We start from the raw sequence: 273,939 nt of genomic DNA on the forward strand, positions 1-273,939 counted from the left end.
ATATAACTATAGTTCTGCTAACACATAGACAGGATACAGAATGTGTTACACTTATAAGTTGTTTTCAACATTTGCTTTAAAGTATCATACACAGGAAAGTTCTTACAGAGTTGAACAATCATAAGGATAACACATTTCGAGGATATGTTTTTTAACACATTGCACGTTAGGAAATGCATCAGACTGCCTGTACACAATATTGTACACAGCAAATATTTCTGCTTCATGGAAAATCTGTAGAACAAAATAGTTTACATACTTTTGTGTATATAATCTATTTCATGATTAAGGCAAAACTATAATGCACTGGCCAAAGAGGATTAACTGTAAACACTACGGTCTGAGTGTAGAAGCTGGGAATTTAACTTCCAGAAGTGGCTCAATATTACATCTGCTACATACTCTGCCGGTGCTTATGCTGTATATACATCATGTTGCCCACCAGGGGAATAAGGTGATAATAAGCAAAGCATAAAAACCCATCTCTCCACACTGAAAACATGTTCCAGCTCAATCAGAAATTAGCAGGTATTCTTGTCGCAGTCTGACTTAAAAATCTCTTGTCTTTATCTTTCTGTGGCTACATAAAACATCAAATCACACGAGTCAACTTCCGCCACCACAGCAGTCCCCCATTATTTGTCTCAGAGGAAAAGTTCTTAAAGCGTTGTTATTTCAAGTCTTTAAAATTGGAATCCTTAGGTTTCTTTTTTTATCAATCCAGATTTGTATAATATTTATGATTATCATTCTTTCTGAAATTGGCATGGCACTTACTGGATTTACATTCAGTAATAAGATAGTTTTCAGGTTTGGTGGCGCAGTCAGTCATCTCTGTTTCAAATCGCCCAGGACTGAAATCGCAAGGATTACACAACTTTAATGTAATTGTAATGTAGCTAGTGGATTGGCAGATATTTGTATTATTATTAAAATGGCACTTGAGGAAAAGCAATATGTTTGTATGGGGACTTGTTTAAAGACAACTGCACTTATGTTTCTCTCTTTGACTTTGACACCTGAGCAAAAGTAGGAGTTTATCATCATGTGTCGAATGTGACCATCATCTCTCATAAACGAGACAATAGGATATGACTAAATATATTTTCTGTATATACTCTCATCTGTTTATTCTGTGGTTGAAAATAAATGTATCATAAAATGGTTTTCAAGACAAGAAATAACATAAATACTCTGTAACTATAAATAAAACCTCTCTGGGCTTCTACTCAGTCTCTAGTAACGATTATACACAACAAGTCCATTGGGGAGCACATACTAGAAGAGCACAGCCTACTGTGTCTAATACAAATAATAGTTTATGTACATTATGATAATTTTTCCTGTACACTTCACTACACTGGCTGCATCACCGCCTGGTACTGCCTTTATCTGTAAAGCATCAAAGAGGGTGATGAAAACTGCTCAACACATCACCAGGATATAGATGCCACCCATGGAGGAAGTCCACACCGAGCGGTGCAGGAAGAAGGCCAACAGGATTATCAGAGACCCCAACCCACCCAGTCCCCCACCCTGAAGATAAGGATCATCAGTTTCATCCAACAGCCTTTTTTAACTCTTGAGCTCATTACTACTGTCAATGTACCTTTATATACTTTTATTTAGTTTATTCGTGTTGTATTGTGTTGTATTGTAACTTCTGAGACTTATTATACGTCTTACAATCCCATTATTCTAACATTCTCAGTGCGAATGTAGAGTTCTAATATGATGTTCTTTGCCAATGTCTCTGTAATTGTTGTGCATATCATAATAACTTAAATGTGATCCATAGGAGGGGTGGGGGTGTGCGATCCTCTTCATGCTGAAGTTTTGGGCTCGATTCTCAGAGATGCGTCATACAGGCTCTCCTCATCCAGTGTCGTACTGCTGTCCAGCAGGTACTTTGCAACCTAAAGTAATAATAACCACAGCAAAAACTTAAATTAGAGTCCAAAGATATCAAACATATCGGAGAATCAACAGAGATGCAAGCTGAACACTCTTAAAATGTATTCTGACTCAAATATTATAAATGTGATCAATATAACTTAGCAGACATTATTATTCTTCATCAAAGACAATCACTAGTATTCAAAGATATACATATACATGAAACCACTTTGCTAGCATTACATTGAAAAAGTTTGAATACATTTGCTGATTTTAGAAATTGATTAAACTCGAGCTGACCACAATATGGAGTTCTGAAAGGTACTAACTAAAATAGACTATTAGTCAAATAAAAACATATTGAAATTGACATCAAATAATGTCTCCGAACACACAATCAAAACCTGAAAAAGAATAAAATACACAATTAAAAGATACAGACCAAATTAACCTTACCTTTGGTTGATAATCAATCTTGTAAGCCGTTTGCTGAAATTGCCGTATTTCTCTGATAATGTGAGATATCTGGAGACAAAAATAAAACAATATAAGACAGATAAAATATAAAGTGCGTGTTAGTGTGTGTACTTCAGCACATTGGTGTTCCTTACCATTCTCATCTTGGAGAAGTTAACCAGGCTGTCCTCGGTGTAGTTGGGTGTTCCCTCCTCGATAAAGGCCAGGTCGGTCAGGTACATTCCCAGGTAGGGAACACAGGGAGGGTCACAGCTGAGGACAAGGACAGGGCAGATAAAGCGTAAAGTACACAAAGGCTAAGAGGAATACAACTGAGTAATTAAAAGCTTTACTTCTTCAGAGCTTCTCTCAGGTTTTTGAATCGTCCCTCTGATGACACCAGCTTCTGTAACTTGTCGATCACGGTCTTCGTCTACAAAATCAAGAAAAACTCTTGTAACCAGGAATCAAAAAAGTATTTGAAATCTTCCTAAACGTGTATTCATGTTTTAAGAACTAAGGACAATGCTATTCAAAAGCGTGCCTCTCTATGAGCATGTTGTCTTCAATTCATTTAGTTTCACCTGCAATATGCCCTGCTTTATTTTTGCAATTAAACTACTTCAAATTATTTTCAAGAGTTGGATAATTAGGTGGATAAAATTCAAAGTGTGCATAATAAATATAAAACCAACGCAGGGGTATTTTAGTGTCGTTTAGCTTATCTTAGCTCAGCTATGCTCAGTTAAGCTAAGTTCACTGCCCCCCTATTGATCCTCTAATTAAACACTGAGCAAAATAAGCTAAAATGTATCCCGAATTGGCAAACTATTTCTTTAGGTCCAGCTGAACTTTAATGATGCTTTTGCCTCTCTATGAGCATGTTGTCTTCCATTCATTTTGTTTCCCCTACAATATGCTCTTTTTCATTTTTCAGGTTCAACATTTATGGTATTACACCATTCACATTATTTTCAAGAGTTGGATAATTGGATGGATACAAATGTAAGTGTGCATACTAAATAGGAAACCAAAGCCAGGGGTAGTTTAGCTTAGCTTATTTTAGCTGAGCTTAGCGGTATTGATCCTTTAATTTAACACTAGGCAAAATAGCAAATAGGCAAACATTTTATCCCGAATTGGCAAACTATTATTTTAGACCCAGCTGAACTTTAATGATAAAAAACGAGCAAACCTGAAAATAGTTCACCCAGTTTACCTCACTACAGGAGGTTATTTTAAGAAATGTTTTATACCTGCTTGGAGACTTTGAGCCAGGTCTTCTTGAGGCGGAAGACGGAGCTACGGTTCAGGGAGGATGTGATCTCCAGCATGGCGTTGTAGTTGTGGAGGCAGCGACAGATGTCTGCCACTGCGACCCATTTCTCGATCACCGCCACTCTCAGGTTGACATCGTCCCACTGCAGGATCTCTGTCGCAATCTTGTTGCTGATCTGACAAAATTAGAGAAGTACATGGTGATAAAAATGTCTCTCTGTCTGTCTAGAATACATATTATAGAAATGTTTAGTTTACAATACCAGGGTAAACACATACATCATTGAAATGCTTGGTAGTTTTCATAATGTAGGGAGTTCTCTCGTTCTTGTCGTTCTTCATCCAGCCTTGACCAAAGAACTCCCTGAAGAAATACAAATATTTTTAAATAATCAACAAATAAAAACATACCAACATTCACTGTGTGTGTTTCCCACCTCCCAATCAGCCTTTTTCCTTTTTAGCGTATAGTGCTTGTGTTCATGGCTTTGCATGCTTTGCGTGTGTGTACTCACTCGTATGGGATGACCTTGAAGACCAGGTGGTCCAGCAGTGTGAGTTGCTCAGCTATCTCCAGGGCCGAGTGGCTCTCAAAAGGCTCAGTTTTACAGTCCTCCTGTGCCTGAGACACAGACACAAACACACAAAGGGAAGATAAGTGTCACAGCTAAAGCTCAAAGCATCTCTACAGGACGCTGGTAATTTAAAAAGTAGAAAGTTGTTTTTATACCAGAACATTTTCTCACCATCTGTGTGATCTCTTCCAGTGTGACCTGGTTATCTCCTGGATCCTCCTGAGTGAGAGTCCTACATACAAAAAGAGAAATGGACATTATTGATAGTTGCCATTGACTTCTCGTGTATGTCCCATCAGGACTCAGATAGGACCTATAATCTACTGTCTTCATTTCATGGTATCAGAAATATGCAGAAAACCAAAACATATGTGTCATTTATAATTGGATGTGCGGTCACAGATAACACCAGAAAACTCACCTGATGATGTTGGCAGCTGCCTTTCTTTCCTGTGTGAGGAGCTCTGGGTCGTGGATCACCTCCTCCAGGAAGCTGATTACCCGCGTCTTCAGCTCTGTGTTCAGCTCAAAGTCCTGAGAACCACCAAAGACGCAAAGATTATTACAGAACAGTGTGGGAAGAAGTACTCATATCTTTAACTCAAGTAAAAATAGCAATATAAATACGTTGTTACAATTAAAAGTCCTGTTTTGAAGAGCTTATGTAAAAGTACAACAGAATTAACATCACATATACTTAACTTAACTGGTGATGCAATGATGTTAGCATTTCTACATTTGCAGAAGGTAAAGGTAGGCCTAAACTTAGCCTTTGATTAACTGCTGGGTAGAATAATCAATAATATGTCGTAGTATTTCATAACTTATTTTGTATTGATAATATGAATCTGCAAAGTAACTAGATAGTAGGATTACATTGAAATATTGAAGTAAAGTTACCCAAAATAAAAAATAATTACAGTACCTAAATGTACTTAGTGTTACTAGTATTCAAGAGTAGTTTTTCCTTCTACAAAGTCCTATAGATGGCTACAAAGAAAACCTCAAATGAAAGATGGAAAGGTGAACTGCACCTGCGAGTGTTTGGAGACCCAGTGACGCAGAACGTTCAGCACTCTGTTAGTGGCCGCTCTCCTGATAACAAACTCTTTGTATCCATTCCTCTGGTCTGTAGGAAAACCTGGAAGCAGAAAGTTAAATTGTTCATATACTAAATTCCCACTCCACAGAATAATCAGCTGTGTGATATATTCCAATTCATTTGGCCTTTAAGGTTATTTTTCTTCCAGATACAGAAAATCCAGTTTATTTGAATATTTTAACTGGTCAAAGATTATTCGAACATAAAGGATGCATCTATATAAATGCAATAGACAGAGTCATCATTCCCCCAGACTCATTCATGTAAAGCAGGGTTCTTTTAATGAGGTACAGTACTATACTGTGATACTGGTCCATTATGAAACTTGACATTAACTGACATACAGGACTTTTAAACTAGGCAGTGTTTTTCCTAATGATATCACCTACAGCTAATTCACAGAAAGAGAGGACACACATTGACTTTAAAAATATACGTTTTTTTTTTTTTTAATACAAGATCAAATTTAAAGACCGTTCAATTGAAAATGTATATCCTGTTTAAATGGTGGCATAAAATGAACAGGAACTTTGATTTTGTATTTGTTTGGACGCTCCATAGTGGTCATCATTCATAACACAGCTAAATTGTTTCTGTAATGGCTAAATAATCCACTCAGAAATGAACTGTTTTTAAATTCATCTGTTATATAACCAAGTAGTTTTTTGTGGTGGTATAATGGACTCGAGGGACTGTTTCTGTATCAAATTAATCCTCAACAACCCTTTTTATTGGTCAAACAGAAGTAGCATCCTCTCATGTGACTGACCGTGCTGGCGAGCGACATTCCGACGGTACTTCTCCTTGGTTGGCGTGCCCCTCGTTGGCACCAGCTGGTGGCGATGGCGAAGGCCCGAAGCGGCCAGAAAGGGCACTGCGGTTATTGTCCAGCTCCCGGCAAAGATGACACCCACCATGCCATTGTTGAAGGAAAACAGGGAAAACCTACAAAAGGGAAACAAAACAGAGATACTTTAGAATATAAAACTATAAAATAAGAGACCTTACCCACCTGTTCAACATTGCATTCAGCCACTAACCATCCCGCCCCCCTCTTTCTGTTTTTTGTTTGTCTTTTTATGTATTTTTTCTTCGTTTTTTGTTTTATTCTCTGTCAAAGTGTCTTTGAGTTTTTAGAGTGTCATGTATTATTATTATTATATTATTATTACTCTTGAGTGTTATCATCAAAAGTAAAAAAGATACTTGCAGGAACAATACTTAATTTTTTTCTGCAAAAATACCAATATTAAAATCCTTTCAGTTACATACTAAGCCTCTGACAGCCAGGATTTGGTGGATCAAAGGTTAAGTGATTAAATCCTTGCACTGGATATACTATTTGTGTATAATCAAACTCAGTTGTTGCCCCAGCGGAGGGCAACAGAGAGCTAAAACAGACAGAGCCTCGTGGCAGTGATGCTGTGCACCGTGGTCTGCCTCCCTCCCTTCTCCCCTGCCTTCCTCCGTTAAGCCGGGGGCGGTATAGAAGAACATGCACATCGTTGCCTAAGGTACAAGGTTTCCTTCCACCTACTCACACAAGGCACTGGCTTCCCTTGTATCCAGAACCGTGGGAAGAGAACACACTGGGGATGAATTGTGCCTGACTACCTACGGGGTGGATGCTCCCTCTCTGTGCCGGTACGGGGGAGGGCCACGAAGCTGTGGGTGGTTTTATCAAGAAGACCTTATTTGGCTGTAGTTACGCTTGTCATTTCTGAAAAAAAAGTTTGCTATACAGTCAACTGCAGCAGGCTTTATTTACTCTATGATTTACTCTCCTTTATCTCAAGCTCTTTACACTTCTCACATGCACACACTGAATATGCTGGATGCTAAAAATGTATGGTAGAAATCCCCTTACTGTATGACACCGACTGAAAACGTGATAAGGACCTATAATTTACTATTCTGAGACAGCTGCCAGTTTCCCCTGCTTTGTAGTGCCCAGGCCCGGTTCCAGAACAAAATGACTCAGGGTGCATCTGAGATTAGGAGGGTGCAGTGGTAAAGTGCTATTTTTACAAGTGGGGAGTGGACCTAACACCCTCTACGGGGTCCTCATCTCCTCTCGGAGGGGTCCGGGGGCTTGCTCCCCGGGAAGATTTGTTTTTAAATATTGAAGTTTAAAAGCATCAATCTGGTGCACTTTGAGAGCAAATGAAGAGATCTATGGATCCATCTCTCAAAACCCGTATGAAACAGAACTGTAAGCAGATTTACTATTTCTTTATGGATATTTTACAATCACTTCCCCTTTTCAGACCGAATGTCTACATGCATAGCAGAAGATGGCATCTTTTTTACAGGAATATTCCAGCCAATCTCTGTTTTGAAACCATGAGCTGCAAAATGAGTGCCTACCCCACTGTACAGGCGAGTTGGGTACTTTTTTAAATATACCTGGGCAGGCTCTGTTTTGCCGGCTGCTCCGCCTCCGTGGGCGAGGCGGGCAAAGCCAGTGAGTCGGGCGTTAGTGTCCACGACAGTGGCCGCAGGTAACGTAATGTCCCATGATCTGAACTGTTATTACCTGCAGTATATGCAGTGTTACTGCTGTCGATAAGGTCCTGGTTGTTTTTTAACATTTTCTGATGTCCATCACTGACTGCTGTGTAAGCACCTTGCAGATGAAGAACGCGCAGCGGCACAGGTCACGCGCACCTGACTTACCGTTTTAAATTGAACAAATAAATGCAGCAGACAATGTTCTTTAACCACAATTACAATTTATTTATTTCAAACTATATTCTTCTTCTTCTTCTTCTTCTTATTATTATTATTATTATTATTATTATTATGATTATTTATTATTATTATTATATTATTATTATTATTATTATTATATATGTAATATTTTTAATTAATTAATTATGTTTTACATTTTTTTTTTTTTCACTTTACATTTTTCAAATGAGGGTGCATAGCGACTCAACTGAGGGTGCAATGCACCCTTATGCAACCCCCGTAGAACCGGGCCTGTTAGTGCCCCAGGAAGCGTTAAGCTTATCTTAGCACAAAGACAAGCAACATGGGACATCAGCTCGCTTGCCAATGTCCAACTGTGGAAACATTTATTCATTTATTAACTAAAGGTTTTGGTTTTATTGGTAACAGTAGATCTGTAAGCTTTAGATATACCGGTAGGTGGATTTTATTAACTTTTTACAGTGTCATGCAAGCTGTTTCACCCCTTTTCCAGCTTTTATGCTAAGCTAAGCTAACCAACAGTTGGCACAAGTCAAACTATTGCTTTATTGTGTTGTGTCAAAGGACACTGCCATTTTGTAAACAGTGAGGAAAATCCCTGCCTAACTTGCAAATAAATGCAATTGGTGTGGTCTTCCTGCCACAGGTCTTGTTGATGTAGTTCAAATAGCGCTTTATTAAATGATTTTCGGTTTACTGCTCATTTTACTGCTGCCCATTATCTGGTTAAATCAAGTAATCTTGCAGTTGAAATTCTTCATTCAAGTGCCCGTAGAGAATGTAACATAATAAAAGCCTGCCTGTTAAATGTGCTTCATGTTACTAATGGTTCTTGTTATTGACATGATCTATTATTATTCATTTTATTTTGTCATATTATCATCCGCCAAGACACTCCACTGGCAAGTACTCTTTGTCAACAGCACTAAGCGCTTGTCGTTTGCCAGCTCTTTTATTCTTGCCAAGTTACTTATGATTCTTGCCAACACATTTGTGTTTTAACTGTTGGGTTGGGATTCAAAAGTGTATCACAAGACGTCCGTAAAGGGTCTTGGGTTTAGAGCTCCCTAAAACAGAAAACAACTGGTCAACAACACAACCGGTGGGAAATTAAAGTCCTACTACACCAGAGTTTTTTGACTTGACATTCTTGGGCTGTCGATGGTGATATTGGGAGGAGACATCTCCGCCTCTGTTTCCTCACTCTGACTTGGGTCCTCATTACATTCCTCTCTCTCAGACAGATCTGCACAAAAACAAGGAGTTTGATAATCAAGAATGAAAAAAAGGCAGCAAAGAAGAAGAAGAGTTGGGCTTTCTGGGAGATTAAACAAAAATGAAAGCTTCCAGGCTCATGAAGTCTGAAGTAGAGCGCAATTTTCAATATCTTTAGAGTCAATGACTATGGCCATTTTAATATCATTGGCATTAGTACATTTCAATATATGCCCACTTATATGTACTGCTGCCTTTTGCCTTTTCAATCTCAAAGATACTGCTTAAAAAGGCGATTACTTTTCACTTAAGACCACTTTTATATTCGGAATACATATTAGTAACGTTAACCTTAAAGGGAGAGTTGGTAAAGTTGCTCTTGTATGACTGGAAGAGACTTACAAGATATTATCATGAAAATGGGTTTGTAGAAATGCTACCACAATACACACATGGACTGTAATTCTGACCTGCTTGTTGAGGACGGTCTCCTCAGCCTTGCCTTCAGCTTTGGTCTCTCCCTCATCGGGGATTTTGCTGGCCTTGGTGCTGGACACGTAAAGCTTGTTGATGTCAAGGGTGGTCTTGCTGAAAGGTGACATGGTGGAGTGCATGCTTGCATAGCCATTGGGAGAACAGTTGAGAGCAGCCAGGTCCAGGGCTTTGCCCCCCGTGATGATGGGGATGTTGAGCGAAAGCTTTGCGTCGGCGGGTTTGGCGAGGACGTCTTGGTGATGGCGAGGGGGGGAGGGGAGGAGAACTTGCGGCTGGCACGCGGCGACGTGGGTGGCTCGCCGTACAGGAGTTTGTTGCTCTGGCTGCTGGCAAAGAAAAGCTCCAAAGAACTGAGAGAATGAAAGAGAAGGGAAATACAGACGCATGAGTATCTTTCACTACATCACTTTTGGGATTATGGGTAATATTCCCAGTGACCTGGATAGGAGAAAGCACAGGGGATAAAGGTGATAACGGGGGTGCATGGTGCATTTGGTGTCGGTACACAGGAGCAGAGAAGGCAACACATTAACCACAGGGCTCTTCGGGAGCTCCTGCCTCTTTTATTTAAGCTACATTGTTTAAGACAGCATCCTCCTTGCACTGAGAGCCACCCCCTCTGAAGGCCTATACAATAGCATGTCAAGTGACAGTGTGGGAGGCACGGGTGCTGCCAACAGCAAACCAGCCCAGGGGAGGCCCACAGAGACATGGGGAGAGAGAGGCAGAGAGAGAAAAGGGGTGAGAGAGAGTGAAAGTGGGAGAAGAAAGAAAGAGAGGTGCATTGCAACAAAAAAAGGAAAAACAGATACACTGCGAGGGATGGGGGCGAGAGAGGAGCAACATAGTGGATATGGAATTCCACCAGAGCGAAGGCTGCTTGCTGAGAGTGGGCGAATGGGAAGCCTCCAGCCCTGTGTGGTGTTAGCTGGCAGCCATGTTGTGTCTCCTCGCCTACATTTGCAAACAGTTTAAGAAGGGAGTTGAGAATGGGAACGATGGGAATGAAAGAGGCTGGGAGGATAGAGGAAAGGAGAGCAAAGCACAAAAGTGGAGAGTCAAGAGAGGACACAAGTAAAACAGAGGAGGAGAAATGAACCAGGGGGAGACACAAAAAGAAGGGAGAAGAAGAGGAGAGGAGAGCTGGATCTGGGTGCAAAACACCACCATCAATATTTAATACCGTAGAGTCGCCTGCAGATGATGGGAGAAAGGGAGAGAGAGAGGAGGGAGGCAGGAGAAAGACGAGGAGAGAGGGTGGGGTCCTGCAAGCAGAGTGAAGGGTTGCCATGGTGACAGCGCAGCGGAGAGAAGAATGGTCAGACTCGTTGGAAAGAAAAAATAAAGTGAGAGACGGAAAAGGGTAAAAGAGAGGAAGGAGAGAGAGGGAGAAGAGGAAGGGGGGGTGAGGGAGAGGTGGGTGGACGCAGGACCCAATTAACTGTGATGGTGGACAGAAGACAGAGGAGTGGATCTGCTGGTGTGACCTCTCGCTGCCTCTCCTCCAGTCCCTTCTCACCTGGACAGCGTATGATGGGCTGCTTACAGACAGTCCACGTGAGAGCAAAGACAAAACCCCAGACACCGGGGGAGTCCACCTTTTCACTGCACCATTACAGAGCTGTTGCTGCATCCTCAGGAGGAAGATATGTGGAAAATCAAACTTTCTCAGTTGTCACAAGCTGCATGGATTGGCCACGCAGTGGATTGCTCTGAGGAGTTTAATGTAAACAATTTATTTTAGCGCCCCTGTTTAAAAAAACGTAATGAACAGAGACTCAAAGTAAACTATCACAGTTGCAAACCTTGCGAGGTGGCCATGTAAATACATGTATTTAGTTTTCTGCTGGTAAGGACACATTGATTGGTTGAAGTTGTCTTTCATTTCAAATCTTTCACATCAGCACATTACTAGTTGTTGAAATTTGCTACACAAATAAGCTTCTGCTGCAACTTTTATATATCAAATCATGTGGGTTCGGTTATATTTATTCAACCCTGCAGCTCAGCTAGTTGGTTTACTGTTGCAGGTCAAGAAAGCAAGTTACAGCCATGTGAAAAGGGGTAACAGGGCATGTTTCCAAACTTTGTCTGAGGAGAGGTCTACAGTGTCAGACTTTTAACAAAAACCCTAAAAACATATTTTTATTCTGGATCAAGGCGGTGGACCAACTTACAAAGCAACTTGCGTGGCTTAAAAAGTCACACATCTTGGTTTGGATTGCAGAACTTTTTAATACCTGACGAATGCTGCTATTCGATATATAACCTTGCTTAGTAGCAGTGTCAAAGGTAAAGTTGAGGGCATTTTGATGAGCTAGAGCTAAAGACTTTCCCAAGATTCACACATTTCAAACCATGCATACTAATATGAGCTAAAGACATGTCCTCTAAGTGTAATAATGACTACAATTAAAATGACTACACAATAGTAAGCAGAACAAGCAATAAAATGTGTGGCTATAACTGCATAGGGACCATCTTAAACTTGTTCTGTTAGCCTGCAATTTAACTATGGATTTGCCATCCAGGACTACATCCGTTCGCCTCAGGGTGAGAGCATGAGGAAAAGCAACCAGGTGGTGTTTAGCATGCTGGAAGCAGAAGCCGAATACGTCCAGCAACTCCACATCCTAGTCAACAACTTCCTGTTAACTACTATTTAACTATTAGTTCATACGAGTGTGTTCATAGAATCCCTAATTAAACCTCTTGAAGTCATCCGTCTCGGGGGATCACTCACCGTGCGGGGATGGCGCTGATGGGCTTCTTGTAGATGGTGATGAGCTTCTCCAGCACCACGTCAGCGCTGGTGAAGACGCGGTACGAGTGGAGGAAGGTGTTCAGGAAGTCGATGGAGAGGAAGCGCAGGTCGGTGAGCCTCTCCAACAATCGCTCCACGCTGGCATAGCGGATCTGCAGCACCTTGCAGGAGTTCATCATCTTGCTGAAGCGAATGTCCACATCGTCGCAGTACAAGCTGGTGTCCGACCTGCGTTAGCATTTAAACTGAGGTTAGGAATGTGACTCACAGGGATTTAGCTTCGAGTACTTATGCAGCCCAACACCAGTTTGTACACTTTTCTGGTCACATGTGGGGCAGTGGGGAGAGCATTAACATTGCTTTTGGTTGGATTCCCCCACTGGAAAATAACACTTACATAGCCTACTTACAAAATTGAGGGCTATTTTAAAATATGCTATTACAAGAAAATACTTATTTGAGCATGTTTACTCTAATCTGGCTCAAAACTGACTCAGTGTGTGTGTGTGTGTGTGGGTGTGTGTGTGTGTGTGGTGTGTGTGTGTGGTGTGTGTGTGTGTGTGTGTGTGTGTGTGTGTGTGTGTGTGTGTGGGTGTGTGTGGGTGTGTGTGTGGGTGTGCTCTTGTTAACATATATAGTGTGTTGTCTGTGGAATTGACCTCCTTTAAGGAATTGTTTGCATGATCCTGTTACATAATCTTTTTTTTTAAAACACAAAACTTACACCACTTGTTCTTTTTGCAGCTATGAGCTAAGGCTTTTATCTTTAGCCTCATTACATTCGGTTGTACACTTACATTTTTTAAAGTACATTACATTATGTTACTTTACATTACATTATGTAACATTACGTGCATTTTGAAACTGTGACAATGTGCGGACGAGCAAGAGGATTTGATAATACAAAACTAAACATAACTCAAGAGTATAGAGTGAAGAGATATGTTGTATTTGTTTCTAGATGTTGAGAAACAACATCACAATAAGTACCAGTGTAGGCACTTGTGGTCCATTTCTATTGCATAATTCAAAGAGTTAAGGGTCATATCAAGTTGAGGATCTCTGTAGTTCAAGGTTCTTTATTTGTCAAACGAACATAGCTACAGTGTAGTTATGTCGATGAAAATGAAAAAAGGGAAAAAAAACAGTGCAACACAAAACACAGATAAACAGAAAACATATAGTGCAAGTAAATATTAAATAGTAAATACAAGAAGAAAAATAGTTTAAAAAAGTGAAATAGTGAAAAAAGAGTATATGCAAGTCATTGAAATATGATTAGGTAAATAGATAAATCATTTCTAAGTAGCAGCCAGATGAATATTGTGGATGATTTTTCAACAGTTCAGGTGTTCAACAGTCTTATTGCCTGTGGGATGAAACTGTCCCTGAGTCTGGTGGTTTTAGTCCGGATGCTGCGGTACCGCCTGCCAGACGGCAGCAGGCAGAACAGTTTGTGGCTGGGGTGATGGGGGTCTTAGTTGTACTCTTATGTATAATATGTTATGTCACTGAGGGTTCTCACGTATAGATGTACAAATTGCATAAGTTTGGGCACACATGTTCATGCATTTCCCATGAATTTGTCATGTATTTATGTCCTGCCAATCTCTCGGTTTGTGCATGTATAAGGTATGTGCATTTTCTGCAAGGTGTCAGACTCTTACTTAATCATCTGAGGCACGGTGACTTTACTGTTTTCCTCGAAGGCGTTCATCATCAGACCGTTGCAGCGGATGTTGTCAATGCACTGCGAGGCAACAAGACAGACAGAGAACAAAGAAACATTGTTAGTGAGTTCACAAAGCTTTGGACAATACAGGTTCCCACCAAGTCTTTAAAAAGTTGTTTATTCTAATCTTACTTATAATTACACTCTGTCCTGAAATCTCTATAAAGAGGTTGTGTCAGATGTTTGCAGCCTACAGTCTTATAGAGTTTTCCTTGTCTAATGATACTTCAGTCAAACAAGCACTTTACTATTATGCTGTGTGTTTGTTTGGAACATATTCAGTCCTAAATCAAACAGGTGAGGAGGAGGAGGAGTACCTGGCAGATGTCGCTCGTCCACGCTGACTTCTCCTGTCGGGATGAAGCCACCAGGATGACGGTGTAAGGCTGGACGTCTTTGGGCTCCACCATCACTTTGAAGTCCAGGTTCTCTGTGTCCATACCACTCCGCTCCACTTTGGCTGCAAGGCACACATTAAAAAAACGTTATTTCACTTTGACAGGTAAAATTTAACATAGTGAAAATATGCCATGTAAGAAGAAAGAGGGGAAAACAGAAATGACAAAATATGATAACAAATATATATATTTTGGCAAAGTATAAAGGAAGGGCAACAATTACATTTTAAATGATATGTGTATGTGTCCTTTACCATTAAATGTCTGAAAGACCCTGGAAGTGAAGAAAAAAACTGAAAATGTTGCGCTAGTGAGTAATTTTTGTAATTAAAAAAAAATACACATTTTCTACCAATTCCCAGATCAGTAATATGGTCAATAATTTAAAAAAGTGCATAAATTAAGTGTAAGAATCATGAATAATGTGGATTTGTTTTCTTATTTAGAAAGAGGAGCATGAAAGCACATCACTTTTATTCCCAAACATTTATCGAGGTTTCCTTAAATCGCATGCACCTAACATCGATTCAACTGGTCACCAATTCAGTTTGTGATTGGTTTGGTTCAATTTGATGGTGCTGCCTGTGAGTCAAAGAACAATATATTTGTATCCAAAATAGTTGACAGTTCTCTTTGAAGAGTCATGTTAACAGGATTGTCAGTCTTTGAATCCAAGGGGTTCAAGGAAACTAATAACTCAGAAAGATATTGTAACACGTTATCTGAGTCATGGTAACATTAGGGAAATACTTTGCCTACATAGTGCAGTTACATTTTCCGTATTTTCTAAAGCTCGCCAAGACAAAACTGCATATATTGATGCTTCAACTACTACATTACATTTAAACTTATATACAAAAGTTTAGTTTTCATGGTAACTTACTTTCATCATCCGTCCCCTCCGGCTCCTCCATCAGTGTGCAGTCTATGAGAGAGGAAACTCCATTCTGAGACAGGGTTCAAAGGTCACATGCAGTCTGTTACCAGCTGATAGACAGAAGACTCTTACATGTTCAGAGAGGTTTGATGTGTTTTAAAGGATAATTTAAGAAAAGGTTTGCATAATTTTATTGGTTTTAGATTTTTAAGAATCAGTAAGAACCTGCTGATTTAGATCTGAGCCTACCTTAGTGATGTGAAGTTTCCCCCCGGAGCCGCGGGTACAGATGATGAGATGTTTGGAGAAGAGGAAACATTGTCTCTCTCCTTCTTTCTTCAGAGACAGAGAGCCCAGGCGGCCTCTCGTGATCTTCCCTTTCTCGCTCATCGGCACCTGGATCAGGGAACCTGTGGAGTGTCAGTATCACACAGGAAAACATATGAAATTAGATTTTAACCTTGATCTTATTATCAGTGTCTAACCTTCAAAACCCTAATAAGGAAATACTATGAGACAGCCTCAGCTATTTGTGTACATCATTTGTCTTTGATGCATTTGCTGGGCATAAAGTTCAGAAAAGAAAAAAAAGAAATCACTGTTCATATTTTGTCTTACTTACCTTGTCTAACAAATGTCTGACTGGTGTCCAGGAGCACTTCACAGCCCTCTACAATCATCCGCTCAATAGCCAGGTTCTTCCTGATGTTCTCCGTCTCGCTCACCTCGTCATGCATGATTCTGAAGGTACAGAATTAAACATTTTAAGTTGTATGTTTGGTATTGAAAATGGAGTATCCTTCCCTAAAATCACTGTACAAATGTGATTGTAATTCCTGTATCCATTCAATCCTAATGTATGTTTTAGTTGCTTGGTTATCAGACGGTCAGTAGATCTACCTGGAGAGTTCCTCCAGTTTAGATTTAGCGTAGTCCAGACTGTTTCTCTCCACGTGCTCATGGGGGGTGTGAGCCAGTAGCTCGTGCAGCGTCAGGATGTAACGAGGGATCTGAGAAAGAGTGAAAGAGAATATATCTTTAAAATGTTATGTTTCAAACTTTGAAAGGTCAAGTGATTTTTTTCAAACTTTAAAAAAAGCAGTGCCAAGCACCTAAAGGGTTTCAACAGGTAATTAGTTGACCATGAAGCCCCTGTTGTGCAAAAGTGCTGCAACACTTTGCTCGTCATCTCATTACTGATCAAGAAACACGGATAATTGTCCATGATGGCATCTCACAATGGTCAAAATGTAAAAAGGTATAATTATGAACTCTCACACAAATAATACACTGATTGCCTAATGGAGGCCTGGGAGGCTGACACCGGGCATGGAGGTCAGGCGTTTGTCAGGAAAGGTGTGTTTGTATTATTATTATTGCGTATTTGTGCTTGTTATACTTAAATGCAATCTTCCAGAAATCGTCGTTCTTTAGACCACACCAGAATGATAAAAACTGTCAACGAGCATGTATGTTTTAAAGAGCATAAATGCAGCAGCATAATTTTAACAACAATGCAAAAAAATTAAACAAATAGGCCAAATGAGGCTCTGTTATAAAGCTCTAACTCCAAAGTGATATATCCAAAAACACTGACGTTGACAAAACATGGAGCTCCTGTGCAATTTTCAAAAAAGGAACGGAATTGAGAAATGTGAAAAATGTGGGTTGTAGCATAATATTACTCTACAATACTATCAAGAATTTTGACGGAGACTTGGGTAAACTCACAGTGTTGTACGAGCACTTTCTTTTCAAAAGGGAGTAAGGAGTAATGCAGTAAACACGTGCCACAGAATACTTTATGAAACTATGTGGAATAATCCTGCAGATATCCACAGCGTAGCTCTGAACTCCTACCTGAAACATGGGGTAAGTGAGGAAGGTCTCCAGCGTCCTCTCCTCACAGTCGGGCTTGGCCTCGTACTGCTTCAGCAGCTTGTCAAAATCTCGGTTCTGTTTGCAGTGGGCCAGGATCTGCAGGCTGTACTGGTGGTTCCTCACAAACTCCTGGTAGATGTTCAGCATGGGCAGCAAGATGTCGAAAAGGTCAGCTGCAAAGAGAAACAGAACACTTCTTGAATGCATAACATATCAGATAATTCTCCATGAAAAGAGTCAGTAGCTCTAATTGTTGACATGTGTTATTATCTGAGCTATAATTAAATAGTATGTTGAACAATGAAACACATGTTGTTCATAGGTATAAACAATTCTGACTTATGTTGTGTGAGTCCTGTGAGAAACGAGGAAATTGTCTCTTAAGAAATGTGTGAATACTTTAAGTGCTACCAGCCATGCTCCATTATACTGGATTGATGAAAAAAGGGTAAATATCTAAAAGAGAAAGCATCTGTTATACAGTAAGTGGTTGTCTCTGTGTCTCTTACCCAGCACCAGAGTGGGCCAGCTGGCTATCCGTGCCTTCAGACCCTGGTAGAAGATCTGATGTAGGAACATGATGGTCTCACTAATAAAACACATAATAAACAGTCGTCAGCGGCTGTTTTTTCTCCCTTGTTTCACAACTTTTGGCAGCTCTCCAGCGCCTGATCACACCACATTCTCAACCAGTCCCCCCCACCAGCCACCTGTTAAGGAAGATGCTGCTGACATCGTCGTGGGTGATGGGCGGCTTCTTGGAGCTGGCGGCCATGCGGAGCGGCCGCAGGAAGTTGTTGACCAGGATGTGGAGTTGCTGGACGTATTCGGCTTCTGCTTCCAGCATGCTAAACACCACCTGGTTCCTTTTCCTCATGCTCTCAGCGTGAGGTGAACGGATGTAGTCCTGGATGATGGTTTTCCACTTCCTGCGGCAAATCCAACCTCGCAGGAAACTCTGGACCTGTGATGAAACCAAGTTAGCAAAAGTTAAGTTACTGTTGTTTGTATGATTATGTGCATGCACTGACACAATCCAGTGGGATTTTGAAGAGTTTTCTCAGTTGTAACTTTGGGAAAAATTTGAAGATACATCATTTTCACCATGATAGTCTTCTGATGTTACCATGTGAATGTAAAATATTATTTTTATTTAAAATGAGCTCTGTATTTCAAATCACATACTCTAATTTAGTATTTACATTTTTACTAGCCTATTTATGAAAATGATCATGTTGAAGCATTGTTGAATACAATGAGCTGTGTCACTATCCCTCTTCACTGCAACATTCCTGGAGTACAAACACATCTGGTGAGGAGGAATACACATAAAGTCTGACACAGATCCTTTTTTTGCAGCTGATGTCTATCATGATCTGTCATCATGATGAAGACGAGCTACAAATCTAAAGCTAACTGTGGTTTGTCGCGTCAATCTAAAGCTGCATTCACATGACAAGCGGCAAAGCGGCAAAGCGCTGCCGGTGTGTTTCTATGGAGTGAGCGGTGCGCGCGATGCGTCGGGCACCGCTCCAATTGATCGCCGTGCTCTGCGCTGAAAGTTCAAATGATTTCAACTTTGATCTCGTTACCGCTGAGCTTTCGACGCGCAACCAATCAGATAACAGCTGGCTGTTTTCACCGTAATGCCCTGCGCCCAATCTGAAACCTGAGAACATCGCGTATCTGCAGATTTAGCAGCCATACATCCCTGTTGTTAGAACTAAAACCAGTATTCGTTTACTTTTTTTGGTAACTTACACCTCAACAAACTGTAACCACAACACATGGTAGCCTATTACCTTATACAGTGACTATGGAGAACATGCGGGCAAACACGTGTATGTTACACATTTGTAATAGGCCTACATCCTGCAGACATTAGCATGGAGTTCTGCTGACCTAAGAGATATAAGTCCACTATTTACTCTTATTTAAGCTCTGTCTACCAATTTTCCTTAGAACATTATCTTCTTTAGTTGGCAGAGGTTCAAACAGCTACTTGGTATATTAGTAACTGTGAGTTTGAATACAGCTACCTGCAGTAATTGTTGTTGAAAGCATTACAAATGTAAAATGTGTTGGCCGGCAACAACCAAAACATGCAATAGAGAGAAGAGGAAAACTAATGTAATTATGAACACCTAAGCTTTTGCAGGTTTAAAGTACCTGGCTCTCCAAACCTTTCCAAACCTTTCCAAACTCTCCAGCTTTATTAAGGAGCAGGAAGCTGCTTCACTCGAGCTGAGGACAGAATAAGGCTGTGGTGTAGTGGATGAGGAGCTCCCTGCTGTGAACGCCAGAGGAGTGAGCTTCCCTGAATAAATGTAGGTTAAAAATAAATCCTGCAGGTACCCAGAGATGATGTAGTGTTTAAAAACCTGTTTCAGAAACCATAAGTATCCCTGCACAGATTACAATCCCCCTCCCTTCCTTCCACCTGGCCTTCTTCGTGGCATTACTTTGAAAAAGATTGATTCATTTTCTTCTCCTTGAAAACTGCACAGCACAAAGCAGTGAGATCTCACCTTTTGATCTTCTTGATCTCCAAGTCATCTTCACTGGGAGGTACCTCTGGATTAGACTGGATCTTTTCATTATCCTTGAGCAGTCCAGCAATCTAAAATCCAACACAAATCAAACATCGCATTGATATTGCAAAGATGAGCGGACTTTACACTGCAGCTATAATCCTACTCGTGATCTCGCTCATGTAATATTCACTCAATGCACTCTGTGTTTTATTGACATTATTACGATTCTTTATGTTTTTATTCAGTGTCCATTTTTCATGTTTTTGAAAAACTTTGTTGCTTTCCATTAGCTGGTTTCAAAGAATTAAAATACTAACAAACTGCACCAAAATGGTTTTTTAAAAACATTATATTCATCCCTATTTTATTTACTCCCATTAGAGAGTATGAATAGACCAGATGAAACAGCTTTCAATAAAGGACTACAATTAAACACAAAAAAACAAAATCCATTACTACATGTTTTGCCATGAAAAGTGAGAGGGTTGATTATTATGTTGTAGTGGAGGCTGCAATATCAGGTACAATAGAAGTTGATTCATGCATATTGAAAACATTCAATTCAATTGGAGCTAGCCATTAGCACATTAAAGGGAGATGCATTTGATCTAGTTCAGACTGAATAATTAGGATACAAAACACTCAACAGTATTGCAGAGGCTATAACAAAACATCCCGGGGACGCTGGAAAATGCTGCGTTCGTCATGAACACACAACAATATTGTTAAAATCTGGGTTGTGACCTTTGTCCATTCTCCTTTCTGTATTTATACTGTTCCTGACTACTTTCACGTCCATGTTTTATATCTCCTTCTTCCCTGTGTACCATACAGTAACACAAAACACACATGTATTACTAGCATGAAATTACAAGGCAAGTTACCTCAGATTTTAGCCGCTCTATCTCGATTTCCCCATCCTCTATCTGTTGTCGAAGTTGCTTGGCAACCGTTTTCTCCGTCTCCACTATTTGGAGTAGATGGAGATACTTCTGCATGAGGGTCTCATGCTCTGTAGCCAGGTTCCTGTAACTATACAGACACGCACACAGACATTGTAAGGACCTCATTAACGCATGTTTGCAGGCTCTCCATAGATTTATCAAAGCAAAAGCAGACCTCTGATCAGCATATGTTTGAACCACAGACCTCACGTCTCCACCGAGCGCAGGCACTTATGCAACCTTTTCTTCAAATACTTACAGGCTTAGCAAACCATGTGTAAATCCTGCTTCTGCATGAGCTTTAATTCAGAGCATTAACCAGTCCAACAAAGGGTTTTAGTTTAATTTGATCACAAAACAGCTTGTTAAAGCGGAAATGTGCTAAAATAAAGTCTTGGTTGCCTAAAAAATAAATTCAAAACATTAACTAAAGGCATCTAGAAATCAAAAACCTTTATTAAAGCAATAAAACGATATACAAGATCTACATTGCCCTGCTGTGTGCACATGCAGGGCAACGAACTCCTGTACAGTCAGTGCTGCTGCCTTGGCTGAACGTTAATCAATGTAATCTTCAATAAGTCCAATCAATTGACCTTTCGCCACACAAATGCACACTGCTGACATTTAGAGTGATTCACTTGGCCCTCTTTTGTGTCAGTATCTTAAAGGGGCATTTCACTCAAAATGGTACTGTATAGAAGAAAGTGAATGTAGTGTATCGCTGACAAATATGTGAAAAGAATCACAAAAAAACACTATTTGGTCCAAGTGGATGCATCGTTTGACTTTGGTGAGTCACTGCTATCTTTCTTAATTCTGACTAAATGATCAAATACCATTGCTGTACTTTTATTTTTTTACCTCTAAGTAAAAGCGTATTTTTGGTTGCTTTGTTGATTTAATATCTGAGCAGCAGACCAGTGAAATGGCTAACTTGGGGTCTGCACATGCAATTATACAGACTATCATGTTTTCAAGGTTGTGTAATGAGACAAGAAGTCAAACAAAAAGGACAAGTGTTAACATTAATAATGGTAAACATTATACCTAAACATCATCGTGCTAGCATACTGGTGTTAGCATTTAGCTACAGTCACACAATCAATTATTTAAAGATTACAATTGATAATATGTAGTCTGTAGTTGTAAAATGATGACATTGTGTATTGTTAATCTTTTCTATTATTCCGTATAAAGGGGAAAAAGTGATTTTCAACCTAATAAACTCCATAAACCCTTTTATTCTCAACATCACAGGGTACACACACACACACACACACACTCACACACACACACACACTCACACACACACACACACAAACATTCCCACCAAAATCGTTATCTTGCAGAACATCCACAGCTGAGTGTGTGTATGTACTGTAGGTGAGAGGTCATGTGTGTGTGAGGTACCTGGCCTGTGTGATGGCTGCCACCCACTCATCACAGTCCTTGACGTCCTCCGAGCGCAGCTCCAAAGACTTCTGGTTGTCATGATTGAACGTGACGGTAAAGTAGTACTGGAAATGGAAATGAAAGAAAGAGTCAAATATTTGTTCAACATGTAATAAGACAATCAGAATATATTGCAGCAAAGGGTTTCCGTGATACATGTACAACGTTGCTCTGCAGGAAACCCATCTGAGGGAAAACCTTGCATGATTCGTCACTGACCGGCTTTTCTTAAATCTACATGTTGTTGAATTTAAAGTAGTATGTCTACACACATGCATGCCCATGTGTGTGAATGAGTGGGAGAGAGAGATCCTGAGGGAAAAGTCTTGAAAGATTCATTATAAAGCCTCTGTGCATCCTGCCTGTAACCTGGCAACTCACCTCTGAATTGGAGGAAGCCTCTCGTCTGACGCCACGTTTTGTTTTGCTTTGTGCCAGTGATTAAGCTGCGTTTTAGTGACACAAACACCTCTCACCTGTATTTACTCCCTCGCCAATTATCTCCGGTGACCCTACATCCTCAAAGGTGCAGCTATGGCAATTATGGCAAATGTTTTCTAATAGGCTTATCAGATAAAATCCTCAAATCAACAAAGTGGTGGTCATTGCAATAATACTGAAAACAGACTATTCGTGGTAGAAACGCATCAAGTCATGTAACACTGATGCATTGTAAATAGATCCCCACAAATCCAATATATTGGATTTTTGTATCCCTCCCAAATGCCAAGAGCAAATCATTTGTGAAGGGGAGTAATGTTCCATATTTCCTTATGAGCAACAGAAATGCGCTTCCAGTTTCTCGCTTCCTCTGAGTGTCAAACCTTTTTTTCACCTGTTTGGTATAAGTGAGATAACGTAGCCAAATCTATGAACAGAAAGTATTGAATTTCATCTGAAAGTGAAACAAAATTAGCAAATGTTTTAACTAAATGTTTATAATGTCTGTCTTCAATAACATTTGCAATTGTGTCTCTAAAATACGTTTTGATCCAGTTTTTAAATGTTCACAATGGTAGATTTCTGTTGTATCAGAGCCATTTTTTCTTTTGATTTTGCTAAAAATGGTTTAATTAAGTGAAAGCAATAAAACTAGGACAAAAACATATCAAGCATTTCCACTTCTCCCCCCCTCTTACCCGTCACTGTATCACATTTCCACTAATGCCCATATTTGCTGTACTTGCTAAGTGAGACACAATGCCGAGGCATGTTGTTGGACATTTCGTTGGCCCCCTTCAAAAGCACTTTTTCAGATGCAAATAGGGGTTGCCATAGTAACTGTGGGCTTAAACGTAGCTCGCCGTCTAAATGGGGAATAAGAACATTTAAAAAGTAGAACACTCCAAAGAATACAATGAGAACGGAGAGAGACAGACGGAGAGCGAGCGAGAGAAAGATCTTTTGCCTTCTTGAGGAGTGAGGGCTATAAAAAGCGCCGTAGCTCTGCAAGGTGGCAGTTGGCTTGGCATCTATTCGCTGCATTGTCCCTCTCCCTGTCACACACACACACACAGATAAGATCCAGCTCTCACTTGGCTATTCCTCCTGCAGCCTTTGACACACACACTCACACTGACGCGCTCCCAAGAAATCTGTTGTAATCTGCACATGTAACGGCTTTAATGTCAGGAATGTACAGTAGCATTGCCTCGGATGACCTCTGTAGTCTGCTCATCGACTCAAGTGTCATTCTTTGTTTTTCAAGAGAGGGGAAAGTGAAAAGGAAATCTGTATGCCCTCAGACACCTGGAGCATTGATTACTCTCGCTGTCCTCATTTCACCTTTTATAGATCAGCATCGGCGTATGCAGGAGGACACTGTGAGACGCACGCAGACTCTGAGCCACGCACATAGTCCCACAAGATATGCTAGCAGGGTTAACAAAAAGCATGTATTTGTGCAAATAAGCATCCAAATGTTATATACACGTGCACAATCATTTACACCCCCACGCAAATAACACAAAACTGAGAGAATTTATTCCTGACACATATTATGTAAAGGGACACGTGCTGAACAGAAGACTGTGTTATGCTAATTCATGGCTTTCAAATTCATTTAATTCACTGTTGAACTAAATTCACTGGAGCAGCCTGCATGAACAGCTGTCATCATAGATGTCACTCCGTCCATGTCCTAGGAATAGAGCTCTTGTTCGGACTGTAAGAAAAATAAGCTTGACGGTGAACAAAGTTTATTAGTTCACCCTGTGAGAGTCAAGAAGTCTAAGACTTAACTCAGTGTCTACTTGAACAACTGATTCGTGAAATATGAGCTCTTTCTGATCTGCTATAGTTATTGTCTGCATATACAGTATAAGGCAGAAAACGAAAACTATAGTATAAACATATTGGTGAAAACAAATACTGGAAATCTAAGTTCACATGATTTTAAATCAATCAATCAATCAATCAAATATTGCTTGTTTGTAAAATGACAAACATCCAGTGGTTTTTTAATCTACCTTCTGGCGACTTTCACCCTAAGAATCTAAATTTGACACCGTCACATGAAAATAAATCATCTAGGGTCAAATAAACATGCATTTACTTGTCTGAATTCTGCCGGCACATCTGTTTGACACTTGGTGACACTGATACTAATCCTGACAGCTTTGCCAACAAAGAGCAGAGGGCAAGTGTCTGAAGAATGTGACGTGACAGCAGCGCTCAGCACCGTGGACGTCAGGTAGCTGATGGAAGCAGCCGCATACAGAACATGTAGGAGCCACCGTACAATAGTCACTTATAATTACTAAAACACGTGTCCATGCTTTAATTGTCATTTATACCGTAACATATAAATACAATAACTGCAGATTGGAATCCTTACATGGCAACCTAGAGTATACATTTTCAATTAAATGTTTAATTATTCAACAGGTTTTACAGAGGATTGTAAAGTATGACAGGAGAGCATCCAAGGCAAATGTCATCTAACTCTGATTCGTATAGCTATATATTTCAGCTATTTATAATAAATACGAACTTCCAACACATGGTGCATATTGAATCAACATAAAAGACAAGACAGATAAGACATGCAATATATTTGTATGGAGTTTTGGGTGAATCCAGGTATAAATAAGGATTGTTTTTGTAAGATTCAGGTCATTCAAATGTTCCCCTGAAGTACAGATTCTTAGTTCTTTGTTTTCAAGCTGCAAATGAACTTTGCTCTGGAAATGTAATGAATAGATTTTGTAACAACAATCATCTTGGAAAATAAGAGCAGAACAATGTGGGCATCCGTATGAGTTTGTTTGTCTTTTTGAATCCATGGTTAAAGGGTTCATTTCCTGAACATTACCCACAACCAAATTGCAAATGAGATTTTATCTCAATGCTTTTTATCTGGTTAAATAAAGGTTAAATAAAAAATAAATAAACAACATGTCCAGCACCAGTATGGCAAGAGTCTTTTGTTGCAGGCATCAAATGTTCAGAGTTATATTTAAAGAAAGACAAAACACTCTAATGTCGTGCGACACAAACATGAGGCTTGCTAGTGGGCAAAGTTAAAGTTGGTTGTATTTGATTTGAGATATTAGTTTTGTTGTGCACCTATGTAGTGAAGGGTCCAGGTTTTTTACTGGAAACTTTCATATGCTCTCAAAAGGAAAATATCAGCCAAACTTACATCTCAATGGCATTGTTGGAAAACAACAACAACAACAACAACAACAACAACAACAACAACACCAACAACCTGTTAGCCTCATATATGAAGACTCTGCTGACTGAAGAGATGAAATGAGCCACTGCTTTGACTTTCATCCTGTATTGGCCGTGCTGCAGGTGAAGCAGAGCAGATTTCAGAAGGTGACTGCAGTCATAGCTCACAGCATCTTGACCACTTCTCTGGCTCGTAAATGCTTTTATGCCACAAGGTTTATTCCTTCCAGCTGCAGCCTTTCTAAATCCTCAAAACTGTTTCGCTGGAGGCAACCATGCTTTCCCTGAGATTATTTATGACCCTATTAAACTGGCATTAAAAAAACAAAACAGTGGAAATGGTGTAGCCCTCACACATGTTAATCCAAATGCCAGAGGAGCCATAACGAATGGGGGGATGATGTACAGAAAAAACAAAAGCATGCCTGGGACATCGTTTGGGTTTCATTCATGGCTGTCGTTAACAACCCCATGATAATGAGAGAGCTATCAAATGAACCAAGCCGCTATGAACCGGGGAGCCGCAGTTGCCAAGGTAGGATGCTATTAATATCAAGACAAGGAATTAAATCAATACGTCAAAACGACAGGGAAGGGGCAGCTCTCCTCCGCAAGATGGCAACCTGCAAAGTTTGGATGCTGTTTTTAAGTTTACTCCCTGCATATGAGGCAATCCCTGAACACTTAATATATCAACAAATAATGTTATATAAAATAAACGTACTGCAACAAATCGTTGTGATGATAACGATACAAATAAATATAGAAGGTTAACTAGTTTTCGTGTTTGTAAAGTTTACTGAGAATCAAATGTAACTTTAGAGCATTGCATATTTGTGTTTGAGTTAGCTTTGAAGCAGGCTATTTTAGTGCTGAATCGAGACAATCAATCAGTGAGGATGACGCAATTACGTAACTCTGAACGTCAAGTGAACATCTCTGGGACATTGTTTGCGTGATAAATAGATGTTGGGATAAAAACAGAAACTGTGTCGTTTGCGGTTTTCGCTACGTACACAGAACACTTCCGCTTGTCAACGCTTTCACCGAGTTGATCAAAGCACGTTTTCCCCACCAGGAGAGAGAGACAACAAGCTGCATTAATGAGTGCGTCCGCTCAGGAGACAGTGGCAGTCAGTCAGGCAGACTTATGGGAGCTCTCCGTGTGGTCGATATCTTACCTGCTTCTCTAAGCATTCCTTCGCGGAGAGAGATGGGTTTGGGTGACGGTGCCCTGTCACACACACATCCCTCCAACAGGTACAGTCCGGAGGGGCGTGAGCTGGAGTCGTTCTCGAAATAAAACAACATGTTCTGCAACAAAGCAAACCACTTAGAATGCCATTTTGTGTTGTCTGAGCTTTTCTTACTCAGGCAACCTCGCCTCGTCCCATCCTTCTTAGCCAAAAGAGCCAGATAGGTGATGTGGCCGTCATTGAGTCTCATCCCTTTCTGCATGTTGGCTGTGAATCCGAGAAGATCTGCGGGGAAGCCTGCGGACTCTACATGTTCTTTTTCCTTCTCAACACCTCCAAAACACAGTCAGACTTGGTGGACAGCAGCCCACTCCTGCTTGTCCATCCACAGTTGCCACTGTAAATGCCTGCGAACTGGGAAGAAATTAAGCTGAACAAGAATAAAAAGAAGAAGAGAAGGATGCACGGAGAGTCAAAGTTACGCATTCAACTGCACTCAGTCCACGCTGCGAGTGTAGGCTACTACAGCCCCGACGCCTTCTTAGAACTAGCTTGAGGACTGAGGTGTCCCCGTGCATAGACTACACACACGCGCAACACAAGCGAGCGCCAGCTCACACAGCATCCTGTGCTCACAGAGGGAGGAAGCGCAGTCACGTGACCCGTCCCCGGAGCAGCGGATTTCAGCACCTTGGACAGAAACTCCGAGGAACAACAACACAGAGAGAGAGACAGCCTCCTCATGTGGAGAACCCCGGAGAAGATAAGGCTTATCAGGCAGGCCCTGCAGACTGACAACACACACACACACACACACACACACACACACACACACACACACACACACACACACACACACACACACACACACCACACACACCACACACACACACACCACACACACCACACTCATATTGTCATATTGATATCTTTAAAATGTTCTTGTAGAAGTTATAATTAAGACGTTTTATTCATTTTAAATACCCCTTAACCAGTTTTCCAGCTCTTTAAACATACATTAATGTCCATGGGGATCAATTAATTCATAGTTAATTTTCATTACTTTTGCATGAAATGTGAAAAACTAAAGGAATCTGTTTCAAGAAAGTATTTACACTACCAAACATACAATCTACTGTACCCCTGAAATACACACCTGTAGTTCTTTGAGGGTTCCTTACCCCCAAAGGAAAAGTATCTGATGTGTGGGCAACACAATCCACACACAAGAAAAGATTGCACACATCACACACACATGACAGATGAAAATGCCAGTGACATAATGCATGATATAAGAACAATATCAGAGAAGAAATACAGATATTACTTTGATTCTTTATTTTGCTACTGATGTTTATTTACTCGATTTTGAATGGGAAGCATTTAATTATAATATTGTGTGTGTGTGCGTGTGTGTGTTTGTCACCGGGCCTATGGGGGTAATTAAAACCGTAGTGCAGGTTGTGCAATAGGTTATGTTTTTAACAGAGAGGGGGAGATTAGGGAGCCATTTATTTTCTGTTGAGTGCAACCTATTTATTGTTGGTCTAGTTTTGCCCCAGTATCTGAGAAGCAAAAATAATCCTGTTATGTGTTTTTGTTTGCAATCCAGGGTATTAAGTAATGCAGTTATAAGTCATGCTCTTTGTTTAGACACAGAGTGTAGGACAGAGCTTCATGAATCAACCACAACACTAGTAGCTTTATATATAAAATACATACAGTAGCAAACATTTCTATTTTGTAACTTGCCCCACATCAGCTCCAATACAATACATCCTTAATGAACCTTTTTCAAATGGCACAATAGACTCTTTGCATCTCCTGATATTAAAACGTATTATTTTCTTTGTGTTAAAGTAACGCTGAACATCATTTTATTTTGCCAACACAAATCTCTCTGACGCTCTCTGACTCATCGTCCCTCAGCTTTCAAATGAGAGGACGAAGATGAAAGTGTACAAGAGCACTCTTCCTCTGGTTCTGGCCATATTCACACTTCCTGTCTAATTAAATATGGGTGCTGAGGCAATTCACCACCCATGCTGTCAGGGAGACAGGTAGCCACTGATGGCAAACAGCCATATTGAAAACGTCTGCGTCAGTTTGTTTGACTTTGAGTTTATCAACACGAGTGTATCTAAGTATTTATTATATTTCTGTGATATTAGCAGGTTTCAGGTGAAATTCCCTCAAGTCAGTTTAAGTATACACTGATTTCTAGGCATCAATACACATTTTACATCTTGACCCAGTGATAATAGACAATGTTTAATTCCAGTAATGATACAATAAATAATCTATAGCAGCTAAACCTCTGTTTTTGTCCATATCTGCCCCATCCTACCACTTTTACAGAACACAGAGGGCACAAAGAGTTTACAAAAGCCTCTCAACGCCGTCCACTGCTGGTACATTTACATATCTAAGAGGGCGAGAGAGATACTCATTAGGGTTGGCCCATAATTAATCCTAGATTACCATATTGGGGCGAGGACACACACAATGGTTTATTTCATCACTGGGGCATTTCACAGTGGGATCATAGTGCTTTGTCTGTGTGTGATCATTAAGAAGGACCCAGGGAGGTAAGAGGGCATAATTAAGTACATTTTGCCTGCTCTTAATGCTAGATTCAATGAGCATTTTATATTTGTATTTGTAAAAAGGGCACTCTATTCTTATGAATTGTTATTCCTTTTACATTTCTTTGTGTCAGGTAGAGTGAAGAGTTGCAGGGAGTGAAGGGAGAGAGATGCGACAGTTGTGAAGCTGAAATGTAACCCCATGCACTCAAAGAACACAAGCAAACTTCATTATACACACACACACACACACACACACACAACACAGCACACACACACACACCACACACGACACACACACACACGCACACCACACACACACACACAGACACACACAGACAAACACACACACACAGACTAACACACACACCCACAACACACACACACAACACACACCACCACACACACACACCACACACACACACCACACACACCACACTACACACACACACACACACACACACACACACACACACACACACACCACACACACACACACACACACACACACACACACACACACACACACACACACACACACACGACACACCATTATTGGACTTATCCACCGTGACGCCCCATTCTCAAACTCTGTTGCCTGGTTTCTTCCATCCCATAATCAGCCCCTCGATACAGGGGTTGTAATGAGGTGGTGTATTCTCCTCTCTGACTGGCACTGATAGTAAAGATTATTTTTATGGCTTCCTTTAATAGACGGTATAAAATAGAAAGTGATGCAGAAGATTGGAGAGATAGAGCGGTGATGACATTTCACAAAGGTCACGGAGGGAGGATTCAAACCCATAAAGTTGTGACCAATAAAGAAGCCATTTCCAGAAGGGGGGAGCCCACAGCTGGAGGTCATTTTAGACATATTGCGGCAACATGATTTCTAGGAATTCTGTGTATTAATATATCAGTGATGTGTGAACGAGAAGAATAATTACCTTGGCTTCAGAAAAACCCCATCATAAGCAGAAAATGTGTGTTGGGAAAAGTGATGCATACACACTAAGCACACTTCTTAACATATCATTATAATGTTTTTGTCTACCTGACACATCTAAGTCCAATAGTCACACTCTTTTACACTCTGTTTTGGTCTCCATCAACCAATGAGAACATTTTCCAGCTATTTTACGTCTATATGTTTGACTTTCTCCATTAGCTAGGATCTGTGTGAAATATTTGTATCATTGGCAAAGGTAGGACCTTTCCGATTTGAACTGATTCTGTGTATCTGTTTCATATTTGATCATAAAATTGCACTTAAAAAGTTGATTACACAACAGATGTTCATATATTGAATCATTAGTTTCAGAAATGTATATCAACAATTCTATTTTCTAATGTTTATTCTGGTGAGGGTTTATTAATGTAAACGTACTGAAGTACCTGGAGTCATGAAAAAGGAGGAGTACACTTGCTTTTTTGTCACTGTCTTCCATGTCTAGCGACACAGTTTGGAAATGTAAACGACCACAAATCCTCTCGCGCCTTTGCACCCGACTATTCTCCTGGAGTCACGCTTCATTAGAGACGCTGTCAGTCTTTCACAGGACAGTAGATTCACTAGCAGGAACCACGCCACAAACACTGTGATGTTTGTACGTTTTATTGAAGTAACATGTGAATGATATGAGGGGGTGAAGGGATGATCTGGGAGGACGAGCTATGGTCCGTGCAGTGGGAGACTCAGAGTGGGGGTTCCGTCTCCGGCATGATCTGCGTGGGCTGATTACGGGCCCCCCAGACGATACCTGGAATTAAGGTGTTAGTATACGCAGTATATAACATGCACCGTTTAATATAGATGGTGACGGGAAGAGGATGTTGGGATGAAGGGATGAGGGATGGAGGGATGGAGGGATGAGGGATGGAGGGATGAGGGATGTAGGGATGAGGGATGTGGGGATGAGGGATGAGGGATGAGGGATGGAGGGAGTAGGAATGAGGGGATGAGGGATGGAGGGATGAGGGATGAGGGATGAGGGATGAGGGATGTAGGGATGAGGGATGTGGGGATGAGGGATGAGGGATGAGGGATGGAGGGATGAGGATGAGGGATGAGGGATGAGGGAGGGATGAGGGATGAGGGATGGAGGGATGAGGGATGTAGGGATGAGGGATGTAGGGATGAGGGATGTAGGGATGAGGGATGTAGGGATGAGAGATTGAGGGATGAGGGATGAGGGATGAGGGATGGAGGGATGAGGGATGTAGGGATGAGGGATGTAGGGATGAGGGATGTAGGGATGAGGATTGAGGGATGAGGATGAGGGATGAGGGATGGAGGGAGGAGGGATGGAGGGATGAGGGATGAGGGATGGAGGGATGAGGGATGGAGGGATGAGGGATGGAGGGATGAGGGACGGAGGGATGAGGGATGAAGGGATGTAGGGATGAGGGATGAGGGATGTAGGGATGAGGGATGAGGGATGAGGGATGGAGGGATGAGGGATGAGGGATGTAGGGATGTAGGGATGAGGGATGGGGGATGGAGGGATGATGGATGTAGGGATGAGGGATGAGGGATGAAGGGATGTAGGGATGAGGGATTGAGGGATGTAGGGATGAGGGATGTAGGGATGAAGGGATGAGGGATGGAGGGATGTAGGGATGAGGGATTTAGGATGTAGGGATGTTGGGGGCGAGAGGGCAGGCAAGGGCTGGAATGGATGTATCGCTCGGTGTGAGTCAGAAGGGGAACTGTATGGGTAGAAAGGGAGAGGGAGGGTGGGTTGAAAGGATGGAGACGAGCAGTGGCCGGAAGTTTGCCGGATATAAATAGGGGTGGCCGTGGTTCGAGGTGGAGATTTAGGCGTGGCCATGCTCCTGAACCTATGTTAAAATGTTGACCTCATGTAATGCAAAGACTTGCTGGTTAGGAATGAAGCCTTGACACTCAAATAACATTTGTCCATGAAATGTCAGTATAGAGTGCATCCATGTTTAGGCCATCCAATTCGATACATATGTCAAATGCATCTGCAATCCACGTGTGAAAACCAGTTAGTTGCTGCCGTTTGAGTCGTGTTGAGTGAAAAAAGACAGGTTGGGTTTTTATTTAGTGGATTCATTGTGTTGTGTTGGCAGGATGCGGCTAGCTGAGACTGCAGCAATCACCACATGTACAAAAGAAAGTAAGTAGGGCCCACTTAGACCCACTCTGTCTGTCTGACTGGAGTTGCCATCAAAGATAATTAAGTTGCTGCTAAAAACAAAAGAATGAGTGAAAAGACGAGTGCGATTTTTTTTTTTAGAGCAGTGGAGGTAGATCATTTTTTTGTGATTTGTTATTATAGGGAACATCACATTGTTGATATACAACAATGGAAATGACCCCTTCTAACTCACTCAAGGTGAATAATAAGCTGAATAGAAAAGTTCTTATTAGATTATAGAAAATAATATTTTCTATAATCCAATAAGAACTTTTCTATTCAGAGCTCACAGTCCAAGACCCTACTGACTGAGCCACTGTGCTGTCATCAGCATTAGCCGGCAGTGGCTCAGTCAGTAGGGTCTTGGACTGTGAGCTCTAGGGTTGCCGGTTCAAGTCCCTGACCAGACCTAAAATTTGGAGTGTGGACTGCTACTTGGAGAGGTCCAAGTTCACCTCCTGCCCTGCCGTGGTGCCCTTGAGCAAGGCACCGGACAGCCCACTTCCCCACCTCACTCCCTTGCTCCCCGGGGCGCTGTAGCAATAGCTGCCCACTGCTCCTAGTACTAGACTCCTGGTTAAATGCAGAGGACAAATGTCACTGTGTGTGCTGTGTGCTCTGCATGTGTGACCATTACAGAGGGTTTCATCCCTCCCAATTCTTCTTCTTCTTTGCCTTTTAAGCTAACCTGATCCTTAACTGGAAAACAAATTGTCAACATGATCCCAATTCGACCAAATGCTTCACATAAGAATAAGTAAAAACACAAAATCAAGCCTTTTATAGAGACACTGCCAGAGTGTTTGTTTAAGTGGCTGTCTACGCGCTCTCTCTGAAGGCAGATTGGTCAGTGTGGGCAGCTCTCAGACTGGAGGATTTGGCTGCAGCTCTCTGCTCTCTGCTTTGTGCAATGCAGGGTCACCACCTGCTGCAGCTTCTCAGGCCAAGCAGCTTCAGACGGACCACGAGGCTGAGCTTCAGACAAGGACGAAAGCACCACAGATCTCACCCACGCATACCTCAACTGTCCCAACAACAACAAAAGCAAACAGATGGGGGATGGAAAGTTGAACATTATGGAACAGGGAATTTATCCCATCCTTGCTCTCAAGTGATTTTAAAAGTGTCTTTGCTGTGTAGTTTTTTTTATATTACAAAATACAAGTAGAAGAAGAGCCGTTTTAATGTCGTACTAATATATATAAGAGGAAGGCTTTCCAAAAATGGGTCAAAGATGTATAACAACATAACATATCTTTGGTTCTGTTTAAGATAGTGACCGTTGCTTATCTTGCCAGAGAGGCCATATTTGATGGCCTTTTGCCTCATAACCAGTAGGTAGAGACCCCTAGAAAGAGCCCGAAAACTCTCCTAATTCTTACTTGTGTTCACCACCATCATCCAACGTTATACCAGTAAAAATAAACATGTTTAGTTGTGTCATTGTGAGCATGTTAGCCTACCAACGTTAGCTTTTTGCTCAAAGCACTGCTGTGCCCATAGTACAGTCTCTCAAATACCCTCTTTGGAGAAGGATTTATTTTGACAAATAGAAGAAATATTCTCTTCTGAAGGCAAGATTGCTAATTTAGAGTTTTTTCTTGTGTGCCTTTTCCTAAGTAAACTGCATCTAGTTTGAATACAATGTCTACATTTGGACATATTTTGGGTTAAAACTCAAAATAAATTAAGGTAACATTTTACTTTTTGAATGTGAACTTGATTTAACTTTTTTAAACTGCAAAGCCCCTAAATTGCAGCTGCATCTTCATGTCCCAGAGACTGTCTTCCACCCTCTTCACCCTAACCTCCACTGTGTGAACAGGTGTCGTTCACACACGCTCCGCACACACAGCAGCGTCAAACGGCTGGCCCTAAGATATATGCTAATGTCATGCAAATGCCATATAGCAAATCTGGAGGTGAGGCATATTAATGAAAGGGCAAAGCATCATAATCAGCCACAGAAGTGTGCTGTCCTTGACAAGAGGGCCGTCACATCTTCAAATGTTACAGAAGGTCAGCGGCCAGCACGTCACAGGAGACTCTGCTGAGGCTTTAGGCCACATCTGCTGCGACACGTGGCTGCTGAACATGTGCATTTACACTTACAGGTCCATCATCAAGCGCTGTGGGATGGAGGAGGTTGAATCATGAAGGCATGTGTTCATTATTGAAATGTAGTCAGTGTGGAAAGATCTTAAAACTGGACCTATTTTGGATCAGATGAAATTTGAGTGGCAGACTGTCACTTTTTAATGAGAAGTGTTGTTCGCACTGCTATTGAGACTTGACTTGAATGTGTTGCACTTACAAGCTCAGTGCCACAGTGTGTGGAACACAAAGTCAGAGCGCAGGTCAACGGCAGGTCAATATGGCGCATTGCAGCATACAGCGAGCGAGCAGCCAACGGGAGGACTCAGTTCAGGAGTCGAAATGTCACGAGTCACTAAATCTCCTTTGATTCAGGGAATGATGAAACTCTTTCAAAGTCACTGCTTGAAACGTGTACAACTTGCTCAAAATACTGTTTTGTGTCTAATTGTGCTGCTTTTTTCTTATATGAACAACGTATAGACTACTTGTATGTGAGCGAGGTCTCTTGTACTGATGAAGATGGTGTGGTTCATTTTACTTTCAATGTTTTTGCTGCTGATTTTGTTACTTTTCTGATTTATACGACTGCAGATCTAAAGAGTTATCTTCCAGCTAAATGTTTTGGTATTCCGGACCCAACTGCAGACTATACACTACCTGTTGAGCAGATGTTAGACTAGCTGGTGAACATAATGGAGCAATCAGCAGCTAAAGAGCCAGATATTTAACTTAGTTGCGGTGGTGGCGACCAAAACAATGTTGATACTTAATGTCAAAATATTGGACATTTATTCATAATATAGGCAAAATACAACCAAGTACAACTTATCAAAATAGGCATATATTGTTTAATTTCTTTAGATATTTAACTAAACTCGTATTATTTTGAATTCAGGACATGGCTGTAAAAGTGATTATTGCGTAGTTGATTTTTACTGAAAAAGAAAAGCTTGTTGATGATGATGATAATAATGATGATGATTTATATTGGATCTTTAGGCAAATCTGCAGCCTGAGAAGCACAGAGGAGGGCTCACTTACTGTAGACACACACTGCAAGAAGGCACATGCCCACTCTAACACACAGCTATAGAAACACACAGCAGAAAGTATCATCAGCCTCTCTGCTGCCTTGTTCCTTTTTATAGAAGCTGTTTGGTGAAGAGGCCTAGAAATTCGATCATGCATTTTCTCATGACTGAGGCCCTCCATATTTAGAGAGTCTATTTGTGGCTGTCTCTCTCCACAGTTGCCTTGCCATGCCCCGAGGAGAGAGAGAGAGGGGAGAGAGAGAGAAAGAAAGAGAGAGGACTAATAAACCTCCCAGAGTATGCCTCGCTTAGTTTCAAAACTGCAGCAGAAACAATCGCCGCCTGCAGAGCACAAACAGTGGATGAACACACTGATGAACTGGAATAGGCACAGAGCTAAGGGTCAACATCGCTGGAGGAATAGACAGTCTGACCCGTACTGTCTGTGATTGTTATTTAAAGAGTCCTAGCCTTTAAGTGATATTGTGTTGAACTATTTTTGTCAATACATTATTTTCAGAAGTTATAATTCTCAAATATATTTCTATATTTTGGTAACCATCTATGAAAACATCCCTCACAGACATGTATAGCCTCTAGAAGCATTGCCAAACACAATTTTTTTAAATCACCCCCCTTATAGATAAGTATGATATTAGGTGCAATTCTTTTTTTAACAATGCATAAAGCAACTAACTTGGGTCTATAATTAGATTATTTGTAGGGGCATTTATCTTCACATCATTCTGCTTTTTCAAAGTATTTGTTTTCATCCAGTCTGAACTATATAAACGACTGCATGTACTACACACAATGCAATGTTCTTAATTATGCTAAATGAGAACATAATTCAGCATTTAATGGCATAAAATACCTGTATAACTAAGTTAGACGACAAAAGAGACTGCCAGTTTCTCCCAATTCACAGTCTCAAACTAACATTGTTTTTTTTCTGAGAAAAGATAATATAACCTCTCCATATCACAGATCAGTATCAAGTCAACAAGTAGAGAAAAACAGGCACGTGGAAGAAAGGCAGTATAAAGCGTTGCCGATCAGGTAAAGGCATCGATACTTTGTGCCGGCCAGCTGTAGTACAAACTCAATCTGTGAAATAGCTCAAAACTTTACGAGAACCAGTCACCAGTGTCCTCAAGCTGTACTTAAAGTAGTGTCTTGTAGAAATTACTTTACTGCCACTAGAGGATGCTGTTTATACTAATGATGTGAGGACTATGGATCAGAAAGAAGATGTTGAGCAAGAGCCGGAAGGAAACCCACATAACCTCGAGAGGACACACACACAATACACAGAAAAGGAAGGACCCAAGGACATCATTGACACAAAGAGAAGGGAAACATATGATTCAAGGACAGTTGTGGTTAAGACAAAATTGAGGTAATTGGAATTTTGTTTGTGCTGCTACTAAAATAAATAAATAAAAGTGAATTGCCTTTTCAGATTAAGTATCCACATTACTATCTGGGTTAAACACAGAATACACTGTCACTTAATTGAGTAATGATGAACACATGCATTTTCTAATCAAACTAAAATAGGTTCAATGCTACAGGCCCCACAAATACAATTCCTGGTACACACAATACAACTAAATCCAATGAAGAAGCATACAGTAGGTGCCAAAAGTAGGAACAATAAGAGGCCAAAATGTGTTTTCTATGTTATTTATGAGGAGAAAACCTTAAAAAAGTGGCAGAAACTTAAAAAATAACATGTAATCAAATATTAAACTTTCATCACATTGCAATTATAAATGTGATGTATCATTAAACATGTTACAAAAAGAAGAAAACACAACCAGGGTGTGCCTTCTTCTTGTATACTGTGAGGGAACCCGGGCTATTTGATTTCTCAGTTCCTATTTTTACTGTATCATCGTCACATACACTGTCCACTCTGTCCTCGAGACGCTGTTTCATCAGAGTGAACGCAGAGCACGCTCCTCTAGTGTTCACATGCTGACAGTGGCAGTGCTAGATCTCAGCTCTCTGGCCTTTCCATTCAACTGCCATGCCCTGAATGTGTGCTGGCAGCCCTCATGATCACATTTCACCCTTCAGTGAGCAGCAGGGTGAAGCACAGCACAACACACAGCTCCTCCTCTGAACACTGTGCTCGGGTCACAGCGAGGCTCAGAATCACTGTGTGTGTCCTGCACACAGTGAGATCAGTACTTTGTTTATTTACCTGGGAATTAACCTGGTATCTGAATCAGAGATATTTATTTTTACAGTCCACACTTTGTGTTCCTCCCAAAGTGTTGCACTGGCTCACACATAACACTGTACATACATCCTTTAAACACACAGCACACCCACCACACACACACAAACACACCACACACCACACACACACACACACCACCACCACCACACACACACACCCACACACACACACACACAACACCCACACCACACACACACACACACACACACACCAACATGACCACATTATTTCTAACCCCACATGATCCGCGTCCATTGACAACTGAGTGCTGTTTGGCCCGTCAACATGGACAGATGATGGTCAATCATAAGAAACTCAAGGATCATACACTGTGAAAACACGTGTGGAATCAAAAACATAGGTAGGACAGCTGAGAACATAAACCAAAATAACTGGTTCAAGTCCCAGAAAAAGTGATATCATTTAAATTATCTTCTGCAAGAACTGCATGCTAGTTGAGTATGTTTACCATATCATGGACTAAAGTACCACACAGCTTCTTGTGTTTGGGATTAAATGCATTTTCTTAAACAACAATATCTCATATTACCAAATTTTTTAGGACTTGAATCTGGTGGTTGTGGGCTTTGATGTGAATGTCTTTCTGTGCCTCTACTCAAAGCACTATTTGATAAAGAGCTGAACGGATTTAAACTTACACTTCAATTTACCGATTTTTAAATCTGGGGATAAAGCAATGATGTCCAATTATAGACCTATCAGCATCCTCCCCTGTGTCTCTAATATAGCTGAGAAATGGGTGTCAAAACCATTCACCAAACATTTAGACAAAGGCTTCGCTCCACTCCACCCAATGCAGTTTGGTTGTCGTGCTCACCACTCCACTGACACAGCTAACTGTGTCTTTGTGGAAAAGGTTGAATGTATGTTGGACACGAGCCCATATGTAGGTGCTGTCTTCCTTGATTTCAGGAAGGCATTTGACGCAGTTGACCACAAAGTGCTCCTTATAAAGCTGACGTATTTCAATTTTTCTGCAGTTTTCTATACATTGGCTCAAGTCCTACTTATCGAACAGAAAACCGTGTGTTCTGGTCAACGGAGCCAAATCCCCCTAACTTGTGAACCCTGTTGGGGTTCCACAAGGTTCCATTCTTGGACCGACTTTTTGCACTGTACATAAATGACTTGCCTAATGTATGTCCTGAGTTGAATGTGCAAATGTATGCCCTACGGGACAAATACAGAAATAATCTCATCTTGTCTCTCAGATGCTTTGGACAAGGTTCAACATGGCTGGACAATATTTGCTTAGAGTTAAAACCCAGTATGCATGATGTTCAGTAAACGACCAGTCAAAATCGAAGGATCCAACGTATTTTTAAACGGTCAGTATGACTTCAAGTATCTTGGAGTCATACTGTATGACTGTATGATTCTATCCCACATTGAATACTGTTTTTCAAACTGGTCGTTTGCTTGTGCCACAACCTGAAACCTATAGAACAGCTGTACAAGAGAGCTAATCAAGGTGTTTGACAGAAAGCCTTATTCATACCACCACTGTACCATCCTTGAAAAACACAATTTCTTGAGTTTTTACCATTTTAAGTCTTTTAAAAGTATTGTACTTTTTTATAAATGCTTACATGGACTGCCCCCCCCCCCCCCCTCAGGGGAATTCATCCACAGAAAACACTCTGGACGCTGCACTAGGTCAGAAACCAGAGGAGACTGTGAAGTCCACCGTAGACGGACCACTTTTGGACAAAATGTCCTCTCCATTAAATGCAACTCTCTGGAATAGCTTCCCAACTGAGATACGGGATCGTCCCACTCTCAATAGCTTCAAAGGTCAACTCAAAGAATGGTTGAGAAACAAACAGACATGCAATCACCGCTAAATGCACTTTAACACAGGGGTATCTCCTCTCGCACTTTAGGTAGCTCTTGTATCTCCTCCTGCACTTGATATGTCGTAGCTGCTACATTGTACTGCCATGTGGTTAATGCTTGTATGCTGCTCATGCTCTTTCTCCATATCATGTATTTATTTTTGCTATGTATACAAATGCCATGTTCTTATATGTTTTATGTGAGGGACTACGGATGGAAATAAGCTCAAAGCTAAAATCCAGCATATTTACACTTGAAGCATTATTTGTCTTAAGTGTTCATTAATGTGCATTGTCCCTATTCAAATAAACGATTAAATGAAATGAAAATACACACAAACATTAGAATATCAGCTATTTCTAATTGAACTCAACTTGTCAACTGTCATCATGTCCACTTGGTTATCATCAAGTATTAAGATCCTGCATGGAGAGAGAGAATACATTTGTTTTACTTCATCAACATTTAACTTTCTGAGAGGGAGGTCAAACAGCAGGGTGGTAATGAATGTTTTCAGGTCTCCATAAAATCCAAAACTGTCTTCTGTTGAAGCGACCCATCATCCAAATAAATGCAGAGTGAAAGACACCTTTTTTAAATTAGTTTTTTATTTTATATAAAACCATTTAGTCTGCTGGTTAGTTTTCACTTTCGGCCACTAGAAGGCATTGCCCCCTTAGGACATGGATAACGTTATTACTCGCTTTCTTTTTATTATACTGAGTTTACTTACAAATATGTTCACAGTTATTATTACCACAACTGTTCATCTCATATCCATACCAATCAATACATACACATTTGTTTCTTTGACTTGTTTTCCTATTGCCCCACATTTCACAAGAAAATGCAATTTAAAAAGGGAATAATCTAAATATGTTTGCCTTACATATCAAGCTCTGTGACACTTAAATACAGCTACAATGCAACATAAAAGTAATATATTTAAATTAGAACATAAAGACAGTCCTGCAGTGTGGTTATACACTACATCATTAAGCCGTGAAGGATTACCAACAGAGAAGACACTAAACATGGTAAAAATAAATACCTGGAGGTGCTCCACGCTTCAAGACTAGGATAACAGTTTAGTTGGCTGGCAAAAAGCAAACGCCTGGACCCAGGAAAAGAGTGATCTGGAAACTGGTGGATTGCCCTATGTTACCCTTAGTGGTCTTAAGAGCTTGGGACAAAGAAGTCAGAAGTAAAGCACAATTTCAGTGTGTTCTGTGGCCTGTGTAGTTTAGATCAAAACCTGAAGTATACTGTAGATACAATCTGAGTAACTTTAAGAGAGACTTCTACATCTGCTTCATCCTCACATGAGCATTTAGGACACAGTCCGATGTTCAAGGTAACAAAAACAACCAAATTAAAAAACGTTATCCAAAAAGGGTCCTTATGTAGAATACAAAAACCCACATTTGCTCTTGAGTTTATAACTTTAATATCAAGTCCATTCGAATGTTCTTATCTTCTCACTGGTTTTGTAGGTGTCAAAGTCTCCCATCAAGGCCACTGTTGAGTGCTGGACTTTTGGGCTGCCCTGTCTGAAGCCGTTGGTGGACCATGAATATTTTTACCAGCCCTGGATTGATTGGAGGAATACCTCATGTGTTGTTTCTAGAGTAAAACAGCTTTGAACACTTGGACATCACATAACCTTGTTCACTCTTTTTACCACAGGATGACATTGTAGAGTTTATTGAAAAAGGTCCCTGCATGCTGCTCAGCGTGTAAACGATAGTCCACAGGTTGTTTTGCCAAATAGTTTGAAGCATGGATATTGAGAGGTTGCGTACGTTACTTTGTTTGGGTTTAAATCTAGGATTTGTTAGAATGAAACTTGGTTTATGAACCGTGTGTCACATGCAGAAATCCAACTGTATTTCTTAGGATACTATAAGTACCTAAGTTGGGCCATCTTGTTTTAAAGTTGTCCTACACACAATACAAACAACATCATGCAACAAAAGTTAAATGTGTTAAAAGACAAAAAACACAAACAATAAAACAGTAAAAAAGTATGATCATACAGACAAAAACAGAGGCAGTTAATTATGATGATTATTGTATGTCACTTAAAACATTAAAATAGGAGACATCAGAGCAATCTTAAACATGCCAAATGATGTCAAAGATGGAATATTGGAAGTAGCTGCATGCATCGTGTCAATAACATAACTGAGGCAGTTTTGATGCAAGATCACTGGAGGGTGTCATTACTAAATGTATTTACATTTCTCACATCTGTACATAAAGAGATGACATAATCTGACAATCTATATTCAAATTTGGAAAATCTGGAGGACTGTAGTGAAGCCTTCTGTTTTAGCAACTGATACGCACAAATATTAACCCAGAACAGCTTTATGTTTGTGATCACTGTCAACAGAAAATACGTTTTTCATTTCTGCTGGTTTTAATAAAGATTTTAATCTGATCACCACACATCTGTCCTGTATCATTTTGAATTGAATCATATTGTATTACATTATATCTCTATTAGTCCATCTGTATTGTGTCATATTTACTCATTGTCAAAGAAGTGTTGGTTATTAAAACATGGCACACATCAGACATTGTGACACGTCATGGCAGGAAAAGCGTAGTGTTACTATACAAATATTGATCCATTTTAATGTTCTGGTTTCAGTTCCCTGATGGCCATTGTGCATGTTTGTTTCTTGACACTGGAATGAAATCATCGTCAATGTGCAGTTTTCTGCTGTGACAAGTCAAAATGTCTGCCTTGAAGACAGCGTAGTAAGCACCTCAACATTTGCAGTGAGTATTACACGATGATAAACTTGGCTCGGTGAAGAGGGGGAGAACCAAACGTCTGTTGTCATCTACGTTACACATTTCAAATAGTTTAATTGGCCATGAGAAAATGGCAAATTCCCAAAAGTATGTCAAAGTGCTTCTCCTGTTTCACAGCCAGAATTATTAAATATTTAGAGCAGAACTCTGAGTTTCAATAGCTCTTTCACAGCAGACATTTTGCCTCGTCAATGTGGGGGCATCAAGTTAATTAATCCTATCTGATATTGTAACGCAGGGATACATATTACCAGCTGTAATGAACTTTTAATACAATCATTGATGTTATAATTTAAACATGAGCTTTTTCAACTGTTACAACGAGTCAAATGTCTTCTGTAAAACTGCCTGCCTTTATACACAGAGGTTCCTCAGTGTGTTCATCCATCAGACCCAGGACTTATACCTTAAGCCATCACAATCACTCAATTAACACTCCGTTCTCCAGGTTCACACACGGACAGTTGCATTTATATTACAATTTCAGAAACAATCGTTTTTTTGCGTGAATAAAGTGGGAAACCTTCAGCCAAGTGCTGGGAGGAAGCACGAAGGAAACATTCCACTGAGTCCATCCAGGGGAGGACTCATCGCGCCGGGGGGAACATCGCGTGTTCTGCCATTTCCTTCTTATGCACTCCCGCATCGCTCGCTTGCCTTGACAGGTGTAGAAAATGTTTGTGGCCTGTTGTAGCCAGAACATTGAAGCAGAGGAAACAATATGATGCGAATGAGAAAATGTTAACACCACTAGAGGTTAGAGTTGTACAGTACTGATTGGTGTGTTCTCATAGTTTTTCACCCAACATCAGTTGGTAGTTCAGTCATGAAATCCATCTTTTGAACTCTGAGTTTAAAGTGTAGTTTTGTGTTCGACAAGGGGGTGTAATTTGTAAAATCACAGTAAAATACTGTTTTGCATATAGATGTATTTTTTTAATCAAGCAATGTGGTTTATTATAGTAACATGTTTTACAGTAGATGTGTACTAAACTGAATCTATTAGTTTGTTACAGGTCAAATATGTAATGTGTATTTGCTGGTTTCAGCAATGTTTTCATTTAGATGTAGCCTGTTATTTAAGAAGTTTGTACATTTTGAGGCAATTGATTCTGTCTTCATAATTCAAGGAAAGTAATGTGGAAAGATGGAACATTCTTCTTAATAGTTGTTTTATATCAATTACTATTTGGATTTGGAATGACATGATAAAAACATTTAATAACTTGTCAGATTGAACTTTGTGAATCACACGTCAGTCTTTGTGTATGTCTTTCATATCTGCGAGTGTTAATGTGTAATGCACACTAATGGACATTCATACGCACATGTGAGCAGAGTGAGTGGTGGGAGCTGAGGTCAGGAATGTGTCCACCCCTCTAATCCCGGTGAGGGACAAGAATGATGTTTAGCAGATCTCCTCTGGTCACATGAGCGGGCCCCGGAGTCTGATGTTCCCACTAACTCCGGAACTGGGTAAAGAGCGGCAGACGCGTGTTTGCTTTGCACCAGACTTTCACACACTGACGAGAGGAACTCAACTAAATAATCGACAACAATGCCAGCACAGATGGCTACAGCCCTTCCTCTCCGGATGGTATGCTAAGACATCACAAAATATCAAGTGGCAGAATGTCAAACCATGCGGAAGAGGGCTGGGCGGTAAAGCTGTTAGGCAGCTTATATACAACTAAAGGTAAAAGAGTACATATTAACTACATAACATAGTGGTAAGCATTTAAATCACAGTCATTTGTTTTCCTATTGAAAGTCAGTCACCAAATTCTTTGATTAATCAGCAAATTTGAAATGTTTAAGCTCGACACAATTTGTACGAAAGTAGTCGTCTTTTTTAATTACTCTCTATCCTTTCATGGCATTTTAAATCAAACACATTTTTTAAAGCATAAGTTGTGTCATTTAGTACGGCATTTTTTTCCAAAATGTGCCTATAGAAGCAAGAGTATTGAAAACATCAAAGTATAATTAAAAGTCCTATGTTTGCAAAATAAGTAAGGAATAATGTAGGGACTCCATTTCATTTAAAAAATAAATGAAAATAAAAAAATAGGCAACATTGAATTCTTGTGTTTGTATTACGGAATCCTATATTGTTTTGAGAAAATACTTTTTTAATTTACAGAAATCTTATATTTTGGGCTGCAATAGTTTAAAAAAGTGCCTGTTTAATGAAAAATTAAGAATACTTGACTTTTTTGAATGGGACGGTAGGATTAGCCCTGAGGATGGGATTGGGATGGGATGCGTGCGGCTGAGCGTCCGGGGCATCGCAGCGTGAGCTAAACCAGGAGGACAGCTGACTCAGCACCTCCCTCTTGTCTGTTTGCTCACTCGACAATGTCTTTATCCACAGCAACAGAATACAGCCTCAGGGTCCGAACAACCTTAAACAAATATCTGAACCCCCCCTCCAGCCCGGGCCCTGGAACTCTTACAGACACCCCTGATCCGCATCCTGATCCTGTTCTGAGAATCATTCAAAAGGTCAGGGGGTTTAATTCACAGGTACATTAAAACGATCACATTTGAAAGTTAATAGTTTAATAGACACACCTGTTGAGTGCCATTGTAAACTCCTGCTAAAAGTAACCCCCATGTTGTATTATGTGAAAATAAAAATGCCTTCAAATATATATTTTCTTTTTTTCTTCCCTTATTAAAATAATGTGTTAAAAATCGGTAGTGGTCACCCTTCTTGTTCTTGTAGTTGACAAAACATATAACCTAGTATGTTTTGCAAACTTAAATCTAACCTAAGTTATATAAGTAATAGGTGAAAAATATTTTCCTTTAGTTTGCCAACTTGTTATTCACAGACAGACACATTTAATGATCCTACATATTGACATTACTCATGTTTTAGTTCATTTGACCCTAGAGATAAAACTCCCAGTTGGACCTCTTATATAAAAACTGTTATAAAACTCCAATAAAATAAACCGTAATAAACTCATTTTCAATTTTTGGACAGCTATGCTGTGGTTTAAGTAACACACACAGAAACAGATGGAAATCCATTGTTTTATATGAGAACTCAAACAATCTGTCCTCATAGAGGGTTTGTGAAACATGTGTTTAGGTGCAAAATAATATTTATAAAAGATTAAACATTCTTTTTAGATTTTCTAACAGATAAAGTAAATACGTATCAAGTAGATAACATGTTGAATCAACACTTCTTATGCAGTCTTAACCGAGATTTAACAATTGAAGCTTCACTAAGATAACATGAATTGCATGGCTATTGAAGTGATCTACATTGTGTTCAGCTGGCATGGTAGCTTCTCATTTCCTCCGTACCACTTCAGTATTGATACTGCATAGTTCATTTCAGAAATGTTTCCTTCTTTGTTTTTACATTTTGTCAACTTTTTCTTACTCCACACTGTAAAACATGTATGTGTACGAGCCCCAAAACCATCTTCTGGTTCCACAAAACTAATGAAAGCAAAAGTGGAAGAAATACATATCATAGAATATAAAGTTTCATATCAGAATAAACAAAACGGTCAGTGCTAGCCTGCACACAACCTAAGCTATGGACATTATTTGCTTTAGGATGCTTTGTTACTAAACCCCTGCATAACTTGGATTGCATGACGATTATCAGAGGTCAATATTGCGATATTATCATGACTATATTTTTGAATGGTTGTAGCAGCAGCAGTATCATTTTCAATAGTCTGATGCTAATATTTCCATACATTAAAGAACCTTAATATACACCAATGATAATGTTTGTCTGACTGAGTGAGACTGAGTTACAAAGCTGTTTCTGGGTTTAGGATTTCCTTAAAATAAAACAAGCATAATCTGATGCGATCTACATCTATATTATAGTATCTGGCGACATAGAGGAGCTTAGTCATTGTGGCTGCTGTGATTTACCTTTAAAACATGCACAGACTCGTCTAAAGGTAATCACGGCATGGGCTGCTCTGCTTCAGGCCGGTGAATGCTGCAAACCTGCATTTCTGCACCTGCCTGAGGCACACACTGTTCGCTTCTGTACTCTGAGAGAGAGAGAGAGAGAGAGAGAGAGAGAGAGAGAGAGAGAGAGAGAGAGAGAGAGGAGAGAGAGAGATAAAGGCAGAAAGACATAAAGAAAATGGCTAGAACAGAGGAAGAGAGAGAAGCCTGCATACCAGAGGAAGCAGACAAAACAACCCTCCGCTTCACACACATTCTCGTTTAGGCTTTATGATCTCCAGAGGGGGAAAACAGACAGATGATCTGATGTTCTCTGCTGGGGGGGGGGGGGGGGGGGGAAGGCACATGCCACTTGCCTGCACCTGTATGCTAACTGACTCCACATATCAGTGTGTTCAATGAAATGAGAAACTAAGGCGCTCTGTGGTTCCTGGATAACTCTCTGCAATATAAAACACTCAGTGCTGCTCACACGTTGCTGATAGTGACTCCCATGTGTTCACAACCCCAAAACAGCCTTCGAGGCACATCCAGACTCATCATCGGTGACATACAAGGTGTTTCATGGGGCACAAGGTTTGCTACTGAATCGCACATCATAACTCTAAAGGAAGTGGTGTACTTTAAGAGGAGAATAGAAGATGGCATTGGTAGAAAAATGTTTGTACAACAGTAAGAGGAGTTATCTCCTTCTGCCTCTGCGGGGGGCGCCCCATGAGGAGGAAAGGGGAGAGCGAGTGGGTCAACAGAGGTCTCTCCAGGAGCCGCTGAATACCAGAGGAGCCTGACAGGTATGCACAATAAGGAATGTGCTTCTCAGCCACACCTTGGGGAGGCACACCCACCAAGCCTGGCCTCTCTCATCCCACTTGGCCGATCTCCCTGTGATTGACACCTGGAAGAACTATTTGGCTCCAGTCCACAAGAGCCAGGGGCAGGCATGGCGAGTTCTGAGTGTGAACCAATGGCACGGAGGAAATCCCCTGGAGACAGGCGGGGCTGCAGTGAAATAAAACTCATCAATGGGGTGTGTCTCCAAAGTTTGTCAGCAGTCAAACAGCGAGGGGCCACTTCAGCATGAACCCACTCTGACTGGTTACAGCTTACTAGTTCCTCGCTGCGTGAGGATCTCAGCGCGTTTCCAGCAGGAAGAGATGGTAGAAATAGACTTTCCTCCATGACAAGCACTTCTTCTGCAGCTCAATGATGGAAGCAGCAACAGACCAGGACCAGGACTCAAGGAGAAGGGATGTCTCCAGGCTGGCCATGGATGGGGACTTTTTTAAAAACCTCTCAGGACTCACTTTCGTCCCTTCACCTTAGGTCCTCCATCGGCTGTTGTGGTTCTGTGGTCACTCACATCTCCTTATCACGTTTTCCAGCCCAGCTATAGATATTGTATCCGTTGGACGGAGAACTGATAAGGGCATGTGCATGACATTACCTTCAGATAGGGGTAAATCAGTCATTGAGTTCATTTGGTGATCACTGTAAATACTTTTTTTGTGTTTCTGCTTTAGTTCTTTTTCGCTTCACTTGACTAGAACTGTTAGTAAAAGTATAAGTTCTTAAGAGCGCTATGTCAATATATTTAAATGTTAACTTTTGAAACAATCTTTAGTAAAGGGTAAAAGCAAGTTCATATACCAATACTAACATTTAAGTTGCATTGTGATCTATTTAATACTTTGTGTATAATGAAAGAATCTAGTGTTTAGGATGATTTAGATTTAGATAAATGGCGTCATACTTTACATCAAAGGACTAAAAAGTGGGAAGCTTTGTTTTTGCACGTTAGTCTTAGTAAAAGGAGAGACAGTGGAAGATTAACTGAGACAAAGCGTCCCTTCAGGCTGCACTGAGAACACCTGGTTTAAAAGTCATATTTCCATGAAATATATCAGAGAGCATTGGTTTTCATTCGTGGCGTCAGGCAAGATCACATTCTTGACTCAAAGAGGCAGTATATAGGTAAGACCATAACAATAAATACATGTATTGTGCTGAAAAACAGTGTATATGTCAGTGGGAGCATATAGTTCCTTGAGTGTGATTAAAATTCAGATCCCTCAAAATTAAATGTAAAAATCGCAGGCGTGAACTCGGAAACCCTGACATGACACAGCATGGCTAATTCATAAAACACTGAGGATGATGCAACTGGTTACGTGGAATCTAAAAGTGAGGTGAGTAATTTACGATGCATGCCACAATGCTGACATGACTTTGACACCCAGCCTGTTTTTTTTAATAACAGGTCATTGAGTGTTTAGTTTCAATCGTAACAATAAATCTCATACTTAACACACCTCACTAGAATAAACGTGTTGATACAAAAGGATGGATCAAAATGAGACTGAGAGATAACTACAACTGACGTCTGGAAAACAGAAGTATGAACATGTATGCGATTCATATAGGAAAACCTCATAGCTTTATTTGAAATGGTGTTATATACACTCTAAAAACGAATTCAGGCGACCTTTCACCTCCACTTAATTAAATGCATGGTTGCAAGATAAAAATGTGAGTTAATTAATTTAGATAAACATTTTAAGTTGCAAACATTAATTTATAAGTTTTGTTGACGTAATAATGTTGGTAATTACATCAACTTAATATTGTGTGTAATTTGAACTCTGATTTCTGCGTTAATTGACTTAAAACAAAATTCAAGTTGTAGTAAGTAATGCAATTGGCTTGATAACTTAATTGTTCTACACCTTGAGTTAAGGATTTCAAGTCCACTCCCACTTAACATGCCTGGACAAGTTCCCACAGTTAAGACAAATAGAAATATACAAAGTACATTTTAAGGTGAGTATCATCTTTTGTCATTCAAATACAGTAGATAGCCTTGTAGTTGCACTGTATAGGCAAATTGCTGTTTGACCAAAATTAGCAGCCTTTGAACTGTGAATAGTTCTGTGAGAGGATACAAAGTAGTAGAGGCTACTGTGAGAGTAAAAATACTTTGGTTACTATTGTGATATCGCTTTTTATTCAAAATGAATCTCGGTGAAGCAGATCAAGGACATGCGGTAGATGAGGTAGGATCGTTATTTAGAGTTGTCAAGTTGTTGGCAGTCACGCATTCAGAATATATTCATTTAGGTCATTTCTCTTTTTTTCCTTTTTCGCAGAGAACTATAGCCATCCGCTGCCTTGTTGTGTACCTTGGAGAAAAGGAAGAGACCTTTTCAAGGAGTTTAGCGACGTAATTAAAAATCTTGAAATAACATAAAAACCACGGGCACAGTGGACACACAGGACAAAAGCACTGCTCTCTGTCAGTTACATTTTTAAGCATATTGCACTTTTGGCCACACCCCAATTAATAATATCTTAGCAACGTTTAGCATGGATAGGTGTTGACAGCAATGGCATGGGAAAAGGATTGTGTAACATTTGAAAAGTGGCTTCTGCTCTTCTCTTAACCAGTTCACATATTGTATGGAACCTGCAAAACAGATGAGAAGATACACTAAAACTTGCACGGTTGTGATTGACAAAATCTGTCCACATGCATTCAAACACTAGGCAAAATAATCAAAAGCAAAAATCAAAAAGTATGCAATTACCTAATTCATTATCTCTTATGCGCTAACCTATTATTTAATGTGCTTCAAAAGGACATGAATATCGCCTTCATCAGTGACCGGTCCACCCAGGATCTGACCATACGATGGCAACCATCGTGGTCGAGGGAAACAAATGAATGAGCAAGCATTCTGCGTTAAATGTGTTCATACTGTTAATGACTGTCGGCAGTGTAAACATCTTTGTTACATCTTTTGTCAAATGGATGTGTGTGATCTGCAGATTGGTGGCCATTGAAAGTTTGTTTCTGTAGTTTTACAAAAACTTTACAGATTTGACATATTTGGCACTGGTTTTAAGTATGCAAAGGCCTCTAACTTCGTTGTGATGGCAGCATTTATTTGCTGTGTGCCCATTTCCCATGGTAATATGGCTAATGTGTTTATTTATTATTTGTGGGGAAAATAAAATGTGTGTTATTTATCTTTTTTCTCAAGATATAAATGAAGCTCAACACAAGTTCTTTCAGGAAGACTGGGTGTGTATACATTCACTCCGCAGCTGCATATAATCAGCTCATCACAGGCGTTCTCTTTAACCTATTACATTTCACCTCATTCTCCAGCAGCCAATCAACGTGCTGCAGCCAAACTATAAAATGGTTCTCCTCTCTCCTGCAGTCAGCTGTGATTTCAGGTGTTCATGCACCTTATCATATGGCATGTGTCAATAAATGTTCAAACTAAATGAAGTCTCTCCTGATTGAAACATCATGTGTTGAAATAAACAACTGCAGTTCAAAATAAAAAGTGAATTGCCTAATATTTTTGTTGTGGAATCAATTAATTTATTTCTTTAAAGGCAAAAACATGAAAAAGCTAAGAAAAAAAATATTGAATACAATATATTATTTGGGGCAACTTAATTTATAAATGGTTGTCAACTTAAAAACGTGTGTTCACAATGATGGTAATTAAGTACATTAAAATTCCTTTTAAATCATACGGTAAAACAGGTTGGAACAACTTAATTTTTGGAGTAATCAACATAAAAACTTGTATCCCGAATGAGGGTAATTAAGTACATACAACTTAAAATTCCTTTTAAATCATGTGGTAAAACTAAAACTAGTCAGAACAACTTAATCTTTTGAGTAATCAACTTCAAAACTTGTGTTTATGCTACCAATTATTAAGTAAGTAATTAAAAACGCCTCTGATTGTAGAGGAAAAGCCTTCTCCCCTAACTCAAATAACTTTGTTGCTTTAAGACAATTTCATTAGAAGTTGTCTTAACTCAATAAACATCGATGCAAACTGTTGCGTTGATTTTCTTTGTTGAGCCAAGGCATTTGTTTTTAGAGTGTATGAGAGCCGAGGGACTCTTCATTTTAAACCTCTAAGCTAGTTCAACCAACTTGCATAATTTAAAAGACTTCTAGGGAAACCTTTTTTAAATAATTGAGTTTACAATAAGTAACTCAGGATGACTTCGACATATTTTAAGATGCATAAACTGCTTTGAAACATAATATACGATGTTTAAATGTGCCGAGAACCTGTTTCCAAAATCCTCTATTTGTTTCTGCAACGTTAAAAGTGTCTCAATAAGACTGTGTTTCAACTGTTTTGGATATTTTTTTGTTATTCTCACCTATCAATAAAATACATCTCTCTCAGAGTTAATACACCTTAATAAAAACTGCCAGAAAAAACACTTTTAATAAGACTTTTATTTCCCAAAGAACACAAGCAAACTTCATTACACACAACCACACACACACCACACACACACACACACACACACACCACACACACACACACACCACACACACACACACACAACACACACACACACACACACACACACACACACACACACACACAACACACACACACACACACACACACACACACACACACACACACACACACACACACACACACACACACACACACACACACACACACACAACACACACACACACACACACACACACACACACACACACACACACACACACACACACACACACACACACACACACACACACACACACACACACACAACACACCACACACACACACACACACACACACACACACACACACACACACACACACACACACAAGGGCCCTAAGCTACAATCTTGATTTATGGCGCATTTCCACTGCAACCCGTTTAAGCGTCCTCGCTCTGGCCTCGGGCTGCCTCGCTGGCCGTCCGAGGCCGTGGCGCATTTCCATTACAGTTTAGGACCTGGGGTAGCAACGCAGTGTAGGCGGGGCGATCGGCTTTGTTTTTGTTCACATTTCGAGTTGTTCCGTCGAGCTCCCGCTGTATTTGATCATCCCCAATGAGATGTAGGAACGTCGTCACCTCCTCGGTCGACCACGGTGTGCTTTTCTTTGACGTTGCCATTTTTGTAGCTCATCCGTTTACAAAATGCTGTTTATAAAAATGCTGCAAGCTTGCTTCTAAATATATATGCGACGCTAGGGATGACCTCGCGCGCGATCTTGTGACGATTCTCTCTGACCAATCAGCAGTCGAGAGTGTTGACGTCACTAGTTCAGCCCTGGCCCTGGTCTGAGGGAACCACGATTTTATGGGGCCGGAAAAAGAGGGAAAAAGTACCCGCTAGCCGGTACTAGGCTATATGGAAAGGCCACCAAAAACTGGCCTGGCCACTTGAGGACGGTTAAGGACGCTTAAACGGGGCTACCCGCTGCAGTGGAAATGCGCCATTAGTAGCCGCTCTGTAACTCCTCCCCTCCCCCCCCCGAGGCGTCCCCCTCCTCTCTACACCTGGTGGAGGATCCTCTCTCCTCTGAAGTGTAACGATCTCCTCCCCTCTGTCTGAATATCACTGTCAGGTCACTTTGCATACTTCTACACAGTCTACTTCTTCCACCGCAATCTACAAAAACAGGCTAGTGCTTCCTTTTCTCTGTTGTAGTGCTCTACGTGTTTTTATACTTCTTATGCAATGAGGTTGATATAGTGTTGATCATACAAACTTCACCATCATTTCACATGTTGGAAACTTCTGTGAGATTCCATGAATAAAAGCAACAATTTGAAGTCATTAGGATTTGTGACACGAATGATTTGATAGACGCTTGTTGTGCTATAAGCATCATGGTATTCCAAATGATCAAAGTCAAATGTAACAAAGCAATATGTCTTATCTAAAGCACCAAAAATCCACAAAGATGGAACATTTGAAGCATCATTTTGACAGAGCAGCATACCATTGATAAACTATAAATCATAAAAGCATAATATAAAGATGAAGCAGTGCACCTAAGATTAATATCAACTCAACCAACTGGAGACTGGGATTAAATATTGCAAATGTTGTACACCAAAGAAAGAATGTCAGGTCTGAATCTGAAAATATCATAATTATGCAGTGCCGTTACCCATTAGATAATAAAACTCAGTTGTTGTGAGTGATCCACTGAATAAAGCTGGAGTGTTGTGTTTAAGCGAGACCGACCATGGAGGCGCTGAGGTCCCACAGCCTCTTTGCTGCAGCATCGTCCAGGGCCTGGGGGGCCGGCTCTTTGGGGGCACAGTCACTGCGGGAGGAAATCAAAAAGGGGGAGAGAATCAACAAGAGTCCTAAAACTGCAGGAATGCAATCCAGCTGTGTGTCATGGTCTACATGGGTTTATACAATGAAGTTATACAAAATTCAACTTGACATTTGTTGTAGAGTTGAGAAAACACAAGCCAATTTGTTCTCATGTTTGTCACAAACAGGTCAAATCAACCAAGTTTAGTTTGCTGAATGACAAAAGGCTGCTTTGGATAAATGATTTCACAGCTGGTCTAGCTTCCAGTTTTCCAATGTTACACAGAAGCCAAAGCGCATTGGTTTGTCTCTTGAAGTAACACAACATAATTACAAAAAAAATATTAAAATCCATTCTTGATGTAATATTAACTTTAAATTCAAGTCTCATCTATTTTGACTGCCCCACTTTTAATATACTAAAATTCAAAAGTTATAACTCCAAATGTACATCTTCTAGGAAAAGAAAAGGACATCTATGAGAAACGTATCGAGCAAATCCTTGTCTCATAGTCTAAAATCATTATTTCAATGTCCTTCTCTGCCATTGTAAAATGGACAAGAATATTGATATTAAGTGGACTGAATTCTAGACAACTGCAAATATAAATCCAAGTTTATCTCCATTCTTGGAGAGAATTATCTTGCCTGTAGTAGAGGCCGCTTGAGTTTGCCAGGCTCTCGTCCACCGCGCAGTGGAGGGTGGTCTGAGCTCCTTCCCAGGGACTTTTGACAAAGGTCATAACTGCTGCAGCAACGATCCTCTTCCACATGGCTAAAGTAGGGAAAAGGTGGCGGCCTAGTTCGGTGCGGATGACCCCAGGGTGAAGACTGTACACCGTCACTCCAGTGTCTAATGGGAGGGATGCATTGAATCAAAGGTTAGTTGCATGAAGCACTATAAGACAATTCAGGAAATTAAAGGGGACTAAATCAAAACAACAAATATTTTACTACATATTTATTTTAAAAAAGTGGGACACAGTTTCTGATGAATAACATGCATTACAGATTTTTGAAAAACACCTTATTACCCTACCTTTCAGTCTAGAAGCTAGTTCTCTACTGAAGAGCACGTTGGCTAGCTTGCTTTGGCGGTAGCTGGTATGAGGATCATAGTCTTTATCCAGATTGATGTCTTCAAAATGAATGCGGCCTGTAAGAAACAACAACGTGTGGTCTTAGAAAATACATTTTGAAATTCCAAAACAATCATGTACATTTAATTTATCACAAGAAACCAAAGTATAATATGAATCTGAGTGAATACAAATGTCAGAGAGAAAATTGTAACCACTATTTGATGAATACAAATGGATGGAAACATAGACTTTACCTTTCTCGTGTGCCGTGCTGGAGACGTTGACGATGCGACTTGGAGTAGATTTCTTCAGCAGGTCCAGAAGAGTGTTGGTGAGGAGGAAATGTCCCAGGTGGTTGACACCAAACTGCATTTCAAAGCCGTCCTCAGTCTCCCACTTAGGACAGTACATAATACCTAGAAATCAAATTACATTACATTTACATTACATTTCATTTAGCTGACGCTTTTATCCAAAGCGACTTACAATTACCAATCACAGGGACATTCTCCCTGGAGTAACTGAGGACTAAGTGCCTTACTCAAGGGCACACTAGTGGTGGTGTTCCTGGCGGGATTTGAACTCACAACCTTCCGATCTTCAGCCCACCTCACTATCCATTGGACCACCACTATCCCTCAATAAAATAAAACCCTTAAATAAGAAACTGCTGATGTCAATCCGTCTTAATTGGTAATACTCTGAATCATGATCAAGTACGTTTTAAATGCTATCATGTGTGGTGTTAAATGCGGATGGTGTTTTTTTATTTAATTTTTAACATCACAGCTTAGTTTTGCTTATTTCTGATTGTTGGCATGCATTGCTTTTAATTAGCACAACAACATAAGAAACCATTACAAAGTAAAATGTTCTACAAAGTGGTTGGAAACAGCTTGTCTGTAAAGTTAAATATCACCCAAATGAATTCCATGCTGAGAAGGAAAGCATATCTAAATGCATATCTAAGAAACTGAATGTCACAGTGACTTCGAAAGAGAGAAAGTGAATATATCTTTCCACACTCTTAGTTGAATACGATTACTTGGAACAGTGGGAACTTTTATGACATGATTATAGTCAACCAGTTCATGAAGTCTACTTTTCTTTTGACCAGTCGCTCTTGCAGACTAGATTGATGACATTCTTCTATGACAGTGGCCTGCATAAGAAAACAGTCACTCCCATGGCACTGTTGAGGTATTTGTGTGCAATATGGGCCATGGCAGTGGACATGCCTCTATGCTGACACTAGGCTCTGCCCAATACTTGTCTAGATATTGCATTCTAAAATATTAATTGTAAGTATTTGATTTAATAAAAGACAGCATAAATCGGAAATGGCTTCAGTTGTGATCTCTATCTGTGAGGTGATATTTAAAAGTGCTCCGAAATATGCCCGTAGGTTTATAAATTACATCCGTTTTTGCCTATAAATGTGTGGTGCTTTTGATTACTTCATTATCGCTCCTGTGGTAAAAATGTAAGGGAGAACGCCTGCAAAGCACCTGCATTGTTGATGAGGATGTCCAAACGTTCCTCATTCTCCTGGACTTCTTTGGCCAGGTCCCTGACAGACTGGAGCGAGGCCAGGTCCAGTTTCTTCACCACCACGTTGCCGTTTCCACTCTGCTGGCGGATCTCATCAGCTGCAATGCGGGCTTTAGTCATGTCTCTGCAGGCCATTATCACTTTGGCTCCTTGATAAAGAAAAGAGGAAGTAGTATTGAATAAGTAGTCAAGGAAGCAGTCAATTTAGTTGAATCCAAAGACACTGTTAACATAATAGTGCCGCGCAAAAACAACAAATAATATTTACAGAAAATGAACGCTCACCCCGATTGGCCATATCCAGGGCCGTCTCCTTCCCAATGCCACAGTTGGCTCCTGTGATCAGGACTGTTTTCCCGTCCAGCCTGACCCTGCTCCGACACACTCCCCCAGACATCCATCTCCGCAAGGCCAGTGCGCTCACCCCTGACAGAAGAACAAATAATAACATTAATAATATCAAATGCAGTGTAATATGCCTGGTTTTGGTAGTTATTTTTTTATTTACCCCAATGTTCAATGAATCAGAATCAGAAACGGGTTTATTACCAGGTAGGTTCACACACACCAGGAATTTGACTAGGTGTCATGGAGCATACATCCAAATATAAAACACATTTTTTTTAAAGATCACAGATAGCGAACTATATTAAGAACACTGTAATACAAATACAGTAAGATTACAATAAAATAAAGCAGTAATTTACATTGAAATATAATGCGTTTATTCATACAGTTTTCTTGGTCCTTGAATATGAGATATGATAAACTGTTGGTAAAACAAGATGCATTGAACCCCTGCTTTCGAATTTCAGCTATGGCTTTAGATTCAAGGAGATTATAATATAAGGAGCTTAATTTCACTGTGCATTTATGACAATCCTCTAAATACTTACTATTTCCTACTTAACAATGCTCAATCAATTGGCTACTCCACTGGCATTTCAAGATATGAACAAAGAGAGCTGCATTCACATGAATACATGTGTCATAGTGAACAACATGTCAAACTTCTCTGACAATCATATTTCTGCCTGATAATGTACCATTATATTCCAACCCGCTGCATTCTTAGTAGGAGAGTTAGCTTTCTTTGCACTGACATGATAGAACACGTAGAAAGGTCCACACACACAGAATACACAATATCCTTGAGAGAAGAGAAACATTTACCTGCAACTAAAGCAACAGCGAGACCGGTAGCATGCTTCTCCACAAAGTCCCTCATATTATCTGCGTAGTTTTGCATATTTTAGCCTGTTAATTGTTATTACCAAACTACAAGCTTTAGTAGAAAGAAGTAAAAGTAATGTCCGCTCAGAATATCACTGAGCAGTTTATAGGATGAAAGTCAATGCTATAAAAAACAAACACTGTTTCCCCTTCCTCGGTGTAGCAAAGACGATTTTGATTGGGCGTGGTGCAAGAGCTGGGATTTTCAGAATAAAAGACTCTTCTCTAATGTCATGACCATGACACATGTTGTGTTGCACTACAAGCTGCTGCTGTTTGGCTTTTATCTACAATTAAAAGATGACATTTGCACTTGTGGTAATTACTTGCTAATGTTGGGCATGTTTTGATCATCTTTCCCAGGCTCAATGAGAGCAGAGCAGCCGATCTGTCCATTCTCTTCGGTTCGAAACATAATCTCAGCAAATCCGACGACTTCTCAGTTGCAGTGGGTGACATTATTGTCACAAGTAAGAAATAAATTACATACCTAGGATCTATTCTTGAGGCAAACCTCTCCTGTGATAAAATGGCATCCAATGTAATAAAAAAAGTCAATCAAAGAACTAGATTCCTATACCGGATCTCCTCTCTGGTAAACAAAAACACCCTGAAAACTCTGGCAGGAGCACTCATTCAAGGGTACTATGACTATGCTTGCACGTCATGGTACCATAGCACCTCCAAGGCACTACAAATAAAACTTCAAACATCGCAAAATAAACTGGTCAGACTACTGCTTGACCTTTCATCTAGAACCCACCTCACCTCTGCCCACTTTGACAACCTAGGATGGCTTAGAGTAGACGACAGAGTACAGCTACTTGCAATGGGCCTGGTCTACAAGATCCACTACACCTCTATGGTACCCATGTACATGTCAAAATTCTTCCCAAAGGTCAAGGAATACCATGATCATAACACCAGAGGGAGCTCCACAAATCATGTGAAACCCAGATTTGGCACAAAAAAGGGGGAATACACGTTTCGCAATTATGCCACATCAAGGTGGAACGCTCTTCCCACAACTGTAAAGGAAAGTAAAACTATACTTACCTTCAAAACCTCTCTTAAAGAGCACCTTCGGGGGAGAGCATTGCAAAACTGGCCCCGGTAATGGTACAAATCTCAACCTGTCGTTCAATGGACAGCTTCCCCCCCCCCCCCCCCCCCCCCATCTATGTATATACTCGCATTTTAGACTCTGTTACTAACTGTATATCTGTAGACTTGGTATGTCTTAAATGTCCGGTTAGGATGTATTAGAACGAAATCTAAAATGAAAATTGTAAATAAGCAATCTGTATGTAAAAAACCACCTGTATGTAAATTGTAAATAAGCCATCTGTATGTCAAATATGTCAAATATGTCTTAAATGATATGATGAATTGGAAATGGGGGACCCTGATGTAAACAAGACGAAAGTCTTTCTCTGGTCTGCATCCCCTTAACAATTGTATGTTTTGAGCTGTACTGTACTGTACCCAATATACAAGCTGTTAATAAACTTTTCTATCAATCAATCAATCAATTAAATCAATCAATCAACACACCCTACACCCCCCACCTGCACATTGCAGCTCGCTGACTCATCTTCTGCTGTGTTATTTAAACAAAACGAAGTTCAGTGTTTCCCTAAATGCAACACCAGTAGTTTTTTTATCTTATTAAATAAAGGCATACTTTTGAATAGTTATTCTTAATTTGGTCAGCTATCACATTTGACAAAACAACATAAGTACAAGGTAACTAAGTACATTTAATCAACTACTGCATGTGCCTACAATGTTAAGGTAGTATTTTAGTTATCAGGTATTTTTCATAAATGCCATTTTCTTAATGTCTTTCATTTTTGTAAAGCACTTTAAATTGCCTTGTGTTGAAAGGTGCTATATAAATAAACTTGCCTTGCCTTACCTCTCCACTACTGATACAAATATTGTATTTCCTACTTTACTACAATGATTGAACTGATCTATTCTTAATACTTTTCCAAATTAACATTACAAGTCATTCAATGATTTAAACCAACAACATGTTTAAGTTCAAATGTGCTCCAGCTGCAGGTAACATGTCAATGCACCAACAACAAGGGTCCAATGATATGAAATACTGCATTACCATTGACTTGCCTTAATCATTTTCAAAACATGTTAACACATACATCTTCCTCATCTTAACTTGAATATATTTTGAATGCAGGGTCCTATCTTTACATTTCATGAATATTGCTTCTACGGTTTAAAATACATAACTCCTAAACCAGACTTGTGTTTTTGTTTTGTATAATAACAGATAATGTGTGGGTTAACAAGTATAGTTAGTTTAAAATATGGGGCTTTTATTTTGAAACCTTAACTCCATGGATGTTTGTGCTTCGTGTAATCATTGGCTAAGATCTAAATGTAGATGCTTTGCTGTAATTTTGTTTTTTAACTTGTTTGTGTCACATTTAGATGTTATATGGTGTCTTGTTAACAATATTATCGTACGTGTGATAACTGTAGCAACATTTCTACCCAAAAATAAACAAACGTGCCCCGGAAGTACTTCATCCTGGTGCCACGTCAGAGCTGAGAAGCTCCTCTTCAGTGCTGCTCCTGTCTGTGCTGCTTCTGGTTGCTCTCATCATGGTTTACCTGGGACTCAGCTGTTTTCTGCTGCATGTGTTCGTGGTGTTTGGGACGGAGATCACGTTCGAGCTCCCTGACAACGATAAGCAATGTTTCTACGAGGAACTAGAGAAAGACGTGAAGTTTGATATAGACTTCCAAGTGAGTTACTCCGAAAGCTTCATCACTTCCGTCTAGGATGTGTTTACAGGATGCTGCCAAAGTGGTTCCAAAGATAGTCATTTGATCTGGTGTCTGTCTCTTGTTCTTGGAAAGAGAGCATGCATAGTACTGACATGCCTTCCTATACTTATAGTTTCATATTAACACTCTCGATGTACATAATATCCTACTTTTAAATTGTGTTAGCAGTCATTTGGCCCTTCTTAGTGTTTATTTGTCAGATAATCTTTCAGGGTGAACTTGTATTTAACTTTTTAGTTCAGGTTTATATTCTTCTCTTTATGTTTGTGCAATGCCTTGTTTTAACATGCTGTTGTAACGAATACATTTCCCAGTTTGTGATCAAAAAAGTTAATCTTATCTTATAACACTTACATTTTTGAAATAATGTTTTGTTAAAGGTTTGTTTTCTTACTCTCCTAAAGTGTGTCCTGCATAACCAGTTTGAGCCGGCACAGCATTGCTCAGTCCATATGTTACACCATATGTTACTACTGTTTCACACATGTGTCTCTTGTGCCTTTTAATGTTCTTTTAGGTCATTGCAGGAGGCAACTATGATGTGGACAGCTTTGTCACGGATCCTCAGAACAATGTCCTGTACAATGAGCAGAAGAAGCAGTATGACAGCTTCTCTCACACCACTGCTATGAAGGGAGTCTACAAGGTCTGCTTCAGCAATGAGTTCTCCACCTTTACGGATAAAACCGTGTACCTGGACTTCCGCCATGGAGACGAGGAGCCTATCATTCAGACCATGACTGGACCTGTAGCACTGACTCAGGTAATTTAGTTTGGTATTACAGTTCGCTTGAGGATTGGGTGTTTACATCTGTTAGCTGCAGTGGAAATACTTTATAGAGCCACACAGGCTGAAACTTACAGTAGTTGAACCAGTGTGTGAGAAAATAGATTCTTAAAATTGTTCAGAGAACCACACAATGACATAGTTTCTGTCTTTGCACATAGGGGGCTTGGGCTAGGGATTTGTTATTACCCTGCTGCATTGCTGAGAAATCGGCTTTATTTTTTCTTCTATTTTGAAACGGTTGCAGGTACACCCTGATGGGCAGTCAAACAGAAAACGTACAAAAAGACCAAACAGAAAACTACAATCCATATGTTCACATTACAGATATAATCCAGATTAATAATATATAATAACTTTGATAAACAGAACTTTTCAAAACACCGTCACAAAGTGCTTTACATGGATTAAGAACAGGCCGTTCAGGCGGCATCAAAAATGTCTCAAACACACCCAATAGAAATATACAGCAGTTCAACAATAGCAGCAGTAATACAAAAAAAAGAAAGTACCGGTAAAACAAATAATACATGGATGTCGAGTAAAACAGAGTGGTGTCCTCATTAGTTAAAAGCTTTAATAAAAAGGCGAGTTTTAAGAAGTGATTTAAAAGATGTCACTGATTCTTTTGGGAACAGCTAGCAGAGCCCTTCCCGAGGATCTCAGACTCAGCCTCATCCCAATACCCCTCCTCGACTCCTCTCTTCCCCTCCGGGACTTGACCCGGAAATCGATCAAGACACGCCATTTTGAAGGACGTTCCAATAGCTGAAATGCACACGGAGGAGTCGAGGAGGGGTGCGGGAGGAGGGGTGCGGGAGGAGACAAACGGGAGGATACACGCGAGCAGTCTACGCGGAAGTGTTTTCACTACTCGCATATAAAAGCCCCGCCCCCACCTTCACAGCTGGTCGATTTCAACAGAGGAAAACCGACAACTGGAAGATGAGTGGAAAAGCGTCACATAAATGTATAAGTGCTCACAGCTCCGTGGGAATTATTATGTGCAATTCATTTCTAAAAGGCTTTCACATTACTATAATTACATTTTTATTTAAATGTAGGCTACATTTTACACCAAAACGGAACACAAAAGCAGGACCAACCATCATACCATCATACATTGAATTCCTTGACTAACAAGAGAAAGATTCATTCATTTCAATAAATATTTAACAACAAATGGGCCGGTTCTAAGGGGTTATTCAGTTAAGCCCGATGAGAGGGGATACAGCTGTCATCATTAACAGACATCGTTTAAGAGTGACGTTTGAGTGAACGAGGACATCCCAATTAATACCTGAAGACTCCTCTGTCCTAGCGTCACCTCCTCGTGTCTCTCGCTCGCATCTTACGGAGGCGGAGCTAAGATGCAAGGAAGGGACGCGAGTGAGGGAAAGGAGGACGCGAGGAGGGGTATTGGGATGAGGCTACAGGCTCGTCAGGGCACAACAAGTCAGTGATATAATCAGGAGCCAAACCGTTAAGAGCTTTAAAAGTAATCAGTCAAATCTTAAAATCAATTCTAAAACAGACAGGTAGTCAGTGAAGAGAGATTAAAACAGGGGTGATGTGGTCTAGCCTTCTGGTATTTGTTAAAAGTCTTGCGGCAGCATTTTGCATAAGTTGAAGGCGAGATATTGATTAAAAATACACTTTATTTGCCAGTTGTGTTGTGTTGATTACGTTGGTCTACATTGATAGTATTTAAGTTGGGTTGGGACAGTTCATGTAAAGATTCAACGATTTATTGTCATATGCACAGTAGCTACAGTGTAGTTATGGCAATGAATAGCTTAAGTCCCAAGCTCCTTCAGCAATGCAACATAAATATATATAATATATATATAAACAAAAAAAAGTAGTGCAAGAAGAACAGAAATAAAATAAAAATATTGCAAGACAATATTGCAAGTGACAAATGTGCAGGTAGATGCGTAAGAAGTAGGGCCGGGACCCGATTAAAAAATAATAATCTAATTAATTAGAGGCTTTGTAATTAATTAATCGAAATTAATCGCATTTTTAATCACATGTAAATATTTGACCTAAGAACAGTGAGAAGCAATTTTTTTCACATGGATTTTAGTATACCATTAGGCGCATTCACACCGCAGTACTTTTCCCACAAAGGTTCATGAGAACTCTTTGAACCTGGGGGAGGATTAGGCAAATGAAGCCGCTGACGTCACTTCTTCTTCTTCTGCTTTGGGTTTACTGGCAGGCCGCAAACCACTTCACGGCGTATACTGCCGCCCAAAGTCCCCGGCCGGAAGTCCCCGGAGTTGGGGACTGGCTTCAGTAGAAGCTGCTGGGAGTCCCAGCAGCTTCTACTGAAGCCTTCCGAGTAAATCGCCAGAACGCCGACACCTCCTCATCTCCACCGCTCCCATGTTTTATTTGTGTTGCCATAAGTTAGTCTCTCTGCGTTTCTGCGCTGGGCTAATGCTAATAATGCTAATGCGAGGATAATAAAATGGCGGCTTCACAAAACTTTTTGGGAGTTTTACGGGGCGTGGTTTGCAATCCGCCCAGCCAATCAGACATATAGCTCTTTTCTCACAAGAGAGCCGCACGAAAGTCCCTGCTCTCTAGCAGCTCTCTGCTCTCTAGCAGGGACTTTCGTGGGGGTAGAAAGGTTCTCATGAACTAATTTTAGTACCGGCTCTTTTTGGTGTGAACGCGATAAAAGAGGCTAACGTCCACGCTAGCTGCTATATGTTTTGCATTGAGGTGATACTTGAGGCTTGATGTGCTGCGGTGATATGCGAATTCCTTTTTGCATAATTTGCACACAACCGTGCTCTTATCAACGCTTCCATCCATCCGTTTAAAAAAAAAAAACATTTCCCACTGTTGTTCACTGTGGTTTGTTGTTGTCTGAAGTCATGAACGTTAGTTGGTGCTCCAGTATAATCGGTACGCCTGAAACTCATCCAGTGAGAAACGTTCCGCGGTGCAAAAATAAGTGCGATTAAAATGCGTTAATTTTTTTAACGCGTTAATTTTTGTGTAATTAATTAATCTTAATTAACGCGTTAAAGTCCCGGCCCTAGTAAGAAGTAAACTATATATATAATAAGATGAGCTTAAAACATAATGTTAAATGAAATACTGTACAAGGATCAAATACTGTGTATTGTAGTAGAACATAAATATGTGTAATGCAAACAGTGGAAAGTTCACTAGGTGGAGCTAGAGCAGTTCTGACTACAGATAAGATAACACTTGTATCCTGAGGGAAATGACTGTAGGAGAAATTGGGAAAGAGTGCAAATATAAAAGTCTAACATAACAAGCATCACCATGTACTGCAAATATTGTATTAACCATTGCACAATATTATTCGCGAGTGTTTAATTCCCTCTCCTTACCACAGTACCTGAAACACCCTGCTGTGTTAATGTTTATAACATCGACTAAAAAGGTAAAGGTTCATTTCCAATTTGACACAAACTGGATTAAGTCATCTTTGCCATTTACATGAATATTGAAACATTTTCTATTCAAATGTATCAACAACAATTCATACTCAGATTTTCCATATGAGCCCACATTCTTAGTTCAATGGTTAGAGGAAAGTGTAATATATATTCCACTTTTACCTAATTTAAATCCGGAGACTTGCAGGAAAATAGGTCAAAGTAAATGTGTTCAGCAGCAGTTTTGATAATACAATATGATTAAATGTTTGCATACGTGTGACTAGGGTTGCAAAATTCCGGGAATTTTCAAAGATGGAAACTTTCCATGGGAATGAACGGGAATTTATGGGAATAAACTGGGAATTTTCTAAATTGAAGGTAGGCTCTTCATAGGGAATTTAAATATATTTAGGGAAAGTATATTTTAGCATAATCTTGACTTAAACAAAAAGATGCCTTTCAAGTACACTTGAATATCCATGCCATAGCACACTGCTTACTGCATGGCTATTGAGACCACACCCCCTAGAGGCACCGTGCATTCCTCCATCACATGCACAGATGAGTAATATTTAACTCAACATTCCTGTTTTCGTTCTTCAATGAAACAAATAATTGTTCAATAAAATAATTAAAACTTGTTCTGTTCTACTTAAAAAATAAACAATAAAAATCTGTTGAAATGTCATTTTTTTTGTTTAATTTTGCTTCGAATATTTCCAAAATTCCCCAGCTTAACTTCCCATGGAAATGTTCCGCCCCTTTGCAACCCTACGTGTATGTTCTGCCCCAGGCCGTTGCTGTACTTCTGATGAATTTTCTGTTGCCCTTTCCACTTTCAGATGGAGTCGTCCTGCGTGTCTATTCATGAGATCCTGAAGGTGGTGGCTGACTCGCAGACGTGGTACAGACTAAGAGAAGCACACGACCGCACGAAAGCTGAGCACCTCCTGGAGCGGGTCACCTACTGGTCCATCGGAGAAACCGTCCTGCTGTTCGTTATCGGCATCGGTCAAGTCATGATGCTTAGGAGCTTCTTCAGCGAGAAGAAAGGCTCAGTGGCGGCCACAACTTAAAACTCTTTTCTCCTGATGTGCCCTGAGAAACACGGGTGGAACCTCATCGATGTGAACCTGAATGCTTCATGAGATTAGCACACATCTTGTGGTATTTCCAGCAAACCTTTTTGTTAAATAGATAGTTTGGGAAGTCTTTATTTGTTGAAGAAACAGCACTCTCACTTGAAGCAGATTACCTCCTCCTCCAAGAAGTTGATGTTTACAGTTTATAACTTTGTCAGCAGGTTTATAGGAGTACTTGCTCCATTTTACCTTACATTTGGTGAGAAGTTGTGCCAAGGAAAAACACATTTAATTTTCCAGCTGATCTGATGTACACATTATTTTACACTCACGTAAACAGCCTTGGTGGAGGTCGGCTCTCTCTGAGTGCCCTTCTAGTTTATTATATTTGCATGGTGCAAAATAAAGCAAATAAGTTTGATTCATCTGTCAATGAACCGGATTGCTTTTACAGTATAGGACCCTCATGGGGGGCATCATCAGAATATCTAGTACGTTGTGGCACATTGGTTATTTCTGAATGTTAGTTGTTCTTGTTTTCTAATGTTGATTTATGTTTGTTGTTAACTTAATTTATGTGCGAAAAGGATTGTTTTAATGAGGTGTAAGAGCTCTTTTCTCCCTCATGTCCTTCTGTGTCTCATACAAAAGTGCCTTTTAAAAAAAATCTTTCTTTTCTCATTTCCTACCAAATTTAAAGTTTTCTGTTTTAAATGTGTCGATGTATGGTTGCGTCTTCTTGTTACTGATTGATTGGATTTTCAGTTACTTATTTTATTACATGTGGGTGTGATTATAAGTCCATCTTTTTTCTTAAAGATACATGTTGGACATTGCGAAGTGACCAATCAGTAAGGCTTTCACTGCAGTTCTGTGTTTATCTCTTATTGTCCAAACAACCTGTCAACAGATTTGAATAAAACCTGGTGGAAAGTATTTCGCAATATTGTCTGATTATGATTTGCATGTACACCCTATCCTGAATGTCTATCGAGATGCACAAATCTCAGATCCAGCTTAAATCTTCTCAAGAAACCAGAAATGATTCAAGCTTTCTGGCTGACTTAGACCCTTAGTATAATCGTTTACCTTTTCATATCAACAATAATACTATAGTAACAGTTTAAAAAGTATGACTTATATTTAATGGGGTATATTCTCTGTATTTCTAGACTTTGGTGTTGTATGTAAAACAGCTCAGTCCTTCCACCACTGACGGTGTGGATAAAAGCTAGCTAAAACGCCACCTGGACATGCTGCTGCAGGAAATAAGGAAGAGGAACCTGAACTTGAATCAGACTCCTGGCCAATCAGAGTGAAGCATGCTCTATCAAGCTGACGTGTTATCAAACGCTGACGTCCGGGGTGTCCATACTTTACCAGGCTCTACTACCTGCGTGACGTTAATTCATAAGAAAAGAGGGAACAGGTGTCCCTAACAGCCCGGTAAACATGGCGGGTTACCTGAAAGCCCTGAGGACCGTATCCAGAAGTACAGGCGCTTCCCTGACTCTAAACCCCGCAGTGCTCTCATCGGCTGTCGGCTGCCGTCACAGGCTCCAACAGAGGAACTGTAAGCAACCCTTTAAAAATGAAACTTTAACAATATGACTCGAAATGTATTACTAAAGTGGGCATGGTCAGCATCATTAATGTGGCTGGCTTTGTGAGTGGGTTTTATGAATGATTTTTACTAAACTAATAGTAGACGTCAGTAAAAGGTCACATGCTGATTGGAAACTAGCCATAAGTGAATCACACATACACGCTTTTTGAAGGATCACATTTCTAAGCATTGCATTTAATTATTATTATATAAACTCAGAACAGAAAGTTTAAACAATATCTACAACCTTAAGCAAGATGTTAGTAACCTAACCACCATATGTTATCATACTGAATACTGAATCAAATGTGTATGATGATGAAATGGATATGAATACAGTACAAAGGGGATCTTATGAATTCTACAATAAAGGCTGGTACCACCCTGTCTTGGCACGTGAGTTCATGTATATCAGGAGCAAATAAGTCTACACAGGTAATACTGGTATTATAAATAATCCGAAAGTCACTGTCTCAGTAAGAATGAACCCTGCAGTGAAAGAGATATTAACCCAAATGCAGGTGTGATCAGTTTGTTCTCAGTTTTGCCTTACCCAAAAATGTTCGGCATCATCCCCCAGTGGCTTTAAACTACACTGTACAACATGAGAGTTAATGTTCTGTGATTGTTTTCAGATGCCACACAGCGCATCAAGGTGGAGCAGCCGGTGGTGGAGATGGACGGAGATGAGATGACTCGCATCATATGGGAATTCATCAAAGACAGGGTAAATCCAGTCTGGAAGTTAGCTGATAATGATTTATACTTTCTTTGTGTCAAAAAGCTGTAAGTCGCTTTTACTTACGAGCAAACATGAGGATGTTTGAATTCAGAATCCAAAGGTTATGGTAATCAGAGGAGGACGAGGGTTAGGAATAATCTTTTAACAAGTAAACATCCCGCATTCAAAATCCTACATGAGTGAAAGAACACTGTGCACTAGCTTGTGAACTTAAAGGGGACCTATCATGCAAAATGCACTTGTGTACGTCTTTTACACATGAATATGTGTCCCCGGTGTGTCAGGGAACTCACCAAGTGTCAGAAAACACAACCCTCTCTCTTTTCCTCCATACCCAAATCTCTAAAAACGGGGCTGCAACGGATCTGATTATTATTTGAATTTTTCTGACGTCAGAAAAGGGGTGCTCCGCCTATATGGGCAACTCTCCACCTATCAGGGGAAGGAGAGACCGCTCGAAAGCGCTGGAGACGCTGTAGTACATATGCCAGGCCTGTAAGTGGCGCTGTAGTCTGCCACAAAAGCAGAATCAGCCCTTGTAAAAACAGGGCTGGAAAAGACCAAATAGAGCGAAATGAGGCATGGCTAAAATGCATGATCTGTTTGGTATTTATTTTTTTAAACTTCACAGACATGTTTTATATAAATATGGCCCTACAATATATAGCATGGTAGGTCCACTTTGACTAAAGGATCAAGAACGTGTATAACCTAACCTACAATACACAGTATAATTTGTTATGGTTGTATTAATAATCTGATTGCAAATGAATTAAAGTTAAATCAAAAGTACAATAAAGTTCCACCAGAATTTAGCTGGATTAGAAGTATGAATATATGTATCAGAAAAAGGAAATATTCAAGTAAAGTAAAAAATACCTCAACATTGAACTCAAGTATCCTACTTGGGTAAATCCACTTATTCAGTGTGTGTTTGTGTGTATGCTGTGCAGTGTTGCCCTCTTATAAATAACACAGTAACATCTTGCACATGTGCAGCTGATCCTGCCCAACGTGGATGTTGAGCTGAAGTACTTCGACCTGGGTCTGCCCTACCGCGACCAGACAGACGACCAGGTCACCATCGACTCTGCTCTGGCAACTAAGAAATACAACGTGGCTGTCAAGTGTGCCACCATCACCCCCGACGAGGCTCGAGTTGAGGGTCAGTTTGACATAGTGTGTGATTATATAGTATCTGTGATGGAATACTATGTGTTCAAGTTATACAACAAATCAGGCAGTCACTTAGAAAAGCATGATGCGTTTGCTTTCCAAAAATGAGCTGTCCTGTTTTTTTTTTTTTACTAACAAGATATCTCAAAATCCCAACCGAAGCTCTCATTTACTTGAGAGCTCGGTTTCAGGGAAGCATATATGTCCCTTCTGTTTTGAAACTATTTTCATCATTCTGATAATTATCTTTTTAATTCAGAAAAGCAGGGTAAACATTTTTCTCTCAAGGGGATGCAAAATGCTTCCTTAGTTTCAAGCCTTATGTTTTGCTTTATATTTTCACATTTTTTAATTTTCAACCATTAGTTATAAAATCTGTTGTATATTTGTGAGTGTGTTAATAAAAATACATGACGCTTTTTGGTTCTTCATATAGTTATCCTTACTGTTTGGAGACTTGCTTTTGGTCTTCAGATGGAAAACGCTTATAATCCATATACCATTTTTTTCAGAGTTTAAGCTAAAGGAGATGTGGAAAAGTCCCAATGGAACGATCAGGAACATCCTGGATGGCACCGTTTTCCGGGAGCCAATTATTTGTAAAAACATCCCACGTCTTGTCCCTGGATGGACACAAGGCATAACAATCGGCAGACATGCTTTTGGCGATCAAGTAAGAAATGCAAAATGTGTGTTGTGTGCTCTCCAAAGATGCATCCAAACTGACAGAGGAATGATCTCACTGCTCTTGTTTGTTGTTAAATCTCACAGTACAGGGCCACAGACTTTGTTGTTGACCAGCCTGGCAAGTTCAAGATGGTGTTTGCCCCCGCCGATGGAAGCCAGCAGAGGGAGTGGGAGGTGTACGACTTCCCTGCAGGCGGCTGTGGGATGGGGATGTACAACACGGATGAGGTAAGAGTTTGTTCATACATGAATTCACATGAAATAAGATGCAAAAAAGTGCAATATTTACAGACAGTTAAAGCTAATCTGTTAGATATTAAATATTTCCTTTGGGCTGTGCATTTGCTAACTTGTTTTTGTTTAAAATGTAGACCTTATTATTGTTTTGTTTTTTTGTGCACAGTCCATCAGTGGATTTGCTCACAGCTGCTTCCAGTATGCCATCCAGAAAAGGTGGCCTCTATACATGAGCACCAAGAACACCATCCTCAAGTTCTACGACGGGCGCTTCAAAGACATTTTCCAGGACATCTTTGAGAAGTAAGATACTGAACAGTATGGATGCACTGGATTGTTTTTGATGTTTTGGTCAACCCACTGGATTAAATAGTCTCTGTTGATGAGACAAATGTTTGACTTTATTCTGTTTCTTTTAGGACATACAAGCCAGAGTTTGACAAGCTGAAGATCTGGTACGAGCACCGTCTGATCGACGACATGGTGGCGCAGGTCCTGAAGTCTCCTGGAGGATTCGTTTGGGCCTGCAAGAACTACGATGGAGACGTACAGTCAGACATTCTGGCTCAGGGTAAGTGCACTTCCATTTGATGATTGGTCAGCAGTTCCCCTGCTTGTTCACTTCAGGCCACACAGTCACAATGACACATTATTTACATCTGAGCTACGTATTGTGTGCTTATATTTGTGGGTACAGATTACCTTGTGATGCCAGGTGTGTCTGTGTATTGTGTTTCTGTGTGTTGTGTCTAGGTTTTGGTTCTCTAGGTCTCATGACATCAGTGCTGGTTTGCCCTGACGGAAAGACTCTGGAGGCCGAGGCTGCCCATGGCACCGTCACCAGGCACTACCGGGAACACCAGAGGGTAAGAACCACCAGGCCACACTGCTGAGTGTTTTTTTTAACTTTTGTATAATCAAATGGTGGGCTAAAATCATGTCAATATGAAAATGTCAGAACCAAATGACACCATACTATACTGCAGTTCACAGAGTTTTCAGTGTGGAACCTAATGAATACAGTGAGTTTAGCATTTTGTGCTATTTTCAGCAGAACTGCTATAAGTTTGAGAGTGGAATTGTTTTATAGGTATTCTTGTCATTAATAGTCAATTATAGTTACATTGCAAGTCCTTCATAGTACATCCTATTCTTTTATAGTAAAAGAGGCAGAGAAAGGAATGTCTCCATCTACAGTAGCATCAAAGTACCTGAATGCAAAGCAACCACAAGTCTTGAAAATGATGTTTTCTGCAGCGACCCCTAACTGTGTCCTTGCTTTGTAGGGAAGACAAACGAGTACTAACCCCATCGCGAGCATCTTTGCTTGGACCAGAGGACTGGAGCACAGAGGCAAACTGGACGGAAACACTGATTTGATAAAGTATGTCATATTTTTGAATTGTATTTACTCGTACAAAATATGCTACTTTACTTCAAATGAATAAAATCCTCTGCATTGTTGCTCTCCAGGTTCTGCCACACGTTAGAACAGATCTGTGTGGCTACTGTGGAGAAAGGCGTGATGACCAAAGACCTCGCCAGCTGCATTCATGGATTGGCAAAGTGAGTTTACATTTGACATCCCTCCGTCATGCTAAACTTGGTGTTGTATGTCTGCTTTAAGAAAACCTTTTCTCTTGTTTTAACAATAGTTGTATCATAATTGTAACCTCTGCACTGCTATCTTACAGCTGCAAGCTGAATGAACATTATGTCAACACATCGGACTTCCTGGATGCCATTAAGACCAACTTGGACAAAGCTCTGTGTAAATGAAGATTTGGGGGATTGGACCACTTCGTTTTTATCTCGTTGTAACCATTAATTTGTCTTAATCATTGTATAAAGTTTAGAAGCAACTAAGTTTACTACCTTCCATGACATTTTTGTATTTGTAAAGCTGACTGACACACACTGTTTTCGTTCTTCTGCCACCTTACAGTTTTGTATTGCAAGTACTTGTAGTTTTTGAATTAATATTGATGTTAACTTCTAACAGTCATATCAAACACATGTCAATTTCAATATACAATCAAGGACAGTGATGCCATGTTTTGCTCAGCATGCAAATAAAAAGGATCGTGATAATCACTCTAACATGCAGTGTATGTTTTTCTGCTTTATTGTCATTTTGTTCTCACCTTCAGTAGAAACACTGTTGGTTGTTTCTTGCTTACCTGAACACGCATGATAAAACAAACACAATATCCTTTTGGGTTTAGTTGGATTAAAGTTCACACTCCTCAGTACCAATAATAATCCTACCAACTGGACTACCGTCAGACCAAAGTATATTTGTGTTATCTCACAGATGCTTTATTATATTACTGCTATCTTTCACACCTTTTATATCATTGTTTTTTGTTTCTGGTTTTATTGTTATTCAGAAATACTAATGTCTTTGGAGTCTACAGTCAAAGGTGGAAATTATGGATTTTATGTTTGTCCTGGGTCAGCGTTTAAAGTGTCACACTGTCAGTGAGCATGAGCACTCAGATGCATATGTGGATATGTGGTAATCATTTGTGTTTGTTTTGTATTAGTTTTTGTATATCACAGTAACTCATCTTTCTAAATTAACACAGTTTTTTATATTCCTCAGATCTATGATGATCTCTAGCTGATCTAAATCAGTCAATGATCAAAAGCGCTTTATAAATTATTATTATTATTAAATAGGTTAACTTGGTTTTTACTTACAGTAGGGTTCTCAGGGACAGAAATCATTATCCCTTTGTATGTGTAATATGTTCCTAGCATGAGGGTCAATTATATTGATGGTGATGAAGAAGCCTTTATCTTTCATTTGAACAAAATATGTCTAATAATAGCACTGGGAAGTTAAGAGGTTATAAAGCTCTCTGGAGGAACTTCAGATGAGATATTGTTGAAGGAATGCCAAGTAGTGCTCAGTTGAATCCTCCATAACACTCATGTGTGTAATGTTGAGCCAGTGTTAAATCCATAAATCCTCTAGAGGCGCTGTAGAGGTTTCCTCACAGGGGCTCCAGAGAACTGACATATCCAGATGTTGAATTCATAATCCCTAAAAGTAAATGCTGGCCACGTACAATTTAACTTCACAGTTTAATTTCATGCACTTGCACATATGAGCCCCTGTCCAGCAGTGCATTCATGCGTGATGCTCATTTAGTGGTTGTCATATGCACCATCCAGTGCCTGACAGTGAGTGTGTTCGCACCAGCAGGGGGCCGGATCTAATGGGAGGTCTGCCAGAGCTCCCTGCTGTACTTACAACTACAGTATCACACCAGCAGATGTCGACATGGTCACAGTCGGACAGTGAGGTGCTGCACTGTGTATGAAAGCTTTAATGTACCACCAGATTACACTGAAACCTGACATTCTAGGCAAAAAGAAAATGCACCTGCAGATCATTATTAATCCTTGTTTAAAACTGCTTGTATTGCAGAATAGAGAATAGAATAACATCTCTAATAAAGATAGAGAAGAGAATACATTAGGCTTTCTGCACTAAATTGAAGATGGTGTCAGATTGTCAATCACAAGTTGAATCTACCTTCTAGCAACGTTTCTCCTCATCTAAATAAGATGGTGTTCATCGTGTGGATACAATGTTTTTTAGGCCTAGCTGGTGATTTAATGAAAAGGAATGTGGAGTATACAAACACTAACAAACAATATTTAGTTTGATATTGTGCTTTTCTTGCTGTTAATTCTCTATCTATTCTACAGCATATGATACTCAAATGGCTTGACAGTGGCTAACTTATTAAGTTAACCACTGACCAGGAAATATGCTCGTGTCTCTCTCACTGTACAAAGAAAGTAAAAGAAAAGGAACAAGGTCCCTCCATCGAAAAAATTACCAGAAATTAGCATTTAGATTACGTTTTCCCCAGTTTTTTCCTTCCAGGAGGAACATTCCTGTGAAACTGTTAAGTGCTAAAGCAGCTCTCACTTATGATCGGCAGCCATAAAAGAGTCATATCTCTGAGCAAATTGTTCAATCACTTCCTGGGAAATGATTTCCTATGGAAGTGTAATCCGTGCACAATGCCAAGCATCTGTGAAACAGTGGAGAACCAATCCATGAGAGCACACCTTAAAGTTGGAGGGTCTGCACTGGAGATGACTGAGGCTTCAGAGAGACACAACCCAAAAGGTACATTTCAGTTTCAACAACAGGCAAGGTGTCCTAAAGCAAAACACTAACCTCCTGCCACTGACTGCATACAATACAAATGGTCCTTCAATTTGTTTTGCTCTTTTTCTTATTTAAAGTTGATATGCGCTAACACACTTAGTTTAGCATGTAAGCCATTTAACATTTGCTAATCATCACAAACAACAAGCTGAGGCTGATGGGAATGTGACAAGTTATATGGGTTAAGAGTAGTCGTTTCCACCCTACATCTCAGTGGGATTGGTGCTGGATTTTCCAACTACAATTACAGCTCTGGATATAGCAAAAATTATCTTTTTTATAGTGGTACTATCTCTCAATTTCTTGACCTGTATGTGTCGTATGTGTACTATAATGAAACAACGCTTATACAATTAAATAAGGGTGTGTTTCTTAGGTGCATCGACTCTTTGTATGTTGCTTGTTTTGTGTTCAATCGTAAACCAACAGGACACATTTCAGGTTACACACTTCACTAAAAGCGTAACCAAAGTCAGTCGTCTACAACCCCTGGGAATCAAGAGTGTCTGACTCTGTACTAAATTCATAGGAATCCATTCAATAATAATTATATTGCAGTCCGTATCAAAGACAAAATTAACAAGACAAACATGTCGCTGATGACGATGACCTAATATTTTATTTATAAGAAAAATGTATGCTAGAGGGGGTAGGACCAGAAAAGTTTTTTTAAGCTTCTTCTTGCCCCTGTTGAACATGACAGACTATTTGAGAATTATTATTATTTTTTCTTTTGTATTATTATTTTTTTGTACGTTATAATTATTATTTTGAGTGAGAAGAAAAAGGAAAAAAAACAATATATATATATTATTATTATTGTTGTATGTTTTGTTTCCGACATGTTCAATACATTGACTAACATTTTTTTTTTTAAAAAGTGGCGGACCAACTGACAGACAAACACCAAACGGCTGAAAATACCTGACAGGAAGAAAAAAAATTGAAAAACAGAGATTAAAACACAAGTCTCCATCATTTAAACAAGAGAACCTTTATTAAATAATTCATTTTCCATGAGGTCTCAGTTTGATTTTCCTCATCTTGAAGAAGAGCGAGTAGACCCTTCCTCTGGTTTAGTGTGCATATCAAGGCTGACCTGCATGGCAGGACAGGGGGAGCTGACGGCCTTCCCCAAAACAGATGAATGGATATCAGGACAATTGTCAGTCCACTTTCAATTCAATCATACAAAATGTAACCAAGACCTCCCAAAAGTGTATTTTCTTCTTTTCAATCTACTGATCCACTTCAAGTGCTGTTTCCAAATAAGCAGGGGCATATACTTCTGAATTGAGAAAGTGAAGTGAAAACCGCCCTGGATTTAAGAGTGCTGAAACTACAAACAACAAAAAACCTGAACCTGCTGATCCTCATACAAACTGCTGATTCTTCAATTTGCATTTAAACTGTGAAACTGCAGTTTACAAAAACGCACTGAGAGAACATTTCTATTTGTGTTCAATAATATTGCCGTTATGGGGGCTTGAAAGATTCTACAATCTTAGCTCCCCCAGCTCTTCTCCTCAAGGCAAATGAGTTCACTCTTACTGAAGAAAGGTCTCATTGAAAAAGTGCTTTGTATTGTTCACTCAGTAAATCAAAAACTTTGAGCAGTATATTCACTACACGGGATAGATTATTAATGTCAAGCTAAACCATGTGAGACAAAAGGTGGGTAAACACTGCATGTTGCAGAATCCTTTGTACAGTGACAGGGCTTTGCATGTCGCTAACAAAGTCTTCTGGTATCAGCCGACATGGGGCAGTAGCACCTTTGGTCGTAAGTGCGCTGGAGAGATAGAGGCTACAATGTCCGGTGCAGAAAAGCACACACGCATTGAGAGAGCGTCCTGTTTTTAAACTGAGGGCTGGGCAAGAAACTACAATTAGGAACTGTTTAGTAAGAGCATTCAACCTATGAATATTTTAATCAGGAGAGACTTAGTTGAGGTTGATGGCATTTGTATTGCCGTGTGCGCGATAGTGTTTTTGGAGATTAGACCCCATCATACTGTGATGAATTAGGGGGGAGGGGAAGCCGACTAAAAAGAGAAACCCCCCCGGGTCTAGACACTAGTGGTGGTGAATACTAAGGGTAAATAAAATCCGGAGTGATGAGGGTTCTTCTGGGCTGTCCTGCCTTGGGTCTGAACAGCTGGAGGTGAAGGAGGTGGAGGAGGGTTGCATCAATTCTCCTGAACGATGCTGACGGGGGAGAGAAGAGCGGATTTAAACGTTTTGCCTGGTGTGCTGATTGGCTGTGGGAAATAAGACGCAGCTGATTGGTTAGCTGGGGTGAGTTGCGCCTTTTGCTAATTGAGAAAGGGGGCGAGTGAGTGAGGGAGAATTGTGAATGAGAGCGTGGTCAGTCTTCCTGAAAGAATTTACGCTGAGCTTCATGTTGTGACTACGTATCCAAACTTCGATATACAGTGAGTAAATAGCTGACATGGTGGAAGCTTAGTTGAAAATGTATCTAGCTGGCACTTTCAGTCAAAAATATAAGGGCATACATCGGTGGTGAATTACAAAAATGGCAAACAAATTTCTATCACTTTAAATGTAACTGATGGCTCTGCAACTTGTTTTCTTTTCTTCATTTTTTTCTTCCAATAACTGATACATACACACAACATACAGATTTGACTGTCCGCCAGTGAAAGTCTTTGAGTGGGTAAGTGAAGTAATCCCAAAAGAGGAGTCCCAGACCAGCGTCAACATGTTCAGTGTCTCTGCCCTCAGCAGCAGAGCTAAAGCGTCTCCTCTGACGTGCGTCTCCTTCCCGGCCTCCCATCAGAGTCCTTCAGTTCTGGCTGTTCTGGAAGGAGGCCAAAACTAAAAGTAAAAAATAACTCGTCCCCAGTGTCTCCCATAGCCTTGACAACAGCTCTGTCATTTCCTTCTGCCTTGAAAAAAACATGTCCTCTGGTTCATCGCCTCTCAAGGTGTAGCGTAGCTGCTCGTATCCTTCCCAAAGTTGTAATATTCCTCCATGTCATCCATGTTAGCCGTGGTGAGCTTAGTAAGGTTCTGGGAGCCACCATTGTCCATATTGTCTGGTGATGTGAAGTTGAAGTTCTGTCCTTCATACTCCCCCTGGTTATCCATTTCTGGAAGAACTACTGGGAAATACAAAACAGTATTGTTAAGTACATTTCACATTCAAATATGTCTATGCTGAAGAAATTCCTGGGCGAACTTTGGTCATTAAGGTTACAAACCATGTTTCACATTGTTGTGTTGCTTTAAGGTTAATAAATATGAGTTGTTGCTTTAAAAATAACATTAACAAAATAATATTATTCATACATTTATGCTACAAAACTTCTAACTTGTATTTATATGGTTAAATAAAGCCTCAGAATTTCAAATCCTAGATAGTTCTCCAATACTATTCTGATTAAAAAGAGCAACACTGAACCGATGTGGTCATTTTAATTAAGATTTGAACACACAAACACTCCTTGTAGCCTGCTTAATTAAGAACTGTGAGGGAGAGATTTAGTGATTCAGGTTTTTAGGGACTTTCTTGCTAAATATAATGTTGCAATAATTGTAAACATATTACAAATAAATTAAATGTTGCCTAAAAAAGACAAAGACAAGCAAGAGGAAGTGGATACCACAATGCATTAAACCTTGGCTATGATTGAATAAATTGAATGCTTATAATGACATCACGGATTTATCTTCCAAATAGCAATTGTATTTGTTCATGTTTTCTTGCCTGTCTGGGAGAAATATTCATTTGTTTTAAGGAACAGGAGCATGAAGGGGTCCAATTATATGATATTTACATATTCTGGCTTAGCACACGGATGATTCATTTGAATAAAGACATAGTTACAAATACAAATCCAACCTCAAAATTAAAACATGACTAAACATTCACCACAGACATTGTCAATAATTTGAATGTGTAGGCATGTGTGTATCATTTTATAGTTTGGGTGTTCGCTTTAAAGCTGTCGAAGCATGCCATAAATGGGTTTACAATCAGAGGGTCACTGCTGGGGATTGTGAACAAGATCTCAGACTTTCAATGAACCTTCACTGGCTGCTAAATAAGACTTGTAGAATAAAATGTGAGAACACGTGCAGCGGCCTCACCCTGTCCTTCTGGCGAGACTTCCATCCCGTGCTTGACCTTCATGTGCCGGCTGAGGTTCCCCTTCAGGTTGAACTTACTGGTGCAGTAAGGACACTTAAAGGGCTTACTGCCAGCATGGAGGTGCATGTGGCCCAGCAGGTTGTACATTCTGTTGAAAGACTTGCCGCACACCTGGAGGAAAATAAAGAAATCACATAAAATACTCACATTGATTGACAAGGACATCAACTAATTTAAAGATTCACTTTAGAGTAGCTTCTTGTAGTTAGAGATGAAAACATCCTGCCTTATAACGGATGCCTCAAAGCTTAGAGTGAAATTCTCGCCCACACTAATGTGAATTTCAGCGTATTATCCTCCTCACATAATCCTGTTATATTAAATTAAACTGAAAATGCGCCATCACATTTCATTTCACACCAAAATTGATTGGAAAATCGTGCACTTCCTCCAATCAATTCTTGCACAATAATATCCTGCATTATATTTGTTACTGTATTTCCACATGTATATATTTTTTAACTTTTTATGCCATTTCTATTTCAGAAATATTTTTTTATTTCTTGTGTCTTAAATTTCTCTTATGTACAATGCCTTGTTTTTTATGTGCTGAAACGCAAACATTTCCAAAATTGGGATCAACAAAGTATCTGTCTGTCTGTCTGTCTGTCTATCCATCTATCTATACTCTCTTGTATCCACTTCCACCACTCACCTTGCATTTGAATGGCTTCACAGGCAGGTGGACGATCATGTGGGTCTTCAGGGTCTGTTTCTGGATGAAGCTCTTGAAGCAGACGTGACACTGGAAGGGTCTGACACTGTTGTGGATCAGCATGTGTCTCTTCAGGTTGGCCGACAGGGTGAACTCTCGGGAACACACGTCACACTTGTGGCCTTTCACCCCCTGCGGAGTCCAAACAGAAAGAAAAGGGTTAATCCAGGTCCAATCCAAGTAATCCAGGGATCATTTCTAAACATCCATGAGCATATCGCACACAGTAACAGCTAATAGGTGATTCCGCACATTTTTCACGATGTCTTTTTGTCAAAATGAAGGCTAAAAAAACATAGAACACTGTGTAACCCATCATCATGGCAACAATATACTTCCTGTTGTTTTCACCCCAAAGCATTATGGGATTTCCAAAGCATTGAGATATGGTAGAAGAAGTAAGATAAGGAACAATATTAGGAGGGACAAAATCCAATAATATGAACTGTTGTTTCATGTTGTAAGCCCTAAATAGATGTTTTACATAACTGCACTATCAACAGGGTTCTTATATCTCTGAAACTCCCATCTTATTTTATTTTGGGGGCACTGGTCTCTGAGTAGGCCCCAAGCATTTCACTTTGAAAACAACTGGCTTATCAACTGTAAGGTAGTATCTGATTTGATCTTCAACAAGGAAGGAATAACAGCTTAGAGCAGAGGGCTATGAAGGCAAACCAACCGGTTGTCTGGGATGTCAGTGACAGTTTTAAAATAATATCGTAACGATATTTACATCCTGCCAGTGGGATGGTTCTCATTTGTTTGATGATATCAACATCTATGGCAGCCATTTTAAAGTGTACCACAATAAATTACTTTAAGTACAGAGAAAGAAAGAAATCCTAAGCGACTCATCTTTATTTGGTTCCTGTAAAATCAACCACATGCGACAGGACATGTATAAGCATTGAGCGGCAGCCGGAGAAGCAGAAAACATCTACAGCCCTGAGGCGTGTCAGCTGCTGCACCACACACTCTGTCTTTGATGTCAGCAGACACACCAATTGGTTTGGATAAATGTATTCTGGTTTATTGAGAAGAACAACTATGTATTACAGGTCGCCAGTGGGTCAAGTGACTGTGTGTTTGTATAAGCAGAGAAATCTGGCTGACTGTCAGTCCCCCCTCCCATGTCTGCAAAACAAATGTGTAGTGTCGCTGTTTTCCACCAGGGGGAGCAGTGAACAGACTTCAGGCTTAAATACAAGAGAATATTCTCTCCACTGAGAATACCGCTCTCCCATTCTCATGATGACTGTGGCTTAGTGTTTTTGTTCTCTCGAAAGTAATCACATTTAGATAAATCCTCTGGAATTCAGATTTTCTTTTGTCACTGTGTGTGATTTATATTAGAAACTCTATCTATCCACTGCTCTATCTATATGAGGAAGTTAAAGGTCTGGTAGAAATATACCTCATCCAGATGGAGATTGTGGTTTGTGAATAGAAACGTCAAGATGTCACATGTCAAGTATTTTAGTACGACCTCAAACTGAATAATTGGTGAAAAGATAGCTGTAATAATAAGTAATGCATTGTGATCTCTGTGTCATCTTCTCTCTCTCTTCTCTTCCCTACCTGTGTGCGCGACTAATTGTGTGTCGAACACACAGGGGGGCATGTGCAATTACAGACATTTCATTCAGATGAAACTATAATGAGGAGTACATGAAGAGGCTCAGTATTGCGATTTTACAGAATCAAATAGTTGTGACAAAGCAGCACTGAACCAACATATCTATTCCTGTCATTTCCTTAATCAAACATTTGATGGGGATTTATCTTGCAACAGATTTGTCCTTATTTGTTAACATGACACACTTCTTCAAAGCAAGATACTCTATTCTCCCCAGGACACTGCCTGGAGCTTTCTCTGTTGAATAGAGAATGGGTGAGTAACTGTACACAGGCACATTTCCTGCTTATTAGCCCTCCAACAATAAATGGGTTATAACAAGGATAGAAAAATATGGAAAAAAGTCTGTCCTTGATTTGGGATATTTTGCCGTTTACACCCACTTCTATGCTGCCGGTCCCCAAATAAGTTTTAGTTACAATACAAGTCTGAAATAAGACACACACAGTTGGTAAAGACAGAAGATGAACAGAGGGTGTGTGTGTGTGTGTGTGTGTGTGTGTGTGTGTGTGTGATTGCTTTTGTATTCTTCTTAGGGCTAGGCAATATGAGGAAAATTATATATCCCTTCAATGTTGACCAAATATAACCTCAATATAGATAGTGACCATATTGCAGGGTTGACCAATGCACAGTAATATGGATATAAGTACATTCATTTCAGAAAAATATATCACTTTTTTGTTATGCATCCTTAAAACCAGGAAAATATATTACTATATCCCAAAAAATATGATACATATTATCACAATTTCAATGACTTTACCCAGCCATAACTCTACTCTCCTTTTCTTTTACATTGCAAAAAGAAAACCCTCCACAGTCTGATTATCAATGCAGGAAATATTTATAGAATGATTTTAACAATAGCAGTCAGGAAGTCAGGGTGTGAGAGGTGTCAGTACCTTGTGTGTGAGCGAGTGCTGACGGAGGTGGTGGAGCTGCACAAACTCCAGGCCACACTGGGAGCAGGTGTAAGGCCTCGGGCTCTGGTGCTTCAGCAGGTGGTTCTGGAGCTGGCTGCGGTACGCAAACGACTTGTTGCACTCGGTGCACTGGAAGGTGTGGGGCCCCTGGTGGCTGGTCTGGTGGCGTTTGAGGTGGGCGTAGGTGGGGAACTCCATGCCGCATTGCGAGCACACATGGCATCGCCCACGCTCGTGCTTCACCTCGTGGGCCCGCAGCTCGCTGGGGTAGGCGAAGCCACGGCGGCAGAAGCGGCAGCTGTAGGGCTTGACGTCGGTGTGTTGGAGCATGTGTCGCTTCAGGTGGCTGGTCTGGGTGAAGCCCTTCTTGCAGACGGTGCACTTGTGCGGCCGCGTCCCCTGGTGGGTCAGCAGGTGGGTTTGAAGGTGACTGGGCTGCTTGAAGAGCTTCCCGCAGTTCGGACAGGCGTGCGGTTTGATGCCGTTGTGGCCCAGGATGTGCGTGACCAGGTTGTACTTGGAGGTGTACGATTTGTCACACATGCGGCACTTCCAGCGCTTCAGACCGTCCCCCACGTCCACGCAGTAAGACTCGTCGATCTGGATGTTGATGTCTAGCCGGTCCACTCTGCGGCCGCCGTGCCGACGAGGAGGCTGGGGGTGTGGAGGCGGCTGATGCTGTGCCGCCGTGTTCCCGTCCGTCCACATCATGTTCTGGCTGCTGTCCTCGTACTCGCTCGGCATGCTCATTTCCGCCGAATCATAGCTGCCCACTTCACTGGTCTGGAAGTAGCTGCTGATGGCCTCCTCCTGCTGCGTGGGCTTCATCATGTTGTTCACCGGGTGTTCCACCTCTTCCTCCTCCTCTCTGCCACCTCGACCGTGGGCCCCCATCGGGCGCTGGCCCTGCAGCCCTCTGTGGCCCTGCTCCCCTCCTCTGTGACCCACCTGAGGGGGAGGAGGGTGAACGTGTGCGTTGGCTTGCGTCTGGTTGGTTACATCCCGCTCACACTCAACACAGTTCTTGTTGGTGCCTCTGAGCGTGGCCGGGTCCACTTGTACTAATCCGCCTCTGGGAGCCATATTGTTCAGCATGTGGACACAGGAGGGCATCCCAGAGTTCACCACTTCCCCTTTCACATGTGATGTGGAAATGTCAGCGCCTTGAAGGCTGTGGCGATCGGGGCCCACCATTTTTGTGTCGGGGTGTTGAGGGGGCCCCTGCTGCCACCTCCTCTGACTGCAGCTGGGTTGCATCTGTCCGTCTTCTCCCAAGTTGTCTCCGAGGTAATCTCCGTTGGCTCCGATAAGCTGGTCTGCGTACTCGTAGTCGACTCCTTCTACTGTCGGTGCGGGGGACTCTTTGGGCTCGCCGGTGTAGAAGCCGTTGGGTGCAATGGTGGCGCCAAACACTTCATTCTGGGAGATGAGACCTAGCACGGCAGCCTGGGCCAGGGACAGCACAACCACTGGATCTGTCTGTGTGCCTATGTCCACCAGCCTGGCCATTACCTTGGGCTCACATCTACCCAGGCGCCGGCTCGCCTCCTCCTGGAACAGAGAGACAAGCAAAGACAAGACATCAGTACTGCAAGGAAGAAAATATACATCTGATTAAAGAGATATAGTCAGTCAAACTTAGTTGTTCAGAATCATCTATGGTAAGATATTTTTAGAAAAATAATTAAACCAAGGTTTTTATTTCTATCAGCGTTTTAAGTTGCATCGTCGGCAAGAAGGGTTTCACCGAAACCAGCAACCTGAAACATTTGATTGTTGTTTCACCAAATCTCTCAATTGATAACTTGCAAAAAGCACGAAATTGTCAACACAGGACACTTAGGATACCACTACATGGTCTACAACATGAACCAAGACCGCAAAGTAATAATGACAATAATTTACCAAGAGACAAACTACAGCAAACTGTCCTCCAACGAGAATGTGTCCTTCATCAAAGTGATCTGATGAAGACAAAAAGGTGTCGTAGGTCATCGTCCAATCAGAGCGTCACTTTGAGTCGGTTTTCAAGGAGGAAGGAAGGAGAAAAACACTATTTTTATTCTAAGGAGCCCCTTATTGCATCACAAGGAAGGAAAAACAAAGGAAGTAGAGAACATTTCCTCCTGCAGCGACTAACCTCATCACAAATCAATGCTAAGTAAACCTGAATCAGGACTGTCTTAAGGCACATCGTTGGATAGAGGGACTGAGACACTGGAGCTATGAAAGACACCACCATCCTAATCCAGCGTGCTAACCATGTATGGCTAGTGTGTGTGTGTGTGTGTGTGTGTGTGTGTGTGTGTGTGTGTGTGTGTGTGTGTGTGGAAGATGGCCTACTGATCTACACACAGCACATGTGCAAGTGGAGAAAAAGAGGAAGAAAAAACGGAGTAAGATTAAGAAATATAAAAAAGAATGGAAAAGCAGAAGGGGAGACAAAAAACATGGGAGAGCAGAGAGAGAACAGAGGGGGGAGAAAGAGGAAAAAGCAGAAACGGAGGGAGGGAGGGAGGAGAGAGAGCTTAGAGCAGGCAATCGTCTAGTGGAGGGGAGGGGGGAGAAAGGAAAAATGAAAGGTAGAGGGAGAGTAAAGGAGAGATAATGAGGAGGGGTGGGTTGAGGAGGGGAGAGGAGGAAGGCCTGGAGAGAGAAAGAGAGAGACACTGGCGAGGGAGGGGAGGGAGTGAAAGATGAGAGGGTGTAGTGTTAAGGGCAGCAGCAGTTCAAAAGAGAGGCAAGAGGCAGAAAGAGGAAAGAAGATATGTAGAGACAGACAGACAGAAGAGAGAGAGAAGAGAGAGAGAGAGAGAGAGAGAGAGAGAGAGGGAGGGAGAGGAGAGGGAGGGGAGAGGAGAGAGAGAGGGAGGGAGGAGATAGAGAGAGGAGGAGAGATATAGAACAGAGATAGATCATTAGAGCGATATAGAATATTATTTAGAATTGATAGGAGAGAGCGGGAGAGAGAGAGAGAGAGGGGGGAGGAGATGCAGTGAGAAACCAGAAGGAGAAAGGAAAATGACAAAATGAAAGCCCAGACATAATGAAAGATATACAAAAAAGAGAAGCGGACGGAAGAAGAGTTGAAAAAGGCGAATGGAGTTAAAGCCAGACACGATTCTTAATTAGTGAGGAAGATGAATCTGCAAATGGCAACTTTAAAAACAAACTACAGAGAAGCATCTCAGCCAGCAGCTCTCCTCTCAGCTGTGAGTGTCATCACAGAAACGACCACTTGACATGCTACGAGTGAGAGCCAATGAACTCACCGCGCTCCGCTTGCTGTGAGGTTTCAGGTGCTTTAAGGATCTCATTCTTCACTGGAGTGTTGAGTGAGAACGGGCTACGTTCGCCTCCTATTTATACGTGAGGGATGAGAGGAGGCGGGGCTTACTTTGCCCGCCTCCAACCCTCTTCTTTTTCTTCAACAGTTTCATTTTTGGTCACACAAACATAGACCAGACACAAACAAACAAACGTCCTTCCGACGAATCAGCATGTGGGGAGTAGATTTAAAATAAACAAACAAGCAGCTTTTTTATGATTGGCTTGCACTTGGCTCCTTGGTAGTGTCATGATAAGTGGGCACCTCAAACATTTAAAAAACAAAAATGAAATGCACATTATATCAGTGTGAAATGATGGATCCTCCAGGCTGGCTCGCCTCACTCTACATCTCCGTCTGTCATTATTTGTCTCTGCCTTCCCCAATGTCTGTCCGTCCGTCTGTCCGTCCGTCTGTCTGTCCGTCCGTCTGTCCGTCCGTCCGTCCGTCCGTCCGTCTGTCTGTCTGTCCGTCCGTCCGTCTCTCTCTCCCTCTCTCAAAAGTGTTTGAAGATTGTTTCATGCACGGACTCGGATGCAAGTGTGTGATAGGGAAAGAGGACGAGAAAGAGATGGAAGGTGACTGACAAGGAGATGAGTGAATAAAAGAGGGAGAGAAGATGGAGAGGAAGAGGAAGGAAAGAATACTGAAAGAAAAGACAGGGGAGGGGTGGATGGGAGACAGAAAGAGAGAGAGAGAGGAGACAGAGGGGGATGGGAAGAGTGGAGCAGAATGCGGTAAAAGAATAAGAAGAAATGGAAGATGGATGAAGGGAAAGAAGCAGGAGCAATGAAGGTAAAGAGAGAGAATAAGAGGTATTGCGCTGCTGTTGATGATGAAGCTAATCTTCCTCTCTCCTTCCTTCAACCCCACACACAAATGAGTCCTCTGATCGACACCCCAGGAAACAGGTTGGAGTGAGGAAAAACTTCAATCTCTTTTCACGTCATCTGGTGACAAGCTAAATTAGGGAAAGCACAGAGATGAGACGATGACCACGGTGGCCTGAGAGTCCAAAAAGGTCAAGCACATCCTGCCAATGACGAAACTAAAGCAAAAGCTTCAAACTATGGAAGCAAGAGACACGTCTGTAATCAAAACTGAACAACACTTCCTTCAAAGAAATGAATTGAACACCTTCATTCAAGATGTCTTTGCAAAACTGACTCGGTGTAAACACATATTTGGACTCAAGACAGGGTGCGAATAGACAAGCAAAGAGCTCATTTATTTAGCTGGAGTTTCCTGAGACGATGTGAGTCAATGAAAGCTGCCAAGAGTGAATGGTTGGTTGATTGTAATTGAAGATGCTGTTTGTCATTATGTTGAAGGTGAGTTCTCTCTGCAACATGTTCTATAGCCACAGCATTATAATCCAAGAAGTGACCCTCATTCAAAGAGAATGCACCTTCTCATGGCCCAGAGCAAACTACAGTACAGTCTAGCTACAGTCGGAGCTATCCTCTGATTTTAATTGAGCTGTGCAGAACAGCCCTGTGTTTCAAATGGCCTGGACAGCTTCTGTTTTTTAGTATTGCCCATGTTCAAGCTAGAGTAAGTGTGCTCTTATGGGAGATACAGTGAAACCCTTTGACTCTACGTGTTAAAGAACCGCCAAATGGTTCAACAAATGAAAAGGCATGTATCAGAAAGCAATGATGTGAGGATCAGATCAAAATGTTTGAGATAAACTTAGTCTAGATAACAACAATAAACAAAAGAACATTCTGTAAATGTCATACATATAAGATAAATACAAATAAAAACACTAATTAGGTTTGGGAGATCAGAATTGTAGCTTGTTAGCTGCAGCTAATTCAGAACGCTGCTGCTCGAGTCCTCACTAACACTAAGAAAGTGGATCACATCACTCCTGTTCTGAAGTCTTTACACTGGCTTCCTGTGTGTCAAAGAATAGATTTCAAAATACTGCTGCTGGTTTATAAAGCACTGAATGGTTTAGGCCCAAAATACATTTCTGACCTCCTGCTAAATTATGAACCATCCAGATCTCTCAGGTCTTCAGGGACTGATCAGCTTTCTGTCCCCAGAGTCAGAACTAAACATGGTAAAGCAGCGTTCAGTTATTATGCTCCAAATATCTGGAACAAACTCCCAGAAACCTGCAGGTCCGCTGCAACTCTGACTACTTTTAAATCCAGGCTGAAGAATTTTCTTTTTGTCGCTGCTTTTAATTGAACTATTCATATCTTAGACTGCACTGTAACTTTTATCCATGTATTTTTTCTTTTAATGTTTATTTTATTAGCTTTTCTTTTTAATGACTGATTTTAAATGCCATTTTCTTAATGTCTTTCATTTTTTGTAAAGCACTTTGAATTGGCTTGTGTTGAAAAGTGCTATATAAATAAACTTGCCTTGCCTTGAAACATATCTTGTTGATGATGGTTGATTCTTGGACCTTTGGCTCAATGGGCTCTATACATTATAGGAACTTTTCTGACTACATTTTGAATTGACAGATACAATTATCAGCATACTTAAGAAGACTAAGAAACACTTCGGGGTTCCCTGTCTTTTGGTTTATTTTACGAATTGTTTTAATCTAAATGTGTCATATTGGAGTATGCATAAAGAAATACTGCAGGATCTGAGACATGACAAGCGGGGGTGTCTTTTGACTTCACTGATTTCAATGTTTTCGTCTACAAAATGAAAACTTTTAGCAAATGTTTTACATTCTCTGTGGACAATCTACCTTATACGGTTTCTTTTGCATTGTTCTGCTGTAAACCTTTAATGAAAACAGCCAATTCATTTATCTTTAATTATTTGAAGTTCCTATTTTCTTTAAACTGACCAGAGCCCATCAGATAAATACAGTTTGACATATACAGGAAACTAAATGGATCTTTTTTAATGCAGCTACACAACATGCCTAGAGGTAAGGCTGCTCATGGTCCAGACAGAGCTGGCTGCAAATAATTCAGAGTCATAAGGTATCTCGCCATGGCAATATTTGGGTATACTGTATATTACTCATAGGGTCAAAGACTAAGTCGATTAAACAAATGAAATTATCAAGCACAATGGCAAAACAATATCAGGTTAAAGCTTATAAAATGAGGACTTTCTGCTTTTCTTTTCTTTGTTTTACATTTATTTTTAGGATTTTAAATTGTTGGTTGGAAAAACACATATGCTACATGACATCACTTTGAAAAGGTGGCATTTTTTTACATTTTGTGGAATTAATAAGTACTGTGAGTTGTAGCATTAATAAAAAATAAAAACAGATTTGTACTTAATTATTTAATCATGGCAATAGAAAGTTAACTCAAACGATAGATTGCACGAAAATTAGTTTTCTCAAAAAGTCTCGATTGGATGTCTCTTGACATGCGACTTGGGAGTTGTAGTTGACTTCTTGAACCATGTTTTTTTATGTACACAGTCTTGGACCTTTGACTTTTGAATCACAGGCTTTAGGAGATTAGTATGCGACTACTTTTACTTTCTCAGATCATTTTGCCAGCCATAGCAGCAACACTTTTACCTGCAGTTAAACCTCAACATGCGTCAAACTGCAGGTAAGCAGTCCATCCCGTCTGTGGCGCTGAAAGGTGAGGCCGCCCGTCACCTGGTTCCTCTAGTTTACATTCCTGAAAAGAAGATGACTGTCATTTGCGGTTCCTTTGTAGCTCGGCCAGTTAGCCACTTGTTGAACACGGACAAACAGCACCGGCATGTCGGGGTAAACCGCCGGCTCTGGGGAAGATTGCTAAAGGAGGAAGGCTTTTATATTTGAGGTAATGTGAATAACAGAGGCCAGGGAAAAGCACCACGGATGGGCGGGTTAAATAAGAAACAAACATGTTGTGATGGGGATAGCGAGATGAAGCTTTTATTATAGAATCCAAACAGTTTCTAACCCTAATGTGTTTTGAGCGATAGAAAACAGTTGTTTTTAATAAAGTTTGTATTAGAAATGTCATGGGGGGCGAGTGTGATGAACAACAGGATAGAGAGAACATGGAGGAAAGAGAGAGAAAGGGAAACGGCAGAGGACAAAATGGGGGCGTAATAGAGGAAGCAGAGAGAGAAAGAGAGAGAGAGAACAGATGATTGCACGGAATGAAAGAGGGATTGAAGGGGGAGGGAGGGGAGGAGATAAAGAGAACAGGGACGGGAGGGGGAGTGAGCGAGTGAGGGAGAGAAATGGTGGAGTGAGTGAGAGAGGGAAGGAGAGAGAGAAAATGAGAGGCAGCAGTGGGGGAGGGGAGGATGTGGAGGGAGAGCAGAGCAAGAGAAAAAGAGAGAGAGACAAGAGAGAGAGAGAGAGAGAGAGAGAGAGAGAGAGGAGAGAGAGAGAGAGAGAGAGAGAGAGAGAGAGAGAGAGAGAGAGAGAGAGAGAGAGATGGGGCAGTGTGCAACGTGAGAGGGAGAGAGAGAGGAGAGGGAGGGGTAAAGCGTGATGGTAACCGAGAGCAATAGAGAGAAAGGGAGGGAGGGAGGGAGGGAGGGAGAATGAAATAGGGAGAGAGGAGGAAAGGGGAACAGAAAGGGAGAGAGAGACAGAGAGAAAGAGGGGGGGATGGGAAGAGAGCTGGAGAGAGAAAAACAGAAAGGAGCAAAAAAAAAAAAATAGGGAGTGAGCGAGGGAGAAGGAAAGCTCAAAAATCTCGCTCTATTTGGTGGTTTCAAAAACATGGCTGCAGCGAGAGAAGAAAAAGAAAAAGAAGAATGGCATTGTTGGTTTTTACAAGTCCTCTCTGCCAACAACACACACACCACACACACACACACACACACACACACACACACACACACACACACACACACACACACACACACACACACACACACACACACACACACACACACACACACACACACACACACACACACACACACACACACACACACACACACACACACACACACACACACACACACACACACACACACACACACACACACACACACACACCCAGTAACATTATAATAAACCAGCATCAGCTGTAATGACCAATGTGAATCAGTGTAAGGTTAAAACTGCTCCATTTTACTGTGAGGTGGTCCTCTTCCTAAAAGGCTCAATGTTGCTCTTTGAAGGTGTTCAGTTGAGTACAACAAATATTTGGGTCAATTGTATTTTAACACAGATAATGACCTTTATTGCGGAGGTTTTTAAAGGGGCCATCCCCTCTGACACTGCCAACACGCTCCTCATCTCCTCCTGGTTTTCTAGATATTCAATCATGTAATTTTTGGCAACATTTAAATATGCAGAATTAGCTTTTAGCAGTTCATGTTTGCAATGTACAGACAACAAAGACTAGATTGTAGCAATACTAGTACTAGAATACTTGATTTATTTGTCATTGTAATCATAATTCCTCTATTAGTCACATGTATTCAGTCTTTACACATCTGCAACACCTCATTTAGTTGAACATTAATAACTGAGGTTTGATCATTACTAAGGATCTTGGTGCATTCATCGGAGTTATCTTGAATCTGTTATAAAAGTTCCATCTAAGTTATCTCTTCCTCATCAGAAACATTATGATACCACTACTATAAGAGTGACACAAATAAGTACTCATGGAAACATTAACAAAAGGGGTGATGAAAATACATTTGGAAAAAATACATAACTTTTGAGTTGGAATTGATGACACATGTTGTCATTTTAAGCCTTCCTAGAACACAGGAAGTGCAGGAGAATACAGAAGTCAGGCCGACCACTATGGTTTGATACTGTGTCAGCACTGCCATGTTTCTCCCTAAAACTCTGATAATATGCTTTTAGAAAATGTGTCAGTTGAGCCAAGAGAGCCAAACAGCATTACAACGCACTGAACGCAGTAACTCTCTTCCCAATGTGACCTCGAAGAACTAGTACCAACAAAGGCAAAGAAGAATGAACTTGTCAGCAGTTCATTATCAGGGTGGTTAACTAGAGAGTTAGCCATGCAACTCAGTGTGGCTAGTCATTTGGTCCAATTCTTAATAAAAGCAATTTATTCTTAGGGAAGTGAAGTCCTTAGTTAAGGCAAGTAAAGTCCCAAGTCAGGTCCCTCACCAGTCTCCAGTTCCTTAAGAAAGTGACCGCCACTCTATTTTAGTCCAAGTCACAATGACCCAAGCCCACATCTCGTAGTAATTGCATCTCAAAATAGGTAAGTGTGAAAATGGGCAGTGCTCCAAGTGTCTGAACATGTTTATTTGTAGGCAGTGGCCCAGGTGATTTTGTCCAATACAAGGAACACAGTTTGAACTTGTCCTTTATCACATTTCAAACACAATACACACAAAGATGACTTGTGAACCACAAGTAAAGCAAACTCAAGAATGCATTGCATCTATAGTCATTATATATGCGAGCAGGACGGTGGTTGCTAAAGAGATGTAGCTACAGTATACTCATGGACTATTTGTAGTAAGAGAAAATAATTACATTTTGGACTCGAGCGGGGGGGGGGGGTTTGGGGGCATGCACCACCAGGAAGATTTTTTTTAAATGTTGAAGTTAAAAGCATCAATCTGGTGCACTTTGAGAGTAAAATTAATAGATCTATGGATACATCTCTCAACACCCATATGAAACAGAACTGTAAGCAGATTTTTTTCTTTATGGATATTTTACAAATCACTCCCCTTTTAAACTGTATTCTTGTTTATTAATAATAACTTTTTTTTACTGTCATATTAGTATTTGATTCCTGTTTAATTTATTCTCTTCTTTTTTTACAACTATAATGATCATATAAAGATGTGCCTTTACCTCACTGGTTGGAGAAAAAGCTTCTTATATTCGTTAGCATAGCTAGCTAACCAGATGCTAATAACAACAAAGTTATTGACTGTATGATCAGTATGACAGATGAACAGATCGCCACTGGGCTAACAACTAAAGACACAGCCACGCAAAAACTGCGGCATGTGTACAGCTCCTTATGGGTATTGCAATTTGTGAAGTCCCGGCCCGGAGCTGTGTTCTGGTGCTCTCCGTTAGAACTACACCCGTGTCAGACGAGACATATACCACGTGATGACACGTTAGGCTCGTGTTGTGTTCAAGGACCCTGACCTTGGCCAGGAAAAACAGGCACTCGCTTGTTTAATTATTTTGCGGTCTAGATAATTTGAATTGTTTTCTTTTTTTGCGTGTGTTTATAAATTACCTCGAGGGCCGTACCAAATGGTCTCGCGGGCCGTATCCGGCCCGAGGGCCGGAGGTTCCCCACCCCTGCTCTAAGGGGTGGGTTATTGTGTTATAAGTTATTGTGTATTTAGATTTTGTTTATTAAATACCTTCAACCTATCTTACTTCAGTATGGACTTTCTCAATGAAAACGCGTCGCACTAGAAAACCAAGCTTAGCCTCTCGGCGACTCAGACTTAACTGGAATTGAGCCGCCACACTGGGTTCAAATGAGAATTCATAAATAACTGAGCCCTGCTAATAACATTTTCTACAGTGAAGGGATACAATTAAAAGGAAACCTGAATAAAATGGAGGCCAATAAGAAATGCAAATGCCTCCATACAGGGCTGGACGGGTCACTGAAATACTGTAAAATCGAAGTTGTGAGCACCGAGGGTCGAGCGTAACTAACCCTGGGTCGAACTGCAGCTCAGTGACCAGTGGTACGTCCACACGGCAGCGTGCGTTGAAGCTTGCCGGTGGGCGTGTCTGGCGTGCGACCAACAACCAATCACATTCATCTCCCGCCCTGGACACACAAGCACGCAGTTTGATTGGCTAGAGCTTGTACTGGCATATGATTTGATTGGCTGGCGCTTCCGTCGACGCTTTAAAAGTTGAACTTTTCTCAACTTTCGAAGTGAGCAACGGAGGCAAAGCGACGCGACGGAACCACAAAAGTAAAGTAAAAAAGTAGCATACAATGATGCCTTACGGTTGCTGGTGAGGGTACCAAGATGGCACAGTGCCAGCCAGCTGTTTGTTAACTTGAGGGTACCTACCTGTCAAGCCCTTTTAAGAAATGTAATGTACAAATGCATGTGTCACCTAGAAGACTCGGACAATCATGTTATCTCGATTTGAATTAACCCTGTGAAGAGTTCTACCCGGTTCTCTTCCATGATTTGGAGACATTGGCGCAACAGCCTCTACAGACAGTGAGCATATATGTGGCTAGCTGTGATTGGACAGATTTTATGTTTTTTATCTGTTTGTTTTTAACGTTTTAATCTTATTTATTGATGTGTATCTTGTCATTTTGTATGTGATATGGACCTTGAGTCTGAAATAAAGATTGAATTGAATTTAACGTTTTTTGAAATCTACATTAAACTGCTATGAAATCTATGAAAATGCCATCACACCTTACACAAGATTTAAATGGCAGATTTAAGAAGCCTATTTGGAGAGCTTCAGGCAAGTATACAGTATTATATATTTATGAAGAGCTGTCCTTTGGGAATAAGGTCCAGAACTCCCAAAAACATGGTGTGTTAGCTGTTCCTAGTAACATCCTAACTTGTGAAACACAGTAACACACATTAATAATATTTTTCATGTAGATAAGAATTTTCTGCGAGATGAACTAGTGTGTTTAGTGCTTTAAAAAATGACATAAATTAACCTTAAAGCTTTTAAATGATGGCCCCAGATTTTCATTTTATTCCATCCATGTTTCACTCTTATGTTTCAAATTCAGAAAAGCATAATTGAAATGTCAAGACACAAAGCTCTTAAACAAATCACTTTGAATGGAATTACGAGAACCTGCACAATTTAAAGTCTCAATAAATGTCGCCTCTGCTGCTCTGTTAAATGCTGCAGTGGGTCTACCATTTTGTTCCAGAGCTTTGTAACAAACAGTTTCAAACTATACATCCCTCTCCTCTCTCCCATCACTCTTTCCTCATGTCTCCATGGATACACCCCTCCCCTTTTATCTCTCTTCCTTTCACCCCCTTTTCATCACTTCCTTCTTATAGGTTCTCTTCCAGGATATCCCTAACACTCATGTATTGCTGATTTTTTACTCAACAAGTCTCTCCCTAACAGACTTTATCTGATCGGAGATGATCTACAACAGCGCCCCCAGAGATGAGAGGGAGAAATAGTGCCTTGCTCAAGGACACTTCAGACAATGTTTCCTCCCTTAAACATGTTGCCCTCTTAACCTAACAGTGGGTTCCTAACATTTGAAATTCATGACAGAACGGACAGCTGTCAAAATTAAACCTTAAAATAAACAGCAGACAAGCACCTATTGGCTGTGTGAAAATGTAAATGTAACATAAAAGGGAATCAATATGTCCATAAGTAAAAATATATGAATGACATTGTGTACAAGAGGTTTAATGATTCCGTAATACAACAGTGACAATTTCAGAAAATACGCTTTTAGTAATAATCCTGAAGATTTTAATTTTGACTCGGTAAAAGGTGGGGTATGTAATTTTGGAGAAACCAGCTCGAGTGCGCTAGAATTTGAAAGTACACAACCGGAAAATATCTGCCTCTTCCTTTAGACTTCCTTACAGAGCCCCTCCTCCAACACACACGAACCCGCACATGACCAATGAGGGCACGAGATAAGTTTGTGCACAGATGGAAGGCTGACAGGCAGGTAGGCCATCCAGTTATTTTAGCCGGGCCGGCTCAAATGATTGGTCGTGCTTTTTACAGCGCCACGGCTTCCACAGATGCATTTTTTTATGTATTTATTGTCAAAGCATTTAATATATTCATTGCTATCAGGATGTTAAGAGCATTCCATGGAATATAACAAAAAGTGTTTCTGAAGTGAATTACCTACCCCACCTTTAAGTCTACACATAATGGTGATCTTGCCTACTGATGAACGCGCTTGCATTTGGGTGTTAGTGTCATGATGTATCAGGTATAATCACAAAAGCACTGCATTTCTGGGAAGTGAGATCCAACAAACACACAATGACCCCTTATTGCCCTAGGTGCCACCAAAGAGAAAGAAACTAAGATCTTCGAGAGTCTTACATTACAGTTTTTTTTACCATTTCACATTCAATGACAGTAACAGCAAACAGTTTCACCACTGCATGCAAAAGAGTGAGTCCATTACAGGCCACAGTAGAAGGCGAATACAAAAATATGCTGTCATAAAACGGCAGGAGAAGTGATATAATTTAAAACGGTAATAATTTGCACATTTTCAGACAGTCTCTAGGAAGTCCTTCAGTGTTCAAACCGTGGCTCCTTTCTCAAACACAACAAGCAAATACAAGAAATGTTTTTGGACACTGTCCCGCCTTCTCCGGATTCCTAAAGGGTTTAACAGGCTGACGGCAGCCCAGATGATGCTTACTGGCAGATGTGTGACAAACATGTTGCCCTTCTACCATAAAATGTTTCTATAGTTAGTTCAACATCAGCCTGGATTCTAAGCAATTATACACCTTGCAGCATTTCTTGGATAAAATCTGTTCAGTGTGAATTTATTTGCATCACATTCATGCGCTGCAAGCAGGCTGCAAGCTCCTTCCTCACATCTACAGCTAATTCTCAGCAGCCGGTACACAAACAGTGTTACTGAGTGAACCCAGCAGCAAGGTCAGACTGTATGCAGGGGGCAAGTTGTGAGGTCTTTAATGGGGCGCATGTTTGTTTAAGTCTTATTTTTATTTTAGGATTTGTTGGCTTGGTCATGGCATCATATTTATTTGAGGAAAATGAATAATACATTACCGTGAACTAAATATGGCAGTCAAAATGTTATCTATTAGCTTGACCAGATCTTAGTTTTAGTCTTTGTATGGATCCCATTGCTTTTTCTTTCCTTTAGTGAATCTGATGTGGTACAGACATGGTTTCTCTTAGTCCTCATACTCATTTTAATCTACAAAATACTATTAAACTAGCAACTTCATTGTCAATGTCATTAATACAGCTACTTGTCACCCATTTACAGCCTTAGCGTAAACTAGATATCAGCAGTAATGGCTACAACACAAGGTGTCAATAAAACCGATACTCAATGGCCTTCCTGTCAACTCCCTCAAGAATAATGTGTGTCTGTCCACAGAGGGGAAGCTAAGCTGACCACAACAAACTTCATAACTACAGATGCAGCTACCTCAGCATCACTGTTCAGGTACTGCAGTGTCATGATAAAAGCCTCATTACTGACAGAGAGAGTAACAGTGTGAAAGGACAGAGAGGGAATGAGAGGACAGGAAACAGAGACGATAAGAGAAGGAGACAAAAAACAGAGTCGTCCACAACCACATACACACAATGCATGCACTCAAACACACACATGGCTAAAATTACATTCAAGAGGGCATGAACTAGGCCACTGCGCTGCACTAGGCAGGAAAGTGGTAGTTTGCCAAGTGAACAGAGACTTTCAGAGACATCAAGGTTGCAGGCTAACACCAAATGTGGTTACACGTGATCGAACACACATTATCATTGTCAGCCCGGTGGCTAATAATCAAGATCCAACCAGAAGAGGAAAAAGGGAAAACGTGGAGCTATCAGTCGTCGTTATACATGAGAATAGAATACTTTAACTCTAAACTTCAAATCATTTCAGCTATGAAATAATGACCAGATTATGAGGTACCATGTTCTCTTAAACTGCCAAAAAAAACAACGTTCAACAGCTTATTTTCTTCCCACTGAGACTTTGGCAAGATTTGAGAGGAGTGACTGGCAAACCAACTCATCAGACAACTAGTAACAACCTCGCTCAGTAAAAGTTGGCAGGCACGGCTTTTAGCCAGACCAGCAGCGAGACTAAAACTGACAGGCATGACTTGCACCTAATAAGCATCACACACTGGAGTTGTCTATTAAAAACGTCTTCTGCTTACACTCTATGAAGCTGACTGGCTCAATTTGTATGGGAATTTTTCAATTCTTCTATTATGTATCAGCAGCCAACAGAGATCTTTTTTGCCAGTTGTATGGCTTGGAACAAAAAATGAACACTACATTTTAAGCATAAATAACACAACTAAGAGACTACAGTGAGTAGAGTGCTTTGATTACAACTGTGTTCAACATCTTCTTAGCTTTATAGCATGTCAACATCGCACACAACACAAAGGACAGCTGAGGCAGCAATTTCACCAGTTTTAAAAAGGTCTTTGGTCCCTAAAAGTATTGGGGAAAACAATTATTTGACATGACGATGCGCTACATGAAAAGCTAAGGGATCACCAAAGGTATAGCAGTTTATATTTCCAAATATATGTGCACGAAAAATCATGTAAATCCATCCTGCACTTCATTTCACTCAAGCCCAAAATGTCCATGTTATTGTGGCAATCGAGAAAAAATGACCAAAAGTCTGTCTGATTCAGCCGTCGAGGACCAGGGATGTCCGCACAAAATTGTGGTCCAATTTATCAAATAGATGTTGAGATGTTTTGCAAAATAGGTGGAAACTTTTAACAGATGGTGGAGCTACAGGAACATTTAAGGGATCGCCATAGTTATCCGGGATCATCCTCTGAGGATCATGAATATCAAACATCATTGCAATAGTTCCAATAGCCTTTGAGATAGAGATCCCTGGCATTAGCTTAGGTAAAACACAGGCCATCACAGGACAATTTGCTATCAGCCGTTTCAATCTAGATCAGATGTTGTGTTGAGCATCTCGATAAACAACACTGCTTTTTCTCATAGGTAAAAACAAATGTTGAAAACACTCTTATGTCAAATCATAGTTATATTTTAAATAACATTTATTCACATGGCACGGAAGTCAGATAATGGTGCCAACGGTTGTGATATAGCTAAAACATTTCAACATTTCAACAAAACGTCATCTGCTATGCAATGGGAGAATAGCAAGATGCATTTATTATTAATAAAGCCATATAGAGAAAGCTGTTAGCCCACTTAACAACACAAAGCTAGATTTCAATGTCGTTTATAATTAAATGTTGCAGGCCGTATTTTTCCAGAAGCCCTTGTTATTGTGGCGTTCCAATAGGCCCGTTACACTCATACATACAACTCTGGAGGTCGTTCAGCACGGCTGCAACAAACAGGCCCTACACATTAGGCCTTTGTGCTTCGAGAAACATCGGCCCTCTTTTTTTTTTTTACACCCTGCCTGCAGCACAGCCGAGCACCGCAATGTGCTGACACCATCATCAGCTATTCTAAACCTTTACCACAGCTATATCCACACATCCAGAAAAAGACAGGAGGGAGAGAGAATAGACAACAGCTAATTTGTATTCATGTTCATTTACAAGACGTGTGTAATTTTCAGTGTCAGTTAGGAGGATTTATTCCGTATTTTTTATGCATATTGTGGATGTCCTGGTGGGCTTCCTGTTTGGCTTTGCTGGACCTCATTCAACAACCACCCTGCCACTGATGATCCATGGATGGATGGATGGCTTATGACCCGTTAAGAAGCATACATATCGTGTAGTAGCAGCAGTAGCAGTGTAATGACATATTATCGATCAAAACAATTAAATATAAACTGTACTGTTACAGTTGGAGGCATACTTTTGGCGGAAGTATGAGCCAACGTGAAAACATATTAGATGACCATACATAATGTATATTTTATATCATCAATCAATCTTTCAACCCTACATATTAAGTAAGTCTTGTCGAAGTACAAAAACACAACGCGTGTATCATTCTTTACCAACACGGTAATCACAACATTTCCTAATAAGCAGAGCCGTATAGACACCATTAACACAGGGTTAACACATAAGAAACCAAATATAGCAGCCAGCTGTGAGATGGCAAGTCTGCAAATTTATATTTTGCGAGATGCCTTCGAGCAAAAACAGACTGGAGAGGTTAACATCAAACGGTGTAAGTCAAGGAAGCTCTAAACTGCATTCAGGGAGGCTGATCACTCATAAACAATTTATCTATGGCTGGTCATTCACTGGAGCTGCTTGACAATTTGCAAAAGAAGTCCAGTAAGAGCGGCCTATTAAATGCAATCTTTAGAATACAGCGGTGGAGGTGGACTCTATGAGGAGAAAACACCAGGACATCATCACTTGTCACTTTTGAAAGTCTGGGGTATATTCAATCTAAGAGCTGCGATGAAATAGGATCTTTTGACAAATGGCTACTATAACACTAGAGAAGTCGAGTTGGATAGAGATGGTTGACGCCCCTCACTCCCCTGGGCACTGAGATGATTAAATCAGTTTAGTCAAGGTGTCATTTCAGGAGAAACTGACAGCAGAAATGGGTCAATCTGCAAAACAGTGAGATCTGCAGCAGGAACTAAGATCGGCATGTCAATATTACCTAGGTCGAACAACGCTGAGTCATTTGAATATTTCCATCTAAATGACCATCAGTCAGATGACCAATAGACCACTCGGGGAGGATGTATTTTTAATTACTGCCAGACACTGAAGTGCACTGACACTGAACCACATTGAAGCACATCTATAGGCCCGGGGGCTGCCAACTGGTATGCATCTGTCCTGCTGCATACAGTGCACCATCCACTTTGCATTAGGCACTGCATGGTAGGTGTGCAAGGGGTCAGCATTGTTAATCATTCTAGCTTTGCATCTAAAATGGCACTGAAGCAGTCCAAAATAGGAGTCTGCAGATCCAGATATGTACAGTAGAGCATCATCACATCCCTGTACAGCCAGTGTGCGATGCAGTGCCCTCATTAGAGCAGTGGAGGATACTTGTGGCCTATCACTGATCTCGGTGAGGAGTCAGCCAACTGGTGGCCTGTCTGCCCAGAGGAGAAGCATCCCGCCGGGCTACAGGTCATCTGCTGCAGTGCATCTCCCAGTGCTTCAGCTGTCAAACACCCCCCTCTGCACTGACCACAATGTGCTCCACACTGCATGCAGTACCGAAGCTGCAATGGGTGAGCTTTATCTTGTGGACACTTTTGACGGTTTAAAAAAACAAAACATTACCCCCACCCCTCATATGAAACTCGCACTGTATCTTTAAAAGAAAAGGCCCGACAACTTAAGAGCAAAAACTTTGTTGAAGACAGGCCTGCTCAAGACACCTCGGCCTGCCGTCCTGGCTCTGAGAGGGTAATGTTGTATACGTGCATGTCCGGGTTAGTGATGTGCAGACCCGGGTTAATGTGGCCTGGCGTAGCCCCTTACTCCTTCATGCGTCTCTTTCCCTATTCTCTCCATCCCCCCTCTCGACGCCATCTGTTTGTGGCATGAGAGAATGTGGAAGTAAAAAAAGAAAAGACGACATTTTGACTGTAGTTGCTGACCTACATCGACCATTTGTTTCCAGCGCAGCGCTAAAACCCGCACCGAAAACGCACAGGCTGTTAAAAATAGCCGGACATTACCCGCATACATTTTGTATCCTGGTCAGGAGGAATTTGATAAGTTACGCTTGAAACACTGCTCCGCCTCGCCGGGCCGGACAAGTCAACGCTCCGGCGGCACAGACATTTCCTCTATAACCGTCAAAACCGAGAGATATTCATATGAAATGCGTAACTCACCTGATTCCAAAATCGGTTTATGGTGGCGACGTGATTGTGGTTAATTTCAATATGGGAAAAACAGTTACAACGGTGGGTCCCCGTTGTGTGTAGCAGGAAGGAGGGAAGGGAAGGCGAGAGGGGCTGACGTGAATGAATAAACAACTGAGCTCCTCCTCAGCGCCACAAGTAAAGGCGGAATGTGGCTGACTTTGAGCAATTCACAAGCAGCCATTAAAGCATGCCCTTAAATTAGTATTTACCAGCAAATACTGATGTTTTTAACAGGCTTTACAACCTTTTCCTCGTTTAGGAATGCCAAATAGAACATGCTGCTGATTCAAAAATACTAATCCTAGTTTGTATGATATCTTCCAGTTATTTTATTGCATCATTAGTTTATATTAAGTGACATAAAACTAGCTTTACTGTAAAATACATATTTTTGAAAAACTAAATGTGAAAAACTAAATCCAGCAGGTGGTGCTGCCTGCACCCTGAAAACAGGACTGATTTAGGCATTCAGACAAAAATCCATTAAGATCCCCTGCAGACATTAAAACATGTCTTTCGATTGATAAGACTTTCTTTGAAACAGTTCTTCAAGAAAGATATCTTATCTTATTCAACCACAATATTGATAAACTGCATACAGACTGCAAAATCTAAGAAAACCTCATTTTGAAGGGATTGTTGAGACTCAAGCCTTGACTTTCAAATACATGAGTAGGCCTACATTTGGGGGAACCAGCTGTTTGTCTCCATCATTTGACAGTGTGCAGACATTTCCCCCCAACACTGAGTAATACAAGTACACATACATAGATAGACACATATTAAATAACATTGTGACAAAAATACATTTACATACAAGACCTATTTCAAAAGAAAGATGTGACCTGTATTTGTACTATGCTTGACAAGTTATCACAGTGACTATTGTATCTCTACATTAGATTAAGTTAAATTATACTTAGAAATATTAGAATTGTGTCTAAAAGAAAGACACAATTCAGACACTAGAGGGCACAATAACTCCACTAAAGTTCTGGCACTGAGCTAAAGTACAGTGAATTTGCAGAGTCCAAATAATGAATGTGTCAGATGATTCACTAATTAATCAATTCCTCTTAATGTGGGAATAACTACATCAGTGTTTTTCTTGTAAACTGTCAGAGAAGACCAGGGCAGATCCACGTTATGTTCAGCGGTAAAGCTTTACACCAATAAAGGAAATGATAATCAAAAATGAATTGTTGCTGGTAATCAGAAAATGGTTGAGGGATGTGATGTACAGCTATACAAAAACACAGATGTACTCGAAGTATTTTTGTGTGTCATATGTGTTCCTTTCAGCCCTGTCGTACAGTGCTATTAGTCTCCACACTGCAGCCTGTGATTATCCAGTGTTATTGACAGAATGCTCATTTACATAAAGCCGCTGCTGTGGCGCCCTTCAGTTTACAGAGGCCCATCGATACAGAATGCGCTGTGAATTTAAATGTCTGTGGGTTGGGGGTCTCAAACCTAGGTTAAAACCGTGTCAGCGAAGTGAGATGAGTTTTTCATTGATTTTTATGTTAGAAGATCCAAGGGTACGAACACTGTCAGAGGGGGAAATCCGCTTGTTTTCCCTCAGGTACAGAACAGCACTGGAGTGTACAACCAGACAATAAGGTGGTGTTTGTGAAGGTCAGAAGTCATACTTGTTCTGACCATTTGAGGCTTTCTTGTCATTACATACTGGATGTCTTTTTTGTATTTGTGAGCAGAACAAGTGCTGTTCACATAATGAAAACAGATTGTGATATACTGCTTTGAGTAACACATGCTGCCTTTTTCCGCCATGCCAGCGTATTAATATTCTAGTCTGGTACTGTTGGTTCATCATGATGCGCTACGGTGATAATTTGACTGCCTGCTTTTCGCATTGCAGGAATCTGTGCTGTGGAGTCTTTGAAAAGGCTACAAAATGTTGTTCCTGTGGGTGGTTGATTTAGCAGCGAGGCCTATCTCCTTCTCACCTTCCTCCTCTCTGCCCTGCCTGTCTAGACTGTGATTACCATCTGCTTCATCACTTGAAGACGGTGCACTCTCTCTCTCTCTCTATCTCTCTCTCTATCTCTCTGCCTCCCTCTCTCCTTCTCTTTATGAAATAAGATGCTAAAGCAGAACTTGTCAGGCGTGTTTGAACAACAAATCAAATCTCCTTTTATCCAATGTATCATAGCAATAAAGGTTGGTGTATTTCCTGTAAGTACAGTGATGCAAGAACAGCGTGATGAGTTTATGACTGTATTTGATTCCCAGGACAAGATGTTGCACAATTATTAAATCTGAAACATATTTTCTTAAAGGAAAACTACATCAGAGAGATAATCTGACATGTGCTTCTTGTTAAAGCCGCAGCTACTGTAGCTGAGACCTGCTTTGTGATCAACTATAATTTTCTTCTTAAACTACACATAATCTAGCCAATGGTGATGTCATCTGAGCCAATTATGTAACACATTACTGACAGTAAATGCAAGAGTTTAAGACAGAGAACAACAGGAATTTGGGCAGATTTGTGCAGCATACCTGAAATATAATAGAAGGCACTTGTTTTGCATGATTCCACAAAAGTCAAACTACATTTTTAGCCCCATAAATTGAAAAAGTAGAACAAAATAGTCTTCTTTGTATCCTAATTACAAAACAGATCAGTGTTGTTGACATTTCACCTTGCATGGGACCAGGTTTGCTAATATTTATCAGCCTTTGTTTTCAAGCAAGTGGCATTGCTCAAGATCTGTCATTTTAATCCAATGCAAAATGTCTTAACATCTGCTGGATGGATTGCTGTGATTTATTTCGTTCAGACGTTCATGTTTCTCAGAGAAATGCATGATTATCCTCCAGCAGCACCAGCAGGTGTTCATTGTTCAAGTCATTTTCTTTCAAAGCTTTGGTTTGAGGCCTACTTTGTGTTATGATGGTAAACATTATAGCCTACATGTTAAACACCAGCATGTTTTCATTGCATTCATTTTTCGAGCATGTTAGCATGCAAATGTTAGCATGTTGCTTAAAGCCAAGGTTTCAAATGAGCCACTGGCATGGCTATATATTTTTAGACTTGTTCTATCACGACAATAAAGAAATTAAACAAGCAATACAAATATAAATCCAATAGTTTGTGTCCTTCACCTAGGCTTGACATTTCATGTCACTTCATATACTGTAGGCATTCATGAGGGCCTATGACAGAGCATGTTCAATTTGTTGCTCCAGTGGATTTTAACTTTGGGCTCCCATGTGTTTGCTATTCATTCAAGTCAGTGTAGTACTCTGTTTTCCCCTGTACTTGACAGTGTTTTTATTGGGGTGTAACAGCATTACCTCATCCATCCTCTGACAGTTCGCCTCCAAGCTTTCTGTGCTTTCAAGAGATGTACATGCAGGGCGTGTTGGGGCAAGTGAAGTTCACATGTTCAAATTCAAAACTAATCCCTGGAGAAAGCCAGGCTGTTACGTAAGAGCTTGTTTCAAAGAGTGTGTTTTCAAGAAGCATTGAAAAGAGAGAGCATTCTTTCTGCTTCCTGGACAGCTGTTGCACGTGGGCGCAGATCTGACTTTAGATTCAATCTGTTTATATGCTTCTTTCTAAAGGTGCTTGAAAACTGTGCCACATTGACAGAAAGGTGTTGGACTCACATTCCACAGTATTGTAGGAAAAGTATGTGAACTATGACAGCCGTGTGAATGCTACAGTGGGGTCAGAGTGTCTGAAGAATCCCACCCCTGTGAGGAGTTTTAATATAGCCGGGGTCACTCTCACCCCCTGATGAGAGAGCAACACAGGAGCATCCTCCTCCTACATGACTTACGGCCTGAATAGACCAAGCTATTTGGCCTATTTCAGGAAATACAGCTCCAGTTAGGTTTGTAAAGGAGTGTACAGTGTCAAATGTAAGAGACTGTGCAGACAGACTGTCCACAGACAGACAAGGAAAAGGGAAGAGACGTCTCAATCGACAACTGGGTAGTAACCTCAACATATGCAGAACGTCATGGAGGTCTGTGTACATGATGTTCTGTCGCTCTGTTTATTTCAGCAAAACTGCTCCTTCATAGTTGCATGTTAACACTTGACTGTGTCGCACAGGAGCAAACGAGTTGTAGCCGTCCTCTTCTCGGCGTCAGGTGGCTGATAACAGCTGAGCAGCCGGCGTGCTGTTGTCCTCCTCTCGGCGTCCGGCAGAAGGTGAGCGGCCGCTCTCAGCGTTCGATAAACGCAACGAAGAATGTCCTCTTGTGTAACTCCAAAAAAGGCAAGTTGTTGACTATATGTTGAGGCTAAGCCAACGCTTTAAGACTCTGAGGATCCGCTTGGTGGGTGTAATTGACGCACACCTTGTTTGCTGCCGAATAAAAGTCAGAAACAAAGTTTCCAGTTCGAAATAGTCAATTTATTTCCCTGTTTTACTGGTTTCTTTGTTTCATTCACCACACGATATTTATGGTTTACACAATACCTTTTGCTTTGTTTTTAATCCCGTGTTTGTGTGTGTGGTCAAAAACTGTATGGGCCTTCCGGCGGAACCTCTCACCAACAAACATAGGTTCCTACCTTTATACCCGCAGTTAATTGGCTCCTACAACACTACTTCAAAGAAACAAAATGTAGGTAGCAACTGGCATTAACATACGATTACAAGCCTGTTGAAAAATGTACATTTACCTTCAGGTAAAAACAGAAAACGCTTGTGGGTTTTGGGTTGTCTGTCCTGAGTTACTGTAAAAACTAACTGCAACTTTTAACGGACGTTGTGGAACAGGATCTCTTTATGTAATTTCAGTGGATTTTAAACTCATGAAAACATACTTATGGATATTATATCTAAATTCTGCAAATAGATCTCCCTAAATAATTCACACTGGCCCTTTAAAAGTGAGACCTGAGTGATGGCTGCAGACTGCAGTACACTCCCACTCCGTCTCATGATGAATAGCACTTGAACAAATATATCTGACATTTTGTTAAAAAAAAACTGCACTTGATTTGATTACCTGAGTGCATAAAGTACTTCATTTGTGATTCTTTAGCCAACTTCAAAAAACAGTTACATCATCCACCAGCTAATGTATTACATAAACATTACATCTGAGCCTTTGAGTCCACTGAAAGAGGGAGACGTTTAAAGGATTTAAAGATTGGCTCTCTATAGTGTTTTGTTTTCAACAAGCAGGCATCAATATGGCTCGCACATTCTTGATTATTGTAACCTTTCTTAATCTAGACAAAGTATCCATCTGTTTGGATTTGAAGTGCACAGCCAGAAATACAACAAAATGAGCAAGTTGGCTAACAAGTATTAGGAAATGTAAAGAAGTCATGACAACATATGCACACGAGAAAAGGAAGGTTTGATAGGACTGCTATTTCATCATACTCAAAAAATTGATGTATGTTATTCAAAATATCTGATATTCAAATATGTTCTGTAAAATCTATTTGTGTCTTCTTTAAAATGACTAAGTGCTCATGCTGCGTGATGATGTAAACATATTATTCACCCTGTTCTATTTTATCTAACAATACTGAGATGACAGTTGGGAGCTTTTGACTGGGACCCTATAGGACCCTAATACATTGGTAATTGAAAAAAAACAATGATATGAAATCATTACAAACAGATGTCATGACAAAGTGATGACAAAATGGTAATTATAGAATAAAACACCTGGACGATATGACAAAAAGTAACTCTGGGGGGATTTAGATGGATGAGGGTTAACATGTACTTCCATTAAAGCTGACACACATTTTCACGACACATGTTCTACAGGTGTTTCCCACCATTCGTCACCCTTTGAGGGTTTAGTGATTTGTTAAAGAGCACTGCTGATGTAACACTGGATACTTTTTAATTGCTGAAGCTCTTCGTTCAGTTAACACAGACACTGAACAAATTGAACAAGCATGTAATCCCTAATTGGTCCCTCCACGGCTATTTCTGTTCTACTTTGAATGTAAATGTGTGTTAACTCCGTTTCTCTCGGCTATCAAATATATTTTAAATATACTCAATTTGAGATAATCCTTACATTTCAGTCTGGTTGATTTAGCAACACCTGTTGTTACTGTGGTGTACACATTAATATCATTAATAAAGTTTCTGGTTAACATAAAAAATGTAACAAACGCCAATTCCTTTTCATCAGTAATTGTAATGCGACGCAGCAGCAGTTACTTAATACAGTTCTGACAAGATGCAGGGAGAGTAAACAGTTCAAAGTGAGTCTGATATTATTCTGGATTTTGTAGTTTCTTGTGAATCTTTCTTGCATTTGAAGGCAACTTAAATCCATTTAAGTCCATCACTAATGTTGACGACTAGAAAGCTGATTACTGAGTGTACATGACACTTTCAGGAATAAAACAATAGGTTTCATAAAAATCTCAAGGATTATAATGTAGCAATAATTGTTAATTCACTCTGATTGTGTCGTAGTTCTCTGATTCTTGACAGTACAATGAGGTGTTGTAATTTAGCTCGCAGTTTCCTTTTCCTATGTTGGAAATGTGTTCATGTCTGCGAAGGAAATCCTCATTACATGGTGTTGGAAATGGCACCGACCCGTCAGGTTTCCTTGAAAGCTGCACTTGTAATCAGCATGGAAACCAGACCACAAAGCACTTTATTGTTCTTGTGCCACATTTTCCCTTTCAAAACCTGCTGGTCATTTTCAATTGTTTCAAAACAAGGAGAACACTTTCAAGCCAACAGCATTCCCTTACAGGAGTTAATACAGTACTGTAAGATACAATAATCATTTCAATAGGTTTGTATATACTCGTCTCATACAACCATACAATATAACAACAATGAATGCAGGTGTAACCATTCAATTAGTCAGTAGTTAAACATTCTTAGGTTGGGCTTCCCTTCAGTTAAATGCAAGACATAATCACTTAGTCATTCTAAATGTGATGTGAATGCACTACAGTATATTGCCCAGTGCTGGGTATCACCTATGTTTGAATGAATGTACAAAGACCAGAGCAAAGTGAGAGTGGCTGATTGTAGCCAACCAAAATGAAAACATTGGCAATTCAGTAAAACCTCTTCAGGAACAGAGAGAAGTCCCCAGGTTCAGTAGTGAGGCTGCTGGCTGCTCTATACAGTAAAGTGAGAGTCTGACTACAGCAGCAGTATTTTAAGGGTATGGATGTTTTACAAATAAACACAAACATGTACAGAAGTTGTCTTTTAAAGAGTTCTCCATAGATTTACGTAACTCAGAATTGCACTCCTTTGATGCTGTCATGGACCAAAAGAACGGCAATAATCCAGGAGCAGAAATATCACTGTTGTATTTCACGCTATATTAATCTTTGTCAAATCTCACGCCTATATGTCCCAAAATGCAACTTGACCGCTTACATTTTAGTCAGAGTTTCCAGTGTTTAAAGCTAGTAGCCACAAGCCGCACAGAGAGGAGCTTTTTGTTTTGTTACCCTGAACTTTTAGACTCAACAGATACATTTATCAGTCTTTGCAGAGCTCTCGCCACAAAGGGCTTTATTCAACTTCGTTCATGTGAAGTACTCATCTTTAAACAGACCTTCAAACAGAATTTGATGTATACAATTGGTGGGTTTCTACTTTATAGATTCTAGTAACCAAAACAAGTAATTACTATGAGGGTTTCAACATGATGCTTTAATATGCCCTATGACATTTGTCTTATTGCATCAAAACCTAAATAGTTAACATTCTTGTTGCGTCTTGTCCAGTTGATCTCTTGCAGGAAACACACATCTCACTAGAAGCAGAGAAGCAGAGAGCAGCTTTTATGTAACAGAGCAATCTTGTTCATCTGGGAGAAATACATGTCAGTGAGGTTGTTGGTGTCTCTCTGGCTCCTGTGCAAAGCTTTGATGCAAGTCTTGTGATTTGGTGGATGTAAGCCGTGCACCTGTTAGGGGTTTGTCCCCTTACTCCTTCAAAAAGAAAGTGTTGTGTAGCCCTAGGTGAGCGGCTGGCCCAGGTGCTGCCTCTGTTTGATGTAGACACTGAGACCGGAGGAAATCCATCCACCTGTTAGATTGCAGTTTGAACCGAGGATGAGATGTTACCCCGGGGGTTTCTTTTCCACAGAAAGTAAGGGTTAGCTGAGGTTCATGGACTCAATATCGTAAAGGCGTTTGGATTTTATTTTCAATAAACAGCCTCAATTTTAGAAAAATACTTGGACATTAGAATAGATGCAGGTTCTTTGAAACATGGGTCAACCCGCTAAAACTAGGCGATAGAGTCTTTTACTTTGAGTCTGCCTTTCTGTATTTTACTGCTGGTGTGTCAAATTATTCTGACCTGCATAAAAGGGGGTTCGTAAATGGCGGAAAGCAGTTACCACGGTTGCTTATTTTTCTATAAATTTAACATATTAATTCTCTGTTTAAAGTCTCCACTAATGTGATTTTTTTAAACACTCCAAAGACTCACAAAGATGCAACAATGATTGTGTCCGATTCAGGTTTTCTAGTTGAGCAGTCTGAGCAAAAGCTGATTAATACCCATGACTACTGTAGAGTTGTCCCAGGAGTTAAAGCCGAATGTAACCTTCAAAAGCCAGATGTTAGAGGGGCTTTTTGTCCAGAAGAAAAGGGCCTCTATTTGGACTCAAGGTCTGTTTGTTTAATGGTAAGATGCCACAGTGTTTGGAGAATACACAACTTCCAAGAACCTCGCAACAGAAGTAAAGGATAACAAGGACAGATTAAGGATCTAGATCAAAATCATGGATCTATATTTTGAGATTTTGGTGATTTTAATAAAGCTTTCTTGTTACGTAAAGGTCAAATATATTCCATAAATTGCTCACTTCATTTAGCTATTTAAATAAAAAGCGGTTTCTAGTTCTAGTATTTTGTTATTAGTAATAGAGAAAAGCTGGTATGAGTTTGGAGCGTGCAAGAAGCATGTCACAGAGGTCACATTTAACACGTGGCTACAAATATGAGATGGGTCTTTGGACTGAGTAAACACAGCTGTACTTTATACTCAGGACATCTCAAGTGTCTGAAGGAGCTTGCCCAACCTGTTGATGCTATCATTCAGCTGTTAGTAGAGAAACACATTTTTGAAAAGCCGTTTTCAAAGAACATTTCATCTCTCGCACATTCCAATGTGACACTTGCCTTCCCTGCGTTTTATTCTATATTCTATATATGGGAGGCATGTGGTGCAGTGGGTTGTGGGTTGTGGGTTGGTGTTCGAATCAGGGTTCAAATCAGGTTCAAACCCCACTGCAGTCAGCATGTCGTTGTGTCCCTGGGCAAGACACTTCACCCCAAATTGCTCCTGTGGGGATTGTCCACAGTATTGAATATGTAAGCGTCTAATATGTGACATGTAATGTAATTCTGCCTGATTTTATTTATTCTATTCTGCAATCTTTTTTTGCAGTCCTTTGTAGCTTTTCAATAGACCTGAAATGAAGGTTTCATAGAAAGAGAGAGAAAAAAGGAGAAGCTCACACCAGCAAAAGGCACATCCATTAGAAGTCATTAAAGCATGACACTGGCCACTGACTCATATGTCACCGAGACACAGTCCTGTGTGATAGTTTCACACATGCTTTTATGCATCAATTAAATCCCATCAGTCAAAGGTTATCTAATATGGAGCAGGTCAAAGGATGAGCCCGGGATGAAACCTCAGCACATCCTGTTCGCAGTGACTCACTTTAACAATGAAAGACCACTTGTATTCATTAAAGAGAAGCAGAGTGTCCCTGGCCTTGATGGTCTCATCTCCTTGACTTCATTGTGCGCAGTGATGGCTCATTCTTCTTCTCCTCTCCCAAAGGTGCATTACGACATTAAAGTCTCCCACTGTTCAGTTTTTGATGTCAGCATGGATTACATTTGTTTTTAAGGGCTCAACAAGATAACTGTTTTGTGTGGGTGCAAAACCCCTTTTTGTTGAGTGGCTTACAATAACAAATGTTTGTACTTTCTGGGAATTTTTTTTGGAACTTTTGATGTTACGAAACATTTCCCAAGAACCAAACCAATACATCTGACTTTGGTACAGCCGCTGGACACAGAATTGAATTCATATGTTCTCTTTCTTGCATAGGGGACATCAGAGGGCTGATAACAACTCCAACCGACTGTACTAAGATTGCAACACTGTGCATTCTGTCATAAATCAAGGCCATCTATAAAAACCAAGAGCAAACGTATTTTCTTGTCCGCCCTATCGTTCTAACACAAAAACACAGGCCTTGAATATATTAGAAAACCCTTAGAAAATGTCCTCTTAATGAGACCTTTTTCCATGCTGATGGTGGTGCTGTACAATCAGTATGGAAAAGGGTGTGACATTTTCATACCACCCTGTAACATTTGCAAGGCACAAACAAAATATTCTTTAAAACCTTATCTCAAATGAACATTGTTCTATATTAGCCAATAATCAAATGATAATGTGTGGTATGAAAACTCAAAGTGCAGAATCTTCAGAGAAACATCACACTTTTTTTTGTCTCTTTAAGTTTCTCTTCAGGAAAGGCAATGTTCATGTTTAGCTAAAGTGAAGTATTTACAGTTTTTTCCAAACTACAACATAACTAAAAGGAAAGTTGGATTTACATTTGTCAGGTGGCCAGATGCACAACTTTGGATAAAAGCTCTTAACAGTAAGTTCAAGATACATAAGCAATGTGTATCCGTATAGTCCTCATAGAAGAACCAAGCTGTGATCCATTAATCATTTTGATAGTGCAGTATGATGCTGGCCTACTACCATGCTACATTCAGGAAGCAAACATGTGAATGGGTGCGCCACAGAAATCAAAGTTTCATCACTAATTAGAGATTAATTGGCATTATAGTGCTAAAGTACAGGATATGACGCATGTTTCCTTAAAATGACTGTTTATTATCAGAGCCCATGTCATGCATTGCATCACATCCTCTCTTCCCCCTCTGGGCGGACTGGATTCATGAGTGCTGGGATGGGCTGGACAGCGATGATTCTCCCACTTCTCAACAAGGTCAGAACTCCACCGTGTTAGAGTGTTTGTTGTCTGCTCTCTGCTGGCTCTCCTTCTGCCTCTCTTCTCAGATGTGTCACTCCGTCAATGATTGATGTCTCCCCGTAGGACTTGACTCATCTTTCACCTGCAACCTGCCTCACAGCTGTTCGGTGAGCACAGACCCACATGCATGAACACACAGCTCTGCACACCATAATACAAGCTCCTCAGAGGCTATGTGGGTTTTGGAGAGTCCAAGGGCTGATGTATCACATGGCTCTGTTTCCTCATGAATCATCTCGCACCCAGTATTTTTCTCTCTGTTGAGTTTCTTCCTCTGCGTAGTCTTCTACTTCTTTGTGGATTGGGTGAAGATTTAGGAGTGACAGATCTATCCAGATGCTTGCTTCGCCTCCTTTTTTCCTCTTTGTATGAGAATCAATGCGTTTATTCAACGTATGTCCCACCCTTTATTGCCGTTCCCAAGAGCACAGAAATAAAAAGCCACTTTTCAGCTGCAGAGGCTATAATTCCATGTTGTCAGAGCCCATTGTGTTGCAGAAGCTGCATCTGCTCTTGTCTTGTCTATTGATGGTGTGGGAGCGGCAGGCGCCTCAGGCACAATTATACTGCATCACAAACTAGCGTAACTGCATTTCCCTACATATGGATCAGTGTTTTCTTGAAGCCAAAGGTGAAGAAAGGCTAAATAAATATGTTTATCCTCTCCAGCAATGGACCTCAAAGCTTTATACTGCCGCTCAACTCCACAGCGCCTACGGTTACATATTCATGCAAATATGATGAGCGGGTCATTTTATCAACACTGACTCAGCCACAGTATCGTTTCTGTTTGTTTGGCCTTGGTTTTTGGTTTAGGGCAGAGATTATGCGACAAGCCGTAGTTTGTAAAGAGGTCTGCATCACGTTTGGAGCGTATTTAAAAGATGTGAAGGCTATTGACAGCAAGTATTTTGTATAAACTGCTCAGAGCTAAATGTTTGTTTCTCAATGGTGCAACTTGTAACATGGTTTGGTCGTTGTTGTGTTGAAGGGAACTCGAGCAAATGTTCAAATAATGGTCTGTTCAGAGATCTTTGGTAGTACCAATACATTATGTGAAAAAAGTGCTATTCTGGCTCCAGTGCGATCTCTGCATAGGCTGATAAATTGCTTACAGTTTTGTCCCTGATGTCAGCCTGAAGACACATTTGAAAATGGATAGCATAAGAATGTGAAGTTAGAAAGAGTTTACCACACCTCTGTTAGGCTACTCCTCATCTCTGCTTTAAGACTACACTAGCTACATTAGACTTTATAATGAGATAGCGTTTGACTGAACCCCTATTGTAGTTTGCGTACCAGGGTGAACACATGCTAGATTCATCCTGTTAATGCAGCCAAAAGAAATGTTTCAAAATCACAGAAACACATGCCTGGCTATTAGAAAATGGAGTAGATGTTTCATGTCTTCACAACAGTGGACATGAAACAGAACACCAATATTGTGATTGTTTATTTCAAGGTTTTACTATTTGGCCTTCTTTCTCTGTTTGGAAAATTCAAGGTTCAAAGGAAGGAGAGTCAAGCCAATTATGGCAGAGTCATGATTTCTTGGAGATAACATAAAACAACTTGCTTTACTGGAACTGGACAAACAAACATCAGGAATACATGTGAATTGAATTACTGTTCTACATGGCTGTTCCTGAATCAATTTCTTTCTAGAAAACGGACACAATCCTTCAGTCGAGCTGGGAAGCAGTGTGCTCTGACTGCTGGGCTTAGTCCCTGGAGTATTTACAAAAAAACACTGCTTCACATTTCCATTTCACATCATCTTAGTGTTTGTCCAAACTTGTGCGCCTCCTGTATCCTATCCCGTGGTGTGTTGTATGTGAACGTTTCCCTTTAATTGACCATTTCAATGTTTAGCATTGATAAATTGTTTAGTGGGAGAAAAACAAAAAATGATATATAATAAAATATACATTTTTCCATTACCGACTGTCTATTAGCTAGGATTATTTTTGTTCTCTTTAGTTAGCCAACCTATATGTTGTTAGTTTGGGATGTTGTATTAGACATAATATTTAGTAAAGTTGTATGTCATTTTTTTAACGCATCAAGCCCCCTCTGCCAAACATGAGAATAATTACCTTTTCTCGTGCACAGACACGTTCTCAACCACTTTCACACCAAGTACTTAGCGGTACTTAGTTGTGTATGTAGACGATTGAAAAATGTCAAACCAAAGGAATTTGATATAAGTCGACAGAGGTTTTAATATACTGCCTTAAACCACATTACTGTTGGAATTACATCTGAAACTCAAAAGCAAAAAAATCAAACAATACAAAGTAAAATCATCTGATTTCAATCGCGAATGAATTCCAAGCTGCGGATATACTTGTACAACTTGATTTATTGTTGATATTAGAAACCATAGTAGGAAGTCATCTTGCCAACATCAACAAACTGGTTTGGAAATACACATATATTTTGGCTATACATGTGTCATGTCAATAGTCACTATAATAAAGCTATAATGTTGTCTCTTTGAACAGAAAACTAGTATTCATTTTTTAAAAGCTGCAAACATACGTTTACATGCATGCATCCACTGTTTCATGCATTCACACACACACACACACACACACACACACACACACACACACACACACACACACACACACACACACACACACACACACACACACACACACACTCACACACACTGTTGTTTATTGCAACATTTCCGGACCTCTCAGGAAAAAGACCGAAGCATATGATTTGGGGCTTTTAGTTGCAAAATGGCATCAGACATCCAATACAATCGTTTATATATTCAAACATATTACATAATCTTACATCATTCACTTATTGGCTCTAAATCTGTTATTTGGACAGTTGGGTCATCATGGTCTGATGTCACCATGTTTTTGCAGTTCTTGGAAATCCAGCAGTGGTGTATGTGCTGTCTGCATGAGAGGACTTGAGACCCAGAAACACATGTTTACTACACACCACTCAATACAAGATATAGACATACAGTAAATTAATATACTTTAACACACTTACACATACATACGGAAGAGGATTAGGGCCACATCTTTTTTTTGGAGGAGGATTTCAAAACATTTTCAAAAAACTTATTTTGGAGAAAAAAGTCAGAATATCTTTTCAAATTCTCCAATTTTCCCCATGTGGCCCTGATCCTCTTCCGTCCTTACACACACAAACCTCACAAACAATGTATGCTACTTGCTTCGATCACAGTGTATAAAGAGGGTGTGGCCTACGCATAGTGGGCGGGGCTAACCCTCACCAATAAAAGTTAAACTCTGAGACCAATGATGCCTCCCACTATAACAAAGGATTGGTGAGTTTGGCCATGGTACGTTAGTCTGTTTAGAAGCGTTGCGCCTTTTTATTATAGTCCACTCTCAGTGCCAAACCCCCTTTTTGAAAAGTGGCATCAACACAAAGTCCATCTTCACACCTACACACTTGACCTTGAGGCCAAATTGAGGGTGAAAACTGTGACAGCCAAAAGACTGACTGATCAACCGTTAGAGTAACTTATAAAGCAGCTTGTCCTCTAAACATTTATTACTGGTAAAAACCAATAACACTCAAACCAAGTCGGATTACTATACGTCTCTGACTTTGATGCTGTTGTATTGAATATGTTATTACATGTGAATAAGTATTTGAAATTAAATGAAAACATCTCACTAAATGTTCACATATTTAGTTGAGGAAAAAGTACAGCTGCCACAAAGCTGAACTCACAGTACAATGACTCTCCACCCTTGGTATGAAGTCAACAGATTATTTAAAAACAAAACATGCAGCTAAGAGAAGCTAGAATCTGTTTCCATTTAGCCAGGATGAGGTTGACCTCATCAACATGAGAACCGTCACATGGTTGACATCAGGGGGAACCGAACCACGGCACTAATAGTCCTCCTGTCAAATCTCAAAGACTCTCCTCTACCCCTATGGTGGATTTAGTGAACAATATATGTGTGTATTCATTCCTGGATTGGCCCCTTGCAGAAAACACTATTGAGACGCATCACGGGTGTCCTCCTCAGACTCCCCTTGACGTCACATTGGTCACAATAAGACATCAATTGTTGGACCTTCTCCTATGGTGCAGTGAATGGACGTCTGTCACTGCTTGAGAGGTCTTCTTGGCTCTTGGAAGTTTAATGCCCTTAACATTTAACTAAGCCCAATGTGGCTAAACTGACATTTGCACATGACCCTGACAGCCAATCACAGCCCTGTGACAATGAGGTTTTCATGGTGCTTTCTCAATTGACTGAAAGATGTACCGTAGATTATCTCTCTTGTTAGTGGTTGTAAGTGGGGCAATTGTGTAAAGCATGTCCCAATGGACTAAGACTTCAGGTTGTCCAGCAATTTTAACAAAGCACACTCACACAGGAACCAATTTACACATTAATTAATTCACACATTTACATCCAGACTATTTCTTCCACTCTGCAATCCTGCTGCTGCACTGAGTAAATTGATTCAGATCTATGACAATATTTATCCTCATTGAAGGAAAATCTGTCGTCAGCTTTTTCCCATTTCCCTTATGTTCCCACTGTGTCATCAGTCTTGTGGATGACTGGCTGCCGAGCTGATTAATCGGCTGGCAGGCTGCTCTGCAATCCGACTGTGATTGTGTGACTGGCAGAGGCACAGGATGAATGATTGACCGACTGTACAATTAGTTGGCTCTTTTGCTGACTGACCGCCAAGGTGAACGACCGGCTGGTTTCCTGGCTGACTCTCATCATTTGCTTTCAAATGTTTTATTGTTCCTCATTAAAAAACTAAACCAGCAGCTGTTTGTGGCTCTCAGCCCAAAAACCATTGGTCTTATTAAAAAAAGGTCATGAATATATACCTTCATGTTTGTTGGGGACTATTTTCAGCAGGGGATTTATATGCATTTGCTGCAATAGTGTGTATTTCATTGTTGAATTGACTCAAAATAGAATACAGGATTTGTGTTCATGCTAATTAACTCCAATTTGATTTAAAAATAAGCACATTTAGACACACTTGACCAATTTGTGTACAATGATAATATAGCAAAAACCATAAAATAATAAAAGCCATTGAATGAAGATGTGTTTTTAGGCAGACTTAAGAACAGGCATCGTAAAGGACAAAAAAGTGTGTAATAATTATGTGTTTTTAATGATTTTAGAACAATGGAAGTTTATGGCCCAAAGTAATATGACTAATTGGGCTTGGGTCAATTCAATTTAGTTTTTAATCTTTTCGTGAGATTTATTGACAATATAAATGCTGAGAAGGACATAAGACTCTAAAGGCCACGAAAACCCAATTTTCAAATAAACATTTTGTTATTACATTTACAAACTAATGTTCTGTTTGTGGGGTTGGTAAACTCTCGACAAAACAAGTCCACCCATTCCTGATGAAGTAGCTCAGATAACTTGATAAAAACAACATGATATCTTGAACTAATATTACATTACATTTTCTATTGTGCTAAAAAAGGAAACAATAAGTGTTCTGGGTTCAAATCAACTAGATGATATTATGCAGAGATCAGATCTCAGAAACCCATATAAGGTCAGGTAATGAAGCTTGGGAGTTGTTGTTAAAGATCCGTCGAGCTGATGGAGGTGAGGAAAGAGGTCAGGAGAGGACAGATTATCTCGTTCTCCGACAGCCTTTACTTCAGACATTGTTTGTGTTTATGATTGAGTTATTATCTCATTATAGGTTATTCGAGTGATTAGTGTCTCTCATTGCCAGTGTCAACAAAACAAGCTGTTCCAGATGATCTATCTTCTTTTCACCTCGGCGGTCACAGTCAGGGATCTCTCGCAGAAAGCTCCATATTTGTCCCTTTTCCTTTCCTTTCCTTTCCTCGACTGCCTCATGAAACAGGCTTAAGTGATGGTTTAGGGTCGAGAGACATCCTGTTTCTCTCTCCCTTCCTATCAATTTCACTCTCTTGCATGCACTCAATCATTAAAGGAAGCATCTGTTTCAACTTTCGCTGTATCTGAAAGCTGATAAATGCCATCTAGTATTTGCACACTCCAAATCAGAACAGGGTTAATATATGCTCGGATAAACCCTTCAGTGTTTGTGCATTATTCCTGAAAAGGTATACAGGATGAAGTTCAGGCTGCACCTGCCTCCCAGTCTTTGTTCCCCTAAACCTGAGAGGCCCTTGAACAGACCTTGGAAGATCTTGTTAGGAACAGGACACTTTGTTCCTCCAAAGGGGAAACAAACCATACACTCACCAACAAGTTCCTTCAAGACAAAACCAGGCAATTAAAGCTGATGAGTTACAGCTGAAGAGACAAAGTGATAACCGCTCTCTTGACTCTTTATTAAATCATTCCAATCAGAGCATGGGAAAAGGCCCCGTGGCCTCTTCATATTGCGTGTACGATGTTGTTTTCTGGTTAAATGGGTCTACAAATGACAAAACATCTCTTTAGCTCTAGTCCAATCATGTCTCAAAATGTAAATGATGGTTGCTGTAATGTGTCTGTGAGGATTCATGCAGCAACACACAGGATGCAGCTTAAAATAAAGTGGAGTTTCTGTGTTATCCCTCAATAAGAAAAAGTCAATAGAAGATAAAAGGCAAAAGCAAACATGAATACTGATTGAATTGGACCCTTAAAGAGCTCAAAAGAGCCTTACTAATCTTACTGTAAAATACAACACATTGAACTGCAACATAAATGACTGAGTTTATATCGGAAACAGTAAAAGGCATTTCACAACGTTCATTGCAGCTGTAAATCATCAACTTGGGAAGGGTCTCATGTCCGCTGGACCGTGGTTATTAAAAGAAAAGACACATTATATTAACATATTTTTGATATGACAGAATGTAATCATTGACACAACGAAATACATTTTTTTAAATTCTTTAATTAGATGTTATACATTTAAAAAATAATTGAATAAACCTTAAATACAAAAAATCGAATTCAAAACAAAACTCTTTTGGTGTCTGTAACTAACTATGAACCAAAATTAGTAAATGTCTTGTGGTGTCCGGATTATCATTTGTTTCATTAACCTTATTATCCTTAAACTTCGTGAACTCTCTTTCCGAGAAACGGTTGAGGAAATTGATAACACTCGAAGGGTATCATCTTTTCATCTCACTCTCTGAAAGAAAAGAAAAATATCTCATTTCCCAAAACGTTGAACTTTTAAAAGCTGGACCTTTTTGTCCTGAACAATGAGATTTAGCTGAATGGATTAGGCCGTGTATAAAAGCAACAGAGACACAATGTCTGTGCTCACGCATTATCGTAATGGACACTAATCTGACACAACACATCATTGTATTCGTGCTCGGCGCTCCCCGGAACAGATTGCACCTTTTTGACCTACAAAAAACTCATGAGTGTTGCGCTTTAACAGCATTTGGCTTTTACTCTCCGGTCTCTAGAATATACATTTCTTCAGGCTTCATTCAGTTTGAGTGGAGCTATTATTTTTCTTGTTTTTTAGTCACGCAAGTGTCTCATCGGGCAGAGAAGAAAAGGACAAGCATGTACCTTTTTCTCTGCAAAGCCCTAGTGAGTCCCTCCTCAGCTGCTCGGGGGCAACAACAGAAGTCCCTGTGTATCCAGAGACAGGGAGGCCTGGCCGTAGGGTTGCCAAGGCAACAGGGAACAGTGCAGGCATGGTGGGGAAAGAAGAGCGGGTCTGAACTGATAGGAAAACTGGAGACGCCAGGGGACACCTTTGTGCATTAAGATGCTCCACACCCTTTTGAGGGGGGAAAGAGAAGGTCCCCTTTCTTCTTCTTTTTTTCTCTTAAACCAAACTGAATTAAACCATAAATAGTGCTGCTTAGGCTGTGTCTGAAATTGAAGAGCCCAATATCAGGGAATGTACCTCACGGGTGGACACAGAGAGGGGTAAATGGGTTCTTTGATCTATTCCTCATGTCTGCTTTGTTGGATATGTGGTCTCCAGTGGAGGGAAAATTAACACGCTTCAAAAAATGTGCAGTTATACAAATCAATGTGACACACATGTAGAAAAGGTAGCCAAATCTGAATGGCTTGTTCAATTCCATGTTTTCTGAACTAGCCAGCTCTCAAAAAAAACTGACGGTGTTGTCTTATTTCACAGTGGATAACCAAATGTTTCGCCACACGTTCTGAAAATGTTATTTTTTCACAAATTGTCCCCTTTAACTTGAAGGAAAATGGTCCATCCCCATTTGAATAAGGTACACATGACATACTGTAGGACTCAAACATCCAAATGTCCACAAGATTGTTGGAGAAGGATGACTGTGTCCAGGACTAACATTTTATTGTACAAATGATAATATTATGGTGTCTTTCCACTAGCATATATATTGTCAAGTAAACTGTTTATTATATTATAAGGCCTTATAGGTCAAAAAAGTGATGATCGTCACTAACTGCATCTGCCAAAAGCTGCATCTGCCAACGAACCAGCCAGAATTCACCATGGTTTTTGTTGCTTCTGTTTACGTTCCTCCTGATGCAAATAAAATTAAAATAAATCACTACAGGAATGCACCACTGATTTTGTTCTGTTTTGTTTTGTCATGTTTTCCTAGTGTACAACTGCATGCTGTTGTGCAACCCGTGACAACAAATGATCCATGAAACATGTATGCACACATGCCATACTGATCCACTGCAGTTTGGCCATCATTCTCATGTCAACGGTCTTAATCATTGCTTAGTTTCCAGAGCCTGGGAACCCTGCCACCGTGTTGACTTTAGATGTGGCCCCCTCCCAAACTGGCATGGTTCTGTTTTTGTAGCACTAGGAAGATACAGCTTCACTGGAACTCACACATAACAAGCAAGATATGGCCATACTTTAGAGTAATATAAGCAGCTTCAGAGCGCCGTCTCATCTTCAATTGAAGTGTAAATGTTATGCACTTCTAAGACTTTACCAAACATTGAATAGTCATGAATCCTGCATGTGTGTTTGATCCAATATTCTGGCACCGTAATCCTCACACTTTACTAAATACAGATTTCACACTGAATTTATCTGGATTGAATGGATACGAAGTGTATAATATATAAATGTCACTTCTAGTCTGTCACAGTGCTTTCAACAATAAGGCAGCAATGTAAGACGTATACATGCTATGTGCAACATGTAGCCTTAATGAGTCACTTCCTCCGGTGTGTGGGCACAGGTCCATTAGCCTTTGTCACATTTCATTTAGTGAGTTGAGAGGATCTCTAATGGCTTGTGGGAAATAAAAGGTTGAACCTTTTAAAAACATCACATGTCAATTTAAAAAGCTGAAACTCTTGTTGCATTATCACTTCACCTTTAAAATGAATTCAGTTTAGTTGGGATGAATTTAAAAGTCAGCAGCAATACCTCTGACATGATGGTTTCCTTTGATAATAACCACTGCTGTGAGTGAAATTGATTGGTTATATTCCAACTGCATTGCCCGTCAAATACCTTGATATTAATTCAAATGAGACACTTTTCTGATCTTTGACAGCACACATCACAGAAGATGGATGGAGCATTACCAGTCAGCAATTCCTATGTGGGAGATGAGAGGACAAAGACATAAAGGGGGACCATTATTTTTGCCAGTTACTGTCTGATTATGGCCAAAATCTGCTCTAACTTGAAACAGAAGAAGGAATAATTAGGGGAATGTTTGTGTTTGTGAAAGTATCCACCATCTCATGTCATTGTATTGGCAGGAGGAGTGTGAGTGGCAGCACTTCTAAGAGCTGGTAAAACAACAAGCAATCCTGAATATGGTGAAAAGAGAACAATCTTTAATTAATTCAATAGAATCCTTTTTTGTTTGTTTCCCTGTTTAGTTTTTATGGTACTTCAAACATGCTACATTAATCAGTGTGATAGGATTAATAATTGTCTTTCAACTGTAGTCCTGCTGTCACTCCTGTATTATCACACATAATGAACTTGTCTTTGGTCAGAGGTCTCCAAAGGCCTGGATACAGATTAAAAAGGTTTAATGTTGTGCCGATTAATTCATTCCAATAGAAGATTAAAGTATCTGCCCAAGGAGGTGAATTTTTGAACTCTGAATATTGTCAGAAAAGCATGTCCGCACATTTTCCTTAATTGAATCTTTTTAGCAATTTCCTTCTGGTTTCGGACCAGCTGCATAAATAACGTCATCAACACGCCCACTCGCTCGCTGTGAATGTCCCTGACCATAAGGAGACCTATTCACACATTAGCTCATTTGCACACAATATACTTTGTACTTGGCTGCTGCTAGGGTAAAGACGTTTTGATGTCAGGGCCGAATGATTAGGACATTTGTTTTCTCAGATACATGCACAGCTCCTGATAATGTCTTGATGGGGTTCAGGACACATTTTACATGTGTGAAATGGTCCGTTCAACTTAGGTGAAGTATGACAAAGCAAATTCCCACCATTGACCAATAGCAAGCTATCTTGAGAATGCTAAAAAGTTGTTATTACTATGAGCTGTGTTGCACTCATTATTTCATCTCCTTTGTTGTACTTAAAACTGTTATGACAGTTATGAGAAAGTGGTAGATAGTTTAAACAACAACCAATTTCTTTATAAACGTAGCCTTGCATTTGCAACCAAGCTGGGCTAACACATTTGTTAGCTAAGCAATCGCAAGCCTGCAGATCTTCCTCCTCATTACAAAAAAATTAAAGGCTGTTATGGTGAACTACCAAGGTGAGGTCAACTGAACACTAAATAGGAAATTGAGAGAAGCTCTGGTAGCTACACCACTGACTAGCGCTAGCCCTCAGGGCCGTCTAGCTAGTTAGCTGGTGAGCAGAGATGGGGTCGTTACTAAAAAAAAAAGTAATATATTACATATTATTACTTTTTTGTAAAAGTAATATATTACACTACTTCGTTACTCTCTACATAAAGTAACTCGTTACTTTACTCGCAGGGCCGGCCCGCCCCTCCCTGCAGGCAGATCACGCAGACTGCTAAAGTTTCAAATGTTCTCTTTAGTTCAGTTTCCATTGTCGCATAAGACTAATCCAGATAGCTCCTGAATGTTTTCCTATCTGACCATGGCTGTCCTTTATCTCCTGCTATCTGTATATTTTGCGCAGTCTATCTCTGCTCACGCTGTTGCGTCGGCGTGTTCTCCTTCGTGTTGGCCATGTGTTGCACTGGTACCAGACTGGAGCACACCGCAAAGACTTCAGCCGAGCACGTACGAACTGCGCATGCGTGAGTGGCAATAACTCTCATTACCAGCAGGCGGCGGTAGTGTGTATTCGTCATTCAAAACAGGCAACAACCGGAAAACAGAGAAGAAGAACAGACTACGTGATATAAACAAACAACAAATAGCTGTGCGTTAGCTTCACCTTAGCGTGTGTTCTTTGCAGGTGTTTGTTGAGGTTTGATTATGACTGATTTGAGTAAGTAACGAAGTAACGCGTGTCGGGGCAATGTTAGTAACTGTAGTGTGATTACTGAATTAGAAAAGTAGCGCGTTACACCACTCCCTTACCGACAAAAGTAATATTATTACAGTAACGCGTTACACCCAACTCTGCTGGTGAGCTACATCAGTTCAACTACTGTAGGGCCAAGAGTATGTCGCCAAACTTCCAGCCCCCCGCTGTTTCATGTGGACAAGCAAACAACACTTAAAAGTGTGAGCGGCGCTGCAAGAGTAGAAACATGACGAAGATAAAGCTGCATCCTGACTGAGAGTGCATAAAAACATGGTATAAGTCACAATGCCTGCAGGGCTAAACACACATAACTTGTGAAAATTAATGAAGGCAGCTGGGAGGAAAGACTTCCTTATCTACGTGCTCCTGCCACCTGCAACACTGCTATCTCGTGTTCTGCCTGTCTGGTGCCAGATTGGTACAGACAGTGCAGAGGTGCAAGGATGACCCTGAGCTGTCATTGTTTTCCTACTCACACCCTTCTTTCTCACTCCCTCCTTCTCTCCATCCTTCTGCCTCTCTGTCTCTTTTTAGGGATGGCAGGCTGCACAAAGACAGGTGATTGCTGCTGCTATAGGGTAACAAATAGTGTGTGTTTTTTCTCTGCATTCAGAGGCCCGCTATGTCAGAGCAGAAAGTGTTTGGAATCTCTCACCTGAAATGTTAGTGACTTCCTAACAGGGTGTCCATCAGTGCTTTTTCAAACTGACAAGGGAGCCATTAGCTGGTGGGGTGGTGTGTAGTGGGATTGAGATATTTTTTTTAAAGTCCATCTGCAGAAAACTGTTAGCCTGTATGACATCCATGCAATAAGGAAAGGAAAATCAGCATCTGGAACATATCTGTATACATGAAAGCTGTAAGACTTATTCATAGTTACCAGGAGTTTGGGTGCATGATGTATGAAATGTGGTTAAATTATTATACCTCCTTGATTATAGCTGTAGTTTATGTCTGTTCCACAAACACACACACACACACACACACACACACACACACACACACACACACAGGTGCAGCCACTGTGACGACACTGTATGCAGCATGCGGACACAATACTTAATCATCCTGTGGTCCGCTGCAGAGGGAGAATATATACAATGATGGGGATGCAGACAAAAACACAAGGACACACACACACAAACACACACACCTTCCCCCACCCGTATCCCACCCCCTGCAAACCTACCATTCCCTGGTCCATGATGTAATGCTATCAGACCCCTCCTCTGCTGTCTCTCCCTCCCTCCGTATCTCACACATTCCTCTCTCTCTCTTCTCCTCATTCTATTGGTGGCTCCCGCCTGCATCTGCTGGATCAGCTCTCACTCCCTGCACACACACATACACATACACACACACACACACACACACACCCACACACACACACACACAGACTTCCACACTCCTTCTCACACACTTTTACACATACACTACCAGGGGGATTCCTCCGCCACTGCAGCCTCAGCTCGCTCCACCTGTCTTGCACCGTGGGGGGAAATCACGGTGAGTCCCTCTTTTCTTTTATGACAGCAGGCGATGGTGCTTCACAATAAGACAATAGGATGAGAGGGGGTTTTTTCTGCAGAGAGTGGTGGACAAACGCCGGGAGGCATTGCTGTAGCCTGGGAGGAGAGGCTCGCCGCTGAGTTGGTGGTTGGAGTAATTAAGTGGTGTGAGGTTGCTCAGTTACTACAGATACCGGTCATCTAGGCGCTGGGTGCCATGGCAATAGATTGCATTCAATCAGGCTTATTGTCTGTGTGTGTCCTAGTAAGGTGTTGGATCAGGGGTGAGGTGCACATGTGTGTGTTTTCAGTGATATGATGAATCTGTTTCTGTGCATATGTGCAGCCTGATATATGCAGACTAAACATGCTCCAGGGTGTTATGTGTTATCTGGTTTCCTCTTTGAACAATGTCAGTCACTGTGCTTTGAGATACAGAAGAAGGAATCACATGAATGCAAACCCAAGCTGTGAATGCATTGAGTTCCTGTGATGGTTTAGTTTGTGTCTCTCCTGCCCGCTGCACAGAAAGAATAAATTGACTACAATAAAGCTCTGACAGTCTCATTATGTACGTATAGATTGTGCCTGTTGTGTGTCACTGACAAAACAGGGTGTGTGCATGTGGTGTAAATGTGTGAGCCTGTGACATTTGGACACTTGCAATGCTCTCTCTGTCTTATCCTCACCCATTATATGCACTGGGCTCTTTTACAGTAAGGCTCAATGACATTGAGTCTAATAGGAAAAGTAATTCTATTATTGCCACAGCTTTGGACTGCTAAATGACACATTAATAATGATAACAGAACTGAGGAGGGAAGTCACTGGTGCATTTTCCTGTCTGAGCCAGAGGTTGACCAAATTGCATTTGGTGTAGCAATGCACTGCAACCTAACCTTTTAGGTCCAGTGTGTTGTCATGTTAATATTTTATAATGGTTGGTCTACTCCTCGTGTAAACACTTTCATTACTAATTCATCCAGATTTTGTCCATTTCTTTATCGCAAAGACCTGAGAGGCTGTCGGACATTTGTATTTGGAAATATTGTGCTTTTCATTTTCAATATAAATGCCTAATTTTATTTCATTTTTAGGTATCTTAGTCCTTTTTACTTTAGTTAATTGTTGTTTAATTTGTGCATCACATACATTCCAAACAAATATCTACTAAGTTTGGAAGGTGTAGTCCCAAATCCCACCACATCACTGGCAGCAAACCAAACAATATATTTTCTTACGCTAGATAATTGATGCCATTCTTCAATTAACTAACAAACAAATTAGCTTTGCAATGCCTTTCAACTTGGTCATTACTATCAATGAGTGCTGCAAATTAAGGATGAAACCCACAATGAGATGGAAGTCAGCTGGCTTTGTTCAGATTCTCTGCAGTCCCTCATGGAACGGTGTGTGCAAATATGCTGGTGAATTTTTTTAATCAATGATTAGCACATGAAACAGCTCTTCCCCAAGGCTGTTTAACTCTGACATATACTCTCAGTAGGCATACATGGAAAGTCATTAGGTTGGTGGTCCAAAAACAAACAAATCAACCAACAGGCATTGAGGAAGAGCAGTACATAGTAAGTGCATAGTAAGTTCCTATGTTCAAGCATTATTTAGGTGCTTAAAAGGTTAGTGTGTGGTCATACTGAGATAGTTTATTGATTTCCTACTGTTAGAATCCCTTTACAGCCCTGATTGTGTTCCCCACCGCCCGAAAGACCTTTAAAAGTAAAACCTGGAGCTAATATACAAGCACTCATGCTCTGCACTTTGTGTCTGAATGTTAATATCCTCCGTGAAGCAGCTCCTCTGTTAGTCCCAAATTCTGACTCTGCAGCTTCTTGTGAATACATTTGAGGATGCACAACTTGTTCTTCTGATGCTGATTTTAACTTAAATGTGTACCTGCCATCACAGGATGTGCTGACGTCAAACCAAGCATTGACGTGCATATGAATATTAAGTAGTTTAAGACTAGGGAAGTAAAAAAGGTAAATTGAATCAATATTTCACCACCTCTGCCAACTTTGAAACCAATTTGGATTCTGAATACATCAAAGAAAACAATTCACATATCTTTCAATCACCATTTTACTCTGTGCACATGTGTGTGTACTGCTTGGCACTATAGGCTTTTACATGAACACTGTCAGCTGTTATTTTAATTAAAAAGAGTGTAGTATTCCCCATTCGCTCAACAGAATACCAAGAGTATTACCAAGAATAAAACATGTGACGATGGTGGGCTGTGTAAAAATCCACACCCAGGACGCACAGCTGCTCTGGTTCAGATATTTTTCACCATAACTATCCATCATGCATACTCATTTTAAAAGAGATTTCATAGATTTTCCACTTAAAATCTTAAAAATTAATTTAATAATCGAAATGTTTTCATTCCAATTTAAATGTGGGTTAAAACAACAAAAAAGAATAGACACAATTCAGAGCCCAAGAACATATGTTACAGTGTGTTAACAGAGGTTAAACACAGAACAGAAGAAAGGGATAAAAGAAAAATATGATTCTTGAAAATATATTTTGTATGTTCGTTCCTGCACTTTAAATGTGATCTAATCTAAAACTACTAATATCTAAGCAGCTGATGGACATTACATTCTCTTTGAATGAGCTGTTTTTTTGGTCATATTCCCAATCCTCAGCAGAGCATTACTGACAGAGGCGGAGGTCCAAGTTTTGATTTTCTGGCTCTTAATTTCAGGAAAAGAACACAAAACACAATTAATGGGAAAAACCTGCCATTAGACCTAAGAAACACAGAGGCAATTTCTTACATTTAATGATATTTCATTCAACGCTGGGCTATGTTTAATGTCAAGATTAATAATGTTCTTTGTGCTGATAAATTCATACAAAATCAGAAACTCATTAATTCATTCCTAGTGCCTGGGGGCTTCCTTCCTCACACTGTGCAGCTGTGCAGGACCTTCACCTATGCCCTCCTACTGCAGCATCCACCGCCTCCCAGCTTCAAAACCACCAAGAAGGAGCCAGACAAAGAAAATCCATGCATTAAACAAACACACACACCGAAGACTTCATTTAGACTGAATTGTCCGTCACTGACGTCACTTCCCCCAAGCTCTCAGGGGAAAACTGGACCATATTAACGTGCATTAATCTAATAACATCCTATTGTGTTCGTATTAGAGCCACATGTCAGCCCTTCCCCCGGTGTGTGCACAGAAGCTGTCAGACAGAGGATATGCTCAGTCATTATAGAAATTAAAGAGGCATCCAAGCATTTCAGCTATCCAGTACGTTTTTGTGGCGTCAAAGGGTTTTGAGTCTGTTTCCTAATCTTTGCCCAATGTCACACTCTCTTTGTCTGGTTTTATGGTTCTGGTTCTCAGATTTAGTCAAGTCTTTCTTATCAACGTTTTTCAACAAGCAGGATGCCATAAAGAAAAACAAAGAAATACAAATATTGGTCACAACACATTGCAGTGTATTGATGGTAAAAGTAAGGCATCAGTCTTTATCTGATCCTGTTTTATATGAGCAGCAGCATGGACAAGACATGTTGTAAACCTCTGAGCATTAATTATCTGGAGGAACCAAAAAAAACCTTGAAAACTCACTCTGAGATGATTGAACATGTCAGGAATGAAAGTAAGAGCCAATTTATGCAGAGGACGTGATTTGCATCTCCTGTTTAATTATTTTCCCTGTCACTATAAACACAAGCCTACTTCTGACGTGTGTGCATCGGACATCGAGAGAGAGAGGGAGAGAGATGGGGGGGGCTGGAAGGAAAGGATGTCTTTGATATGGACATGAGCTGCCATCTTTTGCAACAATGATTGCTTGCTTTTCTGACTGAAGGTCAAATTAGCTGAACAACAAATCTACCTGGAGATGTATTAGATCCTTGGTTACAAAAAAAAGAGACATTCTCGAACTTAGTTTTAAAGGTATCTCCAAATGCAGGTAGTTTTTTGTTTTATGTGCTGAGATCTTAAGATATTTAGATCTCTGGACTGACCCCAATACAGTTGAAGAGGAATTGTATGTGTGGTGCCCAAAGCATAACATATGTAAAAAAACTCACAAGCAACATACCTATCAATAACAGATTTAAAAACACATTTGGAGCTGTTTTCTTTCCAGAAAACATGCTTTGCATCAACATCACACTCAAATATTGAACATATTTAGTATGTATGCTACCGGATGGTTGCATGCATTGTCAGTTTTTCAGTGTAGACACAATACTAACAAAACATTTGCTCAGAAACAAGTGGTATGGATTTGGGACACAGCTTTTATGTTTAATGCTTAAATCACATTTGGTAAACATAACATCTGCTAAACAGCTGGAGTTGTCATTGTGAGCATGTTAGCTTGCACTGCTGTATGAACTCTTTGAAATATTATCTATGGTTAATGTCTGCACAACTTTCAGTATGAATAGATATTACTAGAGGTCAATGATGAAATGTGATTATTTGCCATTTTGATTGAATCTTTATGAGGGTCCAACGAGTTATGTTGCATTAGACACACGTTTAAATGGATGATGACGGTTTCATACGGCACACAAACTTAAAACACATATGGTGATCCTCTCAAGGTCCAAGAAACATTAGTTCACGTCTGTTTCCTAATGTGCATAAAACACATGTTCACATCGAACAACACTTTGATTTAAAGTTATCAAAACAGCAAGTCATTCCTACCAATGATAAATGACTCACCCGTCACAACAACTCAGCCCAGGATCATTTATAGAGGAGGCAAATGGGACACTTTCAGACTCGGGTGCGTGCTGCAACAGTTCATGAATCATCAGCGTGAGGAGAAAAACCTCCTGCGCAGAGAGAGAGAGAGAGAGAGGGTGAGTGACATTTGGGGACATTTTTGGGACTGTTAGTGCGGAACAAGGTGTGAACACGGCGATGAGTCATAGTGCTGTTAGCTCCGCAGGAGACACCTGCTGCTCTGACTCACAGACTAAACAAGAAGTGGAGGTAGTCACCTATCTGTTTGTGGACTACTGTTTTCAAGCCTCGAGTTTTGGGATGTTTTGACCTTGCCATCTTGTTTTTTGGAACCAGAAGTAACTGTACAACCAAACGCTGAACAAGGCATGTTTTCACCACAAAGAAGTTACAATTTATTTTTAAGTTTTAAGACAAAAACACTGACAACACCCAAACCGGATAACACAGCGGTAGTTACTTGTCAATCAAAAGGTTGCCACGCCCTAAAGTATAACATCTTTTTTGACGGTTGACTCTAAATGGAACCATAATTTACTAAATGAACATTATGCAGGACTAGGGGAGACTTGAAGCCTATGATTGAAATGATATACTCGTGTTTACTGAGGAGACTGGACATTTTCTCATAGACTTCTATAACATCAGGGTTCTTTTTGCAACTTAGAAACTTGTCCTTTGCTTCACTTTTCAGACCTGTAGCTTATAATGATGGAGCTCAATGGTCACCTTCGCACGAAATACACTTTTATTTTCTTGTTTTTATCCCATTTAATAGATAACACTCATTAAACATACACAATTTATACAATATAATACTTTTCATTGTGGATATAAAAGCATCAAAATGGTCTACCTCAATCACTTTAATTCAAAGCCAGTTGTCGATAAACCAAATAAAAACTAAACAGCCATACCATGGGAACGGTTTGGTTCTACTTATGCACACGTAGCTAGCATGGAAAGTAATTTAAAAGTTAACATTTTCTTTGTTCAAGTTGTTGTTATTGTTGTTGCCTATTCAGATAACACTTATCAATACACACACACAATATAATTTAATCTAAACCAAGAGTGCATTTGAGTGTGTCTATTAAAGATAAAACATGACTTGATCTCATTGACAGAAGCTTTATTTTGGTGAATCTGATAATCTGATGTTGTGTATTATTTACTGAAAGAGTCTGTCATAGGCTTAACCCCAATAAAAGCTCCACGGGTTGCCATGACCTTAATATGAATCGCTGGTGTTTGCTTCCCTGTCAGGACAAGCAGATATTATTTTAATAGGGCGGCAGATTAAGGGTGATTTGATCAACAACCACTGAGCGTTTTTAAAATGCAATCTTCACGACTTAAAAAAATAGCCCTAATTGAGAATTTGTACACTTTGATGAATTCAAAGTATAAAATGCTACGGATAAACCCTGCCGTGCTCATTACCAGGAGGCCACTTCATTCTTATCAAAGTGCTTCACCAAAAACTGCAAAGTGCTCAACATCTTGTTTTTGCATTTTCAGTTTGGGAGAGTCAATATCTGACTGCTTTCCACTTCATTCTCTCACTTTTCAGTGTGAGATAAAGACTAATTTACTCTCCTCATTTTTGTATTCATTTGTTTTGGGTGAACTTAATAACTTTGGTTGACTCGGTAGCTTGATGGATTCATAAATTATTGCACCATACATCACCGCCGAACATACAGAAAAGCAATTTTAAAAAGATTGAATGGTTTTTTAAAAGGAATTCAAACTGCTGAGTGGCCTATCTGCACCCTGTTGTCACAAACATGACTTTTGCACAAGTTGGATGATTTTAATCAGAGTAATCCTTGATTGAATTTGAGGGATTACTGGTTTCCTGGCAGATAAAGGAGAACAACTTTGATTTGTCGCTGTCTTTTATTTAAAAAAAATACATAATTGAGAGTGGGAGTCATGCCTATAGTCAAAGAGATAGAAATACAGGGACTGAGGAATTAAGTGTCGTAAATGTAACCCCCACCTGTCACATATTTTTCCAGTTGGGGAAGGGTTGGCCTTTGCTTCATCTGTGTCACAGTCATGCAGAATAAGTCAGAGAGTGACAACATTTCCACAATAAAGAGGCAGGGTTGAATCAAGATGCAGCCTCGAGCGTTCTGCGCCTGGCTTGCTTACTGCCGTCACATCTCTTGGTGTTAACAGTCAAAATATCTGACAAATTCTCACATTGTCACATGTCACTGAAAGCAAGGAGCTGGATACTAATTATTAATGTTTTCTTCTCCCTGCGGGTGTGAAAAGTGGTTTTGTGTTATGCATACAAATGTGTCTCATGTCTCTCCTTGTCAAGGAAAGATACATTTTATTGGACGTCAGCAGCAGAGCAAATGGTGCAGCCAGGCTGTTGTTAGGAGCCTTTCAAGAAGAAAAAGACATGCACACAGTTCATTGAACTCTTTTTGGGGATAAAAAGAGATTACTTGAATGGCTGAGTCCGGTTGTGTTTAGGTCTGTGCCCTCGTACATAATCCTGTGTAATTCTCTTTGTGGTGGACGCTCTCAGTTGTCATTCATTGTTTGACAGCTGCAGGGCGCTTTAAGAAGAAAGAGAAAGAGGAATACTGATACCAAAGAGAGAAAGAAGACTTTCTCAGCCAAGAAGCATTGTCACAATCTGAGAGAGTATGCTTTGAGATTTGAGTCCCTTACCTGCTATAGGCCATGCATGTCAAATCATATGCTTTTTTTTGTCCATGAAAATGTATTTCCCCTCTTTTTGACAACCTTTGCATAGTTTAAAAAAACGTAGGCTACTTGGGCTTGCAATGCGGTGAGACATAGCTCTGTGTGCCATGTGTTGTTACACTCAATGATAAAGTGGCAAACAACTATACTGCCATTTATAATAAACAAAAAAGGGCCTTCAAAATCTTTGCATACATACTTTCAGCTCTGCAGCAAATCATGCAACCGTTTACAGAAATACAATCTTACATTACCCAGTAGTCATCTTTTCTTTTCATTTCTTTTTGTGTGTTTTGATGTGCTTTTGTGTAATCCACAATCAGTTGTAGACTACTTTACCCTTTCCCCCTAAGACAACTGCACACTGTCAACCTTGTTGTTTTATAATTAAATGCATTTATAATCATTTTTTCATATTTATTTGTATGTATGTTCATTTTTCATTTTGATATTTTATTTTTCTGTGAAGAAGGGACATTTGGGATGTAGTGTATTCAACTCATTCAGTTAAAATACAACTTTTAAAAAACCCTGCACATCTTATCTGAAATGTAGATTACATGTTATTGCATTATTTAGAGTGAGTTATTGAGGAAATGAGAGGCCATGTGTGTTGCAGGCTGGTTGTATGCAGTGTTTGCAGGCAGCGTGCAGGGGGAGGAGCTAAAGTTCAGAAGAGTGTAGTAGTAGAGGAGGAGGAGGAGGCTCGTCCGTAAACGCACCGTGGATGGACTTCACTTCACCGACACACTAACGGACTATAACCTGCTCAATCTTAGGCACACTGTGGATTTAAAGGGTGTTTCGATTCATAATTCGACAGTTGTTTCAACCATTTTGAAGACTTAAGGTGTGACCGAGTCCTTTCCTGTTCTGCAGCTTGTGGATGGTAAGGTCTTTATGCTCCGTGTTCTCGGTTTTCAGGTTAAACACCTTTACAACGGGAAAAGATGAGGCGTAGTAAACCTGAATTTCGTCTAAATCCAGTACATTTATGTTTATTACGGGGGAGAATAGTTTGTGGGAATGTTTAGCCTGCCATAAATGTACATTTAAAGTAATTCCGCTGAGGCATTTATTCTACAATGGGAGCTTTAAAGTGTAAATCAAGGTTTTTGGAGAAACTGCAATTTTTGTATAGTGTTTTGCCTCATTAATGTCGATGTGTAAGCCTCACCTTGAACTTATTCCTACATACAGTTTGGTTTTGTTCACCTCTGAGCTACTTTCATGACATGTCCATCCTTGCTAACCTTGATGTGGGTCTCCTGCACACACTGTCTGCTTGCTCCTGAGCGACATCCACAAACCAGGATGCATACATCTGAATTAATACTAAATAAAGTGCAGCATTTTCAGCCCTGTTAAAAGCAGTGTGTATGTGGGTAGCTGTTTTCTACCCATGTGTTTAAACAGCTGCTATTTGCATTCAGTCCAAAGAAACAAAAAAAAACGTGTGTTGAATTGGCTCTGCTTTATTTTCAGGAGAGTTATGGCAACATTTGTGAGCCCTGTTAAATCACGGAGGTCTGTGAACACCATTCTGGGATGGACTCTGTCCAATTTTACACTTTCTTTAAAGAAACCATCCTGTTTTCCTTTCCAAATAGTCCTCTTATCTTTGCTTTTATGTTGTAAAATGTGTTGAAATGCCATTCTGCATTTCTACTAAACAAACACACTCCCACCTTGGTTAATTAAGCACCTTTGTATTACTTTTTCTGTAAGGCCCAAACCACAAGTTCTTTGCTAACTGTGTACTTTATCCTCAACTGATGGGCCAAATCTGGAGGTTATGATGCATGAGAGCACTGCAGCCTGGTTCTCTGTTTAGATGGTGCTGATATGCTTCGCTGGAATCTGACTGTAAATGACCGGCAGAGCAGTCTCTCCCCTTCAGGCCTCTGCTGTTCTCCTGCTCCCCTTACCAGAGTGTGATACTGTATCAGTAACTCTAATAACACTCAAAGTCTCTGGCTCCCTTACTGCAAACAAACCTTTTCTCTGGCAGCACTTGCAAAAGCATCTTGCATGCTTTCCCCCAATCCTCCCTCTATTTCTCCAAAAAGCACACACATAAGCACACACAGACCCCCGCCCACACAATCACTAACACATTCAAACACTCAAAACAAACCTGCTGACTCCACCCAACACCCCACCCACTGTAACAACTTCAGAGGAATGGTCAGCATGTGGAGATGTTGTGGTAAAAGAGCTGGAAGGGAAGTGGGAACCGGGGAGGGGAGCAGCACACCAAAAGGTTAGTGATATCCCACGTAGTGTCCAGAGGGGCGCTGGTGGTGCTCAGTACAATCTGATGGGAACTTCAGGGTCCCTGTGCAGCGTCCAATTCAGTGCGGGATGTGGGAAAACACTAATTTCCCTGGGCTGAAGCCAGATTGCACCAGGACGCCAACCACGCTGTCTCTCCATCAGCTGAGTTGAGTTAGTGCAGATGAGTTCAAATAGGCTTTGTTGCCCATGCACAATAAAAGAAAATCCCATGTGGGTTTTGTTTTCCTGCAGATAGAACATTTGGCACGTCATTTTGAGGAATCTGGTAGCCGTAATGCAACCTTATCTGTGAAAAGTCACACCTTGCTTTTACACACGGGCGATTTACATTTGCATCCACTAAAACTTGGCTCCAGCCCTGTCCCTGTTGTATCTATGCATAGCTTTGTCTGCCAGTTGCAGAGCCATTCATATTCAGTATGACCTACAGGTCCTGTAGAAAAGCTGGCCAGGCCCTGCAGGGGTTTAGATGTTGGTGCCAGGAGAGGGCTCTGAAAGCAGGTGATGTGCCTCTGGGGCCATGAAAAAAATAAACGGAAATATATTTCTAATTTGTATACCTTTTCACTGTGGCTTGCACTTTGCCCACTCTGGCATTACTTTCACAAACAAATCTGTTTTGATATTGAAACATGTGCTCCACTTCAGTTTGAACGGTCTGTATGAGACTGCTGGGATGCTATGTGAATTATTTTAACACAGGACCTGAGTCTGAAGTCTTTACATAACACTGCTCAGCTCAGCAGGCAATAGGCATACTTATATTTGCCTAATGCTGTTTACCAGATTGAAAGTGTATGATGGAGTATACTTTCATTAAAAACAGGTTTCTGCTGTGTTAACTCTGGAGACCTAACATGTCATGTATCTTAATTAGGGCCGGGACTTTAACGCGTTAATTAAGATTAATTAATTACACAAAAATTAACGCGTTAAAAAAATTAACGCATTTTAATCGCACTTATTTTTGCACCGCGGAACGTTTCTCACTGGATGAGTTTCAGGCGTACCGATTATACTGGAGCACCAACTAACGTTCATGACTTCAGACAACAACAAACCACAGTGAACAACAGTGGGAAATGTTGTTTTAAAAAAACGGACGGATGGAAGCGTTGATAAGAGCACGGTTGTGTGCAAATTATGCAAAAAGGAATTCGCATATCACCGCAGCACATCAAGCCTCAAGTATCACCTCAATGCAAAACATATAGCAGCTAGCGTGGAAGCTAGCGTGGACGTTAGCCTCTTTTATCGCGTTCACACCATACAGTCTATGGTTCACACCAAAAAGAGCCGGTACTAAAATTAGTTCATGAGAACCTTTTTACCCCCACGAAAGTCCCTGCTAGAGAGCAGAGAGCTGCTAGAGAGCAGGGACTTTCGTACGGCTCTCTTGTGAGAAAAGAGCTATATTTCTGATTGGCTGGGCGGATTGCAAACCACGCCCTGTAAAACTCCCAAAAAGTTTGGTGAAGCCGCCATTTTATTATCCTCGCATTAGCATTATTAGCATTAGCATTAGCCCAGCGCAGAAACGCAGAGAGACTAACTTATGGCAACACAAAATAAAACATGGGAGCGGTGGAGATGAGGAGGTGTCGGCGTTCTGGCGATTTACTCGGAAGGCTTCAGTAGAAGCTGCTGGGACTCCCAGCAGCTTCTACTGAAGCCTTCCCCAACTCCGGGGACCTCCGGCCGGGGACTTTGGGCGGCAGTATACGCCGTGAAGTGGTTTGCGGCCTGCCAGTAAACCCAAAGCAGAAGAAGAAGAAGTGACGTCAGCGGCTTCATTTGTTCTCATGAACTAAGTTCTCATGAACCTTTGTGGGAAAAGTACTGCGGTGTGAATGCGCCTAATGGTATACTAAAATCCATGTGAAAAAAATTGCTTCTCACTGTTCTCAGGTCAAATATTTATATGCGATTAAAAATGCGATTAATTTCGATTAATTAATTACAAAGCCTCTAATTAATTAGATTAATTTTTTTAATCGAGTCCCGGCCCTAATCTTAATAGATGTTGTGCTCTTTAGTTGGGCATTGCATTACAGGATAATGTACTACAGTCTAATAATGTTCACGCAAGTCTGAGATTTAGCAGAGAAAATATCTTAAAGGTACATAAATATCAACTGTGAAGTCCATTTGGTGTTAGAATGTCTCAATAGTAACCATATTATTGTTACAATATAATGAAAAAATCATGTCCATACTTGCATTATGAAGTTGAGCCTGGACAGAGGCTTTGGTTTTGAGTAACCTGCAAAACCAGGTTGGTTTACATAATTAGGTTTATTCTAAAAACAGGTTTATATCCCAAGCCAGGTTTATATCACTTCCCTGTCCGTCTGACACGTGGAGAGGTTTGTCTGGAGTGCCCTCTGCTTTAACTTGAGGCCTCAGTGGTGAGGTGGCTGTCTTTAGATGGAAATATATTATATAACTTGTTCCTCTCCAGAGAGAAATTAATGTCTGTCCCATTCTCCTTCCCTTGTTTTGAAAGAAATATAGGGAAAAGGATAAACTGTGACTTGTGTAATGGAAAACAGACTCTCTGTGCCTGGAATGTTTTTCCGTGTGGATTGGCTGATAACTACAGCTTTTAGTTTTCAATTGGAGTGATATGCATACAATTATTGTGTTTATATTTTCCCTCCAGGATATAATTGAGATTTGGTTTTTACAAGGGAAATTACAAAATAAAACCATATTATTTTACGAGACAAACAAAGAAGTTATATTCCTACATGTGGCTGGGGGAAGAGTTATCAGGACCTTGCAGTGGAACAAAAAGTGTCCTTTATTGCTTAGAAGAGATACGCAGGTCATTTGGAAGGAACACTGCAATTTAACTTCTATGTAAACATCCTATTTAAAGCTTATTTTCCAACACAAACAAACCACATCAACAGCACATACTGCAGTGTGCCCATCTACTCCATTTCCCACTTGTTGAGTTTCTGATATCAAGTCATTTTTAGTATTGTGATACAAAGCTACAAGCAAGTTTTGTAAAAGAGACTGTATGAAAATGATAAGGGGAGAAAGGGGTCATACATGGGGTAGGGGTTTGTTATTTGTCCTTTAGTTGACCAGAATATTATCTGACTTTATTAAGAGAGCAATGGAGGGTGTATTTTCTACTTTGGATTTATTTTGTATCAGGTTTCGCTTGCCTCAGGGGCTATATTATATTATTATTTGTTAGGATATGAATGTTTAAATTAGGGAACATGATCAAATTAACTGTACAGATCACTGTTTAGATATCATGACATTTGGGGAGGGAGAGTATTGGATTATTTCTATTAATTCAAAGATGGATCTAACGAAAGTATTAGGGACTGGGGCGGGAAACGTATCGTTCCCCAACCATTTCATTTTCTTGCAGTCCCTTCCCTGCATTTTCATTGTAAATCAATGCATCATAATGCCTTTTTAGTCTAGAGAGCAGGGACTTTCCTGGAAGAAAAAGGTTCCCATTTCTCATTGGCTGGGTGAATTGCAAACCACGCCCCATAAAACTCTGAAAAGTTTTGTGAAGCCGCCATTGTATTTGCTGGCATTAGCATTATTACCATTAGCACATTAGCCCAGCGCACCAACGGAGAGAGACTAACTTATGGCAACACAAAATAAAACGTGGGAGCGGTGGAGATGAGGAGGTGTCGGTGTTCTGGCGATTTACTCGGAAGGCCAGTCCCCAACTCCGGGGACTTCCGGCTGGGGACTTCGGGTGGCAGTATACGCCGTGAAGTTGTTTGCGGCCTGCCAGTAAACCCAAAACAGAAGAAGAAGAAGTGACGTCAGCGGCTTCATTTGCCTAATCCTCCCTCAGGGACTTATTCCGGTGTGAACGCGATCTGCTCGTTAGAACTAAAGAGTTCCGATGAACTAAGTACTGGGACTAAGGAGTCGTGTGATGCAGTGGGTTGTGCGTTTGTGTTCGGATCAGGGGGTCACAGGTTCAAACACCACTGCAGTCAGCATGTCGTTGTGTCCCTGGGCAAGACACTTCACCCCAAATTTCTCTTGTGGGGATTGTCCACAGTATTGAGTATGTAAGTCGCTTTGGATAAAAGCGTCTAACATGTCACATGTAAGTACGGCAAAGTACTTGGTATGAAAGCGCCTAAAGATACCATTACTTATCTGTACCATGTATCACCTATTATCAGTGGGACTGTTGCCAGGAAGGACCACGCTGTTGACTTATTACTTCCTTTATTGGCGACGACTGCTGGGTAAGACAAAAACACAGCCCCTGACAGTAATCAAAGCACAAGTACTTCAGCTGTTCCTTTTGATGTTGACATGTTTGTAGAGAGTAAACAGCCAACAGCCTTGAAGCGGCAAACTTGACAAACGACTCCGACAAACTGTGTCATGTTTCCACCTGGGATGAGTAATGCCAACAGTTTTGTCGTCAAGGCTTGTCCGTACGATCGTGGACGTACCTGAACGCGCTTATGTTGCAGCAGTGTGGGTTCGACTAGGAGAAGCAGGGGCCAGAAACACAATATTGTCAACTGATACGCTTTTAAATCCCATTGCCCTGCTTGTCAAATCGAGTAAAGAAACGAGTCCTCACTTGGTTTAACTGAAGGGATTAATCGTGCCCCCCCAACTCAATGTTTAAGTCATGAGATGAACAGCCTACTATGGATCGCCAAGACTCTAGATCTTATGGTGTAATTAGCAGATGAACTGTGATGCCAACACAGTGTGGTCCAGACTTCACAAAGGCCTCTATTGTGTGATTGCATGACTGTAAATCTTCAAGTGTTCTTTGTCACGCCACAGAGTTTGTTCACAGACTTGACCGACATCATCATCAACCCAGCAGATGAATGAGATGTTGTGGCCATTTGCAGCTTTGATAGCAACAGTGTTCCCTATACATCTTATCTGGAAAGTCACAAGGAGAGCAGAGTGGCGTGGAAATAAATGAAATGTTATTTCTTTCCCTTCTCACTGCTGACGTCTTCAGACCGTCATTAAAATAGCTATGCTATAGCCTAAAGCAAATGGAAAGTTTTGTCTCAATTTTGTTATATTTCCCACAGGAAGTAAAATGTTTGGTTTTTGTCGTAAGGATTTCCTGATTGGACAGAATACTTCATTAGTCTGTGTAGGTCATCAGTTTAAAAGTTTGAAGAGCTTTTTAACCCAGAAGCACGGAAAAAAGCAAAGTATCTATGCTCCAGTAAGTTTGTAATCTCACGGCAATCATTGTTAAATGCAGTAAATCAGCTTGCAGATCTAAGGTGCCCATCGTTTCTGTAACAGGGCTGTGATCAAGAGGATCTCTGTGTGAAATGATGCCTCCGATCACACTGCATTCTGACTGATACGCACTACTCATTATTGACGCTTTGCAATGTTTTCAAGTACCGATCTCCCACTGTACCCTGTCAGGCTTGAATAATTTGAGGCAAGGGCAACTCTGTATCAGAGGGAATAAGGTGACCCCTACTCTCCTTTAAGCACTTATCTCCTCTGCCAGTTCTGCTTCACTCACTCGTTTGAAATGATAATTGCTCCTTCCTGCGTGGGAAAGCTGACAAGTATTTGCACAAATGTTAAAAGGAGTTTGAATATTCCTATGTGAGCTTGGGATTACTCTTTAAGTGGTCGTATCTCAGATTATAGAGATGTGAGTGTGATTATATAGCATGTTGGGATGGATGTCAAAGCGACACAAGTCCTGTTGCTTACCTGTAGGTAACACAGAGGGATGAAGAGTCGGAGTTCATCACTACATTTTAAAGACTGCCTTTGACTCACAGACAAGGCCGTGATGGGATCCTGGAAACGTTGCACATAGTCTAGTTAACAATTAATACAAACCTGCCTGCTAGGTCAGGGTCATGCAAAGCCAATTAAGGCATATTCAATGTCCAGCCTTGTACCTGATTATCCTGTGAAAAGGCTGCTCAATGCAAAGTGCTGGAACAGTCAGTCCATGTTGTATTATGAATTATAATACTGTGATTATGAGCAAAGTACAACATCTGCTTTTCAAATTCACATTAAGATTGATTTCTAACCGTACCTTGATTAACTCATTATTATTTTAAACTAGAATTATCTAAATGTTGTTGGAGTACATTGGTGAAATGGTTTTAAATCCAATCACACACACGACCCATCTCAGTAACAGCGTCTCTCTTCAGGCAGTCGGGTATAAACAGTGCATTCGTAATATGCACCGTGCATTGGTGTAATATATCACCGTCTTTTGTGAGTTATGCTTCCTTTTTTTTTTTTTGTCTGTGGATGTGTGCTTCTATGTGAGGCAGAGTTCCACTGAGCCCAAGCATTACATTGTATTTGTAACATACATAACAATAAAGTAAAGCGGAACTTCCACTAGTAGAACTTTTCACAAAGATGCTGTTCACTATATATACTGAATAAAACCCAGCAAAACAACATAGTTTACTTCCCTTTTCATCTTCGTATTTCCTGTTAGTTGTTACAGATAAAACTTGTTTCTGGTCTTTGGTGCAGATCTGAATCCAGAAGCAGATCAACATATTCTATAGGTATCTGTTGCTAAAATAAAAATATGTAGTAAAGTGCAGCCCTGGCAGAACAATGCCATCACTGAGTTATTTCTAGTTTAATAAGTATACTTTTTTTTGTCTGTTACGCTAAATGAAAACTTTGATCCAAATCCACTTTTACCCAAAAGCTGTTTGAACCTCCAGTGAGTGACTCATTTCTGGGTCATGGGAAGTGTCTGGCTTATGACCTGAATTGCCTTTAGCTTCGTAGGAAGTTTGAATGCCTCTTGAGTAAATTCCCTATTTGTCATAAAGTATTTTCCTGTAATTAGTTCTTTGAAAGTCATCACCATTGGGTATTTGAATGCATCAGAGACATACCACAGCAGGATGCATTACAGTCAGTCATCAATACAAAGATGATTTGATTAATTATTAATAATACATGCAGGAAATGTCAGTATCCTCATATTATCACTCTGGGATCACACATGTTAATCAATAATTCAGGAAACGCTGTTGGTTTCAATTCCCAGAGACTCTCGTATTACTGTCAGGATCTAGATGATGTTATTTCCAGGAAATAATGTCCTGTATTGTCTGATTTTAGATATATTTTGTCCTATCTGGATTCATCTTTTTTACCAACATACGTATTGCAAAGGATTGGAAAAATACCAAATTTATGTACCATGTTACGATGTATATAGTACCAGCGGCTTGCTATCATATATGGTAAACTATTAGCATAAAGGAAATGGAACGTTAAATCAATGGCTCTTGATTAGCATAAGATCTGTTTCTTTAGTGCCAATTGTACAAATGTCCCTCTTTTTAACAGGAAGTTTGCCTTCAGGCATCAGTATCCTGAGTCTTTGGTGCACAGCTGTCCCATATTATTGATGTAAACGTTGGAACGTGCATATAGCTTTTTATTGTATCGCCCGTTAAAGTCTCTTCTGTTGTGTACTGACACAGAGTTCTCGGTTTGTTATACCTGCGGGGTAGAAATGATATTGGAGAAACAATATAAGAAACATTTTGTCTCTGTGGTTTCATTTAGTCTCTGTGTGTGTTTTTTCTGTAACTAAAAGGTGAAAGTAAAAGTCAAGCTGCTTTTGCTCACATTCAACCATTAATGTCTTTTTCATTTCTTTACTTATCATGACATATTGAAAAAACATTAAATGTTTACTTTTAGCAATTCATTTCCTGCCGTATATTAATTTGCTTTAAAAAACAAAACTATGCCTGGCTGGAAATATGTTTTTGTTAGGCCTGTATTGTGTTCAGCTTGATATGCTGATGCTGTCCATATTAAAAACTCCTCGAAGGCCTCTGTGAGAGGATATCCTGGAGATTTGTTTCTGATAGACGTATTACCTGTGTGCCGCTGTACATTCCTAAGAAAGCAATGAGCCATTTAAGCACCAGTATAGACACACTGAAGGTTTTACAGTTTATTTTTAACCGAGTCGTGATTTATTTAGGAGTCTGCGTTTTTGGGGCTGGGAGCAGTCTGCCCAACTGAACCCTTCTTTTTTTTATTCCCCCCCTGTCCCATTTTCTTGTGGACTGGTTGAGAGGAAGTGACCTACCCATTTTGACACGAAGTACTGTATATAGCGCTGTATTTTATAGACGATATACAAATAATGTTCGACCCCTGACTTGAAGGTTTAGGATTCAAAAGTTAAAGGTAAGCTAACAATGTATGAGCGCCTGTTTTGGTTGTACATTATGTAATAATGTATTAAAAAAAAATCTTTATCAGATTAACTAAATTGTCTTAAGCTTACATTGCATACAGAGTTAAACAAATATATAACTGTTACCATAATATACAGTTTTCTGTTCATTCAGTTGAGAGACGGACCCATGTCGTGCTATAGTTAGCTAGCTCGTTTGACACCAGGGCTAAAAAGGTGTCAGAGGTTGGTTAGCATCTCTAATAAGACGATGAAAGTTATAACTTTTTCATGTTGTGTCATCTCAGGTTGCTTGCTTATGCTATCCATGTTTAAACCCAGTTTTAGTTTCTAATTTGTTCAGAGTTGTGGGTAATTCCTGTGGGAACTGGCTTCGAGCTAGCTATGGTAGCTGTTGATGATTAGCATGGTGAGAACATCCAAACTCGTATCTGCTTGGTAACAAAAGTAATGTAAATATGAACTATCTACTAATTTATCGAGTTTTGCCGAGTTGTATGTAATAACTCGTGACATTTTTCTGGTGACTTGTTCAACACTGCTTCAATATGTAATGTATCATTCAATACAAATTCAGCACTAGAAATACACTTTTAAACAAGTGAAAGGACAGGGATATTAACAAGCTAAAGTTATTTTATAATAATTATACTTAACATAAAAGATAATTGCTTCTAAAATAAACAAACATCTAAGCTAAACATTGTAAACATAGATTGTTTTTAGATAAAATGGTTTACCTTCCCCCCCTGCCATCCCCTTGTTTGAATTCAAACCAATCATGCGCTGCGCTCTCAGCTAAGCAGCCTGCGATAAGTGAGAGTTATAATGGCTGGCACAGCAAGGAGTCTCTGCCTCGTCAGTCACCTACTGAGGTCTTTTCTGCTCCACATAATAGCACCATAAATCTTCCTGAATAGTAACCTACACCCATGTTGTTTTTAGGGTCAGACCTGGAACAAAAATCAACTCGTGTCAGACAAGGACAAATATGAGACCCTAGGAAAACAAACCCGGGGTTTTGTTTTTTATAAATTGGTTGGGAGCAGTTACTGATATATTTTCAGTTGCAGTCTTTCAAAGTCACCCTTAAACTTGGCAAAAACACAGAAGTTTCAAATGTGATTGCAGTTGCTCAATTAAATAAGCTTTTAAAGCTCTTTCACTTTGGATTTAGATGTACTCATGATACTGTTAATGGATTGGACGTCGACCTAATCTAGCCTCATGTCGAGTTCTCTGATAGAGCTCCCATCACAAGGTCCCGCCGCTGATTATCTCCGTAAGTGCTTCAGTCTGTGCCAAAGACCAAGTGAGAGACAAGTCACTTTGCAGGGATGAGTTATTGGGATCTGGTTGAGGAGTACAAAGCCCCATCGTTTACACAAAGCTAGCCAAATTGTTAACGTTCATACAGTGAACTTGCCTTGACCTGGCCGTGTGTATGGTCCAAAGTGTCTGTCACATCCTCTCTCACTAAACAGATGCAGGTATTAATAGGGAGTCTCTAGGGAGGTTCAAAAGGTTAATTAATCTGTAGCCTTAAGCAATATGGCTCCAGATTCACCCTTCATGGATACAAGAAGCAGCAGACCCTCTCCTAGACGAGCAGATGGGTCCTGTGGCACCGAGCGTCGTGGGTCGCCTGTACTGAAACAGCTCCAGATGAATAGAGCGCTAATACTAGTCTTACAATATTTGCTTCTAATAGGCAAGGCAAGTTTATTTATATAGCACTTTTCTGTACGCGACAATTCAAAGTGCTTTACAAAACAAAATAAAAGACTTTTTAGGAATAAATACAGTAAAAACACATTATATATAATGGCATTTTACAACAGGCATTACAAAGCAAAGATAATAAAATAATAAAAATAAACACCACAGGTATACAATACATGTTTAAAAGGCATACTGTAGTACGAATATGATCATCTCAATTAAAATCAGCGGCAAAGAGATATGTTTTTAGTCTCGATTTAAAAATAGTAAGCGTTTCTGCGGACGTGCACGATTTGGGTAGTTTGTTCCAGAGTGTCGGGGCATAACAGCTAAATGCTGCCTCTCCATGTTTTGTTGTTACTCTTGGAACCGATAGCAGACCCGTCCCAGAAGACCTGAGGCTCCTTGATGGCTCGTAATTATGCAGGAGTTCAACAATATACTTTGGTCCTAAACCATGTACTGATTTAAAAACTAGCAATAGTACTTTAAAATCAATTATTTGGCCGACTGGAAGCCAATGTAGAGATTTCAGAACCGTAATAAGATCACTTTCTTTGGTCGAGTACTTAATAATAATAATTGATTAAATGTATATAGCGCCTTTCAAGAGACCCAAGGCCGCTTTACACGGTGAACAAACAAACAAACATAATATAATACACATGAACCAATCATATATCATATAATAAAGTAAAAAATAAAGAAATTCAAATAAAAAAATAGCAGTAGGAGTGGATGCAGTCAAATTAAGATGTAATGGTTATTAATATGTCATACTTTCTCTTCAGATCTATTCTGCGTTTTTCTTCAGGATGGATTAGGACACTACATGACTTATTTGACAAACAAGCATGTACTTGTGACATGGTATACAGGGGAACAAGTAAAGAAAACGGGATAAGTGCGTCATTACAGCAGTTTACTTGCCCTTCATGCCCTTGCTAAGCCTCAGATCTGTCTCTGGGGTTGAGGAACACCTATCTTGTCCTTTTAGGTGCTGGCCTCAGTTATACGAACATTGCAGGCTTCACACCCATGAGTCATCCTGTATTTTGGATTCCCCAGATACCTTTACTTTCCCAGAGTGCTTTTGGGGCCTCTTTATATTGACATAACTCGTATGAGCCAAGTTTTTTGTTTGTTTCAATGTACTTTGTCACTGTGAGCAGGCACCAGAGAGACGTGTTCAAGTTAAAGAGACTACAGATTCGGTTTTTTTGTAGGACTTGGGTGATATACCCCAAAAATGTTTACTTGGGAGCTTTACTTTGGTTTGTACGAGTAACTTCACAACTGAGCACCAGCCTGTCCTGTTTTCATAATGATCATATCTTTGATATTTTGATAGAACATTCAATTTGGCAAATTATTACGACCAAATCAATATTATGTTTGCCTTTCATTCAACAAGCTTTTTTTTCAGAAAGAGAATACAACCCAACTAGAGATTGGTACTCTTAATCAGTGCAGTTTGAAGATGAAATGTTAAAAAACTTGTAAAATACAATATTACAAAAACAATTTCCGCAAACAATCACCACAGTTGACAGTTAATTGTACCATAAGAAAGATATATAAACCTGAGGGCAATGTTTGCACTGGAGCCAATGTACTTATTGCACTTGAATGAATATATTTACGATGTAACGATTATATTTATTTAGGTGTCATGTGGAACTAGTTTAGATTAACTTGTTACAAAAGATTCCATTGGATTGCTTGTGTTTGCTCGTATTGCAAGTGAGGGGTCATTCAAGGCCTTAACACTTTCTGTGAACTTACCCACAACTCATCATTTGTTATCTGGTGTCCATAGTGACATTTTATAACCTCTCGTCTAGACAATATGGCTGTGTGCATGGCAACCACCATCACTTGGGCACCGAAAGTTCAATGCAGTGTTGAGATATTTATGCATGCAATACTGTTCCACAGATTTGGCCATTAAGTGTCCTAATTTATCACAGTGCTAGCGAGCCCCCTAAAAGCACCCCTCTGTCTTTTGATTAAACATTGAAAAACCTCTAGAGTTGCAGAAGGATAAGCCCTGAGAACATGGAGACCTGGGGGGGGGGGGTGGTGACACACGCTGGGCTGCCATGCTTGTTGTTGCAGTCTCAGCAGGCGTAAAACTGAACAGCCGAGAAGGAAGGAGATATTACACGATCATGAACGGGTGTTTCAGCCTCCCACCCAGCGAGAGTAGCAGCACGAACCAAAGCAGGCTCGTAGGGAAGGAAAGATTGACACGGGCATATTGGTGGTTGAGACCCAGGGGGTGGACAGAGACAAGGTTGTGACAGAAAGGCACAGATGCAGAGATAAAAGGAAAAGTCAGTAAAACTAATCTAATCTACTCGCTTTTGCAAAGGTGAGACAAATGACCCTACACCTACCTACAAAAATGCCAGTTACCCAGTCATTATGCAAGATGGACAGCTTGCTGGTGAACTACAATCTATGTGCTACCACCCATCAATTCAACAAAACACACCATCTGCTACTTTAGCATGTAGCCAGTTTGTAGGTGTGTTAGCCACCTAGCCAAGTTGTAGTCTTTGCAGTGGAAGGTAGCGGAGAGACACATAGATCCCTTTTTATCCTGCATTTTGTTGTTGTACGACCATGTTGTGCAGAAATTGTGTTTCCCAGCAGGGCATTGTCTCAGCAGACAACCTGGGGCCACTAACTGAGCCCCCGTTAGTCTTGGATTTATTAGCTACCGTAAATATTTGAATGAGGTCCTGTGGGAGTTGTTGCAGTGATGCAAGCTCTCAAGCAGAGACACCATGTGCTCTCTGGTGTTTACTTTCTAAACGTCACCACCTATGTGGGAGCTCAGGGGGAGGTGTCCTGCGCTGTCGGGAAATAAGGAGTAGTGAGTCGAGTTCTATCACAGGAGCAAGCTATGCTGTGTTTACTGACTGCAGCTGTTTCATGTGTATGATCCACACAAGTGTTGGTAGATCCACAACTCTGGCCCACAGCTAAATAATAAATACATACTATTTACATGGTAGAGAAGTTCATTTCCCCATCAGAATAAATGTAGCTCCAACTGTACTTTGTGTTTTGCACTAATTAGCAGATGTTAGCACGTTCACATGTGGTTCACATCGTAAAACACATTTTATCATTGTCATATCATGTTGGTGTATTAACAATTTAACATAAGCATTTAATTTACACCTCCAACTTCACGGTTTGGTTCACTCCCCGGTTTCATAGCATCTTTTTGGGTCAGGGTAAATAGCTGTTTACAGACAAGAAATCCGTACTAAACAGTTAAATAGACAAAGTAACTAGTTAGTGAATATGGATCATTACATAGCTTAAAGGTGGGGTATTTAATTTATTTCAGAAACACTATTTGTTATATTCCATGGGATGCTCTTAACATCCCGATAGCAATGAATATATGAAATGCTTTGACAATAAATACATAAAAACCACGACCAATCATCCGAGCCGGCCCGGCTAAAATAACTGGAAGGCCTACCTGCCTGTCAGCCTTCCATCTCGTGCCCTCATTGGTCATGTGCGCGTTCGTGTGTATTGGAGGAGGGGCTCTGTAAGGAAGTCTGAAGGAAGAGGCAGATGTTTTTCTGCTGCGTACTTTCAAATTCTAGCGCACTCAAGCTGGTTTCTCCAAAATGACATATCCCACCTTTAAGAGTAACATAGTTTGTGTTGGTGTTGGAGACCAAAAAGGAGAACAAATTGGATCTGCAGAGTGGCCGTAAACATGACTCCAAATAAAGGCTAATGTAGCTTCGTAACTAACTCACTAACTAGTTCACCGTACGAACTAAAATCTTTCGATGTGATGTTTACAGCTGGTTTGTGCTTTCTTCATGTGGTCAAAAAATGTGACACTGCTTGTTTAAGAACTATACCAAAACACCATTTTCCAGTTTATTTGAATCAGAGATATACAGATGATGTACTGTGTCTTTAGCAAAGAGGGATACAGCAGATGGGAGTAGTACCGTTTTCAAGTGTTCTCCAAGAAACCCAATCCCCTACATAATAAAATAAAATCCCATTATACATCTACATGGGATTTATATTTTATTTATTATCTGCACACTCACATTGAGGCCAATACAAGTCAGAGAGCAGATCATGTGTTCATTGCGCCTCTTTGAGACAAATTACAGAGATGTCTTGGGAGTCACTGTTCTTTCATTTATTTCCCCACATAGCCACACAATTAGAGCCAAGCCGCCATATTCACTTCTTAGGGATCTCTCTCATGATTGTTGATGACAGCGTAATTAAATACAGGGATTAAAAAGGATTCTGACATGTGTTTTATCGCACAGAAAAAACTTGATGGGCTGCTGTGCGAGTTGGACGTTCACTTAGTTTTTAAAGATTTGTGAAAGACTGTTTGTTTAGCACATGGTGTGTGTGTTCGTATTGGCTGGCTGGTGGTCTGAATGGTTTCTGAGTTGTCTTTGGCAGTTTGGTTAAAGAGTAAACAGTTGAAGCCTAAATATTTGTTTTTGTCATCAAAGCTGTAGATGAAGCCATCAGTGTGCTAAAGTTGCAGGACAGAGATTAAACGATGATAACAATTGTTAACTTTTGATTGCTTGATTTGTTGTTCGCAGTAAATTCAAACCATCCCACAGAACGAACCTCGAACAGCTGTATCAGTTCTTGTGCATTTGTAGATTATAGCGTCAGAAGTTGGCTATGGATCTGTTACTCTAGCTCCATTTCATGCTTTTACATGTTCTTGGATCATACATAAAGAAGCAACCTCTCTCTCTTCTCTCCGCAGATCCAACATTACTTTTACTAAATGGCCACTGGTCGGAGCTTAGTGCTGACCCGTCGGAGAGCACTATGAGAAGATGACAACAAGCAGGATTTAATCCAGAAAGGATTCCTTATCTCTGTGCTAAGAGTCTACTAACTGAGTGTAAGGACCACTGGGAGTACAAGAATCAAGTCAAGGACACGGTTACTCCCCCTCAGCCTGCAGGAAGATGGGAGTGAGAGAATAAAGCTCTGTGGAGTCAAGAGGAGCTTAATGAATTCTAAGGAATCTTAAAAACAGAGGATCAGGCAACCATGTGGACACTAGCTGCGACTGTCCACTGTCTCCTGGCTGCTGCGATGCTATTGGCTAGCTGCCTCCAATCGCTGATGGCCACTGAGGACGACGTCACACCGCGCATCAGTTTCTCCTACAGTAAGTTTGAATAATTATTAACAATTTTTATATTTGTTGTTATTATCACCCACTAACAAGCCCCTCCCCTGAACACTATTATCCATCTACAGCTTCAAGGCATTGCAGGTTTCTCATGCTTTGGTTTTCTTAATGTGGTGAAAAGAATTGCGTAGTAAGAGTGGTATCTTTTTTATAGTTTGGGGGAAGATTTCTTTATTTATCCTTCAAAAAATATATGCGAAAATGTGAAGACTGGAATTAAGATTGGATTATTCTGCTCTAATGTAACATTCCCAGTCCATCTAACTAGCCAGCTAGTTAAACAAATATCAGTCTGAACTTATAGTTATTGTTCAATGTTCAAGAACTAAGTTCCACACTGCAAACTAAGTATTTTTACTTCCATGTCCTCAAATGGTGAAGGTGCTGACTTTTTGCCTACAAAGTGAAACACCTAATACGCTTGTCAACAAATCTGAGAACATGCCATCCATCAAAATCGCTGTTAAAATGAGATAGCCTCATTTTGTCAATCTGTACATGCAGCACTTACTTAAGGCGGCTGGGTTTAACAGTCTGTCACTCCACATTAAATAACAACATTTAGGCCAATGGTGAAAAAAAACAACAACCATAGCTTCAACACATTTGCATTGAAGCACCCTCTGACATGTCAGAGACCACAGGTGCCTTCAGGCTCACATGTACACGTGCCAACTTGAAGAAACAACAAACTTACAACACAATTATAAGTTTGTGCCCTGAAGGTGTCTTTAAATATTAAAGTAGCTGTCACTATGCATGGAATTCACTGTGTGTTTGTTTTTCCCCCCCGAGCTATGACACATTATTGGGGTGAAATATGCATGGCCTGGGTGAAGAAAACAATTTGGGGCCCTGTGAGTATTCTTAGACGGCCTTCATGCTTTCAAAAGCATTCATATTTCCCAAATGTTTGACTAGCAATTTAACTTGTGTTGCACAACTATATGCAACAAGTTATCCCACAAATATAAACCTAATGTCTCTCCTGGCAACTCCACTGATTGACTGGAGGACCTTTTTTCACCTGACTTCATCATTGCATGTAATTACTCGCTGCAGCACTCAGGTTATTATAATGACTGTGGATTAGGCTTCTATAAGATAAAACATTGGGCTGTTTTCACTATTTGCTCAGCTAACAGCTTTTACGTAATTGATTGATGCATTATGGGAGCTTATGACAAATGAGGGGAAAAAGAAAAAGGTTTCTGTTTGGATGCGGCGCACAGTGGAAAATGTACTGGGACCGCTTAACACCTATTTTTTTTTACCATCCTTCATTGCAGCTTTTAGAAAAGGACAGTTCACGAATTGATTTTTAAATGAGCTCCGTGGCTCCTACAAGATATTGTTATCCTGTCTTGACTTTGTGTTTGCTACACTGCTCATACAAGAAAATGTGCCGATCCAGCAGCAACCAAAGTACAGGCTTACACGGATGAAGGCGTGCGTCAGCTCCTGTAAACACTACCTCTCTGAATTTGAAGCTCCTCCCACTGAAAACAACAATCTGACGCATGTTTTTTTCCCCTCCTCAGCTAACTCACTGAGACATCATGCATTTATACACATCTCAAATTGGCATCGCTCATACCCAAAAAACAACCTTTCAAATACTTGTCTCTCAAAGAGCTAAATGCATTAAATTGGCCCAAGGCTGGTTCCTAGCAACTGAGTGTTTTTGCAAACCACTGATGTTTTTCTTTTCTTTGCTTTGCTCCATTCAGCAGTCATAATCTAAATGTCATGTATTTTGACGGCGGCAGTTTGAGATTCTCTCAACTGGAGAGCATAAGTGGTATAGTGTGAGACTTGCTTTTTCAGCTGATAAAACAGTGTAGAAAATCGTATTTAAACGTCACTGACGCTGATTGTAACCTAATTATTAAGGGTACAGCTTTACATAAACCGGGTCTGCAGAATCACTGACATGCTTAACGTAGCGTCAATTCAACTCGCACCATTGAAGCAACACATGTAAAGCAGGTCGCTGTTTTAAACATCCAGTGTGGTTTGTATAGTCTGTAAGAAAAGGGCGACCTGGCTGTTTTCTCTCGAGAGGACCCTTGCTTCAACATGGCCTGTTTCCTGGAAAGGCGTCCTTTTTCTTTTGTCCTCCTTCCCTCTCCTCCTGCTCCTTCCTTCTCTCCTAATGAGCAGGCTAATCCCTCATGTGTAGTGAGTGGAGGTTTTTGTGGTTGCTGCAGTGGGAGAGCCTTGTCTGTTTTTCATTATGGCTCTTGTGCAGAGAGACGGCACAAAGGATCATGGGACTTAAAGCAGCAAGCATCGGTTAGGCATGCGGCATGTATCGCTGTTGGTTTTCAAAAACTTTTCAGGCAGGATGTTACTGTCTTTCTCCAGATATGAGTGGAGGAGATGATTTATTTTTCCTCTTTTCTTTTTCTTTCCCTTGGAACAAGAGGGAGAAATTCAAGCTCTGCACTTATTAAGAACAGTTTACATTAATGAGCTGGTTGGCAGCCTCCGTGATTCCTTCTTTTTAGCACATGAACTGTATTGTATGTCGCCCTGATTCTGGTTCCTCTTAAATCAACAGTTTGACATTTTTGGGAAATATGATTATTTGCATTTATGCCAAAAGTAAGATGAGATGATAGATACCACTCTGATGTCTGTGTGTTAAATATGAAACCACAGACAGCAGCTTAGAATTAAGACTAGCTGTAGATTTCGATTTACCATACAGACATGAGAGCGTGTTTCGCAAGTATTCCTTTATTAATCAGCTACATTTACTCCAGTGTTGTTTAGATATATAGTTCCTCTGATACATTAGAAATCACCCTATTTTATGTATTCCTCTAATCAGGTGTCTTTGTGTAATTTGGGGTATAGATAACCTTTTTAATATCCTTTATTTGCTGCATGCCTTATTTTCTTCCATCAAACTGGGTGGATTTAGAACAATCTGGATTAATAATCCCTAAGGTTAATTAATAACTTACTCTGATTTCAATCATATTTAATTAACAGTTGTATAGTAATTGACATGGTTACCTGGAAGAGAAAAGGCATTGCACACAACAAAGCCTGATTTCAAACCTACAGTATAACAATAGGCCTCCTGTCAGTCAGTATCAACACGGTATGTATGTAATGTACTGAAGGTATAACAAAGGAAATATCCAGACAACAAGTCCGAGTACTTTCATACTGGATGCGAGCAAGAAGCAAACCAACGCCCCTTTTTTCGGCATAGCTACCCAGCATGCTGTGTATGCTCCGTGGACCCTGTGTCCTTTCTCGTTTACGTTTGGTTCATGTTTGGAGAATATTGTGCGCTTTCTCTCATGCATGCTAATCCGGTGACCTTGGCAGTGTGTGGGTTTGCAGTGCAGAAACAGAGGAGGGGCAGCCAGGGGGGGGGGGGGGTCAGTCAAAATGCTCGTGACATGCTCCGATGCCCACCTAAAACCCTGCAGAAGACACGCCCCCTGATCCTGAAAGAAAGGCGGTCTGTGGCTTCCAGCAGAGGTGGCTCTCACAAGTGCCTGCATGTAATGCCATAACAGGCGCAACAATGGAGCATAATTACAACACATCAATTCCATCTGTTTCAGAAGCTTTAATGGCTTCATCACTTGCACGCTCCAGGGAATGTACAGAAAAGTTCAGTCTTCGCAGATTTCCATCAGGAGCATTTGATTTGAAGACAATGGCGAGCAGCGAGGAGTAACAGTGTACCGTTAATGAGGATAGGCAGAGAGGAATGTGAGGTTAAAAGAGTCATTATGTGTTTTATATTGGATTGCTGGGACGCAGTGTAGATCTTTTGCAAGACTAAAACATGGTTTGCTTTATCACTGACCTCTGCATCACTGATTTTCATAGTTGTACAGTTACTGTGACACACAAAACTCACCATTTTACCATATGGATTCTGGGCTGCTCGCTGTAAATCATTCTAGACAAGTCACACAACATAACATTTTGCTATATGACACACAAAAACAAATGCTTTTTGTCACATTTCAATGTCCACTTTGCTGTCAACAAAGCATCTTCTTTTTGGTATAAAACTCAGAATAAAGAAGCCTTGAAGCCGCTTTTAAGGGAAAATCTGGACGGATTGGATAGCTATACAATCTTAAAAAAAGCTAAGGGTCATTAGGGTAAATAAACCCTAATGGCAATTCAAAATGGTTGAAATCTAATAATTTGAACCACTTCTTGTGGTGGAAAAAGCTGTAACTTCTTTGTCAAACATTAATTTTCTTTGTATTGAAAAAGTAATAATTCAGGAGAATCAGGACTAAGGAGAATTACAAGCTGGCTAATATTAAAGGTAGGGTAGGTAAGAAAGGAGAAACCAGCTCGAGTGCGCTAGAATTTGAAAGTACACAACCAGAAAAAATCTGCCCCTCCTCTATGGGATTAGTTTTGTATCATAAAGATAAAGCAACACTTTCTCAGAATAAAACAAAACTATGAGTTTAAAAGAAAAAAAACTAAGTCAAGCAAAATAAAATAAATTTCAAAAATAAAACTATAAGTTGCAAACAAATCATTTGTGTAATCATGTAAACTATAAGTCTTTTTTCTTTGTTTTAACATATATTTTTGTTTGCAGTTCTTGTTTCTTCTTTCTCAATGATCAGACTTTTGCTCTCGCTGCAGCTCTTCTCGTTTGCGCTCCCTCATTTTTTGTTTTCGATTTTGACACAAACCTCCCAGGTGGGCGGGACTTTCAGGGGTGCGTCCCCATTGCCTACTCAGTTTTTGAGTGACAGCCCACTACAGATCATACAGTGCAACTCATGCAGCAAACTCCGGAGTCCACTCGGCCACGTTAGTGTTGGGCCCTTTCTCATTTAATCAAATCCCCCTCCTCGACTCCTCGGTCCTCCGGTAGTGACCCGGAAATTAATTTCAGCGCGCCATGTTGAAGGACATCTAATTTCTCTAAATGCACTTCGAGGACCGAGGATCGAGCATCGAGGAGGCTCTCTGGAGGAGCTATAACCGAGGATACACTGATGGGTCCTCCACGGCTCCTTCGCATTTCCGGGAACAGAGATGTTTCAAAGAGTCGGCCGGACTTATCTTAACTTAACAGAGCCTTCTCAGTGGCAGCTCCTAGGCTCTGGAACTCCCTCCCCCAAGATCTCCGTGACTCTGATGCCCCGGCCACACGAGGACGAAAACGGCTAAACGCATAGGATTAACGCAAACGCAATCGCAAAAAAGCTTCCGTCCACACGCAATAGTCATCCGAATAGTGTCTGCCCACACGAGACCGCTCCGTTTAGCTCCAACCGCTGGAGAAACTGCAGTACATATGCAGGAGCCTGTACGTGGCGCTGTAACTTCCTCCACAAAAGCAGCGAAGAAGCATGGTTGTCATGGTTGCCCTTCTGTTTATTCTCCGCGGTGGGGGCCGAGGGAACCGGGCAGAGTTTTTCGCCAGTCAACGTGTATTAAAGTTTAAATCTTCCGACAAAATTCTAAAAGTGCCGGTCAAAGGTCTTCTTTGTTATTTATTGAGCTTTAAAACAAATGAATAACGACTCTATATAATATAATAATAAAATACACGGAGCCTCTCTTTTTCCTCCCTCTCTTCGGACAGCGCCAGTGTCTGTTTCATGCAGCAGCTGATCCAGTAATGAGTGACCCGGCCGACAGTAAAAATAAACATATTTATAACTAGTTTAGGTAGTTTGAGAGGTAATAAATAAAATAGCTAAGGGTGATGATCGGACTTGAAGTGTGTGTTTTACTCCGTTCACCGCCGCATCACAGCGGGAGGAGCTGCAGGTGAGCAGAGCTGCGTGTCTCCGTCCTGTCAGATTAGACTTCACTCGCGTTTAGGTCCATATCGAGAGAAAGATAAATAATCTGAATTCAGTGTGCAGTTTACTTTGACGCGGGGGTGAGCAGCAGAGGTGGGGCTATTGCCTCATCATTATCAGATAATGATCGTATAGAGCGTACACACGGAGCCGTTGGACCCCCCCAGAGCGTTGCCTATGCCGTTCTATCCACCTTTGGACCCGTTATCGTTTACGCAGTCGTTTAGTGCCGTATTCGGTCGTCCTCGTGTGGCCTAACGGTCTATATGACACTAAACAGTAACGCAAACGACCGTTTTCGTCCTTGTGTGGCCGGGGCATGAGTCTCTCACAGTCTTTCAGTCCCGCCTCAAAACACATCTTTTCAACTCTGTCTAACCATAAGCCCCCCCCCCCCTCTCAATCAACTTCCTCTTGACTGCCTTTTTATTTATTTTACTATACTTACTTGTTAGCCTGTCCTTGTTTGTCTACCCTCCCTCATACTGTAAAGCGTCTTTGAGTTGTGAAAAGCGCTATATAAATAAAATGCATTATTATTATTATTATTATTATTATTATTATTATCTCAGCCAATGACAGCTCTGCATGCATCCCCTGGATATTATTTTATTAACTGCTTTCATCGCAACGCGATGTTTACAGTGAGAACAGCTGTGAGGTCCGTGCAGAAAGCAGAGCAGTGTGTATAATATATATCACTCAGTATAACAGGCCTACTCTTTTTATTTGCTTTAGTTTAGTAGATATCTACAAACAAAGAGTCGATATTTTCTAAAACCATTTAGTGCTTCACAATAAAATACACAACGGCTGTAGCCTGTTTTAGGAGCTGTATGTGCGTGTGTGGTGTAGGTGCGTGTGGTACAGTGTGTGCGTAGATGCAGCGGACAGACAGGTCTCAGTTGGTTTGGTGTCCTCTGCTTACTTTTAATACTTGTAAATACAACTTTTGGCCCGTAATTTATTTTCCTCATTGTAGCGACCAGAGAGGAAAGGAGGGGGGGGATATATCCAGTCTCTGATAGTGTTACGTTATTATGAGAGTGCTCTGTTTGATTCTGAAATTGTATATATTTATATAAATATATATATGTGTGTGTGTGTGTCCGCATCTGTAGCCTGTTATTGTCTCATTATACCGCACTGTGAATGAATCAAAGTAAATATATAAGTCATCATGAACACATCTGTCCATCAGACAGAGGGCTGCTGTGCCTCCTGTCATCATTAATGGACGTCTCTTTAAAATGACCGCTCAGAGGAGAGGAGTTCTCATTTCTCTAACCGCCTGCTGCTTCCCCTCCTCTCTCCTCGGTTCCCCTCCTCTGCTCCTCCGCTCGCATCTCCTGTGGGCGGGACTAAGTATCGAGGATAGGAGTCGAGGAGGGGAGTTAGAGAAATGAGAAAGGGCCCTGGTGTCTCCTGGGGAGTTTTCATGAATATCAGACTTCTCTTATGGATTGCTGTGCATTATACTTGTGTTGTGTAGTTTATACTTTATCCAACTTTAAATATTTTAATACCTGAACACACTGCTGCTGTTAAATAATTTCCCAATTTGGGATTGATAAACTGTCTGTCTATTTATTTATTTTATAGATTAAAAAAACACATCTATGTATTTTCATGCTAAAGGTGATACACAATATAAACTATACAATTATTTTTTCAAAGATATGTTATATTTTAAAAGCATATATTGCTATGTTTAGGACAAACAATTAAAGACTGCTTTAATTTAACAAATTCTACAATATAAAAGTGGCAGATTTGCTTTATTAAACACGGGGTTAAGGGATAGTGGATAGGAGAATTCAAAAGGACTTAGGAGAAGAGACTGTGGTACTTTATAGAATCCGAATGCACTTTCACTATCTGACGTGTTTATGATGCGCCAGCGGACGTCATGAATGTGCGTCTGCTGCTGCTGTGGGGAAACTATGGAAACTACAGTTTTCTACACAGCGGACTACAACATGGATGTTTAATAAGAACGAGGGACTCATCTAGAGACTCTGCACCGTGCTCTGATGCTGTTGCTTTATGCTTTATGAACGTGGACAACAGAGAAACATATTCTTCATGACCAAAGTTGGAATTGAAATAAAAAAGGAAAGTGAAACTTATGCTCGTCACCCTCTCTCTCCGGTCCTCATTAATACAAATGATCCCAATACGTATGATTGTATGAAAAGATCTTAAAATCAATAAAATGTATTTATTATAAACGTTAGTCCTTAACATCTATCACTGTGTATATCACCATTCAAACATCTTTTAAAAGTTGAACAAACCCCACACAGCTCAGTAAACACTGTGAAATGTTGACTTTATTTGATCATTTCAGTAAAAACTAACGTTCGTATTTCTCTTTTTGATTATAATACTGATGAACGTTCAGAACAAAGCACTTTGGCAACTTACCACATACGTTTTAAAATGCTTAATAAGCACCGTAACTTTCATAATATAATTTCTCCGTCATAATCGATTGTTTCCGTGAACGGCCGACTGTTGTGTGACGTCAAATGCTGCGGCTACAAGGCATTGTGGGGCAGCATTTTCTCCTCTCCTTTCGGTTAGGGAGGACCAGTGGTTCCTAAGCTAAAGGAGGTTATAAAGGAAGTTTGAAACCTCCTTTCCTATCATTCTAGAGAATTCGAACGGCACTTATCATGGCTGCCACTGAGGGACTTCCGGGTCATTTCACTCCATTAGGAAGGTTCCTAAGCTAAGTGGACTATTCGACTTCAGCCCAGGGGCCTCATTTATAACGCTGTGCGTAGGATTCACGTGGGAAGGTTGCTTACGTAGTAGAAATCCAAAAAATAGGTACAGATATTTTCCGACATTTTCCGATTCACCAAACATTGCGTACCGGCGAGGAAAGTGCGTACGGCAATTCCTACGCCGGTTTCCCTTTATAAATCACAATCGACTCGAAATGCGGTGCAGCTTTTGCGGGCTTCACGTAACGCCCATATTTGCCTATAAATAGTCAAAGAAACGCCCATTCATTCTGACTGACTGCATGAAGAAGATCGCAGGAAATGACGACAGAACAGCTAAAAAAGACATCTCACACCGTGTCAGATTTGGGTTATTTTGGGGAGGTCGAGATAAATCATATTGTTTGGTGGATGCCGTTTGAACCAGAGTAGCAGCATGGAGGTCGGATCGTCACCAAAATAAATAAGTGGTCCGAAAAAGGTTCATGACAAAATAATACACATAGCCTTCCTCAGGCAGTGCGTTTGTACCGGGGACAGGAGATCCCCCTTGATGAGAAACTGTAAGAAGTGAACGGGGAATCCCTCCGGAGTGGAGTCATGACGACTGGATCTGAATTATTTTTGTTGTATTTGGTGGTTTGTGTCCCAGCTGTCGATCAGCTGTGCGCAGCGTCTCCACTGCAGCCTGTGCCCCCCCCCCCGCAGCAACTCTATATCCACCAGTTAAAGGAAATACAACTAATGTGTTGTGTTATATCAGCTGTACAATTTACCACATATGGTGTTCTTAGTTTCCATACCTCCTGTGTTTTACGAGCGACTTATCAAGTCTTGGTAAGCGGCATAAAACACGATTAAACATGATAGTATATAAAACCATGCTCGTATCTACAACCTATAGAAATGCACAACGAACGTAATTCTGTCCTCCTGCTTACCGCATCATTTATGAGAAAACATTTCATAACATTAACACAACATATTCGAGGTGGTTTTAAATAACATATCCGTATTTATTGATTTCTCCAAGTTATGTTTTTGTGTGCACTGAGGAGTCTCAAACAGACGTTTGTTAAATCATTTTAAGATTGGCTTTAATCAATTTGTGATTGTTTCGTTGTTGTGCTTAGTGCGTACGCATGGGTTAGAGTTTGCGTGGAGGACCCAAGGACCGCACATTTTCCCGTCAAGTTAGTATTTTATAAATCGCAAACATTGCGTAGAAACTGGCGTACGCCATTTTTTGAGCGTATATCCCTTTTATAAATGAGACCCCTGGTCTTTCTTCATGCCCCCTCCGTGCTGTCCCCTGTGAGACAAAACACAAAGTGTTTGACCAAACATTCCCTCTCAAGTCAGAACTGAGGTCACAAAAAATAAATATCGTTCCAGGGCAGGCTCAACCGAGGAAGTGGGAACACGGGATAAGACTCTGGACGCCACGCTGTCTCAATGATCCACACTGTTAATATGAGAGGAAAATAAATGTTTTAGGAAATGAAAAATATGAAGTTAACAAATAAAACACAGCTCAGGGGCCGTCATGGACGGTAGGTTTTCCTACAAAGTTAACTCAGCCTCCATTGATTTCCACATCAAATTAGCGTGTTAATAAAATAAGCTATCATGGCTTATACTTGCATATCTAAACAGAATCATGAAAGCCTGTTGGTAGAGTCAGGCACACGAGTCCGTTTGAGAGTGTGCGCCGGTGTTTGAACGCTCACTCTGTCACTGCTAGCTATGTAGCTAACTGTTAGGCTACTTAGCTTGCATTGTTATGGATCTAAAGGTAGCAAAAGCTAACTTTCATAGCACAGCTTTACTTCTCACTTAACACAATAAAGAAACAGACCGTATAGTACAGCACAAACAACACAAATGATCAATACTTACATATATTTTCCCTTGTAGTATTATAATAATTGAAATGCTGGTTCTTCTGGAGGTGTTGTCGGCGCACCACAGCTGCTTGCACTGTACAATCGCTGGAGAACTGGACTGTCACTCAAAATCTGAGTAGCCAATAGGGACGCACCCCTGAAAGTCCCGCCCACCTGGGAGGTTTGTGTCAGAATCTCAAACAAAAAGTGAAGGAGCACAAAAGAGAGAGCTGCAGCGAGAGCAAAAGTCTGATCATTGAGAAAGAAGAAACAAGAACTGCAAACAAAAACCTATGTTAAAACAAAGAAAAAAGACTTATAGTTTGCATAATTACACAAATGATTTGTTTGCAACTTATAGTTTTATTTTTGACATTTATTTTATTTTGCTTGACTCAGTTTTTTTTCTCTTTTAAACTCATAGTTTTGTTTTATTCTGAGAAAGTGTTGCTTTATATTTATGATACAAAACTAATCCCATACTCCTCCAACACACGAACGCGCACATGACCAATGAGGGCACGAGATAAGTTTGTGCACAGATGGAAGGCTGACAGGCAGGTAGGCCATCCAGTTATTTTAGCCGGTACGGCTCAGATGATTGGTCGTGCTTTTTGAAGCGCCACGGCTTCCACAGATGACATTTTTTTTAAATGTATTTATTGTAAAAGCATTTAATATATTCATTGCTATCGGGATGTTAAGAGCATTCCATGGAATATAACAAAAAGTGTTTCTGAAGTGAATTACCTACCCCACCTTTAAGTTTTATTTAACCAAATTTTCTGTCAGAATAATGACAAGAAACTACACTATATGGTATTGTTTGTAAAACTGATTTGCATCAAAAATAAAACATAATATTGTATTGCCATTGCCAATATATTACACCATTACAAACTAATTAGCATTACAGTGCTCTTTAAAAATAATCATGTGCTCAGGAAACACTTCAGGTTTTCACATCTGAGTTGAGGCAGAACTGAAATGGTTAAACGCAGTGGTCTCTTGTATCTTTCATTAAAAGTCAGAACTTTCCTGATTCAGTTCCAGTATGTTAATGCACTCCACATGCCTCTTATTCCTACTTGTGGCTGTATGTAAAAAGAGAGAGAGAGAGGTACGTGTCCCAGTGAGGCCCGGCTGAATATACTGTAGGTTATATAGACCCAGCTGAAGGATCCTGTTACACTGTCCCACTTTATACAAATCCTACCTGTCAGATTTTCTTTATTTAATTGTTTTTTCATTTGACTTGTTCATTTATGAGAACTGTTCAGTGTACCATGCATGCAGGTGTCATGTATTCCTGATAGGGAGCGTTGTCCTTATCAATATGAATGACACCTGTTGCAGGGATACAGTTGAATTGTTTTCAAACTATGTCAGGGCAGAGAGACCCCTGAGAGACACCATCTGGAGGCTAACAGTGCAGGTGTGAAGGTCCTGATCTCACCAGGAAATAGATATGACTAAAATGTGTGTGTGTGTGTGTGTGTGTGTGTCAAATGTGCTTGATCGTTCCTACTCTTTATTAATTTACTTCATGGTAGATGAGTGTAGAGCAGGAGACTGCCTGCTCTTCTCATCAGGGGTCTCTCTACACACACACACACACACACACACACACACACACACACACACACACACACACACACACACACACACACACACACACACACACACACACACACACACACACACAGGATAGAGGGATGTGTCTGCATGCTGTGGTATCACTTAAAGGCCTCCAACACATGCAGGTCCAGAGTGAGAGCACTTAGTAACTGCACACAGCTCAAGAGGTGCCTTGACATTTGTGCAAACTAGAAAACAGCAGAGTGGTTCGCGGGCATGTGTGAGCCAGCTGGATGTGAATGTTTGCAGCACCAACAGAAAAGCCTTTCTACTTTTCCTTAAAGTCTTCATGGCTGAGTCATATCATGTTGTTCATCAAGCCAAACTATCTTGGTGTGTGTGTGTGTGTGTGTGTGTGTGTGTGTGTGTGTGTGTGTGTGTGTGTGTGTGTGTGTGTGTGTGTGTGTGTGTGTGTGTGTGTGTGTGTGTGTGTGTGTGTGTGTGTGTGTGTGTGTGTGTGTGTGTGTGTGTGTGTGTGTGTGTGTGTGTGTGTGTGTGTGTGTGTGTGTGTGTGTGTGTGTGTGTGTGTGTGTGTGTGTGTGAAAACACTTGAATCAGTAAGAGGTGGATTAGGATGTTGAGAAAATCATAAGCTTCCCAAATTGCTCCATTAAAGTCAGCATTTGTTAGATTTGGTAAATGCTGGAGAAAACACTCTGCGTGGGCTTTGACAGAAACACAACTCCTCTTATACACTTTCCTAGATGCATCTCTGACGATTGATCGTAGTCAGGGAAACGTGTGGCGTTCTTGGGGCTGCTCCTCAATCAAAACAATCTGTGTAGGATAGGTTGAGTTTAGCAGTCACTTAATACAGCTTTGTCATGTCGGTGTTGCACATTTAAACCCTGGATTGCACACATACATTTCCTCTGAATCCCTCATGTGTGCGAATGCAATTTGAATCCAACGTGGTAATGGGGGATCCTGCCACACACAATGAAAACAATTTAGAGGTATTGAATGGATTTGGCTAAGAAAAAGGAACTATAAAATGGGTTTGTGTTCACGGATTGAATTTTTAACCTAAACCCTATTAACACAATAATTGTATTGATAGTTTTTGTTAGTAAAGGCAACAATTAATGCCTTTTTTAATACTTTTTAGAAGCCAAGAAACACCTTTTCAAAATCTCCTTCTCTCTGTATCATAATCCTGTGACATCCACTGTCTTTAGGGAGAGGGTAGTGGGAGGATGGAGAGAACAAGAGGTTGAAGAAGCATCCCACACATGACAAGCACAGGCATGTCTATTTGGTGTGAGACAATTACAACAACTATGTCTCCCTCTGTGTGTTTCAGCCTGTGTTTGAATAACCACATCGTGAGTGTCTCTCTCTGTCTCACCAAGCTAATAGCCAGGGTTTTCTGAGCTCTCAGCCGCGATACACCACTGTGCGCCATCGCTCCGCTGCTCCGAGTGTTGGGTGGGTGCCTGCCAATCCAGAGTGCATCAGGATGACACTTAAGAGCCAATAATGACAGAGCAGGGCATTATGTCAGCGCTCATCGTTCTTTGCTTTTAGAGGTATGCAGCATTTAATAGACCAGCATCATCCTACACCCTTTCTTCAGAGGGTAGCTGGTGCATTTTCCAGTTTGTTTAAGGGTTGTACAGCACACACAAATGTCCCGCGTTACCATCAAATATTCGGTCATTTCACGGCCCTGATTTTGAGTCTGCACATGTGGCACCATTTACACCTTTTTGCTGCGTAATCCTCTCCACACTGCAAACACTGGACGTGCACACTGTCAGGCTCTGGTTATTATCTGCAAGGTGCAGCTGTCTCTCAGCACGATGGGTACACACTCACACCCAAGTACGAACATAGTACACAGCATATAGAGTACACACAAAATTGCAGCACAGCCACATCATCATTCCCGGTGATAACAAACAACACATCTGTGAGCCTTATTGCCTGGCTCTACAGATACACTCGTTCTCAGACTGATTCAGTGCCGTCAGCTTTTATTTGCAGTCCAGTAAAGTGTGATTTTCTCTGCTCTACTTTCTCCACATCTCTGTTTGTATCGGGTTTTATAGATGTGTACACACTACTTGGCATGTTTACTCTTTCAAATTTAAAATAATCTACTCATGTGTCCCAAAGTATTGCTTTCAAAAATCAAAAATACATATTTTTCCTAGAACTATTGAGAAGAATCTGAATAGTTTTAGCTTTAGTTGTTGTGTGATTGAGATATATATAACTATAACTCACAAAAACTCACCTCTTCAATCTGGCTTTTAAAGTGTGAACGTTTTTGTATTATTTGACTTTAACATTAACTATATATATTTATTTGTTGTTCTTTTCTTTTCACTATATCTGTAAAGCGTCTTTGAGCACCTGTAAAAGCGCTAACAAAATGAATCTATTATTATATACTGTCTGCTTTTGCTTAAATATAAAGACACTAGATGTTACTTGCTTGTGGTGCTTAAAGCGTCAAAAATATTGATAGCAGATTCATAACAGCAATGTCTCTTTCCAGAAATCATGAACCAGTCTCTTAAAATAGTCCTTGTTGTAAGTAGGACATTTTCATTTCTACCAAACTACACCAAATAAAAAACTGTGCACAAACCGGTGAACCATTTTAAGGGCTTTAGTGTCCCTTTTTAAGAAGGTAAGGAAACATTTGAAGTTTCTCCTCTAACCCAGTTTTTCCGCCCATCAGGGGTGTGTGTCCTCTAACTGCAGACAAACAGTGTTCCTGTGCTGACTTGGCTTGCATACTATAGCAGCTCCTGTTGCCAGTAGTCACCGGCGATTGAATAACCATCACTCTGCCCAAATATCACGAGGATCAGTAATGCGATGACCTTGAGGCGACTCCTGTCAGGAGCTCCTGCGCCGCTATCAGCTCTATTGTCAAATCACGTCAAACAGAGAGCCTTGAAGCTGAGCGCTGTTGTGTCGCTTCGCCTTGCAGAGGGCAGAGATGGATAGTGTTTTATTTATTTATTTTTGGATAAATGTGTGTCGTGAATGTAAGATAAGCAGAGCTTGGTGTGAGATGAATATCAGCTCGGCTCTCTTCTCCTTTGGGTTTTCTCTGCCTGACTACAAGCAAACCCCTTTGTCCCCGTTGCCCCCTTGCCTTGTGACTTGGCTCACGCTGCTTTAGTAAATCTGGGGCATGTTTACAGTCGGGCTTTTGGGAGTGTCTTGGCAGGCGAACTGTATGCCTACCAGGCAGCCAATCAATCGCCCCGCCCTTGGAGTACTATTAAACTTTAGAAAAATGGGATGATGCTGCTCAGTTTCCTCTGAAATATGACGCCTGCCAAAGTGCGGGCATGTATTTTATTTCTCAGTGACACTCTGTCTGCAGGCTGGCACCCTGTGATGATATCTTAGTTACCTCAATGGGGAGCAGGCACACACTGAACACTGTGATGTGAATGAAGCGATTCAGAGGAAGTCTTCATTGATGTATCTGTGCTATTTTGGAGGTCTGGTCACTGAAAGAGTTAGCTATTTGATTCAGTCAAAGATATGATGCTATTTGGAGAAAGTTGTATTAATGTAATATCACTTAATTCACTTATTGTTTATTCTGTGGAAATCTAGATGAGAAAAATTGTATACAACTCATGAGCTACAGCTAGCTTAGCTTAGCTTAGCATTAAGACGGGAAACACGTGGGAGTGGGGGGAGAACTAGAATTTCTTTATCCAAATTTAACACAATTTGGGTACGTAAACATCTGTAAAGATCCCGAATTAAGATAACTAATTTAGCTTTTTTTGCTTTTTGCGGGGTATATGCAAATCTATTTCTTTCTTGTGTGTCTGTCTTAACCGATATGAGTTGCATTAACATTAGCAACTTTCGGTAGTGAAGAACAAGTATGGGTTTGCCCTCGTATCTCCATTTGAATTCAACAAGTGTGTATCTGTTTCTTGTGTGTGCACAGATTTAGTCTGATTCTCTCACAAACATTTTCTTTGATCACAGAACAGTTGCTCACTGAAATCCTCCGTGGGATGATTTGTTCCTGCCATCTCTACCTCAACTAGAAAAAGAAAAATTGAATTGATACACTGCTACAATTCAATTTCAGGGAGAGAAGATGTATTCCCTTGCTAAATGTTGCGAGTGTTGCATGCTGGGGTTTATCATCCATCTGGAAATTGTCCTCCAACGATGCATCTTTTCATCTGTACCAATGCGTTTGGATCATTTGCCAATTGACTTTGCAGCTTGTAAAGTTTTTAAACAAAGAATTGAGGCATAAATACACAGTTTGACTTTAAAGAACCTGCTGGACTAACTAATTCAACATGTTAACAAATAAAGCAGCCATTTTGATGGACGGAATGATGTGATGAGCATTAGCCGAGGTTAAGGGCCCCGCTTTGGTGACAGCCAACTGATTAAACATGTGGGTGATGAATGGCCTTGGTGCCTGGCTGTGAAATGGCCTGCAGATGCCCGGCATTCTGCTGCAAGCATGTTAAAACACACGGATCTGCTGCATTGGAAGTGCTAAAAATCTCCCCAAAAAACCCACAGTGGAGGAAAAAGAGAGAAAGAGTTGCGTTTCTGTTTAAAATAATCAGAGCTTTACACAACCCAAGTTTGTTACTGGCTTTACCTTCTGCTCTTATTGAGAAATCCATCCCAGAGTTCTTTGAAAAATAACATTTTCCTCCCTTGTCTGCATGTTTTTCTCATAGGTCAACATCTCAATCCAATCTTCCTGGACACAACAACTCCCACTAGGGCTGCTCGATTATAGCAAACATCATAATCTCGATTATTTGGGTCAATAATTGATATCACGATTATTAAAAACGATTATCCATTTACTTTGAAAACATCAATTTATTGAAAACAGTCAATTACCCTGAACTTTAAGTATAATTCAACTGAAAAATCAATAATAAAAAAAAATAAATAAAAAAAAATCAATAATCGTTTTATTTCGATTATGTTGTTTTCATAATCGTTGCAAGCCAAAATCGTAATTGCGATTAAAATACGATTAATTGAGCAGCCCTAACTCCCACTTCATACCCCAACCTTAATTCCCCCACACACACACACACACACACACACACACACACACACACACACACACACACACACACACACACACACACACACACACACACACACACACACACACTGCTAAGTAGCCCCAGACTGCTCTCTGAGTTAAAGTTTCATAAGTTTGCTCTCCTCTGCTCGTTATTCCATTGTCTGTCTAAGAGGATGTCACTGTGATTTATGTCAGAGAGTTTTAATATGCGGAGGGAAGGCTGTTTTTGGTCGCGATGAATGGTTTAAACTCAGGGGAGCCGTGACAGTCGAGCTATGATATGTCCCCCTGTTGAGAGGAGGGATGGCTCTCCTTTGTCTGCCATCGGCGGGGTCCGCTGGGACTCCGAAAAGCTCCCTTTATGAGCATTTAGGACATTTGTAACGGACTTAATTTAACTTGAAATAAAACCAGCTTCCCCAAGTAAGAAAGTGTGTATGTTTTCCTGTCCTGCATGACAATAGAAAGTCTTTTTGAATTGTGAATCTCCTCCCTGGATTTGAATGTCCTCTCTTCATTGACTCCAGATGTCACAACGTTTTAAACAGAATGAGGGCTGTTGATCTGGAAAGGGCCTTAGATTTGATTTTGGACAGGAAGGGGGCTGTGCAGCTGGCTTTCACTCCCATAAGGGGAAAACAATCATGTGCCAAAGTGCCTGCAGCATTATAAGAACCATTTGTTTGTGAGCATATTGTAAAGTTTAAGTCGTGGGTTGTAAATGTTTATTGCAGTGTACTGGCTCCATTTGCATTACGTACCACCTGGAGTGCTGGAGACACTCCAAAGTATCTCAATTTGAATGCAGTGTGCTCGTTTGACACGAGGAAAAGGCTGTAAATGGTTTAACAGCGGCAAATATTAGTGTTGACGACTCCAGATACGAGCCAGTAATCTTATTTGGACAAGCAAATGGAGTCTGTGACCCCCAGCGATTTGGCTTGGAGAGCACATCCAGTCTGTTTAATATGTTAGGAATGAGAGGCAATAGATAAACATTTACAAAGCTGGTCAAGAAAACTGCAGAGGTTAAGAAGTTTGTAAGCAACGGACTCACAAATATCTGATTGCACATGTCCGATGTCTTTGATGACCTCTGACAGATGTTGTCTTGTTGTTAGATATCAAGTGATAACATCCACATGGTCACAGACAGGATCTCAAGGACTTGTAAAAAAAATACAATCTGGACTTCCTGTTGCCTGTATTTTGGGTCATTTGAGCAAATGCAGTTGTTGTTTCTGTAAGGATGTCAATGCTTCAAGGTCTTCAATGTTGACTTCCGACTTGCCTTTTTATGTTGGGTCATTTGAGCACATTAAGTTGAACGGAAAAGGAGTGGCCAATTGTCAGCGCTATTGCCTGTTACAATAATCACTCCAAACTCCACTTATACAGTCAACAGTCGTAAACAAAACACATGCTGCTGAAGCCACTGTCGAGGATCCTGACATGTCAGTGATTCCAAGGTAAACGCTCTATAAAAAGTGTACATTTAATCTCTATTTAAAGCTGAAGGAAAGGGAGCGACGTGGCCCACTGCTAAATGGATCCATTTGAAGAGGGTTGGCGAGCGGCAGAATGAAGGAGATTTGGATTGGTGTTAAGTGGAAGAGGCTTTTTTACTCTGCTGCCAGGTCTGAGCGCTGTAAAGAGAGGAAGTGTAAATGTGGCTCACTGGTGTGACAGGTTCTCATGGGGCTACTGTAGCTGCCGCTGTGCGATAAACGGAGAGGACAGGAGTGAGGGGTGCAGAAATGACAACATGATTAGTGGGTTTCCCCCTTTGTATTCAAATTGATTTGACTTAAGCTCACCACTCTGTGTTGTGCTGCAGTTGGACTTAACGCGATGTCTTGTCCACTTGTTTTTGGCTCTCTGTGAGGCTTTGAAGAAGATTTTCTAGTAAAACATGCGGGACTATTTTTGTGGCATTTTGTTGTGTTATAATGCAGTTTGTAAGTCGTTTTTTTCCTAGATTCAACACAGACCACAACTTCAGCGCATAACTTGTAATCTTTTACATTTCTATATTAATTTGAATCATTTTTTTTTTAATTTGTGGCCTTTTTACCAAGAGACTAATGGGTTTCACTGATTACATGGTTAATCCATCCTCAGATACATAGACTAACATATTAATATAATGCTCTCATTTTGTTTTTTGAAATCACTGCATTGGACAAAATGGTGTACTTTTATGTAGATGTTTTAATTATGTGTACTTTATTTAAATACGGTGCTCTTTTTCTAGCTTTAAAATGAATGTAGGCCAGACCAAGCAGATTACCTTTTTTTTGTTGTCTGGTTATACGATGTGTGTCAGGTATTTTGTCCCAACATGCATTTCAAATAATTGGCACTGTGACATGGAAATAATTGTTTATCTCCGTGCAGAAGACAAAAACAACTTAACATTGTGAGCAGATTTGTGAGTGTTGTAATTGGGGACCTATTTGAGTGTGTTCTTGTTCTTAAGCATGTGAATGTATTCTGTACCCGCGTGTTCCTCTCCGTTCTGTCCTGATTTGTGATGATAAGCTCCGCTGTGTGTTTGTTCCTGCTGTTTACCAGATGCAAAGGAGAGGTCGGCCAAGAGATTCTCCGTGGACGGCGTTTTCAATTACACCTCCCTGCTGCTCAGCCAGGAGGACGACATGCTTTACGTCGGAGCGAGGGAGGCGCTGTTCGCCCTCAGCCTGTCGGACATCAGCAAGGCCAAGCTGCAGAAGAACGTGAGTTTATAGAAATGCAGAGTGGAGTAGGAGAGGAAAAAATGCAATGCAAAGATAAAGTTGGCTTGGAGATCATTTACTCTCATGGTTAAAATGGCATTTCATGTGCTATTGCACATCTGGATTGCGATCCCTTTACCCACGTCATCCCCTCTATCTTTTATTTTGTAAAGGCTGAACTAGCCAAAGCATCTTTAAAAAAGAGCATTTCAGGATCGATTTAGTTTAATCTATTATTAATCTTGTTTATAAATTCAAAATATGTAAGGGATAATGTGTTTGACTTAATCCTGCTTATTATTACACAACCACATACTAAATAAACCAACGGCTTAAAGGTAGGGTAGGTAAGAATGGAGAAACCAGCTCGAGTGCGCTAGAATTTGAAAGTACGCAACCGAAAAAAATCTGCCCCTTCCTTCAGACTTCCTTACAGAGCACCTCCTCCAACACACACGAATGCGCACATGACCAATGAGGGCACGAGATAAGTTTGTGCACAGATGGAAGGCTGACAGGCAGGTAGGCCATCCAGTTATCTGTTCCGGGCCGGGGCAGATGATTGGTCGTGCTTTTTACAGCGCCACGGCTTCCACAGATGAAATATTTGTATATATCTATTGTCAAAGCATTTCATATATTCATTGCTATCGGGATGTTAAGAGCATTCCATTGAATATAACCAAAAGTGTTTCTGAAGTGAATTACCTACCCCACCTTTAACTCCCAATCGTAATTGAAAAGTATGTTATTGACTCAAAAGATATCTTACTGCTTCCGCTAAGAAAAAATGGTCAGTTTTCTGATGCATAAAAACTAATGTTTGTTGTCCAAAGCTGACGTTTAATCGACCAAACTTCTCACTGTCGATTGATAGGCTCATAATCCTTTGATCCTCCTTAGCATCGGTCATGTTATGCCTAGCAGCGGTGTGTTAGCGAGTATAAACAACCTCTGAAATGTCCAAATAGATCGAGTATTCAACTTAGCCATGTAATAATTTGAGTTAAATAGCAGCTTTCTTCACTTCACATTTTGTTTATTTCTATACCGCACAGTTCTGTTTATACATTTGATATTAGAGAAACAATCGTCCTCAGTAGAAACAGTAGGGCTCCTTATATTTGGCATTACTTATTCAGTGTTTCTTCTTTTTCATCTTCAGCTGACATGGGGCACTCCTGCTGGAAAAAGAGAGGAGTGCAGCTTCAAAGGGAAGGACCTGGAGGTGAGAGGCATCTTTTACTACTCCAGAAAAACGCTCAATAATGAAACACCCCAGGAAGAGAGCTGTATAATGACAATAACTAGAGCATGGGTTCTCTTGTACCAGGTGTTTGTTCTGTGTGAATCCTTTCACTCGAGTCGTGAGAAGATAACATCGGCATTGAGTTATGTGTCGACAAACCTTTCCACCAGTTACAAATAGATTCATCAAGTGTGCACGCTCGCCGGGGAATTGCTCTTTTCCCGTGCACTGCTATTTTCTCTCTGTCTGCCTGTTACCTTGTTGTCATGCCAGCTGCTGTATCCCTAGGCGACAAACCTTGGAAATCTTTACACTGCAGTATACAACTCTAGTCTGTGTATTACAGAGAAAAGCCCACCAGGCGTACTGCATGTGAAGTCTTCCCCACAGCGTTTGAGGAAAAGAGGAGATGTTTCAAACTATTTCTTTTTGGTCTAATAGATTTACTTATGATGCCAGCTTCAGTATCTCAGGCTCAGATTTGAAGGAGCTCTAAAAAAAACACATTAAACGGTTAGAATATCTCGTGGACTCATGGACCTCACACTCTTCATTTGTTCCCCATCCAGACTGATTGCTTCAATTACATCAAAATCCTCCTGCGGCTGAACAGCACTCATCTCTACGTGTGTGGCACTTACGCCTTCAGCCCAATCTGCGCCTACATAGTAAGTAACAACCTCTCAGTCTACCTTTTGTTCACCTACAGGATTGAATGTTCCTCCTGTTATCAGACCTTCAATTCCTCTCCTCCTCTCATTTCTGAATTTAGATGTATTGTTTGTGTGTTTCTGGTTGAATCAAGCTCTTTTCATCCACCGTGTCAGTAATTGGATTTGCGGTTATCCGTACGTAACCAAACGCTTCTGGAGGCACTTTAGCCAGACAAGTCAGCAGGGGGTCCACGGGCTGTGTGGTTTCCAGCAGGAGAGCTGTTTATCTAGCGAAGGAGTACATCTGGAGTGATGGTTACCAGCAGGGACAACAGATGACATTGATTTCAGTGATAGGGAGACCATCCAGTTTGGTGACAACTCTGCTCTTAAAAACTGTTCAGAATCTCCGCTGTGTGTGGTGTGTGTGTGTGTGTGTGTTGTGTGTGTGTGTGTTGTGTAGGTGTGTGTTGTGTGTGTGGGTGTGTGTTGTGTGTGTGTGTAGTGTGTGTGTGTGTGTGTGTGTGTGCTGGTGTGTTGTGTATTGTGTGTTGTGTGTTGTGTGTTGTGTGTTGTGTGTGTGTTGTGTGTGTGTGTGTGTGTGTGGTGTGTGTGTTGTGTGTTGTGTATTGTGTGTTGTGTGTTGTGTATTGTGTGTTGTGTGTTGTGTGTGTGTGTGTGTGTGTTGTGTGTGTGTGTGTGTTGTGTGTGTGTGTGTGTGTGTGTGTGTGTGTGTGTGTGTGTGTGTGTGTGTGTGTGTGTGTGTGTGTTGTGTGTGTGTGTGTGTGTGTGTGTGTGTTGTGTGTGTGGTGTGTGTGTGTGTGTGTGTTGTGTGTGGTGTGTGTTGTGTTGTGTTGTGTGTTGTGTGTGTGTGTGTTGTGTGTGTGTGTGTGTTGTGTGTTGTGTGTTGTGTGTGTGTGGTAACAAGACACTGAACTGAAGCCAAGAAGATACATTAAACAATCAGATGACAGACATGTATTAAAACAAACCCTGGCTATAAAAACAACTCCATAATGATTAAGCATGGGAAGATGTTCCAGGAAACAGAGGCACTCGACACTGTCCGATTTGATTTGATTAAATGGAACAAGGTATTGCTATTACTGCAAATTGAACACGTAATCTTTTCTATGTAAATGCAATATTCACCTTCTCATATGCATGTTGAGTGCTTTATTGCTCACTGTAATAGTTCCTCTTCTCTGTACTGGCTGTAAGTAGATACCTTCTGTGAGCATTTTCAATTTAAGTGATGGGGAACAATAAATATACGTTCTAATTTTGTGCAGAAATGCATTCAATCTGGCTGAAGAGAATATCTTACAGACAGTTGTTGAGCACCAAATCCCCACCCTTGTATGGTTTGTTTAAAGATAGATTGAACAAATGGGAATATTTTCAAGACTTGTCACATATTTTTAGATTTTAAACTCTTAAACAGTCTTTAAACAATTGGCTAATCAGTCGAAGAAAAGGAAAACAATTTTGATAATCGATACATTTGTATAGTTAAGTGTCATGCTTCTCAAATTTGAGAATGTGCTGCCATTCTTTTCTTTAAGTTATCTTTGGGTTTTAGACTGTTGGTCGGACAAAAGAGTATTTGGAAGACGTCACCCACACATAATGCAACATGATGACTCTCCCTGCCCTGCTCGGTAACAACATGTTCAAACTTCCTGCCTTCTGTTTGTTACTCAGACTCCCTTAAAAAGCCAAACCCTGAGATTACGCAATTCACGTCATATTTTCTCAGACTTTTTTCCTCAAAGCTCCCCAGAGCCAAAGAAGACATTATACAGCTGTTCTCAGAGACTGAATAATGACCTATATAATGACATATACACTTGAAAAAACCATATTGTATGTATATTAACCAACCTCAGGCACCTAAAATAATGTTCTATGGAGTTGTAATTAACACTAAATCTCAGTTTTTATTATCTGTAAAGTCCTATCATGATTAAAGTTTGTTTGCGGTGTTAATCAAATAAACCTGCCTGAATACAGAAAAAAAAGTACTTTGAAAGGCACGTTAAAGGATAAAGTAAGTGTATTTGCTTAATCTCAACAAATTAAAATAGTAAAGCTAACTGAACTTAAATCTGTCCCTTAATGATGATCTGCTTATCCACTCATCCCAAAGTCTATTTGTCCTAGTTTATGACATGAATCTTTAAAAACAGGTCACACATTATATCATACAAATGTTTTCAGAGGCTTAGTTAATTCCTGCAACAGCTGGTTGGAAGCATGACATCATTTATACCCGAGTTTGAGGAGTTCTGGGACTTTTTTGGAGCAAAGGATTACACATTAATACACATTATTTAGCATTTATGGGAACAGCATGGTGTATGTGTCGTTGATTCACAAAAAACTACAGTAGCTGTGTTCGAAGTGATAGTAATCAGTGAAGCCTAATGATGTTTTTTAACAGCAGCTCGAAAGCATTGATGAATAGGATAAATCAGGTTTTGGCTAACCAGGAAATGGGATCAATTCACTGTTGCCAATTTAAAAAGTATCTCAAAACAGATCCTTTCATATCAGATCAACAAGGATGTATACATATGACTGCCATACCCTCTATCTACTGTATACATAACATAGTTTCCTGTCACTAACAGTATCCTAAATCCTGATGTTATTCACCAGACAGAGCTACTCTCTGCTCAAAGTGACTGAACTCCCTAAAAGTCTGTTCACGGTGTATATTGTAATGAAGAAGTGCAGAGAAAGAGCCCGAGCTGGCTTTTTACTGTAAGTAGAGTTTAATTGGACTGTGCCTGAGGGACATTTTCTGTTTGTGTCTTGTCTCCAGAACACGTCAACGTTCACGCTGGAGAGAGACGAAGTGGGCGAGGTCGTGATGGAGGACGGGCGCAGCCGCTGCCCCTTTAATCCAGAGTACAAATCCACTGCCATCATTGTTGGTATGAAGTCACACACACATTTTTCTACATTTGTGTCACTTTAAACTTTTGCCGTGCGAGGAACAAGGTATTATTATGGGCTGTTTCCCAAGCTACTGTGATGTAAACTACCACTTTGATGCAGTAATGAGTCCTTTTGTGCCTGCTAATGTTGTTTGTCCGCGCTGGTTCTTCTGATAAATAGCCGGACACCAACAGGCGTTTATGTTCAACTTCTTTGACGAGCAATTAGCGAATAATTGAGCTGCATATGAGTGGAAGAAATTATTTCTGTAATCCCTCCCTTAGACCGCTCTCACTTTGCTCCAAGCTATTACTGACTTCATCCTTTGAGAAGCCCCCAGCGCACCAATTCTTTGTAATTCATTATGTGTAATTAAAAGCAACATCAAGTTTTTAATTTAAAGTCTTGCAATATTTTCCTTTTCTTCTTCCAGATGGTGAGTTGTACACCGGTACTGTCAGCAACTTCCAAGGGAACGAGCCTGTCATTTACAAGAGTTTGGGCCAGGGAACCGCTCTGAAGACGGAGAACTCTTTAAAATGGCTGCAAGGTAAACCCCCATCAGATGGCAGACTGTACTCATCTTCCATTATGTACCCAACAGAGCAGATAAGCTCCAGAAAGTAGCGATCATTAGCGAGGCGCAGTGGCTAATACATGCAGACTGAGAGGCCCTATCAGTCGCAGCACATGTACTTCAAAACAGCCAGTGTCCACAGCTCTCTGAATACATTTTGAGCGATACTAAAGCGTAGAGAGATTGTTTTCCTAGCGTGGATGATAACACGTGTTTCTTTTGTCTTTATCTATTTTTAACAGATCCCGTCTTTGTCGGGTCGGCTTACATCGAGGAGAGTCAGCCGGTAGGCAACCCCATAGGAGACGACGACAAGATTTACTTCTTCTTCAGCGAGGCGGGGAAGGAATTTGACTTCTTTGACAACACCATTGTGTCGCGGATTGCTCGCGTGTGTAAGGTAAGACACCTGGGGTTGGGGCCATTAAATAAGACAACCTCGCAAAAATAACAGACACAGTACGGGCCTCATGCTTCCTCTCTCTAATCCCGGTACAATTACCTCCAAACAAGAAGGGACGCTCCCATGTCGGAGCACGTTTGGTCACATTTAGCCGTACGTCACGCCTGTGTAGATGCAGTGGAAAATATGTCACGGGTGCTCTGAATCCTTTTCTTTTTGACTGTGCAAACATGTTTTCAACAGATTTCCCCTTTCCTGAATCATCCTCTCCTCCTCAACACACCACCCTCCCTCCCTCCCTTTTCCTCTGCAGTGTCCCCCCCCTCTCCTTCCATCTCCCTCACAATGTCAGCTGCACTCGTCCACTCCTCCAGCTCTTTGCCTTTCTCCACCAGCGCTTTGAGCTTTGCAGGCATTATTAGTATTCAAGGGTGCTTCGCAGCAATATGAAATGCTTTTTCCACTCTACTATATGGCCTGTTTTTGTTGCAGGAAAGGCATGCCAACTGTAGAACCTGCAGAATTCACTCGCATCATTTAAACTGCTGACGTCACCCCCTTCTTCCTCCTCCTCTTCCTCTACAAGAGTTTAGTTTTGTTCGATCATCCTGAATAATCAGCAGCAGACTTTATCCCTTTTCACCTGAGATTAGGGCTGCTCAATTAATCGTATTTTAATCGCAATTACGATTATGGCTTGCAACGATTACGAAAACAAACGTAATCGAAATAAAACGATTATTTTTTTATTATTACTTTTTTTTTTTTTTATTGATTATTTATTTTTATTTTTTTCAGTTGAATTAAACTTAAAGTTCACGGTAATCAACTGTTAAAAACATACTGTTCACATTTGTTTTCTCCAATAAATGGATGTTTTCAAAGTAAATGGATAATCGTTTTTAATAATCGTGAAATCAATTATTGACCCAAATAATCGAGATTATGATTTTTGCCATAATCGAGCAGCCCTACCTGAGATCAGATCAATTAAACGGCCGCCCGCTATAAATGCACTCCGCATCCGTCCCTGACTGATGCCTCTTGTTCGTGGAGGCAGTGATGTGAGTAATCACGGGGGCAGCATGTAATCTTAAGTGACAGCTTAATGACTTAGTCCTGCAGAACTCTGGCACTCGGAGCTGCGACACCTCTCTCAGCCGGCAGAGCTCCTCCTGGGTTCTATATATGGAAATCATTGACAGAAAGCCCCCAGACTTGCCCCAAGTGGCAACTTGCTGCAATAGAGACGGAAGAATGGCTTTCTCTGCGATATAAAGCGCCTTTATTTCTCTGGAATGCAGCAGCACTCGTTCCCCTGACAGGAATCTTTTCAGACGCTGTTCAGTGGCAATACAGTAGGGAAGCAGGTGGTTTAATCACCAATTTACTGGGGTAATTCTTACGAACATGAACAAATCTTTGAGATGAGGCTTAGGACTTCCAACTGCTGTCCACTTCCTACTAAGATAAATGCTCTTGTAGTTTGTAATGATGTGCAAATGAACGCCTTGCAAATGTTGTTCTCCAACACCCTTTTCTATGCATGCAAGCAACCGATATCATAGAACTGCTGCTGGTTTTAAGATAGACTTAAGAAGGACTAATTTTCCAGGGATTTGGGGTATATTAAGACTTAAAGGACAAGTGTCACACATTGTAACCATGGAAACATTGCTTGTAATTTAAATATAGCTTGTGGGTTGGATAACTTCTTAGGCTTTTAATAAGTCAGTTCTTATTTTTGTGAAACACGCATTAGACTAGATCTGTTTTACATCTGACACTGTGCTACCCCCCTCAGGCAAAAGTCACAATAACTCACGCTCAACATGGAACTACAGTTCCCATGATGCTTTTGGGGATGTTAACAGCTTTTATGCTATGAGCTACAACTAAGCCCCGTGTATAACATTTGTTACTATTTTGGTACCATTTAATTTAGGTTGAAAATAGTGCATCAGTAGTTTCTGTTTGCAACATACCTTTGGAGGTACAGAAAGCTATAACTGGATTACTTTGAAGGAAACTTAAAATAACAGGATGATTTTCAGGCAAATTCTGGGGTTGTAAGAGGCATCTTTTAACGATTCTTAGGGTGATTTATAGATGTTTGTGTGTGATGAGCATCAGCGATAAAGACATCCTCTAGATATGTAAGTCACACTAAACTCAAAAATATGCATATCATGTCTGTGTTTTTAGATCTCACTGAGTTATATGACTCACAGAACGAGATGCAAATTGCTCCAATCAGGCTCCAAGGGTTTTAAAGCACTGTAATTGCCTTTAAGAGCTGCTGCTGCTGCAGATCTTATTGGTGAGCGAGACAAATCAGCGACCAGCTACAGTAACTCATTTCCTGTTGTTTTCAGATCAGCCGCATGCACCTGCCACATCTCAGTGTCTTTTCCTCCCATCAGACCAGTATTAAAGCCTCAAATGTTTTTGAGAAACCCGCCCTATTGCTGCAGGCTCACATCCCCATCTATTAACATTTTTCTCAGAATAGTGTCTCATATCTGAACACACACCATTAGTATAACACACTCTTGCAGACTGACGGAAAGCATGCTCTCTGTGTACATACCCTAAGGCCAAAAATGTTAATGTGCTTTTATTTTGATATCTGTAATATTTTGAATATGTTCATCTTGCCAGACGTTTTAAAGAAGCCATGTTTCTCGTGAGATATCAAAGGCATTTCAGTTTTCTCCTGCTGGCCTCACTACGGTTTCACTTGGGTTTTCCGAGTAATTCTGCTTCTGAAGTAGTTTTTTCTCCCCCTCTTTCCTATCTGTCCCCCTCCCTTCTTCTGCTCCCTCTTTCTTTTGTTTATTCAGGTGTGCACACTGACTGTGGAAAGCAGGCAGATTATCAACGCAGTGTGGCACTACTTTCTTTACCTTCTTTTCATCTATAAGGAATCTGTAATGCTTAAATGCAGATAAAATGTAATCCAGAACAAAATATTGAGTGTGTTTTTGTAGAGAAGCTATCGGGGGTGTGGTCGATGCGATTGAGAGTAGCTGCGCAGAGGACAGCTGAGAGCAGGAATGTGGTCTCCTCATTATGAGGAAGAGCTACTACCACAGACTAGTAATAGGCTCTCAGACCGGGCATCTATCGGCCCCACGAGCTTTCACCTCAGCGTTGAGAAACAAGATTGTTTATGTGTAACAACACAGAGGAGAAAACAGGGAGAGTTATAGTTTTAGCATGTTTTTCATTTCCTCACGGGTCATTCACTTCTGTGCTGTCATGAAGGAGTTGCTTCGCAGGCTCGTGCTCATGATATTTTGGATTTTGAGGCAGGAAAATGTCTCATCGCTTTAGTTTTCAGTGGTGTGAGATGTACTCGGCTATTTCACTTAAGTAAAAGTAGAAATACTACTAATACTGTAAAAAATACTCTGTTACAAGTAAAAGGCCCATTTGAAATCTTAAGTAAAACTACAAAAGTATTGGTATGGAAATATACTTCAGTAAAAGTACTTATTGTGCGAGATGTCCCATTTTAGATGAATATGAAAAAAAAGTGATTACTTTTTTTGATGCCTTAAAGGTCCTATTATACTGTTTTTGATTTCTTTATTATAGGTCTCTATACAGATATATACAAAACAGGTCTCTGAAGTGTTTGGCTCCAAACACCAAACAGATCATTGCAGCATTCCCTCTGTTTCAGCCCTGTTTCCAAAGTGCTGATTCTCTGTCTGTTACTTTAGATGAAAATAAGGAGCCCCTCCCCACGCCCCTCTGAGAGAGATTTGGTTAAAAAGAACACAATGGTGCTCTAGGAGGAGATTCAGGTGACAAGGTTACCTTGGTTGGTGATTGGCTAATGGTTACACAAGCCACGAAAATCGTTCGTAAAGTGGCCAAAATCTTATCAGCTCATTTTCAGACAGGTTTTTATAGAAATGGATCAGGACAAAAAGAGAGAGAATCTTTTTTCCTGAAACTTTCAGAATCTCTTTCCACAGAGGGGACACATGTTGATGTAGAAGAGACATGAACAAGTGCATTTTGCATAATAGGTCCCCTTTAATGTATTCATCACAGCTGGTAAAGATGGAGCTAATGTAAGTACTTTACATACTAGTGCTCGATATCTCTAACCTATAGTTATACTGTATATCATAGTTTATTTATTAGTTTGTTTGTATTTCGTTTTAGCCAATAAGCTGAATCTTTAAACTAACTAGTAACTAATGTTGTCAAATATTTGTAGTGGAGTAAAAAGTACAACATTGGAGAAGTATAAAGTATCGTCAAGCAAAGTACAAGTACTCCAAAATCGTACTTAAATACAATACTTGAATGTACTTCACTTCATTACACCACTGATAGTTTTGAGTTGTCTCCTCACGGGTCATTCACTCCTGTGCTGTTATAAGGAGTTGTTTTTTAAGCTCCTTCTGGTGGTGTTTTGGATCTGTGGCAGGAAACTGTCTTGAGATTGGGCGAGACCACTTGTTTTGGTCATCCTCTTCCACCTCCTCCTCCCGTGTTTTTCAGCTTGCGAGCTGTACTTGGGAGGAGTTTCTTTCGGTGTGTGTTTACAGATCTTTGATAATTGCCAGTCCTAGCAGAGCACTCTGATAACTGTTTATCTTTATCTTTAGTGACAGCTTAAAAGGAGTGAATGCCTCCTCTGTTTCTCGGAGGAGAAGAGAGGAGAGAACCACTGATGCTGATTTCAAAGCTGTAATTAATAACTAACCATTGTTTGTTTTCCGTTTCACCACCTCCTCTACTTCAAAGAGCAACCAATATGTGCTAAGGCATCCTTTTTTCATTTAAGCTTTTATTTCCCACATTTTATGGGGGAAATGTCCTTTTGTAGTTTGGTACAAATGCTCCGCGCAACACCACAGGAAAGGATTGAAATACTTGGAGCTGCATTAAAAGTCCTGGTTTTTATTTGTCCGGTTTATTTCCCCAAAAAGGGTCATTGCTGCCCCAATATCACTTTCTGATTTCCTTATTTGATCACAACAGCACCATCTGAAGCAAAGACGAGGGATTGCATCTGCAGGTCTTTTCTAACCCTTCTAACTGCTAGATAAATACACCATATCTAATCCTGCTCCACTAAAACAGACAGGGATGTTTAAGTCTAGCTTAAGTACGTATGAGAAGAGTTTGACACTCGAATGTTTCATCATCAATCTGCTGAATGGAGAAAGTGTCTCACCTTAAAACTAAGCCTTCTTTTTTTTTTAACATACATTTTCTGTTACATACTATAACACACTTGATCTGTCTGCAGGGTGATAGAGGCGGCGAGCGCGTGCTGCAGAAGAAATGGACGACCTTCCTGAAGGCCCAGCTCCTCTGCTCCCTCCCGGACGACGGCTTCCCCTTCAACATCATCCAGGACATGTTTGTCCTGAAGCCCATGGGAGACAGCTGGGAGAGCACCGTCTTCTATGGCGTCTTCACCTCCCAATGGTAAGAAACGAGAGGAGGATCACTTAACGTTGACATACATGTGATGAATCTGAGTTATGGAGCTGTCACCGTTTATGTTTATACACAAACACACAGATACAGCTCACACACACCATCCTGAGCCAGATTTTATTTAATATCTGCACGGAAACTTGGCTAGTTGCCTTTTTCCAACTTGGCTCCTCTGAATTTCGAGCAGCTGTAAGAAGCTCAAACACAAGCCCATGCAACCCCAATGTTTAATTAATGTATCAACAAAATAAAGGTTGTAATACGGGAATCATTCAAGTGCCCACTCTCCACACAGAAGCTGCCAGGTAAAGAATGACAACTGCAGAAAGGAGGGATTAGGTGAATAAAAAGGGTTGCATTCATTGAAACAGAAGTAAAATACATGTCTTATGTTGTCACAGGTATAAAGGAGCATCAGGCAGCTCGGCAGTGTGTGCTTTCACCATGGCCCAGGTGGAGAGAGCCTTCAGCGGGCGCTACCGAGAGGTCAACAGGGAGACGCAGCAGTGGTACACCTACAACCATCCAGTGCCAGAACCACGGCCCGGGGCGGTGAGTGGAGCACGAACTACCCTGTGATAAACATGCAATTCAGTTTATTTTGGTTCAGTCTGTGCATTTGATCTTTCAACTAGCATCAGATTCTATTGAGTCACATGTTTACCGTGTCAAATATCTATTTTGTTATCACATTTACAAAAAATGTATGCTGCGGTCTCCAACAAAACATTTCTGGTTGTTACCGAGGGCTGTTTTTGGGTTGATTTAAAGCAGATGTTCTCCTTTCATTTTCCAAATCTGCTTTCTTGCTGACAGTTAACTCTTCATAAGTCCCTGGGGCAAAACAAATGCCTAAAAGCTTAAAACATGTTTACAAACTTATCTTAGTCAATGCAGCAGTTTCAAGGTCTGCTATCGTACAAAACTACGTATCTATTCTTTGTTTCCAATGATACCTCACTCCAATCTTAATGTACTTCTTAAGTAAAACCAGACACTATCTTGTCTCGTGATTTATACTTCTAGGTCTACTGGGATAAGCAGTAAACCTGGAATTCATAAGTCATATTTCATTTCTAATTTACTCCGTTACAGTGTGTAACCAACCACGCCAGGCAAATGGGTATCCAGTCGTCCTTGCACATGCCCGACAAAGTACTAAACTTCGTCAAGGACCATTTCCTGATGGACAGTGTGATCCGCAGCGCCCCCCTGCTGCTGAAACGCAACGTCCGCTACACACAGATCGCCGTGCACAAGATTCAAGGCATGGAGAGGGCCTACGACGTGCTCTTCATCGGAACAGGTGCGGCTCATTACACAACTACTTATTTATTATTTGTGGGTCTTTCCTTAAATCATCAAAAAGAAAAATAACATTACAAGGTATTCTCCCAGTATTCTCAGACTTAAACTGTGATTTCACAAAATGGCTTCCTTCCCCTACAAGCTGTCCCCTGCCTACAGTATAAGTCTCTTCTACTTGTCCCCTGTGTCTCGCAGATGATGGAAAGCTCCATAAAGCCATCAATGCCAACGATAAAATGCACATCATAGAGGAGATGATTCTGTTTCCTGAGCCTCAGCCTGTGCAACACATCGAACTCGATCCTCAGAGGGTAAATCTCACCTCCTAATACTCATCTATAATCATTGTTGTCATACTGGTTTGTGTCAGTTCATTTTTAATGTTATGTTACCTTTTCTATACGTAAACTCTCAAGTAATACAATTGCGGAGGAGCTGGATTTACCGGAGCTGGCTACAGGAATTTTCTTTCCACAGCGGCCGGTCCATTGAGTTTTCCTGGAAGCTGTAGCGAGGTCTTAGTTTCTGATCCTCCCTGGCATTTTCCCCGGAGCTGCATTTCATTACCTTCCTCTCTTTTATTACATAATGGCCTCTCCCGGGGGAGCCAAACAGCAATCTTATCTAAGATTATGTAATTCTAATATAGTTCAAGATACTTTTGTGAGTATATTCTTAGCTCCAAATAGGGATATGAGGGACAGACGTAATCCACATGATGTATATCTAATATACTGGTAGATAACATGGCCTAAATATAGTCTTTGGTTTTGGGAACAGGGTGGCGTAATGTACGTCAGCATCACGTTCATGGAGCAATTTCTGGATAATAGCACTCCAGCACAATGATACATAATGAGTTAAAAGTGAGGTTAATATAATGAAGTAAATGACAATGCTCTGTAGAGACCACTTGAGCACCGCTGCCATATGTTTTTGATCAGAATCAAAGGACTTGGCTGGCATCAAGTAAGAGAACAGCTGGCCAGAGTTAGTACTTTGTTTAGGTTTTATTCTTCTGTTTGTCTTGAGTAATTATTTTGGCATGGTTTGTCCTTTTTGAAATCAGGATAAGTAACCCAAAGCTGAGGTTCTGTTCAGCCCGTTAACCTTTGTGATGAGGAATGAGTATCACATGTGTTTGTCTCATCCGCAGGGTCTGTTGTTTGTGTCGTCAAACTCTGGGCTGGTGGAGGTTCCTGTGGCAAACTGCTCCAACTACCTGAGCTGTGGAGAGTGTGTGTTGTCCCGAGACCCCTACTGCGCCTGGACCGGGCGGCTGTGCCGGGACGTCAGGATGGCTCCACCTGACAGGTGAGCGCTCACACACAGACACAGATTTTTTCCATCTTCCTTTGCTCATTGTTTGTGTATTTCTCCATTGTGACACTATAATAGATTTAGACACAAGACTTGACCAAAGACTCCAGACTTGACTTTATCTTGCCTGAAATGGACTTCTAAATGTATCTGGCCCTACGTATTAAAACCAAAAGTATCTTTTACTTTGAGTAGTTTATTGACCAGGTGCTTTTCTTTGAATTTTTACTTTTCATAGGAGCATTTGCGCTTTTACTTAAAGGGGACCTATCATGCAAAATGCACCTTTTGATGTCTTTTATACATAAATATGTGTCCCCGGTGCGTCGGGGAACTCACTCAGTTTCAGAAAATAAAACCCTCTCTCTTTTCCTCCGTACCAAAATCTCTAAAAACGGGGCTACAACGGAGCTGATCCAGATTTGCGTCCGATATGACGTATTATCGGAAATGTAGGCTGGCTTTACGCCCACGGCCCTATCAGAAACGTTGCTATCAGAAACAATGCCCGACTGTTTTGGACTTAATATGGTCGGTGCATGTTTACATTAGCATCGCTAACACTCAGAGCTAACCTGTACTGGAGAGCATGTGTGTGAAGAAGCAGGAAATCAAAGGAACTCACCTTGTGGTATAACCGGCAAGAGAGAAAGCCTTTGAGCTCAGTACTGTTTCAGACATAATCCTTGATAATCCATGATATGGCGTTTCATCACCGCAGAATCTGCCGGTAGAATCTCCCGCATGAGCTCAGCCCCCTCCTTTTCTTTTTATCAATTTTTTTGGGTAATCTGTTTGGTATTTTGAGCAAAACACTTCATAGACATGTTTTTTATATATTTGAGACCTATGCTATTGCCTAAAAATAGCATGATAGGTCCACTTTAAAGTGAAGATTGTTAGTACTCATCTCTGCTTTGAAGTCAATTCATTTAAACTTCCAGCTTGGACAGTACATCCATCTTTTCTCGAAAGGTATTCTAGTTGAGTATTTCTTTAGGTGATTTAGTTGCAAGGTATCAATTCAATTTCCTTGCTTTTCACCAGTGCACTGCAATGCATTCAGGCGTTGACATTTCAATGGCATTTGGTTCCAAATTAAGGAATATTTGGAAAAGCTTTTTTTCATCTGTCAACATTCACATTGACTCATTTTTAAGTACAAGTAATAAAACATAATTTTCAGGTTACTTAAAAGACCCAAACAAAGTCCTAAAAATGCATGCAAAGTTCCTATTGATTTTGTTGACGAGCAAGCTTTTAAAAGAAGATTGTTTTCTTAGTCATGCTGATGGAGCTGTACTTCAGGTGAAACAATGACAGACTTACAGAGGGTTAAACGACTGCAGCAGGTTCCTCTCTTACAGCTGCCATCCCTCACACTGTTGTTTTTGTGGTGTGTGTTGTCTCAGTCACTGGCAGCAGGATGTGGAGGAGGCGGACACATCAGCGATCTGTAACCGGACGATCCCCAGCGCCAGAGCTGCCCGACCAGCCGCTTCTCGTGAGTGGGCGCTCTTTGTGTAGTGCTCTGTAATTAAAGTGTTTTTACCTACTGGACACCACAACAACACACATATTAGCTTATTTGTATGAGTGCAGGTAAAAGTAAACACTTCTCGGTGTAACTATTCACTTTAATTATCATCTTAATATGCAGTCATATATATACTGTTTAATACAGTAAATAATTCCTTATCCACAAAAATCTCTTTCTTTCTCATCTAAAAAAATAACACACAGATTCTTTATGAGGAAAATGTGTTTATTTGTTATTTTATAAAGCAAAAATAGGCCGGGCACATGAGGAAATCTGTGGCTGCTTTAAAATGACTGACAGAGTGCTCTACTTCCCCTGATAGTGTGTGATATTTTTAATTAGCACCTATGGGAAATATAAACATCTTTTAAAACTGCCGGTACCCCAGGTGGTACGATTGATGTTAAACAAAGTACAACATGTTTATTTGTGAGCTTTAAAGGTGCTAGTAGGCAGGTTGTGTTACCTCTGGATAGAGCAAGACTTGTAATGCTGTTTTGGCTCTAGCTTTTAAACAGACAAATGTGAAAAGGGTCAAGATTTGAACTACGGGTTACTGAACTGAAACTTTAGGTCATTTAAAGCTACATTGTCTCCTTTTTTCATACGTATTTATAGGTGGCTCCCAATGCAAGCTCATCACACTTCCAATCAACACTTTCAAAGTCCTGCCCTGTAAGTCGCGGTCCAACCTGGCGCAGAGGAGGTGGAGCTACAGTGACGCGGCCAGCCAGTTCCTGTACGCCACTCCAGAGGGAAACCTGGTGGTGGTGGCGCAGGCCGACAGGGTGGAGACCTACGAGTGCTGGTCCGAAGAGGAGGGTTTCCGCCAGCTGTTGGCCAACTACTGTGTGAGGGCGGAGCCTCGCCAGGAGAGCACCACTCTGATTGGTCACTCGCGCACACCGCACATTGAGCGAGAGGAGAGCATCATCCTGCCGGGCGAGGCTCGCTCGGGGCAGGTCCTCCACACCAAGACGTACTGGAACGAGCTGATCGTGGTGTGCGCCCTGCTGGCCTTCTCCCTCGTGGTCTTCTCCCTGTTCGTCATCTACAGGAACCGAGACCACATGAAGTCCATGCTGAAGCAAGGCGAGTGCCCTAACATGCAGCAGAAGAAGCCGAGGATTGTGGGAAAGCCCGCTGAGAGCTTACCCCTAAACGGTAGCACCATCCCCGTTTCCACTTCTGATCACAAGGGCTACCAGACGTTAAACGACAACTACATCTGCAGCACGCCCACGCACGAGTCCTCGCCAGACAACAGCAAGAGCTTCTCCGAGGCCTCTGACAGGCGGCCGCTCAATGTGAAGGAGAGCCACGTGGAGTATTCCCCGACCTGCCCCCGGCCCAGAGTGAGGCTAGGCTCCGAGATCAAAGACTCTATCGTATGAGAGCACAGTGTTCGCTAAAAAAAAGTTGCCCCCCTGTATCTCCATGAGGGATACAGGCCGCCGAGCAAAGGAGAGGAGACCCTGACATCCCTCTACATCACAGCACATCCTTTATTTTAGTCATCTTTTGTTCTGTGATCAATGCGGAAGTCATTTCTTTAACCATTTCCACTCCCAAACCAGAGGTTGGTCTGGTGCGATGCATAAGGCAGGCCCAGGATCAACAGTCATGGCAGCTGCTCAGAATATAACTCTTTGTCATTCTCACGGCCACTGATGTGTGTGAGGCTGGGCAATATGAGGAAGAAAAACACCAGTAACTAGAAGACTTTCTGCTGATATCAATATTTATCACCATATTACTTAATGTATGCAAGATCCAACATTAAAATGTCTACTTAATGTCCATTAAATGACATTATAAAATTATTTATGAATATTGATAGGTTTCCCAGCCTTATTTAAGTACCTGTAACACATGCCCTGCAGAAGATGTACTTCTGTTATTAGAACCAAGCTACAGCTACTTGGTCACCAAGAGTTCAGGTTTAGGAGAATATAACATTTTTTGCATATTCATTTATGATCCATCGTTATGGAAGTCAAGAGCACATTTGTTCCCTTTTTGCTGAATAAATGCCATGAGTGTCTGAGGATCAAGATGATGAGGCTGATCAGGAGAAGACGCCACATGCTCTTGGAAAAAACATTAAAAGGACTATAACTAAAAGAAAGATGATCATAAGTTATGCTCCAGGGCCTAAATACTGACATTTACCTCCTGAATGTATGTTGTTGTTCAAAGGATCATTCACACATCACCCCACCATGGACGATTAGGGACCCTGTTGCTCTACATCTCTGAGGCAGCCATGTTCTTCAGTATTAACCTGCAGGTACCATGATGGCCTCTTAAAACAAATATGGAAAAGAGACCTGACATTATTACGTCAGTCAAGGCGGACTTTACAAGCACAGAGAGCCAAGAAGAAAAAAAAAGAACGTCCACAACCCCTCCATCTTCAGGGCAGCAGCAAAATCATCATGTGCACTGTGCCAAAAAACAACTTGATTGTCTTATCTAATGCAATAGTGCCATTCTGTCATGACCACTCCATGCTTTGCGTTAGCATTGATCACTGTTGAAGAGCACATGGTGGAGGAACCAGAAGTGGGTTTCACAAAAGTGGCACTAATAATAAACAAATGTGAAGTGCACAGATGGACATTTCTCGAAGACTGTTAGCTCATGACGAACTTTTCAGACTGTGTTGAGCAAAAATAATTGACGTTCATGGAGAATCTGAACTGGGGCCAAAGGAGGAAGGTTTCTTCATGTGAACACTTGTCTCGCGGTTATCAGGTGAGAACATATTCCAGTTTTTCCTTTAGCTACCCTCAAAGGAGTTATTTGCCTTCTTACTATACACTGAAACATACAAGTACAACTAGTTTGACGAGCGCTAAAAACACAAACTGTTCATCCAAGCGCCAATAACTCAAAAATGAACAACTATTAATAACTGTCTCCGTAGTGAAGGGATGATATTTCATGTTATCTTTTCCACACTGCAGCTGCACTATGTAGTGATGTAGTTGCACAGAGCGCTGTATAGGCTCAATATAACCCCCCCGCCTCCCCAGCAGGTTACATTTCTAACATTCAAGGCGTTCCCCGCACTCAGTCAGATGTCATTGCGATGGTAATGTGAAAGCACAAGTAATCAGGGTCTTGAATACCTACAGGTTTGCACATGTCAATAAAATCAGAGTGTACTCTACTGAGAGACATGAGGTGTAGCTGCTGAGGAAAATGATTAGTAGAAATCACAGGGACCAGTGCAGCCATGACGACGAACACATTGCACCCACATAGCTTGGACTTTTGAGACTTAACAAGCAGAATTTCCCAAAGATGTAGGATGCTGATTGTGTTGTGTAAATCTGAAAGAGAAACATTTACACGGCCATAGACGATATGGCAACACATGTCTTAGAATACATCGCCAATTCACTGTATTGATCAAGTAAGCCTACAGTATATATTCCAGTATCAAACAGAATAAACCTTTTTGCTATGAACAACACTGAGCAGATGACGAAGTGTTATGTAACTGCTACAAGTTGACAAAGTAATTGCACAGCTTACTGCGCAACAGCGGTCGGTTTCCTTTTTCGTTCGATTTTGTTGTGTATATACAGTATCTGTGCTTAATATTGTGTGTTTTTCAAGGGACCTTGTGCAAGATGTGTTGTAGAGATAGTCTTTAAACTAGAGAGTGAACACTGCTGATATTTTGTTTTCATAGTGCTTTACTGCCTACTTCAGCAAACATTTCCAATCTTGCACACAAGACAGTACATTTCTTACCATGCTGTTGGATCAGCACTTGGGCTGGTTTTCATCAAGCATGTCAAAGCAGGAGGAGTATCTGTTTATATTTGTCAAACTCAATTAGAGGTGTGTGATATAGTAGGATGAGCAGCATTCACTTTTTTGCTGAGAGTCAGATGAGAAGATAGATGCTAACCTTAGCTTAACTTAGCATACAGAATGAAAATGAGGAAACGGGCTCTGTCCAAAAGTTAAAAAAACACCCAGACGTTGTGTTGAGGTTGCCAGAAAACCTCAACACAACGTCACTCCTCACGGCCAGGAACTAGCCCGTCAGATAACTCTCCGTAAAACCTCAATGCCCCACTTTCTCACAGTTTTGCAGTGATAAACACAAGGTACATTTTAGAGTGGCTGGTATGCACATTTTGCCTCGTTGAACATCATTTCCTAAATGTTCTTTCCACTGAGCCTGTTGGCTTATATTCACCATACTGTAAAGACATCAGTTGTGTCTATCTTCTCATCTTACTCTGCAAAACAAACAAATGCATGTATTTCTCAAACATTCTACCTTCTCCTTTAATCTTTTTAGCTGAGGCTAACCAAATAAACAAGAGTAAAGCCTTTTCCAACAGATGCATAACAATAATATCAGCCTCTAAGAGCCTTGGCCCAGAGCATTGTTTGACATATATATATAACGTTTCTCTGGAGACAGAAAACCCTGCTTTCAGATGCTTGGTGGATAACCTCACTGCATATTTTCAAAATGCCTTTAGATAAAGTTGCTCTGCCTTTAGCCACGTGCCACATCGAGCTCTACCCAGCAGTGACCTCACCACCGGAGATGTGGTGAAGGCCGTGATTGTAGCCCTCCGTGGGCACACTTAACTCAACAACACCACACGGGTCAACAGTAGATTTCACATGCCACCATTACCTGCAAACTATAGGACCTGGAGCTGCTCGAAATGTTGTACTATTCTGCGCATTGTCAGACGTTATACTGTGCATATAGGAAACATCTTTCTGTAGAGGTCAATATTTAAGAATTATACTATTTGACCTAATACCAGAAAAGTCAATAATGTGTCATGAATGCATATTTATTAATGACAAGCTTTTCACAAAAAAAGTCAATAATAACCTGGTGAATGACGCTTCATTTTGAGTGGCTCCTCAGTCATGCAACATACTGTACAGGACATGAATGTAGCCAACTATAACATGTTTTTGTAGAGCATCTACAGCGGTGTATTTTCCTAGGAAGGCCGCTCCAGTAGGCAATCCATTGCAACACCATATTAGGATTTTGTTCAAACGGTTCAAACTACAATGAAACGGCACAATAGAAGTAATTAATCATTTGTGCTGCACGATGTTGTGCTGCAGTAAGATGCAAGCACCGCTCCAAATCCTCCGTATCGGCTCAGCCATGAGACACGGCGGCGCTTTGCCTCAGCGTACTGAACAACATAAGCTTAGTTGACTGAATTGCTATTAGACAAATGTGGTCTTGCCTGCATGATTTCCTTTTTTATTTGTTGTGTACAAATAACATTGTGAACTGTATTTTTTGTATCATTGAGATTGTGACTGTTGTTTTTATTATATTGTACATAAAAAGCACTTTATTTTAATTTTTTAAGATAAATGAATAAAATACATGTTTTGAAAAAAGTGAGTGTATTTTAATTTGTAGTCCTTGAATTTGACATAAGGCATGTTTAAAAGTGAGTATATAGATATCTTACCAATTGTATATAAACAACACTTTACAGTGCACCAAAACATGCATTCATTTGTATGAATAATACATTTTCTATTTATATATGGTTTATTTATTTGAATATGTTATTTATGTTACATTAGCATTACCTCAATTGCATTTTTGGAGATGTTGTAATCCAATTGAATCATGCCTGAATATCTATCTACAATTAAGTAGTTCATTAAATACATTTTCTGCTCTTAATATTTCATTTGTAAAGCCTGTGTGTACATCTAAATTAGGTTATTTAAAAATGTTAGATGTATTTATTTATTTGGAACTTAATTGTATTTCCATTTCTCCATAGTGAAGTTGTGCTTGCATTAGCTGATTAGCTACAGCTGCTTCATTGTAGTTTGTGCCCCCTGTGGCTCATTGTTAAGCTGCCTGGCTGCCAGCTGCCTTGAAACGCCCCTCCACATCCATGCAGGTGTGCAGTATGGGAATGTATTTATCTGACACACGACATAACAGTGATGGCTTGAGCTCTTCTCACCCCAGTTACAGAGCATTCAGTTTGCTGAACACTGTTTCAGAGGGCAGCCCTGTCATAAACGTCAGCTGTGGGAATCAATACATTCAGCCATTTATAGACACTGTGTAGCTGCGTCCTGTGTTGAATGATGTTTACACAGTATGGACAGAGGGACATGACACTGTTTGATCTGCGTACAGCACAGGGTGTCTTTCCAGAGGTTAGTGTCACTTTGGATTTGTTAACATTAACTAGTTTCAGTCGGAGGTTAAACTAATACACATAGGTATAGACTTTTACACAATAATCCAACTTTCTAAAATCAAATAAAGCTGAAGCATGAACAAAAAGAGAGAGTAAGTAAGCCCTTCCAATATATATGGGGTCTAATTATGTCTAATAAAGATCAGTTCAGATATGTTTGACCTTCATTCTGACAAATATTAAACTCTGATCTAGAAACCACTTTCCCCATCAATTAATTGTAACCTTGAAACCTCACCCTTGTCTGCCAGCACTGTCAAAAATACATCAAGATCAAATTCCATGTTGTTTTTGATGACGAATTCACAATAATCTACTGAAATAGTGATGAGTAGCAAAACAATCTCGGGAAATGGTATAACGACAACACAAACACCTTCACTGAGTCCTCTGTCTCGACGGCTTGCATCAGGACATGTAATTATAGCCCACCTTAACAACAGCATGAACCCACAGTCATCATGAAACCTGCCTCAACATGGACGAGATGTTCTGCAGGAGACTCTGCTGAGACAGGACAGTGCACTGTGAATAAATCTCACCTTATTGATGTCCTAACACCCCTGCTGGGACAGAGATCAGCTGCCAGCAGGAATAACAACAGGCCTCTTCCCTCACACACTGCCCATGTGTGTGAAATCTCTCATGGTCTTTAGTTAAGACCCAGAGACAGTGACTCAGGTTTAATTAAAACAAAAGGTTTCTCTTTTGTCACAAACCCATTTTATTCTCTTTCTGTTCTTCTGGATCTCGCTAAATCTAAATGTATTCTCTCTCTTTTAACGCTCTGTGACAGATCCCATTTACTTTCGACACAAGCCGCTCATCGACTGTCACCGAGCATTTAATGAAGAGCAAAGACGGTAATTTACTATTCATTATTAACAAATCACTGCGCTGTGAAAAGAGCCTTTTGTTTGCATCAGCCTTGAAAACAATTACAGTCAGCCTGCATTTCATTGCATATTTCATGGCGACGCTTCGTTGATAGTGAAATTGAAAAGCAGATTTCGTTTTCACGGTCAGTGAAAGGATTGAAGATCTTCTAAATCAGGCCGAAGCCAACTTCCCGGGTCACTCACCATCTCATCTCTTCAGAATTGTCTATTCATGTGATAGTTCATATTGTTGAATGGATGATTATGCTTCCCTCCTCTGGTAATAACCCAAAACATCTCCTAATTAAGGAGAATCTTCATCCAGAAATAGAACTGACACGTATTTCTGTTATGTAACAATGTCAGAGCGTACTATAATTAAAATTCAACCTTCTTTTCTATTCCTTTTTATATCACTTGGGGAATAGTTTAATACCTTGGGAAATATGCTTATTCATTTTCTCCCATGTCTATATGATAGATATGAAGTTACAGCCAGCAGGCATTTAGCTTAGCTTAGCATACGATTGGGCATGGTCGAAACAGCTGCCTGGCTCTGTCCAAACGTAACAAAATCCACTTATGAGTGTTCTCAAAGCTCACTAATTAACATGTTACATCAGACAAAGTGTAGAAAATGGCTATTATCCATTTTACAAGTGATAAAGTGCGGTACTATTTATTGGTAGTAACTTCCTGGGATCTCCAGACAATTAGCAGAAACCTGCAGAGGCCAAAAAAGGCACATTACCCTAAAAGTCTATATTTTTAAAGCTTTTTTTACTAATAACTGTTAAAAATGTAGCTTTGATTCAGCAGCTTTTATGTCTTTGTTGGGTGGAAGGTTCAAACTATTGCATGAACTCCAAGCACTGTGTGTACAATGTGCTTTTAGGATTGTATTTTCATATGAAACTATTTACAACCATATCGTAGCCAATCAGAGGCCAATTATTTAGCTCTAAATAACAATTATTTATTACACTTTTCATGTAGACGCATATGCATCATACTGTCAGGTGAACATGCACAGAAGAAGCAGTCATAAAAGTCTAATGATTCAATCAGCATACTGTACGGTACCGACTTCAAAGCATTGAATGATTTTATCCTTCTGTTCAATTAAACTTTTAGTGTCAATATAGAATTATATAGACATGTGGTATTAAAATGACGATTGTGCTACTAAATATTTACGAATACATCAAATGTAATTAGCATTGGGCAAAGCTGATTCAAAACGCAGCAGAGTGAGACACATTTTAGGGGGATTACAGCAATCTAATCTGTTAAAGTTGATGTATATACCTCCTTCTCCATCATGATTTAAGTATGAAGAGACGGCTCTGTGATAAACATTGTGTACACAGTGGGAGCTGGTTTTATGACATCCAGCACTCTGCTTAATTATCTAAGTGGTCGCAGCAGAGCAGTGTCACAGATTTATGCTTTTCAGAAATCATCATGACTAAAACACTGTACTGTCTTCCCCTTCAGCGCGATGATGAAACTATAATACCTGCCTGTGGTTATATTCATCGTCCATGATGAACACGATTGGCAAGTCTGGCTTTATTACATTTTCAAAAGTGTGATTCAGATGGGGGAATAATGTGATGATGAAGTGAGAAAAGGCCAAAATACAGGAGGATAGTGTTATGTAAGTGGATTTAGGATACCCTAAGGAACTAAATCCTTATCACAGCAGCAGTCTGGAGGAGGTACAATCTGGGGAATTGGGTTTCCTCACACTCAGGGACTACTTTATCCCCGGGGTCAAAATGTAGTTTTTTTAACCTTGTTTTCTAGCAGTGGACATGCAGACTCACACCTGAGCTGCAGAGCACAACCATAGAGTTACACTGTTGGGGACTGACCTCGTAACAAGGGGGTAGCATAGCTGGGTTATGTGTGTGGTGAAGTGTTGGATCTTAAAGAGAGCACCAAGGTTGGAACAAAATGTAGCTACCAGATCCATATTTGACCCTATCTTTTTGTGGTCTTTGACTTGAGTTTTTACTTGAAGACCATTTTCGATATACATTGACAGCTTCTATTTGACCTATTGTCTATACCACACAGTAGAAGCTGACTGGATTTCTAATGTGCAAATGTTTAAATATGATTTGACTTTTCTTCGATTAAATAACCGCACTCTTGCTTGCTGTGGAGTAATGTTAAGCCATATTTAACATGTAAAGCCAAGCAGCTACAGTTCATTGTTGTCCATCTTCTCCCCAATTTGCACTTTAACACTTGACTATTCAACATCATAAATAGCGTGGCATCAGCTCTGCTACAACAATGCATGTTCATGCAGCGCTGCTCCCCTATCTCAACAGATCCAGCAGAGAAGGCATAAAGAGATGAGGCTTCTTGTATGAATTTAATTAGACGAGCTGACTTGCCTTTTCTTTGCATTCTGCGTCTCTCATTACCACTGAGCTCCTCTCTTGGTCTGATGTAAGAAAACTTGCCAGAACCCACAGTCAGTCTGTTAGGCCTTATGCTGAAATTGAAGGGAGATCTAGTCCAAGCTGTAAGCAGAGTATCGTGGATGATAATGGATAAGGTTTGAATTTTCTTGAATTTAAGCAACTTGCTGATGGTGCATTTGTTCCTCATTACTATTCAGCTTTTCAGTTTCTTCCCCTGGAATCTGAGATGGAAAAAGGCTACACTGATGACTTAATTATATGCCCTGTAATCTGAGAACTGAGAAAAAACTCACTGGATTTCAGTAAGTAGACACATAGCTTATTGACTAAAAATAGGCTGAGCTGTAGCTTAAACATGTTATAAAACATCTGCAATATGCACTTTGTGCTTAAACACGACAGTCATAAAAATGTGTACTTCATGACAATGGCATGAAAGCTTTTTCACTTCAAAAGGCCTTTAAATCTTTATTTAAAACTGGCTTAACAAATAGGGGACACCCATGACCAAGCAATTGATCTGCTTTCTAAAAATATCCGATTCACTTGTTCAGTTAGAATAACATTAAAAAATACCTTGATGTGTGCTTCCCTCTAGTGGTCATACAATGCCACTGGGGTGTTTTTCTGTCTGCTGGTACACTTCTATTTACAGTCAATTTGGCAGACTCCAGTGTTACACAACCCAGACAGACAGAGGACAGATGAATCGTTTCCTAAACCACACGTTGTGTTGGCAGGATGTTATGTCTCGTGTTATTTATGGGAAATAGGACTTCAAATAAGAGATATTCTGTACAACTCTTCACTAACATTTAACCATTTAAGGAAAACTGTTACGTACTTTGTTCTCTAAGGCAGGAACATGATCATAAATCAAGCCAATTGAATATGAAACCAAACTGCAGTTGTGAAAACAGTTTTTTTAGGTTGTCTTTGTAAGGTGTCTGGCTGCCATACTGACCCTGATACTGGATGTAAGTCTCTACAGGAGCCCACTTGAATTTGTCTGCATAGTACGGTGGCCTATTATATTTCATGGGGTGTACACGACAACACATTGCAGAGGCTGACATTGATGTAAGTAGGTCATGTCATGAGCGTACTGTTCTGTACCTGCAGCACATCACAGTTGGTCCTGTAAAGTCACCATGGAGAGCTTCATTTCACAGAAAGACTGGGGGAAAAGCAGTGGCAATGATTGCTTTGCACTATTTGATTACCTTTATATTTGTATTCTTATAGATCAATATAAAACCAACATATTGTTGGCTATGTTTAAGTTGTCTCTTTTGTCAGATCATTGAGTGTATCTCCAAGCAGCTATTTTGTTATAAACTAGCATGCTAATCACACAAATTGGATAATGCAGTATTACTAGAAGGTAAAGAAAAAGTAGTTTAGCAATAATATATTTTTTTTACATCTACAAAACATTTCTTTATTTACAGATTGGAGATGTTTATATGCAGGGAAGGTCTAACATGTTTCGAGGGCCTGGGAATAATTATATTTTAAATCCGAAACTGCAATTATTCACCTTTTGTTTGTGACACTTTTCACAATGTTTTTTAAGACACTGAAAGAAAGCAAGAAGTGAAATAATCTAAATATAAAATAACATTGAGGAAGATCTAGTAATAGTTCATTTAGTGGTGATTCCTTATGTTCCCTGTCATATCACATTTAAATTACATTTCAATGTGATGCCAATTTAAAAAAATACTGCCTGATGTAACAGTCATCTATTCAATATGTTTCTACCAGTGCTAATGTGTTGTCATTTTGCTCATGGGTTTGTCTTCCTGTGCTTACATGTATGTTTTCTTTTACCAGGGACTGCAGATAAAAATGAGTCCCTAAATCAGGCAAATTCACGCGAAGGACTGAAGTGCTCATGTTAAGTGATGTGCATTGTCCCTTCTTAAATACCAATACAAAAGCTCCCAAAAGTAGTGCGTGTCATGTCAAAATATAACACCAACCATCAGAATACAAGAAAGCATGAATTAAAAAGATACATTTTATTTGAAACCTGCCGGGGACATGTTTTTACAAAAATACACAAATGTTACGTGGGTGCTTTGTGTCAACAATTGTTCATCTTTCTCCTGCTGCTTACACCACTGGTGCTCCTCTGCATGCGGCACCAACGTGGGACAACCGTTAAATTGCTCCGATATAATATCACCAAGTAAAGATAACAAATCCAACAAGCAATGTCATTTGCAATAGGGAAGAATGAAGGATCCTAGATTCTTGAGGATCGACAGAAATGACAGAACCATTCTCATAAATATCAGGAAGAATGCTGAACATGGGATGTTATTGACGCACTGAGTCGGATCTGTCTCTGAATTCTCTTCATTCTTTACTTGGACTTGGTTTCTTCTTTTCCTCCTCCGGCCCCCTTTTTATCTGCTTTCTGCTTCTCTTGCATTATTTCCGCATCCCTTGGGGAGAGAGGGACATTTAAAAAGAGAGATTTTATAAGGCAAGCTAAATGGTAACACACAGGTACACATAGCTATTGGTTATCTGGCAAGGATTATACAGCAACAAATAAAACAGCTTGCTTTTTTTAATACAAAAAAATGCTGTACGGTTATTTTTTGCAGCACTGGATCTGTATTCTTCCGTATGGGAATGTTTCAAGAAATTGAATTATCTGACAAAAAATACATAACTGCATGAACTAGTCAACAACATTCAAGGCATGATCAAACACATCAAAGTCAGCTTTATTGTCAAAATTACTACATGTGTTATACATCCAGAAATCTCGAGATACCGTTTCCCGCAGTCCCACAGTGTGACATACATAAAACAAAACGGGCCAAGATAAACGGGGTATACAATAAAAATGTTGCGTGTGGTGCTGCAAAAATCTATATCTTGTGTTTGTGTTCATTTTTAACGCATGCAGACCTTACCTCTGCTTCCGGGCCGCGGCAGACAGCCCATCATCGGCCTTCTTCCCTTTGTCACCACCTTTTTTGGCATTCTTTGCACGTGCAAGCTCACGTTGGTTACCTCCTGCATGTCATGCAAAAGAAAGAAAGAAAACAATGTAATACAACAACAGGCACTTTGATGAGCAACACATCAGGTATGTCAGCTACACCCTTTAAACACCTCTATTACTCAAGAACCCAAAAAGTAACAACTTGAAAAGCAGTTGTGTAAAGTCACAAGTACACTTAAGTACAATTTTGAGCTATTTTGTACTTCTAACCCACTACAATTCAGGGAGGTTAATAGTGTACTTTTACGCTACTACACTTAGTTTAAACCTTTAGTTACTTTTCAGATTGGGATTAATAATGTGAAATATAATCAACACTTAAATAAAACTCTAGTTACACCAAATGCTACCCTGCAGTGTACACAATTCAAATTAGATCCCCGTTTAACAGCTGTGATAAACACAATAATGCATCACTAATTATAATAGAAACATATGATATATATATATATTATAATAAAATAGGCCAATCTGCATAAATAGTACTTTTACTTTCGGTACTTTAAGTATATTTTGATGCCAAAACGTACTTGTACACTTGTACTTTGCGTAACATTTGCAATGCAGGACTTTTACTTGTAACAGAGTATTCCAAGACTCTGGTATTTTTAATAGTACTTAAAGTACAATATATATAGATACTTCTTCCACCTCTGTTAAAAGGGCTTTCTCTTAATGTCTACATTTAAAGAGACAGACCGTCAGTAACAGAAAATGGTGCAAAACGTGCAGCCGACGTGGCAAGGAGGCACTCTGGAGCTGCTTCAGAACAACAGAGGACATCATATCACGGTGTGTCCAATCGGTTATTTAAAGATGGTAAATAAAGACACAGACGTGTTAAAGGACACTAAAATTATGAAAATAGCTTCTACAAGCCGCGAAAACAACAGCTGTACGTGTTATGTTTCTGCTGGGGTCGCAGGCCTAGGCTCAGACTAACGCAAGAGCCTGACAATACACCACCTATCGATGTTGACAAATGCAAAACGCACATAGTTAAAATAAACACCTACTTGACACTCAGCATAAACCCGTGCACTCTAAGTAACCCCTTAACAGCCAGCACATGCGTAAATAACAACCCATACTGGCGTGAATTCCGAGAAATAACTTTACGTCATTTGCAGCAAATAGACGGAGCCCAGGACAACGGCGGCCATGGCTAACGAGCGGAAAAGATAACAACAGACTACATTGAACCCAGTTAAGTGCACGAATGCCTTACAGTCCGAATATATTTCGATACCCACTGGTCATTTTGGTAATCCTCGCTTCTGTCGCCCAAAATCCAAGTTTTTCTTCTCGTGGCTCCAGCCGCTTTTCTGCTTTCGTTGCACCTCGGAGGCTGCCACGTTCTCGCGAGATGTCAGTGCGAAACTATAACATTCCGTCTCTCTCACACACAGACTGCACTGCGCATGCGCTAGTAATTCATCAATGCAGCCCACTATCAAATAGTTAAATATTTAAAGCCTTTGTTTACACAGAGCAGGTGGTAGAAGTACTCGGATATTGTACTTAAGTAAAAGTAGAAGTACCAGAGTTTAGGAATACAAGTAAAAGTTCTGCATAGCAAATGTTACTCAAGTAAAAGGACAAAAGTATAGGCATCAAAACAACAGTGTACTTAAAGTACCGAAAGTACTCGTTATGCTGATAGGCCCATTTCAGAATAATATATCATATGTTTTGATTATTATTATTCATGCGTTAATGTGTTATCACAGCTTGAAAAGGTGGAGCTTTTAAGTCCTTTGTGGTGTTACTAAAGTGTTATTTAAGTGTTGATGATATGTCACATTAATCCAAATCTGCAAAGTAACTAAATGTATTAAATAAATGTAGTGGAGTAAAAGTACACTATTTAGGCTACCTCTGCATTTTAGTGGGGTAGAAGTACCAAGTAGCACACAAATAAAATACTTAAGTAAAGAACAAGTAGCTTAAAATTGTACTTTAGTACGATACTTAGTTACTTTCCACCACTGCCTTTACATGTATTATACTGCATTTATAAGTAAGAGCCAGAATTCGACATTAGTTGTACAACCTTTCAAATGGGAAGGCATGCATCCAAAAATGTATTAATTTAAGCCTTTCCTAATATTTTCACAAGGGGTTTAATAAACACTTCCTTACTGTGTGGTTACTTCTACTTTAGATACAATACTTTAGCCAAGTAGCTACTGCATTAACCTGACATATAGAAGATTTCAGTGGTTAAGATGCAGATTCAGAATGTACTCACAAAATGTCATAATTTCAATGGTATGTGTTGTAACCATATACAGTCTATGGTTGTAACTTGGCTAACGAGGTGCTTAACTATTATTATTTAAATTGTTTACCCAAACAGAAAAAATACTTTGGCATACTTTCATACTTTCCCTTATAGGGAAAACTTTGTTTTCTTCCAGCTGTAGCATGCAATGTGAAGAATGAACTTTAAAACTCAGCTAATTTCTCGAAGAATCAAATCAAATCAAGTTTTATTTATATAGCACATTTATAAACGATTTTTGGTCGAGCCAAAGTGCTGTACATATAATAAAAATAGCCTACAGTAGAGACACTTTACAGCAAATACAACAGCACAGATTGTTCAGAATATCAGTATGAGAAAAACGACACCCTCTATCCTTAGACCCTCACATCGTACAAGGAAAAACTTCCAGAGAAAACCCACAGTACGAAAGTACTCATCGGTGGATTGGAAGTGTTATTATAGGCCTGTACAGTCTGAGGCTTTGATTGAAGGACATGAGGCCTGGTATTGTCCGTCTATCCGGGTCAATGCCAGGATGGAAACACAGAGACATGCACAGGAGCCAGCATGTCTTCTCTGTGCACAATCCCTCTGTGTAAAAATGTACTTCATATTATTTGTCATTCAATTTGTTGCACACTTTGTTCCTTGGATGTCTAAAATCGTTTCCTCTGTTAATGGCATAGGCTACAATAGGCAACGTTTTACTATAAAAGCTCAGTTCCAACAATGAGACATTAACTTCAAATACATCCACAGCTATCTCTTACGAAAAGCTTACTGCAAATTAGCCAGCAGGTGGCAGACTCAGCTAATGTGCATTTTGAAATAAAAGCAGTCAGACTACTCTCTACAATACCTTTGTCGAAACAGAGGCTAAACATTTACTAATTTTACAATCAAATGCTTAAATAGACATATAACATGTCAAATACTTCAGCAACCTACTGTTGTTTATTAAATTAGACAAAACTCGCACTCGATTGTATAACTGTAAAATAAAATTGCTTGCAGTCATTAATTGGACATCATGGTGTTGTCTAACAGTCTGACCCATCTCCATAATAAGATTCCTCTGATAGTATTGAATTATAGCCCTGGGTTAGAGTGCAACATGGAATTTTCCTAATTGTTTAATTTACTGCAATAAGAAAACCACATGCTGTTTTCCTTGCCGTTTTGGTTGGGTGATTTTATGAACTGTCTGGCAATTAAATAAATGCTTGAGTCATGTCTGCTCAAAACTAAACTCCTACCCAGACACTGAGACTTTAAATAGAAGGCCATCCATGCACATCATGACGCAACGCTATACTCTCTGTTTCTAAAACGTATTGTATACAATCTATCTATTATTTCAACTGTATTTTTTTTATTCTTAATTTCTGTTCCTCACTTTTACATTGCTTTGCCTATTGCTTTATTTCCTCTTAATGTTTTTTATGCACAAAAGGCTGAGTCATTGTAAGTGAAAACCTACACGGCAATACATATTTTTTAGAAGAAAACTTAGCTGAACCTGCATCATGCCACAATCAAACAACTGCATAAGGAGAGTTTTCCAACTCTACACTAATGGGAACACCTCTGTTGTGCAGCTATATAACATTTCTTTACATGCAAAGATATATTTCAAACGAATCAGCCAAACATTATTTTGGGAATAATTGGAAACATAAATTCATTGTTGCGATATGATAATAACTATCCTATAAAGTCTACACATTGCATCCCCATTTAAATATGCACTTTTTGGTTGAAACGAGCTGAAGGAGGAGAAGGAAGACAGGGCCTGGTTTCTTTCTGAAATAGGAATACTGTATTTTTAGGACATAATTACTGTTTGAATACAATAAGCCATCAAACTACAGCTGTGATTGTCTAGCCAGCTGTCTATAGGTGAAGAGCCAGGTCTTCTTTGAATTTAATTATGTGCTGTAAGTTTGCTCTGCTCTGCAGCCTTCAGGTTTTTAGTTCTTGATGGATGGCCAAACACAGACTATAGCTGAGAGCCCTAAAGCGTACTGACATTACTCAGGTCAAACATAATGAGCAATCAATTTGAAATGTCCTTTTGTCAGTGGTCACATGTCACTGTCAGGAATACACTAAACACATTACCAGTAAAGGACAATGTTTATTCCTTTGCTGATTTATGGGCTTATATACAGTATATATATATATATATATATATATACAGTATATATACAGTATATATATATGTATTTGCACACATTTAATCTGGCAAAAAGCATGAAGCTCAGACTGCTGTATTAAGTTAGGAATGTATTGCATACTCGAGTCCACAGGGTATTTGTATGTGTTAATTTGAGGACATACTTAATAGGCATCATCATTACCCTGAATTATTTATAAGGACCAAACCCAATCAACACTCAAACTCATATATGGGCTGTTCTAAAGGGCAAGTAAAAACAACACGTTTTGTAGTTTAATTGGAGGAATTATTAAATATTTAACTCAATTATTAAAAATCCAAAGCAATTCTAGCCTCTTTGTGAAGCTGCACAAAGCTCAATGCTAAAATAGTGTCTAAAAGCACTATCTGCTATGATTAACAAAATATTTGGACCATTTGTAGGAGTGCTATTCACATCACCGATATCTGTCCAAAAACACTGACAGCTGTAGTATAGTCCCTTCCTGATTAGACTGAGTTGAATATTAAGATGTCTATAGCATCCCATCATACATAGATAAAGTTGCGCATTACTTGGAGAAACAAACCATACAAATGGTATGTACAGTAAGAATATAAGATGTCACTGACATGAAAGCAATATTATAATATGTGTATTTTATTCTTACATACCGTTTTATATGGTTTGTTATATTGTGCATCTATATCTGTGTAAATACAGTGATCTTATAGACATCTTAATATTCCATTTCAATTGGCAGTCCCTTATAAGTCCTGATTCCCTCTAATTGTTTGCACATGAAGTTAAATCATCTTAAAATGTTTCCAGAGAGGAAATATGTTGTTATGTATCCTGGCACATCCATCACGAATGGACTCCTCCCAAAGTGAGAACTTGTAAACAGAATAAGGAACACCACAGTAAATCGAATGGATACAGAGCAATGGCTTTTTCATGTCACTTGCGTGCTGGAGCATGGAGACGTTAACAGGGTGTAGAACAGCGTGTCAAACACTGTGGTCAGTTTATTGGGCTGCTGGCGACACACAGGACGGCCCAGGATGTCTGCCTTCCACTTGTTTTCCCCACAGCTGCTTTCAGTGACAGCATCCTGCTTAAAGCAAACTATTTCTGTCTCCAAGTGCAATTATCACCACCTGGTAATGTTGACAATGTTGACTGCTTCTGCTTCGACAAAGCCTCTGAATGTTAATGCTGCCCTTGTGTGACTGCTGCTGCAGCTCAGCTCAGTTGCCAGTCATGTCTGCAATTTAATCAAATGGAGATGATGGGGAGAAAAACTTTTTAATCTAATTGAACAGCAGGAGTCCAGACAGGCTTTCAGTTTGGGCCTTAAATGTGTGTACATGTTTCACTATTAAGTAAGGAGTTTGGGGATAAGAATATTAAAGTATCAGCAGTACAATATGAGCTTTGCTTCTTTTAGGGGTTATTGTGTTTGGACTGCCTCTTTATTCACTCCCACAAAACAGATGATTCATAGAGGATGATGTGACGAAAGGACAACCACGATTAATTTCTCTTCTAACATTTCATTGCACCGTCTTCATGCATTGGCAACACAGTTTGGAGAGATCTTTGCTAACGTGGATTATGAAGTGGTGGAGGCACTGATGTGTGGTATCATAAACTTAGTGTGACAAGCTGAACGTATTGTGCATTCCTCTCTGTCTCATTTCACCGCTGTCATCCATCACGCTGCCAGAGTCCTGCCTGCTGTCATGAATGATTGATGGGACTTGCTGATCCCGCCTTCTGCATCGCCTTAATGTCCCTCGTGTCCTGATTGTTGGAGCTAATTTTGACATGTGCTTGTAAAATCATTATGTTGTCCATGCGTGTGTTGCAATGCAAACTACTGTACATGTAGTATTCTTCTCTGAAAACGTCTATTTTCTCACTGCAACGCAACTGAAATGTACCTCTTTAAATAAAGCGACTGCATATTCTAACCAAGCGTATGTGTTAATGGTTTTACATGTGAGGGCCCGGGTTACAAGGGTTACATGTTAAGTCTTTGGCTATACTCAGATGTGCATCGCCAAATCTGTGAAGTGATTGTGGTAGAACTTTACTCTATGACAGGGAGGTTATTTTATATTTTAGTTTGATCATTTTTCGGTGTTGCACCTTGTACAGTAGATGGTCCCTGCAGATAGAAGCTGTGCAGCTCGGAGGACGGCGTGGATCGGGTTAACATTTTTTTATTTTAATTTAATTTATTTTTGTCTTTGATTATAGGATATATAATTCAGGTCTACACTCCAATGCAAGGAAGGCTATTCCATTTTTTGGTTTATTTAAAAACAATTTTAAATGTTACAAATGTAAATGTTGTAACCATTTTAAACGGTTAAATGTTTAAATTATGAAATGTTAAGATAAAACCTTTTTTCTAATTATTTATTTTATTTATTCATTCATTTTTAACTAATAGTTATTGTCTGCTATACGTTCCAATGCAGTAGATGGCAGTGTGGTTTGCTTTGCGCTCCTCCGATAATAAACTAAGAAGCAGCAGAGGAAGAAGACCCTCCTCCTGTCCCATGTCCTCATTGTCCTGCTCCAGCCTTTTCTCTTCGCATATTTCTTGCAGGTACAGTACTTTAAACAAGCTTCAAAGCAATTTTACTTAAGTACAGAACTTGAGTAAATGTACTTAGTTACTTCCCACCTCTGGTTACTATCAGCTATTCAGTTGTTGTTGAGAGATTTGAATCTTGACCAAATCGGTGGACTGACAGACAAACCTTACTATTCAGAAACTCCACGGTTTTAAATTGGCTGCTTTAAGCTGGCAATGCTGTTGAAGTTGAACAACAAGAGCCCTCATTGTTTGGTTGTTGCTGTACATCTGATATAACTAATACAACAAAATGCTGTATGATGCTTAGCCAAAGAATTATCCAGTTTGCTTTGCAGAGTTGAATATTTATACTTAACTGTATACAATCATATTTCTTAATCTGTGCATGGTGGGTAGAGTCAGATTAGCACAAGTGAAGTACAAAATAAGGACACAGAAACAGTGGCTCATGAACAAAAGGATTTCCACTAAAGGGATATTGGGATCATAGTATGTTAAAGCGTTTGATACCGTCGATCATCGCATCTTGAAGCAGAGGCTTGTCAGTATTGGCATATCCAGCCATGCAGTGGGGTGGTTTGTGAACTCTCTGAAAGGTCCCAATGTGTTCAGTTTGATGGGCTGTCTTCTGAGTGGTTAAACATTACTAATGGTGTTCCTCAAGGTTCTGTTTTAGGTCCACTTTTATTCTCCATATATATCAATAGTTTAGGTGAAAATGTCGATGGAACAACCTTACATTTTTATGCGGACTATACCGTGATGTACTGTGCAGGTCCCTCCATTAAGGAGGCTGTTGTTGTGGCGTGTGGCGCAGTGGGTAGAGCCTTGGTGTTAGGATCAGGGGGGTCACAGGTTCAAACCCCACTGCAGTCAGCATGTCGTTGTGTCCCTGGGCAAGACACTTCACCCCAAATTGCTCCTGTGGGGATTGTCCACAGTATTGAGTATGTAAGTCGCTTTGGATAAAAGCGTCTAACAAGTAACATGTAATGTAATGTTGTTGAATTGCAAGCTGTTTTTAACATTATTCAGACTCAGCTCTCTGAACTAAAGCTTTTTTTAAAAGTTGATAAAACCAAGGTAATGCTCTTTTCAAAAGCTAAAAAGACACCAGAGCCTGTTTTAGATATTGTAACTACGCAAGGAATCAAACTTGAAGTGGTTACCTGTTACAAATACCTTGGTATCTGGCTTGATGATTGTCTTACTTTTAAACTTCATGTCAATAACCTGCTTAAAAAGCTGAGGGTTAGGCGAGGTTTCTTTTTCAGAAACAAGTCCTGTTTCTCGCTTGAGGCCAGGAAAAGGCTAGTCACTGTGACCTTTTTACCTGTACTGGACTATGGTGATTTGATCTATATGAATGCACCTGCCAATCACCTGATCAAGTTAGATGCTGCGTATGCTGAGATTTGTGCACAGACTTAAGTCTGAGATCCGGCGCAGACTTAAAACTCATCTCTTTCGACTCCACTTCGAGCGATATAATTACTAACAAAGAATTGCTAACAAAGCACTTATATACTAATAAAGGACTGGCTTATCTAAAGCCAGTTGAGTAGCACTTGAAATGTAGCTCTATGAAACCTGATGTACTTATATGATTCTGTTTTCTTTAAGTTTGTATCTTGTTGGTCGAATGCACTTATTGTAAGTCGCTTTGGATAAAAGCGTCAGCTAAATGTAATGTAATGTGACAAACTGTAAAGCATTAACGCATCACTGTACCCTGTATGCAAGGGCAGGTTTGCCTTCGCTAACTGTACGGAGGCTCAGTCACTGGTACATTTTTATATACAAAGCCATGTTAGGGAAACTTCCATCCTACATCTGCTCCCTGATCTCACGGAAAATTGTAAGTGGCTACTGCCTGAGATCGCATGCTGTGGTTTTATTAAATGTGCCAACTGCTAGGACTGTCTTAGGGAAGATAGCTTTTAGATGTGCAGCTCCTCTGTCTTGGAATAGTCTGCAATTGAAATGGAAACTGAGCAATCTGGTGCCTCTAAATGTTTTTAAAGCTCGGTTGGATGCTACTCAATCGGAAGCTGTTGGTACCTGCTCATGTGGATAGTTATTGTAAATTGTAATCTCTCTGTAATGATGCTGTAAGATGTCCTTTTGTTGTTCTGTTGTTTTATGTTTTTATGTTTCATGTGGAACCTACTTGAGCAGGTCTCCCTTGAAAAAGAGATCAATGATCCCAAGGGATACACCTGGATAAATAAAGGCTTGAAATGAAATGAAATGAAATCTTACCAATAAAACAAAAATAAAATAGGAATGTTCTCATAGCTTGTGGCCCAACATTAGTTTTCAGTTCAGTCAGACAACTCACGTGTTTCTTAATATGTGTATTATAAGCAGCATATAGTTTGAGTTTGGCGTCTAGGCTCGGGCCTCATCACTCCACAGATTTACAAAGAACATTGAGTGATGATTAGATAACTATCCCCCGAGCCTACAGGTGGAAGCTGGGGTGGTGGTGGGGCAGGCGAGCAGCAGCAACATGAAACACAGCATGAACATGCACGCAGCAATAGCAAGTGAACACAGCAGCAGCAGCATAGCGAGGCAGAGGCAGGAAGAGCTGGCAGCTTAAATAGAGCGGCATGTTTAGGAGAATGTGTTTGGTTGGTTGTAAGAGGGACGAGGTGCGTCACGTGTTAATGTATCATTGGTGCTCGAGTTGACTGCCTGAACTAGCTCGCAGGCTTCGCCCCATTTATGGCCCTTTAAACTTAAAGGGATGCCGTTTGCAGTGGATCAGAGTTCAGAGTTGTCAGATTGGATGCAGTTATATTGCAAGCTTGTTCTCCCTCAGTAATACATTTGTAGATTTGCACATATGTGATCTAATGACTGCATGAAATAAAGTAAATAATATACAACAAGAATTGAATAGAAGTTTCAGACACACTATTTCTTAGGTTAGGCTATTTTCTTCCGCTCTCATGGGTCTCATCCTCTATATTATGCAATGCAGTGCTTCATTTCACCTGTCCTTTGTCCTCCTCTGCTGAACAAAACGCCTTCAACAATACAAACACGGTTTGCTTTGTGGGAGAGAACATTGAAGTGGGTTAACGTGTCACATTGTTGGGGGAAATGCGGCATGTTTGCCTGTGTGTTGGCTCCTAATCGGCTTGGTGTGTAGGGAAATCCATGACAAGATAAAGATATAGGCTGGTGGAGAATGGGTGCATATTCTAAAGGGAGTTATTGATTACATAGGAACATGTCTACAGCTCTTATCTTACTTCAGTTTCATGATGTGATCTTCTTTTTAGGCTTTCAGTTAACTAAAGACATAGTCCTTTATTTTGTCTTCTCTTTAGTATAGCTGAAACATCCAAGTTTTGTGTTTCAGAATTACAAACACATTTTAGAGTCCATCTGTTTCTTGCACTGATTAAAAAGGGAGCTGGAGGAGGGAGGTGTTGCTGTTTTGGGGCGTTGTACCCAGACAAAATGATCTTCTCCTAATCTTCTTTAGTATTTTCACTTCCTCTCTCGCATCATTTAGAGGCCATGTCCGTAGAGCAATTGTTTCACCTTTTATCTGAGGTAAAAAGGCTTTGCCTGAAGGAAGCTATATCAAAAGTCATTTGGGGACAAAAGAAGATACGTCAGTGTCAAGGTAATTTCTCCTGGAGTGCAGATGTTGCACCGGTTGACCCTGAGCCGTGGAAACACTGAGTACAAGCCAGCAGGTGTGGAGATCAGGTTGGGTTGAATTTCACTGACAGGACTATGGAGGTAACCCACTGAAAGCACAGAGGCCATTTCAGTCAGGTGCAAGAGAACAAAGGAAATATGTGATGTGAGGCTCGGTAAAAAAGCAAATAAGTGGTACACACATGAATTGAGTCAGCTCAATAATGCCAAATCAACATAAGAATCGTCAATATTTTAAATGAAGAGTCAGATGTTTTTTTTGCATTTGTACCTTAACCTTTTATCAGTGCAGTCACAAACAAAATGCCTATGATAAGAGCTGCAGGAAAAGACTTACACATTTAGCTGATTTACACATTTCCTTATGAAAACGTCAGATTGTGACACTGCTGTGTTGCGGTGTGCATCTGAACTTTACAACTTGTCCTCTGATAAAGCTTAACTGAATGTTCTTTCACATGGCGCGGAACAAAAGCATTCACCCAAGGGGAAAATTATGATTTTATTTTGCTAAATTTACCCCAGACATACACTCTGTCTTCCTCTGCATTTGTATCCTTCTTAAGGTCACTTGTAACCCGCCTTTAAACTGCACGAAATGAAGGAAAGTGATAAATCAAGTGTAAAACCAACAGGCTGTTGTTAGAAGAAGTCCTTGGCATTGCATCTGTGATTCTGAAAAACATTTATACTAAAAAGAACAAAGCTTCCAGATGAATCCTGAAATATGTTACATGTATTTTCACTGCCAACGTGGTCAAAATGGGCTTACGTCAAACTGGTCTCATTACGATATGAAATGAAATCATGACATTGTCCAGATGATGTGTATTTCAAATGGTTGCCAAGGTAACAGCCCTTTCTCTGCTAATGCATGATGTCCAGAATATAGGGAAGAGTTGATAACAGTGGCTGGTGTGCTGGATCAAACCAAGTGTATCTGACAAGGTTGCTTAGTCAAATGGATTTGTGCAAAGGGGATAATTGGATCAGGTCACAAAAGTAGACACAAAAATCCTCAACCGTAAAAAAAAACAGTTGAAAGATGGATTTTATTTGAGCATTTTTTGTCTCTTTTGTCATCTCTGTCTCTTCGCCCTCCTGCTGTGCATGAGCTCACCACTTTCTGCTGGCTGACTCATCCTGGTTGTTTCCAGGCGATCTGAATGACGCCCCCCCCCCCCCCCCCTCACTCTGCACGTAGAGTACAGAGAGACACTCCATCTCTGTGAAATCTAGAGGAAGAGCACTGAAACACTCTGTATGCGTGAGACGCTACTGATTCATCTGAGCTCATCAGTGCGTCAAAGTGCAGACATCTCTCCTGGAAAGCATTCATACTGTTGTTTGAGTATGAGACATGATAAATGACACATTTTATGGGTAAAAAAAAAAAAAAGAGAGCTTAAAAAATTCATTCAAATCTACTTCTTTTTTCACTTTCACACATTTTTTTAATTCGTTAACTGAAGTTACAGAAATTGATAGACGACACAATTATTTTTCATCATAGGTAGAGTCAGCAACTACAGAGAACGTTTTGTGGTATTTAAAATCAACACCCCAAACTATTTCAACCATCTTCCCAGCTAGAAATGTTTGGTTCTAAAAACATTCTGAGAATGTTACATTCATTTTTCTAGGAATGTTTTCAGCGGGAAGTTTTTGTTTGGTTTCCAGAATGTTCTTCTGAAAGGTAGGATAACGTTCTCTAAAAACATTCTTAAAATGTTTTTGATAACATTGTTAGAACATTATGCCCTACTGTTCTTAAAATGTTTTCAGCTGCAAGTTAGATTTGTTTATCTTGCCAGAATGTTATTATTTTAGAGAAGGATAACATGCTTTATGTTTAAAACATTAGGCAAATGTTCTGTGGTAACAATTTACTAAAATATGTTTACATTATTTGAACATAAAGACATAATATTCCTGTAATTGTTCAACTCAAAATTCCTGGGTAAGTGGACTGACCACTGTGGTCATTAGGATGATTATGATAGTTTACTTAACTATTGGAATTTGACTATTAACACATGTAAAAGGATGACTCGGAATCAGCTGGTGAGTGTAACATTTGTTTATTAGAAAAGGGGAGCTGGGAGTGGAGGTTGGTTATGGCGGCAGTGGGAAACAGTTGTTCCAGGGTGGGTAGAGAGGCCTGGCTGGTCTTGGGAGCAGGGGCGGTTCTAGGGGGGCCAGTGCCCCCCTAACACTGACCTCTGACCCCCCTGTGGCCCCCCTAACAATGAAACGTTTTTTTTTGTTTTTTTTTAATGTATATTTTCTGGTACTCGGTTTGCCAAAAACTGCGGTTTTTGGCAAACCGAGTACCAGAAAATATACATTAAAAAAAATGTTGTTGCTGTAATGTGAGATTGTGCAAACACCCTTATGTAAAGTAGAGATGTAACTGTTCATTGCCTTTATTTTTATATAAATATGGTGTTAGTGCAAACATTGCACTATAACTTAAGCTGAAGCTAACAGTAATAACTATAAGATCTATCTGAAATAAATAAGTGTACTGAAACAAATACCAATAACTGTATTGCATCGTTTTCTTATGCGCAATTACTTCATACTGTCTAGTTCTCTTTTTCGTCCTGCATTTATTGTGCCCCCCTCAGAAAATAACTGCCCCCCCCAGTCAAATTGGTCTAGAACCGCCACTGCTTGGGAGTGTGGAAGGCCTTGGATTCCTCCTGGGAGAGACACAAAAATGAGTGTGAGGCAAAAGCAGGCAAAGTTGTCAATGGATATGCTGGTAAAAAGCTAGAGCGGCACGCAACAAACCGTTCACGCAGGGTCGGCGTCATGGGGGGTCATTCGCGGGCCATGCCCCCCCAAATGAGTCACTGTGCCCCCCCAACGCAGGGTTGGCAAGCCTTGCCACTTTGCCGTTTTTTTCTTTTTTTAATCATATAAGTGAAAACGTTTCCACTAAAGGTTTTTTGTGTGAAATACATCAGAAATAAAGAATACAAATATAAAACACAGCCTGAGGTGTGCTCATTGCTGCTCTCTGATTGGTGTGTTGCTTGACCAATGACCCCCGACCTTTTTTTTGTTATCATTACGTGGCTGTGTGTTTAGATGAAAGCCCAGTGGCGATCTGTTCATCTGTTATACTGATTATACAGTAAAGCCATCGAAAATAATATGATATACAGTAGCCTACAGTATAAGTACATGGGTCTCTGTGTTTCATTCAAGCTCGGCTCTGTGTGTGTGTGGCACGAGCGCATTTTGTGAGTGCGCGAGCGGTAACGTGGAATGTTGTTAGCATCTGGTTAGCTAGCTATGCTAACGGATATAAAGGGCTGTTTCTACACCAAGGTGGAGGAGAATCCTCCCCTGTCAGACTGAGAGGATCTTATAACGTCAGCTCAGTGAGGTAAGGACTCTCTCAGTGTTTAGATAGTTCACTTTAGTGTAAGTTATCTCAGTGGGTCTCAAACGGTTTGGTCACCATTTATGTAAGTATTTTCGAGGAATACCTTTATATGATCATTATAGTTATTAAAGAGAGAATAAATGAAAAACGGGTATGAAATACTATAGGACAGTAACACAAGAATAGTTTAAAAGGGGAATGATTAGTAAAATATCCATAAAGAAAAAGTAAATCTGTGTACAGTTCTGTTTCATATGGATGCTGAGAGATGTAGGCTATCCATAGATCTCTTCATGTTGCTCTCAAAGTGCACCAGATTGATGTATTTAACTTCAATATTTTAAAAATAATCTTCCCGGGGCAGCATGCCCCCAGACCCTCCTAGAGGAGGTTAGGTCCACCCCCACCTAAAACATGTTCACATGGATAGGATACTAAATACATTTGCACACTTTTTATATGGTGGCCTATGTCCATATCAAATCAAATCAAGTTTAGTTTTATTTATATAGCACATTTTTCAATGATTTTTGGTTGAGCCAAAGTGCTGTACATATAATAAAAAATAACCTACAGTAAAGACACTTTACAGCAAATACAACAGCACAGTTTGTGCAGAATATCAGTATGAGAAAACGACACCCTGTCCTTATATGTTTCTGTTTTGGTGGTCGTGCCACAACCGTGCATGTATGCACAAGTCATAGGGGCGCTATACAATAGCACTACACCCCTGCAATGTGTGTGAAAGACAATAGACTTTACAGCATGTTTTTTGAAATTGAAGTTGCGTTGGTGTTTGTGTGTTGGTTGTTGACGGCAGTGTGTGCCCCCCCTTGGTAAATGTTTGCCCCCCCATTCGATTTGTTCTAGAGCCGACCCTGCGTTCACGGCAACAATCCGGCAGGGAATGAGTGCAGGCTGCAGGCTTTCATAGTGTGGCTGATGAGCAGGTTGCAGGTGTGGTTGATTGGAGATTGCTCCCAGCCGTGTAGAGCAGACCAGCAGGCAGGTGGGGGGGGGCACTAACCCACTAACAGGGGTTTCAGGGACGGGCAGTGATAGTCGGTCCGTTCTTTTATATGTCTGTCTTTGGTTTTCTAAGTGTTATTCGATCCATATGACCATAGAGATATGTGCATAAACAACAAAAACACTTGGGGTATAATGTTCGAACAATGTTATCACCAAACATTTTAAGAATGTTTTTAGAGAACGTTATCCTACCTTTCAGAAGTACGTTCTAGGAACCAAAATAAAACTTCTCGATGAAACATTCCTAGAACAATGAATGGTAACATTCTCAGAATGTTTTTAGAACCAACAATGTCTAGCTGGGAACTCAGACATGCGCAAACGTGCAATATCATGAATTACCTGCTTGTTTTTTTGTGGTGACATCAGATTTGTTTTAAACATCTTTTCAAACAAATGCAACAAGTTTGTTTTTTAAAGCGCACTACAAATAAATCTGATGTTGACCATGACTCTGTTAATATTTCGCATCACAGGAACATTTTATAAAAAAAGAATAACCTCCGGAAAACATTATCCAAATGTTGCTTTCAAAATGTTCTTCTTTGGTTTTCTTGTAACATTGAGGGAATGTTTTATAAAGAACATCTGTAATGTGTTACCCAGCAACGTCCAAAACACATCCTTAGAATGTTGCAGGCAAAACGTTCCACCTTCGTTAACATATCACATTAAAGGAACGTTTTATAAATAAACTTTCTGTCATCTCAGGCCTCAATAACATCCTCAAAACATCCTCTGAATGTTGCAGTTAAAACGTTATGTCTTAGTTAACCTTAAACCTTATAGAAACATTATTTGAAAAAATAAACATCCTAAAAAGGTTATTTGAACATCAGATTAAAACGTTTCTTTAAAACCTTATTAGAACCTGTAGGTAATGTTAGTCAAAGTTGTGAGAACGTTCCCCGCTAGCTGGGTTGTCAATGCTCATTTAGAAATGTTGTGCCGAATTTGACTTCCCGATTGCTCCTACTAATTTGCCTTTGATCTATTCATGGGTTTTCCCCTTTCCTGGCTGGAATACTGTTGTTTGGTTCAGAAGACAATATTTTTCAGCACACAAATTGGTAAAGAGGAGATCTTTTCTGATTTTGAGAAAGAATGTATTGCATTAGAGTTGACGACTCTTAAAACATTGAAAATTAGGGTCTGCACCCCATTTCTACACTGTCATCTATAGAATAAAGGTAACAGTTCAAACGGAAATAAAAAATTGAAACATGTTCTATTTAAATCCCTTTTTTATCTTAACCCTTGTATGGTGTTCAGGTCTGTGGGACCCGTTTTCATTATTTAGCTAAATAAAAATGATATGATCAATTGTTTTTTCAAACTCACACCCAATGGCCTTGGCTCATTTTCTGTGAAGAACATATATCAGAACACATTTTCAATGACCACCCACTGTACACCCCCCCTACACATTTATATTACATACAGGGTGTTCGGGTGTGGAAATTGTAGGTCCTGTGCACCTGTCTGGGCCGTGTGTGTGTGTGTGTGTGTGTGTGTGTGTGTGTGTGTGTGTGTGTGTGTGTGTGCGTGTGTGTGTGTGTGTGTGTGTGTGTGTGTGTGTGTGTGTGTGTGTGTGTGTGTGTGTGTGTGTGTGTGTGTCTGCCCCTGCCATCCCCACACAAGGTTGCAACATTGTTGATACATTCAAGCACCGACACCTGTCTGCTCTCACATTCCCGCATTATGTTTTGCGGGAACCAATCTTTATTTTTTTCACACTCTATCCCAGCTGCAAATTTGGGGCAAGACACAATAAATAAAGCTTCGCCAGTTTGGGTCCTTATCACAACTAATCGAGATGGCCAAACGATTCTCTGCTCAGAGGGCCTTGCAAATGATTTTGGAAGAACCATTTGATGATGATGTAGACTTGTAGAGGAAGAGGAAGAGGTTTCAGAATGTGAGGACCACATTTCTGAGAATTCTGAGCCTGACAGTGACTTTGAAGAAGAGGATGAGATTGAGCATCAGCTAGTTACAAAAAAAAGACGAGCCACAGGACCAGCCGGTGAGTGGGCAAAAAAACGAGTAGCACTTTAATTCATTAATGTGATCTAACAAATGTAAAAGGGCAAATATTAACCATATATGTTGTTTACATTGCGTGTAATTGAGATGAAGTAAATATCTGTTGAGTATTTTAACATAAAATAGTTTGATTGTGTTGAATTGAAGCCCAAAAAGGTCCCAGCAGGTCACCCTTGAAAAAAAGATCAATGATCTCAATGGGATTCACCTGCATAAATAAAGGTTTGAAATGAAATGAAAAAGGCAGCCGGTCCACCAGACCCACGAACACTGGCTGAGTAACAAAAATATGAACACCACACAAGGGTTAAGCCTTTTCTCTGTATATGAAAGAAAAATGTGAGTAAAGTAAATCATTCAGATGCCAAATTGAAATGTTCTACTGTTCCTCTTTGCAAGAAAAATATATAAACGTTCATCTTGAGTTTGCCAATGTTCCCCAGAGAGCGAGACTAAAAGTAGCATCCCATTTGTGGGAGACTCCTCCATGGCAACTCGCCTGTACTAGTCCTCAATTAGCCGAGTGGCAGGACTCACGGGAACCCTTACCCATCTAGAGAGGGCCTCCTGAGACCAGAGCCGAGGGAAGTGAGTTCATCAGACTGGTTCTGTACAGTAAAGCCCATTACTGTCGGTCCGAGAAGTAACATATATCCACAGGGCCTTTTCCCTGGGAGAGCACAGGGAGACAAATATTATGAAGGGTGGAATTAGATGTACTTTGCTCCTTTAATCTTGCTCCGTGCCCCCAGGGCTCTTCAGCTTTAAAGGTGTGTGTCATCTCGATAATGATGACTCCTAAACATAGTCTGTGATGTGTGGGAGTTTGTAATTTAATGACATTTTAACCATCATTATTTAAACCCAAATGAAATCCCAAATGATATTAAAACAGCTCATAGTATATTAAACTGTGAAGTATAATTATTAAAATGCGAACACAAAAAGAATCTCCTATAAATCAACATAGTAAACTCAAAGTGATAATTGAATTGGAGCCATGCTTTCGTCTCATATTGACCCTTTTAGCTCCAATCCCTGAGGAAAATGTCTCAATGTTCCTTTTTGTTTACCAGCTAGTTGATCATCTGGAAACCCATTGATCTGATTATGTAGTGTACATTCAGGTTTAAAACGTTTTCACTGAAAATAGACAACTGGAAAGAATGGTTATGAGAAGTAACCAAAACAGGAAGGTTCCAGGCTATAAAAAACAAAACAATGATCTGAAAGACACGACACTGTCTGCAGAGCTGAGAGAAACTGCAGGTGATACTGAGCTGTCATTACATGTAATTGCTTTTAATGGAACATGTGACAAGTTTTTAACATATAAATATTGATAATCGCAGCTTTATTTTGCACGGTTTTACACACTTACGTGACTGGCCATTTTCCATATCTTACATATAATAATAATAATAATACATTTTATTTATATAGCGCTTTTCACAACTCAAAGACGCTTATATGTTTCATGTATATTCCCTTTTAGGAATATACAGTTGTATCTCAATGATTGATGAAGCTCATTTATTTATTACAGCAATCTGTCATCAGCTGAAATGTTGCCAATATGAAATAGTCAATCAGATGAAAAATACATTGACCTTAACGACTCATTTATGTCCCAAAATGACTGGAAGAAGAGCTCCAACTGACAATCACATTTAGTCATTATGAAGATGTGTGCATGATGTCCTTTTTGGCACATTGGCTAGTTGATAAGAGGCACTTTTACATGCACAAATGACTTGTTTTAAACTTTGATAGAGAAGCAATTGTAATTTCTTACACATTTTCCAAATATGAGGCTGAAATACCCCGTCTTGTTCTGTCTTTGCACATTCTTCACTCTCACTCTCACTCCTTCATGGAAATGTTGTGCAGCTGTGGCAATAGGAAGGCACCTGCTCTGAATAAGATGACGTATGTGGCCTGAGTGAGTCATCGAGACCCTAATGAGCTGCAGGGAAACTCAAGTGAGCTGAATGACTGTAGCCGTCTCCCCCCACCCATGAAGCTCGGGATGAAGCAGCTCCAATCATCCGGCGGCTGAACAACATTCAAAGAATAAGTACTGTAGTAATAAACTCTGAGATAAGACACTGAGCAACTCTTTTGTGTGTTTCTAGTCCTTTGACTTTCAAGTGTGATTTCCTAGTGAGACAAAATGAAGCTCTTGACAAGCAACGACTTTAATCAGGCTTCAAAGGGAATGTGTATCATGTGGTTGACACACACACAAACAAAAAGAACACATGATTTGTGTTAGCTTTTTTTGTTCAGAAAAACCAGAACATCGTGAGTCGGCCAAGGCTTTGCTCAGAAGTTTTGCATTTTGACAACATGCTGACACGCCAAAGCAAGACGAGGAAAATGTACAAAATAAGCGACAAAACATCTGCATGCTATAAAGTTGTTAATGGAAATGCTAGCATTTCCATTAACAACTTTATAGCATTGTAACGTTAGCATTTAGCTCCAGCCTCAGAGAGCTGCTGTTTAAGAATCAGAATAGGACAGAAATATACATGAGGCTAACAACAGGGTCAGTATAGCAGTACAAAGGTAAATATAACATGGCTACAGATACCGACTCCTTTCTTCCATGACCATGTACAGATATACATATATGTAGAAAGTATCTATTAAAATATAAAACAACAACACAATTTTAAAGATCGGGCAATGGTAAAATGGTGTGCAAAGGGCGCAGGGATAAATATGCAATGATTTATGTCACATGTTGCTTTTTTATATGAGGCAGGAGGTCACAGTACATACAGATGCTCATATTTAAATTGATAGAGGTCATGTGTTGAAGTAAGATATGCTAGAGCGAAGATTGAACCAGTTTATTAATCCTTTGGGACAATAAAATCCTTAAAATTATATTGCAGATGCATTTTAAAGTCACAGCCTGCATGCTATTTGGATTTTAAAAGCATTAGATTCAGGTTCATCAGACTGTAAATGTCTGGTCACTACATTTCCCTGCTCTGTCAAAACACGGTTTCAAAGACTCAGCCTTGTCCTGGTCCCTTGATATAACTGCTTCAGTAGTCTGGTGTCTGACTTTTATTGGATCACTCTGTCACTGTGCCTCTGTTGTTATGGGAAATTGTCTCCTGCTCACAATTACCCAATCCTGTTCAGTGGCAGGCGCCATTTATTGTTGTCTATTGTGTGTGGTGGCAGAGAGCTGCTAGTGCCAGAGCAGACTGATATTTTAATCAGAAATTGTCCAATTATGCCAATTATGTTGTAAAGAAACACACATCAACCGTCCCGCCACTTCTGAGATTTCGCTGTTGGCAAAGTGGTGGTTTGCCGGAGTATTTTCACAACTCAGTCTGAAAACAGTGAAGCATGAAATAACAGAGGATATGGATGGTTGGAGATGCATCATGATATCTTTTTCATGACCATTGTTGAAACCCAAACAATTAATAACATCTTGATGCCAACAACTCCCTGAATACTTAAAAGTGTTTACTACGTGGATGCCTAAAAGCTCTGTGAGGATGCTTTCCAACACAGAGCAGCTTTTGTTTGACTGCTGTCTCTTTTCATGCGTGGAATGATCAGTCACACCTGTACAGTCACAGTAAAAGTGGTGGCTGTATAAGACCCTGTGATCTCCGTAAAAACACCAAGCACCTGGGTCTGCTTAGCAACGAGTGCATACATGCATATGTGAGGGTTGGCACAGACACAGAGGATCACACACACACGCACACACACACAGACACACATTCAGAGGGAATGGAAAGCTGAATCCAAAGTCTGATTGTGTTTCTTTGTGGGAGAGTTTGCGACCACCTTCACTTTGAAGACAGTAAAAACAAATGTGAAAATCTCAGATGTGTTCTTAATCCACAGAATTTGCTGAGTAAACCTGCAGCCTTTGTCCTTGGCCCCAAGTTGAAGAAAACATGATATGAATTGTGTTATGCTTAGCAGAGCAAAAGATAAGCTTTCATCACATTCCTTAAAGGAGAGGTTTGACAGCGCCTGGGGTTAGATGGGAGCATATTGAAACCACTTATTGCACAGTAGATGTGAAGTAAGACTGCACTGGGTTTAGCTTTAGGTTGGAGACTTGCTGACAATCTCTGGATCCAAATGCATCCATGTCATGTGACCCATTGCCTCCAAATCAATTCAGAATTGTATACACCTCTAATGATAACTTTTTATTGCGTGTTCTATTTAACATTTTAATGAGAAAACAGCAGTCTTTTACCTGAAAAATACAATCGCTTGCATAGAATGTGAGCTAGTGATTCCAAGTCAATTCAGAATTGTATGACCATACTTGGCGAGTAGGGAACACCTATTTTTTTCTTTTAGTTTTTTTAATGTATTTATTAAAATGTATGGTGTTAGTTTATTGGCTTCCATATCATGTGATTTATTTACTCCAAATCAAGGCTGAATTGCATTCCTAGACAAGTAGAACAAACCTCTTTTTTTAAAGGACTTTATTGTTTTTAAATGTTTTGTATGGAGATCGTTTGAAAAATTCAGCATTTTCTTTGTCGAAAAGTTTCATTACTTTTCATTAGATTTAATTCTGTATGACCAAGGAAGTCCACGTGGATGCATGGATCTCTTTTCGATATCTTCCAAAGGTGGTATACATTTGTACTTCTGTACGTGGAGAGCTCTTGGGCTGCTCTATGCCAATATGCCTCCCAAGTAACACACAGAGTTGAAATTCCTCCACCTCTGAAACACAGGCGCCTTCAGTCTGGCTTTATGCAACCATGATAGGATTCCTAAATCAACTTTGCACTTAGGCTTTATAGACTAGCCCAGTGAATAGTTTTTTTTTTTTAACTTATTTAGTAACACTTAAAACAGAAATGTGGATTTATTGATTTTTGTATTTATTTGGAAACAACAATTCTTTCTTTGTGTCACCTCTGAGCTCACATGAGCACAGGTTCATTAAGGGTCAACAGATAGCAGTGGCTTATCTTGTGACTCCTTAAACACGATATGATATAACAAAATACACCAGGACAAAATGATGAAACTGATTAACTATGGATTCATTGATAACATTGAAAAGCCTATAGCCGCAGTATTCAGTGTGTGCCAAGATTATGTTCATACTAACCCAGTGGCGATCCGTGACTTTTATACCTAGGTCCTCTGACCCCCCCCACCATTCCCTCGAAAAAAAAAGAAGAGTTATTACGTCTCAGCATATACTTCAGCGGAATATCAAAACAACGGCCCGGGGTGCAAAACGCATCAATGACTGCGACCCTCTACCACACAAAACAACACCATTTATATAAACACCTATCATGACAGGGCACCCACAGCCAAGTAACAATTAAAAATGAATTAGGTTGGCACGGCAGCCCACATTGAAAATGACTTAGCCTCACCATTTCATTTCAATATCAAATGCCGCTGACAAATGGGAATTTTAGCAAGAGAGAAAGATCATTTTGATTTGGTTAATATTTGAATTAAAACTTCTTCGTAAAATACAATTAAAGTATACCTTGCTTATAGCATTGGACAAGATAGTGTTTTTCTAATATAGAGTGTTGAAAATACATTTGTTAATCTACATTTTAGTGCACATACATTGAAGAAAACTGGTACCAAGCCTAAATAACATAACTAAATGTAAATACAGTTAAAAGCTTTCTCTATTCTCTAGTCCTTCTAGCGTTGTGTCATGTCTGTTAAAACATTTGATAACATGTGTCATATTATTTGGTGAGGCTCATTTTGCAGTAATACTTATTAATGAGATGTGAGCCAACATGAGACATTTATCTGTCATATTGAAGTATGACAGTCCGTAATGATAAATCTATAATTCTGAAATCATGATCATTTGCAAACATCACAATTAGGTGATGTTTATTACAGCTCAGCCTCTAGTTGTATCACAGACAGTGCATCCTTTTTTAACCAGGGAGAACAAGCTAAAGTCATCAGTGTATAAACATCAGCCTTATATGACAGAACCTATTACTGCCTCTATACATCAGCTTTTATGACCTCATTAAAATAAATGAATATTTATTAGATTATCTGTGAATGCTGGAGTCAGTAAACATTCTAATGAAATGGCTGCTAGAAAAGGAAATCTTAATATTTTGCCTGTTTGAGTTTGACACCAGGCAAAGTGCTAGTCTCAAACAAAAGGCGTTAGTGTGTCTAACCCGATACCTCTCCCAAATTCATAAGCACTTTCTCGCTCCGCCGGATACACCATCGCTGCCAGCTGAAATAACAATGCTCTGAGCTTCAGCCTTTGAGTCATTTGTTCCATCTTCGTGAACATATAACTGGGTTTTCACAGTTAAATGCGCAGTGATGCGTACTGCGTGCGTAGAAAAGGTTACTCCATCTCAATGACACATGAACGGAAGAAGCAAGTTGATATGGAATAATTTAATGCTGGAATCTGTGATGTTTTAACTTTAGGAAACTAACATGTACATAGAAATGTGGTGATGTTAGATGTCTAAAAGGTAGCACTGATTTTACACATCAAAGTCAGTTTACAGATATTAAGCAGTAATTGTGCATGTGAGAAACAAATTGAATGATGCCTTTTGTATCACAAAGTCTTTTATTTTTTCTCAAGCAATGTCACTTCACTCGGTTAGCTTAGTTAGAAAGTAAAAGTTAGAAAATGAAAAATGAAGAATATGTGTGTGTGAAAAACGTACCAGTCCTCTGTGGTTCCTCATATCTATTTAGGGATACATCCTTAAGGCTACTTTAGCCACTACTAGCATACCACATCCAAATACATAGCCAAGCTGTCTGCATTCACGTTGCAATGAGGGTGCCAGATTTTGGCAAAGAAGAAAAGGGTATGAAAAAACAAATGACAATATGTCTGGTTCTACTGCATTGATTTTGATCCTTTTCGTTTCAATTGTTCATTATGTGTTAGAAAATGTTGAAGGATAACAATGCTAAAACTTTAGAGTAGTAAACTAGTTTTTTAAGCAGTTCTGTTACTGGTAATTGATATAATGGTAGTATCAAAAAGACACAGACGGTGTACATGCACAAACGGCCTAACATGCACATAACAGCCCTCTCCCCATCCGACCCTGGCCCATGCGCGTATTATGTTTCATAGACCATTATGTGTTCCTCTTGATGCTGTGATGTAACCTGTGTATTTCAACCTGATGTTATGAACCCATTATATCCTTTTAAACACATGTTTCTTTGCACCGAAGAAGGCGAGCATTAGGGACAATAGCACAATGTGAACAGGCTGCCTCTTACCAGCTGCAGGTGTCCTGGGAGTCACTGACCTCAGGTGTGAAACGTCACTCCCAGGGGATCGGTGTGCATTAGCGGTTTCCCATGCAGCAGATGGCAAGCCACAGACAATGAGTGGATAAGACAGACAAGCCAGGTAAAGAGGAGGGAGGGGTTGCCAAGGGTTAATCTTGCACTGCTTGGCTGTTGAAGGAGCGACTACAAACCTTTATGCATCTGAGGGGGGATGGAGTGCCGCACAATACAATATCACAGCATGCACTCACTTCTGGAGCTGATTTTTCCTATATATTGGTTGTTAAAATGACATAGTGGTCAGAAGATACATAGGTTGTTGTTTTTTTTATCTCAGATTCATAGAAGAGCATAACCTGTAGATTCAGCACCACCTGTTCCCTTTTGACCGCAAGTAACCCATCCCCCTCCTGTTCTATACTTTCCTTCAGGGAGTAGCTTAGCAATTTACCTAAATAGGCTTACAAGTCAGAGTCATCTGCTTTGCTAACCTCCATTACACTTGTGTGCTTGCTCACAGTTATGCAAACACTTAAGTTGCTTAGAATTGCCGTCATTCAGCTTGGTCATGTTTGCTGAGACACATAAATCGGTAGGTGGATTTTCTTAACAGATAACAGCTCTCCTGTGGAGCCTAAATCAACAAGAGGATTGAAAGCTGGAGAGACTGTCAAAAAAGACGACAACTAAGCCCATTAACTCATCAGGATAAGAATCTTTAGCCTCGTAGAATATTATTATTTTAGCTCCTTGCGTACCTCACCAGACAGTTAAGAATTTGATCAACTTAAAACAATAGATGGTTAAACAATTGCTTAGGTATATTTAAATATGTGAAATGATTGAGCTTTGAACATAGCAGGCCCATAATATATTCAGTTGTTTTATTCATTGCTTTTTGACTATAAATGTCATGTGAAACCCGGATGCTAGGACATTTACCATCAATAATTTGTGCAATACTTGCCTGAACTTTGACCTTTCACATTTAGTGATCACTGTCGTAACTCAATGAGACTTCTAACCCCAGTAATACTGGATTTTAACAGTGTCTTTCCTTACGCTGGAAGCGAACATTTTATGAGGTTTACAAGCAGGGTGGCCTATGGCCGCAGATGCCCTTTACTGAGTGACTGACGCAAACTGTTGTAAAGCACTGCCCGAGAGCTCAAAATGATAACTCGACACCCTTAACAAGAAACATCCCAGACATCCAATAAGGGTTTGCTGACATCTGTCTTCCCTATTTAGAGAAAATATGTTGCCAAATACAAGCTTACAATTTTACGTTTGGTCATATGGCATCACAACTTTCATTTGTTTTGAATCCACTCTGTAGTGCCTGGTTAAATGATATTACTACTATAACTTACACATGGGCTGGAGGTACAGCAGATACAGTTAGCTATACTGTTGACCATAACTTGAACATATTAAAAACATTCACGCATTGTGGATTCACATTGTATTAAAATGTTTTGTAATGGTCAGCCCATTAAGTGGTCCAACCTGCATTTTTATCATTTCATTTTTTACTTTTAACTCCCATAGCTAGAAAGAAACATTTACACTGACACAGTCTTACCTTTGTTGTGCTTTGACTTAGATAACATAGAAACAGGTCATATTTTAAGGCTGGCAAAACAAAATTAGCCTAATTTTGTTTCATTAACAAATCCTAATCCGTTTGTTGGCATGTCATTAAACCAGCCTTTTCTTATCAAGCTCCACATTTGTGGAATCAGCTTCCAGTTTGTGTTCGGGCGGCAGACACCCTATCCGTTTTTAAGAGTGCGCTTAAGACCTTCCTTTTTGATAAAGCTTATAGTTAGGGCTGATTAGATTCAGCCCTAAGTTTTGCTGATATAGGCTTAGTTTGTCGGGGGACATCTTACTTCTTCCTTCTCTCTGTCTATACCTGTGTACTCTCATGTTCCGATTAACCCAGCTTCCCCAAATGTATTTCTTTTTGGTGTCTATATACGCCGGGATCCGGAGTCATGGATGATCCTGCGGTCCTGTGTCCTGCATCGCGAGCCCTGGATCTTGAGTCGTGGCTGTGGTCCTGGATCATAAGTCCTGGACGGATATCCTTGTGGATTCATCTTCCTATTATACACACATGCATTTCCAAACATTTGGACTACCTATGTTGCAAATGTATTATCTTTTCAATTTACACACGGCATCTATTGCACATCTGTCCTCCGTCCTGGGAGAGGGATCCCTCCTCTGTTGCTCTCCCTGAGGTTTCTCCCATTTTTACCTTTAAACTGTGGGTTTTCTCCGGAAGTTTTTCCTTCTACGATGTGAGGGTCTAAGGACAGAGGGTGTCGTATTGTCATACTGATATTCTGTACACACTGTGAAGTCCACTGAGACAAATGTAACATTTGTGATATTGGGCTATATAAATAAACATTGATTGATTGATTGATTGACCAACAAGCTGCTACATTTGGTTGGCATATTGAACATAAACTCCTATTTATTAAGAAATGTTGATCGAATTGTTACGTCTTTCCTGACCTAGAAGAACAGAGCCTGCACAATGTGGTGACACATTTTTCCTGTTGACATGCATCATAATCAGATTATTTTGTTTGGTTTTGCACAAGAAGATTAGAATAAACGGCAGGCCTCTGTTAAAATGCGTGAAAAAAGACCTTGCTATTTAGCAGCTTAAACCTCCACTACATCTAAACACGTCATGTAGCTCACAACAGGAAATTGTCCATGTCAGACAGGTTCTTACTTACTAGGAAAAGTCTGTTTGGCATGCAAAAAGTCAAATATAAATACTAAACACAATACTCCTACAGAGGATTTATTGTAGAAACAAAGACTCAGAATCGGTTTGATGCAATAGGGTTACACATACGAGGAATTTGGTTTGGTGTAAATGGTGCATACAAAGATGAAGAAAGAAGAATACGTTTTTTTTTTTAAGGAGAGGATCAAAAACATTTGACTTCTATAACGCTATTTTAAAGACTATTGTAAAACGACAATACATTTACACACAATATGAATATGTAAGAGACTGAGTACAGTAAAATAAAATATAACAAATATTATATTCAACGTGGAGAGCTGTGCAGATTTAGAAAGAGGTAGTGTGGAGCAGAAATGTGCAACATGTTCAAATGGTTGTGCAGGATTTACATAAAGAACAAGAACAATATATTGTCCGGAGGTAATATTTGTCTTCTTCGAATGAATGAATTCTCTAGATGAGGCTTTGTACTATAGGAACAGAGGTGGAAATTAACTAGGTAGATTTACTCAAGTAGGTACTTGTACTTAACTTGAGTATCTCCATTTAATGCTACAATACACTTTTACTCCACTACATTTAAAAGGGAAATAATGTCATTTGACTACACTACATTTACTAAAAAGCATTAGCTACTTATAACAAAATGCATCCCCAAAAATGTAACAATTGGACTAACTCTTTGTCACAAAGGAGTCAAATTATTCAAATATTCTAACAAAAAGTAAATCAGAACTTTGACTACAAAAGTAAAATGCTACCTTATGCAACACTATTATCTAGACATTTCACATCTATGAATATAATTATATACACACATAAAGGCATTCTTTTTCTGCACAATGATTACTTTTTTGATTTTGAATTCAGGACGTTTACTTGCAATGACGTATGTTGAAAATCATGTATTGGTACTTTAACTCAAATATCTGAATACGTACTCTGAGCAGGAATACGTCTCATGTGGAGGTCCTGCCCCCCGCGTGACGTCAGGGGAGAGTTGAGCCGAGAGGAAAGCAGCTTTAATTGCGGAGAGAAAAGCCAGCGATGGCTTCGCTCAGGCAGGAGCACCACTACGGGCTCTCCTGTGGAAAAAATAACAAAAACAGCCCAAACAGGACGCTTTACCATGTCAAGCTCACGGACACGGCTCTCAGGGCGCTGGAGGCTTTCCAAAACCTCAAGGTAGCTTTTCATTGTGTCTGTCTGTGTATGTGTGTCTGTGTGTGTTTGGAGATGCACTCTGGATAAAGTTGTCGCCTCAGTTTTTGTGCCTTTAAAATGTGTTCACTTGCGCATATAGTTAAATTACTTTTATATCGTTTAAAATAACATGTTTTTTTTTTAGTAATTAAGATAATGAGTGTCACTCAAACTAGTTTACCTCTGAATTAATTGGCTACATCGGTGAGTAACGTTGTCGGGAACGAGGAGCCCGTCAGCTGTTTGCTGGGAAACCTTCCTGTGCTTCAAAGTAAAGCCTGCAGTCTGCCAACTTATTAATTGACCAGTAGCGAATGCTAGGCTCATAATTAGCTCCAGTGGAAACCGTTAACAGCACACAGGCATCGTTGAATGTGTAACTTTAACTTTTTATGTAAACAAATAACAGCATAATTGTGTTTACTGGCCTCATTTAGATCACTGAGCTGAATGTGTGCAACAATGTCTCCATAAATGCGTCTGTTTTCTCTCACAACAGGGATCTTTACCAAGTGAACCATCAATTTGCTTCAAAGGAAACCAAGGGGTAAGTTTGTGACTGTTTTTTTTTACAAGTTTAGCTCATTGTGCAGAGTAAGTGTCATGTTGTAAAATCCAATCTGGCCATAAAGACATGCAGATAAAATTGTACTTTTTATTACAAGTGATATTCATCTGCATACACAAAGGCCCAGTTGTTCAAGTATGGTTTTGTTAGGAAGGCAACATGTCACAGTGACATCAAATTTGAAATTATTTGTTATTACAGGGCAGTACGACTTAACACAGTTCCAATTCAGAGCCTGAAACTGAGAGTTTATAGCTGCTTCTAATTATAAACTCTTGTCCCTTGTTGGGCTCTTGTACAGTATGTGCAATGTAGTAAATCTTATTTTTAAACTCATAATTCCTAAAAGTTCTACAAACTCAAAGAAGCTTTGTTCGTCACAAGAGTGCTGTTGACTCACACGTCCCAGCATACTGCAGCAGTGGGAGCTTATAGCCGCTCGTCTCCAGCAGATAGGAGGCATGCAGGTTACTGGGTCAGCCTGCTGACTGTGAGAGGCTTTGTTAGGTCAGTGAGCGTCGCTGGGAAAATGATTGGAGGGAGGGAGAAGTGTGCACACTGAGAGAGTCTAATCTCTGCGGTCAGTGGAGACGTTTACCATAAGACCATGACAGGGATTACCTTTATGTACCTTTTTCTCATTTAGTAAAACACACTTTACATGTGGGAGTGTGTGTTCCCTGTAAATGATGTTGAGCACTCACAAATCACTTCTGTCCTTGATACTAAATCATAATCTACAGTGTGTAGCCTGAACTATGGGTGTTTTGACTATAGTCAGAGGCAGCTGTGTCCTTGGGGAATACTTGACTCTCTCAGTCAATTTTAATTGCATGGGCTAGTTGAAAAGAGTTGCAACCCCCTTCCTGTCATGCAACTGAGAGCTGGTGAGCTTTACATGGGGGTTGTGTGGTTAACAGAGTGGATTAAACCTGTAGGTGAAGGTGTGGTAAAGGAGCTGCTACATTTGAAAGTTTTGTGTTGCACGGAAATCGTTCATCTTTTTAGGGTTGTGAGAACAATGGATAGAATTGAGTATAGTTATATTGTGTTTTCTGATACTGTATTGATTCTCAAAAACACCATTAGTAATTAATAGTTTACATGCAAACACTCAGATTGCAGAACAAGTATTGCTATGGTATTGGATATTGCAGACACTGTGATAAAGGCAATGCAGGTCCCATTGTTCAGATTGTACTCTGTTTATATGCATATGGTAGTGTGTATACAATATGCAATGTATGTAGGTCGTTTCTGTTAAGTCTCCAAACTGACTCCTGCACAAACTGAGAAGCAGTGCTCTACTCCAGGTCAAGTGTTGGAGGTCGGAGGTCAGATGGTCAGCTGCTGCTTTGTTTATCTGGCTCTGTTGATCCAAAGTGCAAAGCCTAAACAGGAATATGTGTTGCATTAAATTAGAAGGAAAGCTGGAAATCCAATCCACAGCTTCACAGCGCACACACTAAGCTGAGGGGCTGAGTTTGTAGTGAACCATAACACTGTATAAGCTTTGTTAGTGGATTCAGTCCCATTTCATCAGGGAAACTAATGTACCTGTAAAAGAAAGTGTTTTTAAATCACACATTAATAAAGTCTACTTGATAGTTTATTGGCTCCCTACAAAAGTGAAATGCCACCTGGATTGGATAATAGATTGGACATTAAACAGATTACATTGTATGGTAGTTTTTAACAAGAATGCAGTCTTTAGAGATCAAATGTAGCACATTACTTTATTAAATACTTTATGGATGGATACTGGAGAGGACTATATGGATAAAGACAACCCCAACAAGTTGATTTCCATCATTGAGATAATTGTGATTATCCTCACAAGAGTAGCTTGAAAAAGCTGTCTAGCTCAGAAGTGAAACAATAGAGCCTGGTTTGAAACCAAACACTTGACCTATAAGATATAGTGTGCTGTCTATAAACAGACAGCACACTATTGATGTTTTATTGTTTTATTTTAGTTGTCTTCAATTTATACAGCGGACTTTTACTATTCTTTTAGTATTCTTTTAACCCTTTTACTATTACCATGTTACCAAAAATAACTTTTCCTAAACAAAATGTGAGTTATCGTTATATTATAATATATGTAAACCCACATATTATTAACGTATGTTTTAGTGTAATTTTAAGCATATTTGGATGAGTATCGGAATAATGTATCATGTCGTAGCCAATTTGCACCTAGGCTGTCATCCTAATGGCTGAGGGATTGCACAGATTTTCACACTGCTCCCTGTCTGTATCACTGAGAGCTAAAGTTATTAGCCAAATGAATGTTTAGAGGTAATTACAGGAGCCATGATGCGCCTGATTACAGCATGACTTCAGTTAGCATTAGCTTTCCCTGTCTGCCTGACTCAGACATTCATGAATGTGTTTTTGTGTATGTGTAGCGCCGCAGTAATAGCTGTGGAGACAACATTAACTTTCTGCCCCGCTCATTTTCCTGTCCCATTCCCAGGCTGCAGTCCCACTTTTTCTCTGTGTGTGAAATGAAAGGGAAAGAGCACAACTTAGATGCTGAGTGGTGTGTGTGACATATGCACTGCATACTGCACATGCATTTGTATACATTAAATGCATTTTCTGCCATCAGGTGGGTGTGGCTGGTTGTTTTTTGTGTGTGTGTTTATGCTGTGCCCTGTGTGGCCTAAAGGCATGATTTATGCATGTCCCACCCACCTCCCTTTTTCCTGTCCTGCCCCCTCTGCCCATTGTGTCTTTAGCCTGACCGGGCCAGGGTGGATCCCTTGAGGACCCTCTGAGTATCCGTGTGTGTGTGGTGTGTCTGAAAGAGAGAGAGAGAGCATTTCTGGCGCTGTCTTTTCTACGAGTATATCCGTGTATTTGAGTGTAGGTTTTTCTGTCTGTGTTTATGCTGCCTTTTGCTGAGATCCCCAGAGTCCCCCTGTGATTGTGTGTTTTCTCCTCTGATTTAAATAACAAAGAGCAGGGGAATGCAGGCTGTGTGTTGTCGCCCTCTTTGGATCAACCATATTGAATCGAGTACAGTCAGCCCAGATGTGTTATAGCCTGCCCTCAGGGGTTGTTTGTGCCCAACATGATAGAAACTTCCCTGCTGTGGAACTAATGGAGTGGAGACTATAACCGAGAGCAGGGCATTTGTTCCAGCATAAACATTTAGTCATCTTTACCCATGACATGTTTGAAATCTAGACTTTATTATAATTTGTTACACATGGGAAACACTAATGTTACAACTTGTAGAAGCTGAATAATCAAAGTTATTAGTATAGAAATGTACATGACTACAATATAAAGCTCTGTTAAATCTGTCTTTAGATACTCATAAAGGATCTTTTGACATAATACTTAAACAATTATTAAATGTAGGACAATTAAGAATGTAAGCATGCTTTCAATTCATTTAGGCAATCTCTTCAGTATACTGTTGTAAGTCTCTTGTTATAAATGTGTGTTGTTTTCTCTCATATCCTGTTAAGCAGAGTTTGCCAACAAAAAGGGAAATTGTTGAGGAATTAGGATGTTTTAAACTGGTGGTTAAAGCTTGCTACTTTCATAAAAATCCAGAGAATATAATCCTTGTGCACCGGTCAGATTACATATTTATTTAGCAAACGTGTGTGTGTGAAAGTGGAAGACAAGCGGCCCTGTGAGATCCAGCAGCAGCTCTAGAAAAATGTGCACTCTGTCCGATTAAGCAGCTTGGAGATATGGAGCACATCTTGGCTCGTGTCCCGTCTAATTCCCTCATGTGAAAGTCCACACCGTGAGCTAATGAGGCATAAAAGGGCACTTGTCCCCCCCTATCACACGTATGTCTTGGTATGGCCCTGCATGTGTGAAAACATAGCTGCCTATAGAGGAACCCACCTAGCTGGGGAGGAGGATAGGAGGGGCTTTTGTCAGACACGGTGACCCACAATTTGTTGAAGCTGACAGTTTGGCCCTGAGGCACCTGCCAGAGACGTACCGTTCCTGGCATTGGAGGAGGAAACCTCAGGGGGATGCTTATGGCACAGCACCCTTCATATCCTCCCTCCTCCTTCCAAATACTGAAGCATGCAGCTCTGGCAGCAGCTCTGTCCCTTTTTGAAAAGCTGCAAATGAAAAGCAATTGAAGGCGATTACAGGCTGGGGCTTGATTACATGCACTGTCTCTCACTAAAGGCAGCCGCATTAATCACACAGTGCCAGCATGTGGCTCAGTTAAAGAGGAGACACTGCGTAGCTCCAAGCACTGACTGCGGGATCATAAATACATGCATAAAAACCTCTAGTTTCTCTCTTTGTATGTCCTTCTCCTGCTCCGCTGCCCTCCCTTGTTTCTCCGCTGGTGCCGGAGACACAGACGCACATTGTGTTTTGCATCGCTGTGCTCCATTGTGGAGGGGGCTCTTCTTCATTGGCATGTGTCAACTTGTGGCCCTGGGAACGATTCGTCTCTTTTGTTTGTGATGAGATGATGAGAAGTTGTGTGTGTGTGTGTGTGTGTGTGTGTGTGTGTGTGTGTGTGTGTGTGTGTGTGTGTGTGTGTGTGTGTGTGTGTGTGTGTGTGTGTGTGTGTGTGTGTGTGTGTGTGTGTGTGTGTGTGTGTGTGTGTGTGTGTGTGTGTGTGTGTGTGTGTGTGTGTGTGTGTGTGTGTGTGTGTGTGTGCCAGTGGTGGAGATGTTTGGCTGATGGCTAGACTTTGGCCCTTTTCCCTCCTCAGCCTTCTGAGTGGCAGTAATGCTGATTACACCCTGGTGAGAAGAGCTGGAGTTGAGCCTCTCTTTGCTCACGCTGGATTAACACACACAGACACACACACAAACACACACATGCATCAGAGTGACTTGCCTCCTGCTGATAACAGATAGTGGCGGTGGCGACAGGTTTCACTCCCTCCTGCACCTCCTCCCTCTCCTCCTATCAACCAGAAAGGGGAAGCAGTGCCATGGCATCCCACTCTGGAGCCGAGGAGGCCAGAACAAAAGACGGCCTGTTTTCAGAAGGCCATTACTCAGACTGCAGAGGATGTGGAAACAATAGGCTGAATGAGATCTACACCCAGACCCCACATTCAACCAAAAGCTAGCAGGAAACATAAGCCCTGTGCACCGACAAACAGTCTCTCACAGTTTTTGTTCAATCGACTTTATAGTTAGATAAAGCCAGGAAAATGAGCCTTTCCCGTCCTGCGGCTCCAACACGTGGAGACATGTATGACAGTAGGGAGAGGGAACTGAGGCTCATTGAGATACTGTCGCCGCTCACACTGACAGTCATTACTTTAACTGTGTCAAAACTTAAGCTGCAGATTTACTTCTCAGAAAAGACACTGGGGTTTCCTGTGTTACTTGGTAAGTAGTTGGACATTTTAAATCTGATGCAGGTCAATGGAGGAGACTTGTGAATAAAGACAGCAGAAAGTCATATGTAGTCTCAACAGGCTAAGGCTGATTGTTTTCAGGCTTATTCTACGGACTTACTGTTGAGTGTAACTTGCCTGCTTTCACTTAGTGTGTTAACATCAGACCTATAATTAGATTTAAACCAAATTAAGGCAGTACTTTGATTAAAGTAAACAGATTAAGCAGGTTTTTCTAAATGAAAGCCAACCATTACCCAGTTAACAGTTAACCAATGAAATCATTGTCAGTTTTTTAAATGATCGTGGCATGTTTAGGACTGAGGCAGATGCAAACATTGGATTAACGCCAAAGACTGACTGAGCTATTGTTTACCCCACAGCCTTCATGAGGAAAATGAAACCACCACCTATGTTTTCTCTTCAGTGCCTTCAAATATTTGTTTCTTACTCCATTTCTGTGATTTTTGGAAATCCACAGATACACTCTTACATGCTGGCACGCAGTTGAATAATTACATGTAAACGCACAATTACAAATATCAACGTATTTCAGGTTTATGCACTTTCAGAACTGCAGGTGTTACCTTCAAATGCTGCTGCTGCTACTTTCTCTTGCGTAAGCTGGAGGGGTGAAAAGTTTACATTTCATATTCCCGTTTTCCAACATGATTAATATAGACAGATCATGACCGTAAATGTTGCTGGCCTGGGGTAATGAATGTGCGCTGATTCATGCATGTGTGAAATTGGGGCAGCGTCTTGTTCAGTTCAGTCAGTATAGAGAGAGATACAAGCTTAAAAAGTGACATTCCAGTGAACCCTGCACAAGGAAATTGAAGCCGATTCGTCAAGGAAGTATGATTTTGTTTGGTTTGTATTTGCTTCTTTTTACTGAGGATCAGCTTTACCTTAAAGATGCGGATTAGGCCTCGGAACAGGAGTGTGTTTGATTGATTGACATCCCTGTCCTGTACGCATGATCACATGTGGACACTGACAGGCAGGTGAATGGATAAGACTAGCGTTTCTAGTGAATTTGTCAAATTAATCTGCAACAGGGGTCATAGTTTGGGTAAAAGAATGCATTATCTTGAAAATCGCTTCTCTTTTTTCACCTTTTGGTCTCTGAGCATTACTGAGGTCAGAGGTCACTCCCAAGTGCAGTGTAGTATTGACTTCAAATTCCTTATCATTAGAAAGTTGATTTTACACTTTGTATTCCTGTTGCTCACAGTGTTCGTGTTGTTTATTCAAGAATCACAAAGATCAGAAGCAACCCACAAGTTCCCTGAATATTTTCCCTTGAAAGGAAGACAATAAATATTTCATTATTCATGGTCAGTTGAATTCTTTTAAGTGCCACGTCCTTTGTGAAGAGCGCCTCTCTGTGTTTGAATTGCCATGTGTGCCTCTCCAGAGAATGCACCAGACTTCAGTGCGGGCCCCAGCGCCTGGGAATCAGAAAGCTTGTTGTTCTGGGTGGGGGGGGGGGGGGTCTTCAAGTCTGCCCACCAAGGTCATACGAGTTGAGCAGTCACCACTGGATAAATGGCAGCCAGAGCTCCTGGGCGTGTTGCATGACTGCGCATTTTCAACAGCTGGAATCCTGTGACAGCGCACGGCACAATGGAGTGAACAGATAACACACATAAATGATGCATAAGATCTCAGTTCAAACATTTCATTCTCACCTAGAAGTGCTTTACATCTGCAGCTCTTTGACCCTTAAATAGTTAGCTCCAGATTCAACAAAACGTTGTTGCGTTCTTGTGTTTTATAGATTGGTTCTCATACTACCTTTCTGTAAAATGGCGCATGTCCATATTACTCAGCCAATCTGTCCCAACACCTCCCAGGATGTGAAAGTTGCATTTTACTGGAAGTGGAATTCAAACCAAGCAGCAGCCCTTAAACGTCTGTCTGGGCTGCTTCAAGTAATCCTCATGAGCAGCAAAGTGGACAGTGAACCTTTTATTTCATTTGTACGTTCCTGATAGAGTACATCAACCAAATTGAAACCGACCTCAGCCTTCACCCTGTGCCAGTGGCGGTTCTAGACCAATTTGACTGGGGGGGCCACTGGGGGGCCAGTTATTTTCTGAGGGGGGCACAATAAATGCAGGACGAAAAAGAGAACTAGACAGTATGAAGTAATTGCGCATAAGAAAACAATGCAATACAGTTATTGGTATTTGTTTCAGTACACTTATTTATTTCAGATAGATCTTATAGTTATTATTGTTAGCTTCAGCTTAAAGGGATAGTGGAAATGGAACCTCAAATAGTTTTGTTTTAACTTATATACAAGCATAATTATGTACCAAAACAATCACACCTGATTTAAAAATATATAATAATTGCCTTACGCATGTTAGAAGCACTTTATTGCAGCTTCCCCGAAGTTTTTTAGAAACGAAATGTTCGACTCAGCCAAACCGGAAGTGACGAAAACTTAGGAAGACGATACGATAACAAACCATGGCGTCTATGCAGAATGAACGTGGAAGGGCAAATATACCAGACAAAGAAGAAGGATTGTACGAGGTATCCAGTGATGATAGCGAGTCAGAAACATCCTCTCGGCTTTCCTACGAAAATGTCGTTTTAGGAACTGAATCTGAATCCGGTTCAGTAAGCGACGATGGTGACAATATTGAGCCAGGCGATGGACCATTACGTCCTTATTTGTTCGAGCCCGAGCCCGAGGTGATGGTTCACGGCATGGACAATGGCGAGGATGACCAGGACCAGGCGCCAGATGATGCACCCCTACGCACAAATAATCTTGACTGGTAGGTCCCTAAGCATAGCTCACGCATCTTAAGATCACCTGTAGCCTTTACAAATATTAATCATTGTTAACCAGTTAAGCCCGAAGGTCCCCACAGTTTTTTTTTCTCTCACATGTCTCAGGGCTTCTTAACATTTATGAAACTATTAATGTTTCATACCCTTTTAAAGGTAAGAAACTCCGCTAACTGACAATAAGAACAATTGTTAGCTAGAAAAAACACAAGAGTAATACCAAGCCTTTGAATTAGCATTGAGCGAAACAATGCTAACTAATGCTAACGCTTTTTTACACACAACACACGGTAAAAATGCCCTTATTACTATCTTAACTGCACAAACAAGATATACGATTTAAAGCTGAGACTCCACAGATTCCACACATGTAATGTCATCACTGTCAGACCTCGAATTCCTGGAGATATCAGCCAGAAAAGAGAAAGTAAACAACATCCGGTTCCAAAAATATTACAATAATTACGTCTTACCTTTTTTGATTTGTGATCAAAAGTTGTGTTCAACGGAATAAAAACGCATCTCAAGGTTAATCCAATGTCGTTGTGTCACGTAGAATTTTTTACTGATAATCAATCATCATATTTATGGCAATATACTCGGTATAAAGTATTGACACATCTATTCACCATAATAAAGGTCGGCTATTCACATGCAAATGCTATTGAATGTCCGCCATTGTTTGTGCCCGTCTTCCTATGCTCTCGTCATCACCCGAAGATTCCCGACGATTCCCGAAGTATTTCGTTTCATTGAGAGGGCGCAGTAAAATTGAAAATAAAATGGAACTAGGCGCATGAAATAAAAAAAAATTGTTTATTATGCTTATTTTTAATAAAAATACATAAGTTAAACCCAACATTTGCGGATTTCCACTATAATTTAAGTTATAGTGCAATGTTTGCACTAACACCATATTTATATAAAAATAAAGGCAATGAACAGTTACATCTCTACTTTACATAAGGGTGCCTGCACAATCTCACATTACAGCAACAAAAAAAAAACTGTTCATTGTTAGGGGGGCCACAGGGGGGTCAGAGGTCAGTGTTAGGGGGGCACTGGGTCCCCCCTGCCCCCCCCCCCCTAGAACCGCCCCTGCACCTCCTGAGATTCGATCACCTTTGGTTATGGATGTGAGACCGGGCTGCAATAAGATTATTGTGCCAACTTTTATGTCAGTTTGACTGTTTTTCAAAGTTTAAAACCATGAAAATGTAATTTAAAATGAAATAAGAATGTGTGCAGTTCGGCATTTTTCTTTATGAAGGAATTAAAACATGCATACTTTGTTTGGCCTATTTAAGATGTTTTGCAAAGACGGGAGCTTGAGTTCTGCTTGCATCTATTTTTTTCCCACGCATTTGATCACCCAGTTGGGCACAGCTCTGCTCCCCGGGTGAATCACACAGCTCTGCTCCCCGGGTGAATCACACAGCTCTGCCCGACACGTGTTTCCAAAGCATTTTTTAGATCGCGGCCTCATGCTGTACCTGGTAACATTGTGGTGATAATTCTCTTTACTAAGACCCATTATGAATGTGGTTGTTGATGGATCAGCCGAAACTATTATTTATTTATTTATAGAATCATTTAAGCATTATCTCAAACCTCAGTTTCTACAGAACTGACCTTTTGGTTTATAAGGCGCTGGCAGCTGTTTCTCTGCTTTCACAACTTATTCACAGTTTCACAATCAGAGGAGGAAGACACTAAAACCGATTCTAGGTGTAGAATGACTTGGACTGACAAAGATAAGCAAGAAATTACACTGTGACATTTGTATATATATCGGCCATCTTTATTTGTATCCCCACATCGGTTGTTGGTATGAAAAGGATTTGAACTTTATTACTGTAGCAATGGCTAAGTGGTCATTAAGTACTTTTATAATCTTGAGACAAAACTGTCTCATGATGAGAAGAAATTATCCCTCTGGTGAGCTTTCAATGTGATCACAATGTTTTCTCACTTTCGTCTCTCACAAACAAGTGATCCAGTATTACAGGCTTTGGTTTGCCAAATGATGGAAATCATCATGTATAGGCAGGCAAACGTTCGATAATCCCTAAATAAACTCACTGAAACACAAGTAATGTCAAACACGCTACAAACAAGCTGCTTTGAATCTCTCAGTGCTAACAGCTCAGCCGTTGGTAGTATGCATTCCTGTGATTAAAGCCTGCGTGTGTAGACATGTGCAGCGGGCTGATAAGAGAATAGAGCACAACACACATCTGATGTGACTTTTAAAGACGGCACAGAAGCAAAGCACCACTCTGTTGAGTGGCGTTAAATCATCAGCATTAACTAATGTATCAGTTATGATTTAGTTAACAAGCTTCTAAAAACAGCAGAAATGGAATTTATAGAAAATACATTGAGAGTGATGATTTCCATCATTTGGCAAACCAAAGTCTCTTTAAAACAAATGCAATTGCTTGTGGGATGTTCACCTGCATACTGTAAAAACAAACATTCTGTATTTTCAAAAATGCATGTGCGGTTATGACAAACAGCCAGTTTTGTGGTGATCAAAGTTGTGTTTTTCTCACATTACCCAACTTTAATTTAACCGTTTTTTCATATTGGGGTTGCAACCGATGATTGCTTATTCGATTATCCGGTTTAAAATGTCCAAATATTATTTTGAGATTCTTTTTGAGTCGATTGATTACTCAACTAATCAATAGATGACTCATCATGAAATTAAGATTTTCTGCTTTAAAAGTCATTGTTGTTACTTAACTGTTACTGAAGCACTGGGATAAAGTAGAGTATACGCCATTATAGGAATCCAGCAAAAGGAGTTTATACCCAAATAAAATGTAACACCAGCTTCATTGGAACTTACTGCATGTTATACAATGCATGTATTAATTGAGAACACTTTTTTTGTCAGTGACCAATTTGAAAAACACTTGAGTCTTGCTTAATGTAACTTAGAAAATCTGCACTCTGCAAACTATACAGTACATTTCAAATGATGGATGCTGGTGTCGCATGCACACACACACATGTGGGCATGTTGGCATCATGTGGGAGCAGAGGGAAACAGGAGAAAGTGGAGGAAATCCCCCGTGATAATTTAACACTTAAAGCTGCTTCCCTGACCCCCAAAAAGATGGCACAGCTGCCTGCAGCATGAAGAATGGGATTGCTGACAGACTGCTGACTTCACCACCACGTCCAGTTGCCATTGAAAAAATACTTATAATGACAGTCTGTGGATCATCTCGGGACGGGGATGTTTCACTTTGAGATTTAACTTACTATATATACTGTAGTTCCTGACTAGCTAGAGTCATTTCATAAATAATACAACTCCTGCAGAGCATCTGTGGAATAACGCTCACAGTTCCCATGAAGCTAAATGAATATCCCAGTGAATGAGTGTAGTTTTTCGAATTCAGACGTGCAATTACATATTTTTTCAGTGGTCAAATCAGTGTGGATTTGTACTTTTTCTTTTCTTCGTATCCTTACTTTTCCCGATCTGTTATTATATGTCTGTGTGTGTTCGTGTGTGTGTTCGTGTGTGCATTTGTCTGCCCTGGAGGTTGCAGCCTTGGCTCTGCTGCGCTCCACTGAGTCTGCCAGGAGATCTCATGGACGCCTCAGTGGAGCGGATTCTTAAAAACACTGTTTACCCAAGGAGATTTATTTAAAGTTACAGAGCGGCACAAAGTCTGTGCCTATCTGTGTGTGCGTGTGTTACTCATGGCATTTACACATGCAAGTCTGCTTCAGATGCGATAAAAACAAGATGTGCAAGTGTTGGATTGCCGATAGTGTTACCCAAAGGCATATATGATATTTCATTGAATTGGACTATTTCTGCACACTTCATCCTTTGTGTTTTAGTCAAACTGCTGCGCTACGTGTTCGCAAGTTCTCATTATCTCCAAAGTTTTCCCAAATGACAAAAAAAAGGTTGTGTTTACGTTTTTTATTGCACTCTGACTCACATGTGTGTCATCTGGATTCAATACGCTCCCAAAACTCTGAGGAGCATTTAGCAGACAGTACTCGTCTTCAAAGAGGGATGACTTGTTCTTTAAAATACATGAGGTCCAAATTCCTCAACACAACTGTCTTGATGTTCGCACATTTTTCTGTCGGTATTTAGATTTTTCGGTTGAAAGATATTAATGTTTTTGGTGAACCTCTGACCTTTTTGTTTTACCATCAGACCAACATTTCCACTCAGGAAATCCCTTAATCTGAGTCAGATCAAATGAACGGAGCACATCCATGCTCCCCAGAGGATCCTTCTTCTTGTGCCACCATCAGTCCAGAATATAAGATTAACAACACAAGATATATCAATTTGGGCAAACGGTCATTACATGTGTTTCTCCTCCCAAGAGCACAGTTACATTTCAATGCAATGTTAAGTGGTGTATATATTGTAAGCCGACTACTGACATGGCTTTAGACATTTCAAAATTATCAGTATCCTATTTGTTGCATTCAGCCTGTTCTAGATACTAGCAGTGTCATTTTAGGGTCAACTATTTTTTTTAGGGTGTTTTTTTTAAATACGTCTTCCAGAATCTGGCGTTTGCAGTAGGTTATTAAGTTGCAAAAATAAAAGTTATTGATGATTTATGTTGATTGCAACCATGTGTTGTTGGCGACATTGCATTTGGCTGCGGAGTTTGCCTCAGAAATTCTGCTTTTCCCAACAATAAGTAGAAATGTTGAAAGATATCATGGAAGCACACTCAAGAGTTCCTAGGAAAACACTGTCAAGTTAAAATAACTGTGATATGAAATATTCCTTCTGTTCAGTCATGGAAACATATACAGATAACAGCTTTTTAAAACAGGAAGTGCTGGTAATGAGTGTGTTGTTTATACAGTAGTTTGCCTATCATCTGCCTTTTTATTGATTTCCCTGTATGTTTTTGGTTAAATCTGACTGTCTGCTGTTATTTCTCCGTAGAACATCAAGATCCCAGCTCCCACTTCAGAGTCGCCTTCTGCTCTTCGCGTCTTCTCCTTCTACTTATCCAGCGACAGCAAAGACCAACCTCAAGCCAGCTTTGACTGCATCCATCAATATGTCACAAGGTACAGAGTCCAACACAAATTGAGTCCTATTTAATTTATTTCTTCTGAAAATGTCACCATACACTGAACCTTTTTCCCCCATATACACTCCAGGGAGAAATGTTTCTACCACATAAGCAAAGCAAAATACTCTCTTTCAAAAAGAACCAACTGAAGATTATTTATCTGTGTTGTTTGTTATATCCGATCTACTGGTTGTGACCCATATGTGACCCCAGACGATACTGGTGATCTTCTTCTTAAGTCGTCAGTCTTTCAGCTCTGTGTGTGCCCACGTCTCTGCGGATATCGTGAGAGACTGTCTGCTGTACACAGGATGGGGCAACTGTAATTTCCTGTATATTTCTGGGCTGACCCTCTCATTACTGAGACCTGTGATGCCTTGTTTATGGAGTGGATATGCTGGGAAACCAAGGGCTAACTGTGGTCTGAACTCCAAACTCGTTCTGGCTCCAGTCAGCTGCTGGAGCCAAGACAAACAGCGTAACAGCGTGAGGGCAGGATCCTCCTCTCTGCCCTCACATGTGTTTGGATATTTAGCAGAGAAGCTGGAGAAATGATCAGTACTCTCTCATATAATTGGGTTGAGAAAATGAAAATAGGAGAAAAAGCTTTTAAATATGAAAAAAAAGAATTTGACATCCCAGTAAATCCTTGATTTATTTACAGCAATAATGCAGCCAAGCTTCATGTGTTACACTTGTTTTACTTTTGTCCAAGTGTACTGGCAGTATTCAAACTCATCCTGGCGCCTTTCCTCTGCCTATGTCCTGCTTTGAACCAGAATATCTGGCTTTCTCACATGTAGCGCCCTGCAGAGCTATATCTAGCATGTGACATAACATACAGTAACCATAGCCCTGTCTTAGCCACCCTATACCACAAAGCCACTTTATTGTGCATGAACTCCTTGTTGGTATGCTGCTCTAAGATGGCTTATAGGCCTATGTTTTTACCGTGTATACCGTACAGCCAGTGGAAAAAAAGCCCTGCGGTTCAATGGCTCTGTGTTTTTGTTTTGCAGTGACGGCCGAGAGCAGCTGGAAGGTCAAGGCATCATCCAGGACAAGATCACAGTGTGCGCCACGGACGACTCCTACCAGATGACCCGTGAGAGGATGTCTCAGGTGGAGAAGGACAGCTGGAGCCGCGCCGCCATCGAGATCAAACCCGGAGCCACACATCCAAGTGAGAATAGAGCAGAGGTCACTGTGGAGCATAAACAGAGGATCACAGGATGACACATCTGCAGAGCTTCATGTGGAAAAGGCCAAACAGCTTTCAGCTTGGAGAGGGACCCAGCAAATTGAATGTGGAACCAGTGATGGCATATAAAAACAAAATATAAATATAACAGCACCAATAAAAGTAATAGGAGTAATTGCCTCACATGAGAAAAACATCGCTGTATTCATTGCTTTAAACTCGAAACCAGATATATTCCTATTTTGATGTGAAATCAAATCAGACATGCAGGCTGCGTTTTAGGTTATACAAATTAGACTGAAAGCCTAGTCATCTCTTATGTATTTTTTACCACTTTTTTGGTTGTCAGTTTGTGAAAAGCTTGGTCACATGCTACAAGAAGCACTTCACCTCTATTACTTTTCAGGTATATAGAAAAAAAAGATGCCTACTAACAAAAAGAAAACACAACGTTTTAACAAAGTGCTGCAACTCTGAGAACCTGTGAACATAACACTGTGTTTGAACTAGCAGCGACTCCCAGCACTGGGATTTTGTGCTAGCTTAATTTGAGCTACTACAGCTACTAAGAGCTAAGTAAAGGTCAGAAGGAAAAAGAAACACATTGATTTTTTTGTGTCTGCCATTTTGAATTTGTTCTAATAAACAAATTATCAAAACGTATACAGATCCTGTACTTCAGGGTAGCTCTCCTAATTCCTTCTCACTCTCATAATGAGGTTGACTTGTTTGTTTGTTTGTAGCCTTTATTTAACCAGGTGAAAGCCCCTTGAGATCAAAAGATCTCTTTTTCAAGGGTGACCTGCAGGACATTAGTTACACATGTAACATAAAAACAACAGAACAACAATAAGGATGACATACAACATAATGTGCAGGGTACAGTTTACAAACTCTATTTACAGTGACAGGTACCATGAGTATCAAACAGCATGTCAGCCAGCTGAGTTTTAAAATGATGCAGGGGAACCAAAGTGCTCAGTTTTAAACATGTTTGCAGACTGTTCCAATTTAGTGGAGCTGCACAACTAAAAGCTTTCTTCCCTAAGACAGTCCTAGCACTTGGCAAATGTAATAAAACAACATCATGAGATCTCAGGCAATATGTACTTTCAATTCGTCGAGAGATCAGAGAGCAGATATAAAAAGGTAGTTTACCCAACATGGCTTTGTAAATGACTTGATGGGGCTAGCTGGTTAGCATGCTTATTTCAGTAGCTCTGTAACACGATACATAAACGTCTTAGACAGAACTGCAAACCACTTCTTCAAATTCTGTTGCTAATTTTTTATAAGGCCACAATTGTACACATTGCACCTTTGGTTCTATTTAGTATTGTCTCTTACATTGTCTTTCAAAGCATTGTTGGCCGAATAAAAGCACTTTTGGTCTTGGGTCTGAGTCAGCAGCATCTGTCTTCGTAACCATCACTTCAGAAGTAGATGGCCAATTCAAAGATTCAAAGCCAAGTTCTTCCAGTTTAAACTGTTGCAACATGTAGTTCTTTGTAGAGGTGATGGGGTTGTTTCTAAAAGTTGGCTTACAAAGATGAAATATTAGTTCTGTAACTACCTTATTTTCTTGAAAAACACATTGCGGTGCCAAAAGCTTGAAATGTTTAATTGCTATTGGCAAACATATTACAAGCTTTGATGAGTACATTTGTGTTTATGGGATTTCTTAGATCTTAATCATATGTACCTAACAAAATGTTATTATTAGAACAGACATGAACCAGCAAGCCACTTTCTTTTCTCTTTTCTCTTTTTTGTCTTCTCCAACCTTTGCCGTCGTTATGCAATATTGCTCCTTGTGTCAGTGCTGGAGCTCCTGGGAAGAGGACACTCAGGGAGGTTCAGACCTAATTTAAACTGTGAAGATTTTGTAACATAAAATCTTAAGAAGAGGATGACTTGGCAACATATATGCCTGAAGGGAAACATGGAAGTAATGCATTCTAAATCTCCTTTTAGCCTCAGGCGGAGCTCAGAGTGCACATTATCAGGAATGCCAAAACCTATGGAGCTCTACACACCATACAACCCACTCTATAATTATTACACAATTCTATGTATTTCTATCAAGATGAATGGCTGGTAGCAGAGTAATGATCATGCATAGAGTTATAATCACATCATTTTGTGGTTGAAAGGAAAGCCTTCTTTTCCTGTACCTCTGCCCCACTCTGACCTTCAAAGCGCAGATTAACCTGTAATGGGATTAGCACAGAGAGATAGCTTTCACTGCCGTCTGTCTGCAGCATAGATGTAAGCAATGATCGATGGGGTGCTTACAACTGGAGATAGATAGCTCCAGGCCAACATGCACATGTGAGCTAGAGATAAAGGTTAGAAGATAGTATTTTAATGAATGTTAGCCCATTAGTCAACAGAAGTACACATTGAGCTGGTGTAAGATATCTTCCCCTCCTTATTCGATTAGTCGTGTTATTTGTTTGAGTCTTGGTCAACTATGATCTATTTAGTCAATGTATGCTTTTTTCATGCTGAAGGAACGCAATATTTAAATGTTTATAAGCTCATATAAACTTTTAATCAATACAAATGACTTACGCTGTGGTTGGAGTCTTTAAATGTGGGTGCCTTTTAACTCTCTGTCAGCTTTTGTTTGACCTACTACATTGATGACATGTGAAAGGCTTTATTTTATAAAGCTTTCATGACACAGTTCAATAAGGACCTTTTGTAGATTCTCCCTGCTCTCAGCTTACAAATCAGTTCCAATGAGCTTTGGTTAAAGTCTCCCTAAATGTTTGGAAATTCCTAGGATTATATTTCCTATGACTTAAAATGCAAATAATTGTTTTGGGTGTAAAATGCATAGCAACACATTTTTTGTTCTTACATTGTGTAGAGTTTGTTGGTAGTGCGACACAAATACAGACACAGAAATACACTGTTTAACTGAGTATCACTCATCCCTAAATCATATTCTCTCTCTGTCTACTTTTTGTGTGTTTAGGTAAATGTGTGAAGTTCCAGAAGCGGCCTCTGTCTACATCAGACAGCAGTTTATTCAAGAACTCCACCAACAACCGGAGGATCGGCGGTACGGCCACGCCGACCCAGAAGCCCTTGAGGGAGCGCATCATCCACCTCCTGGCTCTGAAACCGTACAGAAAACCGGAGCTGCTGCTGTGGCTGGAGAGAGAAAAAGCCGACCCCAAGGACAAGGCCGAGCTGGGGGCCATACTGGACGAGGTAAACAGACAAATAATGTGTATGTATGCATCGATGTCTGAGTATGAACATACATGTACAAACACTTACATGCATGCTTAATTGGTTTGCACACAGTGGCTCATACACATCTAAAAAAACATTGAGGACACTTTTGGCTTGTGTTTGCAACCGGGCACATTAAACCTATATTACATTACATGTTACTTGTTAGACGCTTTTATCCAAAGCGACTTACACACATTCAGTACTGTGGACAATCCCCACAGGAGCAATTTGGGATTAAGTGTCTTGCCCAGGGACACAACGACCTGCTGAATACAGTGGGACTCAAACTTGCTATCCCCCGATTCGAAGTCCAGCACACTTTCCACTGAGCCACAGCCTCCCTATATATATATATACACACTGCCTTTGTGTATGACCTATAAAAACACTACAGTATTGCAGACGAAAATACTTGTAAAATGCATTTCAACTCGCCCTTTTAAATCGAAACAAACCACAAAAATGCTGCATTTAAGCTGAATTTCATATGCTGATTTAGACGTTTATGCAACCCAAGAAAATAAAAAAATGTAGATGTTTTTTTCCAGCTAGCAAACATATAATCTATACTGAAAAAAACAGTGGCCAGCTGTGCTTTAATTGAACGTGTGATCTAATTTAGAAACGTTTACCTTTTGTGACTTTCCTGTATACATTTTTGAGCAATTCCTAAATTATGTTTGTGTGTTTGTACTGCCAGCACTTGTGTGTGTTTGAGTGTGCATGTCTGTGTATTTACTGCCCTTGCGCTTGTTGAGGTTTGTGCATGCATGTGGTTTTTGTGTGCGTGGATGTGTGTAATTAGGTCGATGCTGTAATTGTCTCTCTGCTGAGATTGTGTTTGCAGAGGGGCGGGCCGCTCTGTCAGGAGGCCCCAGAAAGATAGATGTCCTCTGAGAAAGTCAGTCTGAGGAGATTAGAGGGGAGGTTAAAGCCGGAGACTCTCAGTTGGGAGCAGAATCTCATATAAAGAGTTTCTGCTTTTCAGGAGTTGCCATGCTGCTATATCTCACAAAGAAATAACATTGTGTAGATTTTAAAAGAGAAATTACTATATTTAATATAAGAAAGCTTTGGTTGTCAACTCTCTTTTATTTCAGTTAATCATGTTGTTGCATTAGGGGCAATTTGACGTGCAGCAAAGAATTACAAATCTTTAAAGAGATGTATATTTGTAAGGTTTGGATAAATGAATGTGCTATGTTCCTAAGTGCATAGGAACAATGTAATATTTAAGTTAAGTGTGATTATTGCATTTTAGTTTGATGAATGGTTTGATAACATTTACAATATTTCCTTTTAAAATGTATAGTGTATTTTTATCTATGTGAATCACTATATTTTAGATTTTTTTATCATAAATCTGAGGGCAAATCTTTTGTCTCCCCCCTCTGGCGGTGACGGTAATAACCATATGAGAGAGATGATATCGATGGAGACGAAGCTACTGTATCTCAAGATACAAAAGATATTTCCATACATATAATTGAAAAGGAAAAAAAAGTAAGGAAAAAAGTAAGGGAAGACTTTAAGAGAGTGCTTCTGGAGGAGGGGGAGATGCATACATGGTCCAGCTGGGAACATTTGCCACTGACACTACATAGAGCTCCTCTAGCAGCCACTGGCTAAATCTTATTGTGTGAACCTGGCAAGGTCTTGAACAACAATCAAATATCTCCGAATAAAACAGGTTTAAAATATACAAGACAGAGAAATGCATTAATATGATTTTAAAGAAGCATCATGGGGTATATTGTATTTTCAGGTGGCCAGAGTGAACCCCAAGGACAGCAGCTACCTGCTGAGGGAGGACTTCTACAAACATGTGCAGAGGGCCTGGCCGGGATACAGCGAGGAGGAGAGGCCGCTGATCAGCAGGCTGCTGGCCAGGTGGGTCACAGGCTGAACCAAACGGACATTGCATTACTATTCATTATCAATACAATAAACCAATAATTAAATAGACTTCACATTGCAGAGCCTATTACTCTATAATTTGGGGATGCCTTCAAGTAGCTCTTCACTTTTTCAGTATGTCAAGGGGGTTATATCTGTCAAAGAAATAGTAATTGGAAATACAAACCATCTTCTTCTCCGCTCTAGGCAGGCAGCACCACCACTATTCTGTCCTCTTTTCCGCTTGCCTCCATTTCTTTCAGTCTCGCACATTGCTATACAAGTGCTAATTAACAATCGCACACCAAACTTACATTGTCACGCTGCACTTTTTAAGTTTCCAGTTTGAGTTCATCTTTTTAAATGCCACATTGGTAACCCTCTCTTTCTTTCGTTTAACAGGAAGTTGCAGCCACACATCAGCCAGCCATCGAGGAATCTTCCAGCAAATGTGTCAAAGACCTCCGAGGATACAACGCTACATCAGAGTCCAGCAAAGAGTCCTGCAGTGGTAAATGGCCAAAACATCTTTAAACATGTTTGAGAGTCACTAATCTGCTTTTTAACGTGGTGCTTATTTATCATCCTTGTGTGAAATACGTTTTTAAATGTTTATGTTGATTATTTTATATTTATAAATTGGATTTTGACAGTTGTAGTCAGTTAAAGTGAATGTCCTGAATGGTATTTTGTTTGTTGTTTCACATAAAGTTAAGTTAAGGTTGTTTCTGTGGTTTTGTTAGGAAATATTAAGGTTGAGTTCTCTCTTTCTCCAGAAACGTCCCGTGCCTTCTGACTCTCTGGAAAGCCTCGCTGTTAAGAAACAAAGACTTGTGGACCAGAGGTTACAACAGCAGCCCGCAGTAAACGGACTCTTAAACAACAAAGGACACGTCATTTCTGCTCCTTCCCTCAACCCCAGTTTCCACACAAAGACTGAGTTTCAACGGACAACTAACCAAACTGGAAACCAAAATGGCTTACCAGGAGGCCACAGTGGCTTTCCTCTAATGCACAAACTATCTAGCACCTCTGACACACCGGTCTCAGAGAGCAGGGAACAGGGACCCAATGTAAGCAGCCAGCTGCCACAGGGCGACTCCGACTGCTCTCACCAGCCGCCCGCCAACAGCCAGCACAAGAAGAAGAAATCTAAAAAGCACAAAGACAAGGAGCGGGAGAGGTTAAAAGAAAACAAGGGCAGCGAATGGTTCGAGACGAGTCCTGATCTCAAGCAGAACCCGGACAAACTTGACAGTAAGACCATCTTTTAAGCAGAACTTTCCTGTGACTGATATTTCTATTACACGGTTTGATCCCATCCTGAGACCAACACATCGTTTTCAATACTTCATAATACTCTTATTTCTTCTGTTTTGAATTCCATAATGGAGTCCGAACTCTAGGAATTTGGGAGATGTCACCTTAATGCTCTTATTAGGTTTGAATAATACATCCATTTTATTATATTATTCAGTAGAGCTATACAGTAGAACCTACATACACCTGCGTAGTTTCTGTCTAAGCCCAACCAGACCCTGTACCTGTAATTGTGGACCCAAGACTGATTTTAAAAACCTGCATTTCCAATGCAAAATTCATTCAATAATGTAATTTAAATAATATATTATTCACATTTATCACAAACTAGAGTACCTTTATTGTAGTAATATACATTTTTGACAGGATGGTCAGAACAGCCCCAAAAGGTCACAGACTATAAGGCCTGAATTCAATTTAATAAAATAAACTATAAAAAAACGGGAAGTTGGCTAAACTCGATCTGATTCAAGCCTGAGGGAACTTTGTGATAATAAAGTCTGACCAGGCTCGAATCCGGCAGGTCGGGTCGGCTACATCAGGTTTGAGTAGACATTCAAAACTCAGAAAGGGGGTGACCCCACCTCCAAACAGTGTTTCCTCCTCTATAAGACATCAGGGTAACCACAGGGACTTTGAGCTGATGACCAGTGGTTCAGTTCCTGAGGTCCACTCAGCGACCGTTTGTCTGACAGCCCTCTGGTGCATTTATACAGAATTATCTCATAAGCATGACAGTGTTTGCTCTGCTAAGCTGGTTCTCTTGAGTCCTCGGTGTGCGGCTGATTGACTCAACAACAGCCCGAGCTGCGCTTTGCGTCTCTAAGCTGATATGTCTCCTGACACCCACCAGCCTCTCTGCACATACAGAGACACACACACTCATGCTATGTCTTGCAAAACAAAAACACATTGCCTAACATTCAGCCAAAGACAAAGTGTCATGTAATTGATGCCTGTATTGACTCAAATGAAGCTCATTTATTTTCTTTATCCTCTGCATTTATTCCAGATCCTGACATCACAAATGCTGTGGCCTCTGAGGAGAAACCAGATTACGTGCTGTGAGTGTAAACATCTTTTATGATGTGGCATAGTTTAATTTTTAACACATTTAGGACACACTGGCTGTTACAATATGTGGTCAAAACAAACAGTGGGTGTTAACATCCATTCTATTTTTAACAGTATTCTTGCTATTTTTTCACCATCCGCAAGAGGAATTATTTACAGCTCCCACAACTTAAAATAATTGGTTTTCTTACACAACATATAACACAGACTTTACTTGTTTGTTGTGAATGTATTGGTCTTATATATAACTGACACATTCAACAAAGAATGGATAGAATACACCTGTATGTTTATCATTATCAGTATCACAATGCTGCCATCTTGTGTCAGAAATATGTACTACACAAAATAAGTTTTGAATTGCAACATGTATAAATGCAATTGTCTTTTTGCAGCTCATACGGCCCCATAATGACTTTGGAGCAGCGTGAGCGGTACCAGGAGGATTTCTGTGCAGAGTACGATGAATACAAAGACCTCCACTCGCGGATCGCCACCATTACTCACATGTTTGTTCAGCTAGGATCCAAGATCAAAAGCTTGCCCCCTGGCACACGAGAATATAAGGTACATACATTTAACCAGACGCATGCAAAACATGCACAAATATTTTATTATGCAGCTAAATAATATTAAACTATATAATCATTTTCTTCCTTTGTATATTTTAGATAATGGAAGACCAAATACTAGAAAAGTACTCCAAGTATCGAAAGGTGAGTTGAACATTCGAGTGGTTTAAGCTATGGTGTTGTTTTTGTTTCATCTCCCTAATTTTGTCAACATTGTTACTAAATGTCCTGTTCTTAGCTTCAATTAATTTCACCTCTTTATCATCAGTTAAAATATTCCTCAATCTCAGATATCACTCGATTTAAGGGAAATGTAATGAGAACAAGGGAATATCAATATGTGAACTCTTTCACACTTTCTTCTCTCTCCATAGAAGTTCCCAGGCTACCGGGAAGAGAAGAAACGCTGCGAATATCTCCATGAGAAACTGTCCTACATCAAACAGCTCATCGCAGACTATGAAGTCTCTCAGGCTTCTTCATAGCATTAGATCTCTTATTTATCATTTATCTTCAATGTGGAACCCCGTGCTTTGCATTAACAACAAAGGTTTTTTTAAAAAGCATTTCACCCGAGAGTTTTACTAAAGATTTTGGATGAAACTGCAGCGTCGACATCCACGGCCTCTGCTTGGATCAAGGACCATGCTGTGAGCAACGAAGATATGAATCAGTAGCAGTTCTCTATTTGTTTTGAAAGTCTATTTGCTTTCTCTTAATGAAATCACTTAAAAGATACAAGTCCAAGGGAGAGTGAAACACTTCTGTTAAAGCATGACAGACAACTAATAGTTTTTGACCTCCTTGCTAAAACCAGTGTCAGTGTAAGCCATTCTGATGGAATTATTTAAAAGGTAGGAAATTATGAGTTTAACTTATTCACTTTGTTTTTTGACATTAAGTCAAACACTGCTCCAGGCAGATTTCCCTTTTATGAATTTAAATATTTCAATATACTGTTGACTTTTTCAATACTATATCAAAGTTGCCTCTTTCATAATTGGAATAACGATTGAATAGCTTAGTGCAAAAAACTGATGTTTCAAGTCGTTTTTATCTCGGCCTTCACATCTGATTATGTAAATAGGGTGAGATAACTCTACTCGTTCCCAGTGCAGATTCCTTTAATGTTTCAGGCAATTATCTTAAAGCAAGACTATTTAAAAGCCATACTGCATTACCATCAACTTATTCAAACTTGATTTGAATTAAAAAAGGATATTTGCCAGGAAACAAGTGCAGAAATCTAACCCTTAGGTCAAACGTGGACCCTTTTTTATCAATTGATGTATTAAATTGAAGATGTGTTTTAAAATAAGGCCAGTGTGTAGCTCATACTTTTCACCTGAAAGGATCTGCTTAGCTTGTTTTATGACAACTTCTTAAAATACCTGCTAACTTTTTTGTTTCCAATTAGAACAATAACTGGAAAATATTTAAATGGTTTGAAATGTTAAGATGGAGGTACATGCTGTCTCCCAAATGCACTTGTTTAAAGTATTTATTCACCACACCCATTTTTTTTTAGTCACAAGTAAAGGGACCACAATACTTGGCCTTGATGGCTGTTGCAATAATTTGGTGAGGAAGGACAATTATTTCCCCCAAATGCAATACTGACATTGTTAACCCGCGACAAAGTCTAGTTTAAAGTATTCTAACCCACTGTAGAGAAGAGTCATGACATGTTCTTCCTTCTTTTAACTACTGATGTATTTATTTTAAGCCACCTTTCTCTGTTCTGTGCTTTCTTCTGCTCAGCTTGAAGCATAAGGTCTTTCTTCTCAAAAATGTGTTTCTCAATCCAAGCAGCTGGGAAAGCTTGTGAGCTGTAACGTTTTGTCTCCAGCAGTTCAAATGACAAAAGACTGAGAGCTGTTAAATGTTTTAAATGCAGTTCAAATGGGAAAAATCTGTTTTGGCAGGAGGAGATATCAATGTTTGAAGTCAACTAAACTATATTTGTTTCTCTCGAGTTTGACAGCGAATTGAACAGTATAGCTGTGGGTGATTTCCTCATATTGACCCAGGGACAAATACATTGAACATACATTTGATATGGGAAAACACTAACAACATAAACCTTTCAGAAGGACTCATTACCAGCATATTTGAAAATGCTGAGCTGGGAATCATAGAAACGCTCACGAGAAAGCTGCCTGAATTGATAACGTTGAAGGGCACAGTGAAGGATTTCCAAGTCCCTAGATATTTGGTATTTAAGGAAATACTGAGCCATATTGGTTAAAAGAAGAAAAGTGTATATTTGCTACACAATAACCTGTTAAGGTACTATTTTAAACAACTGAAGGGGCTTTTTAATCTTTTGAATTCCCCTTAATAATCAGTGTCAAAAAAGGGGGCAGAGGGCTTGTTACATTTCCATTTGAATTGTAATTTTTTTTGTGGTTACAGCTTTTTACTGAAAGTTATCACTGAGTCAATGACGTAGAAGCCTTAAAATGACACTTTTATCAACAAACTGCCAATATCAACAAGGATTCATCACGTGCACACACACCTGTTTTTCTGCCTTATATTCCTCTGAGCTGTTACATTTAAACCTGTCTTTCACTGTTCAAATGAAAGTGTCTTTCCCACACTTTTGAATCTTACTTTCTGGAGGAAATCTTTGATTATGTAATTTCAGAATTACTATGATGGCATAGCGTTCTCATCAGTTGCATTTTTTTTTCTTTCTTTAAGGTACGCTGTTTTTCATAATCAGATATGTTGGTCAGGTATTTATCATTAGGGATTCCACTTTGGTTTTTACACTCTTTCACTTTGATATTATCATCTCTTCTTAGCACATGGAGCCATTTGGTTTGAAGACTGTCAACCGAGATTTCAGATCAAAAGAAATCCATTGTAAAAATAACAGTGATCATCAATTCCAGGTAATGGGTGGTAATTATAAGAAGGTTACAGGGGGTGCAAAGTATAATTGTGGTGAGGGGTTGATTTAAAGACCATGATTATCTGTGGGATATTGAATATAGACCATAATTATCAGTGGGTGATGGAAAAAAATCACTAGTCGTAAAAAAACTGAACCATTCTTCCAAAATCACAGATGGATTTTATTTATCTGATGAAGTCTTAATCACAAGCTACAAAAAAAGTTCAGACGGTGTTTTCTTTTATGTGTTTATTGCGTACTGCAGGTATTTTGACTGTGTACATGCTGCATTCCTGCTGAAGGGAAAGCCTCATCTTATTCAGAGAAAAGTATGCATTATGAACTGCATTTTACAAATGTACACTTTCTATTTTTCTGTTGTGCAATGTTCAAAAGAATAAAAACATCAAAGATATGTCCTTGTTTCATGAGCCTTGCTCTTTGAATTTCCAATGCAGGTAGTCTGCATCATTCATTGATCATCATTATTGATGTTGTCTTGACACAACATTGTTTTACTGTGCAGTCGTCTGAGTATACGATGTCTGCATTAAATGGTTTATTGGTTAAGTTTGTCTAACAAAAATAATCAAACTAATCTGTATACAGAATTAAAATGCAACATACTTTAGAAAGGGAGTATTTGTGCCTTATGAGAGGTTCAAGTTTTTTTTAGTTTGTTTTTGTCATACGGACACAGTGTAGTTATGGCGATGACAATCTTAGGTCACAGGCTCCTCCAGGGCCTATACTACGAAGCTGGTTCAACCTAACCTGGATATGTTTGAGTTAGCCGGTTGGCCTAATCCAAAACATACGCGCTCTCGCTAAACTGTACTACGACGCGGGTTATCAAGTGGATCGCTCAAGCCAGCCGTGTCCTATCTAGTTAGGTGCGCGTTCACATGAAAGGGATGGTATCTGGAGCATTCGACCAATCACAAACATGGAGAAGCGTACTGACAGCGCAGCGTCATACTTCCTGAATGAAAAGTGAACTTTAATACTAGTCAAAAATGAAGAAGTTAAACTTTAAACATCCATGACTTAAACACTTTATCCAGGATAAAAGCCACATAGTCTGCACCTGCAAGGTGAATACAGCTGGCAAAAGAAAAAGTGTTTGAATGCGTACATTAACAGGTTTATGATATCACTGCCCCGTCTAAAACACGATTTGACTTTAATTACATTTATCTCGAGTGTTTCGTCAACTTAATGTGTTGCTTAAAATAATACTTCTGCATACAGTATGTGACACTGTGAGTGTTGCACGGCCAGATAGGGCTCAGCTGACTCAGATAAGAAAATATGATACATTATGAAGTGATATGCCGCGGACTGTACTTAATGTTACTCTGATCCGGTTACTTAGGCCTATGTTGTGGCAGATATTTAAGTAAGCTTTCTTAACGCTAATGTTATAATAGTCAGATTGCTCTGAAGATGGGAGGTGATATTCTATTAATGTTCACGTTCACACAGTCGGTGATTTTTGCCAGCCGTCTTTCCTGCGACGGCAGCTTTTCTGTATTTCCTTTCTCCTGTAATATGACTTGATCGCTTTAAACTCCACACACTGCTCTCTGATTGGTCAGCAGGCAGTGCTTTCACTGAGTTGAGCTCTTAGCCTGCAACCTAACCTGCTCCCGACCAGGTTAGCCGCTTAGCATAAGTTACCATGGAGATCTAGCCTGCTAAAAAGAGAACCAGCTTCGTAGGACCGGAAAGCCGGAGTTTTCCCTGAATTTAGCCGGCTAAGCGAAAATCCTGCTTCGTAGTATACCCCCCAACAGTGCAACACAATAAAACAGATAAACAGAAATATAGTGCAAGTAAATAGTAAATAGAAAAATAGTTTAAAAAGGTGAAATAGTGCAATAAGAGTCTATATGCAGAGTGGTACGGTACCTACCCAAAATACCCTCTCCTTTGCTGTTTGACAGATACTGTTATTCACTAAATAGCCTACTAATGAGCTTATGAGTTTTCAGTGTTTTTCAATGAAACCACTGTGAATTTGAGTTTATTAACATTTACCCTTGTGGTCAACATCTGAACATAACCATTTACATACAAAACCTTATAAATATATCAATATATTTTCTTCCTATAGATTTAAGATTCAAAAGTTATATTGTCATAAGCACAGAAGCTATGGAAATCTTAAGTCCCAGTCTCCATTTACAATGCAACATAAATAAATATAAAACAATAAAAATAGTCTAAAAAGAAACAGGATAGAAATAAAAAAATGTTTTATAAAAAAGCCATCTGGTTATTTAAAGATCTATTTGATTTTTTGAGTTTGTGTTTGCAGGGACGAGGTAATAACAAAACACCAGATTATTCAATTCCTCCATATTGATTGAATTTGAAGGGATGTAAGAGGAGAAAATAAAGCTTTAAATTGTGTGTGTGTCTATTGATTTTGAAAGACGATCCCTAAGCAGCTGCTGTTTGACAGATATCGGAAGCCAATTTATCCGTGACGGCATCCTAACCGTAACAAATAAGACTATTATCTGAAACAATTAACACTGGGCCACCATAAATATGTTATGGCACTGATTTTCAAGTAGGCTACCGGTAACCTTACTGTAGAAGGATTTGAAGACATGGCAACAGTTGTCATGACGACCGTGATACACTCCACGGCTTCTGGTGTGACAAATGAAGGTAAAACCGCAGGCTTAGCAGCATGAGACATGAAATGACATTTTGAGTTATATATATTTGTATTTGATAGTTTAACTCACGGCTGAGCTAAGCAACGAGCTACTTTGTGTGTGTTGTGGTTATAGTTGTATAGCATTAGCTCTACCTTTTGTGAACGTGTTGTTGTTGTAGTTTGGCTAACAAGCTAACATGCCTGCTTCTTAACTAGGCCCAAACAGTCCAGGAAACGTTTTTGTATTGTAATGCAAAGTATACGCCTCTTCTTGTTAACTTGTTTTAGGCCTATTTTTACCAGAGTTGGAACGTTTTTGAGAGACTTGTAACCAGTGGTGTAAAGTAACTGAGTACATTTACTCAAATTTTGAGGTACTTACTTTATTTAGTAGGTACTGGGCCCACGCAGAGGGAGAAGGACAAAACCCCTATTTCAGTTGCACCATTTTTTTGTGCAAATGCTGCATCTTCTATTCTTTCTTAAAGTACACCACTTCCTTTAATTATGTTTAATGGTAATACTTTTGTACTTTAACAATATTTGAATACTTGTCTTTCACTTGTAACTGAGAATTTCAACTCTGTATTAAACCTGATTAAAAGTAAAAATTCCGAGTACTTTTTCCACCACTGATATTACAATGGTTGTAACAAAGCACATTTAGTCAAGTACTTTTTATACAGTTATATACAGTTTTGATGTACTTTACGGGTTTCTATTTGTTTACTCCTCATTGTAATGTAACTTGAAGTTTACAAACAATAAAATGTTGATTCTAACATTAACATTTTCTGATCATAGGATGTCCACGTATTCCAGGAAAAGCACCGTTGACTCAAACATGACAGCAGCTTGCAGCACAGAAACATCCATGAAGAAAACACCTACGTTGGAAATGTCCCATGCAACAGAGGTATAGATTGGGGGGTTTAAATGTATTGGATTATTATTGGGAAATTATTCTTGTCACATAATTGACAAACCATCTGCACAACTCTTTCTAAACTCTGTGTTATTTTGACCATTATTCCAATGACAATGCGTCCAAAGAGCTCTACAGGCACATTAAGACCTTTCATTGTATTCTAATAACGACTCATGTGCTTAAGAGGATGTGATAAGGTCTTCTTCATTTTCACCTATTTCTCTGATCACTGTCTTTCACTTCCTATATAGAACATTTATTTATTGAAACATGTAAAGCATTTTATTCTTCCTCGTATATGTCTGTTCTATCATAATTGTCTTTATCCTTTTCCTTGCTTTATCCCGCCTCCTTGGTTAGCTCAGAGTGGTGCCGTTATGTTCACACTTTTAGCACACTACCTGTCCTTAAAACAGTGTCCGGCAGTGGCTCAGTCAGTAGGGGGCTTGGACTGTGAGCCGTAGGGTCGCCGGTTCAAGTCCCCGACCAGACCTATATATGGAGTGTGGACTGCTACATGAAGAGGTCCCAGTTCACCTCCTGGGCCCTGCCGTACAATAGCTGCCCACTGCTCCTAGTACTAGACTCCTGGTTAAATGCAGAGAACAAATGTCACTGTGTGCTGTGTGCTCTGCATGTGTGACCATTAAAGAGGGTTTTCATCCCTCCCAATTCTATTCTAAAATCTATTAAACAGACCGTAAAAAAATAGGTTATTGAATGAAAAGATCAGATCAGTGTTTTTCAAAGGAATTACCTTTTCTCTGTTGTGACTTGTCTGTCAGCTCCCAGAAAGCACCCTCTGTGTGGCGTGCTCTGCAGACGGCAGGCTCCTCGGCCTGGGTCACTCCCGGGGTTTCTCTGTGTGGTGTGCTTGTTCTCTGCTCTGTGCTGCAGAGTGGCTGCAGGACGGGCTGGAAATGACCTCTATTCAAATCACCAGAATGGCTGAGAAAGCCTATCTGCTTGCCACAGTTGACGATATGGGTCAGTATAGTGCCTCTCTCATCCTTCTTCTGCATAAAACATGAACAGATAGTCTGGGATTGACAGATTGACATTTATTTGTACACTGGAAATACTCTGCGTGATCCTGAAGTCATGAATTATTACTGAACTGCGCTGAGACAAAAACACATGGAATTAAAGAAAATAAAGGTTACAACAAGAAAGGCCAAAGAGATTTTCAGAAAGTGTTAAATATGTTTTGTCATTCTGGAATAAGTTCCTTTCATTTTTCACTGCAGGTGTTGCCAGAGTCTTTGCATATCACTGTGAGAGCATTCACCTCCTCAGCGTTATTAACACCATGGTACGTACAGATATATTTGTGACTGTCCTCCACCTTTTTTGGTTTGTATGTGTTGTTGATAGGGACACTTACATAATGTCAAACTGTTTCTGTTTTTGTGTGTTAGGGTTAGGAGTGTAACATTTTGTTTTCAATAATTCATTCCTTTCAATATCAGGAAAATATCAACAAAAGGAGCATTTGCTTGACATTTGAACTGTCTGAAGGGGGACATTATGGAGCGGCGTCAATCAGCTGTAAGTACGCCATTCCTGTAGAGCTCCTTTAATTAATTAATGATTTTAATTAAAAGCTTCTCTTTCAAGTATTTATTGCATGATTTTCTCTTCTCTATAAGGTAACAGTGATGTTTGGCTCGAGGTCTATCACTTCCCCTCAGACGCTTGGCTCAAAGAGTTGGAGATGGAACCATCTCAAAATCAGGTAATGTACTGAAATCTGAATGATAGGGTAGATATAACATGGTTGCGTATTAGGCATCATAGAGCCATTCGACATACAATGACATTTCATTGTCAACAACCAGTTGAATCTGACATAAGTTCGAATTTATTACGTTTTTTTTTTCAGTAAGTAGTTTTCAAATATACAGAAAGAAAACGGAGGGCAGCAGTTGTATCTTAAAAATGAGAAAATGGTAGAATATGTTCACAGATAAAGGCATATAATGGCATTAAGAACAGAAAAGTACTTGGACTCAATGCTTTCTAAAAACAGTGCTACCCTTGGAGCGTGTTGCACTCCAGAGTGGCTACCGACACAATAATACATAACAATACATGCTCCTGTGCTCTCTGTTATTAGCAATATGGCTGGGAAGGATGTTCCCACAGGGATTTCTAGTTTTAATAAGAATGTATGCCGGTTTATCTGGTGCCAGATACTCCTATATGCCATTGAGTTTCAAGTACAGAGGACATTTCAAGCAGTTTGAATGTTATTTGAATCCTCAGGACCCTGACTCATCTGCAGATGTGGAAGTGAAATGGTCTCCACTTGCAGCGGTGATTAAAATCCAGCCACCCAAGACTCCTGCAGGTATAATTGTAGAGCAACCATGTATTACAACTATAGTGTGGTGTGTGGAAGTGGAAGTCATGGTGTAGAATAGATGCATGGTGTTTTTCTTAGGACGTGTGATATTAAGTAGGCAAATTAACTCAAACACGTCATGTTACAATTCTTTTGCTGCTTGCTACAAAAGGAAAACTCCCGCAGCTCTCATGTCAGGGGTACTTGAGTGAGTGACATGCAGGCTCTGCATGCACAGCAAACCACCAATCACAATCAAATCTACAAAGCAAACGGACCAGAAACGGACCCGGTGATTAAAGGTGAAAACACTGAATAAAGTAGTTTCATGTGTTTCTCCAGGGCAGCTCGGCGCTGGTAAACGAGCTAGCTCAGCTTGTTGCTCTGATAACTTAAGATCCAGATGTCCGTGACTAAAATCCTTCATCCGGTTAAATATAGTTAGAAAAATACCAATTGTATAGCATTAAAGTTCAAGAAAGGATGGTTTGCGGACAAAAAAAACTGTCTTTTCTTCAATTCCTGTATTTCTTCGTATCGCAATATACATCGCAACGGGGGAAAATCGCAATGTCCGTTTTTTCCAATATCGTGCAGCCCTAGTATTTATATAACTTTCCGCCAGGTTTCCGAAGACGGATATGAGGAAGGGATGGTAACTGGTGCGGCGTTTGTCGACCTCTCAGCTGCCTATGACACAGTCAACCATAGACGTCTCCTCAGTAAGATCCTGGAGACCACAAGAGACACCTGCCTGACAGAGCTGATTGAAAGCATGCTTGAAAATAGGCACTTCTTCGTTGAGCTAGGAGGAAAGAAAAGCAGGTGGCGAAGACTCAGGAATGGCCTCCCACAGGGAAGTGTGCTTGCACCACTTCTCTTTAACATCTACACCAACGACCAACCAAAAAGTGTAGACACCCGCCGCTTCATCTATGCAGACGATCTTGGCATAGGTGCACAAGCCACTGATTTCAAAACTGGAAGACAGACTCTCTAACGCTCTGGCAGAGCTAACACCTTACTATGAAGAGAACCACCTACGTGCAAACCCATCTAAGACACAGGTGTGTGCCTTCCACCTGAGAAACCATGAAGCCAAGCGCCAACTGAAGGTCAGCTGGTCAGGAACCTCCCTTGAACACTGTGAGCACCCAGTCTACCTAGGGGTAACCCTGGACAGACTATGCCTCTCTTTTAAGACCCACGCTGAGAAGACTAAGTGCAAAGTGAGTGCGAGGAATAACATCATCCGCAAGCTCACCGGCACGACCTGGGGTGCAAACCCACAGACTCTGAAGTCAACCGCACTAGCCCTCTGCTACTCAGCTGCCCAGTATGGGAACGAGCTGCCCATGCCAAGAAGCTGGATCCCGCCCTCAATGCTAGCTGCCGCATTATCACAGGCTGCCTGAAATCAACACCTACAGACCGTCTGTACATCCTGGCAGGCATAGCCCCACCAGAGATACGACGAAATGCAGCAAGCAAGAAAGAGCGCCAACAACAGTCTACTGACCAAAGACATCCTCTCTTTGGCCATGTGCCAGCCAAAAGCCGCCTTAAATCCAGGAAAAGTTTCCTGAAGAGCGTCCCACCCCTCGGAACACCGAGCATAAGCGGTGAAAGAGTTACTCGGTGGGAAGAAAGACTTGACAACCTCCCGCGCCATGCTGAGAACTCTGTCACAGGAAAATAATTAGCAAAGTGGAGCTCTGCCCAAACACTAGGCTAAATCAGCAACAACAATGGAGCTAAAGGCGAGCGAGGCACTGCCCCCTGGAGCAGACACCAACTACGCAGTGTGGAAATGCCTAAACAGAATAAGATCTGGTGTTGGACGTGCAAAAGCCACTCTCGCCAAATGGGGATACCTAAATGACGGAGACGTTGTGTGTGACTGCGGCATTGAACCACAAACCATGCAACATCTCCTGATATGCCCCCTGCTGGAGCAACCCTGCACAACATCGGACTTGGCAGAGTTTAATGAGAAGGGACAGCAATGTGTTCAGCTGTGGCTGAACCACATCTAACCAAGCCCTGTACCTGACTGCCTTGTGGACACGATAAGAAAATATATAACTTTCTCTCTTTTTAAATGACTAAAGTGAAAGTTATTTGTTTTCTTTGCTGTTACAAGCATAGACTGTAGGTGACAAATTGCAGTTAAATAATAAGCACATACATTGAAGATAAGAATCAATATCCCGGCATGTTTCTGCTGTTTTGCAGGGACAGAACTGGATGGTCCACTCGAGGTGTTGCAGAAGAACGACTTTTTGACATACTGTCTGGCTCTGGACAAAGACATGGGCAGCAGTCAATGGGATGAACAGCCTTTTGATAAAGAAGCAGGAAAAATAAACGAAAGCCTAAGGTTCGATAAAGCTTACAGTTTCGACCAGCATGTAACCGCGAAGAAATATCATAGCTCTGTTTGAGATGTACTTGCATGTTCTTTGATTGAAGTCTTTGCATACATTATTCATGTCTCATACATGAAATCGTTTTTCAGACGTTGCACCCATCACTTTCTCCTGCCTTGTGGTCAGTTTCCTGGTGATAGTCATGCAAAGGATCAGCCAGGTTTGTAATGGACGTGGGAGCGTCCACTAAAAACACATTTGACAATTGCAGTTGCCAGCTAATTGATCCCTGTTGTTGATGTATCCCTCATTTTCATTCAATCAAGGCCTTATCATATCTACAGTGGCAGACTGTGCTTCTATTAACGTCGTCTTTAATCTCTGACCTTTTCTCCGCAGCATTGCCTGTTTCTGTCTGTGTGTGGTGGAGTGGCAGCCATAATCTTTTTCATTATTTGCTACGAAAGTCACCAAAGAACAAAACGGGTAGGATATGTATCTGCTGGGTGCTCACATTGTTAAAACATGTTGGGTGTTGTTACTAGGCATAGATTTCTGGTGTTGACCTTTCTGTTTTTGGGGCAGATGTGGAACCCATGCTAGATGTGTTGTGGCCAAACGCAAAGGAAATCCTCTGCTCTGCTGTTAGTCGATGCACACGTTTCATTGCTCTTGGGCTCGACGACGCTTTAGTGTGTGTGTGGGACAGGCAGTCTGGTGAGCAAACCTTATGGAGAAGTATTCCAAAAATATGATCCTATCCAAGCCATTCAATTTGAGCATTTGTGTTTATTTGGTTTCTCCTTAAAGGTAGGGTAGGTAATTCACTTCAGAAACACTTGTTGTTATATTCCATGGAATGCTCTTAACATCCCGATAGCAATGAATACATTAAATGCTTTGACAATAAATACATAACAAATTTCATCTCTGGAAGCCGTAGCGCTGTAAAAAGCACGACCAATCATTTTAGCCGGCCCGGCTAAAATAACTGGATGGCCTACCTGCCTGTCAGCCTTCCATCTGTGCACAAACTTATCTCGTGTCCTCATTGGTCATGTGCGCGTCCGTGTGTGTTGGAGGAGGGACTCTGTAAGGAAGTCTGAAGGAAGGGGCAGATTTTATTCGGCTGCGTACTTTCAAGTTCTAGCGCACTCGAGCTGGTTTCTCCATTCTTACCTACCCTACCTTTAATGAAAATGTCATGTAAAAAAAACATATTTGTTCCTATAGTATCCACATGTAGTTTTATTTTAATATGTCTACCTTAACATGAATCAGTGTATGCTATCCAGCTCCTCATATCAGTTATCTTAGTTATTTTAGGATTTCCCCAGAAGAAACATCACTGAAAAGCAATAATGAGTTTGTGGAATGATGCAGCAACAGACACGTAGACACTTTTGCCTCCTAGGTTTGCAATAAAGCTATGGCTTGTTTCATTCTCATTTTCTTCCCCCCCTCAGGGTCTCCTTTGTCTGTTGTCCCAGTGTCCGCAACAGACAGTGCTTTCTCCAGGATGCAGTTTGTGGATTTCCGGCCTGAGTCTGCTGATGATTCCCAAACTGCTGCAACAGTCTGTCTTTCAGTGTTGTGTAAAAGTGGAACGGTTCATGCAGTCACTTCAGGACGAGGGGCTCAATCCTGCACAGCGCAGCTCAATGAAAGGTATCCTATATGTTTGTTACACATTTCCATATCATGTATTTATTATCTCTGTCAGATCAAATGCAATCAAACAAAACATTACCTCACTCATAACGTCCTCTGTCGCGACAGGCCCAAAGACAGCGGAGACATCCCAACTGTCATTGCACCAGTGCCGTTCCTGCAGAGTATGGTAGAAACAATAAAGTTACTCATACAAAAGTTAAGCTCAAATGCAGAGGGAATTCCTATAGTACCAAAAGTATAACAATATTTGATTCTCTGGATTCTCCTGTCTTACTTTTTTGCCTCGACCAGATGCTTGTGGTGCAAAGAAATGGAAAAATGTTCCTCCAAGATGTCCTCAACAAAACCAAAGTGTGCTTCTTAAATCCTCCTAAGACTTTTCAGATTTCCACTCCCTGCAGTCCTGTTTATGCTCTGAACACTAAACAGCAGACTCTGGTCATACAAGGTAAACCAAGAGTCAAATGTTCTTTATTAATCCCCAGAGGAAAATACATGTTCATTGTTTTTGTTGTTATTTTACATTATTCACTAAGGAACAAAATACACACATGCACAAACGGGTTGAAGGGCCGCATGGTGAGGTCTGCTAAAAGTCAACAATCTGTACTTTGTTCAATTAGGACCAAGGAACCCTCCAATTCTTCCACAGACTGAGCTACTGTCCCAAATGAAATCTGAACTGCTGTCACTAAAGGCCTTCATGTCTTCCACAGGGGAGCAGGAGTCCAGCTGCAGCGCAGGGAGACAGAGCCAGCTGTTCAGCTTCACTTTTGGAGAGCATGGCATCATGGAGCAGTATATAATTTCACATCCAGACTCCCAGAGACAAAACACACTGGAGGAAGCCTGCAATATCTACCTCCGGCAAAGGTTGCTTTCTTTGTGTCTAGCAACCATAATCTATGTGGTGTCCAATAGTTTTTGGAAAATATATTCCCACAAATCCAAACAACAGGGCACAAACTATCCACTGTTAAAGTAGTGTCTTATCATGTGTCCCCTATGTTTTCATGTGAAGAGCGCTGTCTGTGGATGAAAGGAACAAAGCTATAGCCCACACATGGAAGCAGCTGCAGGACACAGCCGAGCTCGAGCAACAGAGACACAGCCAGCTGAGGGGCAGCAGCACATCTTGTTTTGCTCCGAGGTACTATTGTTTCTTTGTATTTCTGCATGTTCTTTGTATTCCATTGAAGAGCTCCTTCTGAATGCACCCTGCAAGAATGTTCATTAGAGACTGTTATCTCACAGGTCCAAATGATATTTCCAATATAACGTTATCTCCGGTTTTATGCAAGAACTACCAAACATATTTGAGGCAATGACCCTTAATCAGTTTAACTGTACAAAAAGGACATTGACATTGTTTTATTATGTTGAATTAGTTGTTAAATCTGTGGTGCTGGAAGGCCTTCTCTGATATTTTACGCAAAAGGATGAGTGTATTTGGAGTGATTATGTCCCCTTTGGGTCCTTGAATGTCTCATAAGTTTTATTTAATGACAGTACACAAAAAACAAAACAGGGTGCAAGAAATATTGAAGTGCATTTGGAATGTTATAGTCTGTCCCATAACAGTCACTGAAAATATGTTTGGGTTTAGGAAGCAAAAAACGAGCTAAATGTTGTCTATTTGTATTGAGTACCATAGAGTAACAGCTAATTGGATGAAAATATGTGAGAGGGACTCACAGTCAGAAGATCAAAACAAATCAGATAGGATATTGTTCTTCTGAAACCAATCAGCAATATGCAGCTGTTGAATTATTCATGATTTTCTCTCTTTATTAGTGCAGATTGGCGGCAGATCAATCATTTGAATCCTTGAGCTACAATGGAGAGGTGGTGTTCATTTGACAGAGAGATTCTTCGGATGACATCTCCCTTATCGTTTGCATACAAACACACTCTCCATTGTTGCATCGTTGGTACTGCATCTTCAGCGCATCAGATCGGACTCTGTGTGAAAAGGAACTGCTGCGGAAAACAGATTTGAATATGTGCTCAAAAGCCTCATTATACATTAAATAGAATAATGTACTGAGGGTGACGGCAAAGGGCCCAAATATCATTGATAGCGTAATAAAAGTGCAGGTGCTCTATTCAAGATATCCACATTTGTACCAGGGGAAAAACAATTAGACAGTATAACAATGCAGCAATAGCCTCTTAACGAAACAGAGACTTAACTGTCATTGCTGTCTTTTTGCTGTTGGTCTTGTGCTTTTAGTCATTTCCTTGTGATATTGATGCTTTATCAACATTTAATGTTATACAAAAAAATAAAAAACAAACCTGCTGTTGTCATTCCCAGCTCCCAATCCCCTCTGTTTTGCCTTCCCTAGAAACGTCCAATCAACTGCAGCGATGGCCTCTTTAGGCATTTGCTCTCATTAGTACAAAAGTAAAACAAAAGAGAATTGATAACAATAACAGAGAATCCCATATCAGAAAACGGTCTTCCTCTGAAGCTAAATGTCAAACTGTTGAACTTATTTTATTTCTTAAAGATTATTAAATGTTGAAACAATTAAATGAATTTGATAAAACCAGCTGTGTAGTTGCAATTACAATTTTTGATGTCTAAGGTCATGTTTTAAATATGGATTACTTTTCGGATCCTGGTGGCAAACAATTTGTATGTATGCATGAGCTCAATTTCACATTCAGGTAGAGTCAAATATGAAGTATATAGGCATCAATTTAAAGAATGCATGTTTTCTTATCACCATTTAAAATTCTAATTGCTTGCGGACATAGCAGAAGGTGACCTAGAAAATCTTCCACATAAAGCCTGGAAGGCTTAAATAAACCCTGTGCCCAGATTACAAACTGTTTATCATTAAATATTTCCTAAGACATGAAAGATGATGCAATTCCCAGTTATTCAGAGTTCACTTTTGAGTATTATATTTTCCTTCATAAATATTATTTTAAAGAAAATATTTTATTTAATATTTATTTATTTTTTGTACACTATCATGACATGATATATGCCGATCCGTCACTGTCTGCACCAGAACCTTCTTTCCCAACCATTCTTCGTTATTAACATAAAAAACTGTATGTTTGATTCCAAAGAGCATAGCGAGGAAGATATGAAATTATCTGTTAACTCTTCCAATGTCAATTTGTCACACTCAGAGGGTATAAATGGCCTTTTCATCTGGACGCTATGACTCAGCACTGATTAGCGGTAGCATCCCCTCAAGGCTCGTCGGCCTACACATCACTGCAGACATGAGGATGTGTCTGAATCTATGAAGCCTGATGTACTTATATGATTCTGTTTTCTTCAAGTTTGTATTTTGTTGGTCAAACGCACTTATTGTAAGTCGCTTTGGATAAAAGCGTCAGCTAAATGCAATGTAATGTAATGAATGGCATTGCCGTGCAACAGGGATTTGCGTGCTTATAATTTAAAATGAGATTTGTTTATCTCTCCCCACACAGCTTGTCTTCATTTACCCTCTGAAAAATGCTTTCAACAGCAACAGATTCAAACACTTCAAATCTTAGTGAATACATTTTATTAAAAAAATAACCACAAGTTAAAATGAACAGAGCAATAAACATTCTTTGTAACGAAGCTTGTGATGTCAGTCTGTTGTGATTGAAGCTTACCTTCTGCAAGAAAATCCAACTACTGTGCTTTCCGACCATTGCAGTTGTGAATTTTGTGATTTATACAGAAGTATTTGACGATTGGTAAAGTAAATCAAAATGTCACATCAAGAAATACAGGAACCCCACACATCAGACGGTCAAACACAAAATACATTTAAATAAATAGAAGTATTATGAAATTGTCAGAGAGCCTCATACGGTAAATTCCCCTCATTTGATGCTCTCGGGGCTGGACTGGTTTGGATCTCGCTCTGTGTCGTTGTCTGGGGTTAATAAGCTGATGGTTGTATCTGCTTTAGTTTGGTCGTCATCACACAGCATGAACCTCTCCTGGCTCACGGGGCTCCCGTCTCTCTTCAGCGGCAGAGAGTTGGCGGCGCAGGTGAAAGACAGGACTGTGGGGTTCTCCTGATTGGACGCTGCGCTGGCTTTGCAGTAAAACCTCCGCAGCCCCTTTCGGAAGTGAATGGTGAACAGGCCGTAGATGAGAGGATCCAGGCAGGCGTTGAAGAGCCCGAAGATGAACAGGATGTGGGTCAGGGAGTGGGAGACCTTCCCCTCCAGGTCGTTGGGGAAGAACCAGTACCACAGGCCCAGCAGGTAGTATGGAGTCCAGCAGATAATGAAAGATGAGACGATCACTATACTTAACTTTAGAGTCCTCATCCGCGCTCTGGGGATGTTATTCTTTGAACACCGCAAGCGCACTTCATTGGAGGGAACTGAGAGAAGAACAGGAAATACATTATTTCACATTAGTCACTCAGGAGCAAAGTGGTGAACCGAGGGACTGGCATTAAGAGCATGGAACATCCTTCTTGAATCCTAAAAATACACAATTTGTACTCATCTTGGTGAGAATTTCCTCAATAACTTTATTGAATGAAAGCTGGGACCAGTGCCACGTCCTTCGTGTGAAAGAGTTATCCTGATTAGACCGATGACTATTTGTCGATGGGTCTGTTTTTTTTGGTCTTCTTAAACTGGTTTTAGATTTATCTGTAACTCTCTTAAATCCAAAGTACCTGGACAATTGTCTATAAACCCCACACATATCATTATTTTCAAATACATGTGACTTGCTTTTTTTGAGTCATTAAGAAAGGCTGTCTATATGGAGAGGATTTTAGATGAGGACATGGAGGTTAATTAAACACGATCTGTAATAATCACAATTACAATTTCATAATAAAATTAACCTAAACAAAACAGAAGGGCATCAACTCAACTCAAATATTCAAACTGTTAAAAAGTATATTGGAGAACATGTTGTATTTATAGATAGATTTATATCTATATTTAGATAGATATTTATCATGTGTACACTAATATGTAATGATTACCTTCAGAACTCATAAGTAAGGTTTCATTTGTTAACAGGTTTAAGATTTTCCTTAACTCTTCCTTCATTTGGTCATCATTTCTAAATAAGAGCACACTGTTATCCAAGGTAACTTCATCAAGGATGCAACCAAGTGGTTGAGAGTAAACAGGATTAGCTGGTATCATCCTGTTAGCCTGGATAGTTAAGATACATTTCAAGAACAGGGCCCAGGACAGAGAAGAGATAATAACTAAATCACCCAACCAACCACCCAGCTTCTATCAATGCACTTTTACTAAAAGGGTCAAACAAACTGCAGCTACAGATGTTGTTATTAAAAAGCTAATCCCTGAAGTAAACAGATCCACAGAGCCTCTATTTGACCTCACCGTTGTCCCTTTTCAGTCTTTTGGAGATCTCACAGAAGATCCTGGTGTAGCACGTGATCATGATGACCAGAGGCAGCAGGAACAGGCAGGAGAAGGTGAACATGTTGTAGGCCGTTTCATGCCAGTGAGTGCCGAAACTCCCACGTGTAGTGCACTGAGTGAAGTCCTCTGGATGGACGATGGTCACGTTGTGAAAAAGGAACATCTGAGCAGGGAAAGGAACCACGATTAGAAAGGAATGGAGAAAACATCCATGGCTACTACAAAAGATTCAGCAATAACGTTCCATTCCCCATAAAGGCTGTCTCAGGACACAAAATGTCTCAAGATGTGGGTTCCGGCTATAGTGCTAGTTAGACATGTCGATAGTTTGTATTTTATGTGAGATATTTGTTCCTAGGATCCATTAGGATTGTCAGATGTCTGTTGGCTTTACTCCCTTTACCTCAAAGGGAATAAACTGCTAGCCATGCTTCTTGTAATGATGGAAAAAGTTACCAAAATCACTATTAGATAACAAACCATTAAAGTATGCTATTGGTTATTCAATACCTGTTACCGGAATAAATTGGTTGTTGGATTTTGGTCTCTATCTGAATAGTAAACAGATTAAATAACGGACAGATGGGCATTTATGGTCAAAGGACACGTAATCACTTCCTGGACAGGACTGTTTTCACATTTCTTTATGCAAATAAAGAGCTCCTTAAGATTCTTACAATGGTCCTCTCGCCTGCTCAACCTCCCACATGGCATTACATACATGTCCATGTTGACAAAAGATTGCAGTAGCTGGACCAGCAGAAGACAACAAATTAAAACACAAATTTGCACTCTGCAGCTCCATTTACATTTTACATTTATTCTACACTTCATTTGCACAACTGAAGAGAGCATTAGCTGGAAATCCACGTGTGGATGTGCTTTTAAATTAATTAATTAAATAAATGCACTTAAGGCAGCTACAGTCTGCAGATCTTTATTTATGATTTTCATGACAAAACATTTTGGCGACAAACTCTTCCTGCTAATGGGCTCATTTTCCATCCAGTTTTGCAATTTGAAAATCTACACATTTGTATCTACGTTGATAGTGATAATAGAGTGAAAGTTATCTACGTTGATAGTGATAATAGAGTGAAAGTTATCTATGTTGATAGTGATAATAGAGTGAAAGTTATCTATGTTGATAGTGATAATAGAGTGAAGTTATCTATGTTGATAGTGATAATAGAGTGAAAGTTATCTATGTTGATAGTGATGATAGAGTGATGTTATCTATGTTGATAGTGATAATAGTGTGAAAGTTATCTATGTTGATAGTGATAATAGAGTGTAAGTTATCTATGTTGATAGTGATAATAGAGTGAAGTTATCTATGTTGATAGTGATAATAGAGTGAAAGTTATCTATGTTGATAGTGATAATAGTGTAAGTTATCTATGTTGATAGTGATAATAGAGTGAAAGTTATCTATGTTGATAGTGATAATAGAGTGAAAGTTATCTATGTTGATAGTGATAATAGAGTGAAAGTTATCTACGTTGATAGTGATAATAGAGTGAAAGTTATCTATGTTGATAGTGATAATAGTGTGAAAGTTATCTATGTTGATAGTGATAATAGAGTGAAAGTTATCTATGTTGATAGTGATAATAGAGTGAAAGTTATCTATGTTGATAGTGATAATAGAGTGAAAGTTATCTATGTTGATAGTGATAATAGAGTGAAAGTTATCTATGTTGATAGTGATAATAGAGTGTAAGTTATCTATGTTGATAGTGATAATAGAGTGAAAGTTATCTATGTTGATAGTGATAATAGAGTGAAAGTTATCTATGTTGATAGTGATAATAGAGTGAAAGTTATCTATGTTGATAGTGATAATAGAGTGAAAGTTATCTATGTTGATAGTGATAATAGAGTGAGAGTTATCTATGTTGATAGTGATAATAGAGTGAAAGTTATCTATGTTGATAGTGATAATAGAGTGAAAGTTATCTATGTTGATAGTGATAATAGAGTGAAAGTTATCTATGTTGATAGTGATAATAGAGTGAAAGTTATCTATGTTGATAGTGATAATAGAGTGAAAGTTATCTATGTTGATAGTGATAATAGAGTGAAAGTTATCTATGTTGATAGTGATAATAGAGTGAAAGTTATCTATGTTGATAGTGATAATAGAGTGAAAGTTATCTATGTTGATAGTGATAATAGAGTGAAAGTTATCTATGTTGATAGTGATAATAGAGTGAAAGTTATCTATGTTGATAGTGATAATAGAGTGAAAGTTATCTATGTTGATAGTGATAATAGAGTGAAAGTTATCTATGTTGATAGTGATAATAGAGTGAAAGTTATCTAGTTGATAGTGATAATAGAGTGAAAGTTATCTATGTTGATAGTGATAATAGAGTGAAAGTTATCTATGTTGATAGTGATAATAGAGTGAAAGTTATCTATGTTGATAGTGATAATAGAGTGAAAGTTATCTATGTTGATAGTGATAATAGAGTGAAAGTTATCTATGTTGATAGTGATAATAGAGTGAAAGTTATCTATGTTGATAGTGATAATAGAGTGAAAGTTATCTATGTTGATAGTGATAATAGAGTGAAAGTTATCTATGTTGATAGTGATAATAGAGTGAAAGTTATCTATGTTGATAGTGATAATAGAGTGAAAGTTATCTATGTTGATAGTGATAATAGAGTGAAAGTTATCTACGTTGATAGTGATAATAGAGTGAAAGTTATCTATGTTGATAGTGATAATAGAGTGAAAGTTATCTATGTTGATAGTGATAATAGAGTGAAAGTTATCTATGTTGATAGTGATAATAGTGTAAGTTATCTATTGATAGTGATAATAGAGTGATAGTTATCTATGTTGATAGTGATAATAGTGTAAGTTATCTATGTTGATAGTGATAATAGAGTGTAAGTTATCTATGTTGATAGTGATAATAGAGTGAAAGTTATCTATGTTGATAGTGATAATAGTGTGTAAGTTATCTACGTTGATAGTGATAATAGAGTGAGAGTTATCTATGTTGATAGTGATAATAGTGTGTAAGTTATCTATGTTGATAGTGATAATAGAGTGAAAGTTATCTATGTTGATAGTGATAATAGAGTGAGTTATCTATGTTGATAGTGATAATAGAGTGAAAGTTATCTATGTTGATAGTGATAAGAGTGAAAGTTATCTATGTTGATAGTGATAATAGAGTGAAAGTTATCTATGTTGATAGTGATAATAGAGTGAAAGTTATCTATGTTGATAGTGATAATAGAGTGAAAGTTATCTATGTTGATAGTGATAATAGAGTGAAAGTTATCTACGTTGATAGTGATAATAGAGTGAAAGTTATCTATGTTGATAGTGATAATAGAGTGAAAGTTATCTATGTTGATAGTGATAATAGAGTGAAAGTTATCTATGTTGATAGTGATAATAGAGTGAAGTTATCTATGTTGATAGTGATAATAGAGTGAAAGTTATCTATGTTGATAGTGATAATAGAGTGAAAGTTATCTATGTTGATAGTGATAATAGAGTGTAAGTTATCTATGTTGATAGTGATAATAGAGTGAAAGTTATCTATGTTGATAGTGATAATAGTGTGTAAGTTATCTACGTTGATAGTGATAATAGAGTGAGAGTTATCTATGTTGATAGTGATAATAGTGTGAAAGTTATCTATGTTGATAGTGATAATAGAGTGTAAGTTATCTATGTTGATAGTGATAATAGAGTGAAAGTTATCTATGTTGATAGTGATAATAGTGTGAAGTTATCTACGTTGATAGTGATAATAGAGTGAAGTTATCTATGTTGATAGTGATAATAGTGTGAAAGTTCTATGTTGATAGTGATAATAGAGTGAAAGTTATCTATGTTGATAGTGATAATAGAGTGAAAGTTATCTATGTTGATAGTGATAATAGAGTGAAAGTTATCTATGTTGATAGTGATAATAGAGTGAGAGTTATCTATGTTGATAGTGATAATAGAGTGAAAGTTATCTATGTTGATAGTGATAATAGAGTGAAAGTTATCTATGTTGATAGTGATAATAGAGTGAAAGTTATCTATGTTGATAGTGATAATAGAGTGAAGTTATCTATGTTGATAGTGATAATAGAGTGAAAGTTATCTATGTTGATAGTGATAATAGAGTGAAAGTTATCTATGTTGATAGTGATAATAGAGTGAAAGTTATCTATGTTGATAGTGATAATAGAGTGTAAGTTATCTATGTTGATAGTGATAATAGAGTGAAAGTTATCTATGTTGATAGTGATAATAGAGTGAAAGTTATCTATGTTGATAGTGATAATAGAGTGAAAGTTATCTATGTTGATAGTGATAATAGAGTGAAAGTTATCTACGTTGATAGTGATAATAGAGTGTAAGTTATCTATGTTGATAGTGATAATAGAGTGAGTTATCTACGTTGATAGTGATAATAGAGTGTTAGTTATCTATGTTGATAGTGATAATAGAGTGAAAGTTATCTATGTTGATAGTGATAATAGAGTGAAAGTTATCTATGTTGATAGTGATAATAGAGTGAAAGTTATCTATGTTGATAGTGATAATAGTGTGTAAGTTATCTATGTTGATAGTGATAATAGAGTGTAAGTTATCTATGTTGATAGTGATAATAGAGTGTAAGTTATCTATGTTGATAGTGATAATAGTGTGAAAGTTATCTATGTTGATAGTGATAATAGAGTGAAAGTTATCTATGTTGATAGTGATAATAGAGTGTAAGTTATCTATGTTGATAGTGATAATAGTGTGAAAGTTATCTATGTTGATAGTGATAATAGAGTGAAAGTTATCTATGTTGATAGTGATAATAGAGTGAAAGTTATCTATGTTGATAGTGATAATAGAGTGTAAGTTATCTATGTTGATAGTGATAATAGAGTGTAAGTTATCTATGTTGATAGTGATAATAGTGTGTAAGTTATCTATGTTGATAGTGATAATAGAGTGTAAGTTATCTATGTTGATAGTGATAATAGAGTGAAAGTTATCTATGTTGATAGTGATAATAGAGTGAAAGTTATCTATGTTGATAGTGATAATAGAGTGAAAGTTATCTATGTTGATAGTGATAATAGAGTGTAAGTTATCTATGTTGATAGTGATGATAGAGTGTAAGTTATCTATGTTGATAGTGATAATAGAGTGAAAGTTATCTATGTTGATAGTGATAATAGAGTGAGAGTTATCTATGTTGATAGTGATAATAGAGTGAAAGTTATCTATGTTGATAGTGATAATAGAGTGAGAGTTATCTATGTTGATAGTGATAATAGAGTGAAAGTTATCTATGTTGATAGTGATAATAGAGTGAAGTTATCTATGTTGATAGTGATAATAGAGTGAGAGTTATCTATGTTGATAGTGATAATAGTGTAAGTTATCTATGTTGATAGTGATAATAGAGTGAAGTTATCTATGTTGATAGTGATAATAGAGTGAAAGTTATCTATGTTGATAGTGATAATAGAGTGTAAGTTATCTATGTGATAGTGATAATAGAGTGAAAGTTATCTATGTTGATAGTGATAATAGAGTGAAAGTTATCTATGTTGATAGTGATAATAGAGTGAAAGTTATCTATGTTGATAGTGATAATAGAGTGAAAGTTATCTATGTTGATAGTGATAATAGAGTGAAAGTTATCTATGTTGATAGTGATAATAGAGTGTAGTTATCTATGTTGATAGTGATAATAGTGTGTAAGTTATCTATGTTGATAGTGATAATAGAGTGTAAGTTATCTATGTTGATAGTGATAATATAGTGAAAGTTATCTATGTTGATAGTGATAATAGAGTGAAAGTTATCTATGTTGATAGTGATAATAGAGTGAAAGTTATCTATGTTGATAGTGATAATAGAGTGAGAGTTATCTATGTTGATAGTGATAATAGAGTGTAAGTTATCTATGTTGATAGTGATAATAGAGTGAAAGTTATCTATGTTGATAGTGATAATAGAGTGAAAGTTATCTATGTTGATAGTGATAATAGAGTGAAAGTTATCTATGTTGATAGTGATAATAGAGTGAAAGTTATCTATGTTGATAGTGATAATAGAGTGAAAGTTATCTATGTTGATAGTGATAATAGAGTGAAAGTTATCTATGTTGATAGTGATAATAGAGTGTAAGTTATCTATGTTGATAGTGATAATAGTGTGTAAGTTATCTATGTTGATAGTGATAATAGAGTGTAAGTTATCTATGTTGATAGTGATAATAGAGTGAAAGTTATCTATGTTGATAGTGATAATAGAGTGAAAGTTA

At 40.0% G+C, this 273,939-nt stretch overlaps 10 protein-coding genes across 14 annotated transcripts; 5 read left to right on the plus strand and 5 right to left on the minus strand.

Moving 5' to 3' along the window:
* Positions 1-29: 29 nt before the first annotated feature.
* On the minus strand, positions 30-27,920 carry LOC117533028 (ras-specific guanine nucleotide-releasing factor 1-like). Its single transcript, XM_034196664.1, is given in 31 exon segments — positions 30-1,916; positions 2,353-2,421; positions 2,508-2,625; positions 2,706-2,785; positions 3,609-3,806; positions 3,910-3,994; positions 4,146-4,252; positions 4,377-4,437; positions 4,627-4,739; positions 5,240-5,346; positions 6,077-6,125; positions 6,127-6,216; positions 6,219-6,252; positions 9,145-9,267; positions 9,706-9,944; positions 9,947-10,079; positions 12,473-12,721; positions 14,161-14,243; positions 14,543-14,685; positions 15,507-15,570; positions 15,750-15,910; positions 16,123-16,241; positions 16,401-16,510; positions 17,361-17,554; positions 17,891-17,970; positions 18,092-18,347; positions 19,911-20,001; positions 20,800-20,947; positions 22,273-22,379; positions 27,174-27,209; positions 27,211-27,920. Coding segments are annotated over 31 exon segments (3,780 nt in total). The 5' UTR covers positions 27,451-27,920; the 3' UTR covers positions 30-1,823.
* A 25,689-nt stretch (positions 27,921-53,609) lies between these two features.
* Positions 53,610-58,115, minus strand: si:ch211-107o10.3 (uncharacterized protein LOC407663 homolog). The gene is made up of 7 exons (XM_034196634.1): positions 57,871-58,115; positions 56,983-57,123; positions 56,655-56,846; positions 55,401-55,562; positions 55,104-55,220; positions 54,713-54,917; positions 53,610-54,068 (listed from the first exon to the last, which is right to left on the minus strand). The coding sequence occupies exons 1-7, from the start codon at positions 57,944-57,946 to the stop codon at positions 53,972-53,974; spliced, it is 990 nt and encodes a 329-aa protein (XP_034052525.1). The 5' UTR covers positions 57,947-58,115; the 3' UTR covers positions 53,610-53,971.
* Positions 58,116-60,475: 2,360 nt separating this feature from the next.
* On the plus strand, positions 60,476-66,977 carry tmed3 (transmembrane p24 trafficking protein 3). The gene is made up of 3 exons (XM_034196659.1): positions 60,476-60,705; positions 61,265-61,510; positions 65,802-66,977. Exons 1-3 carry the CDS (start codon positions 60,562-60,564, stop codon positions 66,033-66,035), a joined length of 624 nt encoding a protein of 207 aa, XP_034052550.1. The 5' UTR covers positions 60,476-60,561; the 3' UTR covers positions 66,036-66,977.
* A 396-nt stretch (positions 66,978-67,373) lies between these two features.
* Positions 67,374-72,589, plus strand: LOC117533017 (isocitrate dehydrogenase [NADP], mitochondrial-like). The gene is made up of 11 exons (XM_034196658.1): positions 67,374-67,614; positions 68,283-68,374; positions 69,389-69,554; positions 70,078-70,238; positions 70,337-70,480; positions 70,656-70,792; positions 70,909-71,060; positions 71,243-71,355; positions 71,776-71,873; positions 71,963-72,055; positions 72,184-72,589. The coding sequence occupies exons 1-11, from the start codon at positions 67,494-67,496 to the stop codon at positions 72,266-72,268; spliced, it is 1,362 nt and encodes a 453-aa protein (XP_034052549.1). The 5' UTR covers positions 67,374-67,493; the 3' UTR covers positions 72,269-72,589.
* Positions 72,590-75,654: 3,065 nt separating this feature from the next.
* On the minus strand, positions 75,655-101,021 carry znf710b (zinc finger protein 710b). The gene is made up of 5 exons (XM_034196660.1): positions 100,895-101,021; positions 82,115-83,686; positions 79,511-79,702; positions 78,795-78,966; positions 75,655-77,806 (listed from the first exon to the last, which is right to left on the minus strand). The coding sequence occupies exons 2-5, from the start codon at positions 83,642-83,644 to the stop codon at positions 77,625-77,627; spliced, it is 2,076 nt and encodes a 691-aa protein (XP_034052551.1). The 5' UTR covers positions 83,645-83,686; positions 100,895-101,021; the 3' UTR covers positions 75,655-77,624.
* A 10,694-nt stretch (positions 101,022-111,715) lies between these two features.
* Positions 111,716-187,004, plus strand: LOC117533009 (semaphorin-4B-like). Of its 3 annotated transcripts, none has more exons than XM_034196643.1 (15): positions 111,716-112,077; positions 149,434-149,847; positions 169,580-169,740; positions 170,906-170,968; positions 171,559-171,657; positions 174,470-174,581; positions 175,019-175,135; positions 175,405-175,562; positions 180,841-181,022; positions 181,436-181,586; positions 182,130-182,340; positions 182,538-182,653; positions 183,499-183,656; positions 185,075-185,166; positions 185,821-186,596. In XM_034196643.1, the coding sequence occupies exons 2-15, from the start codon at positions 149,727-149,729 to the stop codon at positions 186,594-186,596; spliced, it is 2,517 nt and encodes an 838-aa protein (XP_034052534.1). In that variant the 5' UTR covers positions 111,716-112,077; positions 149,434-149,726. The 3 variants fall into 3 exon arrangements, with proteins under 3 accessions (XP_034052534.1, XP_034052533.1, XP_034052532.1); XM_034196642.1 differs by lacking the exon at positions 111,716-112,077 and adding an exon at positions 124,717-124,917; XM_034196641.1 differs by lacking the exon at positions 111,716-112,077 and adding an exon at positions 133,079-133,289 and having other exon boundaries at positions 185,821-187,004.
* Positions 187,005-196,765: 9,761 nt separating this feature from the next.
* Positions 196,766-199,182, minus strand: LOC117533007 (small EDRK-rich factor 2-like). The gene is made up of 3 exons (XM_034196639.1): positions 199,039-199,182; positions 197,694-197,796; positions 196,766-197,213 (listed from the first exon to the last, which is right to left on the minus strand). The coding sequence occupies exons 1-3, from the start codon at positions 199,043-199,045 to the stop codon at positions 197,132-197,134; spliced, it is 192 nt and encodes a 63-aa protein (XP_034052530.1). The 5' UTR covers positions 199,046-199,182; the 3' UTR covers positions 196,766-197,131.
* A 26,878-nt stretch (positions 199,183-226,060) lies between these two features.
* On the plus strand, positions 226,061-252,694 carry LOC117533015 (RNA polymerase II elongation factor ELL2-like). Its single transcript, XM_034196654.1, has 12 exons — positions 226,061-226,240; positions 226,758-226,805; positions 239,933-240,060; positions 241,085-241,248; positions 244,250-244,488; positions 246,281-246,405; positions 246,814-246,922; positions 247,188-247,668; positions 248,744-248,795; positions 249,201-249,372; positions 249,477-249,521; positions 249,752-252,694. The coding sequence occupies exons 1-12, from the start codon at positions 226,103-226,105 to the stop codon at positions 249,860-249,862; spliced, it is 1,812 nt and encodes a 603-aa protein (XP_034052545.1). The 5' UTR covers positions 226,061-226,102; the 3' UTR covers positions 249,863-252,694.
* A 2,195-nt stretch (positions 252,695-254,889) lies between these two features.
* On the plus strand, positions 254,890-264,820 carry wdr93 (WD repeat domain 93). Of its 3 annotated transcripts, none has more exons than XM_034196655.1 (17): positions 254,890-254,958; positions 255,755-255,866; positions 256,664-256,865; positions 257,126-257,190; positions 257,348-257,426; positions 257,528-257,613; positions 258,144-258,228; positions 260,458-260,602; positions 260,741-260,811; positions 260,991-261,077; positions 261,177-261,308; positions 262,058-262,259; positions 262,371-262,431; positions 262,557-262,713; positions 262,982-263,138; positions 263,287-263,415; positions 264,060-264,820. In XM_034196655.1, exons 2-17 carry the CDS (start codon positions 255,756-255,758, stop codon positions 264,094-264,096), a joined length of 1,806 nt encoding a protein of 601 aa, XP_034052546.1. In that variant the 5' UTR covers positions 254,890-254,958; position 255,755; the 3' UTR covers positions 264,097-264,820. The 3 variants fall into 3 exon arrangements, with proteins under 3 accessions (XP_034052546.1, XP_034052548.1, XP_034052547.1); XM_034196657.1 differs by having other exon boundaries at positions 262,641-262,713; XM_034196656.1 differs by lacking the exon at positions 254,890-254,958 and adding an exon at positions 255,108-255,467.
* A 1,270-nt stretch (positions 264,821-266,090) lies between these two features.
* Positions 266,091-268,379, minus strand: LOC117533008 (gonadotropin-releasing hormone II receptor-like). The gene is made up of 3 exons (XM_034196640.1): positions 268,372-268,379; positions 267,609-267,868; positions 266,091-266,617 (listed from the first exon to the last, which is right to left on the minus strand). Exons 1-3 carry the CDS (start codon positions 268,377-268,379, stop codon positions 266,106-266,108), a joined length of 780 nt encoding a protein of 259 aa, XP_034052531.1. The 3' UTR covers positions 266,091-266,105.
* Positions 268,380-273,939: the final 5,560 nt, after the last annotated feature.

This window comes from Gymnodraco acuticeps, unplaced genomic scaffold, assembly GCF_902827175.1.
Source record: "Gymnodraco acuticeps unplaced genomic scaffold, fGymAcu1.1, whole genome shotgun sequence".
In the NCBI taxonomy this organism is placed as follows: domain Eukaryota; kingdom Metazoa; phylum Chordata; class Actinopteri; order Perciformes; family Bathydraconidae; genus Gymnodraco; species Gymnodraco acuticeps.

Bases quoted from the DNA above. Each gene is read 5' to 3' on its own strand.
- LOC117533017 (XM_034196658.1), top strand. From the start codon at position 67,494: ATGGCGGGTTACCTGAAAGCCCTGAGGACCGTATCCAGAAGTACAGGC. The intron at 68,375-69,388 runs GTAAATCCAGTC...GCACATGTGCAG, and splicing joins GGGAATTCATCAAAGACAGG to CTGATCCTGCCCAACGTGGA. The intron at 72,056-72,183 runs GTGAGTTTACAT...GCTATCTTACAG, and splicing joins TGCATTCATGGATTGGCAAA to CTGCAAGCTGAATGAACATT.
- LOC117533008 (XM_034196640.1), bottom strand. The intron at 266,618-267,608 runs GTGAGGTCAAAT...TTCTTCTCTCAG, and splicing joins AAGACTGAAAAGGGACAACG to TTCCCTCCAATGAAGTGCGC.
- LOC117533015 (XM_034196654.1), top strand. From the start codon at position 226,103: ATGGCTTCGCTCAGGCAGGAGCACCACTACGGGCTCTCCTGTGGAAAA. The intron at 246,406-246,813 runs GTGGGTCACAGG...TTCGTTTAACAG, and splicing joins ATCAGCAGGCTGCTGGCCAG to GAAGTTGCAGCCACACATCA. The intron at 247,669-248,743 runs GTAAGACCATCT...CATTTATTCCAG, and splicing joins GAACCCGGACAAACTTGACA to ATCCTGACATCACAAATGCT.
- si:ch211-107o10.3 (XM_034196634.1), bottom strand. From the start codon at position 57,946: ATGCAAAACTACGCAGATAATATGAGGGACTTTGTGGAGAAGCATGCT. The intron at 56,847-56,982 runs GTGAGCGTTCAT...TTCTTTATCAAG, and splicing joins CCTGGATATGGCCAATCGGG to GAGCCAAAGTGATAATGGCC. The intron at 55,563-56,654 runs GTGCTTTGCAGG...TTTGATTTCTAG, and splicing joins CATCCTCATCAACAATGCAG to GTATTATGTACTGTCCTAAG.
- tmed3 (XM_034196659.1), top strand. From the start codon at position 60,562: ATGGTTTACCTGGGACTCAGCTGTTTTCTGCTGCATGTGTTCGTGGTG. The intron at 60,706-61,264 runs GTGAGTTACTCC...ATGTTCTTTTAG, and splicing joins AGTTTGATATAGACTTCCAA to GTCATTGCAGGAGGCAACTA. The intron at 61,511-65,801 runs GTAATTTAGTTT...TTCCACTTTCAG, and splicing joins GACCTGTAGCACTGACTCAG to ATGGAGTCGTCCTGCGTGTC.
- znf710b (XM_034196660.1), bottom strand. From the start codon at position 83,644: ATGGCCAGGCTGGTGGACATAGGCACACAGACAGATCCAGTGGTTGTG. The intron at 79,703-82,114 runs GTACTGACACCT...TGGACTCCGCAG, and splicing joins AGCACTCGCTCACACACAAG to GGGGTGAAAGGCCACAAGTG. The intron at 77,807-78,794 runs GTGAGGCCGCTG...TGTATTTCCCAG, and splicing joins AGTCTCGCCAGAAGGACAGG to TAGTTCTTCCAGAAATGGAT.
- LOC117533009 (XM_034196643.1), top strand. From the start codon at position 149,727: ATGTGGACACTAGCTGCGACTGTCCACTGTCTCCTGGCTGCTGCGATG. The intron at 174,582-175,018 runs GTATGAAGTCAC...TTCTTCTTCCAG, and splicing joins ATCCACTGCCATCATTGTTG to ATGGTGAGTTGTACACCGGT. The intron at 181,587-182,129 runs GTGAGTGGAGCA...ACTCCGTTACAG, and splicing joins CAGAACCACGGCCCGGGGCG to TGTGTAACCAACCACGCCAG.
- wdr93 (XM_034196655.1), top strand. From the start codon at position 255,756: ATGTCCACGTATTCCAGGAAAAGCACCGTTGACTCAAACATGACAGCA. The intron at 261,309-262,057 runs GTGAGCAAACCT...TCCCCCCCTCAG, and splicing joins TGTGTGGGACAGGCAGTCTG to GGTCTCCTTTGTCTGTTGTC. The intron at 262,260-262,370 runs GTATCCTATATG...CTGTCGCGACAG, and splicing joins ACAGCGCAGCTCAATGAAAG to GCCCAAAGACAGCGGAGACA.
- LOC117533007 (XM_034196639.1), bottom strand. The intron at 197,214-197,693 runs GTAAGGTCTGCA...TCTCTCCCCAAG, and splicing joins GCCGCGGCCCGGAAGCAGAG to GGATGCGGAAATAATGCAAG.